At 41.8% G+C, this 288,358-nt stretch overlaps 4 protein-coding genes and 1 pseudogene across 8 annotated transcripts; 3 read left to right on the forward strand and 2 right to left on the reverse strand.

Moving 5' to 3' along the window:
- Nucleotides 1-22,552: 22,552 nt before the first annotated feature.
- BBS10 (Bardet-Biedl syndrome 10) lies at nt 22,553-24,768 on the reverse strand. Its single transcript, XM_054173792.1, has 2 exons — nt 24,584-24,768; nt 22,553-24,512 (listed from the first exon to the last, which is right to left on the reverse strand). The coding sequence occupies exons 1-2, from the start codon at nt 24,766-24,768 to the stop codon at nt 22,583-22,585; spliced, it is 2,115 nt and encodes a 704-aa protein (XP_054029767.1). The 3' UTR covers nt 22,553-22,582.
- Nucleotides 24,769-28,957: 4,189 nt separating this feature from the next.
- Nucleotides 28,958-136,056, reverse strand: OSBPL8 (oxysterol binding protein like 8). Of its 5 annotated transcripts, none has more exons than XM_054173763.1 (24): nt 135,967-136,056; nt 94,512-94,613; nt 87,966-88,002; nt 84,420-84,554; nt 62,039-62,109; nt 55,151-55,231; nt 54,253-54,354; nt 52,899-53,102; nt 48,330-48,414; nt 47,068-47,239; nt 44,945-45,173; nt 43,486-43,670; nt 42,627-42,708; nt 41,300-41,398; nt 40,181-40,277; nt 39,541-39,639; nt 37,874-37,971; nt 36,430-36,519; nt 35,340-35,476; nt 34,794-34,979; nt 32,402-32,489; nt 30,991-31,093; nt 29,932-30,037; nt 28,958-29,682 (listed from the first exon to the last, which is right to left on the reverse strand). In XM_054173763.1, the coding sequence occupies exons 2-24, from the start codon at nt 94,551-94,553 to the stop codon at nt 29,547-29,549; spliced, it is 2,664 nt and encodes an 887-aa protein (XP_054029738.1). In that variant the 5' UTR covers nt 94,554-94,613; nt 135,967-136,056; the 3' UTR covers nt 28,958-29,546. The 5 variants fall into 5 exon arrangements, with proteins under 5 accessions (XP_054029738.1, XP_054029737.1, XP_054029741.1 ...); XM_054173762.1 differs by having other exon boundaries at nt 84,420-84,557; XM_054173766.1 differs by lacking the exons at nt 87,966-88,002; nt 135,967-136,056 and having other exon boundaries at nt 84,420-84,557; nt 94,512-94,615.
- A 30,970-nt stretch (nt 136,057-167,026) lies between these two features.
- LOC104299989 (hyaluronidase-4-like) lies at nt 167,027-167,876 on the forward strand (annotated as a pseudogene).
- Nucleotides 167,877-211,431: 43,555 nt separating this feature from the next.
- Nucleotides 211,432-216,164, forward strand: LOC104299985 (hyaluronidase PH-20). The gene is made up of 3 exons (XM_009900212.2): nt 211,432-212,400; nt 213,834-213,923; nt 215,493-216,164. Exons 1-3 carry the CDS (start codon nt 211,432-211,434, stop codon nt 216,162-216,164), a joined length of 1,731 nt encoding a protein of 576 aa, XP_009898514.2.
- Nucleotides 216,165-224,513: 8,349 nt separating this feature from the next.
- On the forward strand, nt 224,514-253,072 carry LOC104299986 (ADP-ribosylation factor-like protein 8B). The gene is made up of 7 exons (XM_054173905.1): nt 224,514-224,848; nt 229,072-229,152; nt 241,150-241,223; nt 242,311-242,404; nt 244,483-244,550; nt 249,617-249,687; nt 252,700-253,072. Exons 1-7 carry the CDS (start codon nt 224,660-224,662, stop codon nt 252,747-252,749), a joined length of 627 nt encoding a protein of 208 aa, XP_054029880.1. The 5' UTR covers nt 224,514-224,659; the 3' UTR covers nt 252,750-253,072.
- The last annotated feature ends 35,286 nt before the right edge of the window (nt 253,073-288,358 follow it).

Consider the following 288,358-nt stretch of genomic DNA (forward strand, 5'->3'; position numbering starts at 1 on the left):
CCCTGTTACAAGAAGGATCTGGAGGTGCTGGAACATGTCCAGAGAAGATCCACGAGGATGCTCAAAGGGCTGGAGCTCCTCTCCTATGAGGACAGACTGAGAGAGTTGGGACTGTTCATTCTGGAGAAGAGAAGGCTCTGAGGAGACCTAATTGTGGCCTTCTAGTATCTGAAGGGGGCCTACAAGAAAGCTGGGGAGGGACTTTTTAGGGTGTGAGGTAATGATAGGACTAGGGGGAATACAACAAAACTAGAAAAGGGTAGATTCAGATTGGATGTTAGGACAAAATTCTTCACCATGAGGGTGGTGAGAGACTGGAACAGGTTGCCCAGTGAGGTGGTGGAAATGTCATCCCTGGAGATTTTGAAGGCCAGTCTGGATGTGCCTCTAGGCAACCTGCTGTAGTGTGAGGTGTCCCTGCCCATGTCAGGGAGGTTGGAACTGGATGATCCTTGAGGTCCCTTCTAACCCTGACAATTCTGTGATTCTATGGATCTGCATCTTCTCCTCTTGTTTGATGTGACATATTACAAAAACTCAGTCTTTGCATCTTGTCAGTCTGGTGCCTGCCCACAGGTGAGGCAGGCAAAGCTTCCTCCTGCTTTTCAGGAATATCTTTTGTCACAGGCTTCACACAGCTCATGCTTCATTACTCCTGCCTCCGTCTCACCCTCAGCTGAAAATGGACAGTGAGATTTATTTCTCTCAGTTTGTTTTCTTCATTATTTTCTGTTTATTCAACATGGGCAATATTGTTCATCATATAGTATTTTTGTAAAAGCAAACAGAAAATCTTGACTGTGATTCATTCATGCAGAGACAATTTTATTTGGGGAGTCATCATTTACTTGTTGAGAAAAAACGTTAAATGAAAAGCAAAAGGGAAAGAATCAAATTAGAGAAAAAAAACCATTGTTCAGAGGCTTTCTCCTCCCTCAGACTGTCCTTCCCATTTGCTGCTTTGCTCTAATGACACCAGCAGGTTTGTGCTAGTGTAAGTGAGCTATTAATTGGCCTTGATGATTTATTTTCCTCTGGAAAAATCCATGCCTGGCCTTGTGCCAAAAAGGAAGGGATAGATCTCTCTTAGGCACTTGGAAAGGGCCTGTGTCGATTACACCTAGTAGCAGGCATCAAGCATGCAGCTAGGAGGTTGGGGAAAGAAAGGGACACCTCAAGGAATGATTCAGCTCTGTGGGACAAAGCCACCCTTCAGAGGCATCTCTCTCATCCCAGCTGCTCTTGGGGAAACCAAGGACAACCCGGACATGGTGCAGACTTCTTGAAACTCCTTAAGCAGCAATGTTTAGTAGGAGTCAAGGTGTGGTGGGTTGAAATCCTCCCCCCAACATTAAATTTGCCAGACCAGCTCAGCTGGTCAGCAAAACTACAATCTACAATGGAATGTAATGAATATGTACAAAATATACAGTAGAATGGAATAGAATAGGATAGGATAGATAGAATAGAATAGAATAGAATAGAATAGACCAGGTTGGAAGAGACCTTCAAGATCATCGCATCCAACCTATTATCCAAGACCACCTAATCAATTAAACCATGCAACCAAGCACCCTATCAAGTCTCCTCCTGAACACCTTTAATGATGGTGACTCCACCACCTCCCTGGGCAGCCCATTCCAATGGGCAATCACTCTCTCTGTGTAGAACTTCTTCCTAACCTCCAGCCTAAACCTCCCCATGTGCAGCTAATATTTACAGGTATTTACAATTAATAAACAGCACAAGGATCCCCGCCCTGGCCAAGGACCAGGGGAAGCTACTGGCTTCTCCCTTCCTGCTTCCCCTCTTACCCCCCTGTGCAAAAAAAAGGACAAGAGAAAGGAGCAGAGAAGTTAGACTTAGTCAAAATAATGCAGCCAAGGTCAATCAGAAGCGAGTTAGTCTCTCTCCCAGAGCAAAGAAGCCAGAAGAGAGAGAAGTTATTTTGGGAACTCAATCTTATGATAGATATCTCTCCAATGGGATTGTTTAGAATGATCTTAATTTTCCCTTTTACACCCAATAGTGATTTATTTACATTTTACTAGTTTTGTGCTCAAGATCTGTGAAAATTTTTTAAAGGCAAAGCCTAAAACTGCCACCCAAGGTATGCTGAAAAACCTTCAGATTGAGGCTAAAGGGGCAGGCTGGGGAGAATACAGGCCTTAGAAATACCAGCTTTGTAAGAGGCATAATTATTGCTGCAAACTGGAAGACCATAATTTCCATGGTGTGGCAGAAGCTGACCTGCCAATTTCAAAGCTTTGGGTAATGGCAAGAATGTGTGGGACTGGTAAAGGTTTGCTTCAGCATCTGTGGGAGGAGACTAGGCTGCAGGGTCAGGCAGGAGTGGGATCCAGCAGTAGGTTGCGCAGAGGGAGACAGAAACGTTAGGTGGAGAGCTTGGTGGGAATGCGAGGCACAGCTAGGCTTCTGACATCAGCCATCAAAAACACAGCTGGAATCCACTTTCTATTTACTATACCATTCACACATACTGGAGGAGGCTCCAGTCCTTACTCCAAGGCTTAACCAGAGCAACTAACCTACCTTCCTGCGTTTCCAATGTCAACGGGGTCTGAGGCACGGCAACAAATCAAATGCCCACCGTGCCAGTTGCTTTCCCATCAGCCCAAATGGTGAAACACAGGGGAAATTAGTGTCAGTGCTTGGTTGGAGCCAGCTGTGCCACTAAGAACCTGTGCCCGGGTTGCCAACCTAACTCCTCCTTCAGGCCCAGCTTCTGAAGGCAGCCAAGTCTAGAGGAGGTTTTCGACCTGTGGCACTGTCTTTGGTGGGGCATACAGACACAGGATTATCAGCAGCTTCCCTCACAAGAGGTGGAAATATTTTTTCCCTAATTGTTTAGCCCAAACAAACAAACAAAAAGGGCAAAAAAAGATGGCTTTAGGGTTTTCCAAAGACAAAGCTGCTACACTGGATATCCCAAGCACAAAAGCACAGGTGGGGAGTAGGTGCCCTTTTCATTTGTGTTAGCATCACAGCAGCTAGCAGGTTAAAATGCTACAATAAATAAGGCAAATCTATTTTGATAGATCTCTAATATCTGTTAGCAATGTACCTCTTTTTTTATTCCTGCAGTAAAGAAAAACCCAGAGAGAAGAAATATTTCCAGCAGTAAGTTGCTTTATGTGCTTCTACTGAGAAAGAAAGGCCTCGTTTGTACCCTGCTGGTTAGAAACAGCTCTGTTTCTAGGGCTCTGACTCACTCAGAGCTCAGCAGCCATGCATAGTGTTTACTGAACTGCCACAGAATGGTGGTGCAAGGCTTAGGGATAACATCTGAGGCTTTGTAGTGCAGCAGGCAGCAGATGCCTGCTGCGGTTGCTTTCCATCTGAAGCAAATCGAAGGTACACAACAAAACTCAAGGGGTGATGTTGCAAATCTGCTCCATTGGATTATTTCTATAAGGGAACAGCCATCAGCAAACAAGTACTTTCTCCTGTTCACAGCTACTGGAGGGGCAGCTGGACCAACTTCACCTTTTCCAGAAGCATGACATGAGGAAAAGACTAGGCTGAAGCCACGCACAGAGGCAGGCTTCAGTACCAGGTTGTGCTCTAACAAGCTGGCTGAGGAGAACAAAAGGAGGTGGTAATTAGGGAAAGGGCCAGTTCTGAGGATACAGTGTGTAATATTTTAAGACTGCAAGTAGGAGTGCTATTGTTGGAACGTTCACATTAGCTCTGTGGGGAAGGACAGTAATTCCTGCTCAAGCTACCACATTGCTCCATGGCAATGCAGCAAAACCCAGGCGTGCAGTATGCATCTGGAGAGCTGGTGATATGCCAATCATTTGAAAGTTATTCAGCTCAGCACCTTACCTGATAATTCTTGGATATTTGAAGCTTGCTGCTACTTTGCTGGTGCTGCAGGAGTACAGATAGCAAGGTGTGAAGGCAGTTGCACTTGTGTGCCACCTGACATAATGCTTGCAAACAAACATTTGCCTAGTGTTGCATTCCTCCACGAGGGTTTAGAGCCACTGCCACCCCCTCAGCAGCCTGGAGCCCCCCCAGCGGCTGCTGCACAGGTCTGCTTTCTTTCACCAATAACACACAGGACACAGTCACCTTGCCTAGAAGCACTGCTCTGCTCTGGTTTCCACTGCCACCCAGGACATTCAGGGCATTGATTCCTATGAGGCTTGAGGAGCTGGGGATCCTGCAAACCAGAAACTGGGATCTGTTTTAGAAGAAAACCATCTGAAAATGATCAACCACTAATAAATACCATAGCCTTGAAGGGCTGCTCACAGTGACAAAATGCCACCTTTGGGAACGGGCTGGAAGGGATTTGCAACACTGACAGCCAAACACAAGCCATGGCTTTGGGATGGGCTTTCTAAAGGACTCCTGTGAGCAAAGAACAGCCTTCTATACAGAACACAGCTTCCTTTTCAGCTGCAGCTTTTAATACTTGGGGCCTTTTATATTTTTTCCCCAGCCTTTTACTTTTTTCCCCCAGATATTATTCAATATTTTCATCAGTGTTAACTAAACCCAGGGAGCATTTGCAGTTTTAGTCTGAATTAAGCCTTTATTTCCCACTGACTGGAGAAGGGGAAACATAACCCCCATGTCCAACAATGGTATGAAGGGCAATCCAGGGAACTATAGACCACTCAGTCTCACCTCTGTGGGACTTTTTAGGGTGTCAGGTAGTGATAGGACTGGCAGGGGATTGGGGGTTGTGTGGTGTTGGGGGGTGGTGGAGCAAAACTAGAAGTAGGTAGATTCAGATTGGATGTCAGGAATGGTGAGACACTGGAACAGGTTGCCCAGAGAGATGGTAGAAGCCTCATCACTGGAGGTTTTTAAGGCCAGGCTGGATGTGGCTCTGGGCAACCTGATGTAGTGTGAGATGTCCCTGCCCATGGCAGGGGAGTTGGAACTAGATGATCCTTGAGGTCCTTTCCAACCCTATGATTCTGTGTTCTCCAGGCCATGTTGAATTCTGTGGTGGCAGGACTGGAAGTGGGCCATATAATTCATGAATTGCTAATCTCTGTCACCCACATTTTCTGGGAAGCACAACACTATACACCTTTACACCTGGAAAAACACAAGCTTGGAGAACTTTGAGGCTATTTTTCTGATCAGGAGTCTTTAGAATATTCCCTAAAAAGAAAAAAAAATAATAAAAGGGCAAGACAATTCAGACACCAAGTGTAAGTGTGATTCATCCACTGTGGTGGAAATTAGACCCCTGAGTTGAGAGGCTAATTAAGCTAATTAGATCTAAAGCCTGAAAGGGAACTATGCAGACATTTCTTTAAATCTCATTTTTACATACATAATCTGGACCAACTCCACTGTTATTTTCTGGCCTTACATCCAAGTAATTGAAACCACTGCTGAGCTCTTCTGAGCTCTCAATATCAGCCAAAGGCATTGAAGTACAACAATTACCAGCTAGGCTGTGTTTTTCCTCTGTAACTTCTAGATGAACTTAGTATGACAGTACTCTTCTTTCCAAAGGTACTTTGCCAGTCTGATGGATTACTTCTGAAAAATAAAATATAATAATAATAATAATAATAATAATAATAATAATAATAATAATAATAATAAAGCAGCTTGATGAATTAAGAGCACCATCATCAATTTAAAGAGGTGCCAAATTTTACAACATCAGCAAATGAAGAGAGCAGAAATGTTTCAGTGTCAACCACTGCCTCTTCCAGGAGAACCCTGGAATATTGCATCCAGTTTTGGGCTCCCCAGTTCAAGAGGAACAAGGATCTGCTGGAGAGAGTCCAATGGAGTGCTACCAGGATGATTAAGGGACTGGAGCACTGCCCTATGAGGAGAGGCTGAGAGCCCTGGGGCTGTTTAGTCTGGAGAAGACTGAGAAGGGATTTAATGAATGTTTATAAATATCTGAGGGCTAGTTGTCAAAAGGGAGGGGACAGGCTCTGCTCACTTGCACCTTGTGATAGGACAAGGGGCAATGGATAGAAACTACAGCACAGGATGTTCCACCTCAACAGGGAGAGGAACTTCTTCACTGTGAGGGTCCCAGAGCACTGGAACTGGCTCCCCAGGGAGGTTGTGGAGTCTCCTTCTCTGGAGACTTTCAAGCCCCATCTGGATGTGTTCCTGTGTGACCTGTGCTAGATTCTATGGTCCTGCTCTGGCAGGGGGTTTGGACTTGATGATCTTTGGAGGTCCCTTCCAACCCCTAACATCTTATGATCCTATGATCCTTTGATTATCTTTAATCTGTGGCTTTCCTATGGAAGCAACTTTCTCTTCCGGTGTTTCTGACCTCTCCTTGTGATTGTCAACTGCCCTGAGACCACTGTTTAGTAAAGAAAAGAAAAAACAACCAATCAAACAAACAAAAAACCCCCACCCCCAAAATCCCCAAACAAAACAAAACCAAACCCAAACAAAACAGAAAAACAAACAAAAAACCAACCCACAAATGCTGTATACAAGCCAAGTAGAAAAGTGGAAAAGTCAGTATGGAACACTACTTACCTAGACACAGATATGGATATTGACAGTGTGCATTTATGTGCAGTTGTCTGCTCTGCAGTCACCAGGACAAGCCTTCCTCAGCTTCTCTTTAGTAGGGAGCATTTGGTAGATTTCTGACTGTGTGACACGCTCTTCTCCCTCTCACCCCACCCCATCAGCTGTGGGACCTGTAGAAAGAGCTGTGCCAGTCTGTCTTACAGGGAACTGAAAGGCAGCCTGCACTAGCTCAGCCCAAGGATCTCCAGTTCTTTACCGGTTGGTTGACAGCTTCGAAGTAAATGCCTGCAAAGCCTCTCAGGACTTCTGGTTCCTCCATCATAATTTGTTCACGCTTCAAATAGATCAGCAACACAGGCAGCACACAAAACCTTTACCTGCTCTCACATATTGTGGTGTGGTGTCTGGGGTATGGAGAAGGTCCTCCAGGGAAAGAGAAAAGAAAGAGGCTTCCCTTCATCTGAGGTGAAAAACAGGTAGAGGGGAACTAGGTTCATTTGGTTAAAATGTGCCTGAACTGCTTTTGCATAGGGCACGGAAGAGTATCCAGGATACCTGAAGCTGGTGTGGCATCTGAGATGAACATCTGTTCCTGTTGCTAACATGAAGCATTGTTTCTTTTTTACAAGTCTCTTGTTTGGAAGGTTTTCTAGAGATGTGTGCAGTTAGAGAGAGACTGCCAACCTCCTCACGGGGTGCTGCCCCATCACAGGGAGCACTGGAAGATGGCCAGTTCTGGCTCCTGCAGCCTGGCAGCTCAGCAGGAACTGGGAGCCATTGCCTTGCAGACAGCAGATATCCTTGGCTTGCTAATTAAGCATGGTGCTGCCAGTAAAACCAGAGACAAATGCAAACAGGCCCCCTCATTACAGTCCCTGACTCCTAATCCCATTTCACACCACTTACAGTCTGAATTCCAATTTCTGGAGTCAAGGTGAGCATTTCATCAGCTCTGCTGAGTTCAGAATCAGCCCTTCCCAACCATCCCTTGCCTCATAACCTGAACCCTTCAAATCTCTGTCCTACAGGAACCCATGTAGGCCAGGCTGAACGTGGCTCTGATCCAGTGTGAGGTGTCCCTGCCCATGGCAGAGGGGTTGGAACTGGAGGAACCTTGAGATCCCTTCCAACCCTAACAATTCTATGATTCTAAATAAGATAACAAAGCTTAAAAAGCTAGAAGAGGTCTGTTCCAGTAGATGCAGAGGGGAGTTCAGGCTGCAGGGTTCCATTCTCTCCACCTTTCCGATTTGTATTTGGGAATTTGATTTTTATATGTGAGAACGGATCACTGCAAGTGACTTCTCTCAGCAGGCAGTAAGGCAAGGCAGGTTTTCAGTTATGCACCACCCAGGGCATGAGATCAGTTTGTGTCTCCTGGCCATGGTAAAGCCACAAAAAAGCTTTCTCCTTCCCAGTTCCATCAATGCTCTGACATTTAATGTCACTTGCACACTGGGTGGTGGATCTCCAGTCAATCTCCTCTGCAGCATCAGATTTTAACCAAAATCTGTTGTTTGGTTAATAAGCAATAATATGCACCAACATTTTTTTAACCAGAAAATTGAGGTTTCAGTTGCTAATGGCACATGATTCAGTTCTCTCTGACTTTCCCACATAACCTCCAGGAAAATTAGTCAGCTTTCTAGCAATCATACCTCTCTGTCCTCTCCCTTGCTGTTAGGATGCTCTATCAAGGTACCTGTGGAAATTAAAGTTCAAAGTCAGAGCATCATAACAACCTGACTGCTGGAAGAACAGGCCCAAAGAGTGGTGGTCAATGGAGTTAAATCCAGCTGGCAGCTGGGCTCAAGTGTGCTCCTCACAGGGCTCAGTGTTGGGACCACTTCTGTTTAACATCTTTGTTGATGACCTTGATGAAGACACAGAGTGTGTCAGCAGTAAGTTTGCAGATGACACCTAGTTAGATGAAGTGTTGATCTGCACTAGGGTAGGGAGACTCTACAGGGGGACTTAGATTGGATCCATGGCCAATGTTAACAGGAGGAGCTTCAACAGAGGCAAGTGTCAGGTCCTGCACTTGGGTCACAACAACCCCAAGCAATGCTCCAGGTTTAGATTGGAGTTAGGAAAAAAATTTCCCATCAAGAGTGGTCAGGCATTGGAATGTGCTGCCCAGGAAGGTGGTGGAGTCACCAACCCTGGATGTGTTTAAAGGTGGTTTGGATGTGGTGCTTGGGGACATGGTTTGGGGGTGAACCTTGTAGAGTAGGGCTCTGGGTTGGACTTGGTGACCCTGAGGGTCTTTTCCAGTCTGAATGTTTCTGTGATTTTGTAAATAAACATCTAATACTCTACACATTCAAAGTGCAAGAACTGCTATAGAGAAAGATCCTATGAATTAGGAATTACACAGCTGTCTCCCAAGCAACCCAAAGCATTTCTTATAACCACCCCCACAAAGAAAAAAAAGAAAAGAAAAGAAAAGAAAAGAAAAGAAAAGAAAAGAAAAGAAAAGAGAAAAGAAGAGAAAAGAAGAGAAAAGAGAAGAGAAGAGAGAAAAGAAAAGAAAAGAAAAGAAAAGAAAAGAAAAGAAAAGAAAAGAAAAGAAAAGAAAAGAAAAGAAAAGAAAAGAAAAGAAAAGAAAAGAAAAGAAAAGAAAAGAAAAGAAAAGAAAAGAAAAGAAAAGAAAAGAAAAGAAAAGGAAAAGAAAAGAAAAGAGAAGAGAAAAAGCATACATTGGGGCTTATGCATTAACATTGAAAAGTTATGTGGATTAGGATAAGTGTCTTATTTTGACCTGGAGGCTTGGGTGGGACCTGTCATTAAGTGTGAACACAGAGTTTCTAGCCTTTTCTAAAATGGAGAAAGATAACAGAATTCTATTGATAAATGAGAAATACGTAGGTGTTGGGTTATTATTTTAATGGCAGTAATAAGCCTTCCAAAATGTAGACTGTTTCAGGGAGATTGCTGATGTTTAGCAGTCAAAGGAATATCACAAGACATTTTTTACCTGTACTGGTGATTAAGAGAAGCATGTCCTGGAATTAAGTGGCATGCATAAACCATCAGATGGGCTCTGTGTGTTTTGTTCTAATACCATCACCCAGTAGTACGTGGACAGTCTGCTGCACATGTAGCTCTCACTCCTAGCAAACCAAATGACACACTGAAACACAATTTGGCACATGTTGCTCCCTTGAAAATTAGACCTGGGCTTGGATTAAGAAGCTGATAAATAAAAAATATGGCTGCATGAGCAGCAGACAGCTTCCTGTGCAGAAGTTTTCCAGAATATGACAGAACCACAGAACAGATCTGGTTGGAAGAGACCTCCAAGCTCATCTAGTCCAACCCTTGACCCAGCACTGAAGGGTCAACACTAAACCATGTCCCTAAGCACCAGCTCTACAGGCTGCTTGAAAACACACAGGAATGGTGAGGACAGCACTGCCCTGGGCAGACCATTCCAATGTCTGAGAACACTTCCAGTGCAGAAATATTTCCTATTGTAACTGTTTCCTCTGGTCCTATCACATGTCAGCAAGGAGAAGAGGCTGTCCCGTCTTTGCTCCAGCCTCCTTTCAGGTAGTTGCAGAGAGCAATGAGGTCTCCCCTTAGTCTCCTCTTCTCCAGGCTGAACACCCCCAGCTCCCTCCTTGTAGCCCAGGTGCTCCAGGCTCTTCTGCAGCCTTGCTGCTCTTCTCTGGACATGCTCCATTGTTTTTAGGAAACAGAGGGTAACAGACTGTACCCCAAGACTCCTAGTCCACTGGCTATGGGTAAGGTCATATGATTGAGCTGGACACCATTATGCCACATGCACGCTGTGGTGGAACTCTGGGCACTCATGCAGGCTGAGGAAATGAAGTTTTGTGGCCACTAAGATGCTGTTTAGTGCCCTTGAGGCCAGTTTCCCACTGATCAGCTCTCCTAAAGTAATGGCTGTAAGCAGAACTCTGGTTTACATTTAAAAAGGATGAAACCTGCTGCTGAAGGTGCTTCTGTGGGCGGTGATGGGCTCAGCCACTGCAGGCAAACTGCTGTGCTGTGCCATCAGCCGTCAGGTTGGACATGTGGACCAACTCAGCCTTCACAAGGGAGTTTTGGACTGAAGTCAGTACTGCTAGGCTATGGTAATGTGGTGGGTTGAAAATTCTCCCCAACGTTAAATTTGCCAGACCAGCCCAGTTGGAAGCAAATGCAGCTGTATTTACAAGCAAAACTACAATCTGCAATGAATATGTACAAAATATACAATATTCACAACATTTACAGATATTTACAATTTATAAACAACACAAGAATGCCCCTGATCAAACCCGGGGAGCCAGCAACAGCTTCCTCTTCCCTGCCCCTTTCCCTCTACTGTCCTGTACACAAGGGAAAAGAGAAAGAGCAGGGAGTCATTTGTTACACTTCGCCACAACAAAGCAATGCAGCCAGGGTCAGCAGAAACCAGCAGAAGCATCAGCCAGGGTGAAGGAAGTGAAAAGAGAGAAAGTTAGTTTACAGTTGTATGTCTGTTATCTGTCCAATGCGATTGTTTAGAGCTTACCATTATTTTCCTTTTCCCATCAAATAGTGATTTATTTACATTGCAGAACTTTCTGTTCAAGATCTGTGGAAGATTGTCTAGGCACAGCCTGAAACTACCACAGCCAGATATTCTGGATACCACTTGTTCCAAACTGCTTGGAGTTCTAGTCACATGCGATGGCTCAGGGGAACACAGAAACACAGATGGGGCTCCACCAGGTGAAGAGGATGGACTGGTTCAGACCATACCATTTCAAGCATTCCAACATACTGCATGCAGAAATGCTCAGCAAAAGAGGGAGTTTTTTCTTGGATTAAAAGGCAAGGGACATAGGAAATGGTGTCTGGCTCCTCATTAACATCTCAGTTTTCTACAACAGTCATGTCTGAGATCCTGGTAGAAGCAATTTTCACCACTTTTATCAAAAGATAATTGAGAAACTGAGAGGATGTCCAATACAGTGCATTTATTATTATTTTTTCAACACACAATGACTGCATCTGCATCCATCTTCAGACTCTGAGATTTAAAGCATGGCCAGAGATCTTTATGAATATGAAGCCCACAACTATCCTATGATGAAAAATTAATCACCTGGGCATTAAGTAACTTACTCCAGGCTTTGCAGTAAATCAGTGCTAGCAGAGATAAACCCCTGGGGTCTTAACCTCCACCTCCTCCTCCAGCTGATGTCTTTACCCCATGATATTGAACAGCTATTCCTGCAGAAGACCAACTGCTTGCTACTTATTTGTACAAGAAATGTAGGTTGCTGTACTATGGTTGCACTGCCTATACCACCAGCAGCTAACTAACTATATGATGATACTGCTCAACTACAGTATTATCCTGGAGATTTCTGGTAAATGAGGAACATTGCAGGACAATCCAGGTCTCATCAGTTCCTAAGACATTGGTCCTGTGTTGTATGTTACTGTGAAAAGTTTGAAAAGTTCTTTAGATTTAATATTAACATCTGCTGTTCTCTATTGAATTATTCAACGGGTCTTACATTAAAATATTCTTTAATAGGGTGATTAAAATATATGTGAACAGGGACGTGCTAAGCCAAAAGACATTCTGCCTTGGTCATCTTCTGCTCCCAAGTAGTAGGTAATTAACTTTAGTGGTCTGTCAATTCAGTCTCTTTTTTATCCCTTGCATGTGTTTGAATTACAGGTTTGGGAGTTGAATATGCAGAAGTAGAGAGGGGCTGTTTTCAGTGGAGACAGAGTTAAACAAAATCTCATGGCAGCTCTCAACCATGGGGGGGGGGGGGGGGGGGGGGGGGAACCAACAAACAAATAAATAATGTCCAGTGTCACATTACACATCAAAACAGTCAAAACAGTGCAAGGGAGGAAAATCAGTGAAGGAAAATGCAGGTCACATTATGGAAACTAAAGAAAGGTACACACAGAGATGAGGGTGGTTTAAAATGCAAGTGGAACAAATTTATTCCAAGCTCAGAACAAGAACGTTTAGACTCTCCCTGTGACAAGGGCAATAGCATCAGGAGCTGTAAAGGCAGCATTTCAAGGCAGCAGCATTTGTTCTACCTTCTGATGTGAACGCCCACTCCTTCTGACAACAGGAACCCAGAGGGGATAATGGTGGGAAATTTATTTCTCTGCGTTTTGGTGTAGCTTCAGACTTCGTTATAAACCTGAGCAGTGCAAAATGCAAAGGTAAAATTGTTAAAAAGCTGTGCAGTTTGTGCGATACAAAACACAGCCTGCAGATGCTGCTGCTTTGGGACCCGATCTTAACATCACACAGACACTGTTGTAAAACTCCAGGAGACAAAAGTCACTGTTTCTCCTCAATAGATCGAAGAGATCCCCAGAGATGTTTGCCATATTCTTAGTATAATTTGATTGCCATATTCTTAGTATGATTTGATCTTTGCAGTTAAAGTATCCCAGCCAAAGCTGGGCAGTTACTCAGCCAAAAGTGCTCAGGGTTTTTTTCAGTCGGGTGTTAATCATATTTACAAAACCCCCTCTAGGCACCACAGAAGGAATGGTTAAAACTCAAATATGTTAACAGCAACAGAGCAATCTGTGAGCTTGCTCATGTATTTCAACCATCTTTTTTCCCCCTTCTGCTTTTCTTTTCTTTCCTTTCCAATTTATTTTTTTTTCCAGCAGGGAAACCTAAGAATTTTTAATTAGCAAATAACTGGTATCGATCATCCTCTGCTCCAAAGTACTAGGTAATTAACTTCACTGGTCTGGTACCCTGCAAATTCAAGGATCTTTTGTTTACAAGCACTTAAATATGTTTGAATGAGGGTTTGGGGTTTGAATATGGAGAAGTAGAAATCAGCTGTTTTCAGTGGGGATAGATTATTTTGTGTGTGTGTGGACATGAGTGCTGGCTATTAAACAAACAAGATGCTAGAGGACACAGTCTCAAGCTGCACCAGGGGAGGTTCAGAATGGATGTTAGGAAGAAATTCTTCATAGAGAGAGTGATTGGCCATTGAAATGGGCTGCCTGGGGAGGTGGGGGAGTTGCCATCATTGGAGGTGTTTAGGAGGAGACTTGATAGGGTGCTTGGTGCCATGGTTTAGTTGATTAGGTGTTGGATGATAGGTTGGATGTGATGATCTTGAAGGTCTCTTCCAACCTGGTCTGGTCTACTCTACTCTACTCTACTCTTTCCTAATCAATAAGAGATTGGTACTGAGATGCTGGACACCTATGATTTTTCAGAATAATTGTTTCTCTTGAAACTTTTCAGTCTTATGAGAAGTCAGAACTACACAAGAAAACTAATTTTCCCCTACAATTGGGTAAGGAGGCCAAGCCCACTGGACTCCTGTTATATTTCCCTATGAAAAGGAAGCTTAGGTGTCCCATATGAGCTTTCTACGCTTTAACAGAAGTAAATTTATATTCTGTGAGGCCTAGCAGATGGCAAAGTTATCAGATGATAACTTATGGCTTGAACAAGAGTTTGTACAATTATTTTCAAAGCAGTAAGGCCAGCAGCTCCCCATTACTACCCTGTGTTGCTCACTGCATGACCTATCAATGAGGTTGTGCAGTTTTCCTCAGGCCAAAGTAACCACACAAGCTCCAGCCCAGAGTCCCTCACCACTGAGGCTGGGAGAGGAAAACATTATCATCTTGGAAGTGCCTAAAGATCAGTGCACACTCCAGAGGCCCAGGCCAGCGAGGGCAAGATGTGCTATCTAAATAAATGTGATCCACACCCAGCAATTTCTGCATCCATCCCTGGACTCCTAGAGCTTCAGGAACAGAAATGTGAATCATTAACACAGGCTCTTGCAAGTTTACAGCCCAGACTGCCCTGGGACACGCAGACAGGCTGTCTCCAGGGCTTCTAATGCTTTCTGAGGTAGATACCTACAGCAGCAAAGGAGAAAAGCAGTTTCACATATTTTTTTGAGCAGTGTGGCTATCTGGTTGAGAGAAGTGATTCTTGCCCTTTGCTTTGTCCTTGTGAGACCCCACCTCAAATAATTCATCCATTTCTGGTGTCCCCATCATAAGAAGGACACAGAGCTGTTGGAGCAAGTTCAGAGGAGGACCACAAAGATGATCCAAGGGCTGAAGCACCTCTGCTAGGAGGAGAGGCTGAGGGAGCTGGGGTGGTTCAGCCTAGAAAACACTTGGGAGGGACCTTAGAGGTGCCTTCCAATACCTGAAGGGATCCCACAGGAAGGCTGCAGAGAGACTTTTCATAAGGGTATCGAGCAGTAGGACAAAGGGGAATGGTTTGAAGCTGAGGGAGAGCAGGGTTAGACTGAATCTTAGGAAGAAGTCCTTCAGCATGAGGGTGGTGAGATGCTGGCATAGGCTGCCAAGGGAGGCTGGGGCTGCCTCCTCCCTGGGAGTGTTAAAAGTGTTGATAGGTCATTGAGTGAGGTCTTGAGCAGCAGAGTCTAGTTGAGAGGTGTCCCTGCCCATGGCAGGGGAGAAAGGGAAGAGTGGGGAGAGAGAACACCCAGGCTGAGTTACAAATGCTAAATGTCACTTTCACCATGAGCAGTGCTGGGTCCTTAGTAAAATCTGTCTTCACAGTACTGCAGTTCTAAACCTTTAAGATGTGAAAGTTGTGAAGAGAGGTTTCACCTACACAAATTCTTCAGTCACAGAAGTAAATAAGCTGACCTTTGTTTCGTTCTAGTCATAGTCAAGCAACAGATTGCTTGAGACTGCAGGTAGTAGAAAAGCTTAAGGGTGAGGTCACAGATGACTGCAAGGGCAACAGCAGAGCTACCTCTGGCACCAGCAGGAATGGAAGAAGCAGCACCGCAGCAGGGCACTGGTCCTCAGCATTGTACTCCTAAAACCAGTATACTGTGAAAGCAAGATGGCAACAAATATCTCCAACACAGTCAACCTGACAAGTGATTACAATTTGTCACAGCACTAGGGGGAATGGAATAAAACTAGAAACGGGTAGATTCAGATTGGATGTTAGGAAGAAATTCTTCATCATGAGGGTAGTGAGACACTGGAACAGGTTGCCCAGGGAGGTGGTAGAAGCCTCATCCCTGGAGGTTTTTAAGGCCAGGGTGGATGTGGCTTTGAAAAACCTGATCTAGTGGCAGGGGGATTGGAGCTAGATGATCCTTGAGGTCCCTTCCAACCCTGACAATTCTATGAGTCTATTCTTTTGTTGGTACTGCATTGGTAATCAAGAGGCTTGGACTATTTGTGGGTTTAGGAAACAGATGCCGTGTGTTTATTTGCCCTTTTAATACAATCCAGCATTTCCTACAATGACTTTCACTGCTCCAAATGTCCAAATATAATCCTCACACATGATACCAGACACGTATCAAGCCTAATGTTATTATTTCAATGGATGCAACTCTCATCTGGAGCTGCCTCTTCCCCACATACACAGGGAAACCCCTGCCATGTGTTCACACTCTGCATTCATGTTTCAAGGTAATACTTAATCAGATGCTTAGCCTAGAAAATGAAGACTCCCACTGGAAGTAGGTCAGGATTATTATCAACATAAAAACTACCATGCTGCATTGTTTTACTAGAGAATCCCAAAAGAAGAACAGGTTAGAGATTCTGCTTGGTAAAATATTTTTCTATTTTCCTTTTTTTTCTTTAATACCTTCAGTGGAAATATTCTCTTTTATAGTTGGTTATGTTGTAGGTGGCTGAGGACACAGCCACACAGGAAACAGTATTACTTATGTGCCCTTAATCCTGCTCTGAACCAAAGCCTTGGCGCAACAGTTCTCTTATCTGCTGTTGACTGCATGAGGAATAAACTGTCTGCTGGAGCAGCAGGAATGGGTTTTAAAACCATGCTGGAACTGTTTTTAAAAAGAGTGTACTGCTCTATCACAAGCAAAAGCATCACTTCCAAAGCCTAGTCTTCTACTGAATCATATAATAAAGAATGAGCTACTACATATTAAATCTATTACATTTTTAATGGTTTGGTGTTGTTTTTTGTTTTTATTTTTTCATTTTGGAATGCTGAAATTAAAGTTCTTATTTGTGAAATAATTATTAGTTTAATATTCTCAAAGAGAAGTAATTAATATAATCCTGGATCCAAATATCTATTTCTAGTTTCATTAACAGAATACAAATGATGCCTTACACAAAATGATACTGCAAAAATCATAATTATGTTAATTACAGTCAACACATACCCAAAACTACTGTTTATAAATTCAGACATTACTCTCTTCATTTCTCCAGCCTTAGTAGTAATAATATAATAAACAGTAGAATAGAATAGAATAGAATAGAATAGAATAGAATAGAATAGAATAGCATAGAATAGAATAGAATAGACCAGGCTGGAAGAGACCTTCAAGATCATCACGTCCAACCCATCATCCAACATCATCTAATCAACTAAACCATGGCACCAAGCACCCTATCAAGTCTCCTCCTAAACACCTCCAATGATGGTGAGTCCCCCACCTCCCCAGGCAGCCCATTCCAATGGGCAATCACTCTCTCCATGCAGAATTTCTTCCTAACACCCAGTCTTAACCTCCCCTGGTGTAGCTTGAGACTGTGTCCTCTTGTTCTGTCACTGGTTGCCTGCGAGAAGAGACCAACCCCCACCTGGCTACAACCTCCCTTCAGGTAGTTGTAGAGAGCAATAAGGTCTCCCCTGAGCCTCCTCCTCTCCAGGTTAAGCACCCCCAGCTCCCTCAGCCTCTTCTCATAGGGCTTGAGCTCCAAACCCCTCCCCAGCTTTGTTGCCCTTCTCTGGACTCGTTCCAGCAAGTCAACATCTTTCCTAAACGGAGGGGCCCAGGACTGGACACAATACACAAGGTGTGGCCTAACCAGTGCAGTGTACAGGGGAAGAATGACCTCCCTGCTCCTGCTGGCCACACTGTTCCTGATACAGGCCAGGATGCCATTGGCCCTCTTGGCTGCCTGGGCATACTGCTGGCTCATGTTCAGCTGCTGTCAACCAGCACCCCCAGGTCCCTCTCTGCCTGGCCACTCTCCAGCCACTCTGACCCCAGCCTGTAGCACTGCATGGGGTTGCTGTGGCCAATGTGCAGAACCTGGCACTTGGATGTGTTAAATCTCATGCCCTTGGACTCTGCCCATCTGTCCAGCCTGTCCAGGTCCCTAGGGCCAATAAATAAGGCAAGTATTTAATCTTGGGGTTTACTGGTGACAAAAGAAAAAAAGTTCCTGAGATTGAAGATAATCAAACTATAGAGATTGTTGCAACTAAACACTGAGTTTCTCTTGAGATTTAAAATGAACTCACCAAAAGGGAACAGACTGACCTGAACAAGCATAGAAATGAATTTAGTAACAAAAAGATGGAATTCTCTACTGCTAATAGCAGATTTCTTGCATAACAGAAAGCAAACAAAGTACAAGCTGAGATGAAAGCAGTTCTAGTGAAGTACAGAGATATATGCAAAGAAAGAATTGAACCTTCCTTAATCTTCTCACTTGACCTGATTAACCCCCCAACCTGTGGACTCTGAAGCTGACTGCTACAGAGATCACAACAGGCACAATATAAAATTACCAGAGTGATGCCACTGTATGGTTATGCTTCTAAACAAAGCATCACATTCTCCTGCTGCCTCCTGCAAAGGTTTCTCCGTTGTGTGTGACTTGTGACACAACTTGTTGCCACTGGTAACTTAATGATTGTCTGTGACAGCTGCCAAAAAAGCGAAAGGTCCCTAGTCAACTAAGCATGGATATATATAAGGCCATATTCATATTACATAACTTCCATTTGGTAAACAAGAAACTGGAGATGAAAGTGCCAGGGCCAGGCAATGGGGGAAGGCAGTTTTCACTGGGGCGTGAAAGCTGTCTCAGTACGGCCCCAGGAGCCACAAAAGATTGTTGAGACTCGACCCCCCAACCAAATCAACAAAGAAAAGTGGTGTGCCCTTGCCATGTAAAGAGATGATTCCCATTCTCAAGACCTGTGTGCAAGATGCAGACTCTAGTCTCACTGTATGTTACTACAAGTCTTAGAACTGGTTGGGTTTTAATGTTTAAAGCAGTACCAATGTGTATATGAACCTGCTATCTGACAAGTGGGGTTACCTGGCTTAAAATACACCTCTGATGCCTGTGGCTGGGGTGAGCAATTCCAACCACTCTGATGAATTTCATGTAGGGTAGAATACAGGTTTGTTCATGGCTGCAGAAAGGAGAGTTAAAGATGAAGACTGATTAACTTTAGGCTGTTAAGACCAGTATCATAGAATTATAGAATGGTAGGGGCTGGAAAGGACCTCTGGACATCACCTAGTCAAACTCCCCTGCCAAAGCAGGATCACCTAGGGCAAGCTACATAGGAACATGTCCAGGTGGGTTTTGAAATTCTCCAGAGGAAACTCTACAACCTCTCTGGGAAGCTTTTTCCAGTGCTCCATCATTCTCACAGTAAAGAAGTTTTCCCTCAGGTTGAGTTGCAATCTCCTGTGTTCCAGTTTGTGTCCATTGCCCCTCATCACTGGGCATCATTGAAAAGAGCCTGGCCCTCTCTTCTTGACACCCACCCTTCAGATATTTGTAAACACTGATCAGATTCCCTCTCAGTCTTCTCTTCTTCAGACTGAACAGCTCCAGACTCACAGCCTTACTCCATCAGGCAGTGTTTTAGTCCCTTAGCCATCCTTGTAGCCCTCTGTTGGACTTTCTCTAGTATTTCCAGGACCCCCTTGAAATGGGAAGCCCAGGACTGGACACAATACTCCAGATATGGTCTCACTAGGGTGGAGTAGAGGGGAAGGAGAACAGAGAACATTATCCCTGTACTTTTCATGACTTTTTGAGTTTGGATCTGAGTCCACACACATCTACATGTATCCAACTTTGACTCTGCACAGAGGCCAATCCATATTTAGAAATATAAAAACACTAAGAGCACAAACCAGAAATAAACTCTGGGCAACAGTGCAACAAGAAAAGCCTGTAGGCTTTTACAGCCTTGGTGCATGCCCAAACACACCATTCCGTGTGGCTTTGACTGGGTAAACATAAGCTGCCCCAGGTAACCCCTTCGTCCCTGTCACTCTGTCATGAGATGACACTTAGAATTGTCCCGACGTCACCTGTGAAAGGGCAAGCTACATTTATAGGTACCTTTAAAACTCAGAACAGCTGCAAGATGGCATGGATAATTGCATCCCTAAGCCTCAGCTATCAATGAGTAGTTACAGCCTGGGTAACCACAGCCTCTGCAATCAGGGGGCAGGTGCTGAAGCAGGTCAGAAAAGTCAGCAGAGGAGAAACAGCTCTAACAGCACCTGAGCCACAGCACAGAACACAGACCATGCCACCTCTTGAGGCTACAAACAGCCTTTCTCTTGAAAGAATAAACAGGACAGCAGTGAACCCAAATATTTTCTAAGGTTAGATCATGACTACACTTTCAGTCTAATTACTGGAGAAGAGTCTTAAAGATGAGAACAAGATGAATCCAGAAGTAAATCTGCTCTTCTCCCCAAAGACTATGTTAATGCCCGGCCGGCTACAGGAGTTTTGCTAGACAAACACATTCCCATTTAAATATTACTGTTGACGTTCAAGATATGCAAATATTGAAGATTTGGTTTTGAGGCATTATTACTTAGTGGGTTTTTGGTGGTGGTGGTTCCCCCCTTCCCCCCCCCCCCCATTGTTTTGCTTTGTGTTCAGAATCATGGAAGCACAGAATTGTCAGGGTTGGAAGAGACCTCAAAGATCATCTAGTTCCAACCCCCTGCCATGGGCAGGCACACCTCACACTGCATCAGGTTGCTCACAGCCACATACAGCCTGGCTTTCAAAATGTCCAGGGATGAGGCTTCCACCACCTCCCTGTGCAACCTGTTCCAGTGTCTCACCACCCTCATGGGGAAGAATTTCTTCCTGACATCCAATCTGAGTCTACTCACTTCTACTTTTGTTCTATTCCCCATAGTCCTATCATTACCTGTCACCCTAAAAAGTCCCTCCCCAGCTTTCTTGTAACAAGCCCCCTTCAGATACTGGAAGGCCACAAAAGGTCTCTTTGGAGTCTTCTCTTCTCTAGACTGAACAGCCCCAACTCCCTCAGTCTGTCCCCATAGGAGAGGTGCTCCAGCCCTCTGATCATCCTTGTGGCTCTTCTCAGGACACGTTCCAGCACCTCCAGATCCTTCTTGCAATAGGGGCTCCAGAACTGGACACAGTACTCCAGCTGGGGTCTCACCAGAGTGGAGTAGAGGGGTAGAATTACCTCCTTTGCCCTGCTGGCCACACTTCTCTTGATGCAGTCCAGGATGTGATCGAAGGCTGTGCATCCAGGCCTCACAGGTTCTGTGCTGCATTTGTTGCACTACCCCAGAGCAAACCGTTACTCTTTGGCTAGCAAGCTGGTCAGCACTTTGACCAGAGCATCCAGAACCTGGCACAAGGGCAAAACTGTCTCACTGAAACACAGAACCCAAGTGTCTGCTGAAGTGCCAGGGCTCATGGGAGCTTGGCAGCAGACCCGAGGTCCCTGGGGCAAGAAGGGCATATGGCTCTGAAACATCAGCTCTTACACACAGAGATTTCTCTTTGCTCAGTCTGGACCTGTCACACTAAGCAGCTACTGAAAGCATATGATAACATCAAGAAGGTGATTTTATTTCCTCTCCTCCATGTTCAATTCTCTCCTAATCCTGCATCCACCAAAAATTATTCGCAAAAGAAAAAACAAAAGGTGGGGTGTGTGTGTGTGTGTGTATAAAGAAATAAGCATTACTGCCTCTACTCCTTGACTAAACACTCCAGTGAACACTGAGTTTCACTGGTTTTTATTGTAGACATCTGTAAAAATGTATGGCAGGCAAAAGTCATTACTGAAGTATTTAATGCTACTAAGAACAAAAGGCCTGAAACATGCTGCTGAAATTGCTGAAGAAACGGAAAGGGGGAAAGCACCAGCAATCATTAATTGGGGGGTGGGGGAACTACATTCAGTTCCAGTTGTAATGATCTCAGGCACAGCAGATAAAGATGGTTTGTGCATTTAAATATCCTCACTGAATTTTACTTCATGTCAGATTTAGAAGTAATAATAAAAAAACCCGTTATTGCAGGTATTATGCAATACCATCAATGGCACACAGAGAACCGCTGTGATACCCTTATCAGCTGCAGCTGCTCAGTTACTCAAACACCTCCCCCACCAAACTTGCCATTTTTAAGACCCAACAGGAAGGGGGTTTATTGACATCCAAGTGATACTGAGCTGAAAACAAATCTTAGTAGGGCGAAAATCCAGGGCAGGGAGTAGGAGGAGGAGAGTGGCTGTGGAAGAAAAGGAAGAAAACAAAACCCCAAGCCAAATTATACCCCACTCCCCGAGAATAAAATCCCAATGGTTTATGTCTGAACTCAAAAATCACCTCAGGTTTTTCACAAGCAGCAGCATTCATACCTTTTCCCATGGATTATACAACTTTCTACAGCAGCAGCACAACTCAGCCTAGAATACTTAACATACTAATGTCACATAGGTTACTCTGTTGAGAGCAAGTGCTACCCAGGCATGCTATGAAATTATCCAGAACTCTCCTAGCTTGACTGAACTCCATGGAGGATAAAAATGCTGCCACCTCCCATCAGATGAGAAAATTCTTCACTGGCATATACACCTCCAGCACTGTCTGCCCCAGCACTGAACAGGCCAGCAACAGCTCCGTTTCCCCTGTTGCATTCAAAATGAGAATATGTATGAAGTACTTTAAAACCAAGATTGAATCTAGCCTATTATGAGGGTTAAAAAACTCCTTTGCTTACAACATGCAAGCTCAGTGGCTCAAGCCACGCTGGAACTTTCAACATGCCAGGAAAATCAATCACCTCTAACTCGCATAAATACTGAAACTGCCGAAAGAGGCACAGTCTACCCTTGGAAGCTCACCTTTTTATTCCTTGTCTTCTAAGAGGAAAGCAGCTCATTAGGTCTCTGGGCCTCAAAAGAGATCTTCTAGTTTGCAGCACTGCACTTCTTTCAGTTTGTAGCAGTGAATTTTTGAGACACGTGTATTTGACAGGAAGACACAGGGAAACACACGATCAAAAACGTTCTTTATTAATAATTTCAGGAGTCATCTTCTGAGTCATAATCCTCCACCTTTTGCTGTGGCCGCTTAATACCAATTATTAAATCTATGGAGAGAAGCTCTGTAACACAGTGAAGAACTGAAAGGACTAACTGGTATTTGCAATACACTGATTCTAGACCTTTCTCACTCACAGACAATGGCTGATTATTTTTAAGTGCATTCATGGTTTTGAGATAGAATTTGGTGAAGCTGTTTTGTTCTGCTGTCCTGTACAGGGATTTGGGAATACTGAGCAAAGCCTCAGCAACTACATTCGATATGATAGTTAGCTCTGATTGCTGAAGCTGTTTTGCATAGTACTGAATATAATAATGTAACAGGATTTCAAAGTAGCCTCCTACTGGCAAAACTGATCCTGCTTCTATGAGGGAATTGGAACAATTCTGCAGAACACTCACACAACTCCTTCCAGTTTTGCATGCAACTACGTTGTGACCTGTTTTCTCTAGACCTCTGCCAACACCCAGATGTTCACAGGCAGTGACTCTATTAGCATCCTGGGCTGCTAAGACAGTAGCTCTGCAGTCCTTTGGACTGTTCAAAAGTGAATCCTGCATGGGATGCTCCCACCTGGCAGGTAGTTTCTGTACCTCTATTGAAGAGCCACCTGCTTCAGTGGCAACATTGACTTCTTTGATGTGTGACATGGGACTTGAAGGCATTTGCAAATCTGTTTGAACACAGGTTGTATTTCCACTTCCCTGCACATCAGGGTCTATGATTTGTGCCTCTGTTTCATCCCTATGTGCTTTCATTTGATATTCAGAAATCTCATTACTGTTACAAGAAGTATTTCGGATTACAAGTTGCTTCTGCATAGCTGAAGAATGCCAAATGCCAACCCCCAAGGCTTCATTCTGGCTTTCACCTTCTGCTTCGCATTTCTCTCTCTGATCAACCGTTTTAAAGAGCTGCTGCAGCATTGTAAATGCCCCTTGTAAAGCAGCAGCATGCTGCTCAGTAACACCATTAACTGGCCCACACAGAATTAGGCAGTGGGGCTGAAAGGCACACACACTGGCCAAGCCAATGTGAACACACCTCTTTGAGCCAAGAAGCAAGGGCTGGCAAAATGTTACCACTGTGGTTTCAGTGATTTCTCTGTATAGGTTATCCCTAGAAGGTGTGTAAGGTAGGACTCCTGTGATTTCAGAAATAAGAGCCATTTCTTCTGACGATAAGCACTCTACCACAGACATACCACATAATTTTGCATAATAGATAACTACTTCCTCTTGCTTCACGCTAGACAGTAGCAGCTTAATGTTATTGCTCTGCAAGTGTTTCATTACAGCTTCCGTCCTCCTTGTGATCCAGCACTGGGAGGCCTGATACTGACCCTCGGAGTCTACAACAAACTCGACACCGGGGGCGGAGAGGGCAGGCCGGAGAGACTCGGTGACGAGCACAGCCCGCAGATCCCCTCCTGCCGGGCAGTAGGTCGCAAAGTCCCTGCGAAGGACGAGCCCGGGCAAGACCCTGGAGGCCGCGGCAGGAAGGCCGACCACCGGGGCGTGCAGTTCCGCGAAGCGGCTGCTCAGGAGGCTTAACACCTGCGGCCGCGGAGCGGCGGCCGGGGCGCAGCGGCGAACGTACTCGCAACTCAGCCGCGCCAGGCGCCGCCGCTCGCCGGGCCCCAGCCGGCCGCTCAGGTAGGCCTCCACCAGCGCCTCTAGGGCGCCCGCCTCAGCTTCCCACCCCAGCAGAGCCGACAAAAGGTGGCGGCGCAGGCCCTGCGCCACGGCCCGCTCCAGCACCCGCGCCTCGAAGGCCCGCAGCGCCCGCCTCAGGCCGGCCCCGCCAGCAGTCCGCAGGGCGCCCAGCACGCCGGCGAGCAGCACCACGAACGTCTTGGCGCCGTCCCCCGTCGCGGCGCGGTGGCTGCAGGCAGAGGCCGCCATCACCCTGCGGGCACAAACACGGTTAGCCGGAACCGCGCCTCGCCCCATCCGGCCCGCCCCGGTCCGTCGCGATACCTGGCCGTGGGCGGCGCCAGGCTGAGCGCTTGCAACAGAAGCCGCCCATCCCGCGTCAGCAGCGCTTCGCCAGAGGGCCGCACCAGCAGCGCCCGCCCGCCCCGCGGCCCCAGGGCGCCGTGCACCGCACCAGCCAGGGCCGCCGCCTCCTGCTCCAACCGGCCCAGCTGCGGTGGCCGCGCCATGCCGGCCCCTGTGCCGCGGCAACCGCCGCCGCTCCCTCGCAGTGGACGCGGAGGGGAGGGCGCATGCGCGGGGACTGCGAAGGGGAGCCCGGGAGGCGGGCAGCGAGCGCCGGCAAGGAGCGGAGATGAGACGGAGGGAGGAGCCAAAGGGCGCGGAGGGGCGAGATGGCTTGAGTGGGGCTCCGTGACAGTTCAAATCCCCAAAACAAGGGGTGAGCAGGGGTCACGCATGGCGGCGACCGAGCAGCAGCAGATCGAGGAAGGCAGGCTCCGCGTTCTCGCTTGATCAAGCAAATGCCCGAGGCAGAGGCGGTGGGTGCCACAGCTCAGTGGCAGAACCACAGAAACATTCATGTTGTAAGAGCCTCAGGATCACGAAGTCCAATCCAGAACACTACTCTGCAAGGTTCACCCCTAAACCATATCCCCAAGCACCACATCCAAACCACCTTTAACCATACCCAGGGTTGGTAACTCCACCACCTCCCTAGGCAGCACATTCCAATGCCTCACCAGTCTTGCTGGGAAGAACTACCTATGGTCCAGCCTAAACATACCCAGTCAGAGATTGAGGCCATTCCCTCTTGTTCTATCACTAATTACCTGGGAGAAGAGACCAGCACCAGCCTCTCCACAACCTCCTTTCAGGTAGTTGTAGACAGCAATGAGCTCTTCCCTCAGCCTCCTCTTTTTCAAACTAAACAGCCCCAGCACCCTCAGTCACTCTTCATAAGATTTATTCTCCAGGCCCTTCCCCAGCTTTGTTGGCCTCCTCTGCACTGGCTCCAGCACCTCCACATCTCTGCTGTACTGAGGTGCCCAAAACTAGACACAATACTAAAGGTGTGGCCTCACCAGAGCTGAGTACAAGAGGACAGTCCCCTCCCTGCTCCTGCTGGACACAGCATTTCTGATACAGGCCAGGATGCCATTGGCTTTCTTGGCCACCCGGGCAACTACTTGCTCCTTGCCCCTTGGCAGAGGGCAGTGACACAAGGGCAGGCTTCTGCCCTCTTTAAGGTAACTATGAAACCAGGTGAAGATGGAGAAAAAGATGAAATAATCTGTCTGTGAAGTTACTGTTTTGTAATGGCTATTTGTGTAATACCACAAAGCATTGCAGCTGCATTGTACCAAACTCCAGAAATACTCCACTCATGCCACACCAGCCAGAAGAGGGAATAATTTAATGTGTTTTAATAGTTGTTTCCCCCCCGACCCTCCCAGAGTCTGACAAAGCAGGAACGTGAATTTTCAAACACAAAAGCCCTCACAAAGGTCAGATGTTATGTATGGCACAAACTCGACAAATCTTTACATGTCTCAGAAGAGCAAGAAACCCATCAAGAAGGCACTGTTTCCAATACTTGAATTCATCTGCTCAGTTTTCTGATTTGAGGATACCCTTGAAATAGCAAAACTTACAGATGTATAGAATCCTAGTTACGTTATTTACAGTGGTGAAGTAACATCCTTTAAGAAACTATACAAAACATTAGATCCGAAGTCTGCTTCATAAACACCAGTCTAGCAAAAAAAACCAACAACAAACCAACAACCAAAAAAACAACCAAAGGCACAGAATGGCAGCAAAACAAAACAAAGAGGAAACCACCATCATGACATTTTATGGGACAACCTTTCAAATAATTTGAGAGTTACCCTCATTAAGTAATGTCAACTCTGTCAAATGCATCACCACATGAAATGCAAGAAATACGTACTGCTGGAACCGATACTTGCTGCATTTCACATGGCACATTTCATTTGTCTTACCTTAGGTCACCTAGGCAAATGGCAAATTAAAGGCTTAGAGTGCATTTGGAAACAAACAAGCAAACCAAAAAGCAACAAAACAAACCAATGAAAACACATGGCAACAAATTCTGAAAATACTTCCTGTACAAGAACAACAAATAAAGATTTCAAATCAAATGTGAAAACAAGTGCTGTTTTGAACTTTAAAAACCAGGAGGCCACAGCCCTCAAACATCTGTAAACTGTACAATAAATTTTTGTAGCTATGTGCAGAGTTCAAAATATTCAAGATCAGCTAAACACACTGTGGTTAAATAGGACACCGGTAATGCACTAAAGAAAAGGCTTCATACATGCCCATGGCCAGCTGTACTGTAAAAACCAGGCAAGGTATTTCTTTGTTCTCTTCACATGAAGGAATGGCATCCAAAACCCAGCAAAATAGGAATTACAGAAGTTTCCAATGTACTTGTCAGAGTTTAAGTTATCTAATCATACAGTCATAGCAGAAATCTGCAATTTTACATTTCAGAAAGCTTTATCATGTATCCTTCACCTTCCCAGACCATCACTAGACCCACTTTTACAACTGAATTGAACTTGAAAATGTAACTTGAAAAGGAAAATAAGCACAAGCATCTTGTCTTGCTCTGGTCAAGTTTTCTACTTGTCTTGAGCTGAGCATGACTTTAGGGTAGGGAATATCTGTCTAGTCTGACATTGTCCAACACCATGCTGCCAGGTAGCTGGCTGGATCAAACCTACAGTGACTGCTATGCAGTCTGTGTAAAAATACATGCAGACTGTGTTAGGAACTGACCTTAAAGTGATTAAAAACTAAACAAAAAAACCCCAACATGAAAGGGTGGAAGGACATTTTCATCTACCTATAAGGAAGACAAAAGTTTGTAACTGATAAGTCAAGAGTTTCAGCACCACCAATTTAGCTGATTGAAGTTATTGCCCAAATTATCACTCATTTCCTCTTGGGTTACTGTCATGTACAGAGTATATTAAAGGCTTGTAATGGATCTTAAGACAGGTGAAGACTTGACATCTGAATGTGATAATGAATGGCCAAATATCAGGCTGAGAACATTAATGCTCTGAGATTCTGCTCTCTTTATGCCATTTTATACATCAGTAAAAACTTCAGTTTCTGTTTAGAGACTTGGGGGTTTTTCTTCCCCACAGGGACTTTACCTCATCACTATAGACACAATAGAAGTCCAATCAAATTGGTCTTGCCCCCATGTACAAGGTAACTGTGGTTAAGGTACTCATTCCAGAAAATGATTCAAGACCAAGCTAGGCTAACAGGAAGCTGTAAGAAGTTGAAGTTGATTGCTTTAAGTAATAAACATATACATTGCTGAAGCCCAAAGGAGAAAGGTAAAAGAGAAGGGCAGATGCATGAAGGTATCAGCCCCAGGACTATATGAACTGGACCAACAAACAGCAAGTGTTTTCACTAAATACTGGTGAGATTGATGCAGAACAGAAGACAGATCACCTGGAGAGTCAGAGGAGTAGATGAGCCATGGCAAAAAGCTACACCTGACCTCAGAACTGTTCTGCTGCTCAGAATCTTCTGAAAACAAAGCTGGCTACCCTCTGTGTTGTGCTGCTCATCATGCTGTTGTCCTGTCTGGGTGACTGAGTGTACCTTCACAGTACTACAGCCCCTTTTTTTGACTTGGTACACCTGACTAAGAATTCACCAGATAAACTCTGGCACTAAATGTTTTTGTTGTACTTGTACAAGTTCGATACATGCATACATTCTTCAAACAAAAACATTAGAAACCCTGTCTTGAAACAGAAACTTAGGCTTCATGGTAACTTGTATGGCTACAGCATAATGAATAGGTGTATCTCTGTGTTTTGTTAAGTAGTATACGCTGCAGTAAGGAGGAATTTCACAGAGACTTAGGAGTTTCACCCTCATTTGTTTTGACATGTTGTTAGCTGTTCCAGTTTCCAAAGACTTTCCCCTTGTAAACACAAATGCTTTTCCTTGCAGGTGAACTTAGGATGGTGCCTGAATTCCATTCTATGTTGTCTACCTTTTGGGAGGTTCAACACGAGTGACATACTACGCACACCTTTGCATCTTCAAGACAGTCTGTTTCAAAAATAAGAGTCCTGGCATCGGCAGTTTGTCTGCTTACTGTGAGACAAGTTCACACACAGGTAAATGCAGAACTGTGGATTTATCAAGGCTTCCAAACATAGCCTAAATCCCTTGACATTTGTGATTCTTGAGAGTGGACCAAGACAGCACCTTCTCAGGTGCTGGACTACTGAAAACATGCTCTGTACAGTGGATGCAGGAATGTTTTTGTGAAGAATCTTAAGTTTTAAAACTAGAGAGATAACAGTGCTGGCTTACAAGCCATGACAGTAATTCAGGATAAAAAACTCGTACTTTGAAAATGAATCAAGGATGTTACATTGTAGACTTCCCAGAGACTTCAGGCTTTTTACTTGCCAATTCCCAACACTTAGGACCTTTGTATAGTAAGGTATTTGTTTGACCTTAAACAAAACTTTACTTCCAAACACCCAATACCATTTACAAAAACTGTTGGCTACTTCAAAAGTTCCTTTGTTACAAAAATGGTAAGTTTCAGTGTAACAAAGTGTGCTCATTTATCATGCTACTGTAACAGGAATCACATCCTACCTACAGGGTCTGACCTCTGAATGCTTAGGTTCATCTATTCTGTGGTAAAGATTCATCAGTACAGCTTATGATGTAATAAAAAACACAAGGCTGATGTCATATGTCTGCAAGACAGAGGCACACACCAGGACAAGAGCATACTGGCACTTACATGATTCTTCCTTCAACTGGGTAGACAGGAATATGATTCTGAACCATGGACAATGAGGCAAAGTTCTGTAAGTTGTTGCTACAGGGCTCTTTTAGATAATATTGCATCATTTAAAGTCCAACTTCAAATATGGTCCCCAGTAACAGTTTGATCATTCCAGTTCAGAAGGCCCTTGTTCACACTCTATTTGAACAAGAAGTTAACGATAAGCTGTAGCAGAAGCACCAGTAAAATGAAGACATAGTGCTTGAACTGCAAGAAATGGTAGTCTGTGGGTGGTGAATTAGAAGTGACTCTATTCCGTAGAGCCATAATGTCCCTGTAAGAGAAAAGAATGTTCTGTGGATTAGTGTCCAGACAATTTGCATTTCCTAGTATGTTGAGTCTCTCTGCAGAAGACAGTCTTGAAAAAAATTATGGAACATCAATAAGCAATCACCATTTGGGAAAAAGAGTAGTTAAAAGACATCAAGGTTCTAGAGCTGAAGGATACATATTAGCCTCCAAGAACAAAAAGCAGAAAATTAGCATTCTCTAAACCATTTTAAAGCATTTTCGTTAGTACTACCTCTTAATGTCTTCTTGTGTTTCCTTTATAGATTCAATGGCACTTTGCAGTTCACCAAGGTCTGCTCCTTTTTTCCTTATTCTTGTGTTATGCTTCAGAAGTTGTGCTAGAAGATGAAAAAAAACAGATGTAATCACAGAAGTGACCAAGGCAGAAAAGGAATAAAATACTAATAACAAACGGAACTGGTTGCAAAACTGAGGAGAAAGTTTTGTAACAGTTTCTACTGGAAACTATTTCAGAGTCAACTATAGCACAGATGGACAGCAAGTTAAGTGCTTGAAATATCTTACAGTATTCCCTGTATTGGCTTATTTCTGCAAGCATTAATCACAGGATCAGAGGATGTTAGGGGCTGGAAGGGACCTTCAAAGATCGAGTCCAACCCCCCTGCCAGAGCAGGACCATAGAATCTAGCACAGGTCACACAGGAATGCATCCAGATGGGGCTTGAAAGTCTCCAGAGAAGGAGACTCCACAACATCCCTAGGCAGCCTGTTCCAGTGCTCTGTGACCCTCACAGTGAAGAAGTTCCTCCTCATGTTGAGGTGGAACCTCCTGTGCTGTAGTTTCTATCCATTGCCCCTTGTCCTATCAAAAGGCGCAACTGAGCAGAGCCTGTCCCCTCCCTCTTGACACCCAGCCCTCAGATAAACATTTAAATCCTCCCTCAGTCTTCTCTTCTCTATTTAAATCAACAACAACAAATCTGTCCTCTGGCTACATACTGATCTGCAAATTAAAACAATCTTGTTTTAAGAAATTTAAAAAAAAAAAGTTGGCCAACTTTGTTTTTTTTTCCCCCAGATGCTAAATGTGTGCAGCACTTAAGCCTACCTACACTACATACTGATGTTTAAAAGGACAGGAAAGTTCACAATTAAACCCAAGAGCCATTCTGCTGCGTTTGTTTGCTTCACACTGGGCAGAACCCTGAACTACAGCACGCATTCTTTCATCACACAACCACTGAGATAAGAACAGCATGCATGACTGCAGAGCTCTGCTTTATTGCCAAATACATTTATTATTTCTGTATGCAAACGTGCCTTGTCCTACCTTCACTCCCAGAGGAATCCTGGTTATCAGGCTCCGGGGATGAGAAACCACACTCTCCTTTCGTCTGACTGGCTGGCTTTCGTTTGATTTTTGGAACACTGACCTGCAATCAGTAAACTTAGGAATTACTTCCAGAGAACCAGAACTGTAACAAACCAGCACATTCTAATAGTAATAGGTAAAGGTACAAATATCTGATACAAGTCCATTTAAACTTTTTAAATGGATAAACAGTCTGATGTTTGTGCATAGAATCATTGAATTGTCAGGGTTGGAAGGGTCCTCAAGGACCATCTAGTTGCAATCCCCTGCGATGGGCAGGGACACCTCACACTACATCAGGTTGCTCAGAGCCACATCCAGCCTGGCCTTCAAAACCTCCAGGGATGAGGCTTCTACCACCTCCCTGGGCAATCTGTTTCAGTGTCTCAACACCATCATGCTGAAGAATTCTTCCTAATATCCAACCTGAACCTACCCATTTCTATTTTTGCTCCATTCCCCCTAGCCCCAGGTAGTGACCTGACACCCTAAAAAGTCCCTCCCCAGCTTTCTTGTAGGCCCCCTTAAGATCCTTCCATTTAACTGAACAGTTCCCATGAACTCAACAGTTTAATTCATAGATAGACAGAATGATTTAGGTTGGAAGGAACCTTGAAGATCATCCAGTTCCAACCTCTCTACCACAGGCAGGGACACCTACCACTAGACCAGGTCGCTCAAGGCCTCATCCAACCTGGCCTTGAACATCTCCAGTGAAGGGGCATCCACAACCTCCCTGGGCAACCTGTTACAGCACCCTCACTGTAAGAATTTTCTTCCTAACATCCAGTCTAAATCTGCCCTCCTCAAGCTTCAATCCATTGCCTCTTATCAGATCACTACAAAGTCTTCTAACAAGTCCCTTTCCAGCTTTCTTGTAGGCTTCCTTCAGGTATTGGAAGGCTGCTGTAAGGTCTCCCTACAGTCTTCTTTCCCCCCAGGCTGAACAGCCCCAACTCTCCCAGCCTGTTCCCATAGGGGAGGTTCTCCTGCCCTCTGATCATCTTCGTGGCCCTCTTCTGGACCCAATCAAGCAGCTCCATGTCATTCTTCTCTTGGGAGCACTAGAACTGGATGCAGTGCTCCAGGTGGGATCTCTTGAGAGCAAGATAGAGGGGGAGAATCACCTCCTTTGTCCTGCTGGTCAGTGTATGAGTCTGCGTATTTTCTATTCCCATTCAATCAAGTAATCTCTGCTGCTTAGCACACATCAAAGAGGTGAAAGGCTATGGTCTGGGTGAGCTATATTTCTGTAGGATAACAGTAGCATTTCCTATTATTTCCAATACTTTGAGGACCTTTAAACACATAATGCAAAATGTGCAAGTCCCTGGCTCTTGCTGCATGTGTTAAGAGAACTGGAACATACCATTGGTGTCCGATGTCGAACTTTTGTTTGGATGGTGCCATCTTTTTCAAATTGGATCATATCATTCAAAGGGTCCCACGGTCTGGTACTAGACAAAGTGAATATAGTTGATTAATACCACAGCAATTTAAATATGAACTGTCTTCCTGCTCAGAAACAACTCTATGAATAGGTTAAAGCTTACTCTCCCTATTTAGACATCAGACAAAACAATTGATCTTATCTTTTACCTCCAGCCCAGCTCTAACCTGAAGGGCCAAGAGAGCCAAAAAATAAACTTCATGTGCAGGTCAAACCCTCAGCCATCTGGAGCACTAACTGTTGTATGGATTTATCTGGCTAGTGATACGTATTTGTGAAATGTGAGGAATTTTTCTGCTTATTCTGCTTACTGCAGTGCTGTTGTTTTAGAACTACAGGGAAACCAGAGGATTTAATACAATTATTTTGGACTGCTTTTTTTTCTTCTAAAAGGTAACTAGGAAGAAGAGGTTAAGAATCAGTTAGTTCAAACTGCCTTTCATCTGAAAGTGGGTAATGGTAATCCAGACTGGTTTCAAGAGGCACTAATGAGCTATGCACAGTTTTCTTATTTTTTCAAGAGTGTTTTTCCAAGTACAGGTTGATACAGAACTGAAGGCAAAAGATGCATAGCTCACTGGAGAACAGCAACCAGCCAAAGGCAAAGACTGGTGTCTCCACTGAGTGCAGAACAGAAACTTTGAGCCAGCTGCATGAAGGTGGTTCTGATGCACAGCTTTAGTGAGAGTAGATTAAACCTGGATTTCCTCTTATCTCCTCCTGGATGCCTTTAAAAAAGTTTGTGGCTGTTTCAGATGTTGTGAATATAGACCTGCATTTACATCTTAGCTTAATCTGAATTGAATTAAATGTCACCTAAGGTAACTGGATAAGAACTAGGCATTGCTCCACCAGAGGTCTTTTGTATCTGTAATCCAGATGCCTAAATCCATAATCCAGATACCTTAAATGCCACAGCTCGCTGAACACATTTTTCACAGTAAGCATAAAAGACTGTTCTCTATGTAGGCCAGGTGGTGAGCTGGATTCCGGGCGTGAAAGGACACAGAAATTTCTTCCAGGGACTGTTTACAGCACAGACTGCTTTCTAGCATGTAGTAAAAATCCTGTGGCACATCCTTGGACCACAAGGCCTCAAGGAAACAAGAGCTAAACACCCCAATTAACAAGACAGACTATCCCTTGCAGCTTTAAAACCAAAAAGATTTTAAGTGCAGGGCTTCTCCTGATGGTTTTAGACAGAGTTCAACAGTATGGGTAGTCAGTTCAGATGGACTGTTACAACTCTTCCAGCAGGAAGAGGCATCACCATTACTAGAAAGTTCAAGAGTATGCATCATAGAGCTTTTAGTCTAGTTTGGGAACTCCCTACTGAAGGGTACTTTGTGTGGTGAAAGTCTGCATGGACTTAAAAGGAATCCAAGGAAAGAGATGTAGAAGAAATCTTTTGAGAACTGCTAAATACACAAAATCCCTGTTTCATTCCAGGAAACCTCCAAGTTGCAAATCTGCTAGAGACATAAGGAATATTAAGGATTCTTGTACTCTTCTCTACACATACACATAGGCCACTGCCCCAATATTGCCTTCCTTGTACAGAAAGGTTAAAGGTTCTGGGTACTGTAAAAGAGCCAGAAGAATGTAAGCGTTCTGTGAAAACCTTCACTAGCAAAGGGCTCAGCTCCAAGGTCACTTTTGCGAGGGTAGGTGAGAACAAAACGTATCCCTGCAGCTCCATCTTCATCTTCTGATCCAGATCATCACACAAAGGCTTCAAAGACAATGCCTGTGCACAGGGAGTACTTGACAGCCGAGCTCCTTAACCAGTGTTGTAAAACTGCTATTCTCAGGGTTGTTCTAAAATGCAACAAGCAGAGTTTTTTACTTCCAGTTGGTATACCCATATGTACCATATCTCCCAGTTTGGGAAAGCTTGTGGAGTTGCTTTGGTCAGCCTGAGAGGTCACAAAAGGAGCATAGCACATCCCAAAGTGCCATGCCAAAGAAACATTAGAACCTAGCACAGATTTGCTGAAGCATATAACCATGAAGACAGAAAAGAAAAAAACCCTGCCACAGTTACATGAAACATGGTTTCCTGTATTATCAGTCACTGCCTTTTCAACATGACATAATAACATCCTCTCTTTGGTGAAAGCTCTCCCAAGTTCAGCTTCAGATAAGATGTATTTTATTTAAAGCACATGAACAGGAATATTAAGTAGCATTACACATCTGATCAGTTTGAAGTCAGCTACATATCCATTTGGTCCTGAAACCACAGCAAGAGGCTCAGTGACACTACCAGGTATTTAACAAACTGTTTGGTTGCAAACACTGCGAGACTCACTCAGCATATTTGTAGTGCCACTCTCCCGTGACTGGATCCTGATCAAATAGTTTGCACGTCCACTCTTCACCCTTAAGCTTCCTCTCCTTGGCACTCCTTCTCTGAGCTTCTTCCAGGACATATTTCTCTTGAGTAGCTTCTGTTTGGTCTTTATTATTTATTGCTCTTGTCACTTGTTGCCAAAGCCTGACAAAAGAACAGTGTGCTTACAATCCGTTTGACAGAAACAACTGCCAAAATGTCTTTAATTATAGGCTAAGCAAAGGGATCCAGTTCTAACAGAATATTCCTATGTTGTAATATAAGCTTTTGCTACGTTTCCACCAAGAACCTCCATGACTGTAAGGTCTACAAATAGTGACCTTGTATTTAACAGTGTTGCTTTCTTGTTTTACAAGTCTGTATCAGCAAACATGGGAAGGACAGAAACCATATTTTATTTCTTATTTGTTCAGTGTTCAAACCATCAAATTTACTAATAATCTGGAGAGGATTATCAGTTGTGTTTTGTCAAAATTATTACAGATGGTTCTGAAAAGGACTTACTTCTCTGACTCAAAGTCATCTTGCTCTTCAAACTTCACTGTGTATCTAGGTAATCTATGCTGCTTGATATCAGATGTTGGGTTCCAGAATGTCTCTGAAACATCTGTCTTCTTCTCACTAATAGTAACTTCACTGTCCTGTAACACACAATTCAGTTACCTCAATTGTAATAATTTCAGTGACAACACAAAAGGGAGCAATTAGCATATTTTTTAATTTTATTTTTTTTTTGGTAATGGAGATTTATTTTCTTTTGGATGAACACAGTTAAGAATAATTGAATATGCTAACTTGAAACTTCAATTTCTGCGCCCTGTGCTAATTACAGTATCACAGTATAACTAAGGTTGGAAGAGACCCCAAGGATCATCAAGTCCAACCTGTCCCAACAGACCTCATGACTAGACCATGGCACCAAGTGCCACATCCAATCTCCCCTTGAACACCTCCAGGGACAGTGACTCCACCACCTCCCTGGGCAGCCCATTCCAATGACGAATGACTCGCTCAGTGAAGAACTTTTTCCTCACTTCAAGTCTAAACCTCCCCTGGCACAGCTTGAGACTGTGTCCCCTTGTTCTGGTGCTGGTTGCCTGGGAGAAGAGACCAACCCCTTCCTGTCTACAACCACCTTTCAGGTAGTTGTAGAGGGCAATGAGGTCACCCCTGATCCTTCTCTTCTCCAGGCTAATTTGTAACTTGGAACAAAGACACAATGGAACCTTTGCCATGGCCAACACCCAGCACTGGCAGCGCCATCTCACCAGAACTGAAACAGATTTAAACATTCCATGTTGGTGCCACAACAATTCTTCACAGTACTAACACAGGCACTAAAATAGTTTCAGAAGCTGAAACATTTTCCTCATGTGCTACTCAAACATACACTTTTCCACCTTTTAACAGATGAAAAAAACCACTCTTGACTCTATACTTTCTTGAGAACTCTAAAGAAACACTTTCTATGACAGCTGTACTTAATAAAGCCTTTTTTGGTTTGTTTTAACTTGAGTCTTATTTGTACCCCAGTGCTGTTTTCATCTGTCTCAACTATCAGCCAAAATTTATAAAGTAATCACTTGCTACTTACCCAGTGACCCTCCAAAATAGCCAGGACTTCTTTGCCAAGCTTAATTTTCCCTGATATTTGGTTAACACTGTCATTGTTACCCAAAAAAGGCTGCAAAGCAAAAAGAAATGCATCCATGTTTATTTTGATAGCAAATTATTTTGGCATTTATCTTTAGTTATAAGGAAAAGTGAATTTATGAAAGGGGATGTAAACAGCCTTGATGGCTTTTCATATCGGAACTTCTGCCTATTTAATTCCCAAAGAGAGTCCAAAACCACAGAAAGTTGTTCTTTCATGCTGTATCTCCTTAAAAGACTTGTGGAGCAAAAGCACTGCCTAAGAAATGGAGAAAGAAAAAGGAAAATAATGGAGAAAACAGTGACACTGGTATCTTGGAGGACATAGCCATTAGCTACACTAATTTCACCTCTCTGCGAAGGTTCTTTTGTTACTAGAGATTAGCTTTTGCACAAGCACCAACAAATGATTGTCAGGCATTTTCCCTGGCCTTTTTGATAGTCTGCACGTGTATCCCATAGTCTGAGGAGGCAAAGTATCAATCAACAGCCTCCAAAGTTTTATGTTTCCTCTATAATTTCAACTGAGTACATTTTCCCTTTCTGCATGCATGCTTCTTAGCAACTATTTGTTCATTTTTAAGTCTGTTTCTGCCTCAAAGATGGCAAACATGTTTTTCACAAGTGCAAGCAAGAGGTTTAGAAACCTTCATTCAGCTTTTTTGAGTGGGGAGGTGCTCCTACAGCATGCTCAATTGCCAAGAACAGTCCAGAGTTTACTGTTTCTTAGCAGAGGGCATCAGGCTAATATAAATGTTTGCCTTGGCACCATCTTTATTCATGAGCAATTTAAGTTTCCCAGGATTGAAGAGGTGAACCTGGGTCTGAATTCTCTTCCAAGAGCTCTCCAGGAGTTTTAAAAATCCCTGAAGTCTTATAGAGACTTATAAATAACCAGGGAGTATTTGTAACACCACACAAAATACCTGAACCAATGATCAGGTCACCAAACACTTCTCTTGTTCTTACATTTTCCTAGACACACGCTGCTGACACTGCTGGAGAAGTCAGAAACCATTGCTTTTCCCCCACTAAAGTTGGTCTTAAAATGCATACAACTAGCAATATATTTGCATCTGTCACCATCAGACATGAGAGCAGCACTGTAAATTTCACTCAAAACCTTTGGACCCAGAAGAATACAGTAAGGGAAGAAGGGACAAAATAATTCTTTTTTTTTTTTTAAGTGGGAAAAAACCCTAAACTAAACTAAACTAAAAATCACTATTTGCTAGATAAACACAGCTGGATATATAGCAGTTAAAAGAAAACTCCTCATTTCCAAAAAGAGAATTCCATATTAATTCAAATTATTTTTAAGAAGTGATTTAATACATACTTTTTCCCTCTAATCATCATTATGCTCATTCACAGCATTTACTGACCTTGAGTTTGAATTCAATTGTTGCACTGTAGCCAGTTTTCTCACAGGTGATGTTGACTGTTCCCCCAAGCTCTAAAGTCATTGTGCCATAAAGAATTCCTGCAAGAGGGAAAAAAAACCCCCATAACACAATACAGAAATAAACAGATAAAATGAATGTTTATACCTGAACAAGACAAAAAACTAGGTTCTTAGGGCACAGTTCCTGGAACAGACATGTCTGTGCCAGAGGAAAAGGAATCATCTTTTCAGATGGCCTTTTGTAATCATAGAATTATTGGGGTTGGAAGTGACCTCAAGGATTATCTAGTTCCAACCTCCCTGCCTCACACTAGATCAGGTTGCTCAGAGCCACATCCAGCCTGGCCTTAAAAACCTCCAGGAATGAGGCTTCACCACCTCCCTGGGCAACCTGTTCCAGTGTCTCACCACCTGCATGACCCTTCTGCCAACAGGACAACCCAAACAGAAACAGAACAATCTAAGTGAATTATAGGTGAGCACAAAAAAAAGTATTATTAAGGCATGCCTTTGGTAGCATACACTGCTGGTCTGAGTAGGAGTGGTGTTTAGTCTTACTGCAGATGATTGCAGGAGGGAAGCTTTTGATGTTAGTACAGGAAAATAACTCTACAACAAAGAGAGCAAAGGAAAACTTCCCTTGAACAGAAGCAGTAAGATCACAAATGAGGATAATCATGGACAAGCAACTGAAGACAATGCTGATGACTTCTCCAGAGACTTTTGGAAGTGCATGATCACTGTCTGTCCCTCTGCAGTCCAGTGTTTGAAACATGGAATATAGTTTACATACACTGGATGCATGTGCAAACATGTTTTTTTCACCCTGCCGATTCTCCTTCTACCTTTTACTCTCACTAGTTCTCCTCTCTTCTGGTTTGATTTGAATGCATAGATCTTAAGTACTTTAAAAATTGTTAAATATTATTTTAGTCAGAGCCACAAAATCCAAAATCCAGCAGATTATTAAAATTTCTATGAGCAACAAAAAGATTAGAGCCTACCAAATTAATGCCACATTAGAGAATTCTGCTAACTGATTTTCATACTTCTTAAATGAAAAAAAATAATAATTGCTGCCTATAAGGCTTCTGAAAGGGAATTTCCCCAGAGAATGGGTAGTTAAACCTTAACAAGTAACAGCCTAAAAGTCAGCAGTTCTGCTATGTATTTTGTACTACCTCTGACTTTTCAGAAAGCTTTACAAACCACTGACCTGTTTCCCATAGCGAAATGAAAGACAAATGGTCATGACTTACACTCAAATCACACAAGGGAGGTGTAGACACCACATTGCTTTTTATGTTTACAATGGAACAATATTGGAAAAGCCCAAAACTTTCTTTAAATAAGGAAAAAAGGCAACTCAAACAGTAAATTACTGCCATATAATGACAGATAGCTCTATACATGCTCTTACTGTTCATGAAAAACAAATCTTCCTCTGTGCTGAAGAGCAGATTATTGCTTAAATAACACATACATTTTTCTCCTGATATAAGGAAACCTAGAGCCACCAATGCTGTCAGCGTTTAGAACACTCTTATCAGATGACAAGCTTGAATCCAAAGTAGTATACTATCTAAAATGAACTTCTCTTCTCCTAACTTTGCCATCTACAGAGTGAAAAAAACACAATCCCACTACCTTTACAATGAGCATATGGCATTGTCATTACATAATCTTCTCCCCTATTTAGGAATGTTAGCCGTCCTTCTCCATCCAGTATGGCAGACAATGAATTCCCTGAAATACAAAGACAGAAAATCACATTTAGAATAGAATAGACTAGAACAGAATTAACCAGGTTGGAAAAGACTTTTGAGATCATCGAGTCCAACCTATCATCCAACACAATCTAATCAACTAAACCACGGCACCAAGTGCCCCATCCAGTCTCTTCCTAAACACCTCCACTGATGGTGACTCTACCACCTCCCTGGGCAGCCCATTCCAATGGCCAATCACTCTTTCTGTGAAGAACTTCTTCCTTCCACTCTGACCCTGCAAGACAGCAGTCAACGTCTCCCAAGAACTAAGTGATTCAGAACATCAATATATTTAGCATTGCAGACCATGCTGTCCAGTGAGGCCACTATAAAACACAGTGTCTCCAATTAAAAACTGGAATACTACAAAAAGAGAAATGAAAACCCCAAAGCCCAGCAGCAAAAACTTTGTGATGAAATGATGATGCAATCAAATTCCTGATTCTCCTAACAGCCTCATTTGCACAGACTCTATGCTCTTCAATGAAGGTACAACAGAAAGAAACCCTGTTATTTACCGTAGAATTTTGATTTGGCCAGAATGCTACCACTAAGGCAAAACCCATCCTTGCGGTTGCTAACATAGAAGGCAGATATTGGAGGATGATGTGACACCTGGTGAGAAAAAAAACCACAGAGCTGGTAAACACAAATAGCAGAAGAACATGCAGTGGAGTACAACTCTTGAGCTAATACTTTCACTGGAGGAAGAGGGACCAGAAATCACAGAATCATAAAATAGTAGGGGTTGGATATCATCTAGTCCCTCCTGACTGAGATCAGGTTGTACAGGAATGTGTCCTGGAGGGCTTTGAAAGTCTCCAGAGAAAACTCTACATTCTCTCTGTGCAGCCTACCCTAGGGCTCTGTCACCCTCTAAGTAAAGAGTCTCCTTAAATCTAAGTCAAACCTCCTGTGTTCTAGTTTGTACCTGTTGCCCCTTGTCCTATCACTAACTACTACTGAAATGAGTCCAGCCCCATCGTCACGGCCTCCACCTTCCAGGTATTTCCATGGATTTTTAATATCCCCTTCCAGTCTTCTCTTTTCCAGGCTGAAGAGCCCCAGGTCACTCAGCCTATCCTTGTATGAGTGGTGTTCCAGTCCCCTGATCATCCTCATGGCTCTCTCCTGGACTCTCTCTGGTAGTTCCCTGTCCTTTGAAGTGGGAAGCTCAGAAGTGGACACAGTACTTCAGGTCTGACCTCACCAGGGCAGAGTAGAGGGGAAAGAGAACCTCTCTTGACCTGCTGGCCACACTCTTCTTAATGCATCCCAAGTACCATTGGCCTTCTTGGGCACAAGGGCATATTGCTGGCTTATAGTGAACTTGGTGTCCACCAGCATTCCCAGGTCGTTTTCCAGCAAGTCAACCCCTAATGTGCCTGGGGTTGCGCGCAGGACTCTACACTTGCTCTTGTTAAACTTGATGAGGTTAAATGTTGGAACCATGTCTCTAGAGAGACACTCTTAAATAATAGGGAGTAAAAACATTGAACTATGCTTACCAGGGAAGCTTTTAGGATACTATTCATACAGTTAAGTACCTTTTCTGAAACTATCACATTGTGCAGTTAGTGCCAACAAGCAACATATTTATTTTTGTTTAGAAATACTTTTCCAGTTATTGCAGTTACCTGTTCTGCAATGTAAAATGTCTTGCTGTTGGTCCTTGGATGAATCCACATGCAGCGGAAAGTCTCCCCAAGGATAGGGTTGTACGGCTTTTTCAGTCCCTAAGGAGAAATGGGACAGACAGTAACCATACAGTGCAGCTACACAGCTCACAAATACTTAATCACCCTGTCACTGAATACCACACAAAAAAAAAACCCCAACCCAAAACAATCATCATAAACATGCTGAAGTACATTGTACTTGACTTCATCATTTGAAAAACTACGCTCAGTTAATCTGTTCTTCATTCTAAGGAAATCAGCATAGATTTAATACAGCTGCAACTATTCCAGGCTACAGGTGATGACAAACAAAACAGAGGATTTTATTTTGTAGCTCAGTTGTCGCAGAGTGGCTGTGCTTAGAAAATTTTCCACAGACCTCAAACAGAAAGTAGTAGAATGTAAATGAATTACTATTGGGTGTAAAAGGGAAAATAATGATAAGGTCTAAATAATCCCATTGGACAGATATCTACTGTAAAAGTTAGCTCTATAAACTAACTTTCTTTTTGGCTTCCTCACTCTGGCACATACTAACTTGTGCTTCTGCTGGCTTTGCTGACCTTGAATGCGTTCTTCTTGTGGTTAAGTACTAACAGCAACTCTCTGCTCTTTCTCTTGTCCAGTGTACAGGGGAGGAAAAGGAGCAGAGAGGGGAAGCTATTAGTAGCCCACTGGCTTTGTCCTAGGGGGTTCTTGTGTTGTTTACAAATAGTACATATATGTAACTATTGTATAGTTTGTACATATTAATTGCATTTCATATTTAGATTGTAGTTTTGCTTGTAAATACAGCTTCACTGGCTTTCTATCTGAGCTGGTCTGGCAATTTTACGTTGGGGGGAAATTTCAACCCCACCACACAGACAAAGATACAAAGTTAGGTGATACTTTCTGCCTTCAACACTGTTTCCCACCAGTGATCATAAAGATTCTCTGTGTAAAGCTACATGAAGTAGTGGAAATATTAATCCTCCAACTGCAGCATGTTATCAGCGAAGAACAGTAGAAATAGAACTGACTCAACTTTATAATAAAATGTTTAGTTCAACTCCTGCTGCAAGGGAGAAACCAAATGGACACAGCCTATTTTAGGCATGTCTAGGAGCAAGAAAGGTCCATAACGAGTTTGTGTAAATGCTGCAAACATAACCTTGCCTTTAAGAGTGGCAGAACAGATACTTTTAACAAAGATTTTTACAAAGAACTTTCAAATTAAAAACTTACACAGCACATCCCTAAGCCCTCAAACTAGACACAAGACAAAAACAATATGAGAGGGCACCTTTGGCTTTTTGTAGAATCCTGACAAATACCATTTCACTACTTTTTTCATGCGGTTGTAAGCATTCTCTTCAAGAGCAGCTCTGTGAAGAAAGCAGACCACACACAGATCAAATGTCAGTAACCTTTCAATTACAATACAGCCACAATTGTGGTGTATCTTGAACCTAGGAGTTGACTAAAACCAAGGTTTTGTAATTTGCAGTCCTGCAAAACTTTCATCCCGACAGTGCATCAAATTCAAAGGTTTCAAATAATTGTCTGAAAAAGTAAATCAACAAAAATTCAGAAATGCTATTTCCATGATTGAGTCTCTTCCTTGTAACATTAAATTCTCTTCCACCTCCACTGAAGTTCTTCCATTTATGAGAGGCTACTTCAGAGGACTGCCTTGCTCACAGAACTCAAGAGTTGAATAGTATTTTCATTCACAGTCTTGTCTTTATTAGCTACATTTGAGCAGGCAGTTACAAGTCTGAATGGAACTTAATGTATTAAAAAGGTTAACTAGTACTGGTTTACTGTTTTTAATATGCCTCCTAAGGAAAAAAGAATTAAACTCATTTTGAGGAGTCTTCTAACCATTCTCTGAGAGCTAAACCAGAAAAAACTGCAACACAATTGTTCTTAAATTACTCAGAGCGGCCAGACTTCAAGATGTACCATATGAGCTTGCAGGCAGTCAGCTCTTTGCAAACAAGGATATCTGATACATCATCAGACAAACATTCAAACTCTAAGCAGTCTACAATGTTTTTTCAGTAGACCAGATTGAATGTTTCAGTATACACTGCTATCCCATTTTAGTTTGAAAAAGAAAACAACAAAAAGAATGAAAACCAGAGATAGGATTGACTCACTCGGACAGAAAGTCTGCATGGTAGTAGTAATCAGACAGCTTGTCCAGGAAAGAACGAGGTTCCAAGATAAACGTAGGTAGCACAACCTTGGACAAGTCCATTCCTGGCCGGACTTGCTTCAGTAGTGTCCAGATCAGGCTTTTATTTTCTTCTGACACTACTTCTGTCTGAGCAGCCTCCCCTGCCTAGGATGAACAACAAACTGCTTACAGAAAGGAGAAAAAATAATCCTTCAGAAGACAGGCCAACACATTCCAAGAATGACATGTGTATAGAAAATGGGTAATTGAAATCAATCACTTGGAGAAGCTAAAGCAACTATGGAAGAAAAATGAAGTTGCTCTAAATATACTTATGATACATCTTTAATGAAATATTAAAAAACTGCATTTGTTTTCATCAGATCTAACTCAGAACAAACAGAGGTAGAACGCTGTTCAGAAATCCTCCCTTAGTGCTTTCCTAGGTATCACATCTGTTAACCTGTGTTACCACATGCAGGACTTGTACAACAAAGGGCTGCTCATTCATCCCACTAACTTTTGCCCATCATAAAAGTTGGCTTATTTAAGCTTTCCACTGGCTTGACCAGTCAACAGTATTAGTGGTTTTTCCTAAATAAAATCACTACTTAGGGACAAGTGAGCAAAACCAGCAGTGCCAGTCCAATATGTTCCTTTCTGTCCAAGAAGATACTCTTCCTTACAGCTGCTGAAGTCAAAAGCAAAGGTGGTAAGAAAAGCATCCCTCTTCCTAGAGCACTTCTAAAATGCATCATCAAGAACTTGTCAATTTAAACTTCCTGACTTTTCCTAAACTATTCCTCCTTCTCACAACAATACTGGAAAGCAAGGAATACTTTGTATTTCAGGTCTGATAGGTATGAAAAGAATTCTGATAGTTAGCACTTAAGCAGAATTGGGAGATTAGGGGAAAGTTCATCTCCATTTCTGGTACTAAGTTTTTTGGTAGCTTTACAGCAAGTAAAACATACAAGTTCCTGTCTTATTTGTCTGTGCTGATACATAAGACAACCTACAGAAGAGGAATGGCAGCTTTGGGGCATCATATATATTACAATGCAAGGTGACATCAGAAATACAGCAGCCCTGCCACTAAATTCTGCAGACCAAACAGCTGCTTAACTCCTCTTGCAGCAGAAAAACAGGCATTGCTTGCATTAAAATTTTCCACTCAAGAACTTTTAGCTGAAGAATCCAGCAGTAACTTAACAAAAACCAAGTAGAAATAACTGCAAAAGGACAGGTGAGCTTCCTGCTGTATGTGGCACTTTCCATCTGAGCAATATTCCAGGAAACCTAGTTAGCTTGGTTAAATTCTCAGGGGGAAGCAGAGTTCCCCCCCCATTAAATCCAGTTCCACAAGTCAACTTTCAAGTGTAGTCAAGACTCCTAAAACACCAGCTTGCTATCTGGAGAACCTGCAGCAGCACTATTACCTCCCCAAGTTCTTCATGGCTCTGTTCTAAGTATGTAGTTTCCTTGATATTTATTGGCTCTGGATCGATGTAAGAATCATCTTGTCGCTCTGATGTGTCACTATCGCTGTCTTCGCTTTTCCCCAAGCCATCGTTATCAGATTCCTCGTGGTCATTCTCCTTATCAGATTTGTCAGAGTACACATCTTGATCTTTAAAGTGCTGCCTCTCAATTTCACTGTCATTTAACCTACCCAAAAAAAAAAAAAAAAAAAAAAAGTTAAGTGAAAGACTTGTTCCTAACATCCAATCTTCTCTACTTTGAAGCCATTGCCCCACATCCTGTCACTGCAGGCCTTTGCAAACAGTCTCTCTCCATCCTTCCTGTAAGCAGGTACTGGCAGGCTGCTACTAAGTCTCCGTGGAGTCTCCTCTTCTCCAGGCTGCACACCCCAAGCTCCCTCAGCCTGTGTTCATAGCAGAGGTACTCTCTGTTGCACCTTCCCTAGCTACTGAGGTTAGACTAACCAAAAAGAGTCCTTCTGTAACATCCACTAGCACCTTCAGTACTCTGGAATGAATCTCTCTAGTCCCCATGGACTTAATGAACATTCAGCTGACAAGAATCAGTCTCTCTCATAGTTTCAGTGTTCACAAACGGCAAGTCGTTGTTCACACAATTGTGGTCTTCCAACTCAGAGGTCTGGACAGCCCAAGGCCTAATAGCATTATTGAAGACTAGGCAAAAAACCCACACTGAATGTCTGTTTTTTCTTGATCTCTATTTTTCAGGTGACCATCTTGAGCAATGGTCCAATGTTTTCCTTGGACCTCCTCTTGCTATTAACATATATTAAAAAGCAAGCCCTCACCTGAAGCTAAATTTGTTCTCAACTTTTCTATTCCCTCTTCTGCCAACTCCATTAAAACTAGGCCTGCAGGTTTTGTTGCTTAGTTAAACACACTAAATACTTTCAGAATATGCTATATCCAAAGATCTACTTAACTGAATCATTAGTCTTAATTAGCTTTCACAGTTATGGCTAATTGTTGTGATTATAATCTGGGCCAGGTGCTGATTTTAAATTACTATTCAGGAGTACAGATCTTCAGCTGAATTGTACACAGTTGTTTTATTGTTTCCTTGAGATAACAGAAGGAGCAAAACTGTAGCTAAGCCTGCTTGGTCATCTGGACAGGGCCTTGAATCTGGACCAGGGGAAATAATTTATCTTCTTTGTGTTTTTCTCTCAAGATTATCTATGCCAGACATTTCTTCCAGTTCACGTCTTCTGTCTCAAATACAGGCATGTACTCTTCACAGCAGATGAAAATTCCTGCCCACTCAGAAAAGACAGATGGGCAGCTAAACATTCACAGGTGGGAGGGATTACTTCAAATAAATTTACATTCACCTGAAAATACCTCAAATTGGAAGACTGAAAGAAACTGTGCATAGCACAAGCTTCAAACTCAGTTATTTCAAATATTTTATTTTCTAATGTGTTTCAGTAGCAGAACTGAAGTGTTTGAAAACACCATTGATTCACCATGCTTGCTTTAATACATTTATACTAACCAAAAACCTATCTGGAAGTATTTATGGAAATACACAGGAATTACTCATGAGCATTCAGACCTTAGATACCATCAGGTGATACCAGATCATGTCAACTTTTGTGCATTTCAGGTAACAGGGTAGATGAATCATTCATCCATGATGATTCAAAGCTGAGACACCCTGAAACCATTTCAATCATTATGGCACTATTGATATAAACCAAGGAACAGCAACTCATATTCACATCTACCAGCTTTTGTCACATGTACTAAACTTATTTCCTTGTGAGGCTAATAAGAGAGATCAAGTTCAGGATACAAAAAAACCCTAAGTACTTCAACTTACTAATGTGATACTCAACTTCGAGTTCCTTGAGCCGAACTTTCCCCTGTATCTGCCTTGCTTGAAAAGACTTTGTTTGCTTCATCCACATACAATATAAGCCACAGTGCAAATAAGACATATAAAGATAAGTCAGGAGCAAAATGAAGTGTGACCTTAGAAAAGGATTCTCCCTGTGGAGAAGTTACCCCCACAAGGTTCTGCTAAAGGGACAATCAAGCATAGTAATTAGTTCACTTACGGTAGGTTCTCTCCGCTGTGCAAGTTGTTAGCACGAAGCAGACCATAGAGAGAGACATGAGTACTGTCTGCTGAAGAGTTCAAATCATGTTCCTTGCCTTCTCTAATCATTGTACGTTTAAGCAGACTCGAACATTTCAGTGCCAGCTCCAAAGCATCCATCCAACACCTGCCTAAAGACAAGTTTATGATTAGACTACAATGAAGGATTTAACTGAACTATACAACCTCCACTCCCTAATTTCACAGTATTTCTGAGTTTGCTTATATTGCCTTGGAAGAAACACTTCAGAGCTGATGCATGTTACCTGCATTGGATTTTATAGTCTGGTAGGAACATAAAGACCAACTCACAACTACCCAGCTCTGGAACAAGAGTTGTTTTGGGGTAGGGCAAACAAAGTAAGTAATGCTTTTGTTAGAGCATATTCCATTTCTTCTTTAATGCAAGTATGGTTCAGCCCAGGCCCTGACTGCCGAATGCAACTGCATCAGCTGGAAATTTTTGCTCATGTAAAATAACAACTATGTGGAAGAGGAACTATAATGTCAGCATATAAATGCCATCTCAACAGAAAAGAGCAGACACACTATTGTGTTGATTTTTTTTTTTTTTTGGCAAGAAGTAGCTAATGGAATTTCTGTGTTCTTTCCTCTCCTTATTTATTCATTTCAATGTATCTAATTCATTTTCCAACACAAAAGGCAAAGAGTTCTATTTTTAAAGTCTGCAGGGCTATACTTAGCCAGTGAAAGGAAAGCAGCTGCTAAAGAGATTACACAAATTTTGTTTCCATGTTGTAACCTTGGAAGATGGTTGCATTGACCTTGACCACCATCTTCCCAGTGATGAGGGTGTTAGAAACTCTTTTAAATGGAATTTTTACTACTAGAACTCTGTGCAACTGCTGCACTTCATAATACACAAATTGTTTCATTAGAAATCATGCCCACATTAGCACTTTAGAGAGGAACCAACTTGAGTATTTTGACATACATTAATACAGTTAAATCTGAAATAACCTCCCCCTCTACCCAGCCAACGCAAGGCAGCTTGTAGGAGTTCAGCGAGTGCTTCTTGCAGTCACAATTTTCCTTTAACAACCATGCAAAGCTACTAGTACCAACACAACTGAATGCACTAAGGGTGAACCTTAACAACAGTGAAGCTATAAGCACAGTGCTCTAACAGTCATGGTAAGATCACTGAAGCCATCCAAACTACTTGCTGTCACTGCAGAAAACACTGAGATGTCTATTTACCATCTGATTCTGAAGCAGCTCGGATGATCAAGTAACTGCTGGGTAATGGCTGAGTTATAGAACCAACTGCTTCACCTTTGGGACCCTTGAAATACACAAAAGAAGCGACAGTATCAGATTTTAGTTCAGTTTTACAGTTTATCATTCAATGTAATAACAAGATGACACAATGCAGGGCTATTTACTGTCACTCAGCAACATCTAATGAAGACATGAATGGAAAAATGGACAGCCCTCTTTTACTGAATTTCTTCAAAGACTTTAAGTATAGCTCCCAACCCAACCCCACTTTAAAAAGAATGGCCTTTGGGATTCAAGTAATTTGTGGTGGTGTTTGGTTGGTTTGGGTTTTGTTTTGTAAATTAGACACGGCACAGGAACTCAGAAATGCTCTGCTGATACTACTTATAGCAAGAAGACAAAAGCATCAAAAAGAATGCCATGGAGAAGGCATCCCCTGGGGATTCCTGCAGATGGGTGTAGAAAGATCACAAGGGACAAGCTATTCCTCTTCAGCTCATTATTTCAGCCTGTGAGCTAAGACTGAAAGCAAGCAAAACAGAAAACGTCTGTGGGATGGTTTAAGAGAGCTGATTTACAACAAATGCTGCCCAGTAGAAGACCCTACATTTGTACAGCATCTGGCTCTTCCCCTTCCAGTCCCGTTCATAATTGGTCAGAGGAAGGGTTCCTTTCAATTCCTACAAGGATGTTACAGTTCACAGAGCAGATGTTAGGGCAAGCCAAGCCCTTGCAGAAAATAGGGGGCCTTGTTCAGTGACATACTTCATGCTTATTTTACATAACAACATACTTGGTGTCTTAGCAGCATCCTAAGCTCCAGAACTGCATGATTTTTGCCTGACTTAAGAGAGATGAGTCAATTGATATTTGAATAACATGGAAATAACTCCTTACAGCCTAACAGTGTGCATTGCTACCGAAACCCACTCATCCTCTCACCCTTCCTCCTTCTCCTTCAACCTCCCTACCTATCCACTACTTCATGCCACAAAATATTTAAGTGCTTAACTGAAGGCTTGACATTTAAATAAGAAAAAAAACCCAAGCTGATGCCCAGGTTCATAAGAAACATTTAGATGCTTAAGTCTCTCTATAAAGGGTATCAGCAGGACACCATGGCATTATGTTCAACCAAAAGACACACAGAGGATGTTAAATGCCACAGCTAAATTTTCATTATGAAGTTCTTCACATTCCAAATTCAAAACATAAATCCAAAAGACCTTTCAATTTCTCTCAAGCTTTATTTTGGAACTACCATTTTAAAGCCCCTTCCAAAAAAAAAAGTTTACCTAAGGTAATTTTAAGACAACTGATAGGCAAAGAGGGCTGTATTAAACATACTTGAAGCTACTGTTGACAGCTGGGTTAATCCTGCCTAACCCATGAGTTAACATATTTTGGTCTTAACTGATTTCACCCAGAGAAATCTAATGAAAAGTCAGTACAAGGCTTAGAAGAGGGAATTGGAAAGCCAGCAGAAGTTTTGAGCAAAAGCAGATAAAGGCAGGTATTTTAGAAGCAAGCAAATGAAACAGCCAGAACGTTTCTGAGGGTGAGAGGCAGGTAAGGAGGTGTCTTGGTGGCACTTAAAATCCAATCCAGTCAAGCCAGAGCTGCTGTAAATGATGTTCAGAAACTCCCAAATAGTCTGTATGGAGTAACAACAACTTGGCTGTTGGAAGCAAGATTCCAAACCTCAGTCCCCTTCTGAACAAGCAGCAAGGTGTGCCAACCAAAGACTGCGCTGAAGTGGCAACCTCAGGAGTTAGTGGGTAACCAGGAGGTTACTCCTGGGAACAGGGAGGGAAAGCCCTGGGCATGAGCACTCCTTGCCCTGTGGGTGAACAGGCAGGGAAGAGGCCTCCTTTCCACCAGGCCCCTGGGGAGGGGAGTGCACCAAGGCGCAGTACAGTGCCAGGCAGGTGTGTGAGAGGAGCTGGGGTGCTGCACAGAGGCAACTGGGGCAATGGCCTTGGCTGACACAAGTCCTCAAACTCTCAGGTCACAGGACATGGACTATGGACAGGCCTCTCCCAGTTAAGATCTCCCATTTAGGGCTGTCCTGTGGGCAGCAGGGTACACTACTTACTCTGTACCAAACAGCTATGATTTAGAGATGAAGTGTGGTTTTGGTCTTTGTGGCTTTATTTTAATGCAGGAAAGTTCTACTCCCCTAGGTGCTTGACAATGCATTGATTAGAACCAAATTAATAACTTCCGGTGAATATTTAAATAGGTTGACTTATTTTGAAACAAGTGCTCATGGATCTTTATTTCCTCTACTTGATCACTATTCCAAAAGCACTGGGTATTCACTTTTGACACCACCCATTACAGTTTCAAAATCAATTTTCAGGTATGTTAGTGTTTTGTATGAGAGAGACATGGGTGTCCAATTTTTAGATGCCTTCATCTGAACTGTCTCATTCTCCTAACAAAACGATGGTATCATTCCAATACAAGGTAACAGGCAAGTGAAAAATTCCACTAGATGATGAAACCCTTTTAAGTTTACTTCCTACAGAATATTCATGCCAATCAAACTCAAGTGCCATGAACATTCAGGGAAAGCAATAGAAACTGACGGATGGGCACACATGACTCACCAAAAATTATTTGCAGTAACTTTTCTGGCTGCTAATTTTAGAAAACTGAAAGGGCATCAGTACCAGGTACACATCAGAAAGACAGGACAAGGTACTTTGGATCAGCTACCTCAGAGTGCAGCAGGAACATCAAAGACCACAGCAACAAGCTTAAAGGAATGTGTGAAAGGACTGGCCACAAACTACTGCAGAGGGGAATCTGCAGTCTGCCAGGACACACTACGTGAAGTGGGTTCAAGTGAGAAAAGTGTCCTGCAGTATTTGCATCTGTGTAAATGTTTCTGGCAACATCATCTTCCTGCACTGACAGACAAAGTTAATTTTTGCCTTTGATTTCAAGCTCCTTCTGCTAAATCTACTCTGTAAATCAGTCCATTGCTATTATGAAGGTTTTGCCTCATGATAATAAATCTGTAACTAGGACATGATAATTGACTAGGTAAACAGGGCAGAAAAAGGTTTCTAATTTCAAGGTCTTTCACTTAATTCAGTTCAGGAATTCTCAACTGCAAATAGCCATACCAAAATGAACAAATGCCACTCCAGCTCTCAGCACATTTAAAATGGACAATATCAACTTGTTCAGGTTCAAAATTTGACCTACCTTAAAAAAGTAAAAATCTGGTGGGGTATGTCCTCTAAATTCTAAATATCTAGTTAAAAAAACAAACAAATCCATTTCTCATTGCCAAGCAATAAAGAAATATAAGACTGATTTGTGATCTTCTGCAGACAGGCCACCACTTTGCAACATATGCATACACGATCATAAATAAAGCACATTAACAACCAAACCCTATAGCTCTGAAACAGGATATGAAGTTTGTGTTCTGCAAAGATGAGATCACCACTAATTGACAAAAAGTCCTCCTAAACAATATTAAAAAGTAGTAATTCAAAGCCAACTGAGAAAGGCTTGATCTAAGCTGGGTAAATTTAGACAACATTGATAATGACAATAATTCAGAAAGACCGACAACAAGCATTAGGAATTATGCTAGCAGACTGACTTCCCAGTCTGAGATAAGGAGGACAAAATCAAAGCAGCATATTCTTCAGCTGTGACAGCATAGCTATAGCCATTTAAAATTCAGAAGATACTATCTAATAACCAGTAGCTATCTTAGGGTGTATGTTGCAGAAGGAATAATTATGAGGAGGGTCCCAATATTGTACCAAAATTTCATCTAAAGCAAAATGTTACTTCGGCAGGTAAATATGTTCACTTGTGCTGTGCTTCCGCACCCCCTCTCCATATGCAAACACAAAACAAGGACTGTTAGAGTCTGTTTAGTAAACAATGAGTAATAGCAAACATTAGAGGTTCTTATGAGAAACTGAAATAAACCTTCACTGTCCAGAACACACTATGCTTTTTAAACACTTACAGATAAGAGCTGCTCACAATATTAAGCCATGTATGACAAAGCAAACAGTCATCAGAACTGAAAGAAAACACTTAATTTCCTGTAACTGTAGTGGAAAAAAAATGGAAGTCTATTGACTAACAAATTGCAATATAAGCTGGCATTGCACATTGAATTTCTAGTCTTGCAAGTAAATTGAACTAGGCTGATATTTTATTATATAAATACAGAGTTGGAAGCCCCCCCAAAAAACTTTTATTAGCACATCTTAACTCTAAGTTTGGTAAATCATTTCCCTTGTTAATGTATCGGATGTGACTGACGTAAAAAACAACATTATACATTCATTCCTTCTACTTACATCATTGCCAGTGATGGCATTAACCTCTTAACCTCCCTGCACCCCACCCTTCTGAAGCTACTGAAGTATACAGAGCAACATAAATCGAGTACTTTTCATGCTGAAGAGGACTAGGTATTGAAGGCTTACATTCAGAATAAACAAATCACGTTGTCTTTACTTAACAGCTGGCTAATGCTAGTTAAGAACCACATACACTACCACTAACCTTTATAGCCCATATGGACTGCTCCAAAGGATGAAAGAGTTTGAAACAAAAGCCATCTTTTTTAGAAGGCCTCTCAATGAGTTCACAAGCGTTCAGGAGCACTGTTCCTACCCACTGGCCATTTTTGGGAGTTTTGTAAACAAGCAACACGCCTGGTTTCAGTACACACCACAGTTTGGTCCAGCTTTTTAAGGTACCACGAATCTAGAAGATAAATAGTTGCAGTTACATCTCTGTGAAGTCAATACCAAAACCATCCCCCTTAAAAATAATTGACTGGTTTTTGATCTTCAAGCAAAGTTTATCAGGTCTGTTGAAAGTTTATCCAGGTTTATCAAAGACAAAACAAAGGTACAGTTTCAATGCTCACTCTTCTTTCTTGATAAATACTTATTCTACAAATGGCTATACACAAATCCCGGTATGAGAAATACTAGAATTCATCTGAAACCTTCATAATTTTTCCTGTCTGGAACATATTTTATCACTAGCTTAGAATGAAAACAGGATAAACTTTGGAAACAGAGCTCCTTTGCAAACAGGGTAAACATGTGACAACAAAAATAGGAGCCACAAAACTCAGAGATAGAATTTCTTAAATTAAACCTCTCATGACAGCTGTTAGCTTCAACCTGTAAGTGAAATGCAAGATCCTTTCAAGTGCCTGAATCTGCACATCTGCTGAGACTGCTCGCACCACTTCTGTCAGTTCTGGATTTTAATTACTTCTGTGTCTGCAGGACTGAACGCTAGCATCACTAGTTCAGTCTCTTCACATTGATTTTTGCAAGAACTGAAGAAACTTCTTTCCAGACAAGATATTGTTTGGAGCCAACTATAAAAATGGCTTTTTCTTGTACAGTTTCCAAGGAATTATATACAAATTCATGAACTCTACTACTATTGATGATGCTGATGGCTAGCTTTGAGAAGTTAATTCCTCACCTTTTGTACCAGTATTAAATTAAGTTCCCAAGAGAGAAACAGAGAGTTACCAGAAATACACAAAGAAACCTGAACCATTTTTGCTATTGTTATGGATATAACCAAGCTTCAATTCAAAGTGTAAAATTAAAAAGAGGACAAAAAAAACCCCTGTAAAGCCAACTCATCTGAAGTTGATGGCTGTACACACAAGAGGGATGTGACTATGGTGACTGCAGTTAAGTGGGAGCTAGGTTCTGCTATTATTCCCCTAGGATTTGAGCACAGAGACTCGAGGATGCAATTAGTGGCTGCTGTGCTTGTAGAAAAATATTAACAGCAAGTAAAAGATTGAACTTTTACAGCTCTGGTCAGAAAGCAGCAAGCAGCTGCTACATCTTCAACTCAGGTGTCACACTTGGATTCTGACCTTCAACCAGTCAGCCATGACAATAACTGACGGGTCTGTGATAGTGCTAAGTAATTCTTTCGTGGCTCTCTTCTTTTCTTCTCTGTAATTTTTCTTTTGAACCTGTAAATAATAAAAATATTCACAATGTCATAGCCATAAGCCAGTAAGCAGAGCACAAAAAGACATCAACACAAGCTGAGGAAAGCCTGCTGAATTCAAGTCACAATACAGAGGAAGAGCTTTAAAACACAGTATTTGTCTTCAAGGTGTGAACAACTATTTTGTGCTCTGTTTCAAGAGCAACTCATTTCACATCCTTCTGCAATTTGCTTTTAAGACTGAGGATTCTGAAACTCCTGTTAGAACCAACCAAAGAACTCCCCTTCCCCCCTTCCTTTCCTGGTGCAAAGTACAGAATCAAATTTAGGCTAGATTCAGGTCTATAGGTACGTGATGTGATCAGCAGTCTTCATACACCAACTACTGCAGCAATCTCTCTCTTTTAGAAGCAAATAATTTGATATTTCTCCTGACATGACATCTGCCAAACAGCAGAGTTTGGTCTTGATACAACAGGGGTTTCCCAGTGCCTTCTTTCCCCACGGGTACTGCATGCAAACTGTAGCTTTGACAGTTCAGCTCTTCATTTCATTGTGTGCAAATGTCCTGAGGTCCCTGCCAATATGAAGCATCCTATAATCATCCAAGTTATCCTATAATCTCATTTCACCTGAAAGACTGCCCTATAGAAGTCCATACTCAAGTAACAATACAGTAGCATTTTAAGTGAAACACCACCACAACGTCTCAAAATACTGCAATGTTCCATGGCATTTTTGTCTTCTCCTTAGAAAACATGGTACAAATACATGAATGCATCTATAGTCCATGAGGAGTTACTTGGAAATTAATTCACCTTGAGAGATTCCTTTTTTGTAAGTTTGCTTGAAGATAAAGAGATGTCCTTCTCAGAGCCATTGAAAAGCTTGGATTCAGACTGAAATTCACAAAACAATAAATAACCGTGACAGACACAAAGATATATTACTGTTGGAAGGACTTCAGAAAGTGTTTAAAATGTACAGTTACTTTTGAAGGTTCCCATGCCCCTTCACTTCTCTGATTCTCCCACTTTAGAAAGACACAAAAAAATCAAGCACAACTTCTAACATGAGCTGCTCATCACCTCTCTGTGGAGATTTTTCATAAGGGTTTTACGTCAAAGAAGTCTGAAATTCCTCCAGAAGCCGCTGAACCATATACAGTAAATACATAGCCCATGTAGCCTGTTGCTTAGTATGCCACAGTCCAGATGAGTAGCAGAAAGGAAAAGTGTTAGGAGAACCCTGATGTTTAAACACAGGAGCTGTTCCACGACACATGAATTCAAACACCTTCATTCATAACGTGACAGCTCCTCTGAATGGATTGCTACAGAGGCACTTACCCCGTGACCCATGAAGGAAAACATAGCCTCTTCAATCTAAGATTCAGTGCTCTAAATCACCACAGTGCAACTGACCACTAATGGCACGCGTTCTGCTCCTTCCTCCCTAATCCCATGCTCCAAGTACTGTGCAAATCATCTTCAAGAAGCTCCCAGTGCCCACAGGCAGGGTAACAAGACTCAGGTTTGTTCATGAAACTCAAGTCCTTGTTCATGGCAGGACAATATGCTGCCTCAGCAGCACATGATTTCTCCCTCCTGCCTTGCTCCACATCTTGTAAAGATCAAAGTTTACTCTTTGGAATGCATCTGTTGAAAACAAACTACATTGATATACAGATGGAAGAAAGAGAGAAGGAGGGGGGGAGAAAGAGAGAAGGAGGGGGGGAGAAAGAGAGAAGGAGGGGGGGAGAAAGAGAGAAGGAGGGGGGGAGAAAGAGAGAAGGAGGGGGGAGAGAAAGAGAGAAGGAGGGGGGGAGAAAGAGAGAAGGAGGGGGGGAGAAAGAGAGAAGGAGGGGGGGGAGAAAGAGAGAAGGAGGGGGGAGAGAAAGAGAGAAGGAGGGGGGAGAGAAAGAGAGAAGGAGGGGGGAGAGAAAGAGAGAAGGAGGGGGGAGAGAAAGAGAGAAGGAGGGGGGAGAGAAAGAGAGAAGGAGGGGGGAGAGAAAGAGAGAAGGAGGGGGGAGAGAAAGAGAGAAGGAGGGGGGGGAGAAAGAGAGAAGGGGGGGGGGGAGAAAGAGAGAAGGAGGGGGGGGGAGAAAGTGAGAAGGAGGGGGGGGAGAAAGAGAAAAGGAGGGGGGGGAGAAAGAGAGAAGGAGGGGGGGGGAGAAAGAGAGAAGGAGGGGGGGGGAGAAAGAGAGAAGGAGGGGGGGGAGAAAGAGAGAAGGAGGGGGGGAGAAAGAGAGACGGAGGGGGGGAGAAAGAGAGAAGGAGGGGGGGAGAAAGAGAGAAGGTGGGGGGGGAGAAAGAGAGAAGGAGGGGGGAGAGAAAGAGAGAAGGAGGGGGGAGAGAAAGAGAGAAGGAGGGGGGAGAGAAAGAGAGAAGGAGGGGGGAGAGAAAGAGAGAAGGAGGGGGGAGAGAAAGAGAGAAGGAGGGGGGAGAGAAAGAGAGAAGGAGGGGGGAGAGAAAGAGAGAAGGAGGGGGGGGAGAAAGAGAGAAGGGGGGGGGGAGAAAGAGAGAAGGAGGGGGGGGAGAAAGAGAGAAGGAGGGGGGGGAGAAAGAGAGAAGGAGGGGGGGGAGAAAGAGAGAAGGAGGGGGGGGAGAAAGAGAGAAGGAGGGGGGGGGAGAAAGAGAGAAGGAGGGGGGGAGAAAGAGAGAAGGAGGGGGGGAGAAAGAGAGAAGGAGGGGGGGAGAAAGAAAAACTCCCCAACCTCCAAGGTGATACTATCATAGTTATCATGTCGCTCCTACTGCAATTCAGATATCACAGGATCAGAGGATGTTAGGGGTTGGAAGGGACACCTCTGGAGACTGAATCCAACCCCTCTGTCAGAGCAGGATCATAGAATCTAGTGCAGGTCACACAGCAACACATCCATAAACTTATATACACATAAATATATATTAAAACTCCAGATAAATTACAAAGAATTGCATTTCTTTCTGCACTGAAATAAACCTGATGGACCCAAAATTCTTGCTTAGCCAAAGGAAAAAAGGAAGAAAACAGAAAAAAATCAATGTAACCTTCTGAACTGTGTAAATTCAAGGACAGCTTATGAAAACTTCATATCAAGCTGCTCAACAATTTTGACTAAGTAATTTCAAGCCTCAGACTATAATGCAAAGCCTAGTCACTGAATTCCTGTTTCAGAATTCTGTAAAATGACAGTCAAAAAATATGCAGGTCCTGAGAAAAGTTACTGCAGTAATAAAAATTGAGCATTCCTTGTCTTACTGCTCACATCAAAGAAATAAAGATTTAAAAGTGGAAAAAAAGCAACTTAACTTTGATCCTATTTTGATGCCTGTAATTCACAAAGAAGACTTCACAGCAGTCTGCTTAGATAGTATCAAAAAGATTTCCAGTAATTGGCAAGAGGTAATTTTTATCTCAAAGCCATTTCTCTAACTTCCAGACCCCTCCTAGAAAAATGAAGGAAACCTCTTGATTTTGTATCAAAGGTAGGTTTTTTAACACAAAATTCAGCAAGTATACAACCTGCAATTTAATTCTCCTCTGTCTGAAGTTTAGGGAAATACAGTACTTTAAATGTAATAACAGAAGAGGGAAAATTGCTTATCACTGTCACATAAGAAGAGGTAATGAACTCGTTACGCAAGCTTTAATGGAGCAACTTAAGCAAAACATTCATAAATATTCTAGTTGCTAACAGAAAGCTAATGCAATCTAGAGGTCATGCATATAAAAGCTCCAAACCAGTATCACAGGTTACAAAACCCTCATTTTCTCAGCATCTGTAGTGGGTTGAGACTACCCTCCCTTCACCCCAACAAATTTGGAGAACTACCCCCAAAATAAATCACCGACCAGCTGAGCTGGCTTGAAAGCAGAATGAAGCTGTATTTACAAAACAAGCAAAAATCTAGAGGTATAAAATGCAATGAACATACACCAAATATATTTACGATCCAGAAAAACACAAATACAAGGATCCCTTTGTAGAGCATCAGGGGGGCTGCTCTCTACTTTCCCTCTTCCTCCCACCTCCTTCCTAGTACCTCACACAGCAGTCAGAACAGATTATCCAGGCAAGGCCATGGGAGAGAGAGAGAACTGCACGAAGAAGCAACAGAAGGAGAAAGAACTCTCTGTGCAACCTGGTATAAGCTATTCAACAAACAAATGGGATGACTACTACATCCAGTCCTGGAGCCCCTATTACAGGAAGGATCTGGACATGCCGGACCATGTCCAGAGAAGGGTCATGAGGATGATCAGAGGGCTGGAGCTCCTCTCCTATGAGGACAGACAAAGAGCTGGGGCTTTTCAGTCTGGAGAAGAGAAGGCTCCAAGGAGACCTTCTTGTGGCCTTCCAGTATCTGAAGGGGGCTACAAGAATGCTAGTAAGGGACTTTTTAGGGTGTCAGGGAGTGACAGGACTAGGGGGATTGCAACAAAACTAGAAATGGGTAGATTCAGATTGGATGTTAGGAAGAAGTTTTTCAGCATAAGGGTGGTGAGACACTGGAATGGGTTTTCCACGGAGGTGGTAGAAGCCTCATCCCTGGAGGTTTTGAAGGCCAGGCTGTATGTGGCTCTGAGCATCCTGGTGTAGTGTGAGGTGTCCCTGCCAATGGCAAGGGGGTTGGAAGTGGATGATCCTTGAGGTCCTTTCCAACCCTAACAAGTCTATGATTCTATTAAAGGTACCTCACTGGGAGCTGCAGTAGCTTCTCTTAAAATGTTTTCTTCTTGTGAATTTCAAACCTTGTGTGGATGTAACACTGTGAAAGTTACAAGCTTAAAAATAAAAAAACCCTAACACTACATCAGGCTGCCCAGAGCCACATCCAGCCTGGCCTTAAAAACTTCCAGGGAGGAGGCTTCCACCACCTCCCCAGGCAACCTGTTCCTGTGTCTCACCACCCTCATGGGGAAGAGCTTCTTCCTAACATCCAATCTGAATCCACCCATTCCTGGTTTTGTTCCATTCCCTTCCCCTAGTCCTGTCATTACCTGACAGCCTAAGAAGTCCCTCACCAGTTTTGTTGTAGGGCCCCTTAAGATACTAGAAGGCCACAATAAGGTCTCCTCAGAGCCTTCTCTTCTCCAGCTTGAATAGCCCCAACTCCCCCAGTCTGTCCTCACTGGAAAGGTGCTCCAGCCCTCTAATCATACTTGATCCTAGGCAAGTCTCATCACTGCTTTTCCATCCTTAATCAGAAAGAAGGGTTGCTACTTCACCTTTACAACTGTGACTGACAGCTACCATCTCCTGGTAGCTGAAGTTCTCCTAGCCTGAAGTGTATTTGTTGGTTGTAATATCAAGCCCTATATGGAATAATTGCAAATATACAGATAACAGAAAAATATGTATTAGGAGAAGTAGGAATACTTTTGATAGCAGAAAAACACAAGTAGAAGTAATGACAAAGAACAAAAGACTTATGCTGGAAAAACAAACCCCAAGAAAAATAAATATAAGGAAGAGAATAAAACAAACTGGAGAGTCAAAGGTAAATGATTCATAGAATCCAAGTTAAGAGAGACAGTATTAACTTGATTTCTAAACCAAAAAAGATTTTTGAGGTTTCTAGACCAACATAAAGACTTTTATCAGAAGCAAGCTAGATGGTAAAAAGTAGGATTCCTTTATCTCCCTGACAAGTAAAGCTCTAAGGTGCAGTAAAGCTGAAAAGTGCAAGGTTTTCTGATTTCAGCTCAGAGGTAAGACAACAACAGCTTGAAATGCTTAGCTACACACAAAACTGCAGCATCAGCTGCAGAAACCAAGCTGCTCACACCAGTGCAATTCTGATGATACCATTTAAACAGGGAGATGCTACTACAATCCTTAAGTCACTTTGACTTCACAGTACCATGGAAACTATGAGGCTATGAATCCTTTGACTGTCTTCAGTGTTTCTCTTTAAGGCTCTGATGAAAATATCACTGAGGGATTCATGTCAAGACCTCAAGTGCAATCAATTTGACTCCAAGGGATGCATCTGCCTGTGCTCAGGGTTAGCTCTGACAGGCAGCTCTGCAGTGCTAACCTTGCAGCAGAGTGCTATGCAAAGAGCATCAGGCATCTCCCCTACTTCCCCTGGGAGCTTGCGGTGTTTGCTGCTCTCCAGCAGGTCAGTCCCCAACCTATACTGCTCCATGGGGTTGTTCTTTCCTAAGTACAAGACTCTACCCTTACCTTTGTTGAATTTCATTCTATTTCTCCCTGCCCAACTCTCCAGCCTGTCCAGGTCTGGCTGAATGGCAGCACTTCCCTCCTGCATCAGCCATTCCATCAAGTTTGGTGTCATCAGCAAACTTGCTGGCAGTGTACTCCGTGTCCTCATCCAGGTGGTTGATGAATATATTGAATGGCCCTAGTACTACACTAGACACAGGCGTCCAACCAGACTAGTCCCATTGACAACAACTCTCCAAGTTCTTTCCTTCAGCCAGTTCCCACCCACCTCACCCCCCGATCATCCAGACCACCCCTCCTCACTTTAGGAAGTGTGATAGGAAGTTTAGGAAGAGATAGCTATGGAAGATTTTTCCTTTTACACAAGCCTGTCATGTGCTTACTATTTCAATAACACCTGAAGAAGAATGCTACTGCAAACTGCTTGTGCAAATAATTGCAAACAGAACAAAAAAGGTCTGGGGAGAAAACATTTAGGATGGTTATGTAAAATGAGTCTTTTTGGATGCTCAGGCAGTCCATGTTGTCTGCCTTTTTAAATTTTACCCACTGCAAGATGCTGATTTTGGTGACTTCAGTGTCCATTTCCCAGCTCCGCTTTGGAAGTTCTCAGTTTTCACTGCATCTCAGTAAGCATTTTTGTATCTTGGGACTACACAATGGTAATTATGAATTTGCCTAGCTTCCTGCCTTTTCCATTTCTATTATTAAGATCAGCAGAAAGCATAAACATGCAGAGCAACTACATCTAGCTAAATATTCCACTGAGCATGCTTTCCTCTGCACTCTCATTGGCTCAAAGAAATGGGCCTTTGTACTTGCTCTTGGAGGTAGAGAAGCCCCTGCAACAGTCTCAGGCTGCGCCAGGGGAGGTTTAGGCTGGATGTTAGGAAGAAGTTCTACACAGAGAGAGTGATTGCCCATTGGAATGGGCTGCCCGGGGAGGTGGTGGAGTCACCATCATTGGAGGTGTTCAGGAGGAGACTTGATGGGGTGCTTGGTGCCATGGCTTAGTTGATTAGGTGGGTTGGATTTGTTGATAGGTTGGGCTTGATGATCTTGAAGGTCTCTTCCACCTGGTCTATTCTATTCTATTTCGCTTGACTGCTTTACTCTGGCAATCTGAACCATTAAACCTTATGCAATTAGAGTTTCCTTAACTTTCTTATAAGATTTGCTACAGCTCAGTGAACAGCATATTCACCTACAGCTTAAAAGGCTTTTGCATTCAGTTCCATAGCAAGAGTTGGTGTCCATCCATTGTTACACTTGGTGAGGCAACATCCCACCCCAAGGTGACAGTGAGAAGACTTCATGTTTCATCTTCACTAATTTGTGTTGTAGATCTTGTGACGTCATGCTGAGAACTCTGTTAAGAAAATCCCTTTAATCTTTATCTGTTGCTGAATCTGAAGAGCAGTTCTCAAGATTACCCACAACAGAAGGTGAATGCATTTGCATTTAGTTCAAAATGCAGAACTCCTTCGCACACTGACATTTTTAAGACAGATTAGGAGGCTGATTTCCTTACCTTGCTCTTTGACATAGAATGTGCTGTATCCTCTTTACTCTGTGACACATCATCCTTCCCCTTGTCAAAACCTTAAAGGAAAAAAGACAGCACTGTTTCAAACGATTTGGAGACATGAGCTAGCCTCTGAAATACATTTGGGAATTGTATTCAGCACAGGAAAGTGCAAATTGGATTTTCAAACAACATATGCATGCCAGCCCATCCCATCAATTAAAAACATACCAGCTACTGCAATGCAAACTAATGCAATGTTCTAAGAGACAGCAACAGTCCACTACACTTGGATAGTGCTGCACCCGATCCAATAACCTGATGAATTGTAAATACAGTGTGTAAACTCTTGTCCTCTTCTCACTGTTCCTTATCTGCATACATGCATGCACTGAGCAGAATACTAAATAAAGCCTTTTTTTTGGTTTGTTCAGAAATAATTGCAGATACCACCCTACAAGAAACCACATCTAAACCACAGATGAAGATCACCAGTCAGGTTTTTTTTAGCAAGAAGATGGGAAAGGTTGCTTATGTTAGCCTTGAATTTATGCTTTCCACTTCACATTGCATAACTACCAAGGTTTATATTAAACAGCCCTGAAATCCCCCATTTGCCCTCTGTGAGTGACTCACAGTACAAACCCCACACTTTCTCAGTGTGCAAAAAGTGAAGTGAGGCAACGGTTATAGCAAATAAATATGTGGTAACAGGAACAGGGATCACAGCTGGCATTAGTGCTGCTGTGCAGCTGCTATGTGCTACAGAGCATACCCTGAGAAACAAGCATCCTCTTAAAGAAAAATAATCTGCTCTCTTTACAAGAGGCAGAACACCTCAGCCATCCATTTTATTTGAAAAGGTTGGTGGTAGCCTAAAGCTTTTATAAACAGCAATAAAACAAACTCTGCCATAGATTTGTAGGTAAACATGTGGAGAAATACAAAGCCATAGATGAATTTCAGGAACAACCCAGGCAGCTGAAAAGCCTTGCTTGGCTCTCACAGTGGTACCCTAGAGCTTCAGCTCACCAGAGGGCAGAGCACCAGCAGGTCAACTGCATAAATGGACACCAAAAGCTCCTCTTGAGTTTCCCTTTGAATATACTCTGAACTTTGCAATGGAAATGGGTACTCAGGTCTCTAAAATGAGAGGATTTATCAGAGACAATTTGATTTGACATTATTCAGGCAAGCATGTATAGAAGAACTGTTAGTAACTCCTTGTAGCAGCATTGAACAGTTTGTTCACAGTAGGATTATTTTTAACTCTTCCTTCTTTTTCAAATTAGTGTCTTCACCCTTCCACAACTTTCCATACCCAGAAACTCTAAGATAGAAATAATTTATCTATCACACACACACCTTAAGAAGTTTCATTTTCATTTAGTTTTAAAGGAAATAGGTTTGTCTTCAGGTTACATGAGAAGTCTGAGATTCCTTTTAGTTTTGGCCTGGTAATCAGTCTTTTGGGGTTTTTTTTGTTCTTATTTACTAAGTTTTGCAGAGATTCTTTATTAAGATGAGATTTTAAAAACTTATATACTGTATATTTTATGTTGACATTTCATGTTTACACAAAGTAAACCTTATATGCCTGTAAAGAAACCTTTGCATGTCTTTATAGAAGCCCCTCCGTGCACAGTTCATGAAACCTCTCTCTTCTGAAATTCTTCCAACACATCTGTGATAGGTTTATGCAGCTAATGAAAACTCATAGTGCAGAAGACTATTAGACCACAGGGAAGAAGTACATAGAAAGGCAGAAGATTTGCAAAAAGGCAAGTCATGACCCAGAGGCCAGAAGCCAAGCTTCCCATGTAACACCAAATCTGAAAGCAGACTTTGTACACCATCAAGTCAGTCAGTACTGGAATAAAACAAAGGTTGCTTCAAGCCTTAGAGGACAGGACCTGACTTAGTTCACTGAGAAGCTGATGCCAGTTTTAGGCAGTCACAGACCAGAACAGAAAGTAATGAGGTTTTTTCCTCATTCCTATATCCTTAGGTTAGAGGAGACCTTAGAGATCATCTATTCAAAAATCCCTCACTAGGAACCAAGTTCTACTGAAAATGTAATGCAGGAATTTCCTAGTGGCATTCCCATTTTTACTGAATAGTTACTTACAGAGAACTTAGTGATGAGAATAAACAAAGAAGCGCTAATTCTGGATTGCTCTTGGAGAACAGAAGCTGTAATTCACAGCTTGCTTACTAATGCACAAGAGCTTTAAGGGCTTCACAGATCCTTATCTAACAAACCTATGCTTCTATTCTTGTAAACAAGAGGAGAAATGAAATCAAAGAACTACTCTGTGCCACAGCATCAGACAGGAAGACCAAAGCTCCATCATGTTTCCATGGATTTCATCTCCTTGCTTCCAGCGTCTCCAGTCTGAGAGCTACGTGTGCTTGTTGATTTACAAACATGCCACCACTCTGTTACCTTCCCTACTCACATGCACAGCAAAGGCTGTCTGACAGGTCTGCTAGTGAACCCAAGTCAGTGTGCTGCAAGAGACACCTTGCACTGCTCCATCTTGGTCTGTGAGAAAATCCAATGGGTGAGCTTCACATCCTACACCATCCCACCTGTAACCTCCCTCTCTGTAGTAGGAATAAGTTCATTTGGAATACCGGCACAGAAGGGTTTGTTTTTTCAACATACATTTTAGCATGTGGAGAGAAAATACATCATCATCCAGCAGCTGATCCAGGCACACACTCATCCACTCTAAGGGTGTCTTCAAGTGAGCCTCAATTGAGGTGGAGGAGAGAGAGAGCGCTCAGTACCATAAGCAGTTACAGTACTAACAAGCACAATTTGATACTAATACCTGCAGGGAAGTTTGTACTGAAATATCACAAAAAGCTGTGAGTCCAAGGTGATACACACTTTGCTATGGAAATACTTGGTCAAGGAAACACCACCACCACAATTACATTCACAGAATCAACAATAAGAAACACTGTTTTTGCTCCCTTCCTGCTCTCAGTTATGAAGAAGGAATTTCTCTATGGATTTCTGTCAAAGACAACATCAAAGCCAAGAAATGTGTGCCCCTAAATGATGCTTGGTGTTGCTGCTTCTTTTTTCCGTCCCCCCACGCCCCCGTTTTGTTCACCCCAGAGGTACTGAAAGTTGCACCAGAAAAAGTAATTGATTCAGTATCTGCAGCATAGACTGCTAGCGCATGAAAGCATGTTTCAAGTATATCAGTGGTTTGGGGCTTCATATTTAAGCTTAACTTGCTGTTTTCCATCCTGTAATTCAATCAGGAACTCTCCAACAATATAACCTGAGCTCACATTTCACAGTGTAGAAATTCAGGTGTTAAAGATGCAGTCCCTTTCTGTAACTTCCTCCCTGTTAGAATTTGTGGATCATTTTCTACCTGAAATCCTGAAAGCAATCTTCAAAGTTAGTAGACAGCACGAAAGTGCTGTTTGAACCAACCTTCAGAGCTCTCAGTATTAAGACACTTGCAGATTTTTAGCAGTTACAAATTTAATTTAAACACAAGCTCCAGTACTGCAGCCTCTAAAGCAGTTCTAGACATCAGAGGCTGTTTAGAGCAACAGTAAGTCTCAGCAGGCTTTCTCCCAGTGCAGCATTCCTCGTCTTAACATCACAGGCCTCATGGGTTCTCAAGGCTGATCCGAGCCCCAATGCAGTCAGCCACAGTTTATGGTATGACCTTTGAAGCCAAGGGAAACTGTCCATTAGTACCTTCCTACTGTGAGCACTGGGCATATGCTTCCAAAACAGGCAGGTAGAAATCTCTCTGAGCTTTCAAACACATGCAGGTTGTGGAACTGGAACAACTAGAACTCTATACACTCTACATGTCAATTCAGGGACTAAGCTGGAATACACAGTCTATAGCAAAAGAAAATAAGAAATCCTCCAAAACATCACCTTCAACAAAAAATGAGAAGTATATATGTTGTAAGATTATTGCTAAAGAACCATTAGGTTAAAACCTGTGGCAGGGTGCATGTTAAACCAAAACTGTTTAGTGAAGGGATTTCAACTGTGAAGCATTAGATGGGTTTAATTCTTCACAGTCGCACCCGCAATCTGTCCCCTCAATCAATCTTGAGGGAAGGGACAAAACAAAACCAATCACGTCACACCTCCTACATCTCAAGCACTGGTTTGGTACCTCTCCACAAATACCATCTGCAATTAAGAATACCTGAGAAAAACACATTCGAAAAAACATGTTACTTTTTAATGTCAGCTCTCTTTCATCCAGAAGAAATAATTACTATCCATTGGAGTAGGTTTTTTTTATTTCCAACAAAAAGAACCACCAGGAAAACAACAACCCAATGCAATGCATGAAAAGATCACAAATGTCAAGCCAACAATATCATCACCGGCTTCCAAATGGAGAGCAAGGAACAGACTGATTTGATTACTGGTGTGCAACGGGGAAGAACAAAATACAAAGCTGAAAAAAACCATGCTTCTAGAAGAACCACGAGCTGCTGCCATATCTTACTGGAAGATATCCATACTGGTGTTATATAATGAACAAGGTAGAACACAAGGAAAAATCTTTTTGCAGGAGCCAATAGTCTTTAACTGACTAGTTTCCAATAACTTTCTAACAACCAGTTTTAAGAAAATACCTTAGTAACTAATTCAGACTCCCCCATGGATTTTGAAACAAAAGTAAACAGCAAAACAGGATCAGAGGATGTTAGGGGGGAAGGGACCTCCAGAGATGAAGTCCAACTCCCCTGCCAGAGGAGGACCACAGAATCTAGTGCAGGTCACACAGAAATGCATCCAGATGGGCCCTGAAAGTCTCCACAGAAGGAGACTTTACAACCTCTCTGGGGAGTCTGTTCCAATGCTCAGTGACCCTCATAGTACAGAAGTCCCTCCTCATGTTGAGGTGGAATCTCCTGTGCTGCAGTTTATATCTATTGCCCCTTGTTCTATCACAGAGTGCAACTGAGCAGAGCCTGTCCCCTCCTCTTGACACCCAGCCCTCAGATATTTATAAACATTTATTAAATCCCCTCTCAATTTGCTCTACAGACTAAACAGCCCCAGGTCTCTCAGCCTCTCCTCACAAGGCAGTGCTCCAGTCCCTTCATCACCCTTGCAGCCCTCCATTGGACTCTCCAGCAGATTCCTCTCCCTCTTGAACTGGGGAGCCCAGAACTGTATGCAACATTCCAGGTGAGGTCTCATTGGGCAGAATAGAGGGAGAGAAGAACCTCTCTCGATCTGCTGACACACTCCTCTCAAGGCAGCCCAGGATGACATTGGCCTTCTTGGCCACAAGGGCACATTGCTGACCCAAGCAAAGTCCTTTTCTGCGTTTCATCACAGTCATGTTTGATATTACAAAGAGTATATACAATAGAGTAATAACCAACATTTTTCCTTACTGTAAGTGTATATGAGTATGTTTTAGACAGGCAATAGCTACTCTTTTCTTGAAACAAATGGGAAGAGTATACTTTCCAGCATATTAATATTGTTTAAAATTCTTGAGATAGAGGAAAGATTCCAAAAGATCAAAAATTTTTAGTTGTAGCTTTACACTGTTTTTTAAAAAATTAAAATCTGGTTTCCAATTGTTCTGCATGTGGATGGCAAACAGCTTTAATGTAGAGGAACAAACTGATATAGCCTGGGCAGTGACTGGCTTGAGGGTAGCCCTGAAGAAAAGGACTTGGGGGTGCTGGTGGATGAGAAGCTCAACAGGAGCCACCAGTGTGCAGCTCAGAAAGCCAACCAGAGACTGGGCTGCATGAAGTGAAGTGTGGCCAGCAGGTCGAAGGAGGCAATTCTCTCCCTCTCCTCCACTCTGGTGAGACCCCACCTGGAACACTGTGTCCAGTTCTGGAGCCCCTATTACAGGAAAGATCTGGAGATGGTGGAACATGTGCAGAGAAGGTGTCCAGAGGATGATCAGAGGACTGGAGCTTCTCTGCTATGAAGACAGATTGAGAGAGTTGGGATTGTTAAGTCTGGAGAAGAGAAGGCTCTGAAGAGACCTTATTGTGGCCTTCCAGTATCTGAAGGAGGATACAAGAAAGCTGGGGAGGGACTTTTTAGGGTGTCAGGTAAAGATAGGACTAGGGGGAATGGAACAAAAATAGAAATGGGTAGATTCAGATGGGATGTTAGGAAGAAATTCTTCCCCATGAGGGTGGTGAGACACTGGAACAGGTTGCCCAGGGAGGTGGAAGCCTCATCCCTGGAGGTTTTTAAGGCCAGGTTGGATGTGGCTCTAAGCAACCTGATACAGTATGAGGCATCCCTGCCCATGGCAGGGGGTTTGGAACTGGATGATCCTTGAGGTCCCTTCCAAACCTGACAATTCTATGATTTTATTCTAAACATGAAATGAATCCTTTTTTATTTCAATAATTTCCATATTACAGGCATTTAAGAGGAGGATCTGTATAGTTGCCAATTCCATGCTTTCAGTCTTTGAGATGTTTATTTTGTGAGCAGCCTGAATTAAACTCAGTGGTACATTCTTGGTAGCAGGCTAATCATTCCACAAAATCGAGTGAAAGGAAATGTTATAGGGTAAAACATGAAGTTTAACAGAATGTCATGTCCCAGGCAAGTGTCCCCACCCATTTGAGGCTGAACATGATGCTCCAGTGATTTTGCAAACCCAGAGCAGACAGTGATGCAGGAATCTCCCTCATCATCAGCCTTCAGCCTTTGCACCCCAACTATTTCCATGGTTTCAGAGGTAGGACTTACAAATTCAATGAGCCACTCTGCAGAAGGCATACAAGAAAATGTGGAAACTATTTCACTCGAAAATCATCCTTGTAGCCCCCTGGGACTAAGTAACCAGGAGCGTATGCAGGCACTCGCACAGGACAAATCACCCAGAGAAACCCTGATAAAGAGGTACAATTTCCCTTTCAGGAGGAGGTGACCTTGTAACACATTCTCAAGCATCAGAGTTTCCTGATGTAAACTGCTGAAATTGAGGTACCTATATCAGAAGTACACATTATGGACCATTAAACTCTGGAAATTAATACCAGTATTCCAGTACTGTATTTTCAGGAGACAAGGATTATAAGCAAAACAAGATTCAAGCCCTGTCTGCTGTGAAATGTCTTGAAAAATCTTGCACGACAGAGTTCAGCAAGGCTGTGCTTTTAGCCTTAAATCATTCTATCCTGTCATTCTATGTGAAACCACAGATAAACACAGATTCTTTAGCAGTTATAGCCAAATGAAAACCTTCTGTTGCACCTTACAGTTTTAAAGCAAGTCCTTTGTGTGTTCAAGGAGTGTAAAGTATGAGGGAGGAAAGCATTTATAAACCACGTTACAAAACTTGGGTGATAAAAGCCAAACAAACAAAAAAACAACACCAAAAAAACCCACCACCAAACACACACATAAAAACCCCACCACAAACATTCCAGTCAGTACCAAATATAGAGGTCTTCTAAAGAGGGATTTACTGTGGTGTAAGTTAACTCGCTTGCCTATGTGCAAATCTTGCCACGACAGAGCTGTTACTCAAATGCAAACAAGCAATATTCTTTCTGATTTCTACCAACATCTCAGTACATTACTTTCACTCAGGCTGAAAAATGTGCAGAAGAAAATATTCTGATTTCTACCAACACCTGAGTGCATTACTTTCACTCAGGCTGAAAAACGTACAGAAGAAAATATTCTTTCTATCAACAACTCAGTGCATTACTTTCATTTAAGCTGAAAAACGTACAGCAGAAGCTCTAGTTTTCATCTCACATTTTAAGAAATAGAAGAGCAAAACAAACCTGGTAAAGCAGGAGAGAATTCGTTATATCCTCCAAAGGAAGCATTCCGGACAAGCTTTCGGCCATCAGCTCTTGGGGAAAACACAGATGAAATCCCAGCACATGAAGAAAACCTACGTCGCACTGGCCCCTCTTCCTTCATCACTTAAGGTGTTTGTGTAAGGATTATGTTCTTTGTGAAAGCTGGTTAGCATTAGCTGCTTGAAACAAGAGTGTTGCAGTAACTGCCTTTTACCTCACATTCTGATGAGTAAGATATAAAAGGGGAAAAAAAAAACCCCACCACAAAAACCAACCACCACTGCCAAACGAAGGGCACACATGAAAAATGCAGCGAAGAGACAGAGGCTGCCAAATCAGCAGCGAGCCAAGCAATGCTATACTTCTCTCATCAAACCCATTAGGATGCTTAAAGCAGAATGGCTTTGTTTCAGCTTCTCTGTTCCACAAACACGTTGCATCTCATATATTGTTTTTTTACATCTCAGTTTTAGTCCTATTTCTCTGTGCTTTATAAGCACACAAAAATGGCAATTATTTAGGTTTTAAGGATTCCTTAAATCTGTTATTTCTCCTCTTAGTCTTTCAAGTTCCAAATTTATATTGCACAGAAGACAACCCATGAGCTATGTGGCTTCTCTATTTGATGCTGTGGTACACCCCAAGCATGTGCAAAGGGAGCTACTATTTTGCAGTACACAGCCACATCGAACTTTCCTGTTTAGGCACTTACCTAACTGATTTTTCAACAACTGATTGCAATGGCTTCTAGATCTTCATTTCTTATTTTTTTATTTAAAGGGAGATTTTTATTTCTTCTCTACTCTCAGTATTTATATACACAAACCAGACTCACTCCTAGGAGAGCTGTGAAAAATAAACTCAAAACCCTGTATCCTTTTATCATTGATGCTTCAAATATTTTATGCAATGAACAGAACACTCAAATGAACCAACTTGAATTTTAAACATCAAAAAGTCCCAAGGATTTGTACTTCAAATCTAGAAACCAACTGATCCAAGCTGCTGATAATTACCAGAGTAACATCAAGTAAGCTCCCTCTAACCTTCATCCACTGATCACTAGATTCACTGCTGCTTTGCCCTGGTGACTATCATGCACCTCTTCAGATGTGGATTTTTCTTCCCATTTGGTGCTTCTCTGTTGATCCCACTTTCCTCATCACACCTTATTCCTGGCAAAATCCACTCTGAAATCTACTCTGTTGGTTGGAAAGCAGAAAAATAAAGACACTAAAAACTGTCTTGAAACTAAGAACTTTGTTCTCTCTTACTCCATACTAGAGCTCTCTTCTCCTTACAAAGTGAAATGTGTCCCACAAGTGAACTAAACAGTGTAAATGTAATTTATCCTCAAATAATACTGCTTACTCTAGCTCTTATGCCAGTAAGTATACTGTTTCAGTTCACACTGGCTCAAGGATAATACAGTAGCCTGAAGTATTTCATAACCTCTATACATTGTTAACTGTGCAAAGTGTATGTGCAACAGTACCTGGAGTTACACACACTAAGACATTTTTCTGATTATGAGGTATAGGAACCTCCAGGATTCTATGAATGGCTAGACAAAACTTCCCACCTCCTAACAGACTAATGTCATAATGCATGCCAAGGAAAAAAGATTTAACTGGAAAAAAACAAATAACCAACAAATAAAAGCCAGCAGCAGACACCATTTGATGTGATATGTAACTGTCACTTCTTCTGTACAAGTGAAAAACTCTATTCAGTTTAGCACAAGGTGAAAGAAAAACTGGCTGATCATTTATTCAGGGCTGTCTCTATTTATCTATCACTGTCTCTCATACTTCTCTCAGCTGAAGCAGTCCTTGTCCAGATGTCCCAGAAGGAACAAAAAGACCATATGAAAACCTGGAGGAGTGGAATGCTGGAGTAACATGGAGGAAATAAAAAGAGGGAGAACATAATTAAACAAACAAAAACCCCCAAAACAAAACAACAAAAAAACCAGAAACAACACACCCCAAACACAGCTCTATGTGACTTCTCCAAATCTATCTTCTTAACTACAAAACAGGGCAACTACCTTAGGTCCAAATCTCTTCAGATTATGCTTTTCCTTTTTTCTCATTAAAACCAAGAGGGGAAAAAAGCTTCCCTTACACACAGAAGGAATTGTATCCTCTCATTACAGACCTATCTTGCCCAGCTAATGGGTCTGTTATCTCATCTTTCAGAGTCAGGGCTATGACCTTGCCTGGAACACTCTGCTGACACTGGTATCAGGACGTTTCCATATCTTGTACCAGAACAGCAGGGTCGCAACAGCCTCATGGGAGGCTCCACCACCAGCCTGCGCCACTTTGTCTGCATCTATCTCCAGCTGCTGTGCCTGCCAGCTCTGGAGCCAACACTACCAAGTTCCTCCACAACAGTCTTCTCTGCCTCTTTATGGTCGTGTTACTAAAAAGCAGTTAGACATCCAGGGGCTTGAGGAAACAATTTATCCTGGAGAACTTCCCTTCTTTCTCTCTGCACCCTCTGAGGTATCTTGACACTGGACATACAGCCAAACTAAAGTGGAACAGATAAAAAATAAATAAATAATCTTTCTCCTTCTTATACCCTCTTATTCATTTTGAAGTGAAACTTAAATCTTTGATTAGATAAAATTAAGAATTTCAATTCAGATAATGTTAGCTTTCTCCCAACAAAGGGAGCTGTTATCTGGGTGTTCTGATTAAGTACCCTCTGCTTTAAGTCAACAGCAATATAAGAGAGGCAAACTCTGTGCCTGCTGACAAAAATATGACTCCCTTATCAACACAGAAAAAGGGGTAAAGAAAAACATCTAAATTGAGCTCTTCCATCTCCCCCCACCTCCTCCCATGTCATCTTCAAATGCCACTTAAATCTGCAGCGACAAAAAGCTACATGGTTTAGCTGTAAAAGTTCACTAATTCTCCACTTTTTCAGCAGCCTAAAATTTATTATGCCTGCTACAATGTGCAGGCATACATGGAGTATATGCTTCACAGTGTGATTCTAAGCTAAGTTTATTGTAGGTCTTGAGTATCAGCCTGCATAATTAAAGGAGTTTCTGTTCTCCACATACTTAACACACAAAGATCTTAGAAAGTGTTTTAATTCCTTGAAATAGATTTGATGCCTGAAAGGACACAGAAGTATTTTTCAGTAGTTGAAAGTGCTTTTATTTGTATGTCCTATACCTGACAATGAAAGAGTGCACTTTATTAGCTACCACATAATTGGCCACACAGTAAAAACCACCCCACACCAAAAAACACCCGAAAACCTCATCATCTACTCACCTCCAAAACAAAGTTAGACAGAATGGGTCACTCTACTGATAAAATCAGAATTACAATCATTCATTAGGTGATCCTGGTCTAATGTTCCAGGAAGCCTTCTATCCTTTTGATACCAGTTCTCCGTGCTGTCATAGTTGATGTACATACAAAATGCACTAAGGTACACATCTTGGAACTTTACACCATTTCAAAACACTCACAAATAGAGCCCAGCTAGGGCCAAGCCCAACTGCAGAACTGCATAAACAAGAAAGCATCTGCCCTCTAGTCTAAAATGCATCTGGTGTGTGCCACTATCTGTACATAGAAAGTAAGATTCCTCATAATAAAAGCTCAGTACTTCATGAAAACAAGATTAACTACGCCACCGAAAGGGAAACAGTCTCCTAGGGGTCAAGAGGAAGAATCCATTATTAGTCAATCTACTGAACATATCCTTAAAGGAGGAAAACTCATCTGTTGTATACCATTTTCTAAAGGGCAGAATGCACATCTCATATTGGCTACTATGTCAGGGCTTCTTCAGTAGTAAATGCTGTCTGAAAAATAAATCAAATTCCCATGCATGAGATTCTTACAGGCTACTGCCTGGAGGAAAATTTCTATCTCAGTGTACAAAGCAAAGGTGAATAGAAGATGCATGCAATTCTAACAGCGCATGAACACTTCTGACAAAGCCTGGGTTTCCCCAGCTGAAAAGTGTTTACAGATGAAGAAAAGGATAGGTTTATCCCCAAAAGATCTCTCTGAATTGTACAGGTGTGAATTCCAAGCATGAAATTTAAACTCAAATATAATCTATTCTGAACTATCCTGCCAAGGAATTTTATATCTAATAATCCTTTTCACAGATTCAGAAGTTTCAAGTAATGAACAAATTGAATTGAATGATTAAGGCTTAAAATAATGAACACTAACTGATACTGATGCAACAGTAGATCTAAAAATATATCTAATGACATAATGTAAGAAAACACAGTTTTTCCCTTAAAGATATAAAAGTGAAAGCTAAAACCCTCTTAAACCTGAACTTAGTGAAAGCTATAAAGGGAGGAAGGAAAACTGACTGCAGAGAAAACAGAAGCCTTTTAGACTTGCCATTCAAGTCTGAAAATAATTTGCCCTGACATCTTGACAACGCTACGTTTTCCAGTAGAATTCTCCTCCTAGCCCAACAAAAGGTCATAAACAGTTCTCTACATGCAGTACACACTTTTCAGCACACAAAAAACAGCATAAAAGGAAGCTGCTAGACTCTCATACCCATAAATGAGTTTTATCCCACACCTGCTATCTGCACATAAACTTCCAGTGTTCTCCTCTTATTTAACAAAAAGGCTACAAAAGACAATACTTGCCTTCAGACACCAAGATTTGATTACAAAATATATATATCTCTCTGAACCGGAAAGCTACAAGTTGGCAGTTTGCAGTGGCAAATTTCTTCCACCAAAAAAAGTCTTCTAGTCTCTAGTATTTCCAAATTGAGTGCACTTTAGCTGAGGAGTAATTTCAGCAGCACACCTGAGAGTCGTTATGAATGAACAGCAAGGCAGCCAGTACCCTGCTGGCAAACCCTACTTGGCTGCACCTCCTCACTAGCTAACACTCCTGCTCAGCTCCTCCCACCCCAAGTAAACAGGCTTGCTCACTGCTAGGGTTTCAACAGCATTCATCTTAGCCTTTATTAAATTCTCAAGGTCACAGTTCAAGTCCAAGTAGGCCAGTTCTGCAGAAATTGTCATGGAGAAAGAACTTGCTTAAAAAGCTTCACAGTAATAGTCCTGCTGTGCCTTTCAAACCCAGCCCCATGCTTTCATAAAGCTGTAACCCACAGAACAAGGCATACATGCAATTTACCAAAGCCACAAATAAAGGGTGGAGTAGCATTTCAGAAATGGCACAGTTTTAATAAACACAGAGACGAATGTGCCAGAGTACACATTACAGTAAGAAAGAAGGAGGTCAGGATAATGGCATCAAGAGACTAACCACACACAGAGTTTAAAATATTTCACAAGGAATTCTGTCTGGGAATACAAGTTCTGAGTAGATTATTTAGGGGCTCAAACTCCTTCCTTAATTTCTATGACCAGAACCTACCTTACATCCCATTGGAGACAAAACGTCACTAAAGCTGTTCCAAACAAGCTGCGCATTTTGCGGAACCAAAGCTTCATCTCCATGAGATAGGCACCATGACAAAACTTAGAAGTGTCCCTGGGGTCAGGTCCCTGCATCAGTACAACAGGTATTGACCCAGAATTACCTAGAGAACCACCAGTCTGTGCAGGTTTTATCCACTGTTTTACAAAATACCCAGCATCAAAAAATAAGGTAAGACAAATTCAAAACACCTCCTAAGAACACAGCAAGACCTCACAAGGTTTTAGACAGAATCTCCATGCACCAGGAGAGTGCTAACATTTTTCCAAGACATTAGACATATTTATTCTGCAGAGCAAGTGCCCAACTTCAGTAATCTATTCTGCCTGGATGCACAGAGTAAAGTCAAAGGAAATGAGTAGAAAAACAGAAATCATTGTCAAACAGATATAACACAACTGCCCAGGTAAAGCTTGATTTGGAATGAGACAAAGCCAAATACAATGGTATTATCAGAAGGAAATATTATCAGAAAGAAATATTAACACACTGAAAGAGCTAGTTGAAAGCACAGCAGAAGCTGGCAGTTAAGTAATACTGGTATTGTAGAAGTTAGAGCCTCCTCTGCGCTCAGCATCTGCTGTATCATGGGCATGCAGGATTTTTCTCTCCAGCTCCAAGGCACCTCTCCACTGTGGCTTCAGTCTTGCACTCCCCACATGAACAAACAAGCCTCTAACTGACATCTTGAAAGAAATCTGGCCAAAGTACTAAAGCTAAGTGCCCATCTCAGGAAGAGAAAAGGCTTTGAGTTCACTGACATGGGGGCTGCACCTTTCCTTCCACTTGACTGCAGAAATCTGTCTTCCCCTGAGAGGTGGTAAAAAGACATGCATGTTGTGCCTCCAGCATTTCTTGAATACTCACCATGAGCAGGCCAGAAGGATGATGAGAATCTGGAGCTGCAAACATTTATTACTGCCTGATCAAAAAAACCATGCTGCTGCTGTGAATTAAGCCAAACACCTGAAGCAAAGTTTTTTAAAAGCTGTTAGCTGCCTCAGGTGGATAGTAACATCCAGGTCTTGTGCTTTTTTAGTCATTGTGGCTCCAGAGTCAGCTCATCCCTCCAGTGGGTAGTAAGTGTTCTTTTAGGACCTACTGCTTAAAACCATCCATTTTTCTCTCTCCATCTTCTCTCACGTGGAAAAAAAGTTTATATTTTCTCCCCAAATGCAGTGCCCTATGGATTAAAATCCTAGCACATTCTTTACTCATTTAATCCAGGATGTTAGACATTTAATACCAGGATGGTTAGGGGACTGGAGCTATATGCCCTATGAGAAGAGGCTGAGAGCCCTGGGACTTTTTAGTCTGGAGAAGACTGAGTGGGGATTTAATAAATGTTTATAAATATCTGAGGGCTGGGTGTCAAGAGGGAAGGGACAGGCTCTGCTCAGTTGCACCTTGTGATAGGACAAGTAACAATGGGTATAGACTACAGCACAGGAGGTTCCACTTTAACTAGATTTCTCTCTTTACTACCAGTACAGCTTATTTAAGCATTTATGATGTTTTCAGAAAAAGTAAAACACAAATCAAAAAGGTTTTAACTGCATATTTTTGTGTTAGAAAATACTGAAATCTCTAAGGAGACTTAGGAATTTTTTCATACATATTAAGTGATTACTATAGCTACATAAATCTATTTTATCAAATCAATGAAGCAGTGTCCTGATTCAATCTTGTTCACTCAATATTCACAAGAATCCCATTTACCAGAGATTATTTGTGTAACAAAATAAACAACTTAGACCAACAAGCAGAGTGCAGCTCTACAGCTTCTGAAAACACAGTCTTGGACTCTATATTTTCTGTGTTCATTTTTTACCTGTAATGCCACATGTAGGTAGATTTAAAAAAACAACACCTAAAAATCAGTAAAAACCCCAAAATAAGCTAGATGAAGGTTTAGTAGTTTGCCAATTAATGCTTGATAATATTTTCAACTACAGAATGCAAACAGAAAATGAGCTAAATTGATGCAGTTCAATCTATGTATCAACAGCTAGAACTAGAGGATATTTTAGCTGTCCTAAAATCTCTATGCACTACACTTAAAGAAAAAAAAAAAATTCAGAAAAAAACATCATGGTGAGTTAGCAAGGCCACACCAGCTCACTAGAGAGTCTAAAAAGACACTATGGCACAAAAGAAAGGCTTTACAGCAGGAACTAACTCCCCAAACCTATTAAAGTTTCCATCAAAAGCCTACTGAATTATTCAGGTCCAGTTCCAAGTCTGACAATTCTAAATAAAATATTTAGCAAAGCAGCAGTATGGCCATTTAGTATGTTCAAGGCACAGACAGTGAGCAAGGTTTCATTGCCTAGTAGGCAAGGTGGAAGAAAACCAACAATGATCTGAACCAGAAGGCAGCAGTAACGTGCAATACACAGCACTGGCCACAAAAATGATCAAGAGGTTGGAAAACCTCTGCAATGAAGACAGCTGGGGCTGTTCAGCCTGCAAAAGAGAAGGCTCTGAGGAGACCTAATAGCAGCTTTCCAGTACCTGAAGGGGGCTACAAGAAGAATGGAGAGACACTGTTTACAAAGGCCTGCAGTGACAAGGAGCAATGGCTTCAAACTAGAGAAGAGCAGATTTAGATTGGATGCTAGAAGGAAACTCTTTACCATGAGGTTGATGGAACACTGGAACAGGTTGCCCAGGGAGGTAGTTGTGGCCCCATTCCTGAGATACTCAAGGTGAGACTCAACAAGGCTGTGGACAATCTGATCCAGTTGAGGATGCCACTGCTGACTGCAGAGACGCTTGGACTACATGAACTTTGGAGGTCCCTTCCAACCCAAACCATTTTATGATTGACAAGTTTGAGACTGATCTAACTTGGCAGAAGTTACAAAAGGACAATTAAACTTCAAAAGTTAGAACTGATGACTGTAGGTGGGAAAAAGTAAGATTTCTTTCAGAAAGGTTGATCTTGCAAACCTTTATCACCGTTTGATTGATGTTCCTACAGTTCGGGTGCCACTGGGTTACTAATGGTGCACGAACCTTGTGGTCATATAACAAGATTCCAGAAATGCAGGGAATCTCAGAATTCCTCCCAGAAGTCCTTTATTACAGCATTGTAGAATTCCCCAGCATTACAGAGTCTTAGAGTGTCCTTAACAGAAGTAGTCCTGGAAGCCCTTAACAGATGCAGCAGCTAACAGAAGTCCTAAGCATATCCCTAGCAGCATCCCTACACAGAAGCCTGAGCCAGAAGTAGCTAACAGAAGCAGAAGTCCTTAGCAGCCCTGAACCCCCCAAACTCCATTTTAGCTTGAACTGACTGTTTTTATTCTCTTTGTTATCAATCACTTAACCAATAAAACCCGACCACATCTATAAGCTAAAATCTTTTCCCAATGAGAGGTGCCATCATGTCAAGGAGGTGGCTTCTGTAGCATGTTCCAATTCAAAGGTGCCAACGGGAGGATGTGGTTCTTGGCACCCATGGAATGTTACTGTTTTGCTCTAGGCAGTGTGCTAAGCAATTGGTCAGCTAAGGAATCCTACACTCTGCACACAGCCAGCAGCTGCCCTCAGAACAGTGGCTGCAACATTTGATTGTTTCAGACTCCATTTGAGTGAGCTATTCAGGGAAAGTCTAGAAACTGCTTTTGAAACATATACAATGAAAAGCAAAGAAAAAACAGTAAAAGTTTTCAAGATCAGCTCAATGTGGAGCTGGCTCAAGGCCACTTTCACAAGTGGTTCCTCAGTTAAGATGCTGAGAAGTTCCACAATCAGAAAGCTTTCCTTTGTGCAGTTGAGGTTAAGGATCCCACAAAAAGTTCAATTGATGGTTTTCTAGAAATGGTGGCACCACAAAGAACATTAAAGGTTGTCAAGTTAACTTTGTACCTTTACTGAATGCTTTCTTGGATGCAAAACCCCTAGCTTTTAGGTTTGACATCTCTGGAGCCTCAAGTGTTACGAGCTCTTGTGCTAGATGGCACTTGGATTTTAGTATTTTCCTATTCTCTTCACTGACATTTGAGGCTCAACACATTTATTTTATAGAACCGATTGTAACTGCAGTGTTATGATCAGGATTGACTTATTCTGACTCTCTAACTAGTGAGAGGCAAGGTAGAAATAAATTAAATCCCAAATAATTAAAATGACAAGTATATGTGTGGTAGGTTGAGAGAGGGCTTAGCTCTCCCTCCTCCACAGAGTAAGAAACCACAACTAGCCTAGTTGAAGAGCAAGCTATATATTTACAAGCATATATGGAAAGCAGGTTATATATAACACAATATATACAGGTATTTACAATATATACACAGAAATATACAGCAAAGAGAAATAACACAACAAAAATCCCTCCCCGAGGGAGGGATCCCCTCCTTGGAACCCCCTCTCCCCCCCCCCCCCTTTTTCCCCAAAAAGGGGTTAGAGAGAAAGAAAGGCAAGTTACTAAGGAAAAGAGTTGTTAGTAAGCTTCAAAAGCCCATGCAGGATTAGTGTTTGCTTATCTGAAGGCCAACTCCAGCAGTTCGCAGAAGAAGCAGGCAGGGAGAACAGGCTGAAACCCACACTCCCCCCAACTCCCCAAACCGAACTGAACTGAGGAAAAAAAAATTCCAATTGCTTCACAATCTAAAGCTGCATTTTTGTTTATCAACCAATGAAATTCGTTTAGAATATCAGAATGTTTTGGTTCTAGTACCGAAAACATTTAGCCAGTGTGTCCCAGCGCTGCTTGTTCTTAAAGGCACAGCCTCAAACGACCACAATATGTCAGAACCCATGCTATACACAGCTGAGGTAGGCTGTCAGCATTAAATATCTGAAGTGGCTACTTAAACTGGTGAGCATAAGCAAGCATAATTCACACCATCAGGTTTTTTCAAAAACTTTTTTGTTAAACATGCTTGCTAAGGCTTTCTATGGAAGGAAGTCTGGCCTCTGCACCTTTAAAGGCCAGTCTGTAGCCTGTAAGACAAACTAGTCTTTAGCCTCTGAACAAACAGCAGCATATCTTGAAATTTTAAAACACCAGGCAAAAATCAGAAAGTACAAATTCCTCCTGCAAACATTATGCAGAACAATGACAGTGTAAACAGGCTTCTGTTGAACAGTCACCACACAGCGCTGCCAGATCAAGCTGTATTCTACACTCAAAGAACAGATCTGTACTGGAGTCCTAAAAAGAAGACCCCTAACTCTGGCTCACATGCTATACTAAGTTCCATCTCACAGAAGAGTATTTGGTTTGGCAGAACTGGAGTAAATTCTGCACAGAGCATCTTTCTAGCACTGTGTTTTGCAGTGCTGTAGCTGAGTGTTGGTTAACACAGTAGTGTTTTGGCTACCACCAAGCCAAGCACCCAAGCTGTGCCTTTCCAGCATCTCCCCTGCAGCAGCAGGCTGAGGAGAGGCCAGACCTTGGGGACACAGCTGAGGCAGCTGACCCAAACTGACCAAAGGGGTGCTCCATGCCATAACAGGTCAGCTCAGAGAGAAAAGCCAAGTCAAAGAAGAAATCATGGGTACATTTGTTGCTGGTGTCTGTCCTCTGGAGCAGCATGTATTGAAAGCCTGCTTCCTGCAGAGCAGCCAAACATCACCTGCTGAGGGGAAGCAGAGAGTAACATCTTTGTTTGCTCTTGCTCCTGCACGCAGTCTTCACTTTGGCTTTACATCCCATTCAATTGCTTCTATCTTGATTATGTGCCTTAAGTTCTACTTTCCCTCTCCCCTGTCCCCTCTAAGAAGGGGCGTGATAGAGTGTCTTTGGCAGGCATCTGGCCCCCAGCCAGGGCCAAACCACCACAAGGAGTGAAAGAAGCAATAAGGAAAGTAGTCATATTTTAAACTAAGAAACAAAGTACAGGGAAATGTAAGCTTTCTGAAATATAGAGCTAGTTGTGTAAGTTAGAACCCAGTATTTACACATAGAAGCATTTAAAATAAATTACATACCACTTACGGCTTCATAATGACACGGTACATGTCACTATGCCTCCAAATAGGAAGCCAATACCCAAACAGATGTTAGACATTGACCTCCTCTCCTTCCTCATATTAAGACTCAAACTGACATCTATTTTTAATCCAATTAATATCTGTAATTAAAATACAAGCAGAAGACAAATGAAGCTTGTTTCACCAAATTTTAAGTGCATGCCTCTCCCCAGTCTGCCAAAGAATCCAGCACACATGGTGGTACTTCCCCACTAACACCAAAGTGCTGGCTGCTCCAAAGACTGCCTCTTCACAGGGTTTTTTTTGTTTCATTCCAACTAGTTTATTTTTAGCCACAAGCTCTATACAAAACTTGCTTTGCCACACAGGCTCTTTTGTTCAGGCAGCGGGAAACAAACTTACATAATGGTGGCCAAACAGCACCCAACAGCATCCAACTGTCAATGGAAAAAGCCAAGTTCCTTTATATATGTTTAGTCAGTTTTTAATAGATTGTATCATACATTTTTGTGGTTTGATTTTCTTGTCTTGTGCCAGACATGCTTTTGAATTGTTTATTTACATTACCCATCTCCTAAGGATGCATTCAGGTGCCAGCAACTAAGAGAATCTCCACTTCGTTCATTGTAAATACCTTCAGGTACCGCTTCAAAACATTTCCTAGATTTCTGCACATTCTCCTTATACAATGCCACAGGTATATTGTACAGAGCTTTGTTAACTGGATTTCAGTTACAACAATCAGCCTTGAGTACACTGTAACTTTAAAATCTGTTCTTCCTTTTATTTTTCAGGCTTGCCCAGCATTCTTTTTCCCTTATCTAACAAGCTTGCATTTTCACCAGCACTGTAATTTCCCTTTAGGAGCAACCACCACAGAATAACCACTCAACTCCTAAACATGGGTCAACCACCTCCATAAAATTCAAACCCACACCTCCCAAGCTGCAGATAGCCTAGAAGTTAGCACATTAAAGGTTACTGGAGCCTAGCCTACATCATAACTTTTCACTACTGAAACTGACTCCAAGCCAAATTTATTGGTTCATGAAACACTTTAATAGTAGCACTCCTGGAAGACTAAGTCAGTGATGACTGATGCTAAAAAAAGACAGACACATTTAACAAGCTTAAAAATCACTTGTATAAGCCCTGAAATAATCAGAGGAAAACCAGAGAGGATACAATACCTGCAGTCTGACATAGCACAATCAAGTCATAGTGCTTTTCAATCCTGTTTTAATGACGTTCAAATGAGTGAAAGCCCTCAAAAAAGCTCAACAGTTTGACTTCATAAATTAGTTGGGATAGGAGCATTTGAAGACAGACTTAACTACAATAGTCAAAATTTTCTTTCATCATAGTAAAAAAATCACTAAGAAGTTATATATGTATGTTCTACAGAAAGTAATTCCAGACCAGCACAATGCAAGAGAGAATATGAACTGATGTTCTCTTTAGAAAATGTATCAGAGCTAGCAGTGGGTAGCACTGAAAATACTTCCATAATAATTCTCAAATAGACTACCAAATTCAACACAGAAACACCTACCTTCAGTTTCAAAGCTTTTGGGTTTTTTCCGCCCCCGTCTTTTTATCTGAATGGTAATGAATGGAAAAACAGGAACACAACTCAAGTACCCGACAAACTGCCTTTATGAATGTCAGGCTAATATAATTACTGAGATAGAGCAAAGTAAGGGAATTTGGGAGGCTCACACAAAACCCAATCAAGAGCACTCCTGAAAGCAAGAATTAAAGGAAGTATAGATGAGTAGCATGGCTGCCAAGGAGATTAATTTGAGAAGTCTGAAGTTTTCACTAGCAACTGAACGTACTGTAACGAAGATGACTAATGATAACCTAGGCAGTAAGGCAACACGAGTTGTTTCAAAAGCAAATAAATACAGAGAGCAAATATTGCTGGGTTTTGGTGTTGCCTTTTTTAAAAAAAAAAACAGACTGTATCAGGTCTGCTGATGAACTTCACTTTGCATCCAATCACATGCCTTCACATGGGTCCACTGAGAGTATGGGTCCACTGAGAGTCTGTTTTAAACAGGTATATCAAGGCAGAGCAGACTATTTGAAAGGTGGCAAAAAACAGTCCTGAGATTTCCTCCCCTCCTCCCCAGCCCTGCCCCTTTCCTAAAGGGAAGGATCTTTCAGTAGAATTGTTAAATGATCATTACACAAAAGTTCTAGTCTTAGGTGGTGTATCATAACACTGCTGAGTAAAGACACAACTCAAATACCTGAGACATGACTACAACTACACACAGAGAGTGGTCAGGCAGAAAGAGAGCGGTGGATATTGGTTGACAGCAGCTGAACATGAGCCAGCAGTGTGCCCATGTGGCCAAGAAAGCCAATGGCATCCTAGCCTGGATCAGGAATAGTGTGGTCGGCAGAAGCAGGGAAGGCATTGTGCCCCTGTACTCTGCACTGGTTAGGCCACACCTTGAGTACTGTGTCCAGTTCTGGGCTCCTCAATTCAAGAAAGATGTTGAGATGCTGGAACATGTCCAGAGAAGGGAAACAAGGCTGGTGAGGGATCTGGAGCACAAACCCTATGAGGATAGGCTGAGGGATCTGGGGGTGTTTAGCCTGGAGAACAGGAGTTTCAGGGGAGACCTTAATGTAGACAACTACTTGAAGAGATGATGTAGCCAGGTGGGGGTTGGTCTCTTCTCCCAGGCAACCAATGACAGAATGAGACGACTCAGTCAAGCTGTGCCAGAAAAGGTTTAGGCTGGATGCTAAGAAGAAATTCTTCCCAGAAAGAGGGGTGGTGGAGTCACCATCCCTGGAAGTGTTTAAAAACAGATACGATGAAGCACTTAGTGCCATGGTTGAGTTGATTAGATGGTGTTGGGTGATAGGCTGGGCTTGATCTTGAAGGTCTTTTCCAACCTGGTTGATTCTGTGATTCACCACCACATGGACTGCTCTCCCAAAAATCATAGCATGCTCTAATGCACCACATGATACATTTTTTCCTCTGTCTCAGACCAACAAATAAGGCTATCAAAACCTGCACACAGTATTTCAATGTACTTTCTTCCTTACCTCTTTATTGTGAAAGGCAGTGGTTTTGAACTAAAATTTGGGATAATTAAATGTCAGGATTTAAGTTCTTTAAAACATCTGTAAAAATAGCATTGTCTTACCATGGCTATGGGCAGTTCCTGGGCTGAGACATGGCTGGAGTAACTCTTTGGTTGGAGTAGAATAGGCTTCTTTTCCCTGTCGCTGGCTCATTTTTCCTGGAGTTAAAATCTGTGATTCATCACTGTTTGTTACCACTGCTGAAACACAAAATATGAATGCTCATTCATTACATGCTCGTGCCTAGATGTCTATTAGCAACTTCACTACTATTCACAAAACTTATTTTAAATGCTGTCACATGAAATTTTTCATTCTAGAAAACAAAGATTTGAAACCAGAGATTTAATTTGGAAGGGATGGCAGAAAGAAGTAAACAAGATTGGTCTAAGACATGGAGCAGAAAATAAAAACTAGGAGAAGGTAGGAAAGGCTGAACACACGTACAGACTGAGTTAATTAATTTCTGAAATCCTGCTTTCTTCACCACTTTTGTGATAGTTCTTGATTTAACTAACCACAACACAGCCAGCCCAGGAGATGTCTTGCCAGATCAAGCTTTGCCAATGTGCCAGAAAGCTAAGATTCATGTGCATACACCACAAGAAACAAGACTGTTAGAGACCATATGTAGTCTCTGTTGAGGCAAAGGCTTAAAGCAGAAGAGTTACTTTGCCCTTATCAGTCTGAAAGACTTGTCTAACATGATCTAGCTATCCATCAGATGGCCTGGACAGCCATCCTGTTTATTGTGTCTACACATTTCCTTAAGCTGCACACAACAAAACTGCACCATTTTTTCCACAGTGGAAGAATGGCTGTTTAGATAGCACCTGTCTCTGGAAGCAGAGGGGGAAAAGCCTGCCTAAAAGATTGGAACTTACAACTTTGCTCATTTGAGGAGTTCCCAAGTTTTTCCTAATTTTTTTTTTTTTGACGTTCATCACATGATGCAGTCAAAACAAGCAAGCTCCATATTCTGAATGGATGCTGCAAAGTACAGAGCTTTATCACTACCAATATTAGAGCCATTAAAACTTTTTTTTTTCCCAGTAAAGCCTAGAATAAACACAAGGCAGCATGGGAAAAAAACCCCAACAAAATACATTATTAGTACATACTAATAAATAGCTCAGCAACTTGTATAGGCTCCTTGGTGGCTCCATGTATCTTCTGATGAACTGAATGTATAAACAATATAAAAAAAGCATGGTAGATACTTGAACCATCCATTACTAACTATGTCTGAAAAATCCTACAGCTAATTTTTAACTTATCTGAAGTGTGAAATCATTTTATCCTGGAATTTCATTACATTTACAGAATAAAACTAAGAGATCCTGAAAGAGAGCAATGCCCATTTACTCTTGTAACCTTACTTACTTGTGAAACAAAACTCAGCAAGAATGAGTAAAACATGCTCCTAGTCAAATGTGATGCATGGAAGAGGTGCTAAGGGATATGGTTTAGCACTAGACTTGGCAGAATGAGACAATGGTTGGACCCAATGAGCTTTTGAAAATCTTTTCCAACCAAAGCAATTTTATGTTCTCTTAGTTGCCCAAAGTAACAAACTGAAATTCACAGTTTAGGACTCGAGTCCTCAGGTACTTGCAGTGCACCTAAAAAAAACCACACTCAGTTTCTTCAAAGCCCTCACACTTTTAGTGAGTTTTCGTCCAAAATATAGGAGGAGGGAGGGTGTTTGGTTGGGTTTGGATGAGTTTTGTGTGTGTGTTTTGCAGTTTTTTTGGGTTTGGTTGGTTGGTTTGTGGTTTTTTAAATGTTCCTGGGGAACATCTGTGGAAATGATCAGAGGCTGCAAGACCTCTCATATTAAAAAAGTGTGAAAGAGTTGGGGTTATTCAGCTTGGAGAAGGCTCTGGGGAGATCTTATTGCATCCTTACAATAGACAGAGAAGGCTTATAAAGAAAGATGAAGACTTTTTGCCAAGGCTTGCAGTGACTGGGCAAGGAGCAATGGTTTTAAACTGAAAGAGAACAGATTTAGATTAGACAGAGAAGAAATTTATGAGGAGGACAGTTGAGACACTGCAGGCATATGCTCAACATGTCCAACAAGTCATACAACAGCTTTACCAACCATTCCTCTCACTCAAAGGCCACAAAGTGGCAATTTATTTTTAGACTTTCACTCAGGCTTCAGAGTACACATCCAAAAGAAAGATGACCCCCATTCATTCCTTCCTTTACTTGAGTAAGTTTAAACTCATATAATCTACATCCTTGAAGATGAGCAGAGGGTTATTTTAGAGAAGAAACAAATTAGCAAACATCAAAGCCTCCTCACAACTCTCTGGAGGGCATATTTCAATACCAACATAATTACCAGAGATGGTAATACATACTTGGGTCAAATTCCTCATACTGGCCATCAAATTACTAATATAGTTTTTCACTAAGATCACACATCAGAATTTGGTCTTTGAAACCAATTTATTTCATCAGATAAAGCTAGGGGAGGAAAAAAGCATGTATGAAGTGGCAGATTCCCAGTTCTGTCTCTACAAGGAGCATGTGAAAGTGCCTACACTCTTGAAAATAGCAACATCAGCTAGAGGAAGAGTTTTATTATAATTCACTCCTGCATTATTTTTTAATGCCTATAATAAGTACTGTCAGCTAAGACCATTGTTTCTCCAAAGACTTCTCACTGAGAAAAATTTGTGCCTGCACCCTTCTCTTCCTTCCCTTCATATGCAAATTCTTAATCCCACACAAAATTATTCTGCCAATCATACGCTCACACTAATGCCCCTGAGCCAATGGCACTAATAAGTCTTTGGCTGCATGCATGCAAAAATATACACACAATGAAGTTCTTCCTATCCCCATGCTAGATCACAGAATGTTAGGGGCCGGAAAGGACCTTAAGAGATCATCTAGTCCAACCCCCGTGCCAGAGCAGGATCACCTATACCAGATCACACAGAAACACATCCAGGCAGGTGTTGAGTGTCTCCAGAGAGGGAGACTCCGCAACACCCCTGGGCAGCCTGTTCCAGTGTTCTGTCACACTCACAGGGAAATAATTCTCCCTCCTGTTTCATGGAACTTCCTATGCCTCAGTCTTCATTTGAATATTATACTATTGTATTTTCAGAAATGAACATGTGTTTAATTTATTGAAATTGCAGGAACAACACAGCACTATAAACAAGCTCAAAAACAAAACTCTTTCTGAGCCATTATTTCACGGCTTCGTTATCTGTACTACAATAACATTTGTAGGTTTAATTTGAAACTGAAATATTTTCTTCTCTTTCAGGTAAGTATTTTAAAGGATTGAGTGAGTTTGGGTTGGTTTTGTTTGTTTGTTTTTGTTTTTTTCAAGCCACAACTGGAAAACATGAAGAATAAAGTTTTCCCCCCACAAAAAAGTTACTACAGGAAAACATTTAGGTAAGTAATATGCCAGGTCAAATACTTCTCCAACAGTAAATTTTCATTATACTTCAGCTTCTCAATTATTACACAACCCCCGCCCCCACAATCTAGTATTTAGTCCAGCAGGCTGTGTGCAAAGATATATTATAACTATTGTGAAGATATGGGCAAACAAACTGTAAGGGATGACAGTCACTTACTTGATGGTCCATGAGAGTCTCTGTTATCACCATGATGCTGCATACACATACAATTGAAGAACAGCAAACACAAAAATCCAGGCCAGGAAGAAGCAAGTGCACAAAAGCAGCAGCAGGAGAAAAGAAGGACAATGAAAACCGTGTTAGTTCTCAGCTAAAATATAACATGCACCTCAATACCAAAGGGCAGACTTCCAAGAGACTTAACAGTTCAGTGAAGCTGAAGCAACAAAACTGACATGTTTCTAGAGCAGCCATTATTAGAAGCCATCATTGTGTATGGTTAGTAAACAGCAACTGATCCAACTGCTAGTTCTGAGTGGAAGCTCCATCAGCAATCTAGTGCTCGTACAAACTGATACACAATATAGCAAGACATTTTTAGCTGCAATGTATTTTCAGGAGACTAAAGCTCTGAAGAAAGCTGAAGTAACACATTTGTTTCCAAAACTATTGCACTTTTAAGCCATCAGTAATGTCCCAGATCCAAGCCTAACTGCTTCCACATACAAACATGAACTTAAAAGACACAGACTCAGTTCATGTACAGACATGGGTAACATTTTAAATTGCTTACAATGCACGACAAGCTGGGCAGTTTAACATTTGAGAAGACATTTTATAGCAGGGCATTTCCAAAGAATCAAATAGTATAAAAAATGAGTATCATTCTCTGTGCAACTGCACACATCAAATACAGGCATTACAGGAAAGGGATTACAGAGCAATAGCCTCTAGTCCTTTCTGACATTTCATCTGGAAGCTTTCATAAACCATCGCTACCCAAGGCCACTGCGCTCAGCTGTGGACAGATAAGTTCCACTGATGTGTTAAAAGTATTTACTATATTATAAATCCACAAGTAACAGAAAAAGGTGAAAAAAAGATGCTAATCAGCATGAACATTCCTTCCTTAAAAATAAAATAACTGCTTTATCTTCTATATCCCCCCCCAAAAAAAAGTTATGCTCCACAAAGGAGAGAAATCCTTGTCCTGCTTTAAAGAGGACTCAATTTTGCCACTTGGTTATCAGGACTAAACAGGAGGAAATATTAAAAACATAATAATAATAATCTCAACAGGTCCTATATTATACTCCTAATCTCAAAACACAGATTTTTATCCCTCAAAGCTGCCTGGGGTGTTACTTTGACAGTGCAATGTGCCAATGTGAAGCACTGCAATTGCAGTGTTCATTATTGGGAAGTTGAAGGGAACCCTTCTTTCATAATTTTGCTCTTTCTGGAAAAAGACTTGGTTAGACAAGAGAAGATGAAATAAACTGGAAGTGCATTTCATAAGCAACTTTCTGTCCCTGTCAGAGACTAAATTTAGGTCAAAGAGTGAAACAGTGCTAAGGAACTGAAGAGAGAGGTTGAGGCACTAGTACATGAAACGCATTCAAAAATCCAATGGCTTTCAAGACAAAGCTTTTCAATTTTAATGTACAGGTAACATACTGCAGACTAGGAAATTATTTAGATTCTGACTGAAACTGTATTGCCCTACACTGGTTTAGACTCAAGAGAAAAACTCCTGATGAGAGAACAAGATACAGGAGTCTGCAATAACTGCAGAGCTCCAGCTACTCAGTGAAGGACTAAGAACACCATGATTCAGCACTGGTCTGCTTTATTCCACACTGAAAGCTGGAAAGCAAGAGGAGAACTGTAAAAATAGATTCTTAACAGGCATGTAGGATCAGAAGTTTCTGAGGTTTGGACAGCATGTTCACTCACAGTGCATACTTACACGCTGAAGAAAGACAAGTGCAGAGGCACCTCAGCAGGTCCCGTCTGCCTGCCTGCCTCTCAAGCAGCCTTGACCAAGACACAACATGACACCAGAGAGCAGGGCAGCCCGTCACCCGAGATGGTGCAGGGGCTTCTTACGTAAATATTTTAGCACTGCATGGTTAATCCTGTGAACTGGTACAAACAGCTCCTGCGCCAGAGGCTGAAACACAAGCCTGTCTAACTCTGTCCCTGATCTTTTCCAACAGACATGCTGTTTACACATCAAGCTGCCTTCACTGCTGGTCAGCCCCTTCTCTTCGACAGAGCCATTTGGGCCTGTGTATTGTATGCAGAATCTATACTGCATAATACTGATGCAGGATGTTAAGATACTGAAATTAAACTGTTTAATCCAGAAAGCCCTCTCTATGTTCCAGGGACCTCAGGTGGCTGTCAAGTGGAGGGGGCCAAGCTCTTTTTGGTGGTGTGCAGTCATAAGACAAGGAACAACAGGTTCAAGCTTGAACATAAAAGGTTTCACCTCAACATCAGGAGAAACTTCTTTACAGCGAGGGTGATGGAGCACTGGAACAGGCTGCCTAGAGAAGTTGTGGAGTCTCCTCCTCTGGAGACTTTCAAAACCCACCTGGATGCATTCCTGTGCAGACTACCCTAAGTGATCCTGCTTTGGCAGGGGGGGTTGGGCCCAAAGATCTTTTGAGGTCCCTTCCAACCTCTAATGTACTGTGATACTGTGACATATTGTATCTCTATCATCTGCAATTCACATCACTGCAGATCAGCCATTCAAATTCCTAAGCATACAAAAAAATTACAGTTTTACTACTTCAGTGTTCTAACAAGAATGTCATCAGGGCACTCCTGTCCATCACCTCCCACAATTTTTTTTCCTAAATACACAAAAAAATAAATCAAGAGAAATGTACACTTACTTCCAGAAACACAACCTAGCCTTATTTTCACATGTATTTGATTACTGATTACAGAACAAGTGCTTTAACACAATTGATTTAGCTTTTGCTGAGGCACCTTTAGTTAAAGATTTTACTACTAAAACAAACTCTAGCCCTCCTCCAAGTGAAACTTTAGATCAAGACTAAGAAATAAAACCAGCAATGTATCACAACACATGAAACAGCAGCCATTACTCTGTTTTCATAATAAAGCAGCTCTGTGCTTCTGAAAAATACTATTTTTAGACATTAATTTCTCAGAAATGAAGCTTGCATCAAATGCTACTAAACATCAAATGTTATCTGCAACTTGTCTTATAAAACAGAATCCTCATCCTGATAAAGATTACAGTCAAAACCAAAACAAATGTATCACAGTACATCAGAGGTTGGAAGTGACCTCCAGAGACCATCCAGCCCAACCCCTCTGCTAGAGCAGGATCACCCAGGGTAGTCCACACAAGAAAGCATCCCTGTGGGTTTTGAATATGTCCAGAGAAGATGACTCCACAACCTCTCTGGGCAGCATGTTCCGGGGCTCTGTCACCCTCACTGCAAAGTTTCTCCTCATGTTGAGGTGAAACTTTCTCTGTTCAAGTTTGTATGCATTGTTCCTCGTCTTATTGCTGTGCACCACCAAAAAGAGCTTGGCCTTCTCCACTTGACACCCACTCCTCAGATATTGATAGACATTGATCAGATCCCTCTCAGCCTTCTCTTCTCCAGACTAAACAGCCCCAGGGCTCTCAGTCTCTTCATAGGGAAGATGCTCATGTCCCCTAATCATTCTTACGGCTCTCTGTTGGATTCTCTCCAGCAAGTCCCTGTCATGCTAGCATGTCTGAATCTCATGCTACAGAAGTCTGTTAGACATACTTACTAGATTTACAATCTAAACCTACAGTTAAATTCTTAATAGAGTTTAAATGCACACTTCAAAGCCAAGTTAGAGTTTTCACCCTGCTGAAGATAGACTTTTCCTGAAGCACTTTCTTACCACATGTAAATCACCAAGATGAATCATGTTACCTTTCAGCTGAGGACCACTAACCCAACCTGCAAAGCTTATCAGTACAAAGGACCTCTATTCTGTACTACAAGTATACTTTTACATCTGCTGATGTATTTAAATAGCAAGGACTGACTGTACAAATTATGTCAAAGGCTACATATTTTAAAAATACATCTTTTGGTAAAAGCTAGAGCTGTCTGCTCATGTCCAGCTTCTCATCCACCAGCATCCCCAAGTCCTTTTTCTCAGGGCTGCTTTCTATCACTTCCTCCCCCAGCCTGTATTGATAGTGAGGATTGCTCCAGCCCAGGTGCAGAACCCTGCACTTGCTCTTGTTGAACCTCATGAAGTTCACCTGGGCCACCTCTCCAGCTTGTCCAGGTCCCTCTAGATGCCATCCTGTCCCTCTGGCATATTGACAACACCACTCAGCTTGGTGTCATCTGCACACTGCTGATGGTGCATTCAATCTCATTATGTCATGGATAAAAATATTAAAGAGCACGGGTCCCAGTAGCGACCTCTAAAGGACACCACTGTCACTGTTCTCTATCTGGACTTCAAGCCATTGAGCACCACCCTCTGGATGCAATCGCCCAGCCAACTCCTTATCCACTGAGCAGTCCACCCAGCAAATCTCTCTCTCTCCAATTCGGTGAGCAGGATATTGTGGAGGACTGTGTCAAAGACCTTGCAGCAGTCCAGATAGATCACATTCAGTGGATGACCATTATCTACTGACACAGTCACTTCATCAGAGAAAGCCTCTAGGCTGGCCAGGCAGGACCTGACCCCAGTGAAGCCATGCTGGCTATCTTGAATGAGGTGTTAAAAGTTGAGCTTTACCCTGAGTTACACAAAAATTACCCCATACTGCCTTTGGGAGGCAGTGTTCTGTATCAGAAAGCAGCTTTGGAAACTCAGAGACAATTTCCTGCTGCAGCTATTAAGACTGCTTCCACATAACACAGCTCGTGGAAAAGTTAATTCTTAAATAATTTTAACATTATGACGATGCTCAAGTGTCATAGCACCCACGAGCCTTTCCTGGGTTTAAAGTGTGCTCAGAAAGCACAAGCATGCTGCTGTTTCCAGTACTTCTGAAGTTTTATAATCAGCACAAATAATGAACTCTTGTACCTGAAATTACTCTGATAATATAAAATTATCATTTTCCTGCCTGCTCCTCATTCAGCTAAGAAATACTTTGTTTTCCTTTTGTCCCCATTACCAACTAGTAGAGCAAGACTGAGGAATACCTTTTTCAGGGACTCTCAGACACCAAGCCTCCTGAGAACCTATTAAATGATGGGTGATAGTACATGATAACTCTGTAAGGGACCAAAAAAAATCTATGTATTTCAACATCATTGGCCCCCTGGGGTCAAATAAGGGCCTCTGAAGTCAGGAGACTCCCTGGTGGGAGTTAGGACCCTGGAACTCCCTGGCAGTGAAGGTGGCAGAAACACCTGGGGGGCAGGTTTCTAAGTTCCGGAGACAGGCAGGCTTGAAAGCCATGGAGGTGGCTTAGGCACACTCTGCTGACCCATCAGGACAGGTGGCAACTGTTTGGCGGCAAGGTGTGGAAAGAGAGAAGGCTTCTTAGCAGACTGCCGGGAGCAGCTTGGAAGACTACCTGGAGACTGCGTGTGACTGCTTGAAGGGACTGCCTGCTGCTGCCTGGAGGGACTGTCGGGCTGTTTGGGAGATGTCAGATGACAGAAGGACCGGGGGACGGCCTGCCACGAGGGGCCACCGCCTGCCACGAGGGGCCACCGCCTGCTTTTCCGGCGTGCCTGCCGTACCTGCCTGTTCGTGAAGTGCCGGTGACTTGAACCTGCCTGCGTGCCCTGCACCTCCCTGCCCTGGTGTGCACCTGAGAGCTCCGCCGTCCCGCCTGGCCCCACTCCCTCTTCTGTTGTGTCATCACTGCTCGACCACCATGGTATCCATTTGGCAGCCTGTTAATAAACCCTTTTAGGCACTTGGCTCCGTTTTAAGTCTTAATTATGATAGGATTAAAAGGAGGTAGTGTCTTCACAAAAGAAGAATTGTCTAAGAGGAAGCTGGAATAGCAAAGGAGGAACCAGACAGTTCACCTTATCTATGTGTATGTAAATCATAAAGGGTCTTTGCTAAGTGCCTTACCTTGAATCTTGCTGTAAATCAGTAGGGGGCTGTCTGAAGATAGCAGACACTGAACGTTTAGGACAGAGCACAGGCTTAACAGACTACTGAATATTAATTTCTCCACCCAGAGAAGTGAAGAACCTAGTTTAAATGAGCATAGGAAGCGTGATGCAGGGGGGTTACATGTGAAGGGGGACATGTAGTAGGCATTTGGGGAAAGACTGTAAATCCTGAGTACCTTAGCCAATGGGGAAAGGGAGAGGGAAATTTGCATCTGGGAATTTAGGATAAAAGGGCAGCTGTGCCTTTCAGCACTTTGAGAGACCCCACAAGAAATTATCCTGTGGACTCTCCTGTTACTCGAATGAAGATTTACAAGACTCCTGTGTCTCTGTTGTGAACAGGAACTTCTAGATTGGATTAAGTTTTCCTTACAATTCTGTTCTTGAGAATGTAAAAGTTAGTCACATTAAAGGTCCAACTGGGCATCAATCAGAAGTTAAACTCAGCTGCACCCAGCACCAGATGGAACACAAGGGGGTTTAACTTCTGCCAAATGAGCCATCCAAATGCAGTCACTAGAAAAGTACCAATTCAAACCAAACTAGAACAGATTGAACTCATTTAACCCTTTGCCTGCAGAAGCATGTTTGTGTTCATCTAAAGTCATGAAACCACATTTAAGGTACTCACTGAATTTCTATCAAGTTCCCCATCAACCAGAAGGGTCTCCATGCTGAAGGGGTTTGTTATCTGTCTCTCTGTCAGAGTTCTTCCATCCTGCTACTTGAGATCCTGAAAGGGGAAAACAAAAATTAAAAATATTCATTTTCAGTGGTTGAAATATGTTTAAAAGCTACACTCTCTCTCTACTCTCTACCTTCTAAGAGGGTAACCAGCCTCCTATAATAAACTGTGCATATCACAGTTCCTTGCAAAACATGCATGTTACCCATTAGGAAAAAAAAAAAAAAAAATCAGCTGGTTAGGAATGGAGATGATAGCTTCAAATAAAATGACCAAACCAAAAGTTACTCCACAAAGGCAAGCACTTACTTTTTATGAAGAAAAAGAAAAATTTATGCTGGAAGAATACAAGAAAGAAAAGAAAAAGGAAAATAAAAAGAAAGAAAGAAACCTCTAGGTTTTACCCTGTATTTCTCCCTGTTCAAGAGTCCCCAGCCACATACCACTCCCACCCCACAGGATGCATGCAACTTGTTTGGGGACACACAAGCTATTCTGGAGGAGCTAGAGTGTTTGGCTTCCTCAGTATAACTCCGGGAAATAGTCATGTTGTGCTTTGTGGAACAGAGACACAGAAATGAAATAATTTGTTCAAAGCAGCACCCTCTGTGGGAAAGCAGGCACTCAGCTGGTAGTCATTACCCACAGCCAGAAAGCAACACCTTGCTCTCAAGACATCTCCCATTTACTTTTTTTGGTTTTGCTACAGAATGAAAGCTATGACAAACCTTAGCATTTCCACTAATAGTTGAAGACATCAGTGAGACAAGAAGAATCAAACAAAACTCCATGGAAAAAATGAGCCTTCACCATTCAAGAAGGAAGCAGGTCAACTTGGGATACCTACAAAGATCCACATCACTCTACTCGTCTCTCCAAGACACCCATCAGCAAAAGACACAAGCAGATGAGAAGTCTGTTAAGGTGGCATGTTCAAAACATCAGAAGCCATTCAAACCCCAAGGAGAGCACTCTGTGGTCCCACCCTGCACAAAGCCATGCTCACACTGCCCTTGCCTCCAGCCAGTACATGTGTTCGATCAGAAAATTAGCCCAAAGACTTTTTTTTTTCCTTCCTTTTGTTGTCTTGGGTGGGGTGAAGCAGCAGGAAGCAGTCCAATTGCAAATCAGTTGCTAAACCAACACTTGTGCAAGAGCAGGGATAGAATGGAGATGCTGACATATTTTTAAGCTACCATTTCCACTAATAGTGAGACAAGAAGAATCAAACAAAACTCCATGGAAAAAATGAGCCTGGCCCCTACCTCTTGACACCCACCCCTCAGATATTTATAGATATCAATAAGATCCTCTCTCAGCCTTCTCTTCTCCAGTCTAAACAGTCCCAGTTCTCGCTGGCTTTCTTCATAGAAGAAGTTCACATCCCTTAATCATCCTCATAAGCTCTTTGTTGGACCCTCTCCAGTAGACTGCTGTCTTCCTTGAATTGCGAAGCCCAATTGTGCTTAGCCATCAAGCCATAGCTTCAACTCAAGCAGGAACAGATTTACTGAGGACAGAGGGATAAGGCAGGTGAGGTGACAGAAGGCATTACAGCCCCTTCAGGGAGCATGAGGAGCATCCTGGGTGCAGAAGGACAGGAGAAGGGCAAGAGAGGGCCAGAAGATTACACAAAAAGATCTGTCACTTCAAAGCCTGCCTGAGAAATACACCCTTACAAAACCAAATCTTACTACAAACTATTTGTTCAACTGCTTTCAATGTTGTATTCATAGTTATTGTTCTTGTATTATGTAAAGCACATCAAAATTACAACCCCCTAAGGAAGGACATGCAGTATGAACACACTGGAACAAGTTACCGTAATATATGCCACTAAAATGCAAAAGGAAGCATCAATAAAAGCTGAAACAAAAGGGACTGTGTTGGAGTGAAACTGCAGAGTTTCTAGCTCCCTATGACTCAGTTCAAAGGACTGATGAGGATCTTACTCAAGTACCTGAGTAATTACTGAGATGGCACGTAACTGGGAAGCTTATGGCTAAATGTTTTCATGCAAATTAGAAACAGTTGGCATCTGAAGAGAGATGACTACAAGTGATTAATTTGCATTAATTAAATGAAAGATGGCTGTGGTGGGTTGAGAATTCCCCCTAACATAAAACTGCCAGACCAGCCCAGTTGGAAGCAAATGAAGCTGTATTTACAAGCAAAACTACAATGAAATGCAATGAATATGTACAAAACCAATCAGTATTTACAATATTTACAATTTATGAACAGCATAAGAACCGCCCTGGCCAAAAACCAGGGGAGTTGCTAATAGCTTTCCACTCCCTGTCCCCCTGGACACAAAGGGACAAGAGAAAAGAGCAGAGCTTTGTTAGAACTTAACCAAAACAACCCAGCCAAAGTCAAGCAGAAGCCAGCACAGCACAAAGTTAGTATCTACCAGAGGGAGGAAGTGAAAATAGAGAAAGATTGTTTACCAAACTAATTCTTAATGGTAGATATCTGTCCAATGGATTGTTTAGACTGTATCATTATTTTCCTTTTTACACCCAATAGTGATTTATTTACAGTTTGCCACTTTCTGTCCAAGATCTGTGGAAAATTTTAGAGGTACAGCCCAAAACTACCACAATGGCATTACCACAGGAAGAGGAGTCCACCCCAGAAGCCCTGTCTCCCAGGCTGGCAGGCACTACAACATGCACCTTCCACACACCAGCACAGGTGGTGCAGAATCAGCTGATGATGCTTGGAGACTGTTCCTTGTCATCTCTCCTCTGCGCACATATTTTAGGTTCTATTATTAGCAGGTGGTTCAGCAACACCAGACTGCACACATTCAATTTATGGAAACACCAGACTCTCTCAAACAGGTTGAAAGAATAGTGGCAAACAGATGCATATATTGATATTTAAAGCCATTAACTAGCTTTTTTACTTACACAAATTTGCAGCCTTACTCAAAATACCTAAGTATCTCCTGACACAGGAACACCCTCTATCAGTTTTAAACCCATCTTTATTTTCAACTCTCTGTTGTTATTGTCAGTGCTCCAGGTGTATTCTCATCTCCATTTACAGTCACTGTATCTTTCCTTTTGTCAGCCTCAAGAGCAGTATTATCAGGCAGGTACCCTAATATCTAATTCTTAGCAGCTGTGGTGGGTTGAGATTCCACCCCCCCCCCCCGCCAACTTTGCCAGCCCAGCTCAGTTGGAAGCAGATGGAAGATGTATTTACAAGCAAAACTACAATCTACAATGGAATTCAATGTATGTACAAAATATACAGTATCTACAATGTTTCACGGGTATTTACAATTAACAAACAACACAAACCCCACCCTGGTCAAGAAGACCAGGGAAATTGCCCCTCTGCCTCCCCACTCTCAGTCCAAAAGGGAGAAAAGAGGAGAGATAGAGAAAGCAGTGGTTAGACTTAAACAAAATCATGCAGCCAAGGTCAGCAGAAGCAGGTTAATCTCTCCTGAGCAAAGTGAGCAGAGAAGAGAAGCCCCCAGAATGTTTTGGCACAAGCAGTCTCACAGCAGGTATTTCTCCACTGCAATAATTTAGAATTATCTTTACTTTTCTTTTTTACACCCAACAGTGATTTATTTGTATTTTTCTACTTTTCTGCTCAAATTCTGTAACAAAATTTTAAAGGCATAGCCTAAAACTACCACAGCAGCTACGGTCATTCACAGTTCACAGAATCACAGAAACATTCAGGTTGGAAAAGGATTCACCAAGTTCCCAGCAAAATTAGTCCAGGAGGGTCCCAAAGACTTCAGAGAGGTTATCTGGGAGAGGGAAGGGTAGAGAAAATTCTACATGCTGATGTTTGAGCCCACATGCAGAATAAAGCAGGTGCAGAAATGGTTAAGGATTACCCTCCCCCCACATTGCTTAGCTTGTGAGCAGGCAGCCAGCTTGGCTTTTCTTGGCAAAATAAAGGCTGAAAGTGAACAATATTGCTTCTGAAATATGCCAAAATAAACACCCAAGAGGGAAAAGGGAGCTCTCAGCAAAACAGCATTGCCAAAAAGGTAATTAAGTATGACCTTAGAAAATACCTTTGTTTGGAGAATTACAGAACAATTCCAACCATCTGAGCCCCAAGGCTTTCAAAAAACTTTCTGATCAAAGTTAAGGAAGATGATTTTTCTTTCTTTCTTTTCTTTGTCAATGCAGCCAGGTTATGATGATGTGTGCTTCCTTGAAGAAGTGAGGCCTGCTCTAATTTAGCTGTTTTCCATTTTAAAAATATAACACCAAACTTAAATAACCCTGTTTTTCTCTTTTGGGAGATACTTATGGCATGCCTTTGCTGCTGTCTCCACATTCTCATGTATTTGCAATATGCTTGTCTGCCTGATTCCTTGGTCTGGAGCTCTAATTAACAGATGTCCCCGCTTCATAATCACAACTCAGAAGGGCAGAAATTGAAATTATTTGAAAATAATTCTGTGATAGCTTCCCAATTAATCCCCCATGCTTTTTTTTAAACAGGCAACAGACACAAACAGGCACTTAGGAAGGTATTGCCCATTTTAAAGTAGCTGTACCAATGAGACAAATCACGCCACAAAATTAGGTATCTCTCCAAACGAGAAGAGGTTTCTATGGTGTTCAGCTCAGATGCATATAAAGTAGACAGGGAACACATCCTACTTATTACACGATCAACAGCCTGTCCTGTTCCCATGTATATTTCATCTTAAATTAACAGATGGTACCAGCCATTGAGAGTTTTTTATAAGTTTGGCTGCCCAGGGAGATGGTGGGGTCAAGGTCCCTGGAGGTGTTTAAGAAAAGCCTGGATGAGGCACTTAGTGCCATGGTCTAGTTGATTAGTTAGGGTTGGGTGATTGGTTACACTTGATGATCTTGGAGGTCTCTTCCAACCTGGTTGATTCTGTGATTCTGTAATAGGAAAATCCTGCTTGAGTCCCTGATAGAGGCAAAGGACAGCATTCATCAATGACAGCTACTACTCCATGTGAGCATGGTCAGAGTGGCTGGAGAACAGCCAGGCAGAGAGGGACCTGGGGGTGCTGGTCGACAGTAGACTGAACATGAGCCTGCAGTGTGCCCAGGCAGCTAAGAGGGCCAATGGCATCAGGAACAGTGTGGCCAGCAGGAGTAGGGAGGTCATTCTGCCCCTGTACACTGCGCTGGTTAGGCTGCACCTCGAGTACCGTGTCCAGTCCTGGGCCCCTCAGTTTAGGAAGGAGGTTGACTTGCTGGAACGAGTCCAGAGAAGAGCAACAAAGTTGGTGAGGGGTTTGGAACATAAGCCCTACGAGGAGAGGCTGAGGGAGCTGGGGTTGCTTAGCCTGGAGAAGAGGAGACTCAGGGGTGACCTTATTACTCTCTACAACTACCTGAAGGGAGGTTGTAGACAGATGGATGTTGGTCTCTTCTCCCAGGCGGCCAGTACCAGAACAAGAGGACACAGTCTCAGGCTGCGCCAGGGGAGGTTCAGGCTAGATGTTAGGAAAAAGTTCTATACAGAAAGAGTGATTGCCCATTGGAATGGGCTGCCTGGGGAGGTGGTAGAGTCACCATCATTGGAGGTTTTCAGAAGAAGACTTGATGGGGTGCTTGGTGCCATGGGTTAGTTGTTTAGGTGGTGTTGGATTGGTTGATGGGTTGCATGCGATGATCTTGAAGGTCTCTTCCAACCTGGTTTATTCTATGTATGATCTAACCATCCATACACATGCATCCTTGGAGGTTCTGTGTGACCTTCTACCTCTTCCTACCTCCCACCCTTTAAAATGAGATCTCAAAGGCTGTAAGAGTATGCCTTGGCTCCTGCATTTCACTCACAACTACCCCTTGCAATACCATGGGCTTGTAGGAAAGTGTCTGGGAAGCTGCCCAGCAGAGAAAGACCTAGGGGTATAGATTGACAGATGGCTGAGTATGAGTCAGCACTGTGCTAAAGTGGCCGAGATGGCCATCCTGATTTGTATCAAATCCTATTTGTATCAAATAGTGTGGCCAGCAGGACTAAGAAAAGTGATAGTCCCCCTGTACCAGGCAATGGTGAGGCTGCACCTCAAACGTTATGTTCAGTTTTGGGCCACTCTCAAGGAAGACACCAAAGTGCTGGAGGGTGTCCAAAGATGGGCAACAAAGCTCTAGAAAACAAGTCCTGTGAAGAGCAGCTGAGGGCAGTGCCACTACCTAACCTGGAGAAAAGGAGGCTCAGGGTGGAACTCGCTCTCTACAATTATCCGAAAGGTTGTAGTGAGGAGGTAGTCAGTCTGTTCTCCTGTCTCGGTCCGGAGAGGGAAGGAGACTAGTTCTTTTGAATATTCCCGTGTTGTGAAATTAAAGGCATAAGCGAAGCCAAAATATCAACAGCTAGACTATTTATTACATAAATAAAATGGAAATAAGAAGGGGAGAGGGAGAAGATAGAGAGGGAGGGAGAGGAGAGAGAGAGAGAAGAGGAAAGGAATCATATTACCACACCCCTCACCCACCCCAAGACAGTTTGAGTCTGTGGAGGAAAGATGCTGGGTTTGTAGAGAAAGGGTGCTGAGGCTTTGGCTGGAGATGTGACGTGATCCCTCTGGGCAGCCTGGGTCCGTAGAGAAAGGGTGCTGAAGAATAGCTGGAGAATAGATGAGGTCCCTCTGGGCAGTGTGGATCAGCTCCAAGCAAGTGGGACTTAGGACATGGAGAGAGGGTTCAGTCTGCTTCCTTCCTTCTCAGCAGCATGGTCTTCCTTCAGCATTTTTCTCCCCTGCGTTTTTCTTCCTCTGCGTTTTTCTTTCCTGCTAAGCCAGTAGTGGTCAAGCCTTTTATACAGTTTTTAGTCCTTAGGTATGTGTCCAAGCATTGTCCCTCAGGAATTCAGGAGCCAGGAAATCATAAGTATCCAGATATCGTTCCCCAGGAAGTCTTTTTGTGTATTCATGTGAGTTTGGACAGTGGTCTGGATGGAGGGGGGGGGCAGCCTCCATCTCCTTCCTCTCCATCTCCCTGCCTACCCACTTATCACACATCAGGAGACAGGTGGAGAGTCCATTGACTCATCACCCTCCCTTCCTGGGGGTATCTGATAGCTGTCTTGAAGGCGTGATGGCTGGGTCCTTGGGTCATTGTTATAGGCCAGCTGCAGTCCAGTGTTATCACGATGCAATCGCAAGGTGATTTGCATCCAGGATTGGTACTGTCTGGGCAAGCAGCAAGTGATTTTATCTTTGTTGAGTCACACCAGGAGTAGACTCTTAGATCTCCCAAGTAGCAAGCAATAGGACAGGAGGAAATGACCTTAAGTTGTGCCAAAGGAGGACATTAGGATATTAGGAAGTTTCTATACCAGAAAGGGTTGTCAAGCATCGCAACAGGCTGCCCAGGGAGGTGGCTGAGTCCCCATTCCTGGAAGTACTTAAAAAATGTGTAGAAGTGGCACTTAGGGATGTGGTTTAGTGATGGACCAGGTAGTGCTAGATTCACAGTTCTGTTCCTACCTAGACAATTCTGTTATCCTATAATGTTACATGATACTCTGAGGTATAGATGCACAGGACAGAAAGAAGCAAAAGGCAGATGCCTTGGCCATGTCAGAAATCTCCGTGACTTTATTCAAACCTTCAGAGACAAGTTCTGTATTGACTCTAGATGATCCTTCTCTGGCAGGGGGATTGGACCAGATATTCAAGATCCATTCCAACCTCTAACATTCTGTGTGACTTCTAAATTTCCTATGTTAACCAGTTTGTTAGTATTTATTGTAGGAATATGAGTCCAGCAGTGTGGCCAGGTGGCCAAGAAAGCCAGTAGCTTGTATTAGAAACAGTGACCAACAGGAACATGGAGGTGATCGTCCCCCTGTACTCAGCAATGGTGAGGTTCTGGGCCCCTCAATACAAGAAGGACACTGAGGGGCTGGAGTGCATCCAGAGAAGGACAACAAGGCTGGAGAAGGGCCTGGAGCACCCAGGCTATGAGGAGGGGCTGAGGGAGCTGGGGGTGTTCAGTCTGGAGAAAAGGCTGAGGGGAAACCTCATTGCTCTCTACAGCTCCCTAAAGGGAGGTTGAAGCGAGGAAGGGACAGCCTCTTCTCCATGGTGTCAAGCAAAAGGACTGGAGGAAATGATTCCAAGAGGCACCAGGGAAGGTTCAAGCTGGATATCAGGAAATATTTCTTCACTGAAAGGGTTCTCAAAGATTGGAATGGTCTGCCCAGGCAGTGCTGGAGTCACTGTTCCTGGAGATGTTTAAGCAGCCAGTGGACCTGGCACTTAGGGAGACATAGTTTAGCGTTGACCATGCAGTACTGGGTCAAGGGTTGGACTGGATGAACTTAGAGGTCTCTTCCAACTGGATGTATTCTGTGATTCTGTGATCCATTTAACTGAGTAAGGGGGTTATTAGGAAAGACAAACTCTTTTCTCCTCTAGTATATGAGAAGTTCCTCACCAAATACTTAAGTTGTTCCAAGCATGTTGATCAGTTTAAATCTGACTCCATGGCAGTACTATGCTATTGAAGGCATTTTTCTAGCATTGAAAACAATTCCTTTCACAAAAGGATTCTTTTTACTCCCCTTTTCTCACAGAACATTACCTTTCATCCAAACACTTTGCTGAATTTGGAGAGTTTGATCAAGATTCTTTGCCTGATCTCATGTCTGAGACACCTGCTATACTACCTCCTGTATCCTCACTGTGCTTGCCCCCGATTCTGACTTGCTGAATATCAGCCAAGGTGGAGCCATGAAGTGAAAGTGGTAGAGATAACTCCCAAATCTAATGTTTTCTGTTTAATCAATGGAGCAAGTTACTTGAACCCTTGCATACTGTATGGTTTTAGCTTTCCTCCTAAGTACTATCACCTAGTCATTAGAGATGGCATTTGCATTCTGACACTGTTTTGTATTCTGCTATAGTATCAGAGTACCTTCTTACACTCCAGCATCATACCTCATAAGCAAGATACAACCTCATCTGTGACCCAAGTGCACAGTATTACAATTACAGCATGATGAGCCAACCTTTCCAAAGGGGAAGCATAGTTCAGGACTCTGACCTCCAACAGCAACCTGCAAAGCTCTGATGGATGCCTGCCTTCTTTCCTTAAGGCCTATAATAAGTGAATGCACTTAAACTGCCCAAGATGGGTATCAGGTAAGAGTATACTGTAGATTTCTTTAAGATCATAGAATGCATTTGGTTGGAAGGGACCTTTAAAGGCCAGCTAGGCCAACTCCCCTGCAATGATCAGGGGCATCCCTAACGAGATCAGATTGCTCAGAGCCCCATATTTTTTTCTTTTAATGTCTCCAGGGATGGAGCCTCCACCACTGCCCTGGGCAACCTTTTCCAGTGATCTACAACCCTCACAGTGAAGAGCTGCTTCTTAATGTCCAAAGATGACACAGGCATAATATACTTGAATTCAAAGATCAGTGTGGCAACAAAAATGGATGAGGGGCACTAGGAGGAAAGAAACCTAACTGGCATCTAGAAGGGTAAAAATTCACCTAGGTCCTTGATGGAAAGCAAAATCATAGCAGTAGCAGGGAAATGCTATTTCACAAGACATCACGGAATGGGTGAGGTAGGAAAGGACCTCTGGAGATCATCTTGTCCAACCTCCCTTTTCTGGGAGGGTGATTAGACAGCTTTTAAGTCTCTAAAGATTAAGTTTCCACAACCTTCCTGGTCAACCTGTGCCAGTACTTGGTTCCAGTAAAAATGGGTTTCCTGATGTAGGAAAGGAACCTCCTGTGCTTCAGTTTGTGCCTACTGCCTTTTTTCCTGTTACTGGACACCAATGAATAGAGGTGGCTCTGACACCTTTGAGGTATTTACACACATTGAGATCTTGCATAGCCTTCTCCAGGCTGTATAGCCCCAGCTCTCTCAGCCTTTCCTTATGTAAGAGATTATTCAGCCCCTTGATCATCTTTGTGGCCCTTAACTGGACTCTGTGGTATGTGCATGTTCCTTTTGTCCTGAGGAGCCCACAACTGGACCTAGGACCTAGATGAGGCCTCACTAGTGATGAGCAGACGGGGAGAATCACTACCTTCAATCTCCTGGTAGTATTTTGTCTAATGCTTCCACGAATACCATTTACCTTCTTTGTGGCAAAGGCACGTTGCTAGGTCAAATTCAGCTTGCTGCCCCTCAGGATCAGCAGGTGATCCCTAGGTAAGCAGTTGTCTGATGTGGTTATCAGTGCATTCAGTTCAGTAAGGTCCATAAGAAAGTTTAAAATAGTACTCTTGAAAAAGATATCCAAGTGCTACAAAAAATAAATTCATATCAATTAAGAGTTAACAGGGGAAAGACACTAAAGGAAGTCTATACCCTATCTCTAAATTGGGTGATTATGGCTCTTAAATAATCTAATAATTCAGTAGTCATGACAGGGCAGCAAGCAGCAACAGCACAAAAGGTAATACAGGCACATATCTTACTTTTAAGTTAAACCCAGGGCACCTGAGGAAGTGCAGCCTCCTGGCTGTACTGCAAAGGCTACAGGTTATCTTTCTCAGTTTGAGTCCATCCACCAAGCATACTTTGTATAGAACCTCCAGAGCAGGCCAGCTTCTTGCACATGACATCACTGCATGCAAAGGACCCTGTGTTTGCTGAGAACAGCTCTGAGAAAGCACAGACGAGCTGAGTTACTACTAAAAACTGAGTAAAGCCAACAGATTCATCAAAAGATCTGGTAAACAAAGACATCACAGATTTCTAATGGAACATCTTACACAGGCTAGCAAGAACTTGGAAGAACTAGGAAGAGGTTTTGTTCTGCAAATTTAGAAGCAAAATTAGAGAACTGAGTAAATTTCTAGGTTCTGTCCCTTACTCTGAAGTCAAGACAAACAGATCTTCACCAACACCAGTAACAACATCAGAGAAGTATTGATGATAAACTGCATGGCTGCATTAACACTGAATTGCAATGTTTGATGCTTGAAAGCCTGCTGTAAGTATAACCACACCAGACTCAATAACTGCCTCAACGAATGTCCCCTGAGTACCCTGTAATCTTAATGCTATCTGCCACCAGATCCACCCGTATGAAACACTTCCTTCCTCCCAAGTTTCATCACCTGCCTTCTCGCTTCCTGAATAAACAGTCCATGTACAAAGAAAGCTGTTTCCTTTGTTTCTGTATTGCTGTTTTCAGAAGGGGAAGAACACCAAAATTCAACACCAAAAACACCAGGGAAGTTGGAAGTGTTTAAGAACAAGAGTTGAAAACATCTTTTATCTAGAAAAAAAACTTGGAAAAGTCCAGAGAGCTCAGCTATATTTTGAGAGTGATGAAAAGCAATGGATGCCAAGGAAAGTATAGCAAGCTTCTGAATATCCATGGCTTTAATAATTACTACCTTAAGCAAGTGTCTCATGAAAATTAAGGAATACAGAAGAGGTGGTAAGAGTCGCCTGTTCCAGTGTCTCACCACCCTCATGGGGAAGAATTTCTTCCTAACATCCAACCTCAATCTACCCATTTCTAGTCCCCCCAGTCCTGTCACTACCTGACACGCTTTAGCTTTTTGAAGTCCCACCCCAGCTTTCTCATAGGCCCCCTTCAAATTCTGGAAGGCCACAACAAGGTCTCCTTGGAGCCTTCTCTTCTCCAGACTGAACAACCCCAATTCCCTCAGTCTGTCTCCATAGCAGAGGAGTTCCAGCCCTCTGATCATCCTCTGGACACATTGCAGCACTTCCAGATGCTTCTTGTAATAGGGGCTCCAGAACTGGATGCAGTACTCCAGGTGGGGTTTCACCAGAGTGGAGTAGAGGGGAAGAATCATCTCCCTCACCCTACTGGCTATGCTTCTCTTGATGCAGCCCAGTCTCTGATTGGCTTTCTGGGCTGCAAGTGCACACTGCTGGCTTATGCTGAGCTTCTCATCTACCAGCACCCCCAAGTCCTTTTCTTCAGGGCTGCTTTCAAGCCAGTCCCTGCCCAGCCTATATCAGTGCTTGGAATTGCCCCAACCCAGATGGAGGACTTTGCATTTGTTCTTGTTGAACTTCACGAGGTTGGCTTGGGCCCACCTCTTCAGCCTGTCAAGGTCCCTCTGGATGGCATCCCTTCACTCCATTTTGCAAGACTGTTCCCCATAATTTAATTTTTTTTGTTTAGTGGTAAAAATGCCTGTGTCTTTGCCTCCGAGTGTCTAGTTACTTGGAACATTTCTACACTCTGCCTCCACAACTCAGTTTCACCTAGGGCTCAGTCTAACTTTTGAGCATATGAAAAGGAGAGGCAATAAATATTTTTGCATTTCAGCTTGAAGCCTAGAGAACCTATGAAGATTCACAAAATATTTTTTAAAGGTTTTTCTTCTTTTTTTGCTTTGATGTGATGAAGTACAGAAAGAAGTTTTAATCAAACTTTACCTTGCTAAATCCAACATTTTACTTTTACATATCAAGATGCTACAATACTAACCAGTAAAATAACTAAGTGGATGCCAAATCAACATTACAGAACTATGAAGGTTAGATTGCTCTTTGTTAGAGGAAGGAAAAAAAAAGATGTACTCAAAGTATGTGGTTAGACAGATTGCAAAGTGTTTTCCTTTCAGAACTCCGCCCTGTGACTTCAGGGCACATTCACTATTTAGGCCTTGCAATTCTCCTGCCCAAAGACCACAAGCTAAAACCAGGCTTGAGAAAGTGACACGACAAGTTTAATAAGTTGAAGTCAGAGAATCCTGCTTTTCTTCTAACAGCATTAGAATCTTTATTTCACAACTGTGAAGGTGCTACTAATAGCCTCACACAAACCCATCCGGTCAGCTTCTATTTACCTAAAAGTCTGCATTAGAAGTCAAGATGCCCCTATTAATATGTCAGAGGAAAGAAGAAAAACAAGAGGTGTTCTGCACTGTGATGGGAGGCCAGCTGGTACTCCCTGTGGTTTCTTATCTCTTGTATTGGCAGCTGTATGAAGTTAGTGACACACTTCTAATTAAGGCTGAACAGGGTTCAGAGGTTACTACTCCTCCACATCTGGTCCTTGCCTTGGTCTTTGCTGCTGCTGCCTTTCAGGCCTGCCTGTGCAGGTGCTCCCTAAGCCTCTGCTGTCAGAGGGTTCCCCACTACTGCAAATTGTTGTATCTCAGTACAAGAAAAACAGGAACCTGTTGGAGTGAGCCCAGAAGAAAGCCACAAAAATGACCACAGGGCTGGAACACCTCTCCTATGAGACAGGTGTAGTAGTTCAGCCTGGAGAAGAGAAGGCTCTGGAGAGATCTTACTGTGGCTTTCCAGTACTTACAAGGAACCTTAGAATGATAGGGACAGTCATTTGAGCAGGGCCTGTTGTGACAGGACAAAAAGTAATGGTTTTAAACTGAATGAGTGTGGATTCAAACTGGATATGAAGAATCAATGTTTTACTATGAGAGTCATAACACATTGGCACAAGCTGCCCAGAGCATTGGTAGAAGCCTCATCCCTGGAAACATTCAAGGTCAGGTTGGATGAGGCTCTGACCAATCTGATCTAGCTAATGTCTCTTCCCATGATGGGGGTTAGACCACATGACCTTTACAGATCCCTTCCAACTCAAAACCCTCCTGATTCTATGATCTTAAACAGACACTCTTAAAATGCAGATCATTTAAACTGAGCTAGGGACTTTGCACCTGCTGTTCTGCTTGCAAGTCTGGCACAGAAGTGGTAAAGAACAGCTGAGGTTCACCTTTTCACCCCACTCTGTTCCAACCACAATAGCCTGTGTAAGCTGTTTACCAGCTACAGACTCGCCCAATACCAACTGGAAACCACTGCAGGGAGTGAAGGGAGTCAAGACAAGGCAAAAGGAAAAGCAGTGTTGTTGTTAGAGGTTCTTCTGAAATCAAAGGGTAAGTCAAGCAGAGATGTTTCCACATACAAGCCAGATAGGTGGCAGAACAAGTCCTTCTGTTTCTGATGCCAAAGTGGAATCAGTCACTGTTAGGAGACGCGAGACTGACTGGATTTCCTCTGCATGGAGTTTTCCAAAACAAAATCCAACTTTGCTTTTCCCAAAAGGAACATTATTCTCATCTTTGTCTGACAGATATTCCTGTCAATTACAGTAAAAGCATTAAAAGGATGGGGGAAAGGGGCACTTACTGTTGCAAACCTATGAAAAATACTTTAAGCATGTAACAACTAATTATTTATGCTACAAAAGCCTCATTAAGGGGATGCTGAAAGTGTGCTTTAATACTTAAAATTATGTAGAAGAGAGTCTTCAGTGATGAAGCTCTCCAAACATCTTGATTATAATGGGATCATAGATACAGAAATATTTTAAGTCTCACGTGCAGGTCAAGAGTACAATTGACTTCACAAGGAATAAAGTTTCAGGCATTTTGAGTTTATATATACAAATGATGAGTAATCATTGGAGACCAACAGACTGCAAGACTGCAACTGCCAGATGAACTGTGAGTAGCTGAGTGCTGTTTACACATTGCAAATAAAGTAAAAAATAGCTGAAACCACTGTAAAGTTTCTGTACAAGAAAGCTGGGGAGGGACTTTTTAGGGTGACAGGTAAAGATAGGACTAGGAGGAATGGAACAAAAATAGAAATGGGTAGATTCAGATTGGATGTTAGGAGGAAGTTCTTCACCATGAGGGTGATGAGGCACTGGAACAGGTTGCCCAGGGAGGTGGTGGAAGCCTCATCCCTGGAGGTTTTGAAGGCCAGGCTGGATGTGGCTCTGAGCAACCTGATGCAGTATGAGATGTCCCTGCCTATGGCAGGGGGGTTGGAACTGGATGATCCTTGAGGTCTCTTCCAATCCTAACAATTCTATGATCCCATGATTCTATCTCAGAAGCCACAGGGAACTGTTTGGACAGATAGGCATCATCACGCAGGCAGTTCTTCGTCACATCAAAAGTTATTGCAGCCGGTTTCCTCCTTTGCTTCTCTCTAAGCTGCTTTAAGCAAGCAAGAAAGATTTCAGCGTGTCACAATTTCAGAATGCGTACCTGGTCAGACAGGTACTGTAAAATAGTTTGCTCACTAAGTTTACAAACAGTTTGCAATGTTGACATGAACAGCATTAAAGCAACTATCTTAGGCCTTAGAGAGGTAATAAATGTTACAACACCACTTATGTTTGAAGTCTTTATTGCTAGGAGACAGGCACAAACATTTCTGCAAAACTACACTACTGTCTGCTTAAGGAGATCTACTTCCTTTTCTCACCTGCAGTCCCTCATTTCTGCAGGAGTTAGACACCTGGAGGAACAGATTGACAGTTCTCGAAAGTGAGCAAATCTCTCAGTACCTTACCTGACAATGGACACAGATCCAAAGCAACTACAGCAAATGCAATTAATGCTGCATTCCTGTGTAGTCATACCCTCTGAATCACCCAGCTGTAAAGGTCAAAGCTCTGCACAGGCACGGCATATCCTACTCAGGATCTAACCCCCAAAACTCTCACACCTTCAAAGGAGCAGAATTGAGTACATGCAACAAAGTTCACAGTATCAGATTTTTGGTACCATGAGGTTCCACCACAAGCTTTGCAGAAATTCCAATAATCAACCAAAGCAGACACTGATCTTTACTTTTCTTACCATACCTCTTATCTCAACCAGTAACTGTCAGTGTTCAAGTGTTAGGTCCCTTGAGCACAAACTATCCTTTTGTTCCATACCTGTGTGCTACCAAGTTCAATTTGACCCGAATGCCACTAGGATTTTCAAGTTGAAAGCAATATAAGCAGTTAGGGCTTGAATAAACAGAGCTGAAGGGGAAGAGAATCATCTTAATGCACATCTACAGCAAAAAGAAGAAAACCACATTAGTAACACATAATACAGCTCCAAAGTGGAGGCAGTGTAAAGGACCAATTTCCCAAGTGGCAATTCCACTAGGATTTTAATCTTTCCTTTGCACTGTGCATTGTGCAACTGAAAAAGAGATGGCTAATTCATTTTGAAGAGGTGAAATACATCTTAAAAACTCTTTCATATTTTCTCATCTGTTGAAAGGGCACTAAGTTTCATAAATGGCAGGGAGCACTGGTTCTGTGCAGTGAACAAAAATATAAATCTCAAAATACAATTTCATAGAATGGCTTAGGTTGGAAGGGACCTTAGAGCTTATCTACTCTAACCTCCTGCCACAGGCAGGGACACCTCTCAACTAGACTCAGCTGCTGAAGGCCTCATCCAACCTGGCCTTGGACAACCCAGGGAGGAGATACCCACAACCTCCCTGGGCAGCCTATTCCTGAGTCTTACTACCTTCACACTGAAAAACTTCTAAGACCCAGTCCAGGTGACTCACTAAGTCTTTAGGTGACTAACACCTGCCCAAGATGAATGCAACAGTTCACATTCATTTAGAAGTAACACCAGACTATGGTCTTCCAAAGGTCTAATAGGGGTACCAGTTTTGGGTTTTTTCCTTATTAAGCCCTGTTGAGACATAGCATTAATGTGAATAAAATAGACTTTTCATCATCCACAGCTCCCAAAGACCTACCAGTATAAAAACTTCTAGTGGCTTAGTTTCAAAGTAAGAACTGAGATTACCTCTGAGTCCTGCCAAAAAGAACCATAAGCAGGTGATCCTGCTCTGCCAGGGAGATGAACTCAATCTTCAATGTTCCCTTCCAACCACTACCATTCTGTGATTCTGTGGGATTCACAGAGACTATCTAAGAGATGAACCCTGATCCTAATTTCTGCTCTAATGTGATACATAAAATAATCAGTGTAAATTTTAAGATTAAAAGCATGCATGAAGACTTGACACCAGACATACAAGTCTGTCAAGCTGTACTTAGCTTCAATACATTATACATACAAATGGATATCAAAATAGCATTGTGCTTGAGAGGTTTTTATGAAATGGACTTTCTGCAGGAGTAAACATGGTGGATATTTCAAACAGGAACCTAATGTTTATTCTCATGTACAACTGAGTTTTCCTGTCTTGACAGTAGTGTCTCTTCTGGATGTTAAAATAGAGTTGATGACATAAGAGATGGCCTTCATTTGGAATTCTTCTAGCTAGTGCTAAAAGGTAGTTTCCACAGTTTCAAGATACAGGATATCTGTATGAGAATTTAGGAACAGAAGAGAAGCATCTTGCAACAGGAAAAAGCCTAGAAATAGATTCTGACTTATAAAGTAGTAGCAGGCTCAAACAGGCAGTGATAGTATATGGCTTACCCATCATGGTTTATTAAGAAGATTTACAAAGTCTAATTTATATTTCCATTGCTTATGCCAAGTTTAGTTGGGCTTTTTTCACTTTACTGCTCACCTAATGAAATCAGCTGATGAAGCTAACTTTTGCAATTCAAGATCTTTCACAAGGTTTGGGGTTTTTGTAGGAGGTTTGGGGGTTTTTTGGTTGGTTTTGGTTTGGGAGGGTTTTGGGGGCAGGATTTGGGGGAAGTGGATGAGGGATTTTGTGGGTATTGTTCCACTCTCTTGTGCTGTTTTGTTGTTTGTTTTGGTGGTTTTGTTGAAGTCACGAGTATTTCAAAAAGCCTTTATACAAGCTTAACAAGGACTAGCACTTGTATATCCAAACACCCAACCTTGTCTTTCTGAAGCAACTGAGTAACCGCCAATCAACTTGCATTCGGAGTTTTTGCAAGAACCTCACATAGCTTTTAGTTTAAGAGGACAAACAAATAGCATTAAAAAATATGATTAGATACAAAAAAAGAGATCCACAAGAACTCTAAAAATCCTTGTCACACTGCAAACTCATCAAGTGACCTAGCACTAGAGCTCCTTTCCCCACCCATTTCTGTTCAACAAATGACATGCTCCCCATGACAATTCTTTGGGCAATGAGAAGCACCTAGCCTGCCACAACAAGCAGCTATGGCCTAGATACAAGCAACAACAAGTGACAACTTGCCTGCAACTCACAACCCTCAGAAATCAGCTGCCTAATGCAAGTTTGGCAACTGCTTACACTATTTGCAACAATAAACAAGCAACTTATATAAAAAAAATGTTGCCAGAGCTGACAATAGAAGCCTAACCTTTCAAAGCTCAATGTCGACCCTCATGCACAGGAGTTAAACCATTTGTCCCCAAAACTACCCCACTTCTGAAGAGCAGCATGTTGTTTGCTCCCCATGTGGGGAGGTCACTCAAAGATTCTCAGCAGCAAGAACTCCACATCACCAAGGTACATTTAACATTCTTCTTCAGGGACCAATACAGAAGACAGAATATTCACTCAAGCAGAAAAAAAATGTATGTGTCATGGTGGAGGTAAGTTCCTTGACAACTAGGGAGTGGTTATATGGTCATTGCATACAGCACAGCCAGGAAAACAGTGCCTTAGCATTTCCTTGGAAGTTCTTTGAAATGTTTCAGAGAAGAAAACAAAGGAAAAAACAACCACAACTAACCTAGTGTCTTGGACAAAATTATTCCATCCTGGTCCAAACCAACATTGAATGGACAAGGCATTTCTTTCCTGCCCTTCCACACAGCCTATTCAAGTACTGGAAATTTGCTCTCATAAAAGGGGTTAACAGGGCCATCAGATACCTTGAGTACATGATTTAAGGTGAATGCTATCCTCTCAGCTGTGCAATCACACAGGACTATGTGATAGGAGCCATCTTCTATGCATCCCCTCAGTACTCAGCTGGTTAAGAGAAGTCAGAATGCCATGGTACAGGTTCCAAGAGAGTGCAGGCATAGACTTGAGACAGACAAATGCCTGGAAGGAAGGACGCAATGGTTGTGAGATACAGAAAATTCAGCTGGGGGTTTACAATAATAACAGGAAAGAACACTTCCAAGACAGAATGTATTTGTTGAGAGGAAAAACTATTCTTCCTTTCACATTCCAATACTGTCACCAAAACTGACGAGTGTTATCAGCTTACTAACATTTTATAGTTTACTTCCATATAGAAGTCACACACAATGCCAAGATAACACTCGCTTAACTACCAAGATAATATTAGCATAAAGCAATTCAATATTCTGTATCTCTGCCGCAGGAGTTAATTACACCTCTAAGTATCAGGTTACACATTTCATGCCCTTGAAGGCAGCTTGCACATGCATTTCAAGGGCTAGCATTTAGCAAAAATAATGAAACACTGATTTCCACACTTCACCATGTCAATAGAGCCAGGCAGCAGCAACAGCTCAGATCTCAGAGCTGTGAATGAACAGAAACAACCCACAGCCAAACGCCTGCTTCCTGGGGCACATCCCATCTCTGACACTCAGTTTCACATGCCACTGAGACGTCAGGAGGAGGAACACTGGGTGGACCCATTCAGGTTTCCTGCAGCACTGTCTCTAAGAATAACTGGCACTATGTTTCCAGTCACCTGCTAAGCTAAAAGCGGTTACTGGAGAAATCTCATGGCCTGTGTTTACAGAATTACAGAATCAACCAGGTTGGAAAAGACCTCAGAGATCATTAAGTCCAACCTATCCTATTACCTAACACCTCCTGACAACTAAACCATGGCTCCAAGTGCCACATCCAAGCCTTTTTTGAACACCTTTAGGGACAGTGACTCCACCACTTCCCTGGGCAGCACATTCCAATGGCCAATCACTCTTTCTGGGAAGAACTTTCTCATCACCTCAAGCCTAAACTTTCCCCAGCACAGCTTGAGACTGTGTCCTCTTGTTCTGTTGCTGGTTGCCTGGGAGAAGAGACCAACCCCCGCTGTCTGCAGCCTCCTTTCAGGAAGTTGTAGAGAGCAATAGGGTCTCCCCTGAGCCTCCATCGAGTGCCCAAGACTGCATAACCAAAAAGAGTGGTCACAGATAGAAACCATTGAACTTCAGCAGGTATACTGTACTCACAAATAGAGGGTTTAATTTTTAAAAGCTCTGATTTATTGACTAAGTCTTGTACTGAACATGTAAAAGAAAGAATAAAAGATTTGCTGGCTTAGATCTTGGTTGTTTTTTTTTCCCCGCAAAAGCACATAGAGTACTGATTTCAATGACAGCAAGAAATGTGCAGAACCCTCAGAAACACCAAGGCATCCATAATCTTTCCCATAAGAAAGGATTTCACAACTTGATATAATCACAACTTGGGGGGGGGGGGGGGGGGGAATACAGGAAGCCAGCAGTTCTTAAAGCAATGGCATTTTAAATGCTGCCATGAGAGCTTTTAGAAAGAATCCAACATTCAGAACTTCAGGGGTTTTTTTATATCCATATTGTCTACAACACCCAGAACATGAAATTAAGACCTGGTAATGCTAGGAGTGCTATTAAATTCATAAAACCCATATTTTAAATGAAGAGCCACTCGGACATTTCAATGCCATTTATAAGCAAACTGTAAAACAGCTGAGAAGCTTATCCATGGAAACTCCCTACGCAAGATAAGCAAACAAGCACATTCCAGTTACATTGTAAAGTAATAAGCCAAATTCTCCTCCAGTGCCAACACTTCACATACAGTAAGAAATCGACTGCTTCTAAATTTTGATAAGTATAATTAACCTCCATAACCCTGTCTTTGGCCTTCACTATTAAAGCTGAATTCAGCTTCCAAACCAATTAAAATGCTAAGCAGTCTACCCACTTTGGGAGTGCAGAATGGCATACTGCATTCCATTTGATTTTATTTTTTTTTTCCCCAAAAGCAAAGAACAATTATCTCCTCTGACACCTCCAAGGATCTGTTCTTATTAAAAAGCATAATTCATAAATAAATCACTTTAATAAGAAATGACTTAATTCTTCAATTCTCCATGAAGACCCTGAAACACTTAGAGGTTGATGAAGGGAACTTTTTGATCCTGGCAAAACTGAAGATTTAACACAAAAAACCCACAGGCAAGGAAACAAAGGACAAAGATGAGATAGTCAAGCTATGATGTTTGATTTTTGTCTTTTCATGATTTCTCTATAGCAATAGATATTAATCATAAGAGTTCTCAGACAGAACTCTCTCAGGCTGCACAGCACAGTCCACATTTATCAAGCTTAAACTCCTTCTTCCACAATAAAGTACCTTTATTCATTCTGCCTTTTGAACTACTATTAAAAAGAACTCTACTTAAAACCTATGTTGCAAGCCTACTTTTCCTATGACTGCCATTTTTAAAATCAGCAGAATGACTAGGCAGGACCTCGAATTCTCATTTTTCTTTCCAACTGCTTCTTTCCTAGATGTAAAAAGCACAGATATTGTAGCCCAGGATTTTCTGATTGCAAGGTAAGGCTTTAGACCTCAGAGCCTGCATACTGAAAGCTTCACTAAAAAAAAAAAAGAATATGAAAACACATTTAAGTGGTAGAGTATCTCTGGAGATCACCTCTGTAACCCCAAGTGGCTTTAAAAAAATAATAAGAAGCACCACAAAACTACAAACAATTGCCCATTTTCAAGAATATCTCTAACAGTGGTAACATTTTGGTTTAGAAATACAAGATCCTCTAAAGTGATCAAAAGTACTTATGAATTTCCAAAGCACTGTTGAATAATGTATCTTTCTTTGTTGAGGAAAAAAAGAGGCATTTTTATCAACTTCACAAAGGATAACATATTTCCTCTTACAAGAGAGAAAAATCATGTTGACCTGCCATGAAATTCAAACGCATGTAGACCTGTAGCTGATGATGAGCTTCCTTCCAACCCCTCGGTTCTGTTGCAGTCAGGACAATCAATATGTTATTCTATTACCACACCCCTGAATAAAAAGGAATAGGAGATTATAGACACACGCCTCTAATGATGAAAGGGAAAAAGGATTATAGTAGTCCAAAGACCAGCCAGTTCATGAGCCTTTCGGAGCATCCAGTCTGAACAAGAGCCATTTTGCATGACAAACTGTTACAGGTGCAGTCCAGAAGTACTCAGTAGCTTTGCTTAGAAGTTGGTTACCATCCCCAGTTTCCATACTTTCCTATTTGAGCTTGAAATTCATATCATACTAGAAGATTTAATACCACTCTGAGAGACTCTGCTCTTTTAGTAACATCACGATTTTTCCATGCTATTCTTGTTGCATCTATTCCTTCCCATTATTCCTCAGTGTGCAATATCAGGGCAAATATTCATATTTTGGTTTGTTTGTTTTGTGGTTTTGTTTTGTTTGCCCAGTTCAAAAAGTAGGTAGAAAGAGAACTCTTCTTTTTCAACAAAAGGAAAACTAGGTAAAGTGACTTAGGATTGTCTAGTAAATCCTAGTGGATTATCATTAGTCTCTTCTCCCAGGCAACCAGCACCAGAACAAGGGGACACAGTCTCAAGTTGTGTCAGGGGAGGTTTAGACTCGAGGTGAGGAAAAAGTTCTTCACTGAGCGAGTCATTCGTCATTGGAATGTGCTGCCCAGGGAGGTGGTGGAGTCGCCGTCCCTGGAGGTGTTCAAGGGGAGATTGGACGTGGCACTTGGTGCTATGATCTAGTTGTGAGGTCTGTTGGAACAGGTTGGACTTGATGATCCTTGGGGTCTCTTCCAACCTTAGTTACTGTGATACTGTGATCATCATTTTATGGAGTTAAAACTGGGTATGACTATAATTTTGTTTCCAGTGATTTATTGTTAAATCTCACTATAACTTCATGCTTTCACCACTGAAGTTCAGAGGTTTTTTTCATTTTTTAAATCTCCTTTCAAACACACACAAGGTATCTGCTCATCAAGTGCTTCTTCAGGTATTTAGACAAGCATAAATCAGTCACTCATTTTGAATGCAGCTCCTTTACAAGCTGGCTAAAGGTCAGAATCATCTTCATGTCATGTAAAGGCACACTTCAAGCATTTAACTCCTTGTAGGAGCTATCTTGGTTGCTGCCAGCTCACCTTTCACAGCTATTGCACAGAATTATGCTGTAGATGGCAGCATTTTACACAGCTCAGCTCTCTACCTTAATCTGAGACTAAGTAGCACAAAACACTGAACATACTGTAAGGCTTCTTTGAGAATGTTCAGCTTAAGCACTGGCAAAAAAGATGCTGTACCCTAGTAAGAAAATGTGCAAGATGAGTACTGTTATCTTCAAAACCAAAATCTTGGTTGCTTCTCAGTCGACTAGCTAAAGACATGTAGCATAATGGAAATTAAAAACTAAGTTACTGCAAATGAGGTTAACAGCCTTAAAACAGATCCACAATAACATGCACACTGACAGTTTACCTCAGCTGACCAAAACTGAGTAAGTTTTCTACAACAGATTCAGATTCTTGTCTAGAAAATGCTTTTGTGATGTAGGAAGGTACATGTGGTTCCTCTGGACTTCCAATCTGCCTGGAATCAGGGCATGGACATTTGCTGTGCAGGCCAGTTCCACACTAATGTCTCAGACTCCTTTTCTGAAGACTGTTCCAGCTCACTAGCAGCAAGATTTCTGTGGAGAACCTCTCAGAAGCACACACTTTTCTCTGAAAGGCGACTGCCCACTTCAGGAAACGTATGGCACGAGTTCCACACAAATGAAGCACTACTTCACTTGTGGAAGACACAAGTGGTGTGCATTCATGTACATATTGCCTTGACCTGCACTTCCCTACATGTGTAATTCTGCTACACAGATTGAATTAAGAACACACGGTGCCATCATTATGGGTTCATATTTATTGCATAAAGGGTTGAAAAACACCTCAACCACTACTAAATCAATAGTTTTAGGAACCACCTCCAACAGCAACAGTGCTCCCCCAGATTAAAAAAAAACAATAATAATAAAAAAAGATCTGTCAGGCTCATTATGCATCTCAGAATAAAAACAGAAGCTGTGGTAGTTGTAGGCTGTACCTTTAAATTTTCCCCACAGATCTTGAACAGAAAGTGGTAGACTGTAAACAAATCATCATTGGGTGTCAAAAGGAAAATAATGGTAAGTTCTAAACTATCCCATTGGACAGATAACACACATAAAACTTAGATTTGCAAACTTTCTCTCTCTCTTTTCAGCTTCCTAGATCTGGGAGACACTAACTTGCTTCTGTTTGGCTTCACTGACCTTGGCTGTGTTCTTTGTTTTGGATGAGCATCCTAACAAAACAACTCTGCTTTTTTCTCTTGTACCTTTGCATCCAGGAGCGGGGCAGGGAGGAGGAAGCTGTTGCTAGCTCCCCTGGTTTTTGTCTGGGGGGGGGGGTGGTCTTGTGCTGTTCATCAGTTGTAAATACCTGTAAATATTGTATATTTTGTACATATTAATTGCATTTCATTGTAGATTGTAGTTTTGCCTGTAAATACAGCTTTCATCTGCTTCCAACTGAGTTAGTCTGGCAATTTAATGTTGGGGGGAATTTTCAACCCACCACACCAGCTCAAACAGGTTCTCCCAGGACACCAAGCATAGGAGCTCCTCACCCATGATGCTCACAAACCAGAATTCAGAAGAGAACAGCATTTCCTCTTGCTATGAGGAAGGACAGCCTGCTTCTCACAAGATCAAAATTACTGTCATCACCACTCAGCAAAATATTTTCAAGGAACTACAAGAGGCATGAGACATCAAAACAGCGCTGAAGAAGGAGCAGAAGCCAAGACACAGTAACATGGCATCTTTAAGTTTGTGAACATAAAAGTCTAAGGCTGCAATCGAGAGCAGACTGACACCACTGCATTTGGCCAGAGCATCAGCAATAGGCCTCCTTCTGGTCCTAGCAAGTAAATCCATGCTGTTAAACTCCCTGGACACAGTACCAAGAGGGGTGCAGAATTACTAATTTTGCTTGTACAGCTTATGCTTGTAGTAATTTGTTTGATGAAGGAGGAAGCACTTACTGACAGAAGCGTCTCCACTGCAGCATCTCCCACGCTCTTACAAGAGAATGATCTCTGCAAGTTCAGTAGCAAAGATTGCCACACACAGGACTCCGATAGAGATACTTAAGATTTCACCACAGCAAACTACACATTTATGTCAGCAAGCTTAAATCAGTGAGCACTTGTATTTTTCTTCAGAGAAAACATGGAAAGGCAAAAGAACAGAAGAGAACACTACCAGGTTTCTGAATTGCTAAGACAGGCAGGATAGCAGTCCAGAAGAAAATGCTGCTAATTGCTTAAGTGAATGAAAAAAACAGGAGAGGTGCATGGGGCTAAAGATAAAACTATTCTGAACTGGAAAGACAATAGTAAGACAAGGTAATTGTGTGTGACAGTAAATGAGATGGTTATCCAAGTAGAAGCCTGAGAGTAAAGCTGGGGCTTAGAAAAGGCAAAGTACTGGACGAGTGTAATCGGCAAGTTAAGGAAACAGAGCAATCATCCAAACAATGGCTACAACATAACTAATAAGGAAACTAATAAATTTTGACAAAACCTGATCCTGTAGCAGGATGGAGAATAAGCTCCCTAGAGATAAAGTAGGTTTTCATAATGCATGGATGAAAACAGCAACATTGGGTCACAAGACAAAGGCAGATAATGAGCAAAGCCAGAAAACTGTTTCTATTATGCCCTTAAGCAGTAACAGAAAAGTTCAGTTATCTCTTCTCTCCTCCTCAATTCTTGGGACCCTTCACACTGGAGAAGGAGATGATGATTCCATGAGGGCTTTCAGACAGTAAGTTAAAACCCCCAACATCTTCCTTCACTCACGTATTTCCCAAGTTTTCATTGCAATGAAAGTCACTTAGCAATGCTACTCTAGAATTTCTGCTGCCTGGGCTGCCAATGGAGAACACACACAGCAGGAGGTCAGCTATATCAAGCTACAAGTCATTAAATCACCAGCAGCCCACTGACAGAGAAAGAAAAGACAGAAACAAACACAGCCAAACCTACACACCCATAACCCAAACTACTCTCTTCCCCTTCACCCAAGAATTCACAAAGGCTTAAATTCAAACATCATCTCTATCAAGACACCACAGCATGTTCAGAAAACCATTGTATGAGTCAAAAGCTTGCTTCTACAACACTTCCCCCAGCATCTTCACAGATAGCATTGGGTTGGAAGGGCCCCTCAAAGATCATTTTGTCCAAACCCCCAGCAAGGACACCTCCAACTAGATCAGGCTGCCCAAGGCCACATCAAGTCTGATCTTGAATGTCTCCAGAGACAGAGCCTCAACTACATCCCTGGGCACCCTGTTCCAGTATTTCATCACTCTCATTGTAAAGAGCTTCTTCCTAATGTCTAACCTAAATCTATCCTGCTCCACTTTAAAGCCCTTGTCCAGTTGCTAGAAGCCCTTCTAAGCAGTCCTTCCCTAGCCTCACTGTAGGTCCCCTTCAGATACTGAAATGTAGTTATAAGGTCTCCTTGAAGCCTTCTCATCTCCAGGCTGAACAGCCCCAACTCTTTCAGCCTGTCTTCATAGGAGAGGTGCTCCAGTCCTCTGGTCATCTTTGTGGCCATCCCCTGAACCTGCTCCAGCAGGTCCATACCCTTCTTGGGTGGCTCCAGAGCTAGATGTGGTACTCCAGGTTAGGTCTCTTCAGAGCAAAGTGGCAGAATCACCTCTCCACCTGCTGGCCACACTTCTTTTGATGCAGCCCAGGATGCCATTGGCCTTCTTGGCTGCAAGCTCACACTGTTGGCTCATGTCCAGCTTCTCACCCACCAGCACCCCCAAGTCCTTTTCTGCAGGGCTGCTCTCCATTTCATCATCCTCTAGCCTATATTGATATAGCAAATGTATTAGATAGGATTTGTAACTATTTACAGCATGAGAACTGTCATGCTGGTAAGAATTTTAAAGGCATAATGAATGCTTGTTCCTGCAGTATGAAAAAAGAGGACTCCAGGATTCATTAAATAGAATAGGTGAGGAACATACTTCAAAGATAAATCCTACATAGGATGTAAAGATTAATACAGAGGGATTTGGATAGATTGGATCCATGGCCAGCACTAATGGGATGAGCTTCAGCAAGGCCAAATGCCAGGTCCTGCACTTGGGCACAACAACCCCAAGCAAAACTAAAAGCTTGGGGCAGTGTGGCTGGAAAGGGACCTGGGGGTTGTAATCAGCAAGCAGCTGAATAGGAGCCAGCAGTGTGCCCAGGTGGCCAAGAAAGCAAATGGCATCCTGGCCTGTATCAGAAATGCTGTGTCAAGCAGAAGCAGGGAGGGGACTGTCCCCTTTTACTCAGCTCTGGTGAGGCCACACCTCAAATATTGTGTCCAGTTTTGGGCACCTCAATACAGCACAGATGTAGAGGTGATGGAACCAGTGCAGAGGAGAGCAATGAAGCTGTGAAGGGCCTGGAGAAGAGTGACTGAGCCTATGAAGAGTGACTGAGGGTGCTGGGGCTGTTTAGTTTGAAAAAGAGGAAGCTGAGGGAAGAGCTCATTGCTGTCTACAACTACCTGAAAGGAGGTTGTGGAGAGGCTGGTGCTGGTCTCTTCTCACAGGTAATTAGTGGCAGAACAAGAGGGAATGACCTCAAGCTATGACTGGGTAGGTTTAGACTGGACATTAAGAAGTTTTTCACAGCAAGAGTGGTCAGGCACTGGAATGTGCTGCCCAGGGAGGTGGAGGAGTCACTAACCCTGGATGTGTTTAAAGGTGGTTTGAATGTGGTGCTTGGGGATATGGTTTAGGGGTGAATGTTGTAGAGTAGCATTCTGGGTTGGACTGGTGCTCCTGAAGGTCTTTTCCAACCTGCATGTTTCTGTGATAATTTGTTCTCTTTTCAAATGAAAGGCTACAGGTGATACATGGAAGCATTGACAGGATAGAGCAACTGTAATGGGCTGCCCAGGGAGGTGGTGGAGTCACCATCACTGAAGGTGTTTAGGAAGAGACTGGATGAGGCACTTGGTGCCATGGTTTAGTTGATTAGATGGTGTTGGGTGATGGGTTGGACTTGATGATCTCAAAGGTCTTTTCCAGCCTGGTTGACTCTATTCTAAACTACAGCTGAATCAGGATACCAAGTTGGATCATCTGGTCCAACCTTTCTTTGGAGTCTAGACAAGACAATCCAGAACTCTGTTCAGCTGAGTACTAAACTTCTCCCATGTTGGGAAGACATTACCCCAGGGAGATTATTCCAATGGCTGATTGTCCTTGTTGAGAAAAATTTTTCTAGAGTCATAACTTCAATCTTCCTAGGAGTAACTTGTACTTATTACCCATCTTATTGTACTTATTACCCATGTGACTTTGTAAAAAGGGAGTCTGTCTTCTTTGTAGCCATGCTTTAAATATTGGAATATGTTGACTTTTTGCCTTGTTCTGTTCATGCCCTGATTCCAGCTATGCAGCTTAATAAAAAAAGAGGTTACTTCAGTATTTATGTTACAAGATAACACAAGTCCTATCCATAAGTGGGTTTTACTTAGAAGAACAACCTATTAGTCACAAAGTGACTTAAGCAAAGCTCAATTTTCTTCAGTTGATAGAATCATAGAATCAATAAGGTTGGAAAAGACCTCAAGGATCATCAAGTCCAACCTGTCACCCAAGACCTCATGACTACTAAACCATAGCACCAAGTGCCACATCCAATCCCTTTTTCTAACACCTCCAGGGACGGTGACTCCACCACCTCCCTGGGCAGCACATTCCAATGGCTAACAACTCTTTCTGTGAACTTTCTCCTCACCTTGAGCCTAAACTTCCCCTGGCACAGCTTGAGGCTGCATCCTCTTGTTCTGGTGCTGGTTGCCTGGGAGAAGAGACCAACCCACACCTGGCTATAACCTCCCTTCAGGGAGTTGTAGAGAGCAAGAAGGTCTCCCCTGAGTCTCCTCTTCTCCAGGCTAAACATACCCAGCTCCCTCAGCCTCTCCTCATAGGGCTGTGCTCCAGACCCCTTGATGCCCTTCTCTGGACACGTTCCAGCATCTTAACATCTTTCTTGAATTGAGGGGCCCAGAACTGGACACAGTACTCAAGGTGCGGCCTAACTGGTGCCGAGTACAGGGGCACAATGACTTCCCTGCTCCTGCTGGCCACTCTATTCCTGATCCTGGCCAGGATGTCATTGGCATTCTTAGCTGCCTGGCCACATTGCTGGCTCATGTTTAGGCGGCTGTCAACCAGTACCCCCAGGTCCCTTTCTGTTTGGCAGCTCTCCAGCCACTACAGCCCCAGCCTGTAGCTCTGCATGGGGTTGTTGTGACCAAAGTGCAGCACCCGGCACTTGGATTTGTTGAATATCATCATGTTGGACTCTGCCCATCTGTCCAGCCTGTCATGGTCCCTCTGGAGAGCTCTCCTACCCTCTTAACTGATCAACACCTGCTCCCAACTTGGTGTCATCTGCAAATTTACTGATGACCAACTCAATCCCCTCATCCAGATCATCAATAAAGATATTGAACAGGACAGGGCCCAGCACTGATCCCTGGCAGACACCACTAGTGACTGGCCTCCAGCTGGATGTGGCACCATTCACCACCACTCTCTGGGCACAGCCCTCCAGCCAGCTCCTAACCCAGCACAGAGTGCTGCTCTTCAAGCCACAAGCTGACAGCTTGGCCAGGAGTTTGCTGTGGGGGATGGTGTCAAAGGCCTTGCTGAAGTGCAGCTAGACTACATCCACAGGCTGCCCCACATCTACCAGGTGAGTCACCTGATCATAGAAGGAGATCAGGTTGGTCAGGCAGGACCTTCCCTTCCTAAATCCATGCTGGCTGGGCCTGATCCCTTGGCCATCCTGCAGGTGCACTGTGATTGCCCCCCAAGATGATCTGCTCCATAATTTTCTGCTCCTCCTTATTTCCCTGCATATTGAAAACTCCACTATGTCATGGTCACTGCACCCTAGACAGCCTCCTGCCATCACATCTCCCAGCAACCCATCTCTATTTGAAAACAGCAGGTCAAGTAGAGCCTGACCCCTGGTAGGCTCACTTAGCAGCTACATCAGGAAGCTGTCCTCCATACATTCTAAGAACCTCCTGGACTGCCTCCTATCTACTGAGTTAAGTTCCCAGGAGATGTCTGGCAGGTTGAAGTAACCCACAAGGACAAGGTCTGATGATCTTGAGACAGCCTCCACTTGGTTATAGAATATTTCATCTGCCTCCTTGTCCTGGTTGGGTGGTCTATAACAGATTCCAACCACGATGTCAGTTTTGTTAGCCCTCCAATTTTAACCCCCAGGCAATCGATCCTTTCATCCACAACCTCACATTCTGTGGCATCAAGAGATTCCCAAATACACAGGGCCACCCCTCCTCTTCTCCCTCGCCTGTCTCTCCTAAAGAGCTTGTCATCCCCCAGTGCAGCACACCAATCATGTGAAACATCCCACCATGTTTCTGTAATGGCAATTATGTCATAGTTTTCCTGGTGGACCAAGACTTCCAATTCCTTTTGTTTGTTCTCCAGGTGTTACGATGTTTGATGAGGTTTGTTCATCAGGGTTATCAAATACTGTTTGCTAAGTAATAAAACAGTCTAAAATTATGCATTAAAATTCTGTTCTAATCACTTTTTGTTAACAACAAATAAGCATGTAGACTCAATAAATGCTGCAACATACTTTTGTTGTTTTACTATGCTTGAAAATAATGACCACCTACCAGATCTTTAACTGTATTTCTTATATAAGACAGGATCTTTTGGGTAAGAAAGGAGAAATCAGTAAGTTATACAAGGAAAACTTTCTGAAGTTTACTGATGTTGTTCATATGCCAAACACAGGGCAAAAGTAAGGAAGTTTGTTACAATTCAACAAGAACACCCCTCTGCCAACCAAGTAGCAAGAACTAACCTGTGATCCAACAGTGACCAGAACAGAGGTCTTCTGCAAATTTAAACAAACCAAAGGCAAACCACCAAAACCCAAACCCTCTCATACCACAGGTTTCATTTCCTTACACCAGTTCTTAGCTTTAATAAACAGAAAGCACATTTTCCTGTTCCAAGTCCAGAACAAAACAGAGCTCATGTCACTGAATGGAATTTATTAAGCTTAAAAGAAAATAGTCTCTTAACAGAGAGGAATATCCAGCACTGTTCTTCAAAGTGCTGACAGTAACTGTGTAGAGTTAATATTTAATTTAAGTAGCTGATATGGTACAGATCTATCTCTGCCCTCAGGTTTATTTTTCACCAGCTTTTACCTCATTTTTAGGACATCTCACTGCTCTCCATTCTGTATCCTGCTTTGATTAGCACGTGTAACTTCCTGCTTACTGCTTCTTTGCCTCTGCAGGCTTTTTTTTAATGAAGGAAGAATTTTTCATCACTGGAGGAGTTCCATTCTTGCTGACAATTTCAACAATCCTTCTTAAACCCCCTCCTTAAATTCAGTAGTTTTGTATTACTCAAATAGACAGTAGAGACATTTGTGTAGAGGAGGTTTCTTTCTCATTATAAATATCACAGGCTTTAAGCCCCTGGTTTCCCCTGATTTTTTCTCATGCACTGTGCAGACTAAATTTAGATTTTATTTTTAAGACATTAACCAAAGAGATACCATCAAAGACAATTTGCATTATACAGATTAATCAATGTTGCTTTGTTTATCCATACAGACAACTTCATTTTCTGAAGAGGAACTGAAATAACAAAGGACTTCAGATGACAGATAGCCTTACTGCTGCATCGGCCTGAAGACTGAGGAGTGTCAACTAGCAGTTTGTAGTTGGTTATTTGCTTCTAATATGACTACTACACTTCTATATGCAGATACCTACGTGCACACACAAATGACATCCTACAGGTTAAGCAAGTCCTTGCAGTAAAGCAGATACTACAGCAGCACAGTCTGCATCACACAGCACATACCACTAGTGGTCCATGCAACATGAGCAAGCATAATGCTTAAAAAAAAAAAACCCAAAGAAAAACAAAACAAACCCCAAAACAGCCCAGTTCCCTTCCTCAACTAGCAGTCCTCTGCAGTGCCTGAGCTATCTGGAGGGAATACAAGCTTATCACCATGCTTTATAAGTCTATGATCTTCTGAAAAAAAAAAAGCTGAAGCCACAACTAGTCAGATGGTGCCTGGAGTTACAGGAAATGATAGAAAATTCCCTGCAGAAATTTAACCATCATGTGTGTAGGAGACCAAGGTAGAAGGATAGTTAACCAAGGAAGTAAGAATAGGCACTGTAACTGAACTTGGAGGAGAAAACAGACAGGCTATGTACCACAGGAAATAAACAATAATCCCAGATGTCTTTTCCTCAATTAAAACTAACAGGCAGAAGGCCCTCATCATCTTAAATATGCATAGAAGTGGGTGGAAGAGGAACAAAAAGGCCACCTCAACATTGGCAGAGAAGATGCTATTAGGTTAGGAAAGTGATGCTTTACTCACAAGATACTCTTCCACTAGCGATATGAACATTATACCCACCTTAAGTATGTTACAAGTCAGCTACATGCAGCATGGCCGGATTTTCAGTCACACTGAATTAATCCTACCTGCTGCTTTATTTAAGCATTTAACAGCCTTCCTCAATCCATCTCCTGCTCCTTCCAACATTACCATAGCTTTCATGATATTGCCTGAACTGGAAGAGCATGATGAGGGAAAAAAGGTAATACCAGAAAGCACAGCAAGGTATCCCAACAAGAAACAGAAACAGCAGAAGAGCACACATTTTACTCAGAGAATTACTCACAGTCTGGCATCTGGAGAGATGGAAATCACAAGTTTGAACACTGTTAGTGATCCTGACACTTCTTGTAGGCCTTGGTTCTCAACTCTCCAATCTAAGACCTAAACAACTTCTGAGGCACACACCTGTTTCCTCTTCCCAATGGGGGAAGAGCATCAGGAAGAACAAGCATTAAGGGAAGAGAGCATTTCTTCACTGATGTCTGCTACAGTGTAATCAGTTGCTCAGCTGTACATATCAGAAAATTTAACTTACTATCCCAAATTAGACAGAACCCAGTATATGAGCCTCAAAAAAAAAGTATGCTGGCTGTATAGTGCATGCAACAAGCCCACAGAGACTACTCATAGCCAAGTTACCACTGCATCTGCCCCAGGTTTACATTGCAAAGACTGTTAATGATGTTTAACAGATGTGCTGTACTTCACAGGGCAACATCAGCTGCAAAGCTGTTAGGAACAACGATTTTACACCAAGTTGATGTTTATTTCTGACTCAGGTCTACAGGACTGTTGCAGTCTTTCCTCCCAATCACAGTAGCTATCATTTGAGACCTTCAACAAACGAATTTTTTTCATAGAATCATAGAATTCTTAGGGTTGGAAGGGACCTCAAGGATCACCTAGCTCCATGCTCCTGCCTCACACTACATCAGGTTGCTCAGAGTCACATCCAGCCTGACCTTCAAGATGAAGCTTCTACCACCTCCCTGGGCAACCTGTTCCAGTGTCTCACCACCCTCATGGGGAAGAATTTCTTCCTAACATCCAGTCTCAGTCTATCCATTTCTATTTTTGTTCCATTCCCTCCAGTCCTATCATTACCTCACACCCTAATGTCCCTCCCCAGCTTTCTTGTAGCCCCCTTAAGATACTGGAAGGCCATAAGGTCTCCTCAGAGCCTTCTCTTCTCCAGACTGAACAGCCCCAACTCTCTCAGTCTGTCTCCACAGGAGAGGAGCTCCAGCCCTTCGACCATCCTCATGGCCCTTCTCTGGACACATTCCAGCACCTCCTGATCCTTCTTGTGATAGAGGCTCCAGAACTGGATACAATAGTCCAGATGGGTTCCCTTTCTGAAGTGTTTGGTTGACTTCACAGGCTCTCTTCACCTGCAAACAACCAAAGTCCAAAACAAAGCTTCCCTGGTCAGTCACATGAGCTCCACCCAGCACCAGTCCTAACAATAATTTTATTTAGTTTAGCTCCCAATTGTAACTCAGTGTAGCCAGCATTCAATAACACACAAACAGAGTTTCACATTCAGCAGCCAGGGTGTAGGTAGCAATACAGGGAAGGGATAAGTGCTACTGACACCTTCCTAAACAAGGACAAAAGATTATCTGTGTCTTTTTATAAAATGAGAGACACAACAAACTAAGAAAGGGCAAACAAATTAATCCATCAAACATACAAACAAGCTGCCTTATTTTCCTAATACACATGAAGGGTGGGGATAAAGAGAAAGAAAAAGTTACATAGCTCCCACTCAGTCTCAAGTAACTACATTATATACACTAAGTCATATCTATTTGTTTCAACCAAAACATTATCTATACATTATGCAGTCAACTTCACTACTCTAAATGGCTATCTAAAGGGGCTCAGTTTAGAGATACAAACACACTTGTTATTGTGATCGCCTTCCCCTAGAAAAAGCACTGAAACATTGCAAGAGCTCTCAGTCACACGAAATCAAACTCCTTGCATCAAAAGCCTTATAATGGAGCAATTATTGAACAAAAGTAAAAGCCATGCAAGGGAGAAGACTAGTGATCTTCCAGAGTCACATTAAATACTTGTTTTCAGGCTGAAGTCCTTCTCTCAGACTAGTTCTCCAGTGAGGAACAATGGTAAACCCCCTCTCCTGGTACACTGTGATTCTGCAGGATTTGACTCCTATGGTTGCAAAACAACAAACTGCAGTTTATGCAGGCACACTGGTTTAATGTCAAAACAGTATCTCAGCTATTCCTCCTGTGTTTATGAACAGTATTTGCTTTATGCTGTGTAAAGGTTCACGAGTTGCACCAAAACCTCCACTGAGAACAAACTGCCACCTCCTCTCTGCAGCACCGGCAACCCACTGCACCAAGACCTTGCTCTGTTCCATCACACCTCCACATGTGCTGGAGGAGCATTCCAAAGCAGGTCCCTCATGGTCAACTCTGAGATGGGGCTGAAAGGAACAGCTTGGCACAGAGTGATGAACTTGTGAAGATATATTCCAAAAGCTTTGCCTAACAGAGCAAGATTTTTCCCTAACTCCAGACATCCACTCTCCAGTATTGACATCACCTGCAGAAACAGGGTACTGGTTGACAGCTGGCTGAACATGAGCCAGCAGTGTGGCCAGGTGGCCAAGAAGGCCAACAACATCCTTGCCCAGATCAGGAATAGTATGGCCAGCAGATGCAGGGAAGTCATTGTGCCCCTGTACTAAGCACCAGTTAGGCCACACCTTGAGTACTGTGTCCAGTTCTAGGCCCCTCAATTCAAGAAAAATGTTAAGATGCTGGAACATGTCCAGAGAAGGGCAACAAAGATGGAGAGGGGTCTGGAGCACAGCCCTATGGGGAGAGGCTGAGGGAGCTGGGTGTATTTAGCCTGGAGGAGGCTCAGGGGAGACCTGGTTGCTGTCTACAGCTACCTGAAGGGAGGCTGTAGCCAGGTGGGGATTGGTCTCTTCTCCCAGGCAATCAACAACAAGAGAACACAGTCTCAAGCTGTGCTGGGGGAAGTTTAGGCTTGATCTTAGAAAGTTCTTCTTCACAGAAAGAGAGGTTGGCCATTGGAACAGGCTGCCCAGGGAGGTGGAAGAGTCAATGTCCCTGGAGGTGTTTAAGATGAGACTGGATGAGGCACTTAGAGCCACGATCCAGTTGATTAGATAGGGTTGGGTGATCAGTTGGACTTGATCTTGGAAGTCTCTTCCAACCTGGCTGATTCTGTAACAGACCATGCAGGACCTCTCATGCTACAGCCTGTTTGAAAGACAAGAAGATGCCTCTTAAGCAGGTATTTGCATCAATGTAACATGCAAGCATAAAGAAAAAAATGTACTATTTAATACTGAAAAGGGCTAACATCCATCACATACCCCCATACCAACTGATTGTTTTTTCCATTATACCAACTACACAAGGGAAGCTAAACTTTCAAGTAAACATGTTTGTTCACTCAGGGCCACTTACCACAGATTTGCAGCACCATAATACTTTTCTTTTTAACTGGCAAAGACTGCAAGACCATAAAATCTGAATATATTAACTAAAAAATTAGGTCAATGCAGTATTTGAACAGACATTGCCCCTAGAAATTAAACTGCTAACTAGAAAAGTACTCACTTTGCCTAGAAAAGCTTCATTTTTTTTCCTACACATCTTAACAGTTCAGTAGAAAAAGAATTTCACATAAAATTTCCAAGCAAAGGAACTTGTTCTGTACCTGGCAATAAGCGTTTCATGCACTTTTCCTTTAGAATGCAGCCAGAAATCTTTTCTGATTCATGAACTAGACACCAACTGAACCTGTAATTTACCACACAGATCTTGTATCAACAATATAACACTTTAAGTAGTATTTATAAGTAATATGTTTCTCTTAGCTCCCCAAGTCATTGCTAAGAAATACAACATCTAAACACCTTTTTTCAGGACAAAATATGACAATAGGTGAAACAGAAGACTTAAAGACTCACTATAGATGAGACAGCCCTGGGTTTGGAATGATACTTCTGCCATTTGAAGAGTCAACTAAATTTAGAGGTGGTGTTCATTATTTTGGAGGGGAAAGGAGATCATAGGATGTTAGGGGTTAGGAAGGCCCTTCAAAGATCATCAAGACCAACCCCCCTGCCAGAGAAGGACAATAGAATCTGGCACATGTCTCACAGGAACACATCCAGATGGGGCTTGGAAGTCTCCAGAGAAGGAGACTCCACAACCTCTCTGGGCAGCCTGTTCAAGTGCTCTGTGACCCTTACAGTGAAGAAGTTCCTCCTCATGTTGAGGTGGATGTGCAAAGTATTCTTGAATTTAATAAAAGCTATTCCTAAAACAAATAAAGCATTCCTAAGGTAAAGCCCAAGCCACAGTCAGATACCCAACTCTGTTTACACCCACTTCCTGTCAGCTTTAAACACATGGATATTAAAACCAACCTATTTTCTTCTAATGCATAATCCCCTAAACAGCTAAAACTGTCCATCAAAAAGCCACCTATAATAATCACGCTTTCATCAGATGTGCAAGAATGCTAAATTCAATAATTTTTTTTTCCCTACATGTTTAAAAGACCAGTAAACAGCTGCATTCTCAAGTCCAGGCCTTCTAAAAAGCAACCTGCTGCTCTGTAACAACCTTCAAAATAGCATGGCTTTGGTTTGCAGGCAAACAAAAGATAAGTGGAGAAAAAAAGAAGTCGTTTTCCCTTATCTCAGTTGAATACTCATACCAACAGCTTCTGCAATACTACAACACAAACACTGGGTGACAGGATTATTGCACTGGAAAAATGTATGAACAGATAGCATATGAACTAATCCATGCCTAGATGCAAAGAGAATGCTTTCAAATGGATGAATGGTTGAATGAATAAAAAAAAAGGAAGATCTGATACACACACCCCTGTATTGTGTCAAAGTCACTGGAACCTTAAGAATTTTCAAAGGGAAAGATGCAGCATTTTTAGCTGATGAAGGATCGGTGCTGCACCCTATGCTGAGGGAAAAAGCTGATCTAAAACCTCACATCCATAATGAGGAGTGTGAAGAAAAAGATTTATTCCTCTACCAAGACCAGAAGTCCAAGCTACTTCCTCAAAACAAAAATCTTACTTCCTAAATGCCTATTACCATCTGTCAAACACTTTTAGCTGTTCTTAAGAGGCTTCTAATGCTACTATATACATTACATCTGCAACAGATTTTCTTGTTGTAGACTACAGATGGAATAAAACATTGTTTTATAAACAAACATAAAACACTGCACCGGATTTCAACTGTGTACAATCCAGAAACAGATACTCTGAATAAAACACTTCTGACTAATGGATCTGCTGCTAATCAGTGCCCTATTACTAGAATTGTTTCCTAAGCATCACTTGCTCAGTTGATAGGATTCAGACCTGCACATAAGCCTTCCTTTTAAAAGTCAATGTCAGTCCTCAAAACATCAAGCTCCATCAAATCTACTACAGTATGAAATTACAGAAAGGAATTGAGAGAGATCACTGGAAAAGCATGCAGCTTGCAGCTCCCACGAGCAGGCCAAGTGTTTAAGATAAAGCTGCGCACTTGCTTCTGCTGTGTCTGAACAAATGGGAGTTTTTTAGGTGGAGAAATACAATTTAGAAAAAACATTCCTAAAGTGATGCAGATTGTTCAAGTCCAGGGACAAAGTAAAGCCACAAAGCACCAACATTATCTCCTCTACCAATTCCCAGTGTCATGAAAGCAAATCTTAATTTTTCAGAGTACATGACTAATTTTTCCTACTTTCTGGTTACAGTGAGACCTTTTGATATCTAGGTAACTTGTAAATGTCATATTGGTTTCAATATTTGCTCATACATTTTCAGTAGAAGCAAGAGGCTCCAGCTGTAAACTCTGACTATGACTCTGCACTGTGTGAGGAGAACTACTGCAGGCAGCAGATGGAAGCAAGCAGTTAAACAGAGAGGTTATTAACTTTGCCCAAAACTCAAGACAACAGCAAAAGAAAAAATCCACACAGTCCTCTAAAATGAGCCAAAGCCTTTGGGAACAGCTTCTTCTGTGGTAGTTTTGTTTGGTTCTCTTAAAGAGCCAAACAAAAATACCACTAAGACTGTTTTCATTGTCTCTTACATCTTAAGAGCTGTATTTCTGAACTTGTGTATTACCATCAACTACTTGTTATAATAAAACCACAGAACGCTTTTCTATTTTGATAGGCAGTTTCTTAATTCAGCTTCACAACCACAGCAGAATCAGAGGGAAAGAACCCCCAACAGTTCAGTCAGTGCAAAATTCATTGACATTTGGAAGTAGCAACTTTTACTGCCTTACCAAAACAGCCTAGGTGAAGAATTATTTTGTTTCATTTCCTGTAAAAACAGGAACTCCATAAATACCTGCCTTAGAAAGCTTTCACTCCTCCCCTCCCCAAGAGTACACCTGCAGTAGAACAGCACACTGTATTATAAACCACAATTTTCCTAAGAGTTCCACACTAGTTTGGAGAATGGGTTTATTAAATTATCTATTTGTACTGCTTTTATCACATCTCATTTAGTAGCAAAAAACTCCTGTTTCCCAGAAAACAGATGTCATTGTTTCTTCATTTAAGGTCATCTTCTGCCTTCCTTGACAATTTACTATTTTGTCAAATACTGAAAGTTGTTCTTCTATGTTTAATCATAAAATTGGGTAACCCAGAGTTTTATGTAGGGTCATTAAAAAAAGAAACCCCGTTTCTGGGCCCATCAGGAAGATTTAACTATGTGATGGGACATAATTTTTGCAGCAAGTTTATTTTCTGTTCTGAAGCAGAAGCCCGGGAAACTAACAGATAAATTATTTGGCAGACAATCTAAAGTGACAGAAATATCAGAGCATGGGGAAGGAGAAGGGAAAAAAAGTCCTTAGAAATCTCTCATGCAGGCTTTGGGTATCGGAAGTTGCAGGAATGCAGTGGGAGACAGGTGGTAAAACAGTCATCAGTGAAGAGCTTGATACAGTTCATTAAAACTTGGCTGAGTGCTCTACACAAGAGTTACTGGGCAGAGAGGGAGGTGGAAGATAACTTCACAGAACACAAAACGTATCACTTCTTGAATTATGTAACTGCACAAGCATTTCTTTGAAAGCATAAGAGCTGACAGAAGAAAGGATAAGTACCATATCACCTAAGACTATTCTCGATAACTTCAATGGAATTTTACAAAACAATCAAAAAAAAAGTAATCAATGAACATTTCCCCCCTAAATTACCTCCAATTAATTTCAGCATTCTATTTCCCTTTGGAGTGAAAAGCAATACAATCAGCAAAAATGAAAGAACAGGAGCACATCAGTCTTCCTGTCTCAATTCATTTACCTGCATAAAGTGTACAAGTCCAATATATTTTCCCCACAACATGACAAGAATCCTCTTTATGTTGTAAGAGTTAAGTGTTGAGAAAAAAATAGAGAGTCTGAAGTACACCAGAAGTTCACACTTGTGGGCAGAAAACCCAGAGCTGGATAACCCTTTTCTTAAAGGTCATCTTTTACCTAATTATACCAAACAGGATGTTTAAAAAGAGCTCTTTCCCTGCCCCACGATCTAAGCTGGTCTAAGTTATACCAGCCTTGATAAATTTAGTTTACTTCCAGTATCTTCACAACTCCACAATAGAAAAAAAGAATCCAAGAAGCCCGTAAGTGACCACAATCACACGCCACTCTTTCTTCAACTACTTTCAATTTTGAAGCAGACTGCATTAAATCAACTTCTAGAAAGCAGGGCTCTATGGCAGAGTTTACTAAGTCACGTATTCACAAAACAAACTACTTCAAAGCTCAGGAGTTTTGATGAAAGACTAGTGCATGGCTGAAACAACAAACATCCTCAGAAGTTTGCAGGGAACTCTGAAGGGAAATAGCACAGAGTTTGACCTGTCCTTTCCACAGCCACTTGGCAGCTGACAAGTGAAATAATGTTTTTCTCCCTTTCTGCCCTTCATTCAAAACTAGAATTGTATCAGCTTTAAACTCTCATGAGCTGCAGAACAGACCTGCAGAAAGCAACACTCCACACACACTTCTGCTGCCCATAATGCTTGTTCTGCACTAATAACTGGCTACCCAAGGCTTTTCAAAACTTGGGTCAATATTAAAAAGTCAGCAGCGGAGCTTCCACTGTGTTAACACTTCATAGATTAAATGGATCCATATTTCATGTGATCAAATTGAAATGGCTGAAGAAAGCTTCCAGATGAAAATCAGCAGCATTAAAAGGTTTCCTGCGCCCAGCCCCAAGAAGTCTTCTTTGTCTGCATAGTAGTTAACAAGCAGCAGTAACTCACCTCAGAAAACACCTTCAGTGACACAAAGGAATAGATGGCTTTCCTCCATTCAGAAAAGGAATCCTACATAGCAATTCCATATGCAACTTACAAAGACTTATTACAAGCAAACCACTGAGGCCTTTACAGAACACAGGGACCCACTCTTCAGTAGAGAGCCATTTATAAAGGCCCGCTAATAAGGATGCAAAAGAGCAGCTGGCAGCAATAGGAAACGGGCGACAACAATAAGGATTTGGGTTCCATTCCTCAGGGCACTGCTCCATCGGAAGATTATCTTCCCAGTGCGCGGGGAAGGCGGTTACTGACAATCAATGGAGCCAAATTCTAACTGCACTCGGTGCTTAACCTGACTGTTTCCACATCACGGTTGCGGGTCCCTGTGGGCCCACGCCGTAGGCGAAGCAATTAATAAACGCAAGTCCATCATGAAGTGGCTTAAACGTCCCGAGCTGAGCCGCGGGGCTCCACGGCGGCGCTGCCGCTCGCCGCTCCGAGCTTTCTTACACCGCTACGCACCCCCCGGCCCGCCTGCGGAGCGGAGACCTCAGTCTCCCCACGCCCGAGCGCCGCCGACCCGACCCGGACCTTTACCACGACCGCCCCACGGGTGGGGGCAAGGTCGAGCCTCTACCGGAGACCCTAGCAGGGCTTCCAGCACCCCACTACTGTCCAGCAGCCCGCAGAGACACGACATACAACAACCCGTGACGCTACGCCACCACCGGCGACTTGAGCGGCATCACGACACTCGCCCCGTCCCTAGCCAAGACCCGTGCGGCACTACCCCCCGCCCCAGCCCCGCCGCTGCGGCACAAGCGGGAGTTCCGGCCCAGAGCCCGGTGGGGCAGGGGACCCACGCCTTCCCGCCGGTAGCGACGCGGCTCCCGCTGGGCTCTCTCTCACCTCTTCCTGCAGCCAGGTGCGGCGAGAAGCACGGCACGACGAGCACACCGGCCGGGGCGCCCAACAGACGCGGGGGGGGGGGGGAAGGGGCGGTGGCCAGGACCCCTCCCCTCCCCGCCACGGGCTCCGCCTGCCACGCGCAACACCAACCCCTCCTTCGCGCGCGCGCCCGGTCGCCGCTTTATCCTCTCATCCGCCGCGGCGGGCGCGAGCGCAGGCGCGCGCCCCGCCCCGCCAGGCGGTGGCCAGCGGCAGGACCTCCCCCTCGGCTGCCGGGCGGCGAGTGCGCCACCTTTGGCGGGCGGCCGGCAGCGCGGCTTCGGGACGCGGGGGGAACCTGAGGGAGATCACGGGACCAGCCTGGCGTGGCTGAGCGAAAATGTCAGCGCCCGCATCGGGACCGGGAGTGTTTAACGTCTTTGTCGGAGACATGGACAGTGGCATAGAATGCACCCTCAGCGAGTCTGCCGAATGCACCAAGCGGAGCGATGCAGTTGACATCTGGAGGGAGGGAATGCTATCCCGAGGGACCTTGACAGGCTAGAGGCTGTGCCAACCTCATGGAATCATAGAATTGTTAGGGTTGGAAGGGACCTCAAGGATCATCCAGTTCCAAACCCCCTGCCATGGGAAGGGACACTTCACTCTAAATCAGGTTGCTCAGAGCCACATCCAGCCTGGCCTTCAAAACCTCCAGGGATGAGGCTTCTACCACCTCCCTGGGCAGCCTGTTCCAGTGTCTCACCACTATCGTGATGAAGAATTTCTTCCTAACATCCAATCTCAGTCTACTCGTTTCTAGTTTTGTTTCATTTCTCTTAGTCCTATCGCTACCTGACACCCTAAAGAGTCCCTCCCCAGCTTTCTTGTAGACCCTTTCAAATACTGGAAGGCCACAAGAAGGGCTCCTCAGAGCCTTCTCCAGACTGAACAGCCCCAACTCTCTGTTTGTCTCCATAGCAGAGGAGCTCCAGCCCTCCGATCATCCTCCTGACCCTTCTCTGGACACATTCCAGCACCTCCAGATTCTTTTTGTAATAGGGGCTCCAGAACTGGCCACAGTGCTCCAGGTGGGGCTTCATCAGAGTGGAGCAGAGGGGGAGCATCACCCCCCTCAACCTGCTGGCTAAGTCCTGCCCTTGGGCTGGGGTAATCACAAGCACAAATACAGGCTGGGTGGATTGAGAGAAGCCCTGCAGAGAAGGTTTTGGGGGTGCTGGTGGATGAATGACTGAGTGTGAGCCAACAATGTGCACTGACAGCCCAGAAAAGCATCCTGTGCTGCATTAAGAGAACTGTGACCAGCAGGTTGAGGACAGTGATTCTCACCCTGAATTCCACTCTTGTGTGACCCCACCTGTAGTACTGTATCCAGCTCTAGTGCCCCCAGAATAAGAAAAGACATGGACCTGCTCAGGAAGGTCCAGAGCAGGGCCATGAAGATGATCACGGGACTGGAGCAAGTCTTATATGAGAACAGGCAGAGAGAAGTGGAGTGCTTAGCCTGGAGAAGGGAAAGACTCTGGGGAGACTTTACTGTGGCTTTCCAGTACTTAATGGAGGCCTACAGAAAAGATGTAGAGGGAGTCTTTATCAGGGAGTGTAGTGATAGGATAGGTGGAAATGGTTTTATACTGAAATAGGATAGATGTAGATTAGACATTAAGAATAACTTTTTCACTGTGAGAGTGGTGAGATATTGGAATGGGTCGCCCAAAACCAGTATGGATGCCCTATCCCTGAAAGTGTTCAAGGCCAGGTTGTATGGGGCTTTGAGGGACCTCTTTTAGTGGAAGGCATTCCTGTCCATGGCAGGGGAGTTGGAACTAGATAATCTTGAAGGTCCCTTCCAACCCAAACCATTCTATGATTCTTTGACCCTGGATGTAGGTAGGATGCAGTTTACTGTAGGGGTGGGTGGGCTACCAGTCGCTAAAAGGGGCTAAAAGGAGAAAGCTGGTGTGGTGGTGTCTGTGGCAAGTGTAATTGCTCTGATATGTGAAACAGCGGAGGAGAGAAAGAGGGTCCATAGGTTGTTCCACAAGGAGGAAAATACACAAACTAATCTGATAGGCCAAACCAAAACATTTTGGGGGAAACTGGGAAAGAAGGCTTGGCTGTGAGGGAGCTGCTGAAGTTCACAGTGTTGGAGCTGTACTTCTTTTTAATAGAACAAAACCCATTTCTGTTAAGTGAAACTATTTCTTCAAGCAGAAACAGTGAACTGTGCAGTGCTGGAACAAGTACATTCACAAATAGCACTACAACATTGTGTTAACCACCAAGCGTGGGTTTAAGTAATAACTTAGGCAGCTCAAAAGTAGTAACAATGGAAATAAAATATGCTCTGAACAAAGCCCATAAATCAGCAAGAGGCATGGCCACCAATTAACCTACCAACAAGAGCCCTGCTTTGAATTATTTATTTTTTTTTCTAACTCAAAACATGCCCCCTCCTAGCAGTTTTAAACATATCCTTGGTCATACAAAGCCACCAGGAGTGGCTTACATGCATTACCATATTTAAAATAAAGCCAGTATCTATCTCAAGGTTTTCACCATCTGCCATTTGACTTCATTGCAAGGAGTTGCAAAATGCTGCATAACTTCTGGAAACGCTGAGCATCTTTTTTTCCCACTTATTTCAGGGGAAAGTACTGTCAGTACATTCAGAAAATATCTGGCACTTCCAGCGTTGACCTGCCAGCTAATGACGCAGAAGAGTTGTCAAAGGATTCATATTTCCAGAGCTGAAAATAAGCCTTCTAGTTCCATCTATTTTTCATAAAATTATCTGCTCTACCTCAATTATGTAGCAGTGTCGCTAGGAGACCTTTATCTTGGTCTAATGTTCCTCTCACCATCTTTTCATTCTGTGTTTTGAATAATCCAAATTAATTAAAAGGCTGAGTATTCTTTCCTCAGTACTTTTTTTCCTTTTTAATACTTCTGTAGAAAGATGCTTATGTATATATTCCTGACTGGAGAAGATTGCTGCTTCTTCTCAGCCATGAGGTATGAAGTGTTGAAGAATACAGAGACCAGTTTTGGTTTCATTATTACACATGAAGTTTCTTTGTACAAAGATTTCTATAATTAAACAACACTTCTTCCCCAAGAGGGTCCCTGAAATGAGATCATTTACTCCAGCATGCTGGCTTTCTCACGGTAGGCATTGCAATACCTTGTGAGCAGATCTGTGCAGGGATGATGTCCATGGTGGTCTTAGGTGGATGGTTGGATTTGATGATCTTATAGGTCATTTTGAACCAAAACTGTTCTATGATTCTATGATTCACATCCTTCACTAGATCAGGTTGCCCAGAGCCTTGTCAAGCCTGACCTCAGGCTGCATCAAAAGATGCATTGCCAGGAGATCCAGAGAGGTGATTCTGCCACTTTGCTCTGGGAAGACCATGCCTGGAGTACTGCATCCAGCTCTGGGGCCCTCAACACAGGAAGGACAGAGGAGCAGGTCCAGAGGAGGGCCACAAAGATGATCCAAGGGCTGGAACACCTCTGCTAGAGAACAGGCTGGGGGAGCTGGGGTTGTTCAGTCTGGAGAAGACAAGGCTCTGGGGAGACCTAATAGTGGCTTTTCAGAACCTGAAAAGGGCGTACAAGAAGGCTGGAGAGGGACTGTTTGCAAAGGCCTGCAGTGACAGGATGAGGGACAATGGCTTCTAACTAGAGAAGAGCAGATTTAGATTGGATGTTAGGAACACATTCTTTACCATGAGGGCAGTGAGACACTGGAACAGGTTGGCCAGGGAGGTAGTTTTCTTGTCCCAGAGGTCACCAGTGAACTCCTGTTACTGGTTCCTTACTTTCGTATCTTTATAGAGTTCTTGTTTTCCTGTTTGGGATAGAAGTGGGAGCCTGCCAGCACACCAAAGCAGACAATTTAGAGGGTGGCTCAGGCCTCTGCTCATGTGGCTGATATTTTCATAGTTTGCACAAAGATGAAGGATGTCACAGAATGTTGCATTAAAGGACCTCTTATACAGAAAATGGAGGAACTTACCAAAAACCATCACGTTTCCAAATTTGAGGACACAAAGCACTGATGAGTAGTGGGAATTTGTATCTCACTCATTAGGTCTTTCAGGGGGAAGAACTACTTAACTGTCACCACAAACACGTGGATCAGTGGAAGCATTTGCCTGCATCTATGACCAGGTATAAAACAATGCAAGGAATTTTGCTTTTCCTGTAGGGAGGCTACAGATATCAACCCTCTTAATTTGCAGGCCAGGAAAAGGATGCGAAAACTGTTGTGTGAAATGGGAGAAGTTCTCTTCTGGCTTTGAAATTGGCTTTTTATTAGGTCACATTCTTCACCCCAGAGTGGGATTCAGGGATTCAGGTAACTAAAGAGTGGACCTGATGTTTGCATTTGTCAGGGAGCAGAAAAACCAGAATCGTTCCTAAGGAGAAGTGAGCTCGGATCTAAAATGCATAGCTTAGCTGTCAGGGCAGGGACCTCACCATCCAGGGCCCACTGTCACAGCACCTGAGCAGGATAGACTCCAGATTGTAAGGCAATACCAGGATGAAAAGAGAGGTCCAAGAAGAAGCCAAGAACCCCTTAGTCATGGTTAGCATCGTGGCCAGCGACCAGCAAGGCAGGGTCACAGCAGTCAGACCAGGCTGAAGCCAAGCCAGGAAGGCAGTCCACAGGCTGAAGCCCAGATCAAGAATTACTATGGCACGGACAGAACAGAACTTAAAAGCAGCACTCTTCTGACACAGCTCAGATAAGGACTGAAGGCCCAGGGCTGATCTTAAATAGCAGTCCTGGTCTCATAGTTGTGAGCAGAAGCTGCCGGAGAGGTGGCTTAGAGCCGTTAAGGCTTCATTAGTGCACTTGGAACACACAGAGTTCATCACCTCTGTTACCTACAGCTGCTTTTTCATGACTCAACTCCTGCAAAGGAAGGGTGAAACGGTGAGCAGAAAAGCTATGTGCTGTATGCCAGACATGAGGCAAAGCTGCAGGCAAGAACAACTTCCACCTGGAGCATGGGAACCTATGACAGCTGCCACTATCTCAGGGTTCCTTCCCTCATTTACGTGTTCAGAAAACAAGATAGTGCTTCAGAGCTGAAGGTGCCCAACAAAAAGGCAGATGCCTTGTTTTGTGGTTGTGCATATCTTTGTGGGCTATGATTAGGGCTGGTAGATGCTGCAAGAATTCAAACAAGCTCTGCTCAGGGAATAAGATAAGAAAATTTGCATTGTTCTCAGATAATATACTTACAGAGTCACTAGAGGATTAGTCATTGTAATCCTGCTAGGTGTTATCTTATTATCTAGTGGTAACACGTACCACATGGGGCTTTACTGGTAAAGGAAAACAGAGAAAGACTAAAAGCAGGAGCAGAGTCTGAAGTGAGTCTGCAGTCTTGGCTGAGGAGCCTTCTGTTCTACCCCCACCCCTTTTCTTGTTTGTTTCTCTGCAGTGGATAATATGCACAGCTTCCTGCCTCCTCTTGTAGGTGCAGAAAATTAGAGAAACAACACGAAACAAAACCACAGAGAGAAATAAATTAGAAATGTTGTATTAAAAACGTTAATATGAAAGATACAGCAGTTTTATGTTTTCAGGAAAGCTGTCCTTTCCTTGCTTTTCCTGGAAGTTTCAGCTTCCCATATCTCTCAGAGAACAGAGGCTTTTGTTCTCAGCTTGGGAAAAAAAAAAGCCGACCCTTTTAATAAAAGTTAAAATTGGGCTCTTAGCTATAATTAACAAAGTTTGGTTATAATTAAAAAGCAGCTGCGGTTGGACAGAATAGCAAAAGACTTAGTTAAATTCTCACCTAGGATTGTTTGAGCCTCCTCTTATGGATAAAAAAAAAAAAAAAACAAAACACGTTTCAGAGGTCCTCCGTTGCCCTCTGCAGGAGAGCCTTAATGCTTCTTGAGAACAGTCAGCTCTGCAGCCACTGAACACTTCTTGCCTCACTGCTTTGCTCTGACATCAGTAAAATGAAAATTTTAATCAAAACCAAAGAGGATTATTGTTTGGATGCAGGTACAATGGTTGTGATCATAGAATCACACAATGTTAGGGGCTGGAAGGTACCTCGAGAGATCATCCAGTCCAAGCCCCCTGCCAGAGTAGTATCACGTAGAGCAGGTCACGCAGGAACACATCCAGGCAGGTCTTGAATATCTTCAGAGAGGGAGACTCCACAGCCCTTCTGGGCAGCCTGTTCCAGTGTTCTGTCACCCTCACAGGGAAACAATTCTTCCTCCTGTTTCCATGGAACTTTCTGTGCCTCAACTTCCAGCATTGCCCCTTGTGCTGTCATTGGGCATTGCTGAGCAGAGCCTGGCTCCATCCTCTTGGCACTCACCCTTTACATCTTTATCAACATGAATGAGGTCACTCCTTAGTCTACTCTTCTCCAAGCTGAAGAGCCCCAGCTCCCTCAGTCTCTCCTCATAAGAGAGATGTCCCACTCTAATAATTTCTGTGGCTCTGTGCTGGACTCTTTAAAGCAGTTCCCTGAGGTCCTTCTTGAGCTGAGGGGTCCAGAACTGGACAGAATATTCCAGAAGTGGCCTCAGCAGGGCAGAGTAGAGGGGGAGGAGAACCTCTGATGGCAACATTTAGTAATAGGCTTTTTATCATGGAGTGTGCTAATGCATGGCTATTTTAGAAGAAATGATTTTAAGATTTAAAACTACTGGCATTACTAATAAAGGTTTGAGTTTCTTATTTGAAAGCAGCATGGTTGTAGCAATTAAAAATAAAATGGCAACATTCCAACTCTGATTGCAAAAGCTCAGTGGCAGGTATCTGAAGTAGTTCTAATTTACATTCCAGTAATTCTCCTTGTCTTCACAGTTGCACAAGCTACCTTTATGCAATTCCCTTTGTCCATAGCCATCCGTCACTTACACCAGTCATTCATGACACTAACATTAAAAATATTCAAACTTATTGTTCAACTGCCATACCACGTTTTTATTTCATAAGCTGCTGGAGCTACTCATTCTGTCGCAGGCATTGGCATTCCTGAGTGTGTTCCTCCTTTTTAAGATCTAAGCTTATCTCTATCCAGTATGTCAGTCCTGCTCTTCTGTATTATAGTTAGTTATTTAGGACATGATGCTACAGGGTGTTTAATTCAAGTCAGGCATTTTTCAAGTACCAGCATATTTTCATTCTTTTGCATCCCCAGCGTTCAAGTATTCTTAGCCCTGATCTGGTTTGTCGTTTCTGCAGTTTTCAGTATGCTCTTGTCTGTCAAGTTCTCTTTCAATATGTGCTGCATCAGCTCCTCTGCCATCATGGCAAAGCTCCTTCTGCCTTTTCTTTTTAGCCTCCAACTTTGATGTAGAGAACCTCACATTTCTCATGTACAGTGAACTGAGCTTGATAAGATTATATTTAGCTGTATCAGTAGGATTTTAATCCAGTAATCCTGTTGAGAGGAAGTTCTTGGCAGCAAGGAGACCTAAGGTACCTGTTTCACCTGCCTCTTACCTTGCATACCTTTGCATTTGTCTTTGTATGATGAGGAAATGGATAACAAAAATGCATCTGCCCCCGCACTGAATGCAACATACAAGGTTCACATGAAACTTAGAATGTCAGCTCTCTCCTGGGTGTGAAATAACCCTTGCCAATAATGAATTTCATAACTCTTCATTATAAGGCTCTCTGCCAATACCAGATGCATCAGGCTTAAGCAGCACCATCAGACTAGCTCTTCCCCAGATTGTTTTGGGGAGTTCAGATTGGCCAGGATCTTGAAGGGAAGAAGGGGAACAAAGAGGGAGAAGATAAAAGGCCACATGTGGCAGTTTAGGCTGGCTGCCTCCTAAATGGAAGCCACAGTTATACCTCCAGTGTCCAGAGTGTCCAGCCCAGTGGGTGGGCACAGGCAATAGTGTATTTCTGCCCATCAATCCTGCACCCTTATAAATCTGGTTGCAAAGTCATTGTCTTTCTTCCCTCTCTGCTCCTGTGGGAGATGCTTCCCTATCAGATAAACGGTGGGGGACTATCTCAGGCCTCTTTGGCCTGTTTAGGTCTAATGCCAGGATAGAAAGGGGGGAAGCAGTTTCAGGCCTGGCCAGCCTGAGACCAGCCTAACAGTGGGGAGGGAAGAAAGAGCCCTGGGGAGTTTTGGGTGCACCCCAGGTGAGGAAGCACTGGGCTTTTGGTGTGGTGTAAAGGAACTGGGTATGCTTTGGATATGCTTACCACTAGTGCTTTGCAGTTTTGGCAGTATGTTAATTGCTTTTTCCATTTAAACTTTCCATGACTATCCAATCCATTTGTGTAAGCATCATTCTTCTGCCCTTTTAAGGGCAGTAGAGCATCTGTCTGGTTCTAAACTAGGATACTAACCAAAACATATTCAGGCCAAGAATACACAGTTGTTGATGAATCCACATCTGAACCTTGCATCTGAAGAGTACAGAATCATAGAATCATTTTGGTTAGATGGGATTTTTATCAAGTACAACTGTTAACCCAGCACTGCTAGGTCACCACTAAATCACATGCCTAAACACCACATCTCCATGTCTTTTAAACATTTCCGGGGATGGTGACTCAGGCACTTCACTGGGCAGCCTGTTCCAGACAGTGAATACATTTTTCCTAATATCCAACCTAAACCTCCCCTGGTGCAACTTTAGCCTTTCCCTCTTGTTGTATGGCTTCTTTCTTGGGAGAACAGACTGACTCCTACCTTGTTGCAGCCTCCTTTCAGGTAGTTGTAGAGAGGGATAAGGTCTCCCCTCAGCCTCCTTCTGTTCAGACTAAAAAACCTCAGGTCTTTTAGCCACTTCTCATAATACTTGGTCTCTAGACCCTTCACCAGCATTGTTGCCCTTCTTTGGACATGCTCCAGCACCTCCATGTCTTTCTTGTAGGGAGGAGCCTAAAACTGAACACAGCATCTGAGGTGCAGCCTCACCAGTGCCAAGTACAGAGGTCCAATCACTTCCCTGGTCCTGCTGGACACAGGATGATACAATCCAGGATGCTGTTGGCCTTCTTTGCCACCTGAGCACAGTGATGTCTCATACTCATCTGGCTGTCAGTCAGCACACTCAGGTCCTTTTCTGCTAGTAGCTTTGCAGTCACTCTGCCCCAAGTCTGTAGCATTGCATGGGGGTGTTATGCCCCAAATGCAGAAGCTGACACCTTGTTGAACCTCGTATAACCAACCTTGTTCCATCAATCCAGCCTGGCCAGAACTGCCTCTGTAGAACCTTTCTACCCTCAAGCAGATCAATACTCCTATCTAATTTACTGTTGTCTACAAACATCCTGAGGGTGCTCTCAACTCTCTCATACAGATCACTGAAGATATTAAGCAGGAGTGGACCAGAGACTGAGCTCTGGGGAATACCTCTTGTGATGAGTCACCAAATGGATTTAACTCTAGCCACCACTACTCTTTGGGCCTGGCCCTCCTCATGTTAATTAATCTAGTGAAGCATATACCTGCCCAGGTCATGAGCAGCCAGTTTTGCCAGGAGGATGCTGTGGGAAACTGTGTCAAAGGCTTCACTAAAGTCCAGGCAAACAGCATCCACTGAGCAGCCAGTCACCTTGTCGTAGGAGGAGATCAGGTTTGTCAAGCAGGACCTGCCTTTCATAAAACCATGCTGACTGACCCTAATCACCTGGTTGGTGTGTATGTGCCTCGTGATGGCACTCAAGATGATCTGTTCCATAACCTTCCCCAACATTGAGGTCAAACTGACAAGTCTGTAATTCCCATGATTCTCCACTGGCTGTTCTTGTAGATAAGTGCCACATCCAGTCATCTGGGACCTCCCCAGTGAGCCAGGGCTGCTGATAAATAATGGAAAGTAGCTTGGAGAGCACTTCCACCAGTTCACTCAGTACCCTTGAGTGGATCCCATCTGGCCCCATAGAATTGTGTGCATCTAAGTGGTGTAGTAGTTCACTGACCATTTCCTATTGGATTATGTGGCCTTCATTCTGCTCCCCATCCTTCACAGGACTGGTCATCTAGCTCAGGGGCCTAGTGTCACTATTCAGGAGTGAGACAAAAGAACCCATTCAGTTCCTTAGCTTTTTCCTCACCTTTGGTCACTATGTTTCCTTCTGCATCCAATAAAGGATGGAGATTTCTTAGCCCTCTTTTTGTTGCTAATGTATTTATAGAAACATTTTGTATTGTCTTCTATGGCAGTAGCCAGATTAACTTCCAGCTGGGCTTTGGGCTTTCTGATTTGCTCCCTTGTGAAATCTTTGTAGTCTTCCTGAGTTTCCTGCCCCTTCTTTCATAGACTTGACTTTTTTTCCTGCGTTGCAGACAAGCTCTCTGTTTAGCCATACCAACTTGCTTTCCTACCAGCATACCAGGATGACTTGATCCTGTGCCTTTAGGGCCGGTTCTGCACCATCACATATAATTAGCAGTTGTTCCTAAGTGGAAATGGAGATAATCCTTCCTCTGCCTAAAAGTAGTTAAATGATTAATGTCATCTCCCATCTGAAAAAGTAAAAATATGAGAGGCTCACTGCCCAGGGAGAAAATTCTAGTCTTTGTAATGGTATTGTAGAAAAGCAAAATGAGTTGCTTAGGTAGACCACTGTAAGGTTGAGATCAGTCTGTGCGTGGTGGATTGAAATTACATTCCAACTAATTTGGAAATTACCTCCAGAGTAAATTCTGCCCCCCCCCCCCCCCCCCCAAAAAAAAAAAACCAAAAACCCAACCCACAAACTCAGAACTTGGAAGCAAAATGAAAGATATATTTTTAAAAAGTAAACTAAAATCTAGAGGTATAAAATGCTTGGGGCTTCCTGTTTTGGCTTCTGCTGACCTGACTTTTCTTGACCTGGCTTCTCTTTCTCATCCTGTGGACTGCTTTCCTGTTTATGGTGGCCAGTGTTTATTTGTTGGGCTGTGTGTGTAACTTTGTGTTGGCATTATTTTCACTGTTTCATCAAATCTGTGTTTTTATCAAGGCTTTCTTCTCAGTCTCCTTTTGTAGTTCCTTATGTTCCCTGGGATGATTCTTTTCTCTGCTATTTGGTTTTGTTTTGTTTTTCCTAATAGCTGTCTGGTTTGGTTTTGGTTTTTTCCTAACAGCTGTCTGCTATATTGGATACAATACCACTAGAGAAAACAAAGTTCTTTTAACTCTGAGTGAGTCCAGGCTATCCCTTCTCTCAGGCCTATTATCAGTTGCTGGCTAAGCAAGCCCATTCAGCCAGACTATGGCTGTTATCAATATGGTCCCCTTGTGACTAGCTTTTGTGATCAATGCTTTAGTTGAAGCTGCCGCTGCAATTCACCCTTAGGAGATTTCAAATTAAAGCTGTTGTCTTGCCTTAAATCTCCCTGTTGACCCTTGACTGCTAGCTGTGTTCATACCCTTCATGTATGTAGTTTTTAAGTCTTTATGTTGTATGTCCTTAATGCCTGTGGCAGTTTTAGGCTATGCTTTTAATATTTTTCACAGATCTTGAGCAGAAAAGTAGTAAAATGTAAATAAATCACTATTGGGTGTAAAAAGGAAAATAAAGATAATTCTAAACAATCCCATTGGAAGAGATAAGGGTCTGAAACAATCTTGCTTCTCTCTTCTCGCTTCTTCTCTCTGGGAGAGATACTAACTTGCTTCTGCTTGACCTTGGCTGCATTGTTTTCATATTAACTTCTCTCCTTCTGCCTCTTCTCCCTTTTGTACTGGGGCATAAGGGGGAAGGGCTGGTGCTGAGAGGGAGGAGCTAGTAGCTTCCCCTGGTCTTTGACCATTGGCACTCCCGTGCTGTTTATTAATTGTAAATACCTGTAAATATTGTAAACACTGCACATTTTGTACATATTCATTGTATTCCATTGTAGATTGTAGTTTTGCCTGTAAATACAGCTTTCATCTGCTTCCAACTGAGTTGGTCTGGCAAATTTAATGTTGGGGGAGGAAATTTCAACCCACCACAATGCCTAATCCCCTTAAGTTATCTTAACCTTAACTCCATTTTCTTGGTAGATTGCTAAGTTCATTTAACTTGTAAATGTTTGGTCTCTAGGACATCATTATTGAAAACAAAACTTCCATACTCACTAGGGTAGTTATCTAGTCAGCGCTTGGGGGATTTTGTCAAAAGTCTACTGTCACATTTGATTTTTCTCTCCCAGTCAAGCATGCATTAATTCAGTGTGAAGCACAGGCATCCTGTTAAGATTTTTACTTAGCAGCAGGGTGATTGAATCAAGACTCCATCCACCTCTGCAAATGTATGTTGTGATTATGTGGTCTCCAGCCTGTCAGAAGCTTATGAAACATATTCCAATCAGGGAAAGGCAACTCGGGCAATTTTCTCTATTTTAGCTCTTGTACCACACAGCTGCTGTGTTATCTGACACTATTTCTGTCATAAGCAAGCCTGATGCACAGAAAGCCATATAAAAGCAGCTTATCCCATGTGGGTTTAGATCCTTTGCATGTTATGCAATGCTATTTTTCATTCTTCATTGTGGTTTTTTTAAATATGTTAAAGGCCAGTGGCTCACATATGGACCTTGGCAAGCTGATCTTTATAAACTGAGAGTTGTTCCCTTTGGTTTGGTACATATTTAATAGCTGTAAATGTCACAATTAAAATATGAGATATATATTCATCATTGACCCAACTACAGAAGACTTCTTGTCATTCCTCTGTGCTGTAACCTTGCTGTCTACAAATCTAGTTTAAAGTTGCCTAGATGGCTCTGCATTTCTGTCTCACAAAACATCTGAACTGTCTTTTCCTTTCAGGTTTCAGCTGTGTGAGTACAGTTGTCATGACACTTCTCCAGGAGCCAGATTCCTGAGCCCTTTATTTGCAGAAGAGTATATAGAAGGGTGATGGAAATTCTAGAAGCCTGCAAAATGAAAATCACAGTGGCCATCTTTGAAATCATGGGAGGAGAGAAGGTGACAACCAAGGGAATTAACTTGGCCCAATTTCCTTTCCTAGAAATAGACAGGAACAAATCATCTATGTGTAAGGACTAGTCAATAAAAAAGTAATGAGCAACAGCTAGCAGTCTTGTTTAACATCTTCGTTGGCATCATGGACAGTGGCATTGAGCTCACCCTCAGCAAATTTGCCAATGACATCAATCTGTGTGGTGCAGCAGACAGGCTGGAGGGAAGGGATCCATGCAGAGGGACCTGGACAGGCTGCAGAGCTAGGCCCAAGCCAACCTCATGAGGTTAAAAAAAAACAAATGCAAGGTCCTGCATGTGGGTCAGGACAATCCCAAGCACTGATATAGGCTGGGCAGGGTCTGGCTTGAGAGCAGCCCTGAAGAAAAGGACTTGAGGGTACTGGTGGATGAGAAGCTAAACAGGAGCCACCAGTGTGCCAACCAGAGACTGGGCTGCATCAAGAGAAGCATAGCCAGCAGGGCAAGGGAGGTGATTCTCCCCCTCTACTCCACTCTGGTGAGACCCCACCTGGAGTACTGCATCCAGTTCTGGAGCCTCTATTACAGGAAGGATCTGGAGGTGCTGGAGTGTATCCAGAGAAGGGCCACGAGGATGATCAGAAGGCTGGAGCTGCTCTGCTATGGAGACAGACTGAGATAATTGGGGCTGTTCAGTCTGGAGAAGAGAAGGCTCCAAGGAGACCTTACTGTGGCCTTCCAGAATCTGAAGGGGGCCTATGAGAAAGCTGGGGCGGGACTTTTATGGGGGAATGGAACAAAAATAGGAAGATTGGATGTTAGGAAGAAGTTTGTCATCCTGAGGATGGTGAGACACTGGAACAGGTTGCCCAGGGAAGTGGTGGAAGCCTCATCCCTGGAGGTTTTGAAGGCCAGGCTGGATGTAGCTGTGAGCAACCTGATGTAGTGTGTAGTGTCCCTGCCCATGGCAGGGGGGTTGGAACTAGATGATCCTTGAAGTCCCTTCCAACCCTAACAATTCTATGATCTGTATGGAGGTGATATATAGTTCAGTTGAAGTAATAATGTGGCCTTAGATCAGAAGAACTTGTTTCCCTTAGAACATAAAGCATCCAAAGATTCCAGCATTATATTCCTTTCTTGTTGTATGATGAAAATAAGTTATCATCTACAGGATTGGGAAAAAACAATAAAAAGCAAGTTCTGCCTAATGCCCAGCATGTTTTAGTCAGGATGAAGATGAAGGTAGCTGCTGGATTGCTGCAAATGCACAGCACTGTGCAGTCACGGGGTGGCACACGTTGCTAGAGAGCTGTAGTGCTGACAAGTAACCACAGGGTGGCAGCACCGAGCAGTGAGGGGGCAGCAAAGGTTGCTAGAGTACTGCAGTACTGACAATTAAACACAATTCTATGATTCTATGATTGATAAATGAGAACAAATCCCATCAAATCACCCTAACTGCCTCTAACTGAGAAACTTCCTGAATAGAAGGTCAATGTAATATGTCTTACATTTTGTAATACCTTAGTAGGCATGAAGGAGCAGTCTAAATACAGCAAAGGTTAAAGGTAACATGATAGTATCCTTGATTCCATGTTCTCTATTGAAATAAATGTGAAAGTTCTCTGGTTGTTATGGTTTTGTTTTGAAACTAGAGCTGGGTAGATTTAGATTGGATGTTAGGAAGAAGTTCTTTAGTATGAGGGTGGTGAAATACTGGAATGGGTTGCCCAGTGAAGTTGTAGACACCTCATCCCTGGAAGTGTTTAAGACCAGGCTGGATGAGGTGTTGAGCAATTTGCCTGTGGCAGGATGGTTGGAGCCAGATTTAAAGTCCCTTCCATCTCAAGCCTTTGTATGATTCTATGCTGGCTTCCAGTTTCCTCTATCATGTAAATTTAAAGTATGGAAAGCAGCAACCCAAACTGAAAAGAAATTAGTCTTGCACAAGTAGAAGTCTGGGCAGGTGTCACTGTGGGAAAACCCAAACAAGAGTCCAGGAGTAGGCCATAAACTTAATTATTGTTTAGCTTGTAGAGAAAGTGTAACACAATGGTGTACTCCAAAAGTGTAACACAATGGTGTTCATAGTTAAATCATCCAACTAGAAGATTTAGAACAAAAACACTTGTAAAAGTTTCCAACAGTATACTGAAATCTAGTGAAGCTGGTACATGTTCTTGCTACTAAACTGGTGTCTGAAGTTATTGAGAGGATATTAAAATGCTGCTCCCTGCTAAAAGGAGCTCTTACTTTATGAACAGCATTTCAATATCCATGCAGGTCAAGGCAATACTTGGAAATCAAGACTCTGGTATGATGATAATGTTTAATCAGCACTAAAGTAGGAGGGCTCTGCAGAGTGACCTTGACAGGATGGACAAATGGGCAGAGTCCAAGGGCATGAGATTTAACACATCTAAGTGCCAGGTTCTGCACATTGGCCACAGCAATCCCATGCAGCGCTACAGGCTGGGGACAGAGTGGCTGGAGAGTAGCCAGGCAGAAAGGGACCTGGGGGTACTGGTTGACAGTAGGCTGAACATGAGCCAGCACTGTGCCCAGGTGGCCAAGAAGGCCAGTGGCATCCTGGCCAGTATCAGGAATAGTGTGGCCAGCAGGAGCAGGGAAGTCATTGTGCCCTGTACTGGTTAGGCCACACCTTGAGGACTGTGTCTAGTTCTGGGCCCCTCAATTTAAGAGAGATGTTGAGGTACTGGAACGTGTCCAGAGAAAGGCAACAAAGCTGGTGAGGGGTTTGGAGCACAGCCCTATGAGGAGCAGCTGAGGGAGCTGGGGTTGTTTAGCCTGGAGAAGAGGAGGCTCAGGGGAGACCTTATTGCCATCTACAGTTACCTGAAGGGTGTTTGTAGCCAGGTGTGGGTTGGTCTCCTCTTCCAGGCAACCAGTGACAGAACAAGCAGACACAGTCTCAAGCTGCACAGGGGAGGTTTAGGCTGGAGGTTAGGAAGAAATTCTCCCCAGAAAGAGAGATTGGCCATTGGAATGGGCTGCCCAGGGAGGTGGTGGAGTCACCATCACTGGAAGTCTTTAGAAAAGAGACTGGATGAGGCACTTAGTGCCATGGTTTAGTTGATGAGATGGTGTTGGGTGATAGGTTAGACTTGATGATCTTGAAAGGCTTTTCCAACCTGGTTAATTCAGTGAGTTCTGTAATGGGTAATGCTTACACTGTCTCCCTATTGTTTGATAACTGGCTTGCCTATATGGGTCATTTTTCTCTTGAGTAAACAGAAAACCCCACCCCACCTAGAATCTAGTCTTTTCTTTTTCTACTGCTTTTGAATGTGTTTGATATTAAAGATGGTTTTCTACTCAAAGAAAAATTGACAATGACTTAGTAAGAGCAATTGCTTTCAGTACTGTGTACAGCAGTTATTTTTCTAGTGACTCCCATTCAATGTTCAGTTGGTTAGGAAATGTCTTGAAGTGATTTAAAGAAGAAATTGCCTAGTTGTGCTCCATGTAATACTCTATACTCTTTCCTGAGGTCTACAGAAATTATGTTTTACTTTTGGGAGTCAGTGGGAATGGTTTAAGATCATAGGGGAACTAAAAATGGTGTTAATCACCTTGTTCACTTTAGTTTTGTACTCTAGTTGCAATTAAAGATTTACTTCCCCCCCCCCCCCCCTTTACCTTAGTTTTGTGTCATGTGGTGCAATGATTCAGCAAATGATTAATATAAAACCAGAGAGATGCAAATTTATTATTATAAAACCAAATAGATGCAAATTAAGTCTTTACAACAGTTCAGAGAGTTTAATTTCTCCACCATAAACTCCAATGGAAAACAGAAACACACAGAGGAATCCACAAATCTTAGTTTAGCCCTGTGGAGCCCAGATGGGAGAAGGCTGGAAGCTGCTTAAATATTTTATTGAATTAGGGTCTTCTCCTAATTAATGTAGCTGAAGCAAATTTCTAGTAATTAAAAAATTTCCAAGAGAGAGAAATGGAAAAAAATAGAGCAAGACCAGGAACATTTCCCTGGCTGCTAGAGCTTCAAAATCCCATGTAAATTTGGCACAGTATTCCTGGTTTTGAACAAACTTTACGATATTCAAGAGAAATGTTAAAAACCATTTGTTAATAATTCCCTGGTTGTGTGAAGGCAACTTCACGAAGTCCAGCATGTGCAGAGTGTACTAATGCTAAAGGAAAGCATCCACAGTTTCAGTTGTCTTCCCTAGCCATGGAAACATATGACTGAAAAATCCACTGTAATTGGACACCTTACATTTTTCTCCAATGTGAATTTCTGACCTGATTCTGCTCTGTGAAACCTTTAGGTCCCAGGAAGGTACCACCTCTTCCAAGTGAGTTGCACCAGCAGCAGTAGGTGCAGATTCAAGGTTATTGCATCTAGAAAGCTGAAAACTGGAATTTCTTGGTCTGATGTTTCTTCATGAAAGTTTTAACTTAGCAAACAGTTCCACTAAATAATGCTTCTCATCACAAAAAACAACAAAAAAAGGCTGACTCTGAACCTAGATGATTACTTCTACTAAATTGTAGTGATTCTAAACAGAATCATAGAATCTCAGAAAGGTCTGATTTAGAAAGGCCCTCCAAAGGTCACCTGGTCCAATGCCCCTGCAATGAGCAGGGACATCCTCTACTAGATGAGGTTGCCCATTGCCTTGTTGAGCCTGATCTTGAATATCTCCAAGGATGGGGCCTCAACTACCTCTCTGGACAACCTGTTCCATTGTTTCACCACCCTCATGGTAAAGAACTTCCTCCTAATGTCTGGCCTAAATGTACTCTTCTCTAGTTTGAAGCTGTTGCCCCTCATCCTGTCACTGAAGGCCTTTGCAAACACTTCCTCTCCAGCCTTCTTGTAGCCCCCTTCAGGCACTGGCAGGCTGCTATTAGGTCTCCCCAGAGCCTTCTCTTCTCCAAGCTGAACAATTCCAGCTCCCTCAGCCTGTGCTTGTAGGAAACAAAGTTCTGCCTTAATAGGTAGGATTCTCTTAAGTCAGTGGAATGATTATTGCAATATGAGTAGGACTAAAACCACCTGTACTTCACACATGGTACAAGTGTGAAGTCTAGAGTTTAAAAAGGGGAAAAAAAAATATGTGGAAGTGAGACCTGAAAGCAAATGAGATGAAAAGAGGGCCTGTGTGACAGTGGGATGATAAAGGGCATGGCTGCACAGTTTGGAGGAGGAGATTGCTACCCATCCTGTGAATCTCAGCAAAACCAGCCCATTGCTAGGATTAATGAAAAAAGGAGCAGGGACACATGCACTGTTTTAAACTGCCAGGAATTACATGGAGGGGAGGTGGCTGAGTTCAGGAGCTTTTGTCTTCTCAGCTCAGGGAAGTTTTCCTTGTTTTACTAATAGTTATCACTAGCCACTGATTTGGTATTGGGTGAAAGAAAAGAGAGGATGTAATTAAGCTTTTTAGGAACCCCCTTTCCTTCCCCAGGGTTCATTTCCTGCTCCTGTCCTAGTCCCATGTTTTGCTGCAGGTCATGCCTCATCCTCCAAGGAGGAGGTTGTGGTTGGTGCATGACAGCTGCTCTCTGCCACTCTTCCTTTTTCACTCCTTCTGCTTAGGCCTCCCTGGGGTTTCATGTTCCCAGCATAATCTTCCATCATGTCCCCATCTGTAACATAGGTCTTAAACACCTTTTCCTTTTGGTAAATCCATGGTTTTGTACAGTACTGCAAAACCAGCTAGGCAGGCTGTTGGTGGAATTGTTGGTACCACTAGTCACAGACATGCATAAAAATGTAAAAGGAAAATGTTGCTTTTTAAAACATTGAAACTGAAAAACACTGATCTGCTGCTAATTACATCTAAATCACATCCAGGTGCAGTTTTTTGGGTTTTCCCTCCTCTGTCTTCCCTCAGGTACAAGTCTTGTGTCTGTTAAAAGAAGCCATCAGCCTATTGACGATGGACTAGAATCTGCATCCTACTAAATCTTTGTGCAATGCATGGCTCCATGTGGTGCAAACCAAAATCAGAGCAAAATCTTTCCAGGTACTCCATCCCTGCTAGAGCACTCACTTGTCAAAAATAATGTCATCAAGTTGCAGCTGAGTTTATTTTTGTCCTCAGAAGCCCAAGTTTTTTTTCCTGAAAAAAAAGAGAAGTTCATCTTGCATGGCCTTGCTTCCTTCTATTTCTGGAAGTTGTGTACTGCAGGAAACAAGAGCTATGATACCACTCTTGAGGGTGGTGACTGGTCATGAAAATGCTTTGCCTTCTTCAAAGCCCCAAAGGTCTTTACTTATGGAGACATCAGTTGAAGGACAATCTCAGAAATCAGTATTCCACTAGTAATAAAAGTGGTTTGGTTTATTTTTTTCATGTTAAGTTGATGTTCCAATGTGTGGTGGGTAGAAAATTCCCCCCAACATGAAATTGCCAGAGCAGCTCAGTTGGAAGCAAATGAAGCTGTATTTATAAGCAAAACTACAATCTACAATGAAATGCAATGAATATGTACAAAATATACAGTATTTACAGGCATTTACAATTTATAAACAGCACAGAACCCCCCTGGCAAAAAAACAGGGGGCTAATAATCACTTCCCCACTCTCTGTCCCCTTTCCCCTAACGCCCTGTACACAAGGGACAAGAGAAAGAGCAGAAAGTTGTTTGTTAGTACTTAGCCACAACAAACAACACAGCCAAGGTCAGCAGAAGTGAAAAGAGGGTTAGCTTACCAAACTAATTTTTATGGAAGATACCTCTCCCATGGGATTATTTGGAAATTATCATTATTTTCCTTTTCACATCCAAGAGAAATTTATTTACATTCTACCGCTTTCTGTTCAAGATCTATGGAGAACTTTCAAGGCACAGCCTAAACCTACCGCACCACACCACAATGCCTTGATTTAAACAAATTTTCCTGGACCTCATTTCCTCAATGGCAAGATGGTTCCAGGTTGTTTGGGGTTTTTCAAGGCATTACTGAAGTTTTCTCTACATCAGTGCAGAGGCCTTTCACCCTGCCTTTGCATGTTGTATTGTGGGGCAAAATGTCTCCCTGATAAATTGCTACATTTGTTCCAGCCTGCATTTTTCAAGAGCTGTAGAGATGCACCACTGTAGTTCTCTTGCTATTTTAAGTCCAGAATATAATATTGGTCACCCAAATTCACGGGCCAGGAACAGATGGGTAAGAAAAGGATGTTGCCAAAACCTTCCACCCTGAAGTGCTACCTCAGGAGCCCTGCCAAATGTCTGATTAAATTCAGTGGGGTCAGAATTTTACCTGTATCTGGATGCCATGGGATTTCTTCTTTATACTCTTTTTATCCTTTCTATTTTTCTCATGTAAAAAGGTAGTTATTAGGATACTACTTTTTGGGAAGAATGTCATGACAAATTTCACTGTGTGGCTGGACAGAAAGAACCTTAAAACCCTTGTGATCCTCAGAAGATCTTATTTGATTGTTATTTCTCTGTTCTAATACACCAGCACACTGTCACATCAAAACCAATTCTTACTTTTTTTTTTGTAATTTCACTTCCTTGAGTGTTTTTTAAGGCATGGATAATGTTTGCTCATAGGAGGAAGACCTGAGTCTGAACTCAGGTCTAAGCAATACAGTGTTTTGGTAGAGTCTGAGTTACTACAGCTTGAAGCCATTTCTAGAGTGCATAAGAAAAACAGCTTTGAAACACGTGCTTCATGCTTGCTAAAACACGAGCTGGTGGCTTTTCAAAGTAGTGTGCTCTGTGTTCTGCTGTAGAGTGTGCATTCTCTCTGGAAATACAGAAATAGAAAAGTGTCTTCACAATAGAAGGGATTGGACGTGGCACTTGGTGCCATGGTCTAGTCGTGAGGTCTGTGGTGACAGGTTGGACTTGGTGATCTTTGAGGTCTCTTCCAACCTTGGTGATTCTGTGATTCTGTGAATATCTGTATGAGCTAAATAAAGTATCCTCTGTTTTTCATAGATGCAAATATTGAAGCAGAAAGTTAAAGGATTCAACTCAGGCTCCAGAGGATAACCATGCCAGTATCACAGATTATTATTTGGATGCAGGTACAATGGTGGTAATCATAGAGTCACAGAATGTTAGGGGCTGGAAGGTACCTCGAGAGATCATTCAGTCCAAGCCCCCTGTCAGAGCAGGATTACCTATACCAGGTCACACAAGAACTCATCCAGGCAGGACTTGAATATCTCCAGACAGGGAGACTCCACAACCCTCCTGGGCAGCCTATTACAGTGTTCTGTCAACCTCACAGGGAAATAATTCTTCCTCCTGGTTCCATGGAACTTCCTGTGCCTCAACTTCCACCCATTGCCCCTTGTGCTGTCATTGATCATCACTGAGCAGAGCCTGGTTCCATTCTCTTAGCACTCACCCTTTACATTTTTATCAACATGAACGAGGTCACCCCTTAGTCTCCTCTCCTCCAAGCTGAAGAGCCCCAGCTCCTTCAGTCTCTTCTCATAAGGAAGATGTCCCACTCTAATAATTTTCATGGCTCTGTGCTGGACTCTTGCAAGCAGTTCCCTGAGGTCCTTCTTGAACTGAGTGGCCCAGAATTGGACACAGATCTGCCCAGATGTGGCCTCAGCAGGGCAGAGTAGAGAGGGAGGAGAACCTCTGTTGTCCTACTGACCACAGCCCTTCTAATCCACCCCAGAATGGCACTGGCCTCCTTGGCCACAAGAGCACATTGCTGGCTCATGGTCGACCTATGTTTGACTTTGTTTCTCAAAGACAGGAAAACTGTGCCCTGAAAATACTAGTATGTCTGGGGGTGATACACTGGGGTATCTTCAGCAGGACCTTCCTTCTTCAGCAAAAGACTGAGTTAAGCTACTCTTACCAGGAACCCCAAAATCTTCATTACAATTGATCTTACACTTTTGCTATAGTTCACTGCTGCTTGTCTTCTGAAGGATCTTTCTGCTGATATCAAGTCCATATATAATGAGTGGGCTGCAGATGGCTCCTATAAACACTCTTAGTTATCCTCTGTTCCCTAAGATGCGTAAATCACTAGCTCCATCTACCTGCTCTTTTTTTCCCCAGCATCTCAGGCATTATAACTCAGAAGATGACAGGGAGACTCATCCCAAACTGCAAGGGGTTTGGCAAAAAGCATGAGACACTGTAATGAACCCTTGGGAAAACCCATGCCTCAGCATTTTGCTGGTCCCTCCCCTGCAGGAAGAAATGCCTTGATGTCTTTCATGCTCTTATCAGGGTAGAGAACAGGCTGTTGGAAATCCTGAAGGATCAGGCAGGAAATGTTGGTTCCCTATTTTTCCAGTGCTTTACAGTGAGAGGGAGTGACGACAAGCTTATATTCTGATGGATTTCACCATCATTCTGTTTGGCCTGGAGTCACTTGCAGTCACCCCCGTGCTTGCCTTCTTACTGCAAATAACATGCTGTCAGAAAAAAAGAAAAAAGAATTCACAGCTTCTTACTCTGTTGCTGGCAATAGGAAGCTAATTTCATGCTGCTTGCTAAGCATTTTGGATTTCTACAATGTGGTGGGTTCTACAATGTGGTGGGCTGAAATTACTCCCTCCCCCCCCCCCCCCCCCAAATTCATTGGATAAATATCTAGAATAAGACGAGTTGTACCAAACCAATTCTTTCTTCTTTCCTGATCTCTGCTGTTTTGCTTTGCTTGGGAGAGATTAACCTGCTGATCAGCTCACCTTGGCTGAGCTGTTTAGTTAAGTCTAACCCACTGCTTTCTCTCTGCTCCTTTTCTCTCTTGGGACAGGGGGATGGGGGGAGCAGTGGAACAGCTTCCATGGTCTCTGACCAGGGGGATTTTCATGTTGTTTGCTAATTGCAAATATCTGTATAATATTGTAAATACTATATATTCTGTACATATTCATTGCATTCTATTGTAGAGTGTAGTTCTTGCTTGTAAATACAGCTTTATTTGCTTCTAACTGAGTTGGTCTGGCAGAGTTAATGCTGGGGAGAGAAACTTCAACCCACCACGTCCATACAGAGAATTTCATGACACTTGTGGGAAGTGTTTAATTATATCAATGCAGGCCAATATGTAGGAGCAGTAGGCTGGTTTATGTTGAATTTTCTCCAGCTGGCTGTCCAAACAAAGAATATGGAGGACCTAATAAAGTTCAAGAAGACCAAATGCAAGGTCCTGCATCTGGATCAGGGCCATCCCAAGCACCAATACAGACTGGGCAGGGACTGGTTTGAAAGCAGCCCTGAAGAGAAGGACTTGGGCATGCTGGTGGATGACAAATTCAATAGGAGCCAAGCAGAGATTAGGCTGCATCAAGAGAATCACGGCTAGCAGGTCAGGAGAGGTGATTTTTCCCTCTACTCCACTCTGGTGAGACCTCACCCACAGCACTGCTTCTAGTTCTGAAGCCTCTATTACAGGGGAAAATTCTGAATGTGCTGGAATGTGTCCAGAGAAGGGCCACAAGGATGATCAGAGGGCTGGAGCTGCTCTGCTGTAGAGACAGGACTGAGAATTTGGGCTATTCAGTCTGGAGAAGAGAAAGTCCTAGGAGACCTTACTGTGGCCTTCCAGAATCTGAAGGGGGCTACAAGAAAGCTTGAGGAGGGACTTTTTAGGGTGTCAGGTAGAGATGACTAGGGTGAATGGAACAAAACTAGAAAGGGGCAGAATCAGATTGGATGTTAGGAAGAAGTTCTTCCCCATGAGGATAGTGAGACACTGGAACAGGTCACCCAGGGAAGTGGTGGAAGCCTCATCCCTGGAGGTTTTGAAGGCCAGGTTAGATGTGGCTTTGAGCAACCTGATGCAATGTGTAGTGTCCCTGCCCATGGCAGGGGGGTTGGAACTAGATGATCCTTGAAGTCCCTTCCAACCCTAACAATTCTGTGATCTGTATGGAAGTGATATATAGTTCAGTTGAAGTAATTATGTGGCCTTAGATCAGAAGAACTTGTTTCCCTTAGAACATAAAGCATCCAAAGATTCCAGCATTATATTCCTTTCTGGTTGTATGATGAAAATAAATTATCATCTACAGGATTGGGAAAAAACAATAAAAAGCAAGTTCTGCCTAATGCCCAGCATGTTTTAGTCAGGTAGCTGCTGGATTGCTGCAAATGCGCAGCACTGTGCAGTCACAGGGTGGCACACGTTGCTAGAGAGCTGCAGTGCTGACAAGTAACCACAGGGTGGCAGCACCGAGCAGCGATGGGCAGCAAAGATTGCTAGTGTACTGCAGTACTGACAAATAAACACCGGGTGGCAGCACTGAACACTGAGGGGGAGGCACGCGTTGCTAGAGAACTGCAGTGCTGACAAACAACCACAGGGTGGCAGCACTGAGCAGTGATGAGGACACACACGTCTATAGAGCGCTGCAGTGCTGACAAGTAACCACAGGGTGGCAGCACTGAACAGTGAGGGGGAGGCACGCGTTGCTAGAGAACTGCAGTGCTGTCAAGTAACCACAGGGTGGCAGCACTGAGCAGTGATGTGAATGCACACGTCTATAGAGCGCTGCAGTGCTGACAAGTAACCACAGGGTGGCAGCACTGAGCAATGAAGGGATGGCACACCTCCCTAGAGAACTGCAGCGGTGACAAGTAACCACAGGGTTACTAAGAGAAGAAAAGAGAAGAGAAAGCTAGTGTAATTATCGACGAGTGTAATTGCTAATTTTCCCTGATGTAATCCTGCTGCACAATATCAAAGACAGCAAAAAAATGAAAAAGTTGAAAAAAACATGATGAATGAGGATGTCAGTGCATCAGTCTTGTTTTCAGTCAACTGGGCTTCACACAGTTTTCTTTTTTTCTTCTTTTCTTCTTTCCTTCTTTCCTTTCCTTTCCTTTCCTTTCCTTTCCTTTCCTTTCCTTTCCTTTCCTTTCCTTTCCTTTCCTTTCCTTTCCTTTCCTTTCCTTTCCTTTCCTTTCCTTTCCTTTCCTTTCCTTTCCTTTCCTTTCCTTCCCTTTCCTTTCCTTCCCTTCCCTTCCCTTCCCTTCCCTTCCCTTCCCTTCCCTTCCCTTCCCTTCCCTTCCCTTCCCTTCCCTTCCCTTCCCTTCCCTTCCCTTCCCTTCCCTTCCCTTCCCTTCCCTTCCCTTCCCTTCCCTTCCCTTCCCTTCCCTTCCCTTCCCTTCCCTTCCCTTCCCTTCCCTTCCCTTCCCTTCCCTTCCCTTCCCTTCCCTTCCCTTCCCCTCCACTTTGTAGTGTATAGCAGCAATGAATAACAGCAAAAGCAAAGGTAAAAATCTTCCTTATTTTGATGTGGGAGGATTATAATTAAAGTTTAGAAAGACTGACATTTGTTAAGAACTATGCCCTTAGGCATAGGGTATTTACCTTTTCAATTATTTTTTTGCCCTGCTCATTATATATATATTCTGCTTCAGCAGTTCAAACTTTACTAAGCTTCAAGGGGAACTTACATATCCTTTACTGTGTCATCAACATAGAAACTATTAGCCTAGTTTTGCTAAATAACTGTTACCAGTGTAGGTCAGTGTTCAAACTCAATGTTCCTGCTTTGTGAAATCCTTTCCTGTGTTCTGAAACCAGAGGTAATGAAAATGCTGTAATCCTCCCACACTGTGTCAGGGAAACATGGTTTTAAGGTGTGTCACTTTGTGAAGTGTTTCCATTATTTCTGTAGACTTATAAGAGTAAAGCCTGTTGTGAATTATCTAAACAATTTATTTGGATAGCACAGATTCAATTCAAGTGACAAAAGGTCTTCAGCTAACATTCTGATGCTATACAAATCCCATGTGTGATGTGGAAGCATACCTATTTCAATGTGATGTATGTTCTCTATTAGGGTACAGAGCTCTGTTGAAGTCCATAGGGCTTTGTCAGTTTATGTCAGGTGTAAATTTGCCCAATGGCTCTTCTTTAGTCTGGGTTACCACTTTACACAGAACAGTGTTTGAGTGTATGAGTGTCTGTGGTAGCAAATCTGCCTGGAAACGAAAGGCTTTACATTTGACTCTCATATTTCTTTGAGGAACAATGAGCCCAGTTCTGCATTTTCATCACCAGTTTGTCTTAGGTAGAAGATCAAAATCAGAATTTGGTCTTAGATTCTTGATAATTATTGAAGAAACCTATCATCAAGGTGAATGCACTTTTACAGGTTTGTTTTTGTTTAGGATTGCAGGTGAAGATGATAATTGGAGTGGTAGAGTTACTTCATCTTTGACAGAAAGTGCTTGGTGTGATCCCTCTGTTTTTAAAGGGGCACCATCTCATCTGTTGTAAGATGATTTATCTTTATTGATTTTCACTAGTTGAAAAGCAGGCATGAAATATTCATGTTTGCATTGTTCACCCTTGGATTTTTCCATTTTACTCCATTAGTTCCCAGCACCCACCAGCTGCTGCAAGGGCAGTCAGCAGCAGTTCCTCAAAATATCCCCCCTGTGCTGCCAGTGAAGCATCAGGTCCAATGACAGCTGATGAGAGCTAGATGGAGGGGCTGAGCTGGGGCACGTCCACTGAGCAAGGCTCCATTATGTTTGCTCAAAGTCTCTGTCCATACATGAGGCTTACTGAAGTTTACATGATGCCTGTCTTTAAATAATTGCTGTAATCCCTTAGACTGACAACAGCGATTTGCTGTATTCCCTCCAACAATAACATTCAGTTCTAATGAAATACTCAGCTGGTGGGGGGATGAGGAAGTCAAATGCCTTTTTATTGTTGTTGTGTCACAGCTATTCTGTGGGAGGAGGAAGAAAAGAATGTCCCCTGAATGTGCTGGTGCTGAGTGCAAGCTGTAATCACTCCAGTGTGCATGGGGGTGTTTGTTCTGCACGGTCTGGGGGGCACGGTCTTACCCTGGTTCAAATACAATGTAACTCAGCTGGACTCCCAGTAAAGTTAGGGGGAGGAGAGTCAGCGCCCTCCTATTGTGCAGGGATAACCATTTGTTTAATTTCTGTGAGAAGAATGTTCTTAGAACACTAAGCATCATTTATTTAGTTGTTGGTTAGGATTTACCATAGAATTGAATCGGGAAAGTGGACAGAGAGGAAAGCTGCTTTTTAACAGGATCGATTCAGTGCAATCTAAAATGCTATGAGGAATGAATCAAGCCAGCATGAATCTGTTGGTGTTTGCCCTTTCAGCCTCAGAAATTCAGGAATAAAAGGGTGGTAATGGCATACCATGAAGCCTATTTCTGGTCAAAAAAATGCCTTCCATGCATTCTGCGTGCATTCAGGAACTTCCTGGAACAGGAGAACCCAAGCAGTTCTGGTGCCTTAAAACGAGCTACAACTTTTTTCTAACAGCCTGACATCAAGTGACTGGCTACTCTGTATTGTGATCATTTAAGCACCTCTTACAAACATGGCCTTTTGCAATGGGGGTATTCTGAACTTCAGGGAAGCGACCAATGTGGCGAGAGACCTGGGCATTCTGGGAGTCAGTTTAAGCCCACTCCTGAATACTATTATCACTATCATGAAATGATAGATTTCTCAGTTGCTGGAGAAGCAACTGAGGGTCAGCAGAACTGCCACCTGGAACTTCCAGAGGGTAGACTTTGATCTATTTCAGTGATTGGTGGACTGAGTCCCTTTGGAGGCAGTCCTGAAGGGCCAAGGAGTCCAGGAAGAAAGGACACTGTGGAAGAGAGAACTCTTGAAGTTACAGGAACAGGCCATCCTCATGTGCCAAAAGACAAGTTGGTGAGGAAGAAGGCTGACCTGGCTGAATAGAGACATTTGGTTTCTGCTTAGAGAGAAAAGAAGAGTCTGTGGTCACTGGAAGAAGGGGCAGGCCACTCGGGAGGACTACATAGTTGTCATGAGATGTTGCAGGGAGAAAATGAGAAGAGAAAAAACCTAGCTGGAAATTAATTTGGCTTCATCTGTTAAAGAGAACAGAAAATGCTTCTACAAATATATTTGCAACAGAGGAGGGCTCAGGAGAATGTCTGTCCTGTGTTGCATTAGTGGGGACCATAGTGGTCAAGGACGAGGAAAAGGCTGAGGTACTCAATACCTTGTTTTAATCAGTTTTTAAAAGACCAGATGTTCACTGGATACACAGACACCTGAGATAGGGATGGGGAGCAGGGTGAAGCCCTCATAGTCCAAGAGGAGACATTTTGTAACCTGCTGCACCACTTAAATAAATTTATGGGGCTGGATGGCATACACCAGAGGGTGCTGAGGGAGCTGGTGGAAGTGTTCATCAAGCCACTTTCCATCATTTACCAGCAGTCCTGGCTAAGTGGGGAGGTCTCAGTTGACTGGAAATATGCAAACATGATGCCCATCTACAAGAAGGGACAGAAGGAGGACCAGGGGAACTACAGAGCTGACAGTCTGACTTCAGTGTTAGTGAAGGTCATAGAGCAGGTCATCTTGAGTGCCATCATGCAGCATGTGCAGGGCAACCAGATCAGGCCCAGTCACCATGGGTTCATGAAGGGCAGGTCCTGCTTAACTAACCTGATCTTGTCCTATGACAAGGTGAGCTACTTAGGAAAGCCTGAGGATGGTGTTTATCTGAACTTCAGTAAAGCCTTTGACACCATTTGCCACAGCATCCTCCTGGAGAAACTGGGTGCTGATGGCTTGGATGAGTGGACAATTCACTGAGTTAAGAACTATCTGGATAGTTGAGGTCAAAGAGTGGTGGTGAGTGGAGTTAAATCCAGTTGGTGGCCAGTATCCAGAGGATGCTGGAAAACCTTTAGGCTTGAAACAGAAGGGAAAAAGTTGCATGGAGTACTGAAATCCTTGCCAGGCTGGACATAGACCAAAGAAGCTTTCTGATTATTTCAGTGTATGCTGGAAAATGACCCAGTCGCTGGCATCAAGAATATCAGGAAAGTACAAGCTAAGCATGAGGACTGATTTTATGGATGTTTCAGTGAGTCATTAAATCAATCCATCAAACCATTCACCTTTTACCAGAACTAAGCATGGGTTTAATCTTCCAGGGTGGACCACTGTCAGGTGTAATTGTCAACAGACATTTATTCAACATGAAGTGGAGGAGAAGTAAATAGCATAAGGACAGTTGATCAATTTTCTTCATTTTCCATATTCAGGAGTCCAGCTACCCAACAGGCCATCAGAATGCAAGTATTCTCGTATACATAATAAGACAAGTTCACTATGGTGACAAAATAGGGTGAGACAACAGAGTTCAGATGACTGTCCTGATGAACACACAAGCTTGTATCCCGTCTGCTAAAATCTGCTCTCTGTTGTCCAGAAGTTCCAATTATTCATCAAAATAAGTTAAATTTTACTACAAAATCGCAATCAGTACCTGTCTTCCAACATGCCACACGTGTGTTAAAATGCTGAGCTAGAGCTTTTGATGTTTTACTCAGCTTATTCCATACAGATGCTATAGGAAATAGCTCTGCTGCACCAGATTCATACTTTAATTTTGAGGGTGCCCTGACTGGAATTTGAAATGTTCCTTGGAAGTTTGTGCTGCTCAGGCTTCCCAGCACCTTCAGTAGAATCATTGAAACACTGTACTAAAGTGGTTTGAATCTCAGTTACAACTCGTCAGTGTCACTGGGTCAGTCAGGTAACTGTGAGGTGAGGTTCTGGGGCACTTCTATTATTCACTATCCAGCATATTCAGTCCCCTGCATTTGCTGATACAACAGAGATAGTCTGCAGAATCTCACTGAGGCAAATCACTGAAAGATGTCCTGCTCTAATAAGCCCCCATCCATATGAGGGAAGCCACAATGTATCATCCCACACTGTCCTCTCTGAGGCTGCTGCAACCCCTGCAGCTCTAAGGGTCACTTCCTTTGTCAACAGCCTCTGAGCACATTGCCTCCAAATCCAGATCCAGTACAGAGAGCAAGATATGCTGCTGACGGCATGGCTTCAACTGGAATAGCCTTGTTCCAGCCCATCAGACTTCTGAGTGTATCAGCTTCAGCTTTGCTGGGAAAAAGTCAACAAAAAGATTATTCTGTAAAACTCCAGGGGTTTTACTGGCTTTGTTTCAAAAGCCATGCACATCTTTGATATGCATATTTGTCAACGTCATATTGTTGCAACAGTGTTACAAGAGAAAGGAGACAAAGAGCTTTGTCATCATTTGTAACTTTTCTAATCCCTTGATATGAATTGAATAAAGTGAGGTCACTGGAGTAACATTCTAGTTACATGATAAGTGCCAAAGCTTGGAATTGTGTTTCTCAGCTCTAGATTAGAGTAGAATAGAATAGAATAAACCAGGTTGGAAGGGACCTTCAAGATCATCATGTCCAACCTATTATCCAACCCACCTAAACAACTAAACCATGCAACCAAGCATCCTATCAGGTCTCCTCCTGAACACCTCTAATGATGATGACTCCACCATCAGGGCGAGGCTTGACAGGATGCTTGGTTGCATGGTTTAGTTGATTGGGTAGTGTTGGATGATAGGTTGGACATGATGATCTCGAAGGTCTCTTCCAACCTGGTCTATTCTATTCTATTCTATTCTATTCTATTCTATTTCCCTGAGCAGCCCATTCCAATGGGCAATCACTCTCTCTGTGTAGAATTTCTTCCTAACATCCAGCCTAAACCTCCCCCCTAAACCTCCCCTGGTGCCGCTTGAGACTGTGTCCTCTTGTTCTGGTGGGAGAAGGGGGAGAGGGAATCCAGCAAATGCTTAGTCATTTTCTTATCATTTAGCCAAATACTTTTTTTTTTCAGCAGTATCCTATAATTTGTTTCAAGTACTCCTCTTTATGCCTATTCAATTCAGAACTACCTATTTGCTTAGTGTTCTATAGACCTGTTTGCTGCCTAATAAAGACATATGATTTCTCCTCTCTCTCTGCCAGGAATTGATGCCCACTGTGCATTTTCACTGTCAGCTGGACACCAAAGTGGGCTCCCTCCAATATAATTAGTAGAAGGGGCGTAACTGGACACATTCATTCTGGGTTTTTGTCAACTTCAACATGCAAATTAAATATCTAGCATGGTGCAGTCCTGCACAACTGAAGCAAATCTGAGAAGCTTGAAGAAGAGGAAAAGTATTTCACAGAATTTGGGCATGGAACATCCTCTCCACATGCCTCAAACAAGTGACTACAGAGCCTATTCCCAGTTGCAGCATGTGTGTGCTTTTTAGGTCCTGGCACAACTGCATGGCATTCATCTGGACTTCCCTTGCTATGCAAACAGCCTGACCACCAATTTGGGAGAGGAAGCCTCTCATAGCTGCCTGAAACAACTGAAAGGCCTGTGCTCCCTGAGGTATGATGTTATATTGAACCTGAAAGTATTCCATATGACTGGAAGCCCATGAGCTAAATCAAGAGCTTTAACAGGACCATGATCTGTTTTAATAGGCTTGGCTAGTATCCTTGGTACACATCGCAGGAAGACCCCGTTAATGGTGTCCTACCCTACACTTCAGTTTGCAAACTCATCTGGAAAAAAGCAAATGGCAGGGACAATAGCTATTACATCCAGGCTGAGGACTTCAGTGGATTAGCTCTCATACATTGGGAATACTGGAAACCTCAGTGGGCCCACATCTAGGATACAAAGGTTGTCTGCAGAACAAAGACCAGGAAACTCATAGCTGAAATGGAAGGGGACATTTCAGCAAATAATGTTGAACATTTAGCCAGAGTTGCCTTTGAAGAAAGTGCTCAAGCTTTTATAAAGGAAACAATTGCATTTGGAATGAAAAGTAGAACAAAGGCCTGTGGGGATACTATTTATACCCTGGCTGCCATTATTACAGTTTCTATGATCATAACTACACTGGTTCCTGCCCAAAGAGTAAAGTTTTGAAGAACAATTAATTTTCCTCGCTCTGGAATAGCAGTTCCATTGACAGTAAGAAATGCCTTGGAAACAGTCTAAACAATTTTCTACTTTTCTCAGTTTAGATTGAATGGATCCATAAATATTTCTTCCATGATATCCCAAGATTATGCTTTGCCTGCATTCATGTATACTAGGTTACAGAGATGGCAAGCTTTTGCTGGAATAATGTGGGCTGCTTTAAACATTCTTGCAGATGGTGCCTCAGGATAGAACCCCTCCTACTTGGGCCAGCTCTGCTGGTTGATGTTAATTATTCACATGCTTTAAAGAGCTCAATGTTCTGAAGAAAAAACACAGCCTTAAGTACCTACTTATTTATTTATTATTATTATGCTTTAATTCATCACTAAATTAGACTCAAGTATGCATTTGAATGGATTAAAAGGATTTCAGCCATTTGTTGTAGTACGTAGGAGGACTTGTACATTAATGTTACAAAATAAATGTTAATACATTAATCCTCCCTGGTGTGCTTTCTTTTGCTCAGGTATGCAATCAATAAGTAATCATCAGAGAGCTGCCCCTTTTATAGGAAGGAAACTGAGGCAGAGATGTTAGCAACTTGCTCAGTGTTACATCAGAATAGGAAACTGAAACCAAATGGCAGGCAAATGGTACACCAGAACTTCTCACATCAGCTGAACACACACATTCAAATATTTTAAAGATCAGTGTATTACCCTAGTTCTTATTTATGTGATTCTGAACATCTTCCCAGAAACTGGATAAAGACAGCCAGTTTCCTGTGAAAAAGTAGCATAAACTTCTGCCACAAACCTGTCTCCATGTAGAGAGTGACTGCACTGCCAGCAGGCTTCATTCTTTGTGTTTCAGAATTTAACTACTGAGTTGTATTCACTTTTTGAAGGCTATGTTCAGTCTTTCATCCCAGGTACAGTGCCAGAAGTTGGCACTTTGGGAAGGAGGTGCAGACAACTGCTTTGGTTTCATCCAGATTGTCCTTCTTTAGTTTTGCTAGAAGAGGATAGAAGGACAACAATAACAGCTGCAGGCTGATGTGTATCCTCTTTGACACTTTATGCTCAGTTTCCACCTCTTTTCCCCTTCAGGCAACTAATTTCTGTGAAGTTTTTCTGCTTTGATTCTTGATATGCTTGTGGCCCTCATTCTCCCTTAAACTGATGATGATGTCTAGGGAGTCACTTGCATATCAATGATCTTTCATCTTCAGTGCTTGTAGCATAGCAATTCACTTGTTGCTGATCCTTAATCACTGTTCAAAATAAGGATCAGCATTCAAACACCAATTACCCTTCCCTTACAGGCTGCAATATCCTACAGCAAAAGGTACAGTGAAAGACATCTCTGAAACAAACCCAGAAACAGCAAGTGTTGTGGGTCAAGACCTAAAACTACCACAGCAAGAAAACTGAAACTAAATTGTTAAGACTCACCAAGTGTTGCATTTTCCCTTCCATTTAAGGCTGCACAATGCCAATATTATTCTCCCTCCTATAGTGGGTGCCTATTTACAGTAGTTTTTTTCTAAGGTTTTTGTAAGAATCTGAGTGAACTCCATCAAGAACAGTGCATGTCATTGGAATCACAGCTTTCAAATTGGAGAGTGACTGGAAAACCACTGATTGACATAGCAGAATGGCTCTCTCCTTCCCCTTATCAGCAAAAACAGAACTGAGGGAATACTTTGGGGAATTCTCATGTTAAAAATCCTGCTTTAATTAATTAAGATTTTTGTTGCTTCTAGTAACTGATGGGATATAAAATAATTACATTTTGTATCAAAGCAAATTAAAATGCATTTTTTCCCCTTGTGTTTGTTCACTTTCTTAGCATCATCTCAGGCAATTTGCAGCACCTAAGTTTGCAATTTTTGTATTACTAGTCTTTGTATGCTAGACAGCAAACCTTCAGCCACAGCAGAATGGAGTTCATAGGGACCAGGATGAAAAGAAAATATAGTCTGATGGATAGCAACACCCCAAACCACTGAATTACTTTAGAATGACTGTGAAATGCTGAATTAGCCTGACAGCGATATCTTTACTCTTTTCATTGTAGCAAGGTCTTATTAACACTTTGAAGAGAATGTCCTGGGAGCTGCAGGCATTGCTATCTGATGAAGTATAGATTTAACTTTTTCAGAAGTAAGCCTGTGTATGATTTAAATGCAGTGTATAAGATCATAATTTTATCTTATTACTAGAAAATGAGTGCACCAGTTGTCAATACTCAGTACCAGCAGAGCTGACTACTTAGTGAGTCTTTGCTCTCCCCAAGTCAGGAAAACCATGGAACATGATTGGTTCTTTCTGCCAGGCACTTTGGAAGATGGTTCCTCAATAGATATCATCCTTGGTAGATTCCTTTCCAGCAGGATAAAACACTAAGAAATCATCTGCATAGCACTTCAGTCAGACCAGATTAAGAATACCAGTGTTGTCCACTAATTTCAGATTATGAGAGCTCAGTGCTTTGTGTGTGGATGGGTAAAATGAAGCAGGCTGTTGAGTTCAGGTGGAGAGGCTTTGTATTACATGGTATTGCACTTAGCCACATTAAAATCAAAGATTGATTTCTGAGGCTCTGTTACATGCTGGAGCTTTCAGACAGGCACACATTAAACTGTCACGAGAAAAGACTTTACCTTTAAAGCTGTGTAAAATGAGTCTTCTGGGTTGCTTTTCTTCTGGCAGATAGCGTAGAAAACCTAGCCAGCATGACAATGAATGGCTGAAAATGAGTGTGCAGTTGTCCTCACCAAATTCAATTATTTCAGCCAATTTTTGTAAATATTTGGATGTGGTTTCTGTCAGAGTCAATGTGAATAGGAGGGTGGACTTCCTTCCAAGTGAGTCAAGTGACAAAGGTAAACCCCTGGAGCACCTCCATCAGTTCTGGACCTCCACAGTTTTGCCACACTGCAAATGCTGTCATCATCTGCATTTCTATCATGTATCATGACTTCTTTGTAGATCTACATACTGTGACATTTCCTGGGGAGTACAAATTGCCAACACCCTTTGCACCTCAACTGGGTTATATTTTCTGAATGAAGTTTCCTAATAATCCTTTAAACTAGTCAAATTTAACCTAGATGGAATGAATTAATTAATGCAGGCTGCTTAAATATTACATATTTTTTAGAATGTTGAAGATAAAAATGGAGTAGTTAGTTTCACATTAGCTATTCTCCTCCCCCCATTTAAGGAGCAACTGCACAGAGGTGCAAAACTTCAGCGAGTGTGAATTAGGATCAATGTCACAGCAGCAGCTGAGTTGTGAAGCAGGGATCTTTGTCAGGAGAATGGATGACACGTGTGAAGAACATGGAGAGCCTCAACGTACCTAACATTTTAACGAAAGAATTTTCAGATAGATACCTTGAAGGAACAAGGATTTATTGTGAGAGGAGAAGCATCAAATGAAGATCAGGAATTAATAGTAGAGACATTTGTCTGCCATTGTTATCAGGGTTATGAAGGACTGACTGTAGGGAAATTGCCCGCTAGGGAGCTCTGCAAATAATATCCCAGCCAGCCAGCAATCTGCCTGCTTCCTTTGGCTTTTGATGAGTCTTCTCTAACTATTACTTAGTCAAAAGCCTGGAGACAGGACATGTGATGATCCAAGCTCTGCAGCTGTGCCCTGAGATTTAATGAGCATAAGGACAGAGTGGGGCACCTTGAAGGCTGAGACAGAAACATACAGGTCATAGGAATATGCCTCACCCTTGATCCCACCTTCTGAGATTAGGGTGTTTAGGAGGTGAGAAGCCATGATTCTGCCCAGCTGATGGTCGACAAGCAGGACAGCAGAAGCTTGCTACTACTCAAAAAAAAACAACCCAACAAAAACCACAGCACAAGGTTCACTTTTTCCCTTTGTAATGAAAGGAAGAGTCTACACCTCTCTACCTTCCACTGGATGGCTTACAGGATAAACCATCCTCCCAGAAAATAAAATATGAGGAGAGGTTTCTAGTTCCTTTTCCATTTGAATGAATTCAAACCCACATTTCTTTCCTCTTTCATGTCCTGTATGACAGAGGTGCTCATGCTTTGAGCTGTCCATAAGGTAGAAGGAAATGAGAGTCAGGAAAATAGGAAGAAAAAGGACAAGTTGATTAGTATATTCACTGAAAAAGGAATGTATATTTTCTAATCCACCAGAAAGCATCTCCCTGTGGGTTTTTTGTTTTGTTTTGTTTGGGGTTTTGGTTTGGTTTGTGGGTGTTGGGGTTTGGTTTTCTGTTTGTTTGTTTTTCTTTCCCTAATGCTATGGCTATTAAAGCTAAAATTACTACAAGGTGCTGGGAGCAGGAACTCCATCCTGAAACTATGACAAAATCCCAATGACTTTTAAATTTAAAGCTAATGAAAGCACCCCATGGCTATTATAGAGATGCAACCAACAAGGCTCAGACAAGCTTATTATCTTCAACAAAAACCATATTTATGTCCCAGCCGCCAATGTAAGATCTGTCCTCTGGACAGGGTGGAAAGGCTCCCAGGGCTCTTCTTCTAGTCAGCAGGGAGAAGAATACTCTTTTAGAGGTGATCATGAGCAGAAAAATACCTGACATGTCCCCAGGGCACTCTGTGAACCTCCAGCTTCTCAGCTTCCCAGAGTTTAAGTATTCTTGAAATAGAATTTATTTAAACTAAACAATTAGAAACCATTTGTTTATTAATATCATCCATGAAAAGATGTAAATGCACACAAAAAATATGTATGCAAAATATTCATGTCTTTATATTAAAATCTCTGTAGCTTGAAAAAGAATAGACAAATAGCTATATGACAAATATAAGAGCTATGTTGAGTTCCCTGCTTTTTTCTGTCTGACCCAGGGAAACATTTGCAACATACCATCCAACTCCTACTGGCCTCCACTATGCCTTTTGTCCCAGAACCTTAAAGATCCCATCAGTCTTAGAGGTTTGTGATTTTGCACCTCTTAGCAGCTTCATTCTTCAAACATCTACTATTATGCTCATATCTAACCTCAGTGAGTTATTGCCATAACAACAATGTTAAACAAACGATGGCGAGGTGAACAAACACTATGTTACTGGAGCTCTAGAAGGCAACTCAGAAGAACTTTCATTAATTATTTTGACAGAACTCCATTGTAGAAAGAAATATTATAAATTACCTTTAAGTTAGGGAGACTGTGACTAAGCCACAGCCAGTCAATAGCAAATAAAATAAGTTTGGAATTATTCTTCTTTAAAAGAGAAAATAGAAATCAATTTCAGGCTATTCCTTAAGGAAAATAAATGCAGGACATCCACTAATATTTTTTTTCTAAAGCATGCTTTTGTAGTGAAATAAAGTTGAGACATTTTGGTTTAATTTCTTTTTGATGGAATGGCTTTCTTAAAAATATGCAGTTTGTTAAAAATCAAAGTGCTGATTGTAGTGGATTTTTTAAGGGAAAGGTATAAAAATAATTTATCTGAAGTTCTGCCTGTGCTGTAGGAGTGGAGTACTTGCTAATAGGAAATAAAATGTCTCAATGTTTTCTGAGTAGCATTGTTAATTTGACTCTTCTTGCTGTCTTTGTTGAGGTGAAGGACATTGAGACACTTGAGTGTGTCCAGAGAAGGGCAACAAGGCTGGTGAGAGGCCTTGAGCACAAGCCCTATGAGGAGAGGCTGAGGGAGCTGGGATTGTTTAGCCTGGAGAAGAGAAGGCTCAGGGGTGACCTCATTGCCCTCTACAACTACCTGAAAGGTGGTTGTAGACAGGAAGGGGTTGGTCTCTTCTCCCAGGCAACCAGCACCAGAACAAGGGGACACAGTCTCAAGCTGTGCCAGGGGAGGTTTAGACTTGAGGTGAGGAAAAAGTTCTTAACTGAGCAAGTCATTCGTCATTGGAATGTGCTGCCCAGGGAGGTGGTGGAGTCACTGTCCCTGGAGGTATTCAAGGGGAGATTGGACGTGGCACTTGGTGCCATGGTCTAGTCGTGAGGTCTGTTGGGACAGGTTGGACTTGATGATCCTTGGGGTGTCTTCCAACCTTAGTTATACTGTGATACTGTGATATTGTGATATCTTACTGCTCATGGTAACAACAGAAAAGAGATACAGTGTATTACAAAATAAAATTACAAACTCTTTTGTGATTGTGTTAAATTAGCAACTGTCTGCAATACACTACTTCATCTTATATAAATATTATGATAGTCCTTGGTATTCAAACATGCATCCAGGTATGCAGGTGGAGACTTAACCCATCCAATATATCTGTGGAAGTGGGACAACTCAATTAGAAGCTAACCTGTTGAGAGGGAGGGCACCTCCTGAGGACCTTATAAAGAATTGGACTGCTTATCTATAGCCGGTGGGCTCCTCTCAGTGCCCATATCTTCAAGATTTAGGCATGTCAAAACTAAGTGTTATGGTGATAAAATTAGTTTACAGATTTCAGTAGGAGTTAGACAGCTAAACAGGCCTGAAAAGCTGCACGTGGGTTCTCGGCAGCTGCATGGTTAAAAATGTCACACATGGTATGTAGGACATAATGGAGCCTATCATAATAAAATTGATGATGGAAAAAAAATATTCCAGCTGTAGGCTTTTTCCCTGTGGAAGAACAAAGCTCAGTTTGTGTTATTGTATGTATTTAATGGTAGCAAAATCAGCTCTCTCTATACATGCATGAGAATGGATGCTTTTATGTACAATAAATAAACTTTATCTTATTGTTGTACAGATTGTAATTATTCTTTTCATGTTTTGTGAGACTAAACATTTCTTAGTAATATTATGTTAAAATAATAATACATGAAACTAAAAATCAGAGGAGAGATAATAAGAGCAGAAATATTTTGGTTAGTGCTTTTGATGGTCTGACTCAAAGCCATATGAAGTCAATGGCAAGCTTCTTTTGGTTTCAAAAGGCCTCACATCAAGCTGGGACGCCTCACAAGGAATTACACCACCTGATAGGTGATTCATTCATGCTAAAACATTCCTAAGATAAATCAGAAGGCATGCTTTACAAGAAACACAAGTTTTGAAGAAGCTTGTGTAGCTTGTGGATATATCCAAGTTGTTAGAGGTTTCATTAAGCTGTTAACCATTTAGATAACCAATAAATATCCTGTGTGATTTGGTATTTACCAATATTTATTGGTAGAAGTATGAGAAAAACCTAAAGTGTTGTTTCACTAGCCAAAAGATTGTCAGCTAAAAATCTGCATGTATCACACTAATAATTGAATGCATGCACAATTTTCAGTACCTCTAGGCAGCTAAGGTTATTGAAATGGATTTGTAGTTGTGAGTAAGATTAAGACTTAGAAAACTGCTCTGACCTTATTGCCTGCTGATTACTCTCCTGGGCTCTTCTATGACTCAATTTGAAGTGGGAAATTTGATACTAATTCTGAATATCAGGTTATTTGGAACCTCTGTCTCTGGTATTGGTGGGTTGCACCACGTTTTCCACCAGGTGTATTTTGACAAAGATGCGTTTGGGTTTTGTTCCTTCTAGAAAATGAAGACTCAGCTACAGGTGATTTCCTCAGTATTTAGAAAGAAGATGCTAACTGTTGTTACCAATTTCTGTTCTGATTCTCTGGGAACTTGTGTATGTGTTTTGCCTACAAATATTTTTTGAGAGAATGAGAAAGGAGAAATAAAGTATGAATGTCAATGGCTGATAATCCCCTGTCAACACATGTGGCAGGAGATTTGTATTCAAGTTCCTTCCTTGCTTTGACAGAAGCAGCAGACTACTATTCTGTCCAAAAAGATGTTTCAGATGCATATTCAAACAAGATATGTAGTTCAGCCCATGCCTTTTTAATGGTAAGGCTTTTGAGCTGAAAGTCAGTGCTCTTCTATTCCAACAATAATAAAACCACGTGTCTTAATGATGGCAGCGAACCTATTTTCTGCTAGGATTCTGAGTAAACCATAATTCTTAAACACAGAAATGTATTAAATCTTCCTGAAATCCATGTTTCCATAAGGATTCTCTCTCCACAGAAGAGTATGCTGAAATCTGCTGCACCCAGCTGCTGTTACGCCTTAGGCGTGACTGCAGAAAATGTGGCTCACTCCTTAACCCACACTGGATGTAGTCAGCAAAGGCATTTACATTGATTCTCTGAAGATTTGTTTAGACCTGGAGCAGCTCTGCAGTTTCCTGATGCATGGGGAATCTGCTTTTCAGCAAAGCGTAGACTTTTCCGGACTCTTCAGGCACAGGTGACTGAAGTGATCATCATACTGATAGCAAAGTCTTTCCTAGTCATCACTCTGTCTATCAGAGGCATCTGTGTTAAACAAATGGGAGACCGGCTTGTTTCTCCCAGAGAGTGGGAGAAGAGATGGCAGCTGAGCATTTAGGGATAAGTCCTTAGTCTAAAAGACTGAATTTCTGGCATAAAGATTACTACATGCTCTTTCTAGCAAGAAAATCAGTCTCTATTAGAAAGCAGGAGTATTAATTTGGTTAAGGCAGCATGAATACAGAAGATTTACTGGTATCTCCTGGGAGGAAAGTGGGTGTTTCTATAGGTAGTAAAGTCTTTTTCTCCACTTTCAGAGTATACTGCTTTATTTTAGTAATACACATTTTCTTACACTTTTAAAATATTCTACATTGTGATCTAGTGTGTTCTAAATATAAAAATGGATCTGATTCTATCAAAGTCAGAAAAGGCTTTGTTTATGTTTTTAATGAGTAAAATAAAATGTGCAATTTACAGCCTGGTCTTGCCTTTAACTCAATTATTGTTAGAATTTCTGTGTGGTAAAATGAAATATCACCACCCTCTATCATGATCTTCAGTAGCAGTGACTTGATTGCACAACAATCTGGAGGAGATGGAGTAAACTTAATATGGCTCTACCTGTATCCAGAAATAAGATGCATACGCTGAAGAGCAGCAGACACAAACTAGTTCTGTTTTATTATGCAACTAAGGAAACAGGAAAAATTGCAGGCAGAATTACCAGTTTTACAAGTTTCCTGAAGCAGGCCTGACATTAGACTTCCCAGAAGTTATGAAACAAGTCCAGGCAATGTTTATTTATCTCTTAAGACAAAGTCTTTGTCTGTTACCAAAGAAAAAGCACATTCAGGAGCTTCTCTTGCCTTCCTTCGCCACCTTAATTCACCAGAGGTCATTCAGTTCCTGGGCCTTCAGTTTCATTAGTTGTCTGGGAGAGCAGTATGTGGAATGCTTAGAGAAGCAGAACCCCAAAGAGAAAGGAAACAAAAATGTAACAACTGTGCTATGCACGCAGGCAATACTCACATCTGCTGGGGAATTGGGCTTCACGAGGGATGCAGCCCACTCCCGCTGAGAGCTAGCGAAGTCCTTCCAGTCACTCTGACAGGACTCTCAAACTTCCATCAATGAGAAGTGCAGGACTCTTAATTATGATTCATTGTGATAAATACCACACATCTGTAAAGGACAATGAAGGCTCAAAATGTGAAATTTAGTTCCACATTTTGACTCATATTCCTAAAACTTTTGTTGATCAGGTCCAGGGTTTGGTTGTATTGTGGTTTTGCTGTTGTTTGTTTGTTTTGTAGGTGGTTTGTTGTGGGTGGGTTTTTTTTTTTTGTCTGTTTGTTTATTTTTTTTTAAACCTTCAGAATACTCACTCTAGCACTTGTATTGATTTTATCTGGCCCATAAGGAACACTTAATGACAAAGAGCATTATGGAAGATGTGTTAACTTTCTGAATTTTACTAGCAGTTTGATGTAAAACATTGGCAGTTTAAAGCTCCTGCTGAATTTTTAAACCATTTGGAAAATAAATCAGAGACTTCAATGGGATTTCTCCAGTTTACACCACCTGACCTGAGTCTTTTAGAACAGGCTAATACCAATCAATAGGAAAGCCTTTCAGTGGATATATGAAAAGTGGCATTCAACTGCCAGTTCAGACCCAAAGCTTTTCTGGTTTGCAAAGAATGCTGTCTGAGCATTTTCAGTGGCTGCCCAGGTTCAGCTCAAAGCAGCTGCTATGGCCTCACATGCTTTCAGGGTGGAGTGGGTGAAAGGAGGAAAAATGGGAATATAGCAACATGGTACTTATATGCTGGGATCATTTCTCTCAACAGGTGGGTAGGGAAAAGTATAGCATTTGACTACCAGCGTGGAGCCAGATTAGCACCAGCTCTCTGATTCTAACCAGACACCTAAATGCTCACAGGAAGAAAGGCAGTGCTAGTAAAAGATGATCTGCATAGGATGTCAGGGTACTGATGCTCAGTGTCTAGACCAAGTGTAAAAAAAAAAAAAAGATAGGAAAAATCATCCTGAACAAGTGTTCACCACATGTCTGGCCAACATCTGCTCCACTGAGAGTCCAGAGCATCACCTGAGTATGGTCTCTATCACCCGACATGCTGACAGCCTCAAAACCACCCATAACATTTTCTTTCAATGGTTATAGCATTTCCCCAGGGGCTGGGGCTGACCTCAACAGCAAGGTGTAGAATTTAGCTTTCCTCTTGCTTCTCCTGGCTGTAGTCTTAACATTTTATCTTGCTGACTTGATAAATTAGGTCTATGATTGCATGGTATTTTGAGTAAAGCAGAACATTGAAAGCCAAACAGAAGATCTAAAATAATCTCAGGCCCTGGTTTTCTACTTTTCCCCAGTGTCAGTGCATATAAGGCTGCTGGTGAGCTCCTCTCATCAGATACACCAAAACTGGTATAGTAACCCATTAATATTGTTCATTTTATCTGTTCCTGCTAGCATTTTTTTCCCCTATTCATATGGAGGATGAAAGGAAAAGACCATTTTGAAAGATGGTACAGTGGCACCTCCCCATCTTGGATTTCTCCCTTTTGGCAGGTTGGCGTGTGTAGCAGATCTGCTGTTCTTGGCTGGGTCTCGAGCAGCAGGCACACAAATGGCCCAGGTGGAATTATCTACTTTTAAACTGATTTCTCTATCAGCAGAAATGGGAAGATGACCTGTAATTCCAAAAGAGCATCAAATCACTCTCATATCCACTCCCACACTGAGCTCACATCCCATTTCCCTACAGTTAAAGCTTTATTCAGAGAATCAGCTCCAGGTGGAGCTGCACTCATTAGTTACTGCTGGCTTAGCACGGTGAAGGTGGAGAGTGTTACTCAAGCAAGTAATAATGCTACTAATGTGTGCTATGATTAAGGCTGTTAAAAAACCAAGTGGCAGTGCTGAAAGTTTGGCATCATTAAATACATGTTAAGGCTTTATAATGAACTATCAGCATGATTGGTCCTGTGCAGTCTTGGCAGACAGAGTTTTAGGGGAATATGTTCAGTTTGCAGCTTTGTAGTGCCAGAACTGTATTCTGTGGCAGGATTTGAAAGCGTAGCAGCTAGGGCAGTGGCAAGTATTGTTGTGGTGCCAGGCCTCAGGTGCAGTGCTGCAAACAGGCTGTGTTCTCCAGAGCTGCCTGCACTTTTGTCTTGCCTGCACCCTGATCTGTCTGCACCCTGGCACACAACTCTGCTACTCTACACATGGCAGGGAGCTCTTGGGAAGGGAAAGGAGCAGCCATGACATACACACAGACTGTGTCTCAACAACACAAAGCTGTGAAGGCAAGAGAAAGGTGAAAGTGAGATGTGACCTCATATCCTTTCTTGAATGCCTTTTAACTGCCTCCCTTTACTCCTTGGGTGACTTAAATTGACTGAGCAAAGGCCCTTTACTTCTGAATAAACGTGCCACATGAGTGTTTTAATATACTCAGTCCCACTCACTTTAAATGCTAGTCCACAGCACCATTCCCAGCTCTTCCCATCTGCCTATTCCCAATTCCATCTGCTGAATAGAAAAGTCCTAAATTACTAACTCCTGAGCCTGTGGAAGCAAACTGCAAAAGATGGTCCTCAGGTTCAAGATTTAGAAAGCAAGGAGGAACTTAAGTGAAATGCCTCTCTCAAATATCTGCAAAATGTCAGCTCTGGAGACCTGTCTCACTGTTACAAGCTGTTCACAGACCAGAGCAGCTCTTGTACTGCCCACTTTGCAGTGATGGGAAGAAAGCCTCCCTGGGGACATACCTGTGGGCATATGGCACTACCAGGAGAAGAGCTATGAACCTCCCATGTAGTGACTGGTTAATGCTTATTTTAGTTCACAGTATTAAAATTGGAGCTATATCTATGTATAAGCACTGGGGGAACTGTCTTGTTCACTTGCCAAAAATGTTATTGCATATACAGGATTCAACATACAGGAAGTACAAGCTATGGAAAGGTATTTCTTTCTGTTGCCATCAAACCTATGAAATAGAAATCTGCTTTAGCTGTAACACATTAACATTACTTACATGGTTTGCCAGCTTCTTGAACACAATATGGTACCTGAATTTTTACATGAAAATAGCTACATTTTTATGTTCTGTCCTTTTCCTAGATAGGTTAATGAATAATACAGACTATTTTATCACGTAAGATGAGTAATTTGATCTCTTGAACCAGATCAATCAAATTATTTCAACCAGGCTTCAAGGCAAGTGTTAATAGGGAAAACCATAAAATTCACCTTTTAGAAATTTTTTATCCTTTCTAAAAACATTTTCTGTTTCCTCAAGAGGTTCTTTGAAGAGAACTTCCTCATTAAAATATTAATTAGAAAGAGACAGAAAAGGGTCATGAACAGTGTCATGTATCTCTTGAAATCTGCCTAGAGGCATGTTCCTCGACTAGGCTTTATAGCACTGATCAATTCATTGCATTGAAAAACACCTTTCTCATTTTCTCTTTGCTCAGCAGAAGTTTCAATGGTATAGAAATGAACAAATGTAGTGATATTAAGAACTTTTTCATCTCCTGGGAAAGGACCACTTCTAAAATAAGGTAAACCTCTCTCATGATTGAAAATAGAGGAGTAAAATTGCTTTGCCTTATTCCAGAATTTGCTGGATTGCAAGCTAAATATTTTTTCAAGTTGACTCAAGAGTGAAAAAAAATATGTTTCCCAACTCTGTCTGCCTTTGTAACTCTGTGTCCTACTGATGGCAGCAAGGGCTCTGCTTTCTGAATAGTTCCGGTCCCTTCCTATGTTGTGGTGCTGCGGACAGAGGCTTGGGCAGCTGGTGAAGCAACACAGCAACAGGATCAGCAAACCAAACTCCTGCTTCAATTAGCCTGGCCACACAGGAAGAGTGGATCACAAATGCACCTCATTTACACTGCCAGATGTGGGCACCTGTTTACTTCACTCACGAGAAGCAAGATTTGTACAGCTTCTTGGCAAATCTGCTTTGCTTCTGCTGGACAGGTTTTCAGAGTAATCAACGAACATTTCTGGATCTGCAGCAGCATACTGACACGTGGGCAGGCCTTTCACAAATGTGCTACAGCTGCCCAAGCATCCCCATAACATCCTGTTCCTTGGCATTGCTTGCCAGTGAGTTACGTCTGGCTTGGCTGAGGAGGGCTGGTGTGCTAATTCAAGAAGACTCCAGTCAAAGGTACAAACCACACACTTCAAACCTCCAGCTGCCTGTCACACTTCTGACTCATGCTTGCAGCTTTTCCAATCGCCTGTTTTCATTCTCTTTACACCTCTGATAAGGGACTTGAGTATCTTGCAAAGCACCAAGTGCTTCTGTCTGCATACCAGGAGCCCTCACTCCTCCTGATTTCAAATGCTGGAAAGAGGTTAGGATTTCTTTGTTTACTGTGCCAAAGAGTACATACTGTAACAAGTGAATGTGAGCATAAGTGGTGTGCCACAAACTTCACTCTGTGCCACTTAGGGAAGGACTGGATTTCTGCCAGCCATAAAGGTAATGTATTCATTACCAGTATAAAGGTAATGAAGCCTGGGAACAGGAAGTTCTGGTAGCTGTCTCCTGCAGAGCCCTGTAAGCAGCACATCTCATCAGAACCAGGTAAAGAAACTCTGTATGAATTTGCTTATTTTGGTTTAAGCCTGCAACTGTTTGAGTTGGGTCATCCCTAAGCTAATGGTGGGATTCACATATACCCTACCTGCTCTCCATACGCTGTCCTAGCGGGACATTGGACTCCTGTACATTCTGTGTCATATCTTTAAACCCCATGGAGATAACTTGGAAAAAACAGAGCAGTTATAACAGATTGTATATAGACAAATGAATCATCACCAAGTGTTTTTACAACTGTAAAAACACTGTTGTTGGGTGGTTCTAGTCTGTATAAATTTGCATTTAGAAATGAATGTCTGTGTCCCAGTGCACAAGGACCCTCACAAACATTTTGTTTTGTTTTGTTTTGCTTACTAATAGATGTACACAGGTAGCAAGCACCGTGTGCTAAGATGTTTACCTCTAGCACGTAGATATTACTGAATTCCTAAAAACCTCTGCTTGGGTATTTCCTAGTGCTCAAGACCTCTACATTCCTTCAGCACATCAGGCTTTCTTAGTAATGTCTCATCACCACCTGACCCCTTTTGCCACCTGGCTAATTGGAGACCTAATTTACAGTTGTGACTTGGTGGGAATCTCTAGAAGTCTCATCTGTCTAACTGCCAGAGGGCGATCTGCAAATTGTCCCTAAAGCATATGTCCTGGGCATCTGAGAGAGAGGCAGCTAATGCTGATAAACCTCAGCTCAATCTCATATTATTCAACAGGCTACTACTGTAGTGGAAATGTGTATGGAAGGCCTGTTTGCTGATCTTGTCTGGGAGCAGAGACTTAAATGCAGGCTTCCTGCACTTCTAACTAAGTTTAGTGAATCTTTACATGGTGATGCAAAAAATAAGAAGTACTTTTGCTGAAACATTACAGTGGTGGGAAAACAGTGAGCTTTTGCTTTTCATACCTATGATGTGATTATTTTCTTAGAATAGAAAAAGATTAGGATGACAGTGTAAATCCAAGCGATCCACTCCTCTGGAGTTAGACAGGTCCAGAGACAGGGATGGAGATGGGCAGCACTGCAATATCTTTGTGGCAAGTACCAAGAACCCTAGGCTGAGCTGAAATAGGGCTCCTGGACCATGGGCTGGTGTAGAGGGAAACCTCAGGGAAGGCTGGGCAGGGATAGAAAGGCCATCAGTGCCTTCATGGTTGTGGCAGAGTAATTTGAGCCCCTTCAGTCAAGCAATCACCAAGACATGGAAGATGAGTTAAGCCATATCCATGAGGAGCTATGGATGCTGTGATATAGGTACTTCTCCTGACATCTTGGTGCAGCTTGAAAAAGGCCTAAGTTCCATAAACTCCCACCAATGTGCTGCAGCTGCATGTCAATTTTGAGAAAGGCAGGATAAGAGAGCTTTTTGAAGCCTACAAGTAAAACAGAATCCTCCTTGTAAGGTGAGGACTCTGCTGGCCATGGATGAAGTGCCAGAGATCTGCTGTGGAAATACTAGCATAAATTATTTATTTTTTCTGACAAGAGTGTGCATATTTATTAAAGCATTGTCTGTCTCATTTAACTTTAAGACTGAATAGAGAGGTGTCAGGAATGCAGAGAAATAGAAACACAAGGAAAGTGAAAACAGATTCAAGGAAATCTCCTGTAGTAACAAGCTAAATTAAGCCGAGTAGCTGTACCACACAAATTCTCTGCTGACTAGCTTGGAACCCCTCCAAATCGCTCAGCATCTAAATGCCATGAAATTCCATTTGTTTATTCATGGCCCCCTCATTATTTAGCACCATTTAGCACAAAGCTTCTATTATTCAATGTAGCCAGGAAAGAAAATTCAAGCATGTTATGAACAGACATATCAAGCGATGTAGAATATACGTTGCTTCCTATGGGGAAAAAAAAGAGCTGAACTGTGTGAGAAGTTCTACTAAAAGACGATCTGGAGGGTACTGAGCATCATTTCACTAATATATTGCTCAGTCTGTCAAATTTATTTACACATACAGAGGCCTGCTGTAAACATTACAGCATTGGTTACTGCTCTTAACGGTGTTAGTGTTGATAATAATACTGCTTGTTTGAGTTTTACTGTGTACATCCATTCCCATGAGTCTGGCATTTTATGCATTAAGATATCTATTTAACAGACCACAAGTAGGGGATACAGTATCAAAAATAACTCTTGGAATTGACACATACTCGGATGTTGTTTTCCTATTAAATTAATGACAATAGTAATGGTAGCAAGGTTTCCAAAAAATTGTGTTCTTCTCTTAATGAGGCACAGTTAGGGCAAGAATGTGATGCTGGCAGGTAGACAAGCTCCATTAGTACAAAACTGTAAAGCCTGGTAATCTTTCCCAGCTCATTTTGTTTGTGTGTGCTAATGGCAATAAAGTGTATGCTGTCACTTGGAAGTGTTTATATCATGGTTCTACAAAAATCTTTTATGCAGCTGAGAAATGTATGAAATAGAATAATTGCTTTTTGCCCTTATAACAACACCAGCTGCATCCCTCTTTATCAACACATCGAGAGGGCATAGATTATGATAAAGCTGTTTCCATTATTAGTTCAACTTGTAAGCGGCATAAAGCAGCCCATAAGAAAAATCATCAAACCAAGGTTTTAGAAGTGAGAATGAAAGGTGTTCTCAAAAATTAAATCATAACATCACTTCTCAAAGCATACCTCCTCCTTTTCCTAGGAAGATGAGTAGAAAATAGGAGAAAAGTGCAAGAGGTATGGTAGAAATGCATTGGTTTGGATTTTGGTCACTTTTCCCTCAGATCAATGCCTTGAGAAAAGTGCAAGAGGTATGGTAGAAATGCATTGGTTTGGATTTTGGTCACTTTTCCCTCAGATCAATGCCTTGAGGGGAAAGGCACCAGCCATGGCATGACCCCACCTCACAGGACCCACCAGCTGCAAAGGAGCAACCCAGAAAAAGAGTTAGTCCTGCTTCTGCTAAGGGTGAAGAGCTGGTGGCCCGGGTCAGGTTTGACCCTCAGAGCCAGGGCAGCATCATGGATTCTCAAAGAAACCTACAGGCAAAAGAAAATGCCTGGGAGGAAAGAAAAACAACAAAAAGGAACCACTAAGAGATCTTAGCTTTCAAATATATTTTCCAGCAGTTATGTCCTCTTATTTCCAAGGGATTCAGATAATGCAACCTAGATGCTTCTCTGGCTATCACTTTGAAGACTTCAATTTTTTTTTCCATCAGGAAATTTCCAGCTGTTTCATTTCAACATATGATCTTGCCTTCAGCTTTATTACATATAAATAAATACAAAACCAAAATGAAAGCAATTTAAAATAACAAACTTCCCCCCCCCCCCCCGAATATTTTTAAGTTGTTGCAACTTTCTCTCATCTTTTTGCTGATATTTTATGTTGGAGAAAAAGTAAACTATACTCTCCGAAACAGGTTTGATTAAAAGTAGTGCCTTTTTAAATGCAGCACTGCTTTTCTAGCAGCTTTACCTCCTGCACTTTAAATACTAAAGTCAAGTTACTCTTTAAAACCCTGAAAATGCATCCAGTAATACTGTGAATTCTTTGTGCAGAGATCTTCAAACTTTAATTTCTGTACAGGCATGTCAGAGACAGTTACCGACTATGCAGGGAATTCAGTTTACACAGGACACAGGCTAGCAGGGCCATATTTCTAAAGACAGCACAGAGTAAGCCATGGGTACTGGGCAACGAGATTGATCCCCCACACCAAGATGCAGGCCAGCCACTCACTACCTATGCTTGAGGTATTTTACACACCAACGCCCCATCACTTCCCTCAATCAATGTAAATTGCACACTGCTCCTCAGTGGATTAATAGCTGCTGTTATTCTTGCAATTGTCCACAAGGACAGAGATGTGAAAATGACAAGATTAGACAAGGAGTGGAACCAGAAGAGAGTTCAAACAGGCTCAGAGCCCTTCCCTTCAAAATATCTTACACTTCTGACCCTGAAAGGGCAGGAAAGAGCAGGGATTCTGATAGTCATAGGTCTTGGGTAACCTCCTTGTTGTGATTTGGACACAAACTTCAAAGAGTACCCGGTCCCTCCACCCAGGGGCAGCTGGCCGATGTGGACTGCGAAAGACAGTTGAATGTTTGAGGCTTTAGGCATTTTGCTGCCTGACACATCTTATCTTTTACTGACCTGAATTCACATTTTTGCCGTTGCTTCAGGGCATTCACAGATGGCTGCCTGCACTTTGAAGATGGAAATGTTATAAAAGCCAAACACCTCTGTGGTTATTTACAACAGATTTACATTGTATCAGTCATTTACATTATAGCAACCAAAATTGCAAGGTCATAGCTCAGCAAAAGATTATTTCTACCTGAAAATAGTGTGGCACTGAAAAATAGTCAACCAATTTCAAGCTGAGCTCAGGTAGAACAACTGATAGATATCACACAGCCTTTCCTTAGACATCGGACATGAAGCTTTCAAAACGACAATGAAGTTGTTACACACTGCCTTCCTGTGGCTCCTGAAAACACTTTCACTGCAAGTTCCACCATAAAAATGCATCATTGCACAGTGGTTGTTCCTGTGATCCATTTACAAAGTAATCCTCTCCCTCAGCTTACGGCAATTTAACAGCCCTATTCTGCTAGATTCTTTATATTCTAAATCTTTAGGTAAGGCTAAGTTCCTGGTGCTACTCATAATACAGTCTATGAGAGGAAAAAAAACCCCAAACACGTCAATTTTAATGACACAGGATCAGATCCTCATGCAAGGCATTTTATCAGCTTCTTTTTAGAACTGTTAATGAATGCAGGAAAGAAATACATTTACTTGATGTCCTCAATATATATTTATTCTTTTTCCTTTGATCCTTTTTTTTTTAAAGCAATATATAATTTTTGAGTATTTGTTGCTTTTTTAACTCTCCCATCCTATTTCTGAATTGCTCCTTAATTCTTCCATGAAAGGCTAAGTTCTCTTCCTTTCTCTCTTTTATTATGAAAATTTGTGGTATAAGAGGGTGGTGATTCTTTTCAACTCACATTTCCATTCAGCAGTATTTTAGTTTTTGCCTTGCATGAACAAACTCAGAGTTATTCACAAATCAATGCAAGTAAATATCTTTCTCTGCTCGATTTTCCCTTGGAGACAAGAAGAGCCACTAAATAAGTAAACTGTATACTCTGGAAACCAGAGTACATTTTTGGAGTCAGTAGCAGTTCTCAGGGAATTACTTGCAGTACTGTGCCCAAGTTTCACAGGCCAGTGGGCACAGGGTAAACTTGGTGGTAGCAATCAGAGAAGGAAACATATTTCTCTTTCAAAGAAACAAAGACAGTTGGAGACAAGTTGCATAAAGCATTTATTCAGTGGAAGAGTTGTATCTAGGAAAACAAATGTCAAAAGAGAATAACAAATGTCAAAAGATAATAACAAATGTCAGTGGCTATCAAACAGAAGAAAAAAGAAAAGAAAAGAAAAGAAAAGAAGAGAAAAGAAGAGAAAAGAAAAGAAAAGAAAAGAAGAGAAAAGAAAAGAAAAGAAAAAAGAAAAGAGAAAAGAAAAGAAAAGAAAAAGAAAAGAAAAAATAAAAGAAAAGGAAAAAGAAAATAAAAGAAAAATAAAAATAAAAGAAAAAAAGAAAAGAAAAGAAAAGAAAAGAAAAGAAAAGAAAAGGAAAAAGAAAAGAAAAGAAAAGAAAAGGAAAAAGAAAAGAAAAGAAAAGAAAAGATAAAAGAAAAAAGAAAATAAAAGATAAAAGAAAAAAGAAAAGAAAAGATAAAAGAAAAAAGAAAAGAAAAGAAAAGAGAAACAATTAACTCTTGTGTAGTGGTGGGACATCATGAAGCAGCATTTCTGCATTTGCAGTATTGCACACTGATCTGAACAGGACCCTGTCTCAAAAATGTGTTAAGCACTGTAAGCAATCTAGGGAAAAATAACACCAATAGGAATTAAGAGACCACTATATATAATGGCTGCATACAAAATTATTCCTAATAAAAGAGGACAAAATCATACACTATAATAAAAATGACAATGGATGCAAGAAGAGGGAATATCTACCTTGTGTGATGCCAAAGGTTATAAATAAAAACAATGGATTAAACCTAGCAAAGGAGGGATGGCTGGTGAATATTAGACTGAAATGAAAGTTGAAAGGTTATTTTGCTCTTTGGGAAGTATTCGAGAACAATATGTGAAGTAGGAGATATACATACATTTTTAAAGAACAGACCAAGTGACCTATTAAACTTTCTCACTTGGAAGACTTTATTCCAAGAATGAAATGTCATTAATCACAATATCATTAATACTTTCAATAAAGGAAGGTAATCTGGCACTTTGTTCCTGTAAAAAATATACAACAAAATTATTTAATATGTAAATTATCACTACCTGAATTATTTTGGATAAGAACTACAAGAACTGAAAGATTTTAGGGCATCACAACTTATTCTGCAGTTTCCCAGTCCCTGCAGTGGGATGCATACACATTTACTTGCAACTAGTATCTGCAAAGAGATGCCAGGTTGTTTCATATCAGCCCTCTGAATTCTTCCATTCTCCCTTTGCAGAAAATAATGCTTACTGTCAAACACACTTCCATGTGCTAGGCCAAAGTTAATTACACAGGATTGTGGCCAGCTTAAACATGCTTAGGACCCAGCATGTGGCAATGCTTACTATGCTGGGAAATGAATGAGGAGCACTACTTTTCTAATGCATGAAGTAACCATTAACTCAAGGGTAGTCACTGAGAAGACTATAAAGGAAGCAAAATCAGTAGAGCACAGACACTATTTGCTAAGTGCCAGGTGTTAATCCTGGGTACTGAGTTAATATTTAAAGGAAGAAGTTGCCATAAGACAGTCATGCATGCTCCCACAGCTCCCACATGGATTGCACCTTTCTGGGATGTGGAACCCAACGTAGGAGCAACAGTGAGGATCGTACAAGCAATTTTTCTTCCCAAGCTTGTCTGTTGCCATTACCCATTTTTCTACATTTTATGATTTTTGCTTCCAGATGGCAATTTATAACTTAGCTGAATAAAAAAGAAAAAAAGGGGAAAAAAAATAAATTAAAAAAGTGATTCTTCTCCATGATTTGCAGATGCAGTCTTTCATTCAAGCACTGCTGAAAGGGCACAGACAGTACACAAATGTGTTTTTCCCCAGGCACAGTTTTACCTATGGTGGTGCAGAGAAGAGACTGAATAAAAGCCAGCTCTTTTTCTTTCCCACCTATTTTATGACTGGCTGATAAAACATACATTTATTCACATGCTATGTGGAAGTTCAGCCACACTGTGTAGAATGTGATACTATCTGTTACTGGGTTTCCATGTTTCAGTTCCTTTACTTTGGTTTGCTTCAGCATCTGTTTTTGAAAGTAAATGAATTTAAGAGGGTGGTTTCTTTGCTTGCAAAGTATTTTAGGCCAAACTTTGGGTGATCAGTCTGTAACACAAATTCACTTTGAGCCTTTTCTTTGGTTTGTGTTATGGGAAAATGAATGAGTGCTCAGTGATGACACTCATGAAGCACTCCTGACTTTTTAAAACTAGGTATCTAGCCCCACTACTCTAACTCACAAAGCCAAAGGGTTTGAATGTGTGTGTGTGATTGTACATATAAACACTTTAAGCTACTGGTGTCTGCATTTTTCTTTTAGTCACCACGACTGAATTCACTCTCAACCCTATTGATGGCCATGCCAATGTCCTGTATCTGTTTTTTTTTGCAAACAATAACTTGTCCAGTGTATTACTGCAGCAATTTGCTAGTAATTTTTTTGTGTAGTGGGCATCTTTAGAGCTAACTCAGTATAGGCAATACTTTAACTAAACTGTCTTATGCTGTATGCTCTTTGGAAAAGTTATCAATACCCATGTTTTCATTTTACCTTTTGTAGGTTTGTTGTTGTTGTTTTTCCAAGTAGGTAATTGTTAGACTTTCTAGAATTTGATGGAAAATTAGGCTAAACACCAAGCATTCAGTTATGCAGTATCTTGGAAAAAATATAGATAAACCTCTAAACTAGAAGGTTGCTGCTGTAGTGGGTCCCTAGCACACCTTGAGACTGTGCATTACCTCTCAGACTGAGTCATTTTGTATGATATTCAAGTTGCTCTTTAGAACATCCTGAGTAAGTACAATATATAGTGCAGAAAGTGCTTCCATCTCCTAGGGAGAGATATTACTTCCATTTTCTGTGTGAGTAATTGACTGTTTAAGTCTTCAATTCATCTACATACCATACCTTTTATGCCTTAATTAGAGGCCTGCTCTCATTAGGTACCATCTGCAGGCAATGCAGAGACACTTCTGCAGGGTATTCCTCCCCCCTCATCCACCACTCAGATGAAATGTAGAGGTTCCTACCGAGGCAGACAATGACAGCTGCATTCCTAAATAGGCACCTCAGCTAAATGCCTGAAGTTACTTGAGTAAACTGCCCGGTGGCATTCAATTCTTACAACTTTAACCATTCATGTGTTAAGTCTGTGGATCCAGTTATGTGTCAATGTTTTACTCAGTCATTAGAGGGAGAAGGTTTCTCCTGGCAAGGCTAGATCTACTAGATTGATGTTGTACATAGATGGGATAAGTCATGGTCTAGGGCTTTCTGTCTTTTTCTGTCAATGATAAAAAATGTCTGGAACAACTACCTTAGAGCAGAGACCTAACTTTTAGATGGCTGAGAGGAACTCCATCTTAAATGATAAAGAAAATCATCAATTTGTCACCTTAATAGTCATCTTTTCTCTTACCCAGTGGGATAAAATAGGTAGTAAGATGCAAGCTTCTTTGCAAGCATCATTTATAGCTATTAGGCTGATTTTCCTGAGGAGTGGGAATAAAGCTCAGTCTTCATTGCCATGAACTCAATCACTTTTAGCAGAGCTGAACAGTCACTATAGCAATTTCATGTGATGCAGCCCTAACTTAGATATAACTGGGTAGACTGGAACTGAACTTGCAACTTAGTTGTGATGCCATGACAGAGGACAAAAGCAGATTTAACTGTAGATGCTTTGAATGCATTAAGAGAAAGGACAGAGAATGGGCCAGCATGGTTTAAGTATGGGATAAAGATTATAGAATGAAGGAAGATTTTAATGTTCTCTGGTCTTGACCATCTCTTTTTGATACCAATCTGATTATATTCTGCTTTCTAAAGGTAGGATTTACAACTTCCTTGAAATATTTCCCAACTACACTAGACAAGGAAGCCTGCTGTTTATCTGCTCCTACTGCTACAAAGTAATATTCTAATATTCAATTAAAGTCTTTGTTAATGTGATTGAGATTCACCAGCCCTTGTCTAACCCCTAGTGGACATGGAGAACATAAGCATCTCTTCACCCTTTTAAATCATTTTCCCATTTCATTTCATGACTATAAAAACTATTACCATGTTTTCCTAACAACCTCCTTTAAAGAAATGACTCTCAGTCCTACCATGCAGTATTTCCTAGACTTCTATTGATTTTCATATTATACTGCATCTTTGGTATTCTACTTGGTAGATTTCTCCTACCTCACTACAGATTTTTGTACAAGTCTCTGCTGAGTTAAATCCAACTTTATTTTTCTGGTCATTTCTTCCATATGGGAATTTAGTGACTTACTTTTTTTTTTTTTTTGGTAGACATGTAGGCTATCCATGTCATGCTATGCAAAAAATAAACACCTGAATGAAGACAAAAGTAAGCCTCTAGTAGGATTTTGAAGAGGCTGTGCATACTGAGCTTGCGCATAATTTTAGTGTACATCAACACTTACACATATGTGCAATTTTTCTTCAATGTTACTGGTGGTGCATATGCATACATTAGCCATTGGAATGTGCTGCCCAGGGAGGTGGTGGAGTCACCATCCCTGGAGGTGTTCAAGAGGGGACTGGACGTGGCATTTGGTTTAGTCATGAAGTCTGTGGTGACAGGTTGGACTTGATGATCTTTGAGGTCTTTTCCAACCTTGGTGATTCTGTATTCTGTATCACACCAATGAAGAGTCCTATTGCTACACGTCTCTCGCAAACAACAGCAATTCAACAATTAGGCAGTTCCATTTTGAGGATTTCTACTTTCTTTCTTTCTTTTTTTAAAATACCAGTGTATTTTCCTGATAATTTTACTGATTTTTTGGGGGGGGCAGCAAATTGCTCCAGTGTAATCTTTCTGCTCATATCTAACCAGTACAAAAATATTTACAAGCAAGGAAAAAGCTGTTTTATGCCATAAGAAAGCTATACATTAATAATATCACAATTCAAATGAGTGGCATGTTTTGGATTCATGGCAATTACTCTGGCCCAAAGAAGGTGACACAGACCAAGTCTACAAAAAGTTAATCAGTAGCTCTGGACAAGTTCTTGTAAAACAACCACGAGGCAAGGCTCAGCTTTCTGTCCTTGCTGTGGATAGGTGTTGCATGCTTTACCATTAATCATGCAAATATTTCCTCCTGTGCAAAGATGAATCAGATATTTAGGGCAGGATGTGAGCAAGATGTGCATTAAATGACTCTAAATGTATTCCTGAGATACCCAGATGTAGTTTATAGATAAGTGTGTGTTACAAAACTGGTTTAAGTAGCAAATAAAAGCTGATCTCCTAAATATGGTTACAAAATGTGTGTGCATCCTGCTAATTGGAAGTGATTAATTTCTCTGAAATTCAGTTTTGAAAATTAATTACTATTTCCCTAAGCTTTCCTTAAAAACAATAAATTATTCTAAAATCCCATGTTAAGGAATAGAAGACTCTGTTTTCTAATCCATTATTAAGTGCCTCTTTTATCTGGAAGCATGTGAATTCAGAAGTGATATGACAAGAGGGAGAGATGCTGATAGAATAATTCCCAGAATTTCTAAGATTTTCCCAGCTGGCTTGATCTTTCCCCTTTCCAGTAAAGTGATAATTTCCTTTACATTCAGAGAAACACCCATCCTAGATGCTTGACTCTGTTTACTCAACATAAAAGCAAATTTTAAAAAAGAAACAAATACCACCATCTAAAAAAATCCTACATAAAGCTTTTGAACCTTTACATCTCTAGTTCATTCTCACATTCTGTTTGTTGCATAATTATCCAATTACAAATAGTTTTGCTAGCAAGTTCAAGCACCTGTAGCTGGGGCCTGACAGACAGAAATGGAAATAAATAGTTCACTCTGTTCATTCCACAAGTTCATATATCATCTTTATATAGACAGTTTCCAAATAAAGTCAAGCACAGAATAAATTGTAATGGTTCTCAAATGACTAGCTGAAGAGTATAAAAAAATACCCTCCAGAAATTCTATGTCTATGTTGCAAAGAATTAAACTATTGAAAATCAAATGTCATCTAGACATGAAATTCTCATGGAAATTGCCATTTCCCAGAGCTGTTTCTCTAGGGCCTAAAGATATTGGATATTGCCATGTTGATGTGCAGTGTAATTTTTATAATGTACACAAACATTTTAAGACTATGTGAGATAAATAACATATGAACCCAATAACCCATGAACACTGCAGCCCAGAATTATCATTTTACTTGCCATGGGTCTTCCCGAATTTATTTTGGCACTGCTCTTTATGACCCTAAGTAGTTTTTCTTAAGTCTTTAATATGTAGATTGCTCGTCTGGGAAGATACTTATCTTTTCTCTACTGCTTTGCAATCCAAATGAACTGCTACCTCTGCAGCTTTCAGAAGTTATTTAAATTCATTTCGCAAGCAGGTGAAGCAGTTCAGAGGTAGTTTACAATGCAGATTTTCTTTAAGGCCACATTCCAGCTGTGTTTGGTGTGGATACTCACCGGTAGGGCAGCTAGCTTGTAAGCAAACTCCTACCCTAGCCCCTGTAAAAAAGCTTTGGGTAGTTTTGTTTGTTTGGGGTTTTTTGTTTGTTTGTTGTGGGTTTTTAATTCAAATTCAGGTAGTCATCTTCATCCAGCATGCTCTAATTATCACTTAGTAAACAGGATTTTTTAATTATTTTTTTAAGGTAACAGACAGTGGGATCTGTTTCTTCAAGTACAAACAGAGAATCATATTTATTTGAATAATCCAGGGGGTTTTAAAGTGACTTTGTTAAACTGGATTTACAATTATTTCTTAATAAGGAAATCGCAAGCAAAATTCCCTTGGTCTGATTCCCCTACCACTCTGGCAGAAACAAATAAGGAACAGCCTCTGGTAGTTAGTACAAGAGGGACAGACTATATCTAGATAGATGTAATTAGAAAAAGGTACTGATGTGTTTGTGATCTCTGCAGAAATTATATGCAAGCCAGCAACAGGTCAGAAAAAAACCCAAAACAAAACCGAGAAGACTCTGCAGCCCTTGAACTTCTTGTAAAACAGGGCAAATGCCAGTCATAAGCTTTTAGCACGTACATTTCAGGACTTCCAGTGAACAAATATTTATGGCAAAGCTGTAATGAGTTTTTACTTTCACAAGCAAGGTGGGGTTAAAAAACAGACACAGCAGAGTTTTGAATGCTCAGGGGGAAAAAAGGATAATTTAACTGCAAGGAGGTCTCAGAAGAAAATTCTTGAGATGAAAGTCCAAATCGAGTCAAATACATGCAAAGATAAAGAGAACAAAACCCTAGCAATCAAACTCATTGTGAAGTACTGCTGGATGGGAACTGTTTGATAAAACTATTTTTTTGATAGCAAATGTCAATTTGTTGAAAAGAAAAAAGCAAAGGACCATACAGAAATCGTAGGGAATTTATATATCTCAAAGATTTTCATGTAAATCCACACTGACTAGTCAAATACTGTTTCTTAGAGTTGGAATTGCAGAGTTGCAGCAGAAGAGGCACTGGCCTGCCTTCTCCTGGCTGCTGCAGCCCAGGGTCTGCTGTATTCAGATAAGATAGAGATAAAGGTGATTTTGCCTGAGGAACACTGCCTACATCTGCATTACTTGCCTCTGCTGCACATGTAGAGAGACAGGAAAGTACTGCCACAACTTCAGTTACCACAGCTAGAGCCGCAAGAGCTGATGTCCAGACACTCCCCTTCCCACCTCATCTGCCTTCTTTCAAACAAAGTGTTGCAAAGCAATGAGCCTCACATGTATCTTTGCTTGGGGCAGTGATAGGTATCTTTATTTGAGGTGAAAGTCAAAATTACTTACCAAAGATAGTTTATTCCTACTCAGTATCATACGTCATATTTTTAACTCCGTGTTATTCTTAGTAACAGTGGTTAATAAAAAATCAGTATCAGAAAATTGTGGGTATAGAACATTAACATGGATTTTATATGTCAGTCACATGAATGACATCCAGGTGGATTACATTTCTATAATGTAAGTTATGCAAGTCCATAGGAGTGCCACAAGGATGACTGAAGGGCTGGAGCACCTCTGCTATGAGGATAGGCTGAGGGAGATGCAGTTGTTCAGCCCGGAGAAGACTCTGGTGGAGGGGCCTTACAGTTGCTTTCCAATACCTGAAGACATCCTACAGGAAAGCTGGAGATTGACTCTTCATAAGCATGTCTAGCCACAGGACTAGGGGGAATGTTTTTAAGCTGAGGGAGAGAAGGTTTAGATTAGATCTTAAGAGGTCCCTTCCAACCTAAGCCATTCTATGATAAAAGAAAGGTTCTGGCCCATAGATATATTCTGGCACAAAAACCCCACAGCCAATACCAAAACCAAAAAAACATCACAACCAAAAAAGTCCAAACAAAAACCCAACCAACCAAAACGCAAATTCTAGCAGCTGGGATCAAGAAGCAGGATTTACTGGGATCCAGTTGTCTTGGTATCCAAGCCGGCAATAGCTTAGGAGTACAGGGAAGACTGGTAAGTACTCGTTGTACTCTCCAGTATTTACAATGGCAAGGATGCAGGGTGGTTTAATTCCTTTACTATGCTGCTGTGGGCAGGATGTGTGCTTCTCTCTCTTCTCCCCACGTGCAGTTTGAATCATGTGGGAAGGATTCTTTTTCTAGACATCCACATCAGTGCACATGGATTACAGTGGGTTTACTCTTGCTAAAGACACAATCTCATTGGTACCAGTTTTGGACTAGCTAAGCTTCAGAAGCATCCTGTGCTATTGCTGTTGGTTTAAGTTGGAATTTATTTTCCCAAACCTTTTTGCACTTGGGCTGGGTGAGGGAAGGGTGTCTCTTTCTTTCATCCTTTATTAAAGCTGCTGTTTTCAGTATGTACTCATGACACATAGGAATATCTCTTTCTTGACATAAAACCATTTTGCTCAGATTGCTTTTAGCTTTCACATTTAAGACATAAGCTGGAAGTTCCCTGGCATAGATTGACATAAAAGACAATGAGACATGAAAGGCAATCAGGTAAATAAGAAAATTATTATTTACTAATTTTTACAGTGCCTATTGTCATGGCAGCTTGGCAAGGGATTAGAAAGATTTAAATATAAATTAGATCTGTCATTCTCAAGACTAAAATGAGTTATTCAAAATTGTAGGGGAAAAAGTAGGGCAAAAGAGCCATCTATATTAACTTTAAAACCTTAGATCTGAGTCCTGGAAGGCTCTGAGCGCAAACCACATTGTAGGAGGGCTCCCAGAGGAAAGCTGTGCTGCCCATCACAGGATTTCTTCAGCCTGCACAAAGGAGCACAAGGGAGACGTAGCCTTGCATATGCTAATGTGCCAGAACACAAAAAATCATCACTGCAGGAGTGTAGAACTGTGTCCAAACTAAAAGCTCTGCAGAGACAGCAAGAGTGCAGCTGCTCTGCAGAACTGAGCATGAGACCAAAACCTGTCAGTTTGATCCATGTGGGCCTTGAGGCTTAGAAGGTGAAGTATAGAAATATCCCACATGTGTACCAGCTCAGGCCCTGAAAGTAGTTCAGACAAACTGTAAGTGAGCTGTGCCAAATAGATACACTGCAGTTTTTCATGTTTTACCACTTTCAAGATCCAGGCTGGTGTCTGCATTTCATTGTACTGTGCACCATTTTGTGTATTGTATTGTGCACCGCACTGAGAGGACAAAGGACAATGGCTACAAGATGGAACACACGAGGGTCTACCTCAAGACAAGAAGAAGCTTCTTTACAATGAAGGTGACAGAGCACTGGAGCAGGCTACCCAGAGAGGTTGTGGAGTCTCCTTCTCTGGAGACTTTCCAAACCCGCCTGGATGTGCTCCTGTGTGGCCTGCCCTATCTGATCCTGCTTTGGCAGGGGGTTTGGACTCAATGACCTCTAGAGGTCCTCTCTAACCTCAGCGCGATTCTGTGATTCTGTGTATTGTAAACTTCTTTGTTTGCAAATTAGAGGAAACTCTTTTCTGGGCTCCATTACATAATACAGTCATACCCACAGGGTAGCCAAGTGCCACAATGAACAGCAGGAATCTTCAGAATTACTTGAACTGCTGAAACACAATAAGGGTCTCTTGTATTCAAGGCATACTTCTACTTGGAAAGTTTATGCATACATAGGAAGGAAAATATTCTTTCAGGCTAAATGACATCATGTTTCCAAGCTTCCTTGCTCTGGTATGTGTTTAACCTACATCCTAGGGCAAAGCATGGCAGTGTCTCTTCCCTACAGCCCTGGTTATACAGTAAGAAAACCTGGTGACAGAGGCCAGAATGAGACTACACAAATTTAAGTCAGCTCCCTGACACACATGCTCAGAGAGTAAGATTTGGGGATTGCCATAGTACATGCTTGTTGATTGGATCTCATGCAGACCTCAGGCCCAGAAAAAAGAGTTTCACTAGCAGCTAAAGTAGCTCCTTTAAGCAAAAGAGAACGCAGGTCATGATGGCCCATCTCTGTGGGGAGCTGGACCCTGTATCAGATAGGGAGCCTGGGTGGAGTTAGCCATAGTTTTCCAAAGCTTTAATGCCCTTCTCTGCTGACAGAGGAAGGGCCAGGAAGGTGAGATCCATCTCAGTGGAATCAGACTGGCAGGAGAACAAAAGATGTATGGAGAAAAGGGAATGGAACTGCCACATCCTCAGCTCAGCTTTGTGCCCCCTTTCACTAAGGGCTCTAACCTGTGGCACTGTCTGCCATGGCACAGCTGAGGGAAGCCCTTCTCATGAAGTGAAGTGTGAACATAATCAGAGCAAGGAGTTTACTAGCAGAAAGTGGAAGGTTAATTATCTTTATGTAGGTCTTAACATATTCTACATCTGCTATGAATGCTCCAGTAGTCCTGCCTGAACCTCTGTGAGGCAAGTCAGAGGGCCAAACACGCTGCTCAGTTCAGTGATCTCAAAGTGCAACCTTGGCATCTCCTCACCAGTGGATGATCTACTTCTGTGACCTTGATTCCTGCCCAGCATGGATATGCTGCCTGGGGGCAATGCACAATGCAGTTTTGCTTCTCTCTACCCCTTTTCTGCACAGCCATGAAAAAAAACTTTTATCTCTATTTGTCAAACCATTTCTGCAGCAAAAAGCATTATTAAGTAAAACTATAAAATATTTCCTACTTTAGAAAAAAAACCAAACCCCACAACTCTTTCAAAGTATTTGTTCAGTAGACAACAAAACCTGGTGTAAGACCTCTGACAGATAATGTGTTGTTACACTACTTACTGCAATCAGCTGTGACAGGAGACAGCTTTAACCAACTACCCTGTAATTATGCTAAGGTTTTTACCAAATGACAAATCCCAATTGGCTGGGCCAGAGCCCTGCCTTTCCAGACAAGGCTAATTATTTTGTCCACTCACCTGTTCTTTCACTTCAGCGAGTTTTGACCTGTGGAATCACATAGGTGAGTGTTTTCTGTCTATTTCTATGTTGCTCAATGTTTTTTTTCCTCTTATTTTGAAAGCTAACTCTCTGAGAGGGAAGCTGAATTTTGGTAAGACTTTTCAGACTGATTGTCAGGAATTATGAGGTGTAATAACCACTGTTATGAAGTGTGTGTGATGCTATCATCTGTTTCTTTCCCTCAGCGTGCTTTAACTTCTTTTTCAGAGCAAGTGATCCACTGAACTGAATACAAAAGATTACTTATAAACTGCCGATATATATCTTCACGAGTATTGAGCAACATCTGTCTCCATACCATAAAAAAACCTGCTAAACCAATTTAAGTAACACTTGTTTCAAACTTTTTAGGTTAAATTTTAAGTCTGATCAATTTTTTGGAGGGAGGTGGAGGGGTGGGAATAGGTGTCATTTACAGGTAAGAGTAGGCTAAGGGAGTTTTGCTTCTTTAGGAGTCTACTATAATAAGCTGATGCTTGGGGCAATTTAAGAAGGAGTTGCTTATCTTTAGTGAATGCCCCTAGAAGTCAGGGTGAAAGAGAAAAATCACCTGGATGTTTTCAGCCTTTCAACTCTGGTAAATGACATGTTGCAGCGTGATAGCTATTTTTATATGAAACCAGATGGACAAGGCGATCCACAAAATATCTGAGGTTTGAGTCAGAGTTGGTTATAAACGATTAAGTGCATGCTGGGCAGTCTGTGCACAAGTGTAGGTTGGCATGTGTCTCTATTGAAGCCTCCAAGGAGGAGAAATGTGAGCCTCAGCTCCCACAGAAAATGGTCCAAACTTGCTCTCGTAACATGCTAGATATTAAGACCTCTTATCCTGAACAGCAGACTTCACCGTGTCTCTCAGCTTCACTGTTTGGAGAAAATTTGCGAGGGTTTGCAGGTTATTGCAGTCACAAGAGGACACGGTGATGATGTTGGGTATCCTGGCTGTTTGTGCCTAAGGACCGCACCAGTTTTGCCTCCCTAGCAGTGGCAGGGCCAAACAAACAGAAACTGCTGTTTGCTCAAAGACACCAGCCCCTGCTTTCAGCTCCCTCACTGCAAATCTTTTTCCTTAGGCTTTCTCTTAGGGCTATGCTAATGTGCCTGCTCGGGCAGGTCTAACTGAGCTCGTTTCTTCTTTTCAGTTGAAACTGTTGATTCTTTGCATAACCGTTTCCCCAAACAGCGCTCGATAATGCTAATGTCTCCTTTATAAATCGCCAATGTTTTGCATAGCTTTGTACTTGCCTTTGTTTCGAGGCTTTGACACCTGCCTACCCATCTCTCTCGCTTATCTCTGGGGATGGCTGAGAGATTAGTGTGGCTCCTCGGTATTAGCAGGCTTATCAAAATAACAAAAGACTATGAGGATTGTGGAGAAACAGCAGGTGAAAAAGGACACACCAGGAAAGTGAAATTATTCTTGAGGGAAGGCTCATTTCTTAACTGCAGATTGTATTTATTTATACGCCATCGTGTGGGAGAAGGGAATATGGAATGAACTACAGTTCCCAGGAGAGGGAGTTTAAAAAGTGCATTCAAGTACAGCACAAGAGAACTTGAAACTGCATACTGTGAAGGCAGATGTTAATATATAAAGTGGTACTGGGGTTAATAATAACATATTTCTTTACAAGGACAATTCCTTTTGAGGACACCCCTACCTCCTGTTGCTCTAGCTATGAAGTGTTGCTGAAAACCCAGGAACAACTTAATCCACACAGGTTGGATTTACTCAGGGGTATATCATGGTTGAGGTGCCTGATGACTGAAGGAAAGGCAGTGTCACTCCAGCCTTCAAAAAGGGCAAGAAGGAAGATCCAGGAAACTACAGACCAGTCATTCTCATCTCATCCCTGGAAAGGTGATGGAGTAGCTCGTTCTGGAGGTTATCTCTAAGCACATGGAAGGAAAGAAGGTTATCGGAAGCAGCTAGCATGGGTTTACCAAGGGGAAATCATGTTTGACTTATCTGATAGCCTTCTATGATGGTGGACAGAATGGGTAGATACAGGGAGAGCAGTGGATGTTGTTTACCTTGACTTTAGCAAGGTTTTTGACACTCTCGCATAACATTCTCATAGGCAAACTCAGGAAGTCTGGGTTAGAAGACTGGATGGTGAGATGAATTGTGAACTGGCTGAACAACAGAACTCAGAGTGTTGTGATCAATGGTGCAGAGTCCAGTTAGAGACCTGTAACCAGTGGTGTTTCCCAGGGGTCAGTACTGGGTCCAGTCTTATTCAGCATCTTTAATGACAACCTTAAGATGAGAGGATAAAGTTTATTCTTAGCAAGTTTGCTGATGATACCAAACTGGGATGATTGGCTGATACACCAGAAGGCTGTGTGGCCATTCAGCGAGATCTGGACAGCTGGACAAAGGGGAAACTAATGGGGTTCAACAAAAATAAATGTAGAGTCCTACACCTGAGGAAGAACACTATCCATCAGTACAGATTAGGGGTTGACTTGCTGAAAAACAGCTCCATGGAGAAAGACCTTAGAGTTCTGAGGGACAATAAGTAATCCATGGGACAGCAACATGCCATTGCAGCCAAGAAGGCCAATGGTATCCTGGGGTGCCTTAAGAAGAATGTGTCCAGCACATGAAGGGAGGTTCTTCCACTTCAAAAGGGACACAGATATACTAGAGACTGTCCAACAGAGGGCTATAAGAGTGATTAAGGGACTGGAATACCTCTTTTATGAGAAAAGGCTGAGAGACTGAGGCCTGTTTAGTCTGGAAGAAAGAAGAATAAGAGGAGGTCTTATTAATGTTCATAAATATCTGAAGAGTGGGTGTTGAGAATAAAGTTCCAGTCTTTTCTCAGTGGTGTCCTGTAATAGGACAAGGGGCAACGGATACAAACTGGAACATAGGAAATTCCACTTCCATGTATGGAAAAACTTCCTTATTGTAAGGGTGAAGGAGCAAGGAGCACTGTAACAGGCTGTCCAGAGAGATTGTGGAGTCTCCTTCTCCAGAGACTCCCAAGAACTGTCTGGATGTGTTCCTGTGTGACCTGCCCTAGTTGATGTTGCTTTGGCATGGCAGTTGGACTCGATTTCAGGAGGTCCCTTCCAAACCCTACCATTCTGCGATCTGCTCCCCTACTTTAAAAGGAGATGACACCATCATCTTTCTTGGAAGAATTTTTTCTAAGGCATAATTTTGTGACTGACAGAGTTCCGTGGTCAGAATTAGCTGCTGCGTTGATTTTAATACTAATCTAAATTCCGCTTTCTTTCCAATGATTAAACAAAAGCCTGTTCCCTCTCTTCTGCAGACGTTCTCCAGAGCAACCTCACCTCTTCCAAAGGCACAGCTACTTTTGAACACTGTAGAATTTTAGAATTTCTTTTTTCCAGATTAATCTTTAGACCAGGGTACTGATTTGCTGTAGGGGAAAAAAATATTTTTAACACAGACATAAAATGCCATCTGCTTTGTTCAAAAATGGATTGCAGATAATTCTGTGTGTGAAGGCTTAGAAAGAATATTATGTATGTTTTATGCTGAATTCAGACTTCTGGTTTTACAAATAATATTCCTATGGGAGTATGGTGGGTTGAAAATTCCCCTCCTCCCCCAACATTAACTTTGCCAGACCAGCTCAGGTGGAAGCAAATGAAAGCTTTATTTACAAGCAAAACTACAATCTACAATGGAATGCAATGAATATGTACAAACTATACAGTATTTACAATATTTACAGATACTTACAATTAACAAACAGTACAAGAACAGCCCTGGTCAAGGACCAGGGGAAGCTATGAGCTTTTCCTTCTTCTGGTCTTATGGTAGACACCTCTCCAATGGAATTCTTTAGAATTAGCTTTATTTTCCTTTTTTACACCCAATAGTGATTTATTTACATTTTACTACTTAACTGCTCAAGATCTGTGAAAAATTTTAAAGGCATAGCCAAAAACTACCACAGGGAGACAATGACCATACATATATATCCATAGCATATCGTAATCCTCCATCTTATGGGCTCCCTTCTGATACTTTTGTCTATGCACTTGTAGGTATAGCAGTGTCTTGTCTGGAAGAGTTCACTGGGAAGATCCAGTAAACTACTTAGGAAGCCTGTTCTTGCTCTGCAACTCCAAGTGCACAGTCACCTGCATTACAACTCTTTGTATAAACTGCTGTTCAAAAGAGTAAAAATGGTACTGGAACACAAGACACTGCTGCATTCTGTGATGTTATGAAAACTTTAGCTACAACTCTGTCAAGTAGTCACGAGGACAGGTTGAATATACAAGCTAAAGCAAAGAAAATAGAAGTTTTCTTTTTTTGTGGGTGTGTTTATTTTAAGGCTTCTAATTAGGATAATTCAAGAGGGTTCAGTATAATACAGTACTTGACTGAAAACAAACCAAAGAAAACCACTAGCTGCTCATAAAAATTAGGCTGTGATTTGCTCAATATTCTATGGAGTGCAATACAGAAATGTGCAAATATACTCCCAGACTGATCTATGCTTTAATTAGTTGCATACTAATAAATAAGGGTAGATTTATGATTAGATATTTTTTTTTAATGCTTTAGTAGTCATGAGGTCTTGGGTGACAGGTTGGACTTGATGATCTTTGAAGTCTTTTCCAACCTTATTGATTCTATTGACTAATACTGTGTGTTTCCTGCTATAGAGATAATGTTTGGACTTGTCTTGCAAAAAAGCACTGGAGATTCAGCAGACTGAACATCTTGTAGAATAACCTCAGCAAGATGGATTACTCTGCAAAGTGACACGTGACAGACTCTTGTCTTGTCCCCGATTCCTCCACAATGGAAATTGTCAGTAGAGAATCTGAGTTCTGCCAAACCGAATTATACACAACACAGCAAGGAAGTTTTCCAAGTACTCTTGGAAAGGTATTCATACAACATATTTGGCTAAGTGTCTAAAAAAACCCCAAAACCCAAAAACTTAGAACATCAGAAAAAGGCTGTCAAGATATTGAGAGGGTTTTAGAAAATTCAGAATTAGAATTTGTGAGAGAGGAAAACTATCCTGCTCAATCTTTTTTTTTCCCCCAACATCTCAAATCAGTCATGGAAGACCACGGTAAATATTGTAAGACTGTAAGAAATAATTGAGACATACTAGTAAAAACATGTAGTGGGTTTGCATTTACATAATTGAACAGTAGTTTGACCAAGTCCTTTTGCATTTGTTTTTATGGGAGGCTGACTACAACCTCGATGCTTACCTCCTAAGCTGTACCTAATTGGCATATTTTGATTTCTTCCACAGGCAACAATCAGGAATGCCAGCATAGAAACTCATTTAGAGGCTTTTTCAGGCTTTGTTTCCTCATGTACCCGTTGCCCTTTACTCCGAAACAGAACTCTGTAGCGGGAGTGAGCAATGATGAAAGAGATAGTTTGGCAATTCTTGATACGGGCAACCACAGAACTGGGGTGGTGTCTGACAAACATTTCTTAAATCAGACCTGCTGGCTAAACTAGCCAGCAGCTTTTCTGGTTTGTGTACTTAATCATAAAAAGTCCTTTCCTCTCTTTTCTTTGGGCTGAGGTATATTTAACCTGAACAATTCCTCATGTGTCCTAGCCCAACTGAGAAGACTATACTGAAGGGTGTAGTTTCAGAAAACAGTCAAAACAAGTGCTTTACCAAAGTATGACTTTACAGACAAGTGCAGCTTAATGAATTAATAACAACAGGGAGACCTCATGCTATGCAAAAACCATTCTTCAACCTTAAAGTTTGATCAGGTTAAATAGCATTCAGCTGTGCAGCACAGATGGTTCATACTTCCACAGGTGGACTTTCTTTCTGAAGAGCTTCCTGTTACTCATAAATGTTAATCTCACAACACCTGCATGTGTCTGTATTAACTGATTATTGTTGCCTTCCTTTTAGAAATGCCAAAATGGCCCAAGTGGAGAAAGCAATATAACTACAAGGTTACTCTTTCCTTTGTGGCTGTTTCATAATTCTGACTCCTATTAGTAATGAACAAATAGCTTCTAATGCAGGATGTGCTCCTCTGAAAGAGTAGATTTAAACCCTCCTGTTTCTAAGTTGAAGTTCCAGCAGTGATACTATCCCCTTCATCCAGAACAGAATTGAAGTAAATGGGGCCATTTCTCACAGCAGCAGCACCACCTGAGGCACCCAGGGACCGGGCAGGAGGGATGTCAGACACAGTATTTTCCACTGATCCATGAAAAATAGAAAAGTTGGCCTCAGAAGGCTCTTTGCTAGTAGTGGGGTTGCTTTGATCCTATTCAGAGAAACTAAGTCTATGGGCTGTATCAGTGTTGCTGCTGGTCCTTTATTGAAAAATGCTTTGGATTCTACTTCAGGTTCCAAGCTTAAATATTAACACTTGATTAAACATATTCTTAGTCTGTTCATCTGCTCCTTAGGAGTCTATCTTGGTTTGCTGTAGAACTTAGTTCATGGTAATCTCTTCCCAGAAGGTAGAGTGGAGTCTTCAGATAACTTTGTATTTTCACAGTGTTCAGTTAAAGGAAGATATAAATCAACTTGCCCCAAGAAGTTAGTTGCATTGTTTAGTACCGTATTTTTGTCTGTAGCATTGCAAGTTATTTATTTTTACACTAATGTAGCCACTGTTTATATGAAAATGAAAGAACAGTGATAAAAATCTTCAATAGTCTAGTCCCATCTCTGTATTTGACCACGTATCTTACATTGCAGCTTTACAGGTATGTAAAGAATTAAAGAGCTAGGCTCTTCTGCAGTTCCACATGAAAACCTCTGTATCTCTATTTTTCTCAGCACAAAGACCAGCCAATTTTCACATCATTTCCTGTTATTATCTTTCATTAACAGGCAGTTCCACACACATTGTTTGCAATACCAGAAACAATTAATAAACACTTGAAAACTTTGTCATCTATAATCTAAACCAGTAATTATACTGATGATCTTCGGCTTAGTGTTCCTACATGCTGCTGTTCAACCAGATACCATGCTTTGGTAACATTCCTCTTCCCTAGAAGTCATGAAGAGCACCCTTCTGCCTTCTCGGTGGTCAAACTGAAATGAGGGAAGTATGAAATTTTGAGACCAAGTCCACAAATCTCACAAGTGTTGTTAAGACTCAAAAAAAAAGGATGTCAGGTACATACAAAAGGCCTTAAGTTTATTTTTAATACTAGCAGATCTGACTTGACTAAGTGATGTCCAATTATTTTGACGCTAAATATGGGCTCTCATGTCTGATTTTCATAAAAAGCCCAAAGCTGAATTCTAACATTTAGTGACACTTCTTGAATATAAGCCAAACAGCATAATCAATGATTTTTGATGGGACACATCATCTGGTTGTGGTGAGTAACACTTGTGTGAAGTGTGAGAATACATGAAGTACTCTCCTCCCTTTGACTTTTGGTCTCATGGTCACAGGGTATGGTCCAGATGCATAGCTATGTAGCTACCAAAATACAGGAGCACACTTGTTGTTCAATCATGTATGATTCTGCAGTGCATTTAATGAAAATGATTGAATCATTTAAAAAATGATTAAATAATTCAACCAAGAAAATTCATATCATTTCCTCTAATACATAGCCTTCACAAATGCCAAATTCAGGAAAATCTAAAGCATAAGCTATTTCCTTAGCTGAAGGGCATTTAGATCCATCAGTATGTACTCCTAATTGGGTAGCCCCAGAGCAATTAGTGTTAATATATTGTAAAGATACTGACTTTTTGACAAATACTAGGGCAGCTTTATGACTCTGCTCACTTAAACCAACATTCAAGGAGACTGAAAAGAGTACCATTTATCACAGCTGTCACTGTTAGGTTGGGTGGAAGGCAATCCTTTTAACTGGAAGCTATCACATAAAATAATCTATTAACTCATACGCAGCAGAGTATATTACATCAAGATTTGGAAGAGAATCATGTCCCAACAATTAGTTAAATCGAACTACAAGATTAGCTGATAATAAATGAGATCCAGCTGAACCATGTATATAGTATTCAAAACAAGGCTTTCCCCTTTTCCTTTACATCAAATCAGCCTACTGCTGAAATCCACTTATAAAAAAAAACTTACAGGAAGAAAGAATAAGATGTGTCCTGTAGTTTTCTGACTTTGATGGGGCAAGAAATCTTTCATAACCAGAGTTAGAAGCATAGTAAAAGCTGAACTATTTGTACAGCTCCTTTCTAAGGTGATTCCACTTTGTTATGACAAAATTACACTCTAGGACAGTGGCCCTTTATGCATCTCAGCTGTGTGTGTGATAACTTTTTTCATTTCAATAACCTTTATTTGCACAAATGGAAAATATTTCCCCTCAGACCTTCTGTACAGAATTCTTCTAGTTTGTCCTGGAAGTTTCAAGTCTGTATCACCTCAGAAAACGCCTCTTAGGTTAATGCAGCAAGAAGATATGCCTCGTGGGACCTCATAGTAACAAATATCCCAGAAGGTGAAGGTTGGAGGCAGTCCTAGCTGCAGTGGAGTTCAGGATCTTGGACAAGGCAAGTGGCAGGATCACAACCACTGATTTCAGGAGTGCTCTGGTGTCTTCCCACATCAGCTTGAAAGAATCGCATGGAAGACAGCCGGCTCCTGGACCCCTCTTCACTCCAGAGCTATTTTTCAAGAATCACCTTTTCCAAGATCAAGTGAATTAATACAGAGACACTGTCTGAGGCATAAGGATGGGGTTAAGAAAGCCAAAGCCCACTTAGACTTGAATCTGGTAAGAGATGTGAAGGGTTTCTACAGGTCTAGCAGAAGACAAGGGAAAATGTGGGCCCAGTGCTGAATGGGGAAGGCAAGAGATCCAGTAACAAAGGATGTGGAATAGGCAGAGGTACTCAGCAGCTTTTCTACTTCAGTCTTTACTGGAAATATTAGCTTCTCAGGATCTCAGGCTCCTTAGATCCATGGGAAAGAATGGAGGAAGGAAGAGTTACCTTCAGTGAGGGAAGATCAGGTTAGGGAACATTTAAACAAACTGAACATGCACAAATCTACAGGCCACAATGGTATGTGTCTGCAAGGAGCTGTATGTGATTAAGCAGCTGGGTGATGCCATTGTAATGCCACTCTTGATCATCTTTGAAAGGTCATGGTGACTGGAGGAGGGTTCTGAGAACTGGAAGAAAGCAAACCACACCCCTATCTTAAAAAAGGTTAAAAAAAAAAGAAAGAGGATTCCAAGAAACTATAGGCTGGTTAGCCCAGCCTCACCTTAATCCCTGGGAGGTTGCCAGAGTAAATAATTCTGGAAAACATTTCAAAGCATTAAGGATAAGAATGTGATTGGAAGAAGTTGGCATGGATTAACAAAGATCATGCCTACCCAAGCTGACAATGATCTAGAAGGAGATATCTGACTGTCTTGGTGGACAAGAAGAGAGCAGTGGATAGTGTTGATTTTTCAGCAAGGCTTTCAACAACAAAGAGCAATAGGTTTCTGAGTGGCATTAACAGGAGTAACTATCACTAACAGGTCAAGGAGTGTGTCTGTGCCCCTCTGTTTAGCACACGTGGACTGCTGTGTCTGCTCCCTTGGTTCCCACGTATGAGAAAGAAATGGACGTTGTGGAGCAAGTCTAGCAAATTACTACAAAGATGAATAAGGGATTATAGAATTTATCATACAAGAGGCTGAGAAGGCTAAGATTGTTTAGTTCAGGAGAAATGGCATTTTCCTGCTGTCATCTCTGGGCAGCTGGAGGAAGTGTATGAAGCCCTATTTTCTACAAGTCTCATCGAGCAGATGTATTGCACAGGATGCTCTTGTGCAGCAATTTCCATGAAGAGAGCCATACTTTTCCTGGTGATTGGTTCTATGATCTGAGCCTACCTTAGGAAAGTGCTTCTTGGCAGTATTTCTTTAGTTATCACATCAGCAGCTGTGGAATGATGAAATATCCATATGGATGTTTAAAGTTCAGTCCATCTGCTGCTACTATACCAACAACTTGTTTGCCTCCTGTGACTGACAAGGCTTTTGTAAGATAAAAGTTACACAAATAACTGAAGAGCTGTGAGAACACCTGTCTACTGCTGCTTGTTCATTATCCCAAGAAAATCAAAGAGCTTGATCATGAAATAGAATCCAACTTTTTTTTTTAAATTAATATGAAAGCACTAACCAGTCATTATACATATCTCCTGATCCCAGTGCTCTTGAGTATCTGTGGTTTCACTTTTCCTTTACAGATCTTGGCCTTTCTGATTGGTACTTTAGCCTTTAAATCACTGGTTTCCATTTTAAACGAAGCATTGATATCTTGGCCACTGTAGGAAGAAAAAGACATCCTATGAAGGATTAAAAAGAAAAGAAAAAGTAGTTAAACTCAACACAAATGCAGAACTGCATTAGAGCAGAGTTCAGCTGCTTCTGAAAGGACACAGAGAACTCTTTGCATAGCACCTGGGGCGCTTGGTGTGGTGCAAAAGCCATTTGTGTTATGTTGAAAGATGACAGGGCTGAAATCCTAGCTGAATGTTCATGCTGGTCTTTGGAAAAGAGGTGATGATAACCTGATAGAGAATGTAGAACATGCTCTAGGTTCCCTGGCTTATGATCAAAAATTGGGCTCTCAAGATTTGGGGGCAGTGCTGCTGAGAAGACAGCGATGCTGTGGGAGGACGCTATTGCTGTTCTAGCTTTGTTGTACATTGCACCTCACCACCTATGCTATGTTTTACTTCCCTTCCTTATCTGTCTTTCATTTATCTGTAGATAAGTTCTGGAGGGATGTCTGATACTGAGTAGGTGTACTTCCTGCTCCTTCTAGTTGCACTTCCTACTCCAAGACTATAAGCTTGTTTTTAAACAACTCTTCTCTGCTGCCAAACCCTCTTCCAAGAATCTGCTATTCATGCTTGTTTGCCAGTCTTTCAGCTGTGCATGCTTGTGTCTTGGAGTAGCTGGCTTCATTCATGTGTGCTGGCACCTCTAAGCAAAGAAGACTGTACTGGTTATTGTTCCCTCCACAGATAGGTTGGATCCAGCAAAGAGAATGGCTGGCAGCATTATGTATCTCCGCTAAGACAACTAGTAAGAGCTGACAGCATACCCTTGAGGAAAAAGAATACAAGGGGAAATATCCCCATATTGTTTTGGCATTAAAAGTGGTGCACGAGGAAGGTGCAAAGTGGGGTCTGCAAAATAAGATGTGCTAATCTGGGAACCTAAGTGTCTGAGTTTGGGCACTTGTTGGTGAGTCCTGTAACACAAGACCCCTCCTCTGGGAAACTAACAGACATCTCCTCCTTCAGTACAACTTTTCTATTTTCTCCTAGTCCTCAGAACAGGTAAATTATCTTTAAATGAAGAATTAAAGCATCATCTCTGGGGAGGGTGATGTCTCTGAACACAGCAGGAATTACACTATTTATTGACACAGGTTTCTCCATTGTTTTGATCCCACAAGAAGCTAGATTTCAGCCACACTGTTCTGCCTCTGCCCTCCTCCATAAGAGTTTCATTCACATGTCCTTTCATGATCTGGAGTTTTCAGCACATTCAAATGTGATCAAACTCAGTGAACACAGCAAGAGAGTCTCACTGCAACACTACTACACAATCTCTGCTGTGAATGTGGCTTGAGACTGGATCTAGGAAGGTTCCTGTCTCTATCAGCCTCTCACTATACTGTCTAACTTCTGTGGCATGGAACAATATTATGGATGGAGGCATTCTGCTTTTTTATCAAAAAAAGTTTAAAATATAATCATGCAGCCAGAGGGATGATGAAAAAGCTACAAATGGATAACTGCAACCTGTTCTACTGTTCACAGAAGAGAGATCTGTGATTTGGTGCTTGTACAGCTTATAAATTTTACACCAAGTAGATACAGCTAACAGGAGAGAGCTAATTCTAGGGTAGGAACCAGAGATTTGCAGTTTTTACTCCCAGCTGAATTCCATAAATGCAAACCATCTTATTTGCTTTTATTAATCTGTTCTCACAGATTTTACACTGCCAACCACCCTATGGTCCACTTCATAGTGACTTCTATATTTTCATGCACACTCTTACATACTCCTTACATACTGCATGGCCTTATGAAGCGTCTATCGAAAGTAACAGATGCAGGTTTGAACCATTTCAAAATCAGGAGGAAAGTGGACTTGAGCAAATTACTGCACAGAGGAATACTTTAGCACTGGGCTACTAAAACATGATAATTATACCATGATTACTACCACTATTGTGTTCTTTTTATTAAAGTAACTGTGACTGCTTACTGTGGGTGTATGGTCATTCTCAGCTTTCCTTATGAATTACACCGTGGGGCATACCTTAACTTGGAGTCACTTAATCTGTAGATCTCAAATTGTCTCAAGCAACACACAGAGGGATATGTACCAAGATGACAGGTAGCTTTTGAGCCTGTTTAAAGGAGCTCTGTATAGAAGACAGAGTGCCTGTAATATTTCACATACCTCACTGACTTAAATGAGTTTACATGGATTATTTTCTCGCATGTGTATAACAGTCCAGGTTCCAGTTTTGTGTAATCTTGTATCTTCCTTTAAATGCTCTGTAAAATTAATGATTTAAGAGCTAGATTTTTTTTCCAGATAGGTGAGAAATATAGCATATAGACTACTATTGATTAAGAGAAGACATTATGAAACTGCTCATGTTTACAGACATCAATCACTAGCACAATCAGGACTACTACTGAGCATACTCATTCTGAACCATGACTTGCTGCATACAATTCCACTGTCAGTCTCATATCTACTTTGCATATAGGGGTGTGTGTGTGTATATATATATATATATATATATATATATAAACCATATCTTTTTTTATATACAAGCAGTTTATTTCCTCTGTGACTGTCCCTTGTGTTTTTCCTCCAAAGGGGAATTTTATTCAAAGACTACAATATATTAATAAATTACAAATGGTATTTGTGTCATGGGTAGAAATGAAATATCATTAATCTCTTTATCCACTTTTGTCTATTCTTTTTGCATTAGGTATCAGAAGCTGTTGAAAGGTTTCCTGCAGCCTGAAATGACAGAGAGCTTTTAATAAAGGACATCCCTGTTTTACAAATAAGGAATATTGCTTAATAGGCATTAATCTGAAGAAATATATGGTATGGTAAAACATTTGACAGACTACCAACCTTCTGAATGCCCAAAGAGCATTTAATTTTTGACTGATAAGAAACATTTAATGTCACTGCACACACTACAATGGAAACTCTAAGACAAATACAAAGCTTTGGAATCTGTGTTACTTGTACGGATCTGTTAGCATCTGGTATGGTGTTCACCATGCTCCTAGTTTCTTGTTGCTCATCTCTGAACATAAGAGCTCGTCCACTTGTTTCTAATTCACCTTTCCTTTCTATATGGAATGCTCCTACAGAACTTTGTACTGAAAGGACTGGAGTGCAGCTGGACATGAATTTTTTTTCTCTCATTGGAAGCACCCTGAAGACATCCATTGGGCAAAATATCACTCTCTTCTATCCAGACAGGCTTGGCTACTATCCTTACAAAAATGAACTCACAGGAGAGGCATTCAATGGAGGACTCCCTCAGCATTCACTGCTGGACAATCATTTAAAGAAAGCCAAAGAAGACATTCAGTTCTATATTCCTTCAGATGAACAGGTTGGATTGGCTGTCATTGACTGGGAAAACTGGAGACCTGTGTGGATAAGGAACTGGGGATCAAAAGACATTTATAGACAGGAATCCATTGAACTGGTTCAGCAGAGAGACCTCAGTCTATCAGAAGCTGAAGCCAAGACTATAGCAAAAATGGAATTTGAAGCTGCAGCAAAATCCATTATGCTGGAATCTTTAAAGCTGGGCATAAAAATGAAGCCAAATCGTCTGTGGGGTTATTACCTTTATCCAGACTGTTACAACTATGATTACAAACAAAACCCACATAACTATACCGGAACCTGTTTAGATATTGAAATAGAAAGAAATAATGAGCTTAATTGGTTGTGGGAGAAAAGCACAGCACTTTATCCATCTGTCTATCTAGAGACTGCCTTAAGATCTTCCAGAAATGCCCAGCTCTTTGTTCGCAACAGAGTTCAAGAAGCCATTAGAATTTCAAGGGTCTCTAATTCTACTCATCCCCTTCCAGTTTTTGTATATACACGCCCAGTATTCACAGATGTCAATGAGGAATATCTCTCCCAGGTGAGTGGAGCTATTTAAATATTTAAAATTTAAATGGAGAGAAATTACCAGGTACACAACTTAGGAAATACTCTAACTTGTATCAGAAAAAAAAAAAAAGTGTGTCATTTTTGTATTCAAAATTAAGTTAATCCATCAGAGAATTCTGATCAAACACAACACTAATAGGTCTATTTTCAAACCTTCCTCATGTTGTTTGTCAAATAGTGTTTTATTCTCTGAGTAGTCTTCAAATATAGCAAAATATTACAAAGTTAGAAAGCATATTTAGTACATTAAGACAAAGGAAAGAAATATGAGTAACCTCTTATAAAGAGAGTTCAACTGGGCTGCCTTTAATATCTGCTTTTTAGATTATAAAGAAAAAAGGGAGGGGGGAGCCTTTCTTTCCTTAAAAAAGGGTTTAAAAGATAGTGAGAAATTCCATCCTCAGTGTACCTGAGTAGTTTTCTAAATGCTGTTTCAGCACCACATGGGTTAGTCAAGGTTAGATTCTCACTAAGGTCTAATTCTATTATTGCAGTTCTGGCTACGTTTTTCCCTTCATGTTTTTATAAACACCCATCCTATCAAAGATATTACCAATCTGGGGATGGAGATGCTCTGATGGAGCATCACCAGACATTGCCTCCAGCTCTATGGAAGCCTTCAAGGAGCAAGAATTGCTGACAGGATCCCTGCCTGGCTCCTAGTTAATAATTTAAATCCTGTAATCCTGACATTCTTCCTTTTCATGTGTTGTGCCCGCCCAGCAGTTGGTTTTATCTTGTTCTTTTTCTACCCATAGTCCTCTCCCATCCCAGATGGGCTTAAAGATTTTGTTAGGGCTGGGCAAATAGCTGACCCTAAACAGAGAACTGAATAAAACCAAATTTACCACATCAATCTCTGTAAAAAGCAAGACTAATTCTCTGGAGGAAAAAAAAATCCTGTGGGAAAAAAACTCTTTCTCTTGCTACTTTTCTGCTTTAGCACTTAGAGCACTTTTTGGTAACTAAAAAAAAAAAAAAAAAAGAAAGAAAAAAGTTAAAAAGGAAAAAGAAAGAAATAAATCTCTGTTTTCTAGCCCCTGCTTCAGGCAGCACTACTGAAACTAGGTATTACCAACTCTGAGAAGCCAGGATACAATGAAGCCTAACAAAACTTACAATGATTGGAGGAGACTATGTCATATGCCTAACCACTGCTTTGTTTTTTCTAAACAGATGACATATATAAATTGGATATAGTTGGCAACATTTTCTGGCATTGCCTGTGCAACCCAATCCCAGAACAAAAGAATATAATTCAGAGCAGAATGTTTGCATCATGTATAATTGCTTGCTGTCTTCAAAGTTGTTATGTTGGATATGTAATTTACTATATGCATAATACCTTTTGCCCTTATTTTAGTTTACTTACATTAGTATGATTCTTTGCACATTTGCCTTCAGGATGACCTGGTAAATACCATTGGAGAATCTGCTGCACTGGGTGCTTCTGGAATTGTGATCTGGGGTGATATGAATTTAACACAAAGTAAGGTATGCCAGTTTAATTGTTACATGAAGACTGTAACTGACTACACAGTATAACAGTTCAATCTTTCAAAGTATCAGTGTTTGCGCTGAGTAACCAGACAAGGAACCATGATAAACGTAGGCAAGTTAACAATTAATGCAATGAAAGAATTCCTGTATCTCTGTTACACTCCAGACATAAAGTACAGAAAAAAATACTTGTGCTTCCCCAGAACAATTTTCAACCGACTCTTCTGCTTTTTGAAGTTGTGCCCATAGCAATACTATTTAATGCACTAGGAGGTGTTACTCTGTGAAATTTCAGCTCTAGCCTGTTATGTGTACATATTACTTTGATTAATCTTACTGTAACAAAGATCTGAGTCAGAAGAGGAGAAAAAAAAAACCAATTTATTTTAGGAAGGTCAAATATGTAGTTTGAGGAACATTGTTACAAAAGAGTTTAAATAAATCTTTCATACCCAGGCAAGCTAGATAGAACAAACTGCTACAAGGGAAGACTTCTGAACTCTTCTGAGGGCAAAGAACAGAAACTCTTCAGCAATGCTGGACCTCCTACCATGGAAAGTACAGCTAAATAAACCTGCATGGCTTTGAAAGAGTCAAATTCTCAAAATCATCCCAATGACTTTTTTTTTGTACATACTTTGAGAAAGTCTATCAGTTGCACCCAAAGAATTTTTGCCCAATAACTTTTACTGCGTGAATTGTGAGATGCCCACGTGCAGACAGGACTTCCCAAAGCCCAGTCAGACTTTGTTTGCAAGAATTGATCAACCAAAATTTATAGGCAGGGTTTTTTTTTTAACCTATAAATAAAATAAAAACAAAATAACTACATATATATCAGATTCAATGAAGTGATCTCAGTGGGTGTGAGTATTAGCTGAATCAATATGTAGTATTAGGTAAATGCCATAAGGAAACAAGAAATCAAAACCAAGAGTTCCCAAAGCTATTGGCTATTAAGTGGCTCCAAGCATACATAGACTATATGCCAACTTCATGATCAATGATGATGAGCAGTTCTCCTGGCATAATTTAAATTTGACCACCCTCCCCAAATGCTTTCCATTTAAAAATACCATGAAAGCTCCCCACTTCTGCAGCCTAGCTATTCAGGTCAGAGGAAAATGGTTTGACAGAAAAGTTACTTCTTTAGGCTGAAGAAGAGAGGTTTTGTTTGCTTGTTGGTTTTCTTTGCCTTTCTTTTTGTGTTTTCAAGATCCCTTCAAACCATTCCACACATAAAAAAAGAACTTGGATACTTCATGTAACTTTTTCAATTGCATCTGATTCAAAATGCTACATGAAATGTAGATAAAATAAAAACTTAAAGTAATTGCTTTCTCACACAAGCGCTTTTCATAAGGTCTCCAGCAACTATCCAAGGTAAATCTGCTGAGATCCTTGAACTATACCAACTTTTCAGATAAACTTCCAACAACCAGTAACTGTTACCAAAACCTCAGCAGAAACATTCATAGATATCCACTGCAGTACTCTTACTAGAATGACAGCATCTTAATGGTTTCCATGCTAAACTATGCAGATTTGATGGTCTTTTCACAGAATACCTGTAGAACTCTGGACAACTATCTCAGGAAGACTCTGACCCCATATCTCATCAATGTCACGATGGCAGCCAGAATCTGTAGCCAAGTGTTATGCCAAGACTCTGGTGCTTGTGCACGGAAAAAGTGGAATTCCAGTGACTACCTTCACTTGAACCCTAAGAATATTGTCATTCAAATGACAAAGGATGGAAAATACACCCTACAAGGGCAACCAGCATTTCAGGATCTGCAAACATTCATAGAAAAATTTGATTGCCACTGTTATGCAGGACACAGTTGTGAACCTACAGCTGATATAAATGACATCCATTACCTCCATGCTTGCATTTCAAAAGATATTTGCCTTCAGATATCTTCAAATTCACTTCCTAATGTAGAAGCCTCTGATGAAAAGATCCTGTCTAACAGAACTGTATTTTCATTTACCCCTCAGAGTGAGGTGATATTATCCACACATCCTGAAACAGATGATTTGCAATCCACCTTTGGAAATAACATACTCAATAAAACAACTGCAGAATATAACACTGTCACAGCTGCCTCTAGATATGATTTAGAAGCAAACGATACTCGTACGTTCAGTAGTTCTTCATCCTGTAAGATACAGATGTTTAGTCTGTTTTGTTTAATTTTAATTTTGAGATCCTTAACAGAAATGATTCACTAAGTAAGAACATTCTTTTCCCTGACTATGTTTGAAATGCTGAAGATTTTATTTTCCAAGAAAATCTAATTCCTGAAAGGCATACAATCTTATCTGTATCAGGTAACCTTTTCCATTCTACACGTGACACTTCAGCCTGAATGTATTTCTTCAGTTTAGTTCTATAAACTACTGTTGGTGCCAAAGATATACTGCTCTGTATATAATGATTATACCACATGAAATGATAATCCAGACTAGGGAACATTTTTTTTTTACAGTTGACATTTTAACAGTTACATATGGGGGGGGGGGGGGAGGCAGGGGGGAAGAAGACAAAAAAATTGATAATGATGTTTGCTATGTTTCAAGCTAAGCCAGTTAAATACATCTCAACTTGGATTTCATTTGAGTCTCAGTAGTCAACAGATTTGATGCTCTATGTAAGAATTAATTTCATTCCCTATGAAAATTACCTCTTAAAATTATTTGGCTGAATTTTAAATCTGTGGCACTTTGCAGCACAAAACTTGTCTGACTAACATAATGTCTCTCCTCTTTTAAACAACATCCATAGGGACATTGTGGGTTTTTTCTTGTCAATTAAATATGTTCCTAACTCTTCAAGGGGTTCAAACTTCAATTTAAATGTTGACTTCAAATATTACAACTTCTTCATTTAAAACTTCAGCTGTAGCAGTTTACCCTTCTTTCTTTCTTTCTTCTCCTCTTCACCCAAGCCCTCCCACTTATTTCAGATGTCCCCTCCTAGTGTTCAGTTTTTATGTCTGGCCAGTTATCACAACTCATGTGATCTGCCTCTGCACTCCCTATCAGCACTGGTCACCAGTCCTAGTTTCTCTGTCCAGCCAGTCCTAGCAACTGGATACGACTACCTGTTCCATTTCATAGAATCATAGAATAGTTTGGATTGAAAGGGGCCTTTAAAGGTCATCTAGTCCAAGCCTCTGCAGTAAGCAGAGACATCCCCAACAGGATGACTTTGCTCAGAGCCTCATCAAGCCTGACCTTGAGCATCTCCAGGGATGGGACCTCCACCACCTCCCTGTACAACCTGTTCCAGTGTTGCACTACCATCATAGCAGAGAACTTCTTTGGACAAGAGCCTTTGAGCATGGGATTTTCTCTGCACCTATTTCCCAAGCTGTGTCTTTGGTAAAAACCAGTTTGTTCCCTAGGAAAACCTAGCAGCAGAGGCTGCAAAATGAGTGACAGTCGGGATGTGGAACTCCCTTTCTTACCCTTCTGGTGCCTATGATCAGGACCACTTTTTAATCCACTTTGCAACAGAACTAAGAATTAATATTATTCCATTGCCAAAAGGAATGTGAAAGTAGTGGAGATAACTCAGAAGAAAATTATTTCCAGTATCATGTCAGGAGTCTAGTTATGATTTACATATAGTCATTTTAAGCATTTAGAAGCAATTAACTGCTATTTATTTGATAAAATAACCTTTTAAAATTGTTATGTCATATATTTAATACATGGCTGGACTTCTAATGGGTGAAGGGTGGCTGCTGGCATGGATGCATTAACAAAATCTCCCTTGAGCTAGGTATGATCTGCATAAAGAAATCACCACCTCTCGCAGTTACCATCTGCCTCACTAATGGATGTACCTTAATTCCAGTATGTTTGCCCTCTACTTACAAAAAATATGTGCTTTAATCTAGCAGTCAACAGAATTTTCAGGTTGTCAGTCATAATGAACATGCAGAAATACAGATGAAGCCTTTAATGGAAAATGATGTTTTATGGCTTCTGGACAGTAAGTTATCAAGAGGAAATGTTTTCTCATTGCAGTTACTATGTTGAGTCCACAAATCAAAGCTATTTCTGCCATTAATATTTCAAGTAGAATCAGGAATAAAAATATATATACATAGCAGACTGGCACAAAAGAAACCAGCTAGTTTTGATCACCTCTGTAAAAAAACATGCATTTTTTCACTGATACTTTGATGCTGGTTATTTGCTCCTGGGTATATGAGCCATGGTATCATAAGTCTTGTACCTGGGGTCCCTCCCTTTCACACTCCACTTGTGGTAACCATCAAAGGATTTCTAAAAACTGGAAACAATGTTGGTAATGCCTCAGTACATGTTACATGACTTACCTGAAGTTTTATTTTTTCAGCAGAACACTTCAACGTGGGTAAAACTTTACAATGGCACATAGAGTTCTAGTTCAAAGGCTGCACTGCTTTGTTGAATGTTTGGCAAAGTTTCCTGAAGTTAGGCTTGTTTGTATCTAGTACTCTGAAAGACACTGGATCTGTGGCATTTTGTGGTATCAGAGCTCACTGGTTCACAAAAGCTAGAAGTCTTGTCATAAGTATGTCTGACTATCAGCCAAGTAACAGCACATGGAGCATTTCTGATGGGGAAAGTGTGAAATTACCAGAAAAAGAGGAATGAGACGTTAAAATCACTGAAGAGTTGAGATAGAGCACCCAGGACCTCCCAGATGAAGTGAACTGCAGAAGTGGGGAATGTGGACAGACCAGGCTCTTCCCATTCAACAGCTTTTACCTACCTGGCATTTAATACATCCTTTCCCAGAGGCACATTGTAAAGATAAAGGAACACAGTAATTGATTTGTTAATTAGATTTAGCCACCTGATCCCATATCTTTTTTTCTTAAGAGCAGTCAGTTACAGAAAGGTAAAAGGAAAGTGGGAGAAAAGCAGAGTATTGCAATAAACTCTCCATAGAAATGTGTCATCCTAAGGTGCGTGCATAAATAGCTACCTATCTTCTGCTCTGATGTGCAGTGCTTTGCCAACCACCTTTTGAATGTTCATTTGGGATACCTGTTATTTACATGCATCTGCAATTCAAGCTTTAAATCCTACAAACTTGCCATAGTAAGATTCAGGCCAACTATATGCCATGCAAAATTATGGTATTTTCCCAATATATTATTTTGCTCTGCATTATATTTGTCTTGCCTATATTCTATGCTAAGAAGACACTATAGGGTCAGCAAGTCTCTATAAAGTAAGGAAAAAGAAAGAAAAGGGGTACTATGCCTTTCATTACTGGTGTTCAAAGCCAAACATGTATTCTTCTAAAATGGTCCCTTCACCTTCCATTCAGTGCATTTCCTGTAATCATTAGTTGTCTCTCTAGCCTTACAGTTTCAGTTTCTTATGTTTTTGTATTATTCAAAACATTAAATACTAACAGAACATTAATTTACCTTTGATTGCCATTCATTATTTTGTACTTCTCCCATCTAGGCAGAATTCAGGCTGGCAACACTTAGGAACTGGGAAATACTAAAATGGGTTTGATGGTCTAAATTAAAGTCATTTGACTACCTCAAGTGGGCTCCTTAAATGCCTAGAAATGTTAATTGAAATTCTGCTTCTCTATTAATGAATCTCCATTGGGTTTATTGTGTTGCTTATTCTGGGATGCCCAAAGATATCAGCACTTTTGAGAAATGCCTATTGGAACTTACAGAATCTGAACAGAAGTGAAATCGTAGTCCACGCGTTCCCTGCCTTACGATTTTTTTGCTCTCTGCATTAAACATGGAAGACAGATTTTGAGAGACAGACCAATAAGGAAATTTTGTAGACAGCCTAGGATATGACCAGCATCCCAAGAAGCAGAGCAAAATTTGCTTTAATCCATGAATCACACTGGGACACTGTTGTATACACACCAGCAAAGAATTGTGTGGAATATTTCAGACCTATGCAATATGCACTAAACTCCTAGACATAAATTAGATTTGTACAGGTACCTATCCATCACTTTTCAATACAAACAACAAGAGAGTAAAGACCATTATAGAATTTTAAAGCACAGTCAGTTATGGAGCAGTTGATGACCTTTTTAAGAAGACAAACACACATACTTTACACTTACATGAAAGATTTTTCACAGTCCCTTCTGTGTCCACTTGCTTCTGCAAGTCCCTTTGCACTGGCAGATATCCATTCTGTCAAAGCAAAATAGTCTTCAAAATTAGGGTCTGAGATTTCAGACAGACAGAAAAATGACATTTACTGCATGGCTTAAAAAAAACCCTGCTTTATTTAACAATGACTTCATCTTTCTTAAATAAGTATCTTTTTTGCTGTTCTTTATTGGCAGGGTTTCTTCCTGTCCAACTGAAAACCACTGTATCAATGGCTGGAAACAGATTCAAAAAGACTGGTCTAACTTCATCCCTTAACATTTCTAATTGTTTCCCAAGCTGTGCCTGTCCCAGAGCCTTCTGTCTGTCTTTCTGGAAAGACTCCATTGAAATTTGACCCAGCATTGTGATACTTTTCTTTATGATTTCAGTCATATAAAACCATGAAGTATTCAAGATCAATCATAAGTTTTCCTACATGCCTGCCAAGGATCAGGGTCTTTAGAGAACAGTTCTTTCGTGTGGATGTTCTGAATCTTTCACAGCTCTTTCCCTCTTTGTTGTCAGTAGTATCCAGGACTGCAAAATCTTCCTGTATTTGCTGTCCCCTCGTTACATACAAGAAAGTAAAGGGCGAGGAGGGCACCTATCAATATTAGCAGCCTTAAGGAAATAATATGGGATTTCATTACGTTCACTGATGTGTTACCATGATCATGGCATGTATTGATTATAGTTCTCCTTGGCTAGTAGTAATTAGATTACATTTTTCAGTGTAGGCTTGTATAACCTTTAGTTTATAACCGATAAGGTAGTTATCGATTGGTAATCAGACATCTATGAAAGTTAATGTGAATCACTACTTTATACGGTCAGCCAGCATTTTGTTTCTGTGCATAAAATTACACACCATTGTGTTAGGCTATATATATATATATATATATATGTATACATATGGATGTCAGACAATTCTCTGCCTTTGGTTTCATATCAGAAAATGTATTTATTCAACAGAACTTCAAGATCCTGCAGAATCCAAATTGGCAATCTCCCTTCTGGAGCACACTGCTCCCTCAGGCTACTAGCAGGTCAAGACAAGAGGACAGCTTGCCATTGCCAAGTGATGATTTCCTGAAGCAGGGACCTAACACCCACTTAAAGGGAGACTAAGGGTACACTGCAGTCCCATAACAATTATATTGTCAATGTACAGCAGGAAGTATCTTACTGCTGGGACAGCTAGTAATTAAGGGCACTGGACTAATAATAGACTTAGGCTGTCTGGATAGCCTATACATTATCTCAGTATGTGCTGCATATACCAAATTTAGGTACCTATGACTCAGAGTTCTTGAGTTAAAAACCTTGATCTGCCCCACTCTGCCAGTGTTACAATCCTTACAGAAATCCTTTTTTACCTCTTCCCTCACTGACAAAAATTTAAGATACATTCTGAAGAGTCTCTGACGTGCCAGCCACCAGAGGGCACGGGTGACAAACACAGACTGGCACATTACAGTGCTTTCACTGGCAAGTTCAGTACGGTCTTTCCATTCTCTTTAACAAAGCAACTTCTTGACTTGGGCTGACATACAGAAAAGATGGCTAGCCCCTCACTAATACAGCATTTCATTAACAGAAAAGATCTGTTTCCCAAACACCAGGTGCACTACAAGAAACTCAAAATATGAGAGTGAGACATCATCTCATGCCCTCCTCTCTAAAGAATTCATTCAGCTGAAAGCCTCTCCTCATGAAGATCTTCAGCTGTCACTAAGATCCATTCTTAAAACTACAGGAAATATCATCTGATTTCTTTGGTAGTACTCTGAAGAAGACATTTGGAACCCAAACACCTTGTTTCTCTTCAAATGTGGAAAAATCTGGACATGCAGTATTGGTTCAGGTCAAATTTTTGTATTTATAGCATCACCACCACCACAATCTGAAATGTAAGATCCACCGTTATAATTTTACATAATACAAATAAGTCTCTGCAATGCAGTACGCTGCTTTCCTAACACTTCAAAGAGACCACTTGGAAGACTCAATATGCTAGGTGCTACATGGCCCTGTAACACTACTAAATTAGTCCCCAGGTATGTAAAGCTCAATAAACAAGACAGAAAAGTGAAATACTTTATTGATGGTTAAATGTTTCCCAGAAAGATTCAGTAGTTTGTCTACAGCTACATGGAATAATGACTTGTGGCCTTCTATGCCCCAGCTCAGGCTTTTAGCTGCAAGAACAAATGTATCCAGAACTGCTAATTATAGCGAGTTAGCAGTATTTTACATACAATATTCTATTACCAAAACTTCAAAATAAAGAATTGCCTTTCATATAGTTTTGTAAAAGATGCTATAGATTTTAGAACAATGTAACAGATCTTTGACCTTGGACAAACACTTCAAGACTTTTTCCACATATTTCGACCCCGTAAAAATCTGTAGAAGACTCCACTCAGTTGTGTAATATGCAGAGGTAGAAGAAATCCTTTAATCTTTCAGTTTGAAGGCAGCCACAAACAGTTCATCTATACACTCAAAATTTGGTAATTGCTTTGGCTGAAACAACTTTTTAAAAGTAGGATACATAGCAGAAGAACAATAGTGTTTCTGCTGTGAATTACTTCCTGGTCCTTTTACTCAACCAGAATAAGTCATTAATCTTAATGTCAACTTTTCTACTCATGTCTCCAGTGATTCCCTGGTTATGTTTAGCATAAATGGCACCTGACTGGTAAATATGTGACTGCTAGCTGTAGGGAAGATGTAGGTATGTACTGAATGTCCACCTGGCTGCTACTAAGAGGCAAGTAAAACAGCAGAGTCCTGCTATGCTCTCCTCCAATGCAGGGTCTGATCGGCCCCTCCTTTTTCAATGTGCCACCACTTTTCAGGAAACTTTGAGAGCTTGACAGCTGTATTATGTGCTGAAACTGCTGAAGACACCATTGCTGCCTCAGTTTTAAGAGCGGCATCCAAAATTCTGAATCTAACCCAAAATATCAGCACTGGGGAACAGCATCAGGACAAAGAGACTACCTCTACCAAGGGCAGCTCCTTATGCTACTGGGAACAGAGTCTGGGACTCAACACTTAAATCTGTCAGCTTTCCTCTAGGTTTGCTTAAGAAAAGCTACAAAGAAGTAATTCCTCAACACTACCATTGGACAGCAGGGCTAGCTCCAGTGTCCAATTTCTGTATGGAAATGTTCAATTAAATAAAAAAGAGCAAATAAATTAGTATCAATTAAAAACAAAACAAACCCAAAACACTTAGAATTGTACTATGAGTCATTCTGACTGTATCTACAACCAGTCAATGAAAAAGCATAAAGTTTTTCACCTTAAAGCTAGCCCAGAAACAACTGCTATTGACAGCAAAGTTCGAAGAGCTTCCAGTCTTTGTGGTCTGACTGACATAACCAGTGAGGTTTGGCCAAACCACAGTCTCTAAAAAGCTGAACTGTATCTCTAAAAAGAGATGAAAAACAAATCTTAGAATGTTTTGATGAATTTGCTATGTCTCAATCAGTTTTTGAAGTGCTTTGTTTTATACCTCTATGAAAGTCCTTCATCAACCAATACCATCAGCTTTGTAACCTTCTGGAGCATCACCTGTAATTCCAGCATCATGTGTAATTTCAGTGACAGAGATTGGCAGATGGATTGGGGTCAAGTGATAGCTCTGTATTTATGGAGAAAACAAGACTGCACAGTAAATGTTGCTTATTCGGTGCAGGCAGAAGTCTCCTGATAAAATGAGGTGTCCCATACAAAACCATCACTGCAGGCATGTCCTGCTAAGCCAAGGCAGCATGCCATGGCAGTTTCCAACAAAAAAAACCTATCAAAGAACATAATTAAAACCACGGTAAGATCGGGATCTGAAAGCCTTTTCCTATACAATGAGCAATTCAAGAGTGTCATGGGAAGCGTGGAGGTTCTAGGATTGTAAAGAACCATTATGGCTGAAGATGAAGGCCCTACAAAATCGATCCTTTCAAGAATCTTCTCGAGCCAGGGCCGCACACGAACCCTCGGACCGCTCCTGTTAGGTGCGGAGTGCAGCGCTGACAGCCCACAGCGGCAGACCTAAGCCAGGCTCTGTGCTAACGCACTCCCGCCAGGGACCAGCTGTCCACCTCACACTATTCACGGTACCCTACCTATCGATTGCGGTACTCGCAGCCACCCTCCCGCATCACGGGGCTTGCAGTACCTCCACGACACTGCCAAATGCTCTGAGGACTGGCGGGACACTCCTCCGTCTACCGGCCCCGCCCGGGCTTAGGCCTGGGCCCGCCTGCCAAGCCATGTGAGAGCCGCCCTGCTCGGCCCCCGCTGCGACAGCCCCTCCGCCCGCTCCCCCTGCACTCCGCCCGCTCCCCCTGCACGCCGCCCTCACCATTCCCCCGCCCCCGGCCGGGCCAAACCAACCCAGACCCCTCCCTCGTCTGCAGCAAGTGGCAGCGGGAGAAGGGCGGTGGCGTCATCACGTGACGGCCCTGCCTGGCGCTTGGCTCCCCACGCAGCCTCTCCACAGCTGACCCCCCGGTTCCCTTTGGACCCTGCCGTGGTCTGGCCTGGCTTGGTCTCGCCTCGCCCCGCGCAAGCATGCCTAGCAGCGAGGCGGTGCCGCTGGGGCTGGGTGCCTGCCGCAGGTCGGGGGCGCTGGCCGGGATGCTGGCGTTGGTGGCGCGGCTGCTGGAGTGGCTGCGCTCGCTGTTCTGGAAGGAGGAGATGGAGCTCACCTTGGTGGGGCTGCAGTACTCGGGCAAGACCACACTGCTCACCGTGCTAGCGGTACGCTGCCGCGGCCCGGCCACCCGCCGGCCAGGCACAGGGGCAGGGCGGGGCGGGGGACTCTTAGGGCGGCGGCCAGCGAAAGCGGGAGGAGTCGCCTTTGGGCGGTGGTGCGGCCGGGGGGCGGTGGCCCGGCAGTCTGGCGTGGCTGGAGGGTTCGCTTTCCCCGAGCAGCCCGCTCCGCGCCTCTTGCCCTGCCAGCAAGTGCGGGCTTCCCCTCCCCTGGTAGTGGTGGGGCCGCCTCCTGTCATGAGGTCTCAGGGCGAGGCGCTGCGGAGGGAGAGGAAGCGGTGGGTGGGAGGGAAGTATGAGGAAGCGCCTGAACCTTTTGGAACCTCGAGGATTTCACAGCAGATAGCTGTGAAATTGTTCTATGAAGGCGAATGAAAATGCCTCTTGTGTCTGGCTGCAAAGAGTGCCTATCTCAAAGCAGTTTCCTGGGCACAGACTCTTGCCAGGGGTTTGGTGATGGCTTTACGTGGCCGGCATATCCCGTAATAACTAGGAATACATCATGCAGCCTCCAAGGTCACAAGTGTCCTGTCAGTTGCATCAAGGCTTCCCACAGTTCCTTAATAGCTCTTTCACATCTTTCAAGTCTGATTTTGGCATTCCCTTTATCCCAGCCAAACCTTTCTACTGTGTGTGCTGTATGCTGACACATGCCATGATGTTTTCCACTTTGTTACCATGATGAAATGTGTGCCTCGTCTTTGCAATGCTCTCTGCCCTTTGACATTTGGGTCCATCCTGAAGACTTAGTTACCACTGGAAGGTGGAAAAAAATTTAGTATACTAAATGTTTTTACTAGTAATCATGAAGCATAGCGCATACCCTGTTCTGTGAGGTGATCACTGCTGTTAGAGGTATTGCAGCATCACCTACCTAGGGATAAAGGATTCCAGGTGTTCTTCAGTCCTTATCCTGAAAAACCATGAGATTACAAACTGAGAGCTTAATGGCCTAAATCAAAGAGATTGGAGGCAACAGTGGCATGACTATATGACTATTTATGTTCATATACAATTATGGATTATGGGGAAAAAAATAGATTGTGAATTTGAAATTTAAAGACCTCTGTAACAGTAGTGTGTGGCATTAGACTTTGTGTGTGTGGCTACGCACTCACTACTCCATCAGTAAGTTGGCATTGCATGTGTTTGTCTCTTGTGCTAACCTTGAATACCAGAGCACTGCTGTTACAGCAGGTCTGATTTTGCCAGCAGTTGTAGTACTTACGAATATTTTACAAGGCATCCACATTTTCTGACTTGGGGAGTGTCATGGATTGCAGGTTTTGTAGTCTTTTTGGGTCTTACATTCAGGAGATGACATGCTGTGTTAATCACCAAAAGAAGGTGGTTGAAGTCTCAGTCTCAGGCTGCGCCAGGGGAGATTCAGGCTAGATGTTAGGAAAAAGTTCTATACAGAAAGAGTGATTGCACATTGGAATGGGCTGCCTGGGGAGGTGGTGGAGTCGCCATCACTGGAGGTTTTTTCAGGAGGAGAATTTGGGAGTAAACAGTTTAGGATAAGGCAATGGGTAATAGCTTACTCTCAAATGCAGTTGATATGGGGGTTGGAAAACAGATCGGGAACTCTATGTGCATTTGTGTTTGTAGCTAGACTGTGACGAGATGAGCATAATCATTACGAAATACTGGCTGCTAAAAATGGAAACTGCAATGGGTCATGAAAGCAAATGGTAGGGAATTGGTATTTTTTCCACTTTGCAGTAATATCGGAGATCCTATCATGCTAACACTGAATAAACACCCTTTGAGATAATGTCCTGCCTGAAGAGTTTGAATTGTACTTGGTCCTCTGTTACTGTTGGAAACTTTGGGTAACATGCTGCTTTTTACTATGCATGTGCACTGATGTAATGGAGTAGAATCTGGCCTGTGGTTGTTATTATTGCAGGGGGTAAAGGCAGTATTGTCAGCTTAAAATTCAGAAACGTTTAAAAAGGACATTGCAAACAAATGAGTTATTTTCCTCTGTGTCAGGATGTAACATTTTTAACTGATATATAACAATAAACTTGTTTGCATATCTTGAATATTCACAAAAGTAGGTAATTTATCACGTATAACTTCCTTAGCAAGCAAAATGGAACAGATTTTGTACCTTATGGTGCTTGCACTACTTGAAACAAAACACTAATTGAAGCCTTTGGATTAATGTGGTCAAAATATTCAACACAATATTTTCTGTTCTTCATCATGTGAGAAAAATAAAGAATGTTAAAAGACCAACAAAGGGGACACTAATTCTTTGCATTTGATCCCCAATTCCAGAGCGGTTGCAATTATTTTTTTTCTAGATTTTGGTAAAAATTTTCCAGTTTAGCATGTTGCATATGATGTATAATTTGCTGACTAAAGTAGAATCATGGCTTTCTATGAATTTGTTTAAATAATAGCCTCCTGAGCTGACTGACTGGATTTCCAGGTATTCTTGTTCTTGAGTAATGGTGCTGCGTTCTCAGGGTTTATGTCTTCCTATCTGTTTATGTGTCTGTCTTCCACAAATAAATGTACTACATATTTTAACAAATTAGGCCAGTACCTGCTACAGGAGATGGTTACTGATTAGCTTTGTCTTATTCTATCCAATTGACAACTTCTGTCGCTGCTGGGTACATGTATCTCTATCAGACTGCAGGTGCATTTATCTTCACTGTTTTTTCCTACTACTGTGGACAAGTCACTGGAGCAAGGAAAGAGAAGGAATAAAAGAGGCTTTCAGAAACAAAAGATGGGTAAGATTTATAGGACAGAATTAAGCAATAAGGTTCCCACAGGGAAGGTTAGTCAGGTAATTGATGGAAGTTGTTTCTTGCCTGAAGGATCTAATTCCAAACCCCAGAATTCTGTGAGAGAGTCAGGTAGCCATCAAAGGTTATATAGTTTTTAAAGTTCCAGATTAAAAATAATTTATCTTTGTGAACACAAACTGGGGACATAGTGTGTTCTCACTGTGCTACAAACAGGGAGAAGTTGCAGAAAACTTGAGAAGAGCAGTAGCATTGAGGGTAGTGGGTCGCAATGTGTGCAGTGAGCATCTGCTCCAGCATACTCTGAAGCTCTGATCATCCACTTCGCATATGGGAGTGACCTCTTGGGGGCACACCTGCTGCTTTTGTTGTCCATATACCTACATTTTCTTCCATTAAAACCCCAGAACGCATGGAATGATGAGGTGTGTGAAGGGAAAATGGGCAAATAGGTGTGAAAGGGTAGTGTTAAGTCCAGAATGTCCTGCTTTTCCTTTCTGGATGACTAGAAAACTAAGAGTACTGTCTATGTTGCAGAGAGTACCTGGGCCTCTGTGTAGACATAACTGTTAAGTAACCATCTTAATTTCACATGCTTAGAAGACATAATAAATTATTAATGACACATTTTGATAAGGAATTAATAATGAGCTATCTACTTAGATTTGTGTTTCACCTTTCTCCTCAAAAGTCGTCTTCTGTAGTGGGTAGGTGTGTGTAAGGTTCCTGTTAGCACGATGACAACCATCTGTCTTGTGAAAATACTTCTCTGAACTGGGGGAGAAGTCAGCACTTTCATGTTATGTTTTGGACTTATTGTCTGCTGTGTTAGTACTTAGTATTTTTCTGTTTTAGTGGTGTTCTCTTAGCTTCCACAGCAGCACTCCTCTGGTGTCACCTATTCATAAGGGTCTGTACTTAGTACTCTCTACAAGAGTACTCCTTCATTACTTACTATATGTGGAGTTAAACCATTGGTAAGGTAGAGAGAATCTACAAGGAATAAACTTTGTATAGTAAATATGTATTACTTTTATATATATATATATATATATAAAAATATGTAATATCTTATCTTGGAGGTTGGACTAGATGACTTTTAAAGGCCCCTTCCAGCCTAAAATATTACTCAATTCTGTATTTTAACTGTGTCACTTCCTGTTTTGCTCAGGATCAAATGAAGAATTATCTGAAGTCTCGTGGTTTCTGGGATGATCTTTATTGCTGTGGAGAATAAAAGGTTGTTTAAAGGGCCTGAAAGGGACCAGCCTTCTTTGACATGACAATGCATTAATTGAAATGCTGGCTAGTTTTCTTGTAGAAAATAAATGGGATAGTTTATACCGTTGTGTAAAATAAACATTTTAGGTTGCAAATTAGAAGCCTAACCTGCTGTGTTTCAACTGTTTCTTAATTTTTTTAATTTCTATTTTTGTATTCCAGTCAGGGCAGTTCACAGAAGATATGATTCCTACAGTAGGCTTCAATATGAGGAAAATAACAAAAGGAAATGTTACCATAAAGGTGGGTGTGCATGTTTGAATAAATACAGAGTGAATAGCTAATAGACAAAGTGATCTCAACTTTGAATGTGAAAGCACAGAAAATTTCTTTTAAGATGATAGGATTGTTTATGCTTTTCTAGCTCAAAAAACTACTTTTGCAAATCATGTAGTTGCATATTTCTCTGTTACAGTAATGCATTTGATTTTGTTACATGACAGACACTCTTTTGGGCTGGAAAGATCATAAAATTCAGATATATTAACGACAGCTGAGTTGAATCCTAGAGGTGATTCTCTTCTCTGTCTTTTCTTCTCACAACCATAAGTGAAATCTGAAGCAACTTTATTCCTTACTTGCCTATCTCAATGGAGAGTGCAGTTTAGCTCACAAAGTTTGCTATATGGAAACAGAATTCGTAATGTAAGTCAGTTGTCAGGGAACCATCTTTTAGGCCTATAGAGAAATATAGATGATGCCAGTTTGGTTGTGATTCATGCCATAGGCATCAAAATAGAGGTGAATCACACCAGTAGCATTATGGCTCACTCTGTTGTTTGATTATAAGGGGATCAAATTAATAAGTTTTATCTAAAATTAGGAGAAGAGAATATAGGTTTTTGCCTTTATCTTGACTTTTCCCACCTTTTCCTTAATTTTTTCTTCCTCAGTTCTAAAGATACTCATGTTTTTTTACCTCTGGTTTGGTGTGACTCCTGAATCTGGGGAGGACTTACGAATGACCTGTAAATTTCATTTGTAAATGCATCTGTTAACTGCTGTTTCTATTTGGTGAGCTGGTAAAGGGTAGTAGAACAGATAATTTTTCTTCTATTGGCTAGAAGATGTTAAAACCCAACTAGAAAACCTTAAATCTGAAAGGAGCATTGTGATATAAATACTGTGACTGATTGTCAGAGACTAATGGTGTGTTTCTGGTCTTACTGCTACACTTTCTCAAAATCACACATGACTGTAGAGCCTTCAGCTGTAAATTGCACCTGTGTATCTACTTTTGTGTAATAAGCTTGCAGAATAATCAGTAGATTCCTCTACAACTGCTTGCATGCTACAGTGCCTAATAAGCCACTCTTTTGAAATCAGTTGAAATGCAAAGTCTAATGTCACCCCACTATTTCATCATTCCAAACCTTCTTTCTGTATACCCTCTTGAAATGTATGTCAGGTTTAGCTGAAATAAAAGCTCTCAACATTACCCATGAAATTTTGGTGGACTGCCAAAAATATCTTACAAGTAGGTCCAAAGTACTGACTGTAAAATACTTAAAAGAAAAATTGAGTAAAATGTGAAATGGCATAAAAATAAAATGGAGGATAATCATTATTGCCTTGGTAAACTCAGCTTTATGACTTTGTGCAAGATCATTATAAGTACCTTATTAGAGCCTACTTTGGGAGAGAATGGGACCTCACTCTTCAAGAGCAGGTGAGCAAGAAAACAAGGTAGCATCCCACAATATGGGAAAGCAGGACACAGACGCAGGGAAAGTGACGATTCTGTGATTTTGAGAGCAGCCTGGATAGGTTGAAGTGTCTGCAAACCATCATATTTAGAGGCCATAATCTGGACAGGAAGAAAGCAGTCTCTCTGGTGAGAAAATTGAAGTTTTACTTCATAATTCCACTCTGGAACTGCCTGTTGCTAGAAGGTTGCCAGAATTCTTTGTTTAATGGGCACACATAAACTGCCTGTGGAGTCAGTGGCTGATGTAGCACTGATATTATTTTTTTTTTTTTAATGTTTAATGCTGTATTGTTAGGATTTACAAACTTTGGATGGTGTTAGTGTTTTCTAGTCCTTATGATTAATTCATGATTCATATTAGTTACGGAAGTGAATTTATGGAGAAGTCAACAGGGATCTGCTAGTGAGTATCAGAAGAGCAGTCTGATGTGCTAGTTGTATGGATTTTCTCCCCCCAAGATTCTGTTTATTATACAGAAATATGTACAGTAGCTGTGACAGCAAATAGTGTATTTACAAGAACTTCAGAGGTACTGTCTTACTAGTACAAGTGCATACCAAGGCCATGCCATGCTTTCTTGACTTTTTATACATCAGTGGCTTGTGTGTAGGAGGATGAGACCAGTGACAAAATGGTGATTTGCACTGTGATATGAAGCACCAAAAGCAGACTCACTAGCAAAAGTTGTTTGTTTCAGTTTAAGCAGTTGCAATTAAGTCCTAAATTTTCACTTATGCAAAGAAGTATTCTTTTCTTACCGTTGTTGCAGGCAGGTGGGCATTCTTTGTCCTCCTGCCTGAGCCTTCCATTCTCTTTCAGAAGAGTACACTTGTATTCCAGTGCCTTCCACTTGAGCTTTACCAATGCATCCTAATTCAGCCAGGAGAGGATTTGATTTTAATTCCTAAATGTCAGTTTCATACACTTCTTACATTACCTGTCTTGGTTTGCTGCTGCTCAAAGTCCATAGATGCCACAGTCAAAATGTTGCTAAATTTGACCATATTTCATAAATAATCCACAGGAACAGGAATTTCAGTTACCTTGTTTTCTGCCTTTTGTATAGGAACAATAAGGACAGGATTTAGAGTTTCTATAGAGAAACTCTGGATAGTTGGGGTGTTATGCTGATTTTGTTACAGGATTCCCAGATGAGGAAGCTGTTGGTGGTTCATTCAACTAGGCAAACAAAAGTAATCTACAAGTAGACGTAAGGATGGTTGGGGTGCTATGCTGATGCTGTTACAAAATTGCCAGATGAGGAAGCTGTTGATGGTTCATTCAACTAGGCAAACAAAAGTAATTTACAAGTAGATGGTGTTTTACAAATAAAGTATGTTTTGAGCCCGGATTGTTTAAGTAGGTGAATAAAATGGCTAATAAGTTTGTACTGGAGTTGTCTGCACAAATGATAGTGCAAGATCAAGTACACACAGGAAGGAGATGTGTGATTTTTCTTTTTCTCTGTGGAACTGTGCCTTGTTTCACATTTTGATCTCAAAAGTTCTGTTGCATATTGTTGTTCTAAAAGTGTTGTTAAGAATAAGAGGATAATGCTAATTTCAAAAACGGTACTTGATTTGGAAGCCCATCTGCACAGGAGAAATAATTCATCTTAATGAGTTCTCATGGTCTCCTTGCTACAAGAGCACACAGAGGAAATGAGCATGTGATAGCTCTGTGTAGAGGAATATGACCCTTACCTATAGATGAGTGTTTCTTTAAAAGCCTGTCAAGATGAATTACATCTGGATTTTGAGGTTGTGGTTGAGCTATTAAATAACAGATTATTTCCAGCATCAACATACCTCATGTACTACAACTTAGAGATCTATTAAAACAACTTTGAAATACATAGCAAAACTGATGATGGTGACTTTTTTTTTTTCCTGGCAAAAAATCTACAACTGAATTAATTTGGGGGTTTAATTTCAACTGAGTTGTGTTTTTTACTGAGTGATTTGATTTTGGTGGGATTTTGCTGTTTTTTATTGTGTTATTATGGTTTGTTGTTGTTGGTTTTTTTTTTATCCACACAGTATTAGTAGCCTTTTTGCTTTGGTGAAATTCAATGTTTATTAAGCTAAAAAATGTACTCTAGCAAACTAGATTTGAAGAGTATCAGAAGACATGCATCACAAACTATTATTTTAAATGATTGTGAAGCTCTAACCAATCAACTTTTGATTTTCTCAGTGATAGTCTTATAATAGTCTCGGGTATAAAAAGAAATAGAGCAACACAAGGCATGCAGATGCACAGGCGATGCAGCAGCTTCCTTTTCCTTACTCTTGCACTTAATTGTCTCGAAGAACTCAGGCAGTTTCTGCACCCTGCCTGGATGTTGCAGCTGAGAGGCTGGAGCCCGCAGCTGCTCAGGGGACTGGAGCTGCCGAGGTTGGGCTGTGGTCACCTCGACTGTCACCACTAGAGGCCAGCGTCTTTCCACGGGAGCTGCAGCACGGGCCACCACAGGCCAGTCTGCTGGAGGGCAAAACCAAGCTGCTTGCTACTTGCTATTTACTCTGATGTGGCAAAGAGGGAGGAGGCAGCTTTGCATTCCTCTTCCAGCTTCCTTCGTTGCAGGACTCCTTCCTTCTCTGGATAGTAGAGTTTCCAAGTCTCCAAACAGTCTCATAGGATGGCTCTCAAAGCTCTTCCTGATATTCAGCAGCATATCATCATCTCACATGGTCGTGAAGTCATATAAGTCTCTGTGTCTATGGCCTGTTTATCTGCAACAGTGTTTCAGCAGGTAGTGGCTGTTTTGAATGGCTTGGATCGCTGCAAAGTGGTGTGGCCAGCAGCATTAGGGAAGTGATCATCCCCCTGTCCTAGGCACTGGTAAGTGCCTTTATTACTGCGTTCACTTTTGGTCCCCTCACTACAAGAAAGACATGGAGGTGCTGGAGCATGTCCAGAGAATGGCACCAAAGCTAGCAAAAAGTCCAGAGAACAAGTTGTATGAGGAGCAGGTGAAGGAACTGGGATTTTTTTAGCCTGAAGAAAAGGAGGCTGAAGGGAGAACTTACTGCTCTCTACCGCTGCCTGAAAGCAGATTGTTGCATGGTGGGAGTCTATCTCTTCTCCCAAGTAATGAATGATAGGATAAGACGTGGTGGCCTCAGGTTGTACCAGGGGAGGTTTAAATTTGATATTAATTAGGAAGAAATTCTTTACCAAAAGGATTGTCGAGTATTGGAACAGTCTGTGTAGGGAAGTAGTTGAGTCGCTATCCCTGGAGGTATTTAAAAGATGTGTTGATGTAGTGCTTAGGGATGTGGTTTAGAGGTGCACTTGGCAGTGCTAGGTTAGCAGTTGGACTTGATGTAACTAAATTCGTTCTGTGATGCTATGATCATGCTGTGTCTGGGTTGATATCAAGTCAAGATGCTTACTTCTATGAGGAAGAGCATTTGTGGGTTACTCCAGTGATTTATGGTTGTTGTGTGTAAGGAAGAGCTGGATTCAGAAGAGTTATGATCCACAACAGGAAGGCTAGTTACTATTGACATGCCTCAGAGATTGTTTAGTGTCTTCATTAGTGACCTGGATGATGGGACATGCTGTGACCTCAAGAAATTTCCTGATAATACAAAGCTGAGAGGAGTGGCTGGTACAGTAGTGTCTTATGCTGCCATCCAGAGGGACCTCAATAGCCTGGAAAAATAGGCTAACAAGACCCTTAGGAAGTTAAAGAAAGGAAAGTACAGAGTCCTGCACCTGAGAATCATCAACCCGTGGCACTACTACAGGCTGCCTGGCTGGAAAGCAGCTTTTCAGAATGGGACCTGGGAGTCCTGGTGGACATCAAGTTTACCATTGATGGGCACTGTACCTTTGCAGGAGGGAGCCCAACAGCATCCTGGGCTACATTAGGAAGAGCTTTGACAGCCATTCAAAGTAAGCAGTCCTTCCCTTTTACTCAGTTGTTGCAAGAACGTACCTGGAGTATTGGTCTCTGTTCTTGTACTGGTCCCCTCAGTACAAGAAGGATGTGTAGTTACTGGAGGAAGTCCAGCAAAAGGCTGTGAAAATAGTTAAAGAGCTAGATCGTCTGTTTTATGAGGAGATGCTGAGATATGTGAGACTGTTTATCTTAGAGAAGCAAAGGCTTTCAGAGAGAGATCTCAGGGAGATCTTCCGTGTAGCCAGAAGATGTAGCCAGGCTTCTCAGTAGTGCCCAGTGACAGGGCAAGTGGCAATGAACACAAACTGAAATACGAGGAAATTCCACTCAAATGATAAGAAAAAGCCTTTTTACTGTGAGGGTGATTGAACTTTGAAACAGCTTAACCAGGTTCTGGAATCTCCATCCTTGGTGTAGCCTGCTCTGTGTAACCCTGCTTTGACTGGGGTCAGTTGGACTATACAATCTCCAAGGGTCCCCACTAGCCTCAGTGGTTCTGTGACTGTGTGAAAAAGGAGTTTAATGAAGGTTAGAGAGTGGGTCAGAGAGTAAGTGTGGAGCATACTCAGATCAACTAAGTTAATCCATGATCAGCTAAGAAGGAAAAGTATAAAAGCACTCTCCCATCTGATAGTTTGGGAAGAGAAGCCTTGGAGAGAGTGTCTGTGCTTGAGAGTTGTGTGCTGCAGAATATGGGACAAAATCATGCATTAGACAGGAATCACTACAGTGGTTGATACAAACACATGGGGCCAGAAGCCAGTGTCCTGTGTCAGACAGGCAGTGCTGAGTGTCTCACCAGCTATTCAGACTCCTAAAAAAGAAGACTAAGAGTTGATCTCAAGGAATCATCTAAAGCAAATTTGTGCTCTGAGGTGAATTAGGTTTTTACCCAAGTATCTTAGGTAATTGTTCCTTAAAAATTTGTTCTTCCATAAAGAAGATCCAACAATATCCTTTGTTTTGTACAATCTTTTTCCACTCTGTTAGAAAATTTTCTTCCTAATAGCTCACGTGAGTTGCAGTCTTCACAAGTTGGGCTGTTTTTTACTTCTCTTCTACATCTGGTAGCCATTTCCTGGGAAATATTATGGGTTTGCTCCTCCCCTCTTTATGGGTCATGTTTTCAAAGTCTTTTCTTCCCCTTTTCTCATCTGGGCTTCTGCAAATTTTTCTGTTTGTTGGATAGACTGATGCTCAAAACTGATATGGGGGCCTTCTTCAATGATGAGGACAGAAGAGTGCATCTGTCCAAAATGATACACAGTATGCTTCTGCTAGTAGCTGCTGGTTTAAGATCTGCAGTACTGCTGAAACACATACTTAGTTTGTGAACTGCTCAATGCTCAAGCTTTTTTGTCCTGCACATTTACCTGGTTATTATCCTAGTGCACTATTACCCTGGTGCATTTGGTTCCCTGTATTCAAATGCAGCATTCCAAACTTGCCTGTGGTAAATCAGCTGCCTTATTTCAGACCACCCCTCTTACTTGGTCTGGATACTTTAGCTCCCAGCTTGAAGTTAGCTGCAGTTTATATAAATACATGTTCTATTTGAGCATTCTCTTGGGACACCTGGGGACCATAAATACTGCTTGTGGTTAGTTCTGTCCTCCAAGGCTTTGCCTCATTGATAAATGCTGGAGATCTGTCAGGATTGCTCAGATTTGTGAGGTAGAGAAGAAGACAGTGCCAAGGAGCTTTTCTGTGAGGTTAAATCTGTCATGGGAAAATGTCTTTTTCTTGTCTAATCTGACAATATTAGATTATCTTTTACCAGCATACACACTTTAGTACATCTTCCTGGCTTTTCTCTGCTATTGAGCAAATACTCATTTTTGCTTTTGGGGTTATATGCTCCTCAAGGACAAGCAAAATTAATAATCACTACAGCAGTTATTGATCGGCTGTTTTGAGCTATCAGTGTGCTTGCCTCTGGTCTCCTTGCCTTCAGTCTTCTAAATGCAAGTTCTGTCTGCAACTTTAACTTCTATATGCCTACTTTCCCCAGAATCTCTAGGCTTTTAATGTCTAGAGACTGATCCATAATCATGTGAAAACAGGGTATAAAGGGTTGCATGTAGTCATGCAGAATCGGGGCTTTCTGCTTTGGGGAGGACATAATACCAAGGCTAGGATGGATTGATTCTGTCTTTTTAGAGGAGTGTTGTCTTGATTGAGAGGATTACAGCCTTATCTCTAAAACTGGGTTCCTGTTACTCTCCTGCCTTAGAACCCAATGTGGAGGTAAGCAGTGCCAGGTTCAGAAAAGTTTTGGAGGGCAGACTTTGCTTTTGTGTTTTGTTTACAAGTTATTTGTTGATCCTCCCAACATTGTAACTTGTGTCTGACTTCATTGAGAATAGCTGTCTAGGCTTCATTGACTATGATGGGATGTTAGGTACTGAATCCATGCATCAACATGAAGATACAAATATATTGTTGTACACATCCTTTTCCACAAGAGGTTTGGGTTGGAAGAGAGCTTAAAGCTCACCTAATTCCAATCCTCCGTATGTGGGTGGGGACACCTTCCACTAGAGCAGATTGCTCAAGGCCTCATCCAGCCTGGCCTTGAACACGTCCAGAGAAGAGGCATCCACAACCTCCCTGGGCAATCTGTTACAGTGTCTCACCACCCTCATTGTAAAGAATTTATTTCTAATATCCAGTCTGAATCTACTCTCCTCAAGCTTAAATCCATTCCCTCTCATCCTATCACCAAGCCCTTGTAAAAAAATCTCTTCCTGACTTTCCTGTAGCCCTGTTTGAGTTACTGGGAGGTTGCTATGAGGTCTCCTTGGAGCCTTTTTGTCTCCAGGCTGAACAGCCCCAACTCTCACAGCCTGTCTTCATAGGAGAGATGCTTCAGCCCTCTGATCATCTTTGTGGGCGTCCTCTGGATCCACTCCAACAGTTTCATGTTCTTCTTATGCTGGGAACACCAGAAGTGGATTCAGTACTCCAGGTGGGGTCTCATAAGAGCAAGGTAGAGGGTGATAATCATCTCCCTTATCCTGCTGGTCAAGCTTCTTTTGATGCAGCCCAGGACATGGTTGGCCTTCTTGGCTGCAAGTGCACATTGCTGGCTTATGTTGATTTTTTCATCAACTGACATTCCCAAGTATTTCACCTCAAAACTGCTCTCAAGCCACTCCCTGCCCAGCCTATGTTTGTGCTTGGGATTGCCCTGACCCAGGTGAAGCACCTTGCATTTGACTTTGTTGAACTTCACAAGGCTGGCTTGCTCCCACCTCTGAAGCCTGTCCAAATCTCTCTGGATGACATCCCTTCCCTCCCGTGTGTCAACTGGCCCACACAGCTGGGTGTCATCTGCAGACTTGCTGGAGGTGCATGCAGTTCCACTGTCCGTATCACTGACAAAGATGTTAAACAACACCGGTCCCAGTAATGACCCTTGAGGTACACTACTCGTCACTCGTGAAGTGGTACACCCCTCAAGTCCATGCCAAACATATCTGAAAAAAACAAAAGCCCACATAAAACTGACATCTAGAAAATCCTGCTTTTCCCTTCCTGCAGGGTTCTTACTAATTGTTAAGCCGTCCTACAATATAAGCTAATCTAAAGAAAAACAACTGGAGTGTTAATGAGCCTTCCTGTAACTGAAAGCTTCTCGATACCCCTGTACAAAAGTAAAATGTCGCTGATAGCTGGAGTCTTAAGGAGCCTCAGAGCCAGGCAAAGTTTGGAAACTGAGCAAGAGACACATCCATCGAGTTTCTTGATTTAGGAGACTTTAACAGGTGTGGTAAATAGTTTAAAACACTGCATTGTTTTGTGAGAGTGTAAACTTGCAAGCGCAATGAGAATTGCTAGTTTACAGCAGACAAAAGCAAGCAGTAGGTATAAGATGCATGCCTTTGAGATTCAGCATAAAAAACCTTGAGATTTTAATCACTGAGGCAATGGTAGTGGCTATCAAAGAAACTTGGTTTGTTTTTTTTTCCTGTTTGGTTTGTTCATGCTGCATGCATTTTCTGATTCTTAAGATCACCTGGTGATCTAGGGATGAAATTACCTCTTGAATATTGCCGGAAGTTTATTATCAAGGGGCCCAACAAAAGCCACAAGAGCAATCTGAAGTCCAGACTTTTTAAAACACAAACAAACCAGAATGTTTCTAGCTAGCTGTATGTTCTGCTGAGGTGTAGTCTCCTGCTTCTCATAGCTCACACCTAAAGTGTACATTTTACCTGTATATTAAATACTGGAATACAAAATGAGGTAACATACAAACCACATAAGGTGACAAAACTTCTTTAAGACTTACTTTCTTCCTGGGTGCCTCTTGTATTCTCCCAGTTCTGAGCTTGTATTTACAGTTGAAATGGTTTGGGGCAGAGATTTGTGTTTTGAATGAAGTAGTTAATTCTATCATTGGCTATTCAATATAATAAAGAGTATTAGAAAGTTACTAGTAGCACTGTTTTATAGGCAAAGGGGTGAGTGCTTTCTTATTTAATGCATTTATTTTCTTTCCCCATTTCAGGCAGTTGTAACAGTTTATTGATGTAAAGTAGATTCCCATGTACTATTAAAACATGTGGTCTATCTTGTGTCCTTCACCTTGTACTTTAATGAATAGCTGTAAGCCTTATTAGGGAAACTGACTGGAAATTACTTTCCATTGTTTCAAGGTGACTCTTCTAATGTCAATACCTGTTCTGCAGTGCAATTTAATATAGTATAGTTATACTGTGTCATCAGGCAAGGTGAAAATCAGCCTGTCTTTAACTTCTTTTTCTTAGTTTTTGATTATTCCATACTACATAATCTTGTATATATATTTTTTTTCTGGCTACCAGCAATAATTGCTGTCCTTCTCCACAAATCTAATCTTACTACTGGTCTTCGCTGTCCTCTTTCCCCTTCTTGCTTTTGTGATCTATCAAGAAGATAATTTGGTTTCTTTTTCCAGACACACAGATGTGCACCAGATGGTTACAGATAGTTTCAAGGTCCTGATGAGTTATTGGAATAATTAGTGTTGGTGTGAGGCTTGTTATCTAAATATAATACTGAACTGTGTACTCATCTCTTCCAAGCTTTTAAAATCCATATTTTATTTATTTCACTGAGACTTTTGAACCAGCACTTCAAATGTCAGAGCAGGTGATAATTGATACCCAGTTTATGATCAGAAGTTCGCTCAATGCTCTTCATGGTGAAAAGTTCTTAATCTTGTAAAGGGAATCAAAGGCAATCTACATGTAGGTGATACACTGTGTTCATGGCAGAAGGACCAGTAAGGTGCCAGTCAAGGAATTATTTTAAATGGTGACCTGGGAAATAATTATTTTAAAAAATAGGAAAATGAAGTGTTGAAAATTATAGAGGAAATTGTATATAAATATGATTTATGGATTGTGAAATCAAAAATATAGTTCACATTAGTTGAAAAAGGACTTATCTCAAGGATCTCTTAAGTCTTGGTCTTCTGTGCAAGGCCTTGTAGTCACTGAAAATGTAATATGTTTGGATTTAGAAAGTACAAATATGAAAACAGCACTTAAGAAAATTTGCTTCTGTGCATGCTACATTCAAACTTATTTTGTGCTGTAGTGGATATGCCTTCTAGATCTAATAAACAGTGCATATTTTTTTGCTAGCTGAACCTGATTAAAATACTAAATAATTGCTACCTTTTGTTCTTGACATAGGAACAAATCCATTCCTTTTATTTATTTTTCTTTTGGTGTTCATCACTATTTTAATTGGTGTGTGTCTCTCTTAACACAGTTGTCTTTGGATCTAGCTGCAACAGCTGCATCATTACGCAATCCTTCCCCACATGGTTTAGATCTTTTCCCTGGAGTATTGATCTTGGAAACATTCTTGAAACAAAATTATTGTCATCCACCAAAAATACTGATTTTTTTTTTTTTTTTTTTTTGCAAGCAAAGCAGAATAAGTATCTCCTGTACAGGAGAATAATGTGCTAGTCTTTTAACAATAAGGAATTCAGTGAGATTGTCAGACACTAATAGCATGCAGAAGTATTTACAGGATTGGAGCTTTATAAAATCCCAAGCGGAATTTGAGCTTGCTTTTCTTAAGATTTGCTGATTAATCACTTCAGGACCTACTCTACACCACTGTTTCCTTTCTGGTTCTGATCAGTTAATCCATATGTCTTTTAAGGCACATTTGATAAACAAATGGGAGAGCTGTGAAAGTATGGGAACTCCTGAGAGTATATCATCCTTGGATATATTGAGTCCATGGACTCAATCTGCTCTCTGACCAACCCATTATGTATTTAATATCTGTCTTTATCCTGTTGAAGGTCTCATATGTTCTTAATTCATGTCTCCCTAACCTCCCCAAGGGTACAACATCATAGCTATTTTCATACAATGAGTCACATTCTCCAGGTGGACATTTGGAACTGCTGTGGTTACAGGACTAATTTCCCCTGTGAATGTGCCTCCATTGACTGGAAGGACCTGAGAAGACCAGTCTTTTGAGGAAGGTCACTTTAAAAAAATGCTTGCATCTAGGCATTGGCAATAGAACCTGCATGCACCATGTAAGGGTTCTGTTAGTACTGTGTAGTTCAAAAATATTCTGGGGTTGGGTTTTTTTAACCTTTTCCAGGTATGGGACATTGGAGGACAACCAAGGTTTCGGAGCATGTGGGAGCGTTACTGCAGAGGAGTCAATGCAGTTGTGTAAGTTTTCTTGTGTATGCCCCTGGAAAAATTTATTTTAAAATAAATAAAAATATATGTATGTGTTATTAATATAGATGCACTTTTCTCTAAGTTACCTCATTTACATAAAACCCAACATGAGAAAAGTAGTGTGTGTTACACATCCAGCAGCCAAGGCATATAAGCAATTGCATGTTCCAGGCTATTTCACCCCCTAGAGTCTGTGCTTATTTCTATATTTCATAGAATCAATAAGATTGGAAGAGACCTCAAAGATCATCAAGTACAACCTGTCACCTAAGACCTCATGACTACTAAACCATGGCACCAAATGCCATGTCCAATCCCCTCTTGAACACCTCCAGGGATGGTGACTCCACCACCTCCCTAGGCAGCACATTCCAATGGCGAACGACTCTCTCCATGAAGAACTTTCTCCTCACCTTGAGCCTAAACTTCCCCTGGCACAGCTTGAGACTGTGTCTGCTTGTTCTGGTGCTGGTTGCCTGGGAGAAAAGACCAACCCCCTCCTGGCTACAACCTCCCTTCAGGCAGTTGTAGACATCAATAAGGTCTCCCCTGAGCCTCCTCTTCTCCAGGCTAAACAACCCCAGCTCCCTCAGCCTCTCGTCGTAGGGCTTGTGCTTGAGGCTTCTCCCCAGCCTTGTCACCTTTCTCTGGACGCGTTCAAGAGTCTCAGTGCCCTTCTTAAATTGAGGGGCCCAGAACTGGACACAGTACTCAAGGTGTGGCCTAACCAGTGCTGAGTGCAGGGGCACAATGACTTCTAGCCTCTGCTGGCCACACTATTCTTGATGCATGCCAGGATGTCACTGGCCTTCTTGGCCACCTGGGCACATTGCTGGCTCATGTTCAACCAGCTGTCAGTCAGTACCCCCCAGGTCCCTTTCTGTTTGGGAGCTCTCCAGCCACTCCAACCCCAGCCTGTATTTCCCTGGACTGATAAATGCAGGACTTACACAACCTGAGGCTTGTTCTGATGTTGTTGACAATGTGAATGTAATTGTCACATTTCAGATTTTTTTTAATGCAACTTTCTGCAAAGAATGGACAATACCAAAAATAACTTATGTTTTCATTGCAGTTACATGGTGGATGCAGCAGACTTGGAAAAAGTAGAAGCCTCAAAGAATGAGCTACACAGTTTGATAGATAAACCACAGCTGCATGGAATCCCAGTAAGTAATTTGTTTGTTATTCTTACCTGAATGCAGATGATGTAGCCTGCCTCCTCGTGAATTGATTTTGTGTGGACTCTTGAAAATACTAGCTTAAATATGATTCAGCCTTGATACATGGAGCAGTTTACAGAAATTACTGTGACATTTTTTCAGAGGACTCAGCATCTTCTCAGTGCTTCAGTGTGTTTGCATGCTTTCTAGTCTAAAGGTCAGAATAGATTTGGGAGAATAATAATTTTCACATGTGGCATTCTCAGACAGTAATTACTTCCAGTCAGTCTCCTTGTTGGCTGGATGTGAACCAGTGACCCAGATACGTTTCTTGCAGTATCTTTAGGCATGTGAGATTTGTCTTTCTGAAGACTGGCAGACACTAAGATCAAATAGCGCCTTCTGCTTCAAGAGATTGTGGAGGAGCTTGACTTTGTCTTTCACTTAGCTTTTCTTTTTTGTTTTTCAAACTAAATGCAAGTATGCAGCTGTTCTCCAGTAGGAAGTGTCAAAGAATAGTATATTTGGATGAAGCTTCATGAGGAATTATGGAGGTGTTTAATTAAAAGTAATCTGCTAATTTAGAGCTAGCAGGAATCAGTCAGTTAGCACTGATCTTTGATGCTGACAGCACCAAGCTCCTACCTTTGATCATAAGAAAGAAAGCAATGGCATGTAAAAAATCGGGAAGAGTTTCCTCACAAATATTGATGGTTCTTGCTTGGCCCCTCTTTTTGCAAACAAATATTTGGACACTTTGCTACTGCAAGTGATCAGAGTTATCTGAGGAAGATTAAACAGCCAATACGAAATCATTGTGAGAATAACATTCTCACACACCAGTTCTCAAAGGAGAAATTTTCAAGTGACTCTCAATCTTTTTTTATGAGGTTTGCTATTATTGTTTCCATTTGTTGTGATAAGTACATATTGAACAAATCCCTTAGAAATCTAGTCACGCTATTCATGGTGAGTGACATTGTCTGTCCTTGGTACTGCCTTCACATCCTGTTTTTCTTCATACTTTTCCTTCCTGAAATTATAGGTCTCTCATCTCCAGAGCTGTTTAATTAAGTTCTTTTCCTTTTATATGTTGTAATACCCCATTCCAATTGCCTAGCCTGACCAGCAGAGTCATTTTCAAGTTGCAGTAATATATTTTTTACTTATTTTATAAGTAGTAACTAGTATTAACTTCCTTCAATTTATTGTACTCAGGCTTTGGCATTATAGATTTTAAGGTAGCTTTATTAATCTAATACTGCAACTGAGTTTTAATGTGTTCCAGGTTCAAGTGAAATACTAGGGCATTCTTGACTCAGAATTGTAGCACATCTGGAAAAGAATAGTGCAGTCAAAATTAGAAACACTTTCCACTACTTACTTGATCTTGAATGTGCTCAACCCATTCATCTGTTCTTAACTTACACTTGAAGCCTGAAGTATTGCATAGGAACTCTCAAGTTCCAACATCTATTCAGCGAATTTCCTACACTCTGATTTCTACTGTGGATACCAGTACCAGTCATTTGGCTGGTGCTTGGGTGATACATAGTTTGGCTGCATGGCTGTTTAGTTAACGTCAACATTAATAAGCAGAGGAGCAAAACTAGAGAGAATCATGTCTGAGTCTTGAGGACACAGCCTGTGCTTCTGGGGCTCTACTTCTGTTTAACTTTTGTCTGGTACTGCTGATTGAATGTGTGTTGGTGGCTTAAGTGCACCTGGTTCCTGCTCTCCTCCAGATTTAGTTGCATGCAAAATGAATTCACCTAGCGCAATACAACACCCTCCCATAATACCGTCTGGAATGGACAGATGCACTTCCAGAGGACACTTCTGATATGGATACACCCAGAAATAATTGGATCCAGCTTTCAGAGGATGTGCATTCAGCATTTTATAGTGGCTGAGGAGGTGGATTTCCATAATGCTCCCACAGTCATTTCTCTCTTTGAGTATGTGCATTATTTCACTCTAAACATTTTGCTGCAAGATCCAAAATAGTGTGAGCAAATGGTTAAAGATAAAAGTAAACTTCTGTTGCTCATGGATTTAACAAAAATATGCATTATTTCTTTCAGGTGTTAGTCCTTGGAAATAAAAGAGACCTCCCGGGTGCACTGGATGAAAAGCAGTTAATTGAGAAATTGTAAGTAGCTAGTCTGTGCAAAAAGCTGACACACTGTGAAATCTGATATGTAAGAGAAAATAGTTGGGTAGTCTGTGGCAATAACCATTTATGACATTTCATTTTACATTCTTAGATACTCTGCTTTGACCTCTGTTGGCAGTTTAAATTGTAATCTGTGCTGGTAACTGACTGCATTAGATTTGAACTTCTTTTGATTATTCTTTTGGTTTTACAAAGTTGCTCCAGGTAATCCTGTTTTCCCATCATTGAAGATCCAACTGCTGTAGATAGTAAGAGTCTCACTTAAACTTTTCAGAGTACATTGTAGTGGCAGTTTAATGCTCTAATGGCATTAAATAAGTGAAGAAGTGAAGTGAAGTTTCACTGTTGAAGGATGGTTCAAGGGGTAAGCCACTAAAGTGGGACTCAGGAAATACAGAACCACAAAATGGCTGAGATTGGAAGGGACTTCTCTGTGGGTTACAAGCCCAGCTGGCTGGGCCCAAGACAACATGCGTGAATACAAACTCACTGACACAAGTTCTTGGAGAGGTGGTCACCTGCTGCAGACAGGCAAATGGCCCTGTACTGTGGGCAAGCGCCAATTTATAGTGAGATTTTTACATGCTTTACTTCATTCCCACATCCTACCAACCTTCAGATTCATCTGTTTGTTAATTACACTTACCTTACACTCTCACAGATGGCTTTCTATGCCTGTTTCTCACACATTCCAGTGATATGACATTCTGTTATTACCACACTCCCGTCCATCTCCCATACGAGTCTGAAAGCTGGTTAACATCTTATTATCTGCGAGCTCTGGGTTCCTGTGCTTCTGGAGATCATCTTGTCCACCCAAGCTCAAGCAGAGCCACCTAGAGCTGATTGTCCTGGCTTTTGAGTACCTCAAGGATGGAGACTTTGCAGCTTCTCTGGGCAACCTGTGCTCACGCTCCATAACAATGGCCCTCATGCCCCACATCTGTGAGGAGGAAGCTTTCTAGACTTCTAGTATAGGGAAGCATTCTTGGCTTCCCTGTGGAATCCTGCTTCTTTTCCTCTGTGTAGCACTGAGCACAGCCACTTGTCAGGGCTTCTCCAGGCCCTTTTGGCTCTGTTCTTCCTGCTGCTCTGGCGCCTCCAAGACGCAATTTGTGCCCTGGCTCTCTCAGGCTCTCTTGGCCAGTGCAAGCTTGCAGTAGGAGTGAGCTCTGCTGTTGCCTTGGCTCCATTTCCACAGTGGTTCTTGACTGAACACAGGAGCCTGTATTTGGGAGGGCTCAAGACATGCTGCCCTACCAGGAGCTGCCTGCTTCCCAGCTCTCCCTGCCTGCAACACAAGCAAAGGGCATGCACAGAGCACTTTTCATGTGCCATGGTCTTCTCTGAGAAGCACAGCAGCAGATCAAATTTTGGAAGACAAAAAGTCTGCTACTTGTCATTGTCACATCATACTTAGGAAGACACCCCTCCTCTTCATCTTCTTTTGTGTGTGGTGGATTCCAATCCTCATTCTTCAAAGCTGTTACTCTTCAGGAAGCAGGGACTACTTGGCCTGTGTTCTGTTGCTACTTTCTGTGGCTTTCCTTTGCCAGACTACAAAGGGTGTTTTTCCAGGCTAAACTGAAGAGCACATCAGCTTGCTCCTGGCTACACTCGGGATTTGTGTGAGTATCAGCTCTCAAAGAGATTCAGGAAAACATAGTCTTATTTCTACTGGTAACCTTTGTGTTCTGTGTCCTTGAAAGTCTTTTTGGGGCTGAAAACCTCCTGGCATTTAAAATAAAAAACAGTCTCATAATTTTCTATGGTGACTGCTTGAAGTGGAATAGAATGGAACAGTTGGTCTACCCTGTGCCTAGAGTTTTGTGTTGCAAGCACTGACCTAGGTCTGGTGTCTTCATCCAGGAGAGCAGCTCTCTGCAGTACAGGTCCCAACTGCGTCCAGGAGAGTGGGCAGGGACCAGGCATGGACACACCTGCAGCATTACTCAGGCAGGGACTGAAGGCCTCAGGCTGCTGGGCCTTTGGCAGCAGATGGTGGGGAGTTCAAGTCCCAGGGGAGGCTGGTCCTAGACATTGAGACCTGTGAGCAGCCCAGGACCCTGATAGAAGCAGACATGCACTGCTCATATACTCTCCATGAGAAACTAATGGTTGGCTACTTTCTAGACCAAGTATTGTCCAGATGAACCTTCTCTCTGATGGACTACTGTTAGTCTAAGGCTCTTATTTTTTAGTATGTTTTCCCAAGGGAAACAGAATCGCAGAATACATCAGGCTAGAAGGGACCTTCAAAGGTCACTTTGTACAACCCCTCTGGAGTGAGCAGGAACATCTCCAACTAGGTCAGGTTTCTCAGGATTGCAACAAGTTTGACCTTTAATGTCTCCATGGATGGAGACTGTAAAGATTTTCCTCCTTAAGTCCAGCCTAAATCTACCCTGCTGCAGTTTAAAACTATTTCCCCTTGTCCTATCACACCAGCCCTTCTAAACAGTCCTTCCCCAGCCTTTCCATATGTCCCTCTCAGATAATGAAATGCAGCTGTAAGTTTTCCCCAGAGCCTTCACCTCTCCAGGCTGAACAACCCCAATTTCTTCAGCCTGTCTTTGTAGGAGAGGTGCTGCAGCCCTCTGATCATTCTCGTGGCCCTCCTCTGGACCCCCTCCAGTGGGTCCATGTCCTTCCTGTGTTGGTCTCACCAGAGCAGAGTGGAAGAACTGCCTCTCTTGATCTGTTGGCTATGTGTCTTTTGATGCAGCCCAGGATGCAATTTGCTTTCTGGGCTGCAAATGCACATTGTTGGTTTGTGTCCAGCTTCTCATCCACCAGTGTCCCCAAGTCCTTTTCTGTAGCACTGCTTTCAATCTCATTATCCCCCAGTCTGTATTGCTGTCAGTTGCCCTGACCTAGGTGCAGGACCTTGCACTTTGCCTTGTGGAACCTTATAAGATTCTCCTTAGCCCTCTTCTCTTGCTAGACCACAGCCAACTTGGTGTACACCAAGACTGCCAAGTCCTTTGCTGAAGTTTCTTCTCCAAACAGTCTGCCACTGGCACATACTGGTACCTGGGGTTGTTCATCCCCAAGGTAAGGGCTTTGCACTTCCTTATGGTGAACTGCATGATGTTCCAGTTAACCCATTTCTTCAGCCTGTGGAGGCCTCTCTAGATGGCAGCATAACCTGCAGGTGTATCAGCCACTCATCCCAGTTTTGTGTCATCAGCTAACTTGCTGAGGGTACCACTCTGCCCCATCATCTTCATCATCAGTGAGGATGTGCAACAGGATTGGACCATGTATCTAACCCTGGGGTACATTTCTAGTTGCTGCCTCCCACTAGCCTTTGTGCCACTGATTTGGCACCCTCTGGGCCTGATTGTTGAACCAGTTTTCAGTTCATACCAACATCTACTCATTCAGACCATGCTTCCTCAACTTGCCTATGAGGATAGTATGGGATACAGTATCTAAATCCCTACTGAACTCAAGGTACACAGTATGCACTGCTGTTTCCTCATCTACCAAGATGTAATTTTCATTGCAGAAGACCTTTGAGTTAGTCAAGCATTATTTTGCTTTTATGCATCCATGCTGACTACTGATCACCTTCTTGTCTATAATTTTCCTAGTAATGGTTTTCAGGATTAGTTGTTCCATCACCTTCCTAGGGATTAAGGTGAGGGTGAGGCTGACTGTTACATAGTTCCCTGGGGGCTCCTACCTGCTTATTTTGAAAACAAAGGTGACGTGTACCTTCCTTCTCTCTTCAGGCGCCTTTCCCAGATGCTGTGATTGTTCAAAGGTTATTGAGAGTGGCCTCACAATGACATCAGCTATCCACCTCGTCAAATGATTTCATCACTAGGGCTTATGGACTGCTTATTGTGCAGTTTGCTTATGACTTTCCCCTTGGTGTGTGGCTCTCAGGATTCCTGCAGGCCAATCTTGCTAGCAAAGGTGGCGTTTAGTACTTCTCACTTTTCCATGTCCCACAGGACCAGGTCCCTTGTGTCACTGAGCAATGGGCCCGCATTTTTCTCTAGTCTTCTGTTTGTCATGTAGGTATTTATAGAAGCCGTTCTCCTTGCCTTTGACATCTCTCACGAGGTACAATTTCTTTTGGGTTTTGGCTATCCTGAGTTTCTGCACGATTGGACAGTGTTTCTGTATTCTTCCCAGGTTACCTGCTCTACCTTCTGTATGCTTTCTTTTTTGTAACTGGTATTTGCCAGGAGTTTGTTGCTCATCTACTTATGCCTCCTGGGTTTTTGTTTTCTTTCTGGACTTCTTAGGATGAGGCTGCTCTTGATGTCAAGCCTTGAATATTAAACAGCTTTCTTGGGTTCTTCTCTCTACATGGCCTTTTCTCAGGGACTCTTCCAAGCTGATCCCTGAAGATGCCCAGTCTGCTCTCCTGAAGTCCAGGGAGGTCACTATTTAGTTCTCTCCTTAATTAGAATCTCTTGTGTGATCTCAAGAATCTTTCCTTCTTAGTGCCTCCACTCTCCATCTGCTCCAGGAACATGGTCAGTTTCCTGCATGTCACATGTGCAAGGATTAATAAATGACAAAATCACAAAATGCTCAGAACTGGGACATTCCCAGAAAGAAACAGAAATTAATTAAGGATCAGTTTCTTCCTAAATGTAAAGGCATTCTTTTAAGTAGGAGTCAGTTTTGACATATTGCAGTATGATACAATAAATACCCTAAACATAACTGGTGTGATCATTTGAGTACCATTACTTGATAATAACAGTTGTTGGAGATCAAAACTCTGAATTCTAAGTGAACAGAGTAAAAGATGAATCCTAAGACATTGTAGTGTTACTTGGTTGCCACTACAAAATGTCATTTTCAATGCATTAATTTCTCTGGTTTTATTGTTCACCATTACACTGACTCAGTGAGAGATTTCAAATAGTTTTGAAATGTCTGTACAATGTTTTTATGGTTTTAAGTAATAAGGATTGTGTGTGAGCAGAGGTGCATGTGAAAAAATATCTGAGGGTAGAACTGAATCCACAGAGTAAAAAGTAGAACAACTAATTATTTTGATGTTTCTGATTCTGTAGAAACCTCTCAGCTATTCAAGACAGAGAAATCTGTTGCTATTCCATTTCCTGCAAAGAGAAGGATAACATTGGTAAGCTGTTTCTTCTTACAGCATCATCAGTATGTACTTTGTACTTCATATCAGAAGTTAAAAGTTTTGTTAATGATACTTGAACATCTAACTCCAACACATAACTGAAAATCTTAATTTACTTTGAAAGAACTCTTTGCAAATACTGATTTTTTTTTTATTTTGACATAGCATTTTTGTTTCATTTAGAAGTCACCTAAAGAATTATTTACTTCCATGAAAAGTTAAGAAATTAATTTGATAGGGGCCTTGGCAAAGCCTTTAAAAACCAGACTGACTGAGTCTTTCACAAAAGCTGTGTTATTTCTGCAAAACTAATAATTAGGTATGAAGGCCTTCCAATTGCTGGATGGTACTTTAAACATTTGGTGGTTATACTTTGACATCAGGCCTTATATGCATGTGGCTGAATGGTAACATTCCTCAAACTCAGGGACTAATGCTTTTGTCCTGGGGTATAAAAAGTGTATCCTGAAGTCAGTGAGGACCTATAAAAGCCCCATGAGGGTGTCTTCCATCTGCCTTTGCATTTTGCTCTTTTCTCTCTCTCACTTCCGTTTCTTCCACTTTCTTTTCCCTTTTTCCTGTTTGTTCTCCCCTTCCCTTTACAGAGCAAGAGAAAGGGGTGAAGCAGCAGCAGTTACCTAGGGCCCTGCTGCCTCTGTGCCACCCTTTTTCCCTGCATGCTGAGTTGCTAAGACAAGTGGTGCTGGATGGGAGGGACACAGCATGGGCAGATACTGATATCTGGTTCTTGATGAAGCCAGACTTGTTAGAAGAACAGGGCAGCTCTGTCAGTTCAGCTGAATGAGAAACAGTGGGAGTAGGAATCAGAGGAAAGCTAGTTGCTCCCAGCAGTGGGGGACATTTCCATCCTGGGAAGAGAGGACCAGGTAGTGGAGTTCTTGAGGAAATGATGCCATGACACCTGATTTTCAGGAGGCTGGGTGAGATGCCAGCTAAGCAGTGAGGGCTTATCTCAGAAACAGTGTACTCATTTTGGGCATGTTGGTTTGAAGGAGGCCAGACCCTAGGTTTTCTGCAGCTTGAGGTGCCATGGTTATCTCCAAGTGAGGGAAATGTACACAGAACATGCTCTTACACTGAGGAAGGTAAGACTTTCAGAGGTAAGGGGTAAGGAAGACAAGACAGGTAAAGGGCAGGAAAGGTGGTTGAAGTTTTAGAAATACAGTGATTGATCTTCATCAAATTGGTAGCAGGGCTGCAGTGAAGGATCTTGAAAGTGGTATTTTGACTTGTGATTAGAAACTGGTAAAAACAGTTTAATTTCTGAAATGATCCTAAGCAAAATGGAGTTTGATCATGATTGATTATATGGATGACCTGGTGGAGAAAAGCATGCAAAGAAAGCATGCTAAAATTGCAAGTGGGAAAACAAGGAGAAGAATGATCATTAATGCAGAACAGCAATACATCTGTGCAGGCATTACTGGAGCACTGTGTGCCATGTTTTGAGGGAGAACCTTGAGAAGATGAGAATAGGTTGGACAAGAACCCACAGTGATCACAGGACTGGAAAATAAAATGAAAGACTATAATGATAGTTTAATGGTTGGACTCCCATGATCTTAAAGGTCTTTTCCAGCCTAAATGAATCTGTGATATTTAGCTTATTGAAGTGATGAAATTTCTCTTTGCTGTTAAGGAGCTTACTGGGAGCTGTCATCTTCTTAGGCATTTTTAATCGATATCAGTGCATCTGAATGAGATGATAGCCATTTTTTAGTGCAAGCCACAGCCTAACTGGTCTTTAGGGCCATGAAAATGATCAGGGTGTTGGAGCACCTCTTCTGTGAGGATAGGCTGAGGGAGCTGGGGGTGTTCAGCCTGGAGAAGAGGAGGCTCTGGGGAGACTTAATAGCAGCCTTCCAGTACCTGAAGGGGGCTCCAAGGAGGCTGCAGAGGGACTCTTTACGAAGGCCTGCAGTGACAGGATGAGGGGCAATGTCTTCAAACTAGAGAAGAGCAGATTTAGATTGGATATCAGGAATGACTTCTTTACTATGAGGGTGGTGGACCACTGGAGCAGGTTGCCCAGGGAGGTGGTTGAAGATACCTTCATGAAGATATTCAAGATAAGTCTCAATGAAGCCTTGGGCAACCTGGTGTAGTTGGGAAGGTCCCTTCTGGTCCAGACTATCCTATGATTTCATTTATCAGGAGGTGGAGGTGTAAGGCTGCCAGTTTCTGTGTCCTGAGAGGTGGTGGAAGATAAGTAAACAGTTAGTAGGTTTGGTTTAGCTGTTGTGGGATGCTTTTGTCTGCATCTCAGTGCCTGAGCTGGTCGGTTACAATATTAATAGAACTGTGTCTTGAAACTGGGACAGATACAGCAACACATTTAAATGTGAGGGCTGGAGCTGTTGCAGACCCCTGACATCCCTCCTACCTCCCTGACAGATGTTACTGCCTTGAGGCAAAGATATCTCATCTGCTCATGAATCAGTTTGTGAACTGCTGCACTTTTCAGACCAATCTATCACATTGTATCAGGAGGGTTACCAATTCCAGCGATGAAATTTTAGTCGTGTTGCATGTCTTTCAGAAACCTTGGACTTCTACAACCTACCTAAATGGCATCTTAATGCTTTGTCAGATGTTTGCCCTTTTCTTTCCTTCTGGCTGAGTATTTTTTGCTTTACTCTCACACTACATGTCATTCCAGTCTGAATTTCACACTTCATTTCATGGTCACCCTAAATCTTTGCCTTTTTAACAGTTCTCCATCTGTAACTTGGAGAATTTGATGTCAGTCATCATATTTCAGGAATACAAAATGCACATGATTTAAGAACAATTTTTAAAAGAGGAAAATATCCCACTTGGAATCTGAAGTACTAAATCTTTAATTGGATATGAATGAGAACCTGTGGTTTCTGGGTTGGGTTTTCTTTTGGGTGGGTAGGGGGTGTTTAATTTGTATTAACTTGGTGCTCTGTTGTCCCTACCAGCAGCCTGTTGAGTTTTTCACTGTTTTATCTATCCTGGCAGACATAACATTACAATGGCTTATTCAGCACTCCAAATCAAGACAGTGTTGAAGGAAATTTCCCCCAATCACTTTCACTCCTATCAGCTGTGCACAAGTGTGAAAAGATAAAAGACTGCAACTGCATACTACCAGGACTCGCTTTGATTGTGTTTGTCAACAGAAATAAAACTGAGTTATAGCTTGTCTCTCTATCTTGGTGCTTTTTTAAAAACAATCCAGATACTTGTCTGCCTGGGTGAATTTCCTGAACACCTTTATACAAGAATGAGGGAAATCAATACTTCTTGGGGCTGAAATGGTTTGAGTTTATGCATGTGAATTGTCAAATACTTAGAAATCTTTTCCTAATTTGGAACTGAATAAACTGCACAGTTAGAAACAAATATGACTGGATTTTGTTTTGTTTTGTTTTTTAACAAATCATGTAATTATTCATACAAACTCTTTTCCCCGCAAACACCTGGAGTTGACTATCAATAATCAATTAAAACTGTAATTAAAGGCGCCGTATTTTAACAAAATGCTATTCATCAGATTGCTGAAGAGTTACTTCCAGCATTGTCTAGCTGTAGTTACCTGGTTTTCCAGTCCCTAATTGACTTGCTTTGTATGAAAATTCTTTGGGAATTTAAAAATAGAACAAATTCCAGGCAATCCTGTCCTCTACTGGGAGAGGAAAGAGAGTCTGGAGTTGCAGTGTAAGGGATTTTTTTCTCTGTTTATGAGAGAAAAATACAAAGAGAGAGCATGTGAGATCAGATGCATCTTTTCTGACATTATTACCCCCCCAAATCAATGGATTTTTCTGAGCATATTTATTGTATGTGAAATAATTTTCACAGTGCTTTTGGACCATTCTTCACTCATGAGCCTTGAAGAATTTTTGAGTATGCAGCCTGATGTGTGCTCTGAAGCAGGATTAGTTCTTCTGAAACAGATTAAAGGAGCAATTCACTTTTGAAATTTTGATGCTCTCCTAAAATTAGAGAATCAGCCAGGTTGGAAGAGGCCTCCAAGATCAAGTCCAGCCAATCACCCCACCCTATCTAATCAACTAAAGTGCCTCATCCAGTCTCTTAAACACCTCTAGGTTGTGCTTCTGGCACAGGAATTTCATAGCAAATCTTACTGCATTGCTCCTTTATCTGGATATCTGTTGCTCCTTTGCTGCAGGTGTCTTTTGAGGGTGAATGCAACCTCTTTGCAGGCTGATTGCTTCCAGCCTATATCCTAAGACAGCACTGGCGAGAGAAGTGATGCCAGCTCCTGTCCTTCCCCTGCTCTGCTCAGTGTAATACTTGGGAGATGGACAGAGAAGTTAACTTCCTATATGTGGTATACACATTACCAAGTGCCAATGCAAGCTAAAGACACCTGTGGAGGGAGGAGATAGCGTTCCAGGCTGGCTGAATGAGTATCTGTGAGTAAGACGTGACAATGAGCAATTTTGTTATGATAATAATCCCATTATACAGCATATGCTTTTTTCCTCTCCTCCTCTCTCCTCCTGTGTGACCTTGTATCCAAACCTAAGGCAAATCAAAGCAGGCACTGGTCTCAGTGTTCCCATCTGAAACAGCCTGTTTTTCAAGAACTTGCCTTCAAGTAATTTTTCAAAAAGAGCTTAGCTCAAGATGAGTGTTTGCTGTCACACTCAATAGCTTTGTGGAAAAGATGAATTGTAGCTGAAGGACAGCTCTGACCTCCTGTTTCTGACGCTGCATATGGCCGTACAGCCTTACAAGAGGTCTAGACCACTGGAGACAGAATTGCAATATTATTTCTCCACAGAGGAGCCTTTGTGGTCCTTTGTGCAGGATGTCCCCTTGCTCAGAGAGCTATATGTAATGCAGTGAGCTTGCATGGATCTACATTACATGTGTTTCAGAAGCAAGAAGGGTGCTTGTCAGCGCTCCTGAGAATCTGCCCCCAAGACAGAGCAGCAAAGGCTGCTGTTGCGTTCTGGCTTTGCTTGGAGGTGACAAGTGCCATGGTATGCTCAGGGTTCCTGATCCCTAGACAAGCCTGATGGTGGTGATGTCGCCTGCATGCATGTTTTCTAGGCTGTGGGAAGAAAACAGCATTGAGGGATGTAGACAGTTGAGCTAGACGAAACTTCAGTTTAGGCACAGCTTGTAACCCCAGACCCCCACAAAACTAAGAGCCCTAAGACAGTGCAAGTGCAACAGTGCTACAAACATGTTTCCCTTCCCTTTTTCCTTTCTCCCAAACATAGGAACAGCTTAACTCTCACCTAGGGCTATGCATAACCACCAGGTGCCAACCATCTGTTTTATTTGCAGAGCCTTTTTTTTTTTTCCCCTTTTTCTTTCCTTTTTTTTTTTTTTTTTGTGGTGCTAGAGGTGGATTTTTCCCACATTTCTTTTTCATTTGCATTGTGTGTTGCAGAAAGCAATCACAAACATGAAATTTTAGTGAAATGCTGTAAGAAAAAACTAACTCAAAATGGAGTTTTTTGTCAAGCACACTATAAAACCTCCTACGTTTACTGCAGAGAGCAGCGACAAATACATAATTTGATCCTGAATAAGCTGTTTTGTAAAGCCCTGGTACTTCAGTCACCTGAGCAGCATTCTAAGTGGAATGCCTCTGTTCTCTGGTTTAGGACAGGGTGTCATGAGACTTCCAAGCAGGCTGATGACACAGATGCAAGAATTGTGTGTAGTGAGCCCAAAATTGAAAGGTTGTGAAACAGAGTAAACTGTACGCTGGGCTGACATCTCCAGCAAAGTTCTTCTGCCTCTTGCTGTGTCCCAGTCTGCTCTGTAGCATGCACTCTGTGATCCTGCAAGGGTATGTGTAACAAACTCTACCTAGCTTGGGTCATAACATCATGGCTTGAAAGTGTGTAAGGGAAGGGGGATAGGAGAGAAGGGCTGGCTTCTGACTATTAGTTTTCTGCACCATGGTTTCCAGGCCAGTGCATGAGCACTGGTGAGGCCACATCTGGAATACTGTATCCAGAACTGCTTGAAAAGGTTTAACTCAGAGGAGATTGAGGGGTGACCCCGTTAATGTTTATAAATATGTAAAGGGTGAGTGTCAGGAGGACAGAGCCAAGCTCTTCTCAGTGATGTTCAGTGATAGGACGAGGGGCAATGGGTGCAAACTGGAGCACAGAGGGTTCGCTGTGAGGGAGACAGAGCACTGAAAATGGGCTGCCCAGTTTGTGGAGTCTTCTCTGGAGACATTAAAAACCCGCTTGGATACGTTCCTGTGTGAGCTACTCTAGGTGATCCTGCTGTGGCAGGGGTGTTGGACTAAATGATCTTCTGAGGTCCTTTCCAACCCCTAGCATTCTGTGATCCTGTGATCCTGTGATGTGTGGCAGTCTGTACAGGATGTGTGTACAGCATCTCTTCCAATGGGTTATCATATTCAATTGCTTTCAAGTAGAAGTCATGTATAGTTTTCAAAGATCCTGGGGTACAGTGAGTCCATTATATCTTTGTGCTTGGGACCTAAGACACTGACACCCTCACTTAAGGTGCAATATCTGCAAACTTGATCTAGAGGCAGAGGTCATCAGCATGAAGTGATTCAGGACAGCCTGCAAAGAAGCATGAGGAGAGCTGTCCTTACATCCTCCTTACTTACAGGGAAGGGTGGTTTTAAGAGATGATGTTGGCACACAAGATTGAGCAGTGACTTTGGTCTATATAGGAGTGAGTATAAGCGACAACTGTTTTGCACCCAAAGTCTTGGTACTAACTATAAACATTAAATGTTATCACTTCTAGAAGCAGTGCATTCTATGATTCTGTGGTTGATTCTATGTTGCATTATGGTCCAAATCAAATGATTCATGTCATCATGCAGTCATGCTGGAGGCATAGACTGACCACCACTGGTAAACAAAAGTAAACAGTATCCCAGATTCTCAGAAGCCACCAGGGCATGGAACAGGGTGGAACAACTTTCTTTTTTCACTGCAGAAGACACTGAAATGGGTCTCTGAGGAGTCACAAACTGCTTCTTTAGCACAGACAGAAAGTGTCCATGAGAGGTGAAGTCTGTCATGGAGTCTGTCAAGTCTGGACAGAGTGGATGCTGTCCTGTTTTCAGCTTTCAGCAGAAGCTTTTCCAGATTACTTGTGATCTACTGGCAATGGTATTACCCTCAAAATTACTGAGCTCTGTCTTTCTCAGTTGGCCCCCTGCCAAGGCAACCATCTTCTCTTGCAGCTCAGGCAAGTGACCTCATACTTGTCTGTCCTGACTTTAACTGTTGTTCACAAGCTCTTTGCATCACTAGCAAGATGTAGCATATTTTGCATGGCTTGGCTTCTGTGAAAGATAGATTCAGAATTCATTCCAAGGTAGGTCTGGAATGTCTTGGACTCTGTACAAAATAAAGGGTTTGTTCTGTTCCCCATTCTCTCCATGCTTAGGTGTTTCCTGGCAAAATGGCATAATCCACAGAGTCTTCTCAATGCTAAAGTCACCTTGAAAGAAAACATTATGTCCTACTTCTTGAGGGCACTCTGTCTTCATTGTGGTGTCACATAGAGGATCCTAAGAAGAAAAGGGAATTTGGAACTGGGATAACTAAAGAATAGCAAAGAGGGAATGCAGTCCAGGTGGTAGGGGTATGTGAGAATAATGAGCTTATGGTATACCAACAGAGACAGTCCCTTTGCTAGCCCCAGTTCTGCCAGGACTATTGATGTGCCTTGTGGCATGGTCTGCAGCATTTTTGCTCTCTCCCAGAATGTGAGCATTGTGCTGGAAAGGTCATTACATGAACATTTTGCAGATAGACCTACTGTAGAAGGATGTGAAGATTGGGCAGGCAACAGAACCTGGTTTAATAGCACTATTCTGTCACACAATTCTCAAAATTAATAAACAATAGCAATACTACTGACCCATGGCATGAACTGATGATTATGGGTGTTCTCAGCCTTTTTTGTCTCCTTTACCTTGGTTAGCATGGTCAGCAGAGTGAGAAGATACATTCCCAGAGCTATCCATGCAATATGACTGTGATGGGTTACACCCATCCTGAAAGCTGGGGTGGGGAGGACTTGTGAGAGCATTGCTCTCCCTGGAGCGTGTTTTCCCCCTGGGGAATTGAGTCAGTCCACTCCCCCTCCCTGTCCAGCAAGCCTATAAAAAGGATGACACTGCAGCCTTTTGCTCTCTTTGGCTTCTGCCTTGTGTGGATGAAAGGCTCTTTGGCTTCTGCTTTGCCTGGACAAGAGGACTGCTGCTGGCTTCCTGCTTCTCTGCCACATGATCAGGCCTGGTCCTCCTCCCTGCTACATCTACGCCTCTCCAAAGGACTCCAGAGGATTGGTTCTGTACTCATATTTTCCCCATCTATCTTTGTTCCTTACCCTTGTGAACCCTTCCCGTTACTGTTTTATATATATATTGTTTAAAGAAAATTTTTACCTCTCTACTTCCAAACTGACTCCAAATTATTTCTTGGTAGATTTGCTCCTTCCCTTTCTTTTTTCTCTCGACTGGGAAAGAGGAGAGGGGAGCAGGGGAGGGATTCTCAGCCATGGCCCCCATCTGAGCTCTTAAATCCCAGTTGAGGCTCAAACCACCACAATGACCATTTGCAAGCTGTTTCTTGGAAAGCAGACTTGTGTGTAGGAAGACTCTCATAAACTAGCCTGGGTATGTGGATAAGCCAGGTGAGAGGTGGGTCAAGGCAGCAGGCAGAACATTTTTGAGGTGAAGAGGCACCTTATGCTGGCTCCTATTTCTTGAGTTCTTCTAAAAGGGACATAAAGCCCTGATGACTCTTAAGTGTTCTGCCCTGTTTCGGATGTGGTTTGAAATGCTCGGCATTTAGACTGAAAAAGGAAGGGCTTGACCATGATTGACCATGGTCATCCTCTCTGCAGCCAGTGTCCAGCATGCCAGCAACTCTGGACAGAAGTGTAACAGTGGGAGCAGGATGGGAAGAACTAACTGTGAACCGGGGCAAAGTCAAGCAGCAGACAATGGCAGTGCCTGTGTGCTGCAATAGTGTCCAACCCCCCCGCTCTTATTCTTCTCTACCTGTGTGTGATTGTGTCTTCTGTGCCAGCTGGCTTGGGCAAATGCTGCCTCTTTTGCTTTTCCAGATGTCACTGCTGAGCCATCCTCTGCTGGTTAGAGGAAAAGGGAAGAAAACTGATGGTACCATGGCCATATGGCAGCTAAGAGGATTGAAGCCAGCTGGCCCTTTAGGGCTCAGTGCTTGCTGAGCCTTGCAGTCCTGCTGTTTTGAAAAGGCAAAGCACAAGAGATGTGCACCTCACAGCAGCCATCTGTGGGTCTGCTCTTCACTTGAGAGAGGGAGTGGGTACAGAACAAGCAAGGCTATTGCCCTGCTGTATGGTCTTCCCTAGGGTGGCATGATTTGGTACTTGTCATTGCAAGTGCCTGTTGCTGGCATAGGACCGTGCTCAGACTGGTGAACAAAGGGGCTGGGATCACTGTGTATCAGAGGTTTTGCAGAAACACAGCTTTTAGGTGGACTGGCAGTCCTGTGGCATCCAGTGGTACAGGCTCTGCCCTTTTACTATTGGGTGTGGACTGTGTCCTTGGCCCCTCTGGAGCGGGGTGTGTCAGCATAAACATTTGAATTTGCATTGAAACAACCATCCAGAAGGGGGTTAGCTGCTTCTGCATAGATTTTCCCAATGGTGTTCCAAGACCACAGCACGTCCTGTGACAGAATCAAAACCCCACACTTTGGAGATGAAGCAAGAGGAAGGTGATTTCTGTCATCTCTGCATATCTCATCCTTGCTTCATCCCTGGGGCTCACAGACAGGCATTTAGAAAATGCTTTTGTTTTTTTGACTGAGTGGACCAGATTACCCCTAGTGCTCATACTTTTACAAAACAGCTCCCAGTTTGGGTAGCTCATCTGCCTTCCAGTTTTGAAAATTGAAGCACTGTGATCCATCTAGGTAAGCAGAATACTTTTCTAAGAATAAGGTATTTACAGATAAGTGCACTTAAAGTAAGTGGGTTTGTTAAGCAGCATTGTCTGACTCTACTTGTTAACTACAGGTTGTGTGGAAAGTGGGAAACAAGTCAATCCATTTCCCTAATCCATCCTTCAGTGCAAAGGCAGGCACACGCACTGCTGGTATTTAAAGTTATTTATCTAGACACATCTGGACAAAGAGTCCAGATTTGCAGCATGCTACTTGATTAGGAATCTGCACAGTACAGCCATAGTGGACCAAGAGCTTTGTTAGAGAAATTGAAGGAAGAAAAGAGATCCAGGTTATTAATCAGGTTGTCCCCCCTAGTGCTGATAGCTTTACAAGTAATCCATAAGCAAGATTCTCCCCCTTAAATGCTATGAAAAAGTTTGTCCTTGAATCTGAAAAAGAGGCTGGAGTAAATCCCAAGGCAGTCAAGACCACTGATGCAGCACTTTTTACCTTCTTCCTCCCAAGTTTATGGCAGTAGGACTTGAATGGTATGTTACAAAACACTCATCTGTTTTGTTTTTGATGGATGTGGTGAACCCTAGTGGAGAGGTACAGTGTTTGCTATTCTTCCCCTTTTCTGCTTACATATGGACACAGAAAGCCAAGGGTGAGTATATTTTGCCTAAGGCAAAGAGCTGCTACTGCACCCAGAAACAAAATTTCTGGCTAATGAAGAGGTGATCTGATGTCTCTTCAGAAGACAGCACAGAAAGGGATGTATTTGTGTGTGATGTGACAGAATGTAGTTCAGTTACAGGCAAAAGATTTCCTGACATGTTGGTCAATATGTTAAGTGTATTGGCTAAATGAGCTCTTGATGCATGCACAACCCCAAACATCTGCAGCTATTTGACTGGATGAACAGTCAAAGTGCATCCATGTACTCTACATCTAGTAGGCTACCTGCCTGTTTGAATAAGGTCAACATCTATCAGATTTTTTAGGAGGATAGGTTGTCAGCTACAAGAAGGAGTGAGCCCAACACATCCTGTCTTCTGCAGAAATTAATGCAGATTAACTGTAAGTATTTTTGCCATACTGATGCTGCATGGAGGCCTTTAAGGACTTAACAAATAAACTGTCAAGATGGTCCAGGTATGTTTCAATGTTTATTATGTGCTGTGCCACTAAATTCATCTTCCGGATCAGATTAATTACAAGTCTGTGACACTACTCCACATCTGACAACCTTCAGTCTTGGTTCAAAGTCTTATTCCTTGCCACTCTAAACCTCAACCCCCAAACCATTACTCTGCTCATTTTCTTGGTGCTTGGAATACAGCAGATGGAAGATGCCTCTCAGTGTCCTGAGGCTAGAGTGTGAATCTGAAGACTGGCACATTAAGACATCTTTCATGTTTCTACAACCTCAGCTTCCATACTGGGTGAAGGAAAACAGTTTTATCATTCATCTGATTATTAGCCAGTTTATTCCCTTGTACTATACAAAAAACTCTACTTTTGCTGGAGGATCTCATGAGGAGTGGACAAATGGGTTGGTGAAAAAGTAAGTTTTACTTGCCATACAAAACTACATTCTCTTTGAGAAAGGTGAATTACTGGCATTGTAAAGCAAGTCTGCTGTGAAATGAAATGGAAAAAAATAGGGTTTAATATGCACTGTTCAGGAGGGCTGTCTTCTGTTTCCAGGACCTAACAGTTTGACTTTGTTAGTTTTGCTTGCAAGGAAGCTAAATACTCCAGGCAGTGAACCTTTTAATCTTTCTGTTACCCGAGTTCCTACCTTGCACCTTGATGTTTATGATCCAGCCTATATGGTACTTCTGAAACTTTATGAGTTTCAACCTCAGCATTTAGCAGCTGTGTCTTTTGTAAATGTGTTATATGAAGCAGAAATAGATATGAAATAAAATCTCTGTATTTGGGGTTACTTTTTAGTGAATATAGTGATGCTTAGACATGTGCCTGTGCTGGTTTGAGCCTTAACTGGAGTTTTAAGAGCTCAGATGCTCAAACCAGCACAATGCCTAATGCCTAGAAGTGCTTTGTGTTTTGCATGCAACCATCAGTAAATGCCTGTGACTCATTCTAGATCAAATCCATATAGCTGTTAATATGTTAGCTCTATTTGCCAGATTATCTAGGAAGTAAAGATATTTGCAAGAGGGTAAGGTTGGTATATCTATTCAGGCTTGGAGGTGGACAAGGTGTAAGTATTTTTGTGCACTGGAAGAATGAAATCACCTGCTCCAGCAGGTCAAAGTCTTTCTTGTGTTGGGGGCCCCAGAGCTGGACACAGTACTCTTGGTGAGGTCTCACCAGAGCAGAGTGGAAGAATAACCTCTTTTGATCTGCCACATGGGGGCTGGTCTCTTCTCCCAGTCAACCAACACCAGAACAAGAGGACACAGTCTCAAGCTGTGCCAGGCAAGGTTTAGGGTGGATATTAGGAAGAAGTTCTTCATAGAAAGAATGATTTGCCATTGGAATGGGCTGCCCAGGGAGGTGGTGGAGTCACCATCACTGGAGATGTTTAGGAAGAGACTGGATTGGGTGCTTGGTGCCATGGTTTAGTTGATTAGATAGTGTTGGGTGATAAGTTGGACTCAATGATCTCAAAGGTCTCTTCCAACCTGGTCCTATTCTATTCTATTGAACAGCATCAAGACAGATGCAATTTGCCTTCTGGGCTGCAGATGTGCATTATTGGTTCATGTCCAGCTTCTTGTCCACCAGTACCCACAAGTCCTTTCCTTCAGGGCTGTTCTCAATCTCATCATCCCCCAGCCTGTATAGCTGTGAAGGATTGCCCTGACCTGAGTTCAGGAGAGCCACACTCCAGTCACAGGATTAATCTCACCAAGTTTCAATGATGGTTATCAGGTGATAGTTTCCTAGCCACGCAGTAGCTTCCATCTCCTCCTGTTTATTGCCCATGCTGCATGCATTCGTATAGAGGCACTTTGGCTGGCCTCTTGGCTGCATCACTTTCTTAGCAAAGCTCCCCTTGATTCCCTTGAGGTGTTTCATGGGAGTTTCCTTGCTGGCTTCTGCTGCCTCAGGAACTCCCAGGGAGTTGACCCTCTGTCAAAGGCAGTCCAGATTTCTTCCCCTCGCCCTTCACATCTAGTTTAAAGACCTATGAATGAGTCCCACTGGTTCCTGGACAAAGAGCCTCCTTCCCCTTTAAGAAATGTTCTTAACCTTCTTTAACTTCCCAAATTCTCTTAATTATTATTTTTCCTGTAACTAGAGAGTCGTAGAGCTGTTTTTCATGCATATGACACAACATTATTACATGCTTCATTTACATCAATTACACAAAAATCAGAGCTGAATGGCCCTATGCCATTCGGTGCAAGTGGAACTATGCCTTGAAAGCATTATTTAATAAAGACTTTTCAGAGAGAGCTATAGTGCAAGAGCCAAATATTCTTTCTATAAATACTTTGTTTTGGAAATATATAAATGGACAAAGACCATGGAATACATTTAGGACTTGCAATTTGAAGGTACTGCCAAAGAGATTAAAGCAATTAATCCCATAGACATTTTCAGTTTCATTGCTTACAACCTCTTTTTGAGTTACTTGAAATCAAAGTATACTAAGACCCTTAAAGTTCTTTTTGCCTTTTTGTTCCTATCATCATTGCTCATTGGAATGGGCTGCCTGGGGAGGTGGTGGAGTCACCATCATTGGAGGTGTTCAGGAGGAGACTTGATAGGGTGCTTGGTGCCATGGTTTAGTTGTTTAGGTGGGTTGGATTGGTTGATGGGTTGGACACAATGATCTTGAAGGTCTCTTCCAACCTGGTTGTTTTGTTTATTATTATTACTAATTATTATTATTATCATTATCATTATCATCATCAAACATTTTTAAAGTGGCTTTATAGGTCTCTGTGAATAAGGAAAATTAAAGAAATTATGGAAAAAGGAAGGCTTTTATTGAATGGAGGAATTATCACTCAAAAGTGCTTTGTTTTTCTGAGAATTTTCTTACTAGTGTGTATTTATTTATTTATTTGTTTGAGAATAAAGTCCAAAGCTGTCACTATGTCACACATGTACCAAAATAAATCTCAAAGTTGTAGTTCACTCTATGTTGAACTAAGCATAAAACAGGGAAAATAATGTTGCAGCATTTTAACTGCTGGGAAACTGATTCCTAATTAAATCTTGCATAACTGTCAAAATAACTGTGCAGTACATTTGAGAAATGAGACTCACAAGTCACATGTAAGAAGTCTGAGCATCAGGCTTTTCCAATTTACTGAAGCTGCAAACTAATAAATCAATGTCTTTAAAACAAAAGATGAAAGATGAGGGAACAGCAAGAGATGGTTTCACACTGTACAGAACAAAATGCACTGGTGTAGTGGATAGTTTTAATTACATTTAACTGTTGTACTTTAAGCTCTTAACAGAAGATTTTTAATGGGCACAGGAAAATCCTTGCCATTCGTTTTTAATGCTTTCCATTTTCTGATGCCAAACTGTTACAAATCAGTGAACCACCACTGAAGTCAGTGGATTCACAGATGCACTGTTTGAGGCTCAAGTCCTTTATTTTGCTTTAAGGGCCCCCAGTCTGGTCTATTGGACAGTGTAAACACGCTGTGTAAAAGCTGAAGTGTGGGAATGGCACCTTTCAAGGAGGAGAACTGGAGGTCATTGTTGCTGGGTGAGGTTTGCTGGTCCAGGGGCTAATGAAAATTGACAGATTACTCCTCAGGAGAAAAATACCTCCTCACAAAAATAACAAGCATGCAAATTAATATTCACAGAGAGGGTGAAGATTTATGTGACTGTTTCCCTCATCCCTTTCATGTGGCTTCATTTTTTGTGTGCTGTTCCATAATGATGCTCATTTGTCTGCTTCACTTGCCGCTGCCTGTCCTCCTCCAATACCATTCCTGTATGTTGGACTCACATGGGGCTGCATCTTCCTGGCTTCACCTTCTTGGTCCCCATGACAATGGTTGAGCTGTTGCAGCTGAGTAAACTCTTTTGCCCATCTCTTCATTTCACCTCTCTGCCAGAGCTGATCTCCTTGCTGCACAGGTGGTAGGGCAAGCAGCAGCCCTGTGCTACAGCCACTGCAGATCACAGTCTCAGTATTGCATTCAACAGAGTGGAGTAGCAGTCTGGGTTAATATACCAGGCTGGGAGGAGACTTGAGACACGACTGAACAGTTCTACTGCCTCCTCACCACCTTCTGCCTGCTAAGCTTAAACGATAAAAACGGAGATAGAACCAGAGGCAGAGCAGTGTTGCCTCACTGTCTATGGAGGTCAGTGGGAAGTTTCCTACCACTTTTATCAAAAACAGGACATTGGCTTTAGATGATCCACAAGGCTTAATTTTGCAGTGATAACTGCAAAGAATAAAGAGATCCATGAGAAAAACATAACTCAAGCCCTCATTGCTGCTCTGCCATGTTGTTCACAAATCTTTGCTGAGAAACAATGTAATCATCTTTCTATACTGCTATCTTCCTTCTTGCAGTCCTTCCCTATCTAGTGCATCTGAAACAATATTTAGGCTCCTTAGAACAGTCTCTGGATTTCCATTTAGAATGCAAGGTGTTAGCCTTTTTGAATGTTGTGAGATGGTAAGTGTGTCACTGAAGATGTGTTTCCTGCACTTCAGTGGAGAGTAATTAATCCTAAAACTTTTTTCTTCCTTCTGGGAATGGTACTGTCCAGTACTTCCTGAGGATGAGAAGCAATTGGCAGCAGGCAGCCTACTTGATGAAATGAGATGGATGGATGGATGGATGGATTTCTCTGAAGATAATGATATTGAGCTGGTTCTGTTTGAACAAAAGAGAAAGGAGGGAAAGGGAGGAGAATTGAGGAAACCCAGGACATTGTCCCCTTGTTCCAAAGTGGTTGGTTACTGTTCTGTTTGCTCTCAATCTGTAGCAACAGAACATATGTAAAAAATACATGTGCAGGCACACACATGCATACACACATATAAAAGATACATTAATGAGCTTCAGCCTGAAGTTTGAGCTTTTCACAGCAGTGTGAAGAGCTGTGCTGATGAAAAGCATCAGCATTAAGCAACTTGCTAAATTGCTTATCCAGATATGAGATAACTTGCACTTATTAGTGCTTGTTCCTTTTCATTTCTACACGTTTGTGGCTTTGTACTTTGCAAATGCTTTTTTCTACCTTGTGTTTACCAAATAAGCACTTTTACTTGCTTTCACTTTAGCCTGCCATGAGATAAACCTATTTTTAAGGTCACTTTCATGTGTCAAGCCACCCCTTCCCTGCATATGTTACCATCTTTAGAAGTAGAAGACTGGGAAACATAACAATTCACTGACTCCTAAAGCATTGCTCCAGGCTGAGAGTGTTCAAGAGTGATGGATATGTTTTCATATTAGCTGTGCAGGTTGGTTTGAAAATTGCTGGTGTGGGAGTCCATGAGGTAGATACGTCTTTCTGTGACCAGCAGAGTGCAGGGAAGCTGGCTGACTTGAGCAAGGTGTGAGGCATGCATATAAAAAAGTGGAAGAGTTTTCAAGGTGTTATGGCAATCACACCATCAGATGTTTGAGAAGGCTTGTGAAATGCACTATTTAATAAACTTCAAGAGTTTGTCCATGTTCACAAAAGATCTGGGAATATGAAAAATATTTTAAGGAAATGTCACCACTGTCTACAGTAAAGACCTCCAAACTCTTCCATAAGCCTATGTCCAATAGTTTGCAAAGACTTCTGTTAATACTGAGTGGGTTCAAATAAACCCCAATCTACCAGTCCACAGAAAAAAAGATCTTACTCATTAATCTCATTAATCTTACCAGATATTTTTTTCCTCCTAGAAACAGTAACATTCATAATCTACATGTATGGAATAACATTTACCTGGGCCTTTGGCAGGTCTGCCTCAAGAAAAAAGACTTCATAATCTGCAGATTACAAACCCAAAACATATACATAAAATACATGGTTTTAACAACTGACTGGTTGTTTGGTTTTAGAAGCCTCAGCAACCCAGCATAAACTGTTATTTATACCTTTGGAGTTGTTATCTCACAGTCCTATAAGCTTTATCTTGAACAAGTGATGATCCTTTTAACATACATATAACATGGCGTTCATATAGGAAGAAGACCTCTTTTCTATCAGGTGGAGAAAATTCTATTCATTGGCATTCATTCTCTCACCTAGAGACTGCTAGTCTTATTGGTGGTTTTTTTTTTTTCTACTTTCTAATAGAGGCTTAATATTTGGAAAATGTCACACTTTCTAGTAGAGGCTAAATATTTGGAAAATGTAACACAAAATTTAATCTGAAGAAATTTTCCTGATCATTGCACCATACCACAACCAGTAAGCAATGCAACGCGTGCCCTGTTCTCCTTTCAGGAGGAGAAAAATAAACTAAGGTGTTTCAAGATATGTATTATATGTATGCAGCTGCTGAAACAAGCTTCATCCTGCTCTTCATAATGCTGTCAGCATTGAGGATGGATACTACAGCTATATATTTGCATGCTTGAGGTTTGAGTGGCAGAAAGATAAATTGGTTATCCACAGTCATTCACTTGTTCTGTTTGCCACCAACTAATGTACCTTCATCTTTCTCCCCCGAGACTAGTAGTGAGATGTGCCATTGACTTTGGGTTTATGAAAGACCTGGAGCTGAATTTCAGGTATTGCAACAAAATACATTTATTTAAACCAACATAAATCTTGGGTAAATCTGTAAGCTTTCCTGGACTCTGTTTGGCAGTTTGTCAGAGTGTATGCTGTGTCCCTTATTGGACAGACCAAGTTTGCTGAAATACTGCCTTTTTAGTGAAAAGAACAGGAACCAGCACTCCATAGTCCTGTGTTTAAAATTCAGGGGAAACAGAGAAAAAGTTGAACTCCTTGTACTCTGTGGATAGTCTATTCCTCTCTTAACTGAACAGGATAAATGCAGGGAAGCCAGGGATTTTGTTAGTTATTCCAGTTGAAAACATTAGTTTGAAAACATTTGTTTTGTGGTTTTTTTAAATACACAATCTTAAAATGGTGACTTTTAGTAAACACCTTTATGAAATGAAGCTTGGCCCATCTGGCAACACTAACGAGGAACATGCAATACTCAGAGAATGAGAAAGAGAATAGCATTCCATAGAGCTGACTTTGCAGTGTGACAGTGACACACAAGTTTGTTGCAGGATACAACTGGTTGTGAAACAGACTTTATAGACCAGGTAGCTGGCAGGTCCTGCTGGTCCTTCAGGGAGAATGGGATGACAGAACCCACAGGTTTAGGATGTATCAATACTACCTCTGCTCATGCTACTTCAGACAAAGCAGTTAGTAATTTATTTAGAATAGCTCTACAACAGTTTAAATAAATACAAATAAAAAGTGTTGGCACGTTCTTTATTGCCATTTTGTAGACTATAATCATCATCTCCCTTCACCTGTTGTGTCATGATAAAATTGACATCCCTGTTGGAAAGAAGCTGAACAATATTTTGTTTTTCTGTTAAATTCCATTGCTTTAAAAAAAAAATTCCAGCTTCCTACCCTAACATCTCATCTTTTTTGTTTTGTTTATTATTTTTGACTACACAGAGAGAGCTGTAAATTCTTTGAATAGCTTATCAGGGCTACATTCAAGATTTTGGAAGCCATGGGCACCATACTTCTGGAGAGGCTCTACATCACCCCCAACAGGTACCCTGTATGTACACAAGATGCTTTTAGAACATGGGCAGTAAAATCCAGTCAGAGTCTTTGAACATATGGCATAGCAACAACTGTCTGCCTGCACAGATGGAGTGAATAGGGTGATTTATCTGTTCATGTGCAGTAGCTGCTTATGAGGTGCACCACAGTCAGTATGGTCATGAAATTACATCTAAGTTGCTAGCTGAGATGAACAGTCATCACAGTACTGATTAATGTGTCCTGGTGACCATTCTGAGTGGGCATTCAGCCTTATACTGAAAGGTAAAATTAGGACTGTTATCTGCACATATGATGTCTAGCATAATAGGGACCCTGAGCCAGTTTCACAAGTGTTAAGATGATACTAACCTGTATTCAGACAGTCTTGAAAATTAGCTGCTCATGGGAGCCAGATTTCAGCATCTCTTTCTATAAGTCTTCTCCTTGGGAACATTGTTTCATTAAGAAGGTGAAGAAGGAAGGGGCCTGAACTGTCTTAGGCATATTTCTTCTCTTGCTTTAGTCAACCATATTTTAACTTCCTCTACTTGATGATCTCCCCTACAGACCAAAAGCTTTTGCATCTCCTTATGGTTTTATTGGAATAGAAGTAAAAAAAATACATTGTTAATAATAATAATGCAATCACATCATTACTATGTTTCAAAAGATCAGTACATATTTCAAATCTCTGTGTTTCTGACATATTAGTTCAAGAAACCAGGATATTAGACCTCAAAGTGTACGCAGGAAGAATAGAGTTACAAGTGAATAATTGTTTCAGGGACCTGCTGGAGAGAGTCCAACAGAGAGCCACGAGGATGACTAGGGGACTTGAGCACCTCCTCTGTGAAGAGAGACTGAGATCCCTGGGGCTGTTTAGTCTTCGGAAGAGAAGACTGTGAAGGGATCTCATCAAAGTCTATAAATATCTGAGGGGTGGGTGTCAGGTGGAGGGGGCCAAGCTCTTTTCGGTGGTGCACAATAATAAGACGAGGAACAAAGGGTTCAAACTTGAACATAGAAGATTTCACCTCAACATGAGGAGAAACTTCTTTACAGTGAGGGTAACGGAGCACTGGAACAGGCAAGCCAAAGAAGTTGTAGAGTCTCCTTCTCTGGACACATTCAAAACCCACCTGGATGCATTCCTTTGTGGACTACCCTAGGAGATCCTGCTTTGGCAGGGGGTTGGACCCAATGATCTCCCTTCCAGTCTCTAATGTACTGTGATATTGTGTTACTGTGATAAAGTTCCAGGCATTATAGACAGCCAGGTAATATCCTTGAATCTCTGGCAAAATGCCTGCTGACTTCAATAAGGCTAAGATTTCATCCACAAAATCTTCAATAAATTGTGTCACAATGAGATCTTTGCTGTGAGTGGGAAGACATGAAATTGTCCTAAAATGGAAAAGTTGCCAATAACTAAGGGGCAGCAGAGAATTTTAGAAGCTTCCATCTGGAAAACATTTTCAGTTATTCTTTTATATCTATATTAAAATGTGTTTCCTGTTTTCTCCATCTAATTAACTGGGAAAAAAATTCTCTTGGTGAGTATGTCTAGTGATCAGCCTATGAGATAAAATCAGCTGGTCTATCAGGGCCAGATATATTGCTGAAATTTTCATTTCTAAGGAATTATTGTCATACCTCCTTTTTCATTAGTCTATACATCAGGCTGTGGGTATCAAAGCAAAACCTGAACTGCTATTTAGAATTAATTCATATAATCCAATATCAAGGCAAGATATTTTATAGAATAATTAAGGTTAGCAGATAGACTCATAGAATTATAGAATCAGGCTGGTAAAGACCTTCAGCATTGAGTCCAACCATTAACCTAACCATGCTCTAAGCACATCTACATGTCTTTTAAATACCTTCACAGAAGATGATTTTTCCACATCCCTAGGCAGACTGCCTCAGTGCTTGACAACCCTTTCAGTGAAGAAATTTCTCCTCATGTCCAACCTAAACCCTCCCTGGCACAACTCAAAGTTGTTTTCTCTTGTCCTGTCGCTTCCTGCTTGAGAGAACAGACAAATACACACATCTGCTGCGATAGCTCTTCAGGTATTAATAGAGAAAGATAAAGTCTCCCCACCAGCCTCCTTTTCTCCAGACTAAACAACCCCAGTTCCCTCCACTGGACTTGCTCTTTAGATGCTTTACCAACTTTGTTGCCCTTCTCTAGATCTGCTCCACCACCTCTATGTCCTTCTTATAGTGAGGGGCCAAAACTGAACACAGTATTTGAGGTGTGGTCTCATCAGTGCCAAGTATAAGGACACAATCACTTTTCTGTTTCTGCTGACTACACTATTTCTGATACAGGCCAGAATGCTGTTGGCCTCCTTGGCCACCTGGATGCACTGCCAGGCCATGTTCAGCTGGCTGTCAACCCCCAGGTCCTTTTCTGCCAGGCAGCTTTCCAGACACCTTGCCCCAAGCCTGTAGTGTTGCATGAGATCATGACCCAAGTGCAGGACCTGGCTTTTGGTCTTATTGAACCTCATACAACTGACCTTGGCCCATCAATCCATGCTGTTCAGCTCCCTCTGTAGAGCCTAGGATCTGAATCTTCCTAAGTTTCCAAAAGCTTGAGCTACACTCCAGAAAATACAGCATATACTGCTGTTATTTGTGGCTCCAATGAAATTACGATGAAGTACCAGCAGACAGAATATGATATTCTAAAGCTCTGTGAGTGAGAAATTAGCTTTTCTTCTTTCTCTGAGAAGTCAGTGACACTAAATTAATGTTGTAAGATGGGACAAATATCACATTGAAAAATGTATTCACCCTAGTTCAGAGTTTTACCATTAATTATGTGAACTAATGTCACCAAAGAACTACAAGAATAAATAAAGTTCTTTGCTTTTATTACATTAATTAAGTAGTTAATAAGTTACCAATCAATAATGAAGCTAGGCAGGCTCTCTGGTAAGTTTTTGCCATTCTATATATTACCTGAAAGTTAAAATATACTGACTTTGCTGTGAAAAGCAACTAGATTGCTTTTCAACTCATGGTCAAGATTTGCAAAGGAAGTTTTACTTTGCATCTTTGCTTTTTAAGTAATGGCTGGTTATCTGTCTGTACTGCTCTGCAATAAATACATCTGGTTTTAAACTGATGTCAGTGATCAGAAGACAGTTTGCTTTCCCAAAATGGCTTTCTTTTTAGTTCCCTTTTCAGTGGAGCTTCTAAAAAGCCAAGCCAAACATTCTGTTGCATGAGGGGTATATGTCTGGAGAAGCATTATAGTTACAGTTTAAACACAGAGCATCCTCTGCTAAAACTGGAGTCTTGTGACAATACAGTGTATAAAAAAAAAGAGAACAAGATCAATATAGCCTCTGACACAAATGAATTGCTCTCTGCTGTGTGGTGAAGTGAAAAACCTGCCAGTTTTACAATAACTGCTAATTGAGTAAAATTTAAAGTCATGCAAGAGAAGGCCTTTACCTCATCTACTGTTGCCTGCAAAGCCCAGGTTCCAGTAGTGCCATGGGATCTTTATGCCCTTACTTGTTTTGCTGTACAACAACAGAGACAAATAAAGATCTTATTTAGATACATGGACTCAGATACTGCAAATATACAACCAGTGAAGTAAAACTATATGTTGTGGAAAACCATGTTATCCAATGATCAGGTTGAAGCATTTGGAAGGAAGAGGTTACTTCATACAAACTTGAGGTCAGCCATTCCTACCTGTAAGAGTTTTTATGCATCTGACACCTGTAGGACAAAAGCAGAAATAACCCAAAGAGTGCAAGACACCACGTAACTTTGCCATCTTCTAATAAAAGTGTAATCATCTTGGTAAAAATCAGATTATCTCAAGCTGCCATTCTCCCAGCCCAAGTCATATGTTCCCCATAAGTGGACTGAGCAGGAAGATGGAGAGCTGTTCCCCCCATGAAAGCCTTGTCTTCTGATATGTGGGTACCCTCCCCAGACCAGGGGACTTGAGCAGAAACTCCACCAGGCTGCAGGCAGCCCAAATTCAGGGCTCATCTTTGCTCATTGAGGATCCCTGGACAGATTCCCCACTGCTGTGCAGGAGGGCAGGCAGTGGCATTGCTGCGTTTGAAATGGTATTTGAAGGGCTGATTGCCTGTGCTTAGTGTTTGCTATTGATTGACTCTATCCGGCTGCCTGCTCAGCTATGCAGGGCTAGTGGCACTTTGATTCTTTAGGTACACTGGGAAGTTGAGAGATGCCAACTCCTAATTTAGGCTCTCTAAAGTGCTTTCTGGGAGTTTTCAGAGCTGTCTTGTCTGTATTATGCACTTAAAGCAGTTGAGCATGTTTGTGCAGCTTGCATTACATTTAAGAGGACACTTGCCTGATTGTAAGTTGAACTTAGTTTGGTCATAAGTTTGGGTGGTGTGAAATCCACTTAATGGTTGCTGTGCCGATGTTCACTTGTGAAATGGAAATGACAGCTGTTTGCATGGAAGCTGTGTAGTTTTGTATACAGTAAGAAATTAATGTGCCTCTGGTTATGCTGATGTCTACAGCTGAAAGGCTGAACTTTTTCACACCTCCAGCTCATTTGGGCTGCATCTTTCTGTGAATCCTAATGCCCAAAGCAGTTTTATTCAACTGCATCATTTCTCAGAGATACATAATAGGAATACAACTGCAAATCTATGACTACTGGTGAGATGGAAAATGTATTCATTCTCTGTGAGAAACATCACATATGCCACTTAGTAATTGTTAATAGGAACCAGAAGTCTAATTGGCAGTAGGAACCAGAAGTCTAATTGGCAGCTCACCAGATGAACAAAGATTATAAAAGTATATCAGTTCCCCAAGGATATGTAGATATCTAGGAATAGCAATGCACATTCTGTGGCTCTGTTTTCATAAATACTGAATTTGTAGCTGAATTCAGCAGTTCCATGAAGTCAGTAGCACTGCAATGCAGGGCCAAGTAGCAATGTATACCAAAGTTCCAGCATGCACTCTTGCACTTTAGCACTAAGTTGCACTGTGCCCCACTGCAAGGATGGACACAAGATAACCTCACAGAACCACACTTGTGTAATAGCTCTCAGGGTTCCTGCTTTTGCTTTTTTCTGCTTCTTCTTGTTTACAAATATGCTCTGAAACAGAGACAAATCAGTATTTAAGATTAAAGGTACAGGTAATTCGCACTCCAGGTGGATAATAAAGACTATTTTAATGAAGGGCTAAAGGTCAAACATTAGAGCTGTTAAGAAATGCTCTTCATTACATCACAGCCTCTGGGATCATGTTTTATCTCTCTCTTGATGATGATGACAGAATTGTGTCTCCTATCCCTTTGCTCTGCATTTGGCATTAGCTTTTATTAGTCTGTGTATGCTTTCAAAAACATATGGCAATCTTTTCAAGGTCTGGATGTATGGTGTTTAGAAATATTATTTTTCTTGTAGTTTTGTTTTGTTAGGAAAGACACTCAAAGAAGCCAGGCAGAAGGGTTTAGAGGGAGTGACTGTCTTTAAGAAGAGGTGAAAGCACAGATGATAAGTCGACTCAGTGTTTCATGAAGAAGAATCACTGGAAGGGAATCAGACTTCAGGAATGGCCTTGCTTTGTCTTAACGAATGGAGGAATGCAATGCTGAGTCTGGACAACTTCCACTCAGATTTACTACAACATGAAACAGTTGCTGTGCCTGGTAAATAGCTGTCTCCTGTAAAATGAATACCTACTGCCTGTGTGACTTCATGCAAATTGAATACACCTACCAAAAGCTGCAGTAGTTTTATTACTGAAGTAATCGTCAAAACGCTTCTGTCACTATTCATAGCCTAATATCTTACACAAAAGCCTCCTGGGCCCAGGTTTATGCCCTTCCCCCCCCAGTCCTCGCCCACCCCCCTTCTTCTATACTGATACAGATAAGTTGACCTCTACTATAGGACAGCTGAGCTCAGTGGACTCAGTCTGCAAGCCATGCTGATAGTGTGCACTGTAGACCACACCATGTATGAACACCTACAGAATGCTAACATGTAAACTAAGTAAGTCTCAGATATGTAAACTGAGGGAAAATATGAATGGAATATTTGTGCTTAAGAGTGAATGACCTGCAGTAGTTAGTATTAGATTTTGGAGACTAATTAGTCAGAGAAGTATTAGTGAATGAAAGAATGTTTAAAATAAACCCACAAAAACCCCCAACAAACTGAAAATAGCTGTACTTTTGGCATGGCTTAAAACACCCTCTTCCTACATGGCAGGTGGCTGTGTGCACAGTATGGCAGTCAGTGATGGTACTGGCATACACCCCATCCTTCTTGTGTGCCATCCTTCGTTTGTTCAGATTTGTTATTCACAGTGATGCTATTCTTTAACAGGTGCCCATGATGTTCAAATGCAAGTTGGCCCACAACAGATGCCCACATTATTATTTTCTTTTTTTTTTTTTTTGTTGGCATGTCTCTGCATTTTCTTTTATTCCCTATGAAGACATTTCCAGCAAATAATGAAGGGAAGATGAACTTCCTACCATAGCTGATGGGTGCTGACAGATGGACAGTCTCTTGGAGAAACTTTCAGACATGGGGTATCAGAAATTTGTTACTGAAATCCAGTCAGCCTAGCTCTAAGATCAGAGATTCTGTCCTTCAGTGTAACTCAGAGAAATAAAGAACCATGTGGATTGTCTTCAGTTAGCAGCGGTAGCACTCCTCTCATCTTCACAGGCTCAAGGTTCCTCTGTCTGCTATAGCTGACAGGGCACCATCTCTTCCAGATGCTGTTTGCTGACAGATTGTATTTACAACAAGATGTGTCATCTCAATATTCTATTTATGAATACATTTAATTAAAATCCATTCATGCAGATGTAAAAGCATTTACCATTTAAGGAGGCTATGACAAGGACATAGAGAGGACTTCTATTCCTGTAACTTCTTTGCCCTTTACTTTGGGCTTTTTAATCCTCATCTGAATTTTCCAGGATATTCTTAGATTACCTGTTTGACTAAAATGGTTTTCAAATATAGATGGTACAAATGGAAATGCTCAGGCAAACCATTCAATAATCAAAGTCTTTCATTTCCTGCCTCTCATCTATCTGCTGATTTTGAAATGCAGCCTCATGCATCTGACAAGGGCTCCATGCTTAATTGCCAAGATTGAAATTGATGCACCTGCTGCAAAAACTGAACCATCACTTCACTAAAGATTTAAAGATACTTATATAACCACAGCATCTCACAAAAAAAGCCCTTATTGTTCTCATCCAAAGCAGATCTAATCATACAAGATAAAGCAACACTCTTGTAGCACTAGGCTATGAAACTAAGCACTCCAAAAGTGGCTAGTGTCAAGGATATCTACACACTTCAGGGTTGTCATGGTTCAGTTTTTGCTTACAGGAACATGTACTACTTTTAGAGGATCATTATATACACCGAACTGGGAGCTGTCTATGATGCCTGGACCTGTCAATCTTTCTCATGCCAGGCAGAAGTATTCTCATGATGATAGTACTAACAGTGCAGGAGGCCATGAGACTGGAAAGAGTTGTCTGCACAATATCTGCAGACAGCTGCAGATTATCCTCCTCAGCTGTTGGAGTGTCTTGCCCTGCCTTCATCTAATTAGAGTCAAAAAGAAATGCAAGTTATTAAATTTGAATAGAGTTGCACTGGGAGCTTTTGTAAGTGCTTGGTCAGGAACGGAGGGCATGGCACAGAAGAGTTGATGCCTAGCACCAGGGTGGCTAGGGGCATTTCCTGAGTTTCAGAGATGACATTGCTCATCTGAAAGTGGAAGGTATGCTTCCCCATTTGAGTGAACTGAAATAATGGGAATACCAGGTAAGCAGAGCAGTTCAGAACACTTTTGCTGTAAAAAGTTTCAGGCAAAATATAAATGCATTAGAATATTTCCTCAGGAACTCTGTGTTTGGTGATTTGGGCATTAGGAGAAGAGATGGGAGAACTCTTTTATTTTCCTAGCTTCACTGTCTGAAAATAATTGGGGCAGACAAAGAAAACTCTCTCTGAATCAATATCCTGTTTCTATGACTTTGCCTGGCATACTCCATCTTCTGAGAGATACTTTGTGACAATTTCCTTTTTAGCAAAATATGTAAAATATTTTCTTTAATTGTAGTATTAAATATTGCCATCTTTCATATTTTGGAAGCTTAAATCATAGAATTGTCAGGGTTGGAAGGGACCTCAAAGATCACCTAGTTCCAATCCCCATGTCACGGGCAGGGACACCTCACACTACAGCAGATTGCTGAGAGCCACATCCAGCCTGGCCTTAAAAACCTCCAGGGATGAGGCTTCTATCACCTCCCTGGGCAACCTGTTCCAGTGTCTCACCACCCTCATGGGGAAGAACTTCTTCCTATCATCCAATCTAAATCTACCCACTTCTAGTATTGCTTCTTTTCCCTAGTCCTATCATTACCTGACACCCTAAAAAGTCCCTCCCCAGCTTTTTTGTGGCCCCTTTCAGATACTAGAAGGCCACAATAAGGTCTCCTTGGAGCCTTCTCTTCTTCAGACTGAACAGCCTCAACTCTCTCAGTCTGTCCTCATAGGAGAGGAGCTCCAGCCCTCTGATCACCCTTGTGGCCCTTCTCTGGACACATTCCAGCACCTCCAGATCCTTCTTGTAACAGGGGCTCCAGAACTGGACACAGCACTACAGGCGGGGTATCACCAGAGTGGAGTAGAGAGGGAGAATCACCTCCCTTGACCTGCTAGCCACACTTCTCTTGATGCAGCCCAGGATGTGGTTGGGTTTCAGGTCTTCAAGTGCACACATGGCTCATGTTGAGCTTGAGCCACCAGCATGCACTTGCAGCCCAGAATTTCACAAAATAAATAATGCATTGCTCAATGTAACCTTCACTTTTCTTTTACTACTTTATACTTAGTTTAGATTTGATTGGCATGGAAATGAATGTTACTAAATGAATGTTACTAAAGCCAGATCTTCAATTAAACAGGGAAAAAAAAAAAAAAAGTAGTTCAGAAAGGAAGAATGGATTATCATTCTCCAGAGACCTGTGTAACACCAGATGTAAGGTTAATCAGTCTCTGGCTTAGGCCAGTACGTGTTGAGGAGTATGTTTCTGTGCTCCAGATATGCAGATGGGCTACTTGATGCTCTGTAATGAACAGCAGCTTCGTCATGTATGGGAAGGCTTCCCAATTGTGCACCAGATTTTCAGCAAATTAGGAAGAAGGCTACAACTTCAAAACGTTTTAAGGAGTCAGAATTAATGGACTAGCTTCACTGTTTGGTATAGGGTGGCTATGAAGAGAACATCTTTTATGGATGTATAATACAACTTGAGTTCTGATGTGGTAGTAAACAAAGATTTTTTTAAAGAATCAACTCACCTTGTATCAGTCTGTCTCACTGGAAAATGCCTAACTGCAAAGCAAGTCATCATTTTGTTAAACTTACCTGCCTCTGCCTACACAGTGAGCAGACACAGGGGAAAAGCTATAGTTTCTTTAAACAGAAAGGAAGAGATGGCATATGGCTTTTCCGATGCCACAGCTGCAAAAATGCAGAAAAAACCCACAAAACAACAGTAAAAGAAGGTCAAAGAAGTCCTTGGAATCAAGATGAAAAACATTTGGGATTCTGGTAGCAAAACAGATAATAGCATTTAAAAAATTTAAAACTGCCTGGAATAATAGCCATTTGCTACCACTGCTGTTGAGTAAACACAACAGATTCTTCTGCCTGTCACATTCCTGCCATTAGTACAAGAGAATCATTCATACCACATCATTGAAGAAAACAAGCAGAGATCTGTACTTAATTTGCAGCAGAACCCTGAGACAGCAGCCTCAAGAAGATGAAGACAAAGGACCTTGAGAGTACCCTCCACGAGCTGTACCTATAATACAAAATAAAAGAATGTGTGTGTGATCAGAAAATCAATGAAACAGCATGTAGGTCTGCAAGAAACAAACCAAGAAACTGTAAACCAGGAGCAGAAGAGCTAAAGCATGTGTGTGCTGGGTGGGTTCACAGCATGCTCAGGATTGTCTCATTCCACTCAGTGGACAATGAAACTGCTGAATCTTTGTAATCCCCCAAATGGGATACCCCTGCTCTGCAGGACTCCAACAGTAACAGGAGTCACAACGATGAATCTGAGGAACAATGCAGAAGTCCAATGCCTCATCCCACTCAGTGGGCAACAAGGACTCAGTAGGCTCGCAATGACCAAAACAACAGTGGAGTCATGACAATAACCCTAAGGACCAACACAAATCAATTTATTGTGGTTTTGTTTTTTTTTTTTTTTAAAACTATCAACAAATGTTGTTAATAAAGGCACTTAGGCAGAGCAATTATTTTCTTATCAACGACTGCAGAACAAACTAGATGATGTCTATCAAAAAAGAAAAACAAATAGAAGAAAACTGAGAGAAAAGAGACAGGGGAAAGAGAGGGAGAGAGATTTCACCACTCTTGGATCCAGCATTGCTGTCCTGAGTTGGAGTCTTGAGCTGGTCAACAATGGTCAAAGCATGCAGTCACCCTTACATGTCTTAGTTGATCTGGGACCAGCTTCAGGTGGCAACTGTCTTGTCTGCATGGTGGAGTGTTCAAGAGAGTTCAGGGGGGCAACAACGTAATAGCTGGGAATCAGAAGTGGGCCCTATGTGTCTGGGAATCAAAACTGGACAAGAAAGTTGTGGGGGGCAACAGTAGACCAAAGTGTGACCTGTCAGATGGTCCATGTTCAAACAGATATTTTCTAGCCATATGGGAGTGTAGAGAAAAGTGCCTCCCTGCTTCATCTTCCAGAACACATGAAGACGGTCCTGATTGTAGTGGGTACAAGGATGCTGAAATCCACTTGAAATCCCAAGTCCTTAACTGAACAAAGTACAATCATTTTGCATTACTGTGGAGGCAAGTTGGTATTTTAAAATGTCAGACAACTGCTGCAGTCCTTCTCTTTATTAAGACCTTTCACTTTGTGAATTATCAATTCAACGCCAGCCTTGAGGTCAGTCAAAATAACTACTCATCTGACAGATGTCCATTCCTGACACAGGCAAGCCTGTGTGCACAGCCCTGCTGTGACTGACATGAGCCAATTCCTTCTGTCAGAAGACCTTGTAAGCAGTCAGAGGACAAACCATTCATCTCGGGTGAGCTCTCCACCAATTCATGAAGCAGGCTGAAAAGTCTGAGCAGGTTAAATAAGATTTTTACTCACCAAAAATGGTAAGAAGACATTTTTGATGACCACTTGAATTCATCTGCTGGGGTCTGTTTCCTCATGGACTAGCTAGTCACTAATGAGCAGTGGCTATTTTCTATCATGTTTGGGATTAATTGCTGTAGCTAGTTACCCTGGCATATAAGGACTGTCTAATGGAAGTGGCTTCAAAGTGCAGAGGGAAGCTGGACTTTGAGATGGAAGATGATGAAAACAGTGTCTGTGACTCTCCACCTTTCAAAAAATGTCCTTTTAGAATAGTGTTAATGATTTTTACCTGAGGAACACTGTGTGGACTTCAATTTTATTTTAAAATGTCTGTTTCTAATAATTTTACTGCAAACATAGTAAAAGACAATAAACTCACCATTTAACTCTAAACAAAACCTAAGAGTTGCAATGAAAATTCAACTGTAAAAGTCCTTTGACAGTAAATTAAATTTTATAGCACATGTAAACAACAGTTCAAGTGACTCAGTTTAGCCATGACAAAAGCTGTTTTCAATGAAGAGTAATTGTTCAAATTGCCCCCTTAAAAATAAAAACAAAACCCAAAAAGCAGCTAAAATGAGCCAATTTCTGTAGCATTGACAAAAATTGTTTTCAACTGTAGGCATTCTGTTAAAGCTGTTGAAAATTAAGTAGACGGTTGCCAAATTGATGCAATTACTTAGACATCATAAAAAGAGTTTTAAAACTATAAATGCATCTGCTAACAGTATTAAATTGAGGCAATTAGCCAACAGGAGTTTTAACCTTCATCAAGCCACCAGGAATCTATTTGGCCATGAGAAGTACTTTTGTATATGTCTTATTGTACTTTATATTGGTAGTTAAGGAGGGGAATTACCTGCAGAGAAATCACCCAGGGGTGTACCTTCTGCAAAGGTGTACTTATCTGTAGTCAGCATTAAACCATGTGTTGCAGATGCTGTGTTAACATTAATTGGTGCTGCATGAACTGTACTAATATTCACCATTATGTTTCATGTATGTACATTTTGTTGTTTAGCCAATAAGTCTTATACTGGAAAGCATCTGGAAGCAAACCAACTCTAATTAATGGAGAACAATTATGTGAAACAAAGCCTGTGACATTCCTCTGGTTGTCTCCAGCTCTAGGTTGAAATGTTGGTGCCATGCAGACTGGGGCTCTGTCTGGCTTGGAGTTACACTGATGATTTGGGAGGCACTGTGTGTGCGACAGCTCTTAAAATGTTCCCAGAAAGTCCTATCTTAGTATTAACTAAGGCCAGTCAGGATGGTGGACTGTTGCTGGTCTTAAAACAGTCACTCCAATCCTTCCTAGGTTGTTCTGTGTGCCATCAGGCTAGTCAATATGCCCAGAAACATCAAGTTACATGTGTGCCACTGACACTAATAGAAGGTACTTTAATTCTCCATATTAGTTTAAGAGTGGGAGCCACAAGACATTTAGGTAAACCCTCATAAATGCAGATTTCAGCTACTGATTTTTCCAAGTCCCTATGGTCCTGCTGAAGCAGGTGCTCATCCCAAACTGCTGGGGAGGGCATCAGATCCACGTCTTCCTCTTCTTACCTGCAGGAGAAGCAGTTTATATCAGACTGGAAAGTTTTCATATTAGCAGAGTTGCATGGACTTCTTTCCTGCATCCACTTAATATTTTCATTAAAGTCTTGGACGCCGGAATTGAGAGTTTGCTATTAAATCTGCAGACAGCTTCAGGCTGTAAAGGGCAACAGGCACTTTGGAGAATTCTAGAATTCAAAATGACCTCAACAAATTAAAAAAAAAAAAAAGATTATTAAAAAGTAGGAGGCTGTGCAACAGGGCAGAAGTCAAAAATAATAGATGTACAGGAATTAAGAATGGTGCAATATCAAGATAAGACTAACAGACCTCCTAAAAAAAAAGAAAAAATAATTTTATCAATCTCTATAAATAGGAAGCAGTGTAGATTTAATTTAATATTTATTTTCTTAGTAGCAAATAACACCTCAACTGAAATATTGTGTCCATGTTGGTCAAGATGAATATGCAAAAGGTAGATCAAATTGCAGAGGAAATCATCAGAAAAATAAGGAAAACTAAACTTGTGGGCATAGAATGAAGGAGTTTTGTTTAACAAGCAGACAGGACTAACTGTACTTGGGAAATATTTGAAGGTTTTGCAAGGAGGAAGCAAACACTGAAAACAGGGCAAGGAATGGGAACCTGAAACTGGAGCAAAAAAACTTTAGGACAGATACTGAACAAAATCTTAGGCAGGGAAGTTAAGAACTCAGTAGACTGTATAAGGAGGCCATGAAATTACTGTTTGTTGAGGATTTTAAAGAACAGATTAAACTTATCTCTCTGAGGAATGAGATAATGTGGACCCTGCTATTGGGCATGACAGGAGGAAAATTAAGTGACCAAGTGAATTTTCACATGAAAACATCCTCAGCAAAAACTTCAAGCAAGAAATCTTACAGCTTTCAGATGGTACTGACCGAATGTTAGACTGTTTGGACTCTGCTCCTATTGAACACCTTCTTCCATTTTCAAAAGAAACTTAAATTTGCTAGCAACCTAATTACTTTTCTTGCTGCATTTATGCTATTGACTGATTTGATTCAGCATAAGATAGATACAATTCTGCAGGAATAATACATTTGGAGTTCATAGATTTTCACATTACTATAATATGTTCTCATCAATGGACAGCATGCAAGGTATCCTGTTTTCTCTTAGCCTTTGCTTTTTAATATATTTTCCCCTGTGTCATGGTTAAATGCAAATTTTGTGAAGGTCTTAGTCTGGCTTCTCGTCTCCAGAGCCTGTTCTTGCATTCCTTGAGCAAGCATGTGGAGCCACTAGGATTTCACAACATGGTGTTTTGCCTATTTCTTGTCTTTTTGAAAGAAACAGTTTGCTGCCTTCCTGCCTTCACTGCTTCATCATCTGTGCATTCATTTTGTTTCTGTACTTTCTCAGTCTGGGGAGATTCTATGATTATATGAGACAATGGTATGTTAGCTGATGTGTAATTTGCAAATGAGTTTATCATGTCTTGACAGTACAAGTTATTATCAGTGTCAATGCAAACAATGAGCTTTTACCATTTTTTTTTTTTTTCAGGAATGTTGCAGCCCAAAGAAAAAGTACCACATTATTTACTCTACTATGGTATATTTTTTTCCTCCCCTCTTTTCTCAAAAGCTTTGAGAAGATTTAGGTGGGGGAGAGTACTGACCTTTTTTCTAAGGTAGGAAATCAGAATCAAAACTGCTGCTGTTCAATAGATCACAGAAGGACCCAAAAATTAATGTCTTCATGACTTTATGCTGCCTGAGCTCCTGAGAGTCTTTGTGACTTTGTTTTGTTCTATTTCAAGCCTTGAGAACTTACTGTACTATAATAATAATAATGAATGAAAACAGATCATGCTAGTTGCATGATCCAGACAAAAGGTAAAGAATAACCACGCATATAAAAACAGCTCTTTCTCAAGGTCTTAGCTTTCTCCTACTGTGCAAGAAAACGTCTTATTAATGAGAGTTTTGAAAGAAGAAGAATGGTATTCTACCACTGATGTTTTCCTTCATAGTATTCATTGTTCTGAAAAGATCCAAAAGGTAGGTGAACTCACCAATCAAAGGAACACTCCCTGAAAATGTCAAGAATCACACTTTCTCTAAAGAAGCAGCTGAGGTTGCAGTTTTGCTGTAATAGCCTGGTGCTGCCCTAAGTTTGTAGCTTTTTGTGGTCCATCATGCATAAATGTCACTGTGACTAGAGTCTATTGTATGCAAGTATCTGTGAGTGCCTCAAAACATTTCAGTGCTACTGTTTTTTTTTTTTTTTGCTAGTGATTAAAATCTTGGCCTTGTGCCTGTCATTCATTATTCATTATTCAGCATGAAAAAAAGTTTGGTCACAGGCAGAAAAAAAGAGCAACACCAATAGGCTTGGGTAGCACAATGTAGAATTAAAATGAATAATTTCAGTAAAATTCAAAATATGGTCCCACAGTAATGTTTCCAAACAAGCCATAGATGCTAAGATGATAAGGCATTACAAACTTCTAGCAAACAGAAAATAGAAGCTGAAATAAAACTCAACATCCTTTAATGAATAAGATGTTTAAACATTTGGTTCTCCATCGAGTGCAGCTTTGAAGGGTTTGTATTATTGAAACCATTACAGGCTTTAGGAACAGATTCAACAATTAGGAACAAAAGATTTCTTTTTCCAACATCCATATGAGTCTACATAATGAATATTAACTTACTCATTGATTGCCCAACAGTTGTACTTCTGACAGTTTTCTGCAGAGATGGTTAAACTTGTAATTTTCAACTCTTTGATGTTGCAGCAACATTTAGTGCAACATAAAAGTGCAAGAACTTCCCCTAAGATGAGAGAAGGAATAAGACTATTCAGTCATTCCACTAACTTCAAACTTTTAGGAAAGACATCACCTAGAACCCAAATTTCCACCAACAGATTTAAATGAAAAGAACTCACTACTTTCCAGTATTGAAGGATTAATTTCACATCTTTACATGAAAATTCCATATTAGAATTCAAAACACAAGTAGCCTGGGATGCTCTATTGCTTGAAGTCATAAAACTGTCACTGAGAGGATGGCTTTGTATACTGACCTACTTTTATACCCTGTTACCCAGAAACAACCCTTACTTTTAGCATACTAATGTCTTAAGAAAAACACAGCTGTAGACATGATCTGAACAAGCCTGATAAAAACATACTGACATCTAGCTTCTCTGAACTTCTCTTGAATGCCATAACATTAAAAAGTAACAAATAAAATTCATCTTTTCTGAGATGCATCAAACATATTTGGGATTTTTGATGACCCCAATTATGTGCATCATTTCACAACTTCAAAATACTTTGCATAAAGCTCAGGCAGTTGCAGTGAAGACCAAAACTTTATGGTTACCTGGAAAAGAAGATCTGCAATGAATCTGAATAGTAATTGTATTAAGAGAGCACTGCTCTCTGCACCTCAGCTTGGATGAACAGAAAAGAAAATCTATATTATAAGCTTTCAAAACCATCACAAGCAGAACATTGTGGAAAAAATCTTTGCTGTCTTTGCTCCAATTCAAACTGGGGTTTAGATTGCTAGAAAAACAATAGTTTATCCCCAGTTTACCCCCTTCCCCTCATACCTACCTCCCCTTATACATACCAGAGGTTAGTTGTATCCAGAAAAAGAGAAAAAATCTCATGCATTTAATTTATTATTTATTAATTAAGGTTTATGAGTTCTGTCATGATTTAACTCTGAAGCTACACTGATCACTTAGATAAATTCACGGGTGCATCACAAGGAAGAGAGAGTAGTCTCTCAAAAAGAGAGTATTGCTTCTGAGTAGTCTCTCATCTGGCTAGAACAGCCATTGTCATTGCTTTAAATGAGTCATCTAACTGATATATATTTGAATTTCTTAGCCCTGGGTTGGATGTGCTGATATTCATATCATGCTGCCATCATGCTGACTTCAAAATGGAAGTGCTGGCTGGAGCAGAGTATCATAGGGCTTCAGATTGAAACAGGCTTCCTGTTCTGGTTTCTGCTTTTGAGTTCCAGGGTTTTGGGTGTTGGTTTTTTTCCTGCTGGGATGCAGCTCGAGGAGAAGGCACATAGGGATTTAGCTTGCTGGCTTTCTGCTTGCTGCTTTCTGCTGTGCTTTTTCTGCAAATAGGCTAAGATAATTGTGCATTATGTTATCTGATATATATTAAATTCTTACCTCAACACAGAGTTTTTGTGTGTTACTTTTCCCTCACTTCTGTGTTGGGGAGAAACAGGCAGGTTAACCTGTTCCCAGAGCTTTAACCTGTTATAAGTGGAGAGAAATATTAAGTTCCAGAAGGTCATTCTGTCTAACTCTTGTAAGGAAAAGGCTGCACCTTGTCCAGTTCTGGGCCTCTCAGTTTAGGAAGGACATTGAGACACTTGAATGTGTCCAGAGAAGGGCAACGAGGCTTGGGAGAGGCCTCAAGCACAAGCCCTATGAAGAGAGGCTGAGGGAGCTGGGATTGTTTAGCCTGGAGGAGGCTCAAGGGTGACCTCATTGCTCTCTACAGCTACCTGAAAGGTGGTTGTAGCCAGGAAGGGGTTGGTCTCTTCTCTCTAGCAACCAGCACCAGAACAAGGGGACACAGTCTCAAGCTGTGCCACGGGAAGTTTAGGCTTGAGGTGAGGAGAAAGTTCTTCACGGAGGGAGTCATTCATCATTGGAACGGGCTGCCCAGGGAGGTGGTGGAGTCCCCATCCCTGGAGGTGTTCAAGAGGGGATTGGACGTGGCACTTGGTGTCATGGTCTAGTCATGAAATCTGTGGTGACAGGTTGGACTCGATGATCTTTGAGGTCTCTTCCAACATTGGATACTGTGATACTGTGTGATACTGTGTGTGAAAAGAGGACACAGCTGCAAACTCTTCATTCTACGCCAAGGGTGATTAGCAAATCTTGGACACGTAATGCTAGAGGACTTCAGTTAGGACACAGATGAATCCCACTCAATGTTTGTGGGTTGGTGGTTTTGATTATTTTTTTTCCTTTTTCTTTTAACTGCTAAGTTTCTTAAAATTAGAGATTTCAGCTCTGCAGGAGTATTACCAATGCAAGTTTTCTTGTCAGACTATTAATTGGTATGCACAGTGTGTCACTAAGTTTTGCTTTTGGTTGTCTTGATGAGTGTTTTATTCTAAGTGATGCCTTTCTGAAGACAATTACTCGAAGGAGTAGAAGGCCACACAATTTGCATAAGGAGAGAGAACTATTAAATGATAGCAGAAATTTTAGGCAGCATTCATAAAAGTGGCCAAGAAGGGAACATCTCCACTTTCCACCAGCTGATACCACCATATCCCTTAGTCAGAGAGTTTCTTTCCACTTTCATGTATAAATACATGAGTCTTTCTAGCTCTGCCTTCTTTCTCTACACAGCTTCTGTTAGGATGCTGCTGTCACACTGAAATACAGATGGGTCCCACCTGTTGTGGTTTGATAGAATCAGAGTACACTGTGTGCCTGTATCTGTTCAACTTGCCAAACCATTGGTTCCATACAGTCCAATATATTCAATTGTCCCTCTCCTCCATGTGGTTGGAGGCAGGGTCCCTCTAATTTTGACTGGAATCACTGTCATCTTGTGAAGATGCTTTGGAAGTCCCTTTGGGAGTATAAGAAGCAATATCAGTCCTTCTGCTCTTTCTGGCCAATTTTCCACTGGAAACTGTGGCAGTGTTCTTTTGGGGAGAATTTCTTTGTAATTCATAGAATACATAGAATACATAGAATACATAGAATACATAGAATAAACCAGGTTGGAAGAGACCTTCAAGATCATCGCGTCCAACCCATCAACCAATCCAACACCGCCCCAACAACTAACCCACGGCACCAAGCACCCTGTCAAGTCCTCTCCTAAAAACCTCCAGTGATGGCGACTCCACCACCTCCCCAGGCAGCCCATTCCAATGTGCAATCACTCTTTCTGTTCACAAACTCATGCACCTAGGACTGAAGTGGGTTTTCCTCATGTCCTCCCAGTGGTCACATATGTAAAACCACAGTGTACGCCATGGCATGTACCTCCCTTGCACGGGGAAGCACCTGTTCCTCATAGCTGAAAGGTGGGACCATAAAAGTGGGGAACAGGACATGTTCTTTTTGAGTTGATGGATTTCCTGAGACAGCTCTTTCACAGGTGAAACACAGGCCTGTACAGAGGAAGAGAGATTTCCTCCTCTTTGCCAGAACCTGCTAGTCATTTCACCCAGCATTTGGCCTTGGTCATCTTCAAGCAAAGACCAAGCGACTGCCTCTGGCTTTTTCTCTTGGCACAGGCTGTTTCTCTGCTGCCATGCCTGCTATTGGCGTCTGAATAGTCACAGTGCCTACCAGTATGCCTGTAAGACCCTTGCCCTCTGTGCACTCTAGACAGTGATGAGAAGGGTTTGATAGGCATGGGCCAGGCCCCAACACATTGCAGTGATTTCTGTTTCTCAGGAACTTCTGGGCTGACAGTATAATATTTCCAAATATTTCACCAGCTTGTCAGGATTTTGCACTTGCTCAGGGGTAAAATTCCAAAACACCGCAGGTGATCACCATTCCTAGGCACTTGCCTAGTGTTGCACTCTGCAACAGACTTTGCCACTCACAATTATCTAGCCCCAGAGCAGATCTCCAAGTGGTATACTTGGGAAAGATTTGTATCACTCTGGGCAAGATCAGGCACACATTTAGGAGACAGGACAACAGAAGCAGGCTGGTGTTGGTGTCCCAAGAGTATTTCAAACCATCAAAAGATGAAAAAGTCACCACACACAAATACCAGCTTACCTGAATAACCAGTGGAATAATAAAATCATAACACACCAGCCCCACAACAGACACCACAGGGACTTTAATTTTAAAGCTGGCATGATGGATAGTATTGAATACACATCAACAGATTCACAGAATCACAGAATCACCAAGGTTGGAAGAGACCTCAAAGTTCATCAAGTCCAACCTGTCACCACAGACCTCATGACTAAACCATGGCACCAAGTGCCACATCCAATCCCCTCTTGAACTCCTCCAGGGATGGTGACTCCACCACCTCCCTGGGCAGCCCATTCCAATGGCTAATGAGTCTCTCAGTGAAGAATTTTCTCCTCACCTCAAGCCTAAACTTCCCCTGGCACAGCTTGAGACTGTGTTCTCTTGTTCAACTGAACCCATGACAGTATATGAATTCCCAAAGTTGTAAAGCTGCAACAAGTGCATCCATGGAAGGAGAATTGCAGGGCTATAGCCT

This window comes from Dryobates pubescens, chromosome 27, assembly GCF_014839835.1.
Source record: "Dryobates pubescens isolate bDryPub1 chromosome 27, bDryPub1.pri, whole genome shotgun sequence".
In the NCBI taxonomy this organism is placed as follows: Eukaryota; Metazoa; Chordata; class Aves; order Piciformes; family Picidae; genus Dryobates; species Dryobates pubescens.

Excerpts from the sequence above, each read along its gene's own strand:
- BBS10 (XM_054173792.1), bottom strand. The coding sequence starts at position 24,768 with ATGGCGCGGCCACCGCAGCTGGGCCGGTTGGAGCAGGAGGCGGCGGCC. Across the intron at positions 24,513-24,583 it reads CTGGCGCCGCCCACGGCCAG|GGTGATGGCGGCCTCTGCCT; the intron begins GTATCGCGACGG and ends TTGTGCCCGCAG.
- OSBPL8 (XM_054173762.1), bottom strand. The coding sequence starts at position 94,553 with ATGGAGACCCTTCTGGTTGATGGGGAACTTGATAGAAATTCA. Across the intron at positions 55,232-62,038 it reads ATTCTATGTCAAAGAGCAAG|TCTGAATCCAAGCTTTTCAA; the intron begins GTAAGGAAATCA and ends TGTGAATTTCAG. Across the intron at positions 41,399-42,626 it reads GATTCTACAAAAAGCCAAAG|GGACTGAAAAAGCCGTACAA; the intron begins GTGCCCTCTCAT and ends ATTTCTCCTTAG.
- LOC104299985 (XM_009900212.2), top strand. The coding sequence starts at position 211,432 with ATGGAAACTCTAAGACAAATACAAAGCTTTGGAATCTGTGTTACTTGT. Across the intron at positions 212,401-213,833 it reads ATGAGGAATATCTCTCCCAG|GATGACCTGGTAAATACCAT; the intron begins GTGAGTGGAGCT and ends ATTTGCCTTCAG. Across the intron at positions 213,924-215,492 it reads TGAATTTAACACAAAGTAAG|AATACCTGTAGAACTCTGGA; the intron begins GTATGCCAGTTT and ends GTCTTTTCACAG.
- LOC104299986 (XM_054173905.1), top strand. The coding sequence starts at position 224,660 with ATGCCTAGCAGCGAGGCGGTGCCGCTGGGGCTGGGTGCCTGCCGCAGG. Across the intron at positions 224,849-229,071 it reads CACTGCTCACCGTGCTAGCG|TCAGGGCAGTTCACAGAAGA; the intron begins GTACGCTGCCGC and ends TTTGTATTCCAG. Across the intron at positions 241,224-242,310 it reads AGAGGAGTCAATGCAGTTGT|TTACATGGTGGATGCAGCAG; the intron begins GTAAGTTTTCTT and ends TTTTCATTGCAG.